The sequence below is a fragment of the Bacillus rossius genome (genome assembly GCF_032445375.1).
Source record: "Bacillus rossius redtenbacheri isolate Brsri chromosome 9 unlocalized genomic scaffold, Brsri_v3 Brsri_v3_scf9_2, whole genome shotgun sequence".
Classification (NCBI taxonomy): Eukaryota; Metazoa; Arthropoda; class Insecta; order Phasmatodea; family Bacillidae; genus Bacillus; species Bacillus rossius.
Window position 1 is genome coordinate 19525376 of NW_026962013.1, and position 288358 is coordinate 19813733.

General features: G+C 38.9%; 7 protein-coding genes and 1 long non-coding RNA gene across 13 annotated transcripts in view; 1 reads left to right on the forward strand and 7 right to left on the reverse strand.

Annotated features, from left to right (window-relative positions):
• Positions 1-211: 211 nt before the first annotated feature.
• LOC134543157 (RUN and FYVE domain-containing protein 2) lies at positions 212-57143 on the reverse strand. 4 transcript variants are annotated; one of them, XM_063388023.1, is made up of 11 exons: positions 50600-51388; positions 49427-49605; positions 48561-48670; positions 45385-45592; positions 44746-44909; positions 42489-42780; positions 25362-25502; positions 20581-20678; positions 16568-16784; positions 12915-13142; positions 212-10650 (listed from the first exon to the last, which is right to left on the reverse strand). In XM_063388023.1, the coding sequence occupies exons 1-11, from the start codon at positions 50769-50771 to the stop codon at positions 10513-10515; spliced, it is 1947 nt and encodes a 648-aa protein (XP_063244093.1). In that variant the 5' UTR covers positions 50772-51388; the 3' UTR covers positions 212-10512. The 4 variants fall into 4 exon arrangements, with proteins under 4 accessions (XP_063244093.1, XP_063244092.1, XP_063244091.1 ...); XM_063388022.1 differs by lacking the exon at positions 50600-51388 and adding an exon at positions 56929-57132 and having other exon boundaries at positions 214-10650; positions 12915-13139; XM_063388021.1 differs by lacking the exon at positions 50600-51388 and adding an exon at positions 56929-57132 and having other exon boundaries at positions 215-10650.
• A 12966-nt stretch (positions 57144-70109) lies between these two features.
• Positions 70110-76061, reverse strand: LOC134542866 (uncharacterized). The gene is made up of 2 exons (XM_063387440.1): positions 75884-76061; positions 70110-71965 (listed from the first exon to the last, which is right to left on the reverse strand). Exon 2 carries the CDS (start codon positions 71927-71929, stop codon positions 70238-70240), a length of 1692 nt encoding a protein of 563 aa, XP_063243510.1. The 5' UTR covers positions 71930-71965; positions 75884-76061; the 3' UTR covers positions 70110-70237.
• A 6822-nt stretch (positions 76062-82883) lies between these two features.
• On the reverse strand, positions 82884-94426 carry LOC134542766 (trypsin-1-like). The gene is made up of 7 exons (XM_063387274.1): positions 94340-94426; positions 92712-92769; positions 91620-91788; positions 87736-87944; positions 84698-84894; positions 83883-83940; positions 82884-83177 (listed from the first exon to the last, which is right to left on the reverse strand). Exons 1-7 carry the CDS (start codon positions 94406-94408, stop codon positions 83047-83049), a joined length of 891 nt encoding a protein of 296 aa, XP_063243344.1. The 5' UTR covers positions 94409-94426; the 3' UTR covers positions 82884-83046.
• LOC134542765 (acyl-CoA Delta12-desaturase-like) lies at positions 92816-108070 on the reverse strand. Of its 2 annotated transcripts, none has more exons than XM_063387272.1 (6): positions 107922-108070; positions 105634-105829; positions 103639-103769; positions 101908-102113; positions 99517-99702; positions 92816-97561 (listed from the first exon to the last, which is right to left on the reverse strand). In XM_063387272.1, exons 2-6 carry the CDS (start codon positions 105821-105823, stop codon positions 97306-97308), a joined length of 969 nt encoding a protein of 322 aa, XP_063243342.1. In that variant the 5' UTR covers positions 105824-105829; positions 107922-108070; the 3' UTR covers positions 92816-97305. The 2 variants fall into 2 exon arrangements, with proteins under 2 accessions (XP_063243342.1, XP_063243343.1); XM_063387273.1 differs by having other exon boundaries at positions 107764-108043.
• A 5252-nt stretch (positions 108071-113322) lies between these two features.
• Positions 113323-157095, reverse strand: LOC134543274 (transmembrane protease serine 9-like). Its single transcript, XM_063388185.1, has 14 exons — positions 156817-157095; positions 149326-149443; positions 147243-147408; positions 146129-146334; positions 140988-141187; positions 139115-139172; positions 134875-134994; positions 125586-125758; positions 123376-123469; positions 121203-121365; positions 118952-119157; positions 116645-116850; positions 115326-115383; positions 113323-113929 (listed from the first exon to the last, which is right to left on the reverse strand). The coding sequence occupies exons 1-14, from the start codon at positions 156892-156894 to the stop codon at positions 113805-113807; spliced, it is 1971 nt and encodes a 656-aa protein (XP_063244255.1). The 5' UTR covers positions 156895-157095; the 3' UTR covers positions 113323-113804.
• Positions 157096-168480: 11385 nt separating this feature from the next.
• LOC134542755 (uncharacterized) lies at positions 168481-176504 on the forward strand. Its single transcript, XR_010076849.1, has 2 exons — positions 168481-169096; positions 174549-176504. It is a non-coding gene; the product is annotated as an uncharacterized LOC134542755 (long non-coding RNA).
• Positions 176505-177092: 588 nt separating this feature from the next.
• Positions 177093-265387, reverse strand: LOC134543278 (uncharacterized). The gene is made up of 25 exons (XM_063388188.1): positions 265269-265387; positions 252331-252533; positions 249508-249701; positions 246588-246868; positions 245436-245528; positions 243589-243803; positions 240844-240951; positions 239993-240161; positions 238163-238306; positions 237285-237438; positions 235449-235558; positions 233560-233649; positions 231556-231742; positions 229332-229441; positions 221847-221965; positions 219601-219789; positions 217780-217891; positions 214673-214879; positions 186398-186730; positions 184685-184817; positions 183211-183373; positions 180894-181102; positions 179320-179525; positions 178735-178792; positions 177093-178290 (listed from the first exon to the last, which is right to left on the reverse strand). The coding sequence occupies exons 1-25, from the start codon at positions 265308-265310 to the stop codon at positions 178163-178165; spliced, it is 3957 nt and encodes a 1318-aa protein (XP_063244258.1). The 5' UTR covers positions 265311-265387; the 3' UTR covers positions 177093-178162.
• Positions 265388-269218: 3831 nt separating this feature from the next.
• The window catches only part of LOC134543320 (trans-Golgi network integral membrane protein 1-like), a 21080-nt gene continuing 1940 nt past the window's right edge, over positions 269219-288358 (reverse strand). The window contains exons 2-15 of one of the 2 annotated variants that reach the window (XM_063388263.1): positions 285667-285873; positions 284496-284561; positions 283485-283544; positions 283195-283392; positions 283041-283103; positions 282849-282911; positions 282690-282752; positions 282249-282299; positions 279361-279411; positions 278756-278824; positions 276981-277025; positions 274245-274358; positions 273025-273146; positions 269219-270367 (exon numbers count right to left, since the gene is read on the reverse strand). In XM_063388263.1, coding sequence (XP_063244333.1) covers positions 270221-270367; positions 273025-273146; positions 274245-274358; positions 276981-277025; positions 278756-278824; positions 279361-279411; positions 282249-282299; positions 282690-282752; positions 282849-282911; positions 283041-283103; positions 283195-283392; positions 283485-283544; positions 284496-284561; positions 285667-285873 — 1319 coding nt within the window. In that variant the 3' untranslated portion in view covers positions 269219-270220. The remainder of the gene's footprint in view (positions 270368-273024; positions 273147-274244; positions 274359-276980; positions 277026-278755; positions 278825-279360; positions 279412-282248; positions 282300-282689; positions 282753-282848; positions 282912-283040; positions 283104-283194; positions 283393-283484; positions 283545-284495; positions 284562-285666; positions 285874-288358) is intronic. The other variant, XM_063388264.1, reaches the window with a different exon arrangement.

Consider the following 288358-nt stretch of genomic DNA (forward strand, 5'->3'; position numbering starts at 1 on the left):
GAAGTAGACTCTTAGTTTGGATACTAAAATAATATAAAAACTATATTATACATATTTAAAGGAAAAAGTAATTAAATTTAAAAATCATATTTTTGATAACCATTTATAATCATAGAAGTTGGGAAACATTTTACTCAAATGTATGGAAGTAATCATAAATAATACACAGACATTAAGAGCACAACGCAAAAAAAAATTTTAGTAAACGTTTTTGCATGTTTCTTAAGCTTTAAATTGGCATATTTGTGAAAAATCTGGTACTATTGGTGTTAACTCTGAAACATTTCAAGCTGCGTAGTGTGGTACCATACTGTGAGGTTGCTGAAGTCGCTTGAGCTGGAACGATTTTTGTTACCAGGTAACAAAGGTTTTTAATTTATAGATAATTTGTCAAAACGGAATTTTACTGCTACGGTAGAAGGCAATTTTACTAGCAACATCACAAGTTTATTACATAAATGTAAATAAAAAATGTAGAAAATATATAAAAGCGTTCTTAAAAGAATTTTTTTTAAGAATTATGTCTCGATAGATGTATTTAAATATATTATATAGGTATATATTATTGGTAATCCCTAATTAAGACCGAGTGTCATGAGTGTGGCACCTCGCAGAGTGTAGCGTGTTGCGCCGGCCGTGAGAGCTTAGAACTGTCGCAGTACGACCCACTACGACGCTCGGGTACTCTAGTGAGCCAAATTATTATGCAATACTTTTAATATTTATACTGTTTTAAAGCTAAAATATTACGCAAAAGCATTTCTGAAAACATTTTTTGCATTCGGCTCTTCAGTTTTGTGTAAATCATATTTTCATTATGACGGGAGGGATAGAAAAACGTAGTTTAAAGATTAATTGATTAATATATTATCTTTTTAATAACATTCCAAATATTTTTTCAACATCAATGTTCCTAGATTGTTTTAAAGTTTTATGGAGAGTCTACGTTAAAAACAGTATAAATGGGAAGTATTTTAATGGACTGTTGTTAAGTCGCTGTCATTTAGGAATTAACTGCAATTTTTCGGTGATACGCACAAGGTTTACAGCGGTAAAATTTTGGCATGTTGTTAAGCATAGTCGACTGTACCACTGTGCAAAAATTAAGTTTTGGACAAATTTTTCACAGGTCTGTGCCTTTTTAAGTCTTGGTTTCCTGTGTTATTAGAGCAGCAGTGGTGGGAAGTTTAGGAACACCCTATTACGGGACTTCTTTGAAGGGGGAAAGTGGCTGGGACCCCCGCGGTGCGAACACAGCTGCAGCCTCGGCCACTGCCCGCCAGAACAACCCTGGTTAGGGGGGCGCTTTAACTACCTTTCTGTGACTTCTGGTCCCCTGATACTTTCTCACATGGAACTACTCGAAAATACGTTTATTATTATAACTTTTGTTGATATTTTATTTTTATTTTTTTCTTTAACTTTTTCTTATTGGCTTGAGCATTTCACTGCGCGCCATTTTGTTTTAACTTCCCCTCACAGCCCCCACAGCCCACTACCAGAGTGGGGAGAGAGAAAAAAACGGTTGTGAGCTGCCTAGGTCGTAGAAATGAAATAGCACCGTCCAAACCATATACAAATAACTCTCTTGTTTTGTTTTCATTCCGCCTTCCGTCGGTGCGTCGGTAACATGGCTGGTACAGTAAAATTTGGCAGGTATACATGGCCCGTACAGTGAACGGTAATAAACCACCACGCAAAAATAAATCCGTAAGATATTTAAGACGTCCGTAAAACCGTAAAATAGTATTAAAATCCGTAAAACTTACGGACAATCCGTAAAAGTTGGCAGGTATGAGTATTGAAGCTAAGAAATTGGTTAACTGTAAAAAATAGCCGAAAGAACTCCACGGGAATGCGATAATGACCCGACACCCCCGACCAGCTGTTGCTCTAGGAACGATAATTCCGCTTGCATGGCCAGAAGTGACGTCACAAACGACTGAAATTAAATAATTTCACCAGTCTGTATTGGTGAAACCTGAAAATGAAGCACATTACAATTTGCACATTCTATGCCACCTTTTAATTTACTTTTTAAAAACATGTACGAGTACATCACACAAGGTTATTAACAAATTTATTTTGATAAATTTTGATATTCTTTCCTGACAAATTATACTCGAGATAGTTTTTAAAAATGTGATAAAATTCTGATGAAATTGCATCATTATATAAAGCAATAAAATCTTTGACATTTTAGAAGTACCTAAATATAATGTATTTTACATATGCTAACTGCATTTTACGTCTTATGTATTTGTGAAAAACGTGATAAAATTGTAATCCGAAAGCATTGGTGATTGCCCACATAAGATATATTTGAGTGACAGTTTAACAAAAGCAGTTCTTGACGACAGTGGCCTATGTCAGTAATAGCTGCAGCTGAAACATACAATGTTCCTAAAAGTACTCTGTGTGACAAGTTGAAGTGCACTAGTGACAGTGTTCGAACACCAAGTGGTCAGCCGGTGCTCTCGAAAGAAGAGAAATCCATATTATGCCAGGAGCTTCTTAAATGTACAAAATGGGGATTCCCATTGAGGGTGATAGATATAACACCATTCAATACAAATTATAAACTACCCATGCATAACAATACTGAGCATTCATAAAAACAAACCAGAGTGACACATTTGATTTTTTTAAGTACTTTATTCCTGCAAAACATAAATACAAAAGATTTTTTTCGCGAGTGAATCTTAGGCTACCACATTTTGAAGCTTCGCAACACATGCCTAGCTTCACATCAGATGTGAAGCTTTGCAACACTACCGAAGCTTCAAATAAAATGAACAGCAAATTTCCTGGTGAAGTCAAATCAAATATTAAAAAATGTTAAGATTGATTTGCTTAGTTGAACTATGCACAGGTCTAACAGTCACCATCCCAAAATACGCCCGGCTCAGTGCTGTTGCATTTCAACTGCAGAGACTCCCCTGGGAAGGGAGGCAGTGCCTTTTCCCCTCCCTTCACCACCTACTCAACATGTGCCGCCAATCAGTACTGCTCTCGCTTCCCATTGGCTACCCTCCTCCCAGCCAGATAGGCGATAAAAGAGGGCGTTGAAGCTGTGATTACCAGTTAACGGCTGACTCGCCTTATTGCCTTGATACTCGACGCCTCGGCTAGTTTATTCTCTACACTTCGGATCTGACTGCACTAATACCTTCCAGATGCGGAACGAAAAAACAAACAAAAATTTTAAAAATTAATTGAGTTTAAAAATAATATAAATAACCATTTGCTATAGTTTTTTTTATCTCCATAAAGTTAAGGAATGTGTAGACTCTTTTGTTACCTAATAATTTTTCGTACAAAAATAAATTTAAAAAATATTTACACAGACACAAGCAAGAATTATAACATCATTTATGCAAAAAAATCTTTATTAAAACAATTTGTGTAACAATCTTTTTTTATGTAATTTGTAATATATTTAGAAAAAACAAATTCTACTAACATAAATAAAAAACACAACTCATTCAGATCATCAATTTCAATACTATGCCAAAAAATTTGTAGTAAAATAACATACTGTATTTATACACATTTGAAACAGCATTACCTAATATACATGAGCACTGCACTGCATTAGCAATGCCTACTATTAGGCCTTGCAAAGACATAGATGAGCACACATGAGTTTCAGGGAAACCAGGACATTAAGAAGTTGACTTAGCTTTCCAACAATATATAGCACCTAAATAATTAGTTGATATTCTTTCCTAAAGCAACCACCTATTACAGTGGAACCTCGTAATTACGAGTACGAGATTTACGAGACCTTCGAAGTTATGACAGTTTTGTAATGCACCGTTAGTATGACTACGTAAATCATACTAAATTTAACTGTTTATTAAGAGTGCTTCCTTGTTAGCCCTTTCGTACGAGTAATAATGTCATTTTCAAATGAGTAAAAACACAGTCTGTTGAGGAGGGGGTGGGGGCTGTTATCTTTGCTCCATTTCAGAGTGCAGTCATAAGTCAGACCATTTAATTTGCGATTAAAACAAAAAATGTTGCAGATACAAAAAAATTCATAGAGACCTTTTCTATTCAAAATTTAATTTGCTACAACTTTTATTCTATGAGTTTGTTCACTACAGTGCACAGTATTTGAGCTATAGTTTGAAATTAAGACATTTTAGGAAGGTTCAGGATTTTAACTTAGACTCAAATCTTCTATATTCTTTTATTATGAGTACTCGTAGTTACGAGGATTTCTCTCGCCATAGGCAGCTTTCGTAGTAGCCAGGTTCCACTGTACTTAATGTTATTAAAAGTATTTTTGTTGTGTTTGCAAGCTCCTCATTAAGCAGACAAAACCCTACATTGAGTTTTTCACAACACCTGCAAATGTTGCTTGGAGAAAAAAAAAGGGAAAATAAAAGATGGGTGGTCATTTGACTAATACAAAACAGTTAAAAAATAAAGTTTAAAAAAAATTACTGTTGAATTCGACCAATTAAAGGCAGTCTAACTTAGGAATGGTAAATTGATTAATATTTGTATGTAGAATAAAATGTAGCACTATTGTACTATATAGAAAAATAACTGCAATGTATCAAAGAAATTTTTGCAATGAATTTAAATGAATAACATAAATATATTATCATCATAACTTTAGCTACTTATGTAGTGTTTTTTTTATTAAGAAATCAAATAAATTATTTGAAAACAAAATCTTTTTCATACAAGAGTCTTCCAAAATATTTCAGTTTGCACAAGCAAGGTTCATGAAAGATTTTTGTAATACCTCAAACTCAGGAACAAACTTTCATGCCAGAAACACGGTCAAGGCAGCAAAGCAAAAATTTTAATGAACATTTATCTATAATCATTCCTATTTGATTACTCCATTATGCCAGCTGGTGAGGTTGCACATATAAAATACCACCATCTTCAAACAAGTATAGTTGTTCACACTCACTAAAATAATTTAAACTGACATAAAAATTAAAAACCAATCAATTCAAAACAGAAGTTTTGTTACTGTTAATATGACAAATACAAACCCCAGGCACATATAATTACCAAGGTATTTTAAGGTTTATTATTGAGGTCACACTGAATTTGCACTTCTAGGATGAAAAATAAAACATGTGATATTTCAATGCCATAACTTGCAGAGTCAAAGAAACAACTCACACTCTCAACCAGGCAACACCTACTACTATGTTATTAATATTACTCACAAACTGAGTTCAGCACGTATGAGTGTCTCAGGGCATCAACATTTTTCTTGAAAAATTTTTAATCTGTACAGCACAACATACATTTACAACATTACACACCATAATAATTTTTTTTTTCAATTGTGCAATCAGGTTTGATTAAGTTGTATCACAAGGCCAACTGCATACTTGATGATACCATTTTTTTTAGTATGAGTTTGGTCAAATTTTTCTTGCTAAAAATAACCAAAACAAATTTTGTTTTCTCTAAGAAAAAGAAGATTCAATAATTACTAAGTTTAAAGGTACACAAAAAAAACCTTTTTTTAAATAATAAAAAAAGCAAAATAAAATTTTATGCAAATGATTAAACAATTTTTGAATATTTTTATTTACATTATAAGAACCACATATTTTTTTTGGCAGTGGAAATATTTATGAAACTTATATACACGCGAAACAGCCACTTCTTTTGCTTCATATAGCCATGATTACAATAACCTATAAATCAGAAAACTTAAAAACATTTAACTTTATTAAAATTGATGTATCTAACTTGGTGTGAGACAAGATATTACGCAGAGCATATGCTTAACAATAAAGACAGTAATGTTACTTTCGTTGTCCTTAACACATTTCATTGATACAATAGTAACCATTGTAACCATTCTATTTAAATGCTGATACGTATCAGTACTCAAAATAGATTTTGTAGAGTAACATTTAAGAGCACTTACAACAATATTTTATAGCCAGTAATTCCTTAATTAAAACCACTGTTTCAAGTTAAGTTTTTTTCCCCTTAACTTAATTTACTACTATTTCACTTTCTTATTTTGGCTAGTTGATGTTATGTAATAGCAATTGGCATTATTAGGGACAAAATTATATGGTTTTATTTTTACGCTAATTTCATTTTTTAAAATAGGAGGTTTCTGTGTTATTGTTTTTATTTTTTTATGAATTCTGTTTATTCACAACAATAGCATATTATTAAACAAATATGGCATTTTAATGATTTTAAGTAATATATAATGCACATTTATAACATATTTTTTTAAAAAAGCATGATTGTTTCACTATTGGGAACAATAAAAGTATACCCGTATTTGTGTGTTTGGAAAATGTAACATTATATTTAGGGATGGGACGAATCCACATTTTGGTCGAATCCGAATCCTTGTTCGAATCCTCAGTGTTTGTCATCGAATCTCGAATCCCAGTCCCACACTAAATTTCACATGTTATTAAAAAAAAATCACATGTGTATTTATAAAATTATAAAATAAGTGCATAGTGTATGTACACCTGATATAAAATAGACAAATAACCTCAAAAACCACACACGTAAGTTTTCATCCGTCTAATTCTCTGTTACATTTATCCTTCCTATGTTTTCAATAAAATACGTTTGTATAACAGACACCATTTAAAAAAAATTAAGTTTTTTTCTGCAATGTTATATTATTGAAGGTTGGAAATGATCGAGTAGTTATGCTAATTGACAAAATGCAGCGTAGTTTATCTTATGTTTGTGCTATTTCCGTTACCTTTATAATATTATTTAGGTATACAATTTTCTAGAGCTGGATGAACCTCAGTTCTCTAGTTTCGAACTGAATCGAACCATAGCAAAAAAATTTCGAACCGGATAACCAAACCTCATACAGAAATAATTGTTTGGAATTAAAATGAACCGACCACCAGCATTTTGGTCTTTAACTGAATGGTGAGAAAGAAAAGTTCTCCAGCCATATGTAAAATTAAAACATATGGCTTAGCTTTATTAAATTGCAAAACATTTTATAAGTTAAGTTTATGCAATAAATAATGAAGGAAAGAAAACAGTTTAGAGAAAATCATTTTGCATTTAATTTCTTTATATATACTTTTAATTCATGAAGAAGTTCCATCTAAATTTCAAAAAGACTAGGTATCTTCCTTTTTCAGTGTACACTAACCTTCATTAAAAAAATATATTATTATAAAGATGACGAACATTCAGCATAAGGCCACATAACATTTTTAATAAGTAACACTTTTTAATAGGACATTAAAAAAAAGTCGAATGTGAATTAAGTTACCTATCTACATTACAAAACCCGCTGACTGCAGTTGCTGTTTTCTTGGAAGAATGCTGCTCGTCAGAAGAAACTTTAGACATTTTTTGGGGTGGTTCTGGGTCATCTGGGTCATTATCTTTTCTCCATTTAGAAAACATCAACGACGTAAGCCTGCTCATCGCAAATCACCTCAAGAACAATAATTTTGTTAACGTAACGTAAGAAGTGTGGTTATAGAAATTTGCGTCGGAAAAAACAAAACACGAGAAATAATGATGGCTGCCGCAACTACGCTAGTCAACTTAGTACCGTACTGTAAAATTTACTGGACCAGTACTTTTAATACACAAGATTAAATTAATATTTTCAGTACCTGACTGTTATAACCAAAAAGGCCAAAGAAAATAAATACATCCCAGTAATTTAAAATAGGTACGTAATTTACGTAATCATTTCCTACCGCATTTGTCTTGTGTTAACTTGATCACGTTAGTTTTGCCGAAATACGAGAGTTCTCGTACATGCGCTTTAGTTTAACGTATGGGTTACGCAATCTTTGGTGATTTTACAACACTTCTCGTACACGCACTATAGTTAAAGGTATAATATACAATACCTTTGGCATTTGTACGATAGTTTATATTACGTAGTACGAGAAATGCATACAAAAATCTCTAAAGTAAATAAAAAACAAAGCGCGCCTATATGAAAAAAATTCTATGCGAGTTATGCGACAATTAATAATTTTTTTTGTCTGCACTTGAAACTGTTGAGGCGACGATTATGCGATAAAAGTAGGATTATTACATGTAATGGAATTTTGTTGTGCTGTTTTGTGAATGGTCTCAAATGGGGGTTAGAAAATTAGAAAAACGTAATTTTTTTTAAACGAACGTTCGGTTTTTCGAATATATTTTATGAGGTTTCGAACCGAACCGAACGTAAGGGTTCGGTTCGGTTCTAAATTTTCGAACTTCGCCCAGCACTACAATTTTCAATTACTACCTAAAACTCTTAAAAACCCACCTCGAATCCTACCTCGAATCCCACCTCGGATCCTACGAATCCTCGAATCCATAGGATTCGGTATATTCGACGAATCCAAGATTCGAAAATCCCATCCCTAATTATATTGTAAAACTGAGTTACTAATTACAGTTGCAAGATAAAAAAAATCCAATTTTTTCAATCCATACATTTTGGTAAAGTTTTCTGGTAAATAAATTACATTTATTGTATTTACTATGTTAAAAGGTTAGGTTTTTTCATCTTAGTTTATTTTGGTTATAAAAGCTAATTAATTTAATAATTTTAGTTGCATTTCCATGCTTTTATTAACTTGCATTTCAGTGTTATATGGTGTATGACACACTTTTTGGTGTTAATTTTGGTTTTATCGCAATTTACCATATATCTTATCCCTAGGCATTATACACCAATAAAACTGCCATTTTCATTTCTCCAGCCACAAAAAGACTGCTTGAAAAATGAACTACTGCCAAATACAAAATAAATTTTGAACTTTCTATAATCATTTATTAACTCCCTCAAATTTTTTTAATTGTTAATGGTACAGAAAACTAACTTGATATGGTTTGAAATCCAATTTACTAAAATAAACTTTTTGCTATACTTATGAAATTTCTCAGTAATATCTAAGTACATTATTAGCTAAAAATGAGGAACATCTCTCATTTTTGAAAAAAGTATTTTGGGATTTTATTATTACCTCACAGAAAAGCTGTGCTGTACAAATATTACTTTTTTTACTATCAATATTTAACCATGACTTTTTGCTTAGGATATTTTCCTCTGCATTCCAACTCAAAGATAATATCTGTTGATATCACTACAATATCAAATTTTACACTGCAAAAACTTCTACAACATCTCAAGTTTCCGGCATGCTTGAAAACAAAATAAAAGTGGTGACAAACAAACAGATAGGTACATCAGTCCTAACCAGTCTGGCTATACTTCATTCAACCCAGACAAACATTATGATGTGCTTTCATAGTTTTTCATGACTATGACGTGAATAACATGTGCAATACAATGAGTACAATTTCCCAAAATTAAATATTACAGTGTTTTAACACATAATCATCACACCGTTATTTTAGGGTGTCAAAATATGGAGAAAAAAAGTCTAGCATAAACGTCGCATGATGCTTTTGGTCTTGCTGAGATTCTGAGCACTTTGTGTATGTAGTTTTTCCGTATAAAACAATGTATTTTAAGTGTGAAATCTAATATTCATTGGGTATTACCGCTTGATTATTGAATTAACAGAAATACAAAGTTGTCTGACGTGTGAATTTTCTTTCAAAGACATTTTCAAATGTTATAACATTTATCAGTTCATCTTCATCATCGCTAAGTTACTTAAACAAGTAAATTAGTAGCCAGCGGTAGTTAGGATCATTCATGTTTGGTTATGTTGATTGCAGTATAGAGTGCGCATGCATGCATTCGAATATAAATATCGATAGCTTGCCGATTGCATGCAGCTCACGTGCTCTGACTAGTGCCAAGTTAACTACATTTGATAGCCCGCACTCTTTTGTGGTAAGAGTTTACTACGACGATAGTTATACGTTAGTTCTGGCTCATCTTTAGTCACGGTTTTTGTTTTTCTATTTTAAGCTGAAAAAAATTTTTCTGTTGCATGACATTAATTTAAATTGCTTAGGGTGCTTTTATATACTCTCATTTTTTAAATAAACATTTTTTCCATGAATAAGTTTTTTTATGAATAACTTCATCTAACAAAAATGCTTTTTTTTTTGCATAAAAATTGCACCCCCTACTCTTCAAACTTGATTTTAGTATAAAATATAGGATAATTATGCGATAAGACACGGCATGAAAGCTTTAAATTACATTTTATTTGCAACAATCAATAAAAATAATTATTTTTGTAATATTGCTTTAAATAAACATGATAATATTTCAACAAAACTGTACATAGTACATATGTATAACTTTTCTTACAATAAGCATTATATAGACAACATGCCTTTATACTGCTACAATTTTCTGCCATGCACTGAAAATACAATATGTTACTCAAGGCGGAAGTGTTATAAATAAACAAATTGAAACTTTGCCTTTAACTCCACTATGTTTCCATGGGAGATGAGGATGGTGGTGAGAGAGTATGCTTGAAAAAGACACGCCAGTTACAAGGCCTGTTTGCCGGGTCGTCAACGTCCACTGAGAAACACACACGCAGTGGCTGGAAGGAAGGTCGAGCGGGGACGCTCCGCTCGCTACAGGACAGAGTACCTGGCCACCAGCTGCACATGGCACTCGTCGCAGACTCTGACGGGCTTGGCAGAGGACGGCAGCGACATGGTGTTGTCCGAGCAGGCGTTGCAGAAGATCTCCCCGCAGTTGCGGCAATGGTGCTGCAGAGCACAACAGAGATGGCCACAGTGTTGAGTGTGCCAACACACGGAGACACCGTGTCTTCATACCTGTAGTGACCTGACGCTAAGGTACCCAAGTGAGTCTGTTCATTTACAGTGTACCAAAAACCAGAGAGACCCAAGTGCATCTGTTCACTTCTAGAAACCGACACAATAGGTACCCAAGTAAGTCTGTTCACCTCTAGTGTACCAACACACTGAGGTACCCAAATGCACCTGTACACTAATACTAATTACTGAAAATTACAGAAGTTAAGTTTCACAGCCGAGTACATATGAACGCGACGCCAGCCCCAAGTGACAGCCTTCGTGTCAAACGACCGAAAGACTGCGGCAAATAGCTTGGGTGCCGAGGTTATATAGACCGGGAACAATACACGTCAAAGTGCGCTGGTGGCGCGGCGGAGAAGGGAGGAAGAGGGGGGGTAGGAAGGGGAGGTTGGAGAGGAAGGGGACAGGTGGAGAGGGGAGGGAAAAGGAGGGGAGGGAAAAGGAGGGGAAGGAACGCTCAGCAGTGCCCGCACTGCTTCAAAATAGTGTACCAAACACACTGAGGTACCCAAGTAAGTATGTTCACCTCTAGTGTACCAACACACTAAGGTGCCCACGTGCATCTGTTCACTTCTAGTGTACAGACCCACGGAGATACTGTGTCTTTACACTTCCAGTGTACTGCGTCATGAGTCACGACGAACCGGAGTGTGCATGGTGTAATGCAACCTTGGCATAAGGCTTGCGTGTCTAATAGCACACGGCCTGTAGTCTCAACCTCTCAGCATTCACTTTATCATGTACCAGTAGTGATAATAGGTATCTGGAAGAGCATTTTTGGGATACTTTCCCATAGTTAGTTAACTGTAAAATTTTCTGCTAACCAGAAAATTCTTAAATGAGAAGCACACAATAAATTTATCAACTTTTTATACAAACATAACCAAGTAAAACACATATAGTATTTTTACCACCTAATGGCTTGCTACATTGAGAGTTCGGCAGACTACATGCTATCCTCAACCAACTGATAGGGAAAAAAAACTGTAGTTTAAATAACTGATAATCTCGCATAAAAAAATTATATTAACACATTTGTCAACCTATCTTAAGTTATGTAAATCTATGTTGGCAATTGAAAAAAATGAAAATATTTGGGAAAAATATGTGGTTACAATATTCAAACTAAATATTTTCCCCACCATATCTCTATGTATCAGCATGCTAAAAATATTACTCATCCTACTAACTCTTAGTTGTGTAATCACTCTCTAGTTGTTGTATTGCACACCGTACATCAATTTGACAAATGAAAGTCTTTTTGAGATTTCCACGCAAGAGAATTATAAGAATGTTATACACCCATCATAGCTTTACAATAGTACAATGTAGAATATTCCACTGAACTACTTTCGCCCATGTAAGAATTGCTTGAAGAGTACTAAATTTATTTGTTTTTAAAATTCACCTTCATTGTGCTTTTTGTGCTCAAAAAATGAGGTACACCAAACACTCAATGACATCTTGCATATACACGCAATCTCTTCAACATCGCTGAGCAAAGTATAAATAAGGCAGGCTATTTAGTGAGGCAGTATTTCAGAATGTTGCACAAAAATAATGTTGGCATAAACTGAAGTGCATCTAAAACTCGTTGATAAAAGATGGTTATGTCATAGAATCTAGTACATATAAGAATATATTGCGGCTTAGAACCTAATGTGTAATAGATTTGAGTGTAACTTCGAACTGAGTGCATCTGAGAATCTAGTATGCATTAGAAACAAGTTTATCTTAGTATTGTGTTTTTGAAATGAGCGTACCTTAGAATCGAGTGTACATTAGAATCGAGTGCATCTGAGAATCTAGTATTTATCATAATCAAGTGTACTTTAGAATAAAGCAAATTTTACAATCGAGCGTCTCTTAGAACAAAAGTGTACCTCAAGATCAAGTTCATCATAGAATCAAGTTCATCTAAGAATCAAGTGCATCTGAGTATCCAGTCTTATTAGAATCAAGTGCATCTTATAACTGAGTGTTTTAGAACAAAATGTACCTTCGAATTGAGTGCATCTTAGAATGAAGTTCATCACAGAATCGAGTGCATCTGAGAATCTAGTATTAATAGAATCAAGTGTATCTTAGAATAAAGTGCATCTTATAATTGAGTGTCTCATAGAACAAAGTTTATCTTAGAACTGAATGCAGTCTAGAATTGATGGTGTTCAGTAAGGTAATAGTGACGATACCCTGCGCCGGGTGATGCTGAACTCCTTGCCGCAGCCTTTGCAGTGGGACACCTCCTTGTCGGGCGCCCACTGGCCCTCGCCGACGCCGCCCCGCGTCGCCTCCTCCTCCAGGTCTGCCACCTGCAGCTTCGAGATCCTCAGCTGGTTGCCGAGTTCCTCCAGAGTCTGCTCCTGCTCCCCGCACCGCTCCTTCAGCTGGTAGTGCTCCTCCTGGAGCGCCAGGAACTTCTGGAGCACAACACACGCAGCCCTGATCAGCATCCTTCCACCGCCATGATCCCCCCGCGGGATGTCCACAAAAAAAATCTGTAATGAATTTTTTTCCTGAAATTTCCCTGACCAAAAAACTCCACATTTTCTTTTCCTTCAAACAAATTACCTATGTTACAAATCCAGCCTCCATTATCACATCTCGATCTGGCCTAGTTCTCCCTCCCCTTTCTTTATTCCAAATAGAACCTTGCATATGCCATTTTGTCTGAATAACTATGCACTTAAAACACCATCTGAAAAAAAATAATAATAATTTCATGGTCTGGGTGATGGCAGATTGAAGCATGACATTTTATACCCTAAAAAATTACTATCACTGGAGATTTTCCGTGACATCCCCAGAGAACTTAGATTGCATTCCCCGAACCAATTTCAGCTTCCCCTGACCAAATTCGACTTTCCTGACTACTCCCTGATTTCCCCCCCACTTTACAGCAGAAGGTGGACACCCTGCCTGAACTGATTCGTCACATGCCTTGTGACCTGAAGACTGCGTTTAGCAGGGCAGGACAGTAAGTGCGTGGCCAACGCGCCTGTTAAGTGAAACTTCACAATTCAATAATCTACTTTAACAATAAAACAAAATTTTAAATGGTAAATGTTCCTTATTGCATATCCCGTTATGTTTTAAAATAAAATTTTAAAATAAGAAAGCAATCAGATGTGTTATATAATAAAAACTGTATAATTACCAAAATATTTTAGATTTTTAAAATATGAATAAACCTTTCCAGGAGAAATTTTTCTGTGTAACATATCCAATTGTATTTTAACGAAATAAAGTACGCATTTGAATGTAGTTGTGATTTGAAACTGTACTTTTTACCAAAATATTTCTGCTTTTTATAAATGCACACTCTAGCAGAATGACTTTCTCGAATGCCTTCTACATAATAAAGGAGTGTGTACGTCTGTCTGACTTCCGCATAGCGGAAAGATGGAGAGGCCTAAAAGCAGTGAAATTTGGTACATAGATTATTTAGAAGTCCATATACACCTTGAAGCAATTTTTTCAAAATTTGTTTTGGATAAATTTAATATAATTTTTAGAAATTTTTTTCAAATTAATTACGATTTTCCCTGCATAATATTCCGTACGAGTCTTTAAGTAGAGAAACAACTGTCAGACTCTTTCCCAAATTATCATCGCCATGTTTGTTCCAATAGTAAAATTTTACATGCAGCATATTTCATACCAATTTTAATACTTTCTCTGTGGTATTTTTGTGTAAATTATTAATGCATTCTTCCTGCTTTAACAAAGGCAAATTTGTAATAAAAGTACCTAAATATTCTTAAAAATGTATGTTGCTGAACACAAGATATGCATATTTTAATTCATAATGATTCCCATTATTCTTAATATAAATATGTATTTTTTTTTTTGTTTTATGAGATAGTTTTTAAAACTTCAATAATTTTTTTTCCCCCTCAGGATGTGGAAGGGGCAGATTCATAAAGCATGACAGTGGCGAACTCACAAGGAGAGGTAGTGGTGGACCTGCAAGAAAAGGCAGAGACGGACTAAAGTAGCGCAGCAGTGGCATACTGAGGATGGATAGTGGTGGAGACCCAGGTGGAAGTGCACTGGTGTACAAACAAGGATGAACTGTGACGTACTAATGATGAGGAGTAGGAGTGAACTTAGGTAGTGTAGCAGTGGTGTACCCATGAGGAGGGACAGAGGTGGACTAATGTGACGTGGCAGTGGCGGACTTACAAGGATAGGCAGTGACATACCCACAAGGAGGAACAGAGGTTTACTTAAGTAGCATGGCAGTCACTCACTGACTGATCTCAGTATATCTAAATAAAAAAGTTTTTATAGCTAACATAGATAAATGAACTGCTAACCGCAAAAAGGGAACAAACACATTGCTAAAGTTAAATTTTTCAGGAGATAAAAACAACTGACAAAAATATCATGATAACAATGGGATGCCTAACCACTTTTTTCTTGTTTTAAGAGGTATCACTCAATATGTCTTATAAGAAAAAGTTGTTTACTTTTACCTCAGGCCTAATTAGAGATAAATTTAAGTTGTGAATATGTTTTCTTTTTGCAGTAAATGGGTTTACCAAAATTAAACAAAATGTACTGAAAATGGATTTTTATTTAAGGTATGACAATGTAATACCAATCCGAGTCTAAAAGCCTAATAATGATAATATTTACAAATTTTAGACATGTCTGTCAGAGTCTCATTCGTGCGTTGTAGGCCATGTGATGATTTGGTTCCAAAAATCCATCTAAAAAAAAGTTATCTAATAACATTAAAAAGTCATGAAAGTGTTCGTAACTATGATTACTTGTGTAACACACTTTATTATTCACAAATGGAGTTTGATTAATACTTGTGATAAAATTTCTGATCAAACCAAAAATTCAAAAGAGCTATCATTATAAATAACCTAAAGGGATAAGCCATGAATAATAATAATAATAATAATAATAATAATAATAATAATAACCAAATGGAATAAACAACATAGTGGTCTTACACGCCATGTTGATTGAATAAAAATGTCATTTATATTAAAGGGCTATTTATAAAATTTTAATTCGATACCTCCCTTGCAACAGTTGTTCTGCCCCACATATTTTCAACAGTAAGCAGGGGCAGCTCCAGGATTAATTTTGGGTGAGCTCAGACTATACTGCAGAGGCGTATGCACAGTTTTGGGAGTCCGGACTGTACCTAGGGGGAGGGGAGACTGACCCCATATCAAAATGGTAAGTTTTGTGGCTTTCTGAGGGTAATTTATTTCTCTCTTAAATCCGATATGTATAATATATTAATCATAAGAATTATTATAAACAAATGAGTGTATGTCAACAAAATAAACTTTAATACCTATAAAGGTCACAAAATTAATTGTTTGGATTAAACTTGTGTGAATATTGTAACACAAAACAAAACATACGATAATGTAAAACGTTACAAATCTGCAGGCGAATGTATGGTTTCATTTTAATTGACAACTGCACTTTTTTCCAAAATAAACCTCATGTTTAATATGAATTTTGTATTTTTATAAAAAAGTCTTATTACCAATTTTCAAATTTGAAAAGGTTGGCAGGCCCGGGCCTACCGGGGCCTATCCGCTGGAGCCGCCGCTTACAGCAAGTGAATACTTCTTGTTGACAATGTTGGCGGCAGAACAAACGCAAGGGAGACATCGAGTTCAAATTTTAGAAATAGGCCTTTTAACTAAAAGTTATGACGAAAGAACGACGAAAAATCGTCGAAATGGCGTGTGTGTGAGACCAAACATGTAAAAAAAAAAAATGCTTCACCGACTACAAAAAAAAAAAGAAGGAAGAAAAGCTAGCGGGCACAACGAAGTGAAGTGAAGTGAAGTGAAGTGCTGTCACTCACCGAGGCAACGCTCCTGAGCTGCGTCAGCTCCTGGTTCAGCTGGGAAATCCTGTCCCTGTCCTTCACCATGGTCTCCTGCAGGGACGCCCGCCACTCGCGCTCTATCCTCAGGTCCCCCTCCACGCCGGCCGCCTTGCTCTCCCTCTCCGCCACTTGCTGCCCCAGCTTCCGGGCAGACTCCTCCGCGGCCAGCCGCTCGCTCTCACACTGCCTGTGTCTGTCGTCGACGGGCCGGGTGGGAGAGGGGAAGGTACAAAAAAACCAAAAAATATCAAACAGAACTAAAAAAAAAAAATTGTTGCTTGCGCTTTACGTAAGACATCACAAGTTATACTTATTCGGAATGATTTAAATAACAAGTGGTAAATATTTTACACCACATTTGCCCTAACAAAATTTTTTTATCGACTAATTAAATTGCCAGCCGACCTAAAGAACGTCAAATCGCAGGAAACCGTGTCCGCTGGTTTCAGCTGTCAGTTCAATGCTAGAACTGTATACGAGCATGTTATTTTCGATTTGTTTTGCTACAGGAACTATCATTCATTCAATTGAAAATGAACCACATGCATGTCTTGCATTCGAACCCAATTGACTAAACGCAGATACCCGTTGGACTTTATCCTGTTGCTTGGTGCGTTTCACTGCATACTAAAATTTAACCCTCAACACAGCTAAATAAGTATAACTTCAAAAAAAATAAACGAACAGGGAAACCCACTGTTAAAAGGAGCAATTTATGTACTTAAGTCCAGTCAGCAAACTGCTTCATTACCAATTTACAATGTAACCAGCTCTGAAAACGGCTGTATGCAACACATCTGTTCAACTTATACACTGCAAAATTGCTCTTTTTAAGTGTGGTAAAAATCATAATTTAATGTAATGAAAATAATGGCAAACCAGCAAAACAGATGTACCGCAGGAAATAAAATAACAGAAAAAAATAGTTATATAAAATTAAGAGGACAGGAATGACATCATGCAAATAATTTACACAACTCATTTATTTTACAATAAATATTTATTAACTGAAGTGTACAAGCAACAAGCCCAAGTCTTTTTTCCCCCTCTTTTCAATGATATACCAGTGCAAAGTACAATAACTGCAATCAATAGAACGTCACAAAATAGTATTATTTTGAGCCCAGCATTGGAAGTAGCAATAGTGTGTAAACATGACGTCTGTGTGAAGGTTTGCCACTATCTCCATCCATTTTCTCTGCCAAGGTCAAGCTTATGGTAGTTACTTATCCAATAGACAAAGTCACAATTTGCTACAGGAACATTCAATAAATTGGCTGCATCACAGCGGAAATAAAGCAACTGTGTTAACACAAAAAAATATTTCACACTGAATACTACAATTGTTTGCATGACTGCAGTACTATGGATCAAAACCTAAAGCTAGAAGCAATTATAGGAAACATCATTAGTGCATAGTTTAAAATCAACTTCAATTCCTTTGCCTGAATTAAGTATTGAAATAGAAATCAACATACATCAATCTATCTCCAGTTTACTAGTTGTGTCACAACTAAGAAAAATAAAATCAAGACCTGAATATTCATCAAAAATGTTACTTTGTTTCAACACGTTTCCATCAGTACGGTGAGAATTTCCTTCCACGGCAACAACCGAAATGAGCATATAGTACAGCATTAACAGTGCTGCAGACATGAAAAAAATGCAGTTATTTTAAAATGCCTTGCTGACAGATATTTATAAAAACTTCATACATTTTTACATTATTTTGGAGTCAGAGATAAAAAAAAAAAAAAAAACCTATTTTCACAGCAACATTATTTTGTGAACACATTCAGAAAGGAAAAAATCATAAAAATTTACTAGTGGTACAAAAGTTCAAATTTAATTGTTTGTAACTGCGTTATCATGCCCCTTTAGTGATATTTTAGTGGTAGATTAACTTGATAATTTAAATCAATGAATTCACAATGGTTCACCATTTTCATGAATACCAACTTTTTTTCTTTAATTTCACCTAAACAATGTGGTGTTACCATCACCTAAACAATGTGGTGTTACCAGCAATTGGAGTACCTATTGTTTTAAGCTTCACTATGTACAGAGATGCAACAAAAGGTTAGCCACTCAATACCCAAAAACTCTGTGCGGCAAAAATATTAAACATTTATTTTTAATGCATGAATGTTACAATTTGAAATCTTCACATATTCTGTCTGTATCCTAGTAAGTCCATAATATGACACATCATTCAGGATATTTAAAGGACATGAGCAAAATAAATAAAAAATCTTCAAGCCCAAATTAAAGAAATATTGTTAGTAGTTTCTTTTAAATATTTAATTTACTACCAATACTAGAACTTTTTTTTTTTTTTTAACTACAAAAACCAACTATGATATTTCCAATGCCTTATAAATTAACCATTAAGTACAGATTTGAAATATTTAAGTTTTAACATCAATACTTTGGTTTCCTGTTTTAAATATTAGAAAGGGAGTTTACACTCTTAATAAAAAATAGTTATTTGCAGCAAAATCTGCAGCAAGGCATTTCACACTAATAATTTCTTTTTTTACAGACAAAGTAACACAAAAAAAATTGATGAATAACCCTTAAACTGACTGATAAAAGCTATCATGGAAAATAAACTGTAGAAAAAGACAGAACATTACTTTATGTTCACTACTATCAAGTAATGCATCACTATGTTAACACCAAGTCATTTATATCATTTGTATTAAGACATTACAAATGGGCCACTAACATTATGATCCAAAAATAATTTGACATCATAAATAATTGGTCTAATGACTACATTAGGTAGGTTGGAGACTGCATTGATTATATTACATAGCTGAGCATCACAACTGTATTATACAACTGACTTGTCACTTTTAGAGACTAGACCATTTTGGATGAAAATTACTTTCTGCCTGCCAGATAAACAATGGCCAAACGTGTGCTGTTCATTCTACGATACCGTAAGTCAATACACATTACTTACACTAATAAACCAACTAAGCCAACAGTTTGTGAGCACAAAAATATTTTGAAAAGTTGAGAATGGATATAAATCAGAAATGCTACAGGCACTGTCACAGCTACTAGTTATTTATCGCAATATTTTTTATTTTACCTTGGTAGCCAGTTTAGAATTGTATTAATATGTACATATTCATTTTACATGCCAAATATTTTGGCTACATGTCACAACTCATAAAAAAAATTAAGTTTTTTAATTCTGTATATATGCTACTTAGATCCATAATCAACATGGAAAAAATTTAATGCATTATAATGATTTTCCTGTAATCTATTTACAATATTAAACTTTACAATTACGTAACAATTACTTTCAACTAAATATAAGTCAATCTTTATTTTAAATCTTCAGAAATTGATAAAGTCACAACATGATGTTGACACCAATTTAAAAAAGGGGGGGGAACCAAAATTTTTAAATGCCACCGAGTTGATTACATCTTACCGAAAAAATGAGTACCAAAATCATTGATTATTATGTAAGCCCTAGGCACTATCTCAAATAAGTATGTTGCACAAATACATATTACGACACGCAATAACATACACCAATGTTTACAGCCAACAAACTGATAACTGTTTTAACTTATACATAACCTGAGTGTTTGCACCTCGTTTGTCACTCTGACAGTGAACAATAGCTGTGAACTTATTCCCTAGCAACAAACGGTGCTAGATTTCAACAAGTTGTAAGAAAGCACTGCATTTAATGTAGTAAAGAGATTGTTTTGTTAATTATTCATTGTAAAGAATGAATTGCAATTAGAACAGAATGCACGAAGGAGCAATAACTAACTTTGTATTAAAATCTAATCTAGCTGCTATGACAATTGTACCCTGTTCTTTTTCTGAACCATATCCACACAAAACCTTTCACAATACAGTCACATTCTTGAAATCAATTTGTCACTCACACAACAAAATTTTATCAATTTAAAGTTACAACTATGAGATGTAAAAAAAACCTACTTTCTGGTACCTACTTTTCATCCATTTTCTGAATTGTGTCTGTCATTGCAACTGTTTTAGCTTCCAGCTTGGTGATCAGCTCTGTTTTGTGTTTCAGAGAGCTCTCACACTCCTGCAACGTTCGCCACTCATGAGTACAACGCCAACCCGCCAGACACAAATACACCTTTGTTCACTAGTGTTACTCGTGGGTTTCCACAGTAAATTGTTCACCATCAATAAAATATGTATTTCAAAACATAATCTGAAAACATTTCAGTAATTTTACTGCATAATAAACTTTTTTTGACAAACTGGTTGTCCAAATTATAACAATAAATCTTTGAAATTATATTTATGCAAAAAATTAAAAAAAAAATACAATATAATTAATGGACAAGATTGTTTGGTTACTGAATTTAAAAATAAAATAAAAATGCAATAAATATTTAGACAAGAAAACATCTACTAGTTTATTAATGTTACAGAAGACCCAATCTGAAATTTTAAAACAGTACAAGATAAAAGAAAAATGCAATAAATATTTTGCACATCATATGGTTACAAAAATAAAAACCTGGGCTTTAAGGATTAAATAATGATAAAACCTGAACAACTGAATCTGTGTCAAGGACTTTTACAAATTTGACACAAAAACTAACTTAATATAAACAAGTTAACTTTTACAATTTACAGGAGACACCCAGAAGTAAAAACACAAGATCGAAAGTATTTTATTTTAACACGTGCACACGTTTCTTACAACATTGAAGCCGACAAATCCTCTTGAATAATTCCTACCAATCACTCAAAAAACAAAACAAAATAATTTTTATAAATGCAATCACAAAACTTTACAACTTATTTCATTATTTCAGGATGTTTAAGCTAACAGCAACTGTGTTCATATGAAGATTCATGTTAAAAAAAAAGTAAACAAAATTGTTAATAGGTATATCTAGGAACAACTACTACCATCACATGCCATTAGAAATTTTGTTATCAATTACATACCATTTCACATTTCAAAGCAGCCTTTGGATATTTTTTTTTCCCTTTGGAAAAAAATTATAAACTAAAAAACTAAACATACAAAACTTTAATTATTACATTAAAAGTGAAAACCCTTCTTCACACTAATTATTTTAAGGTGAAATATATGTTCTGATATGCTGGAAAGTGAAGAAAAAAAAAGATTTTTTTTTTTACTGTAATGAGAATTACATAGGAACATATAATTTAAAGCAGGAGAATGTAAAATTAAATAAACAGTTCATAACTACACAGGGATCTACCTTACAAGAGTATTAAGCAACACAGTCATAACACAAACAGTGTACACCATTAATGCTGCTCCTGTTGCTCAATAGCCGAAACATCAGAACTTTTCGGTTGATGCTCAGATATGCAATTATCACTGCATTCCTGTTGCTGTTGTTTAGGTAAAACAGCACACTCTGAATCATTTTGCTGCTGTTGACCTGTATCACAATTATCTTTTTCAAGCTCTTCAGATTTCTCGGATGTTTCAGAAACATATGGTTTCAACTGCTCATGTTCCTTGGCTGTTACTGTATCAATTTTTTGTAGCTGTCCAGGTTGGTTGGACAATCTCAGGCTGTTTGAGTGTAGCTGTTCATGTAGCTTTGACATTTCCTGACCATTTGACTGAAGCTGTTCAAGTAGCTTGGACATTTCCTGACCATTTGATTTTGGCTGATGCTTGGACATTTCCTGACTACTTGATTGTAGCTGTTCAAGTAGCTTGGACATTTCCTGACCACTTGATTTTGGCTGATGTTGCTTGGACATTTCCTGACTGCTTGATTGAAGCTGTCCATGTTGCTTGGACATTTCCTGACCACTTGATTGAAGCTGTCCATGCTGCTTGGACATTTCCTGACTACTTGAGTGTAGCTGTCCATGTTGCTTGGATATTTCCTGACCACTTGATTGAAGCTGTTCATGTTGCATGGATAGTTTTGGGCTATTTTGCTGCTCATTTTGCTTGGAACCATTTTGAGCCTTCTCAAACAGTTTAGAGGTGTTTTGCTGTAGGCCTCGTTTGGAAACCCCAGTCTCATTTTGATGCTGTTCTTTCAGAAAAGCATAATTCTTCTGTAGTTGGCTGGATTCAGCAGAACCACTATGTTGAAGTTTCTTACATGATGCAGACGTGTTCTGCTGTTTTAATGATGCAAGACCGTTCTGCGGTTGCTTAAATGAAGCAAGTCCTTTCTGCTGCTGTTGCTTCGGAATGACAACGCCGTTAGTTCCCTTATCTGCATCTTTCAGCAGGTGGTTGTATTTCTCCAGATTATTAAGGATCTGACCAATTTGGCTGGTTTTCGCTTGCAGCCGGCTCACCATCATACCCTTTTCTGTCAGTTCTTCTTCACATTCCTGTGCACAAATAACCTTGTTTGAATGATTTAGCAAAAAAAAAAAAAAAATTGTATAAATAAAAATAAACTTAAAATTTTTCTGCCAAGATAGTCATTTCTGGAGCACCAATACAGCCACATAAATCACTATTAAGCATCTACCAAGAAAGTAAATTCACACAAACAATTATATGCTATGAATGAATGAACAGAAAAACACAAAAAAAGATCATGCCTGAACATATAATGAAAACAGAACCTAAAATTAACATAAATTACAGTAACTAGCATACAATTCCCAGATGGAATGTTGAATGATGTAATAAAAAATGCAGCTCAGAGTCACTGTGAGTGTTAAACAAAGGACTCAGCTCAAAGTTTTATGCTTAGTTAAATGAACATCAGCAGCCAACTGATAATCATATACGTAAAAAAATTAGTTCATATGATGAAACATGTTCATTTTATTTGCATTTTTTTTCTTCTGATTTCAAGGGCTAACACTGTACTTGTCAAAGAACGAAATACAACTACACTTTGCTCAGGATAAGGCGGGACTTATGACAGATGCTTCAGGGAACATGCAGATTTAAAAAGCTGAATTTTGTGAAGTAATAAACAAAACAAGCACTGATTTGCAGCACCAGACTTGTAAATTATGTATCAAAAATTAGTTTGTTAATATTATACAAATATTCTGCTGTCAGTTATGAATGTTCACTGCTGCACCTGGAAAAAATTGTCTTCACCCTATCTTGGACAGTGTGTACTAACACAAATTAAAATGGAACACTTACTAAAAATCTTGATTGCAGGTAATCAAATTAGGTTTTACATTATATTAGAAATTTTCTGTGAACATTCTGCTTAACTTGAGGGGGAAAAAAAAGCATAAATTCAATAACTGCCTGAATATTAAACTGTACGATTTTCCTCTCACGCCAAAAATAAATTTTTTACACAAATATATATTTTTTCAGGTTTCTGGGTAAAAACATCATGAGGTAACATTAAGACTTACAAGTGAGCTAAAATTAAAAACATAAGTTTTCATCCACTAGCCTCAAATTATCAGAATCAAGGATGGCCTTGTGTTCTTTGTCAATCAAAAGACTTTTACCCTAGTTGGTCTTCCCATTCCTCCTCTTATTTTGGAGTTAACATGAGAGAAAAAATATCAATATCTACTGCTTTTATTCTTGCTCCTTTCAGTTCCAGTGAATCACCTTTTTCAGCAGAGTGCATTGATCATAAAGTGACTGGAATTCTTATTCACATACACAAAATCTTTTCAATGCCAGAGGTCTGAAAGGCAATAGTCATTGAGGGGTATTCCTAGCCAAGAAAGTATTTGTGTTAGTGAGGAGGAATGATAAGTGCGACGCTCGCTGGTGATTCTAGCGGGGTATTGTCTCGAAGCACAAGGCTCTGAACTGACGGGCAGTCTTTTTGTCCTCCTTAGGGAAACTATGAGATGTTAGTGGTGCCTTAACATTTTAATGTGTATATACATGAAGATAAGGGTCTAATGCAAATACCGATGGTACTTTAATAAGAATATGCACAGAGAATTTCATACCTAAAATTTATTCTGCGGAAAAAATCACTTTCATCCTGTAAAAAAAAATTATGTCCTACTTCTCGTGAATGAGGTTCTCCAGCAATTTCACGGCCACCTCCAATGATGCTTCCAACCTCAAAATATTCTTCAATGCTTTTTGAAAACAGACAGTACTGGGTCATCTTTAGCAGTTTTCAAATTGTACTGGTTCTTCGTAGCTCTACACACTGTATGTGTGCCCAGGTATGTGGGACCCCTCAAGTATCAACATACTTATTTTTACTTTAAATATGGCTGACCCAGTTTCAGATTTTTCTATCAATAATCCCAGTTCATCCTTTTAGAAAGATTCCCAGTAATTAGCTGAATTAATTTTTGGTTTTAGTGGTTTTAAAAAATTCTTGAATACGTTTTAACTGTATCATCAAAATTTCATGTACGTGGACTGAACAATGTGTTTAAGGCACGTACAATGCTTGTTTTGAGGCAACAAACTAACAAATATGCCATTTTTTTAATCAGTATGGCAAAGGTGCGCTCTACTTTGGCAGGAAAACGAACCAAAGCAAATTTATAGAAATAGACCTTAAATGAAAGTAATGACAAAAACTAAAAAAAATCAACATGAGTTGTGAGACCAAACTTGAAGTGTCATATCTGTTGAATAATACACTATCTTTGTGAGTTAATAGAATTTACAAAAATAAAAACAGTAACACCCAAAATCTCTTGTATTAAAAAACAAAATTGGCCTTAAAAAACCCTTAAAATCTTGTGTTTAACTTCAGGTTTTTAAAGAACACTCACCAGATGGAGGCCGCACACCACGACTGGAGGAAGCAGTTATAAACAGCACCGCACCAAAACTCACCTGCAGCTTCCTGTACATCTCGAGATTGATAAGCTTTATGTCGTCAAGCTGCCTGCGTAACGACACGATGGTGTCCTGCTTCTCGTGAATGTCTTTCTCCAGCAGTTTCATGGCCACCTCCATTTCCGCTTTCAGACTTATCTGTTGCATCAGGTCAGCCACACCGCAAAATTCATGTAACAAAACGAAATCATTTTTTTTTTAAATTTTACATTATGTCAGTAACTGTATATTAATATGTTATTTTAAAACTTAAATAAAGTGACCCAATAACAAAAAAAAATAAACTGACCCCCCCCCCCTAACCCAAAAACCCTAAAATCATTCCCACCAACAAAAGAAAGAATTTGAAAGCAATACGGGCAAAGAGCTTTTAACTAGGGATGGGCCAATCAAATTCTAAAATACTCGAATACCCCAAATCCTTAGCTTTCGAAGGATTCAATACTCGAGGAAAAATATAGAAGAAAAGTATTAAAGGAAATACGGTAAATAAAAAAAATAAACAATGATAACCTCTGAAGTTAACTAGGTAAATTTTCTTCTTATCTATCCTGTTACTATTCCCCAAGATATTGTACTTTTGACATGTGTGGGGGAACTTTTGAAGCTAAGTTTTGTAATACCGTATTGGTCCGAATATAAGGCGACCATTTTTACATAAACGAGAGATGCAAAAATTGGAAGTCGCCTTATTTTCGCACCCAAGACGTCAGAACCGCAAACATTAGTTCCAAGCTGAAAGCTACAGTAGAAACATTGTTTAACAAAACGTTCACGATTTTTTATATTAACTAAAACTTTGTTACCTCACACGGTAAAAACAATAAATCCACCTAATATTGCAGTAATTTACAATTGTTTGAAGTTGAAAATTAAAATATTTGTTCTTGAGTAAAAACGTGAATGTTGAAGCATCTCAAAATGGCAACCTTTTATTTCACAATTCATATTTGTACTTTGTGTACAATCGCGTGTTAACATTTACGGTAATTTATCTTCAGATTTTTAACTGAAATATTTGTACTAAAATATCACAGTTATTTTCAGAACGATTGTTTACGTTTACAAACATTTCGGATGTAATGTATGGAAATTCACGGCTGCCAACTGTCTTTCCACAATATTTCTTTGTTGTAAAACGAACATTGCCGAACACGCTCGAAGACGCCATATTAACAGGAATTTGGTACGTTGCTTCAAAAGCTATTTTAATAATCCACTCTTTATTTATGTAAAAACCTTTCATAATTATAATAGATTATTCTTTCAAATTCATAGAACAGACTCTCTCTGTCAGAGAGTAATATGGACAAATATACGCGGTCACGTAACCGAAGTTATTCATGGCCGTATGCTTCATCATGTCAGCTAGCCACTTGTTTTGTTCCGGCAAGATGCATTATTTGTTTGCTGTTTTTACGTTAAACACACTACTAAGGGCCGGTTTTATGACCTCCGGCTAAAGTTCCGGCTAAAATGTAACCGCAGGCTAGCTCTTATTTCGGTTTTATGACTTCCTGTTAACGTCTACCTTCCAGTTAAAGTTCCGGCTAACCTAGCGGGTGGATGAACCGGCCGCTAGCTGCCTAACCGGAGGCTAAGCAACAGAAAATAAAATGGCGTTGTATCAGGCGAGGTTAGTTGTTAGTGATGATGACTATTTGAGGAATTCTATTGAATATTTGCAGGATACGATGGAATAATTTATTACTAAATGTAAAATGCTTCGCATTCGTCAAAGTTTTATTAAAAATTACATGGCATGAAAGTGTAGTCACGCTTTTCTATTCTCGTCGAGTCGTGTATTATTATTTGACTTTAATTGATCACGAAGTACATAAACGTATGCTATGTATATAAACTTAAGAATATGTGTAAATAAGTGAATTTTAAAATTGCAAAACGAGGGTTATTATTACCGGTAGGTACCTATAAAATGCGTGTTTTCGTGGAAGTTGTATCTGTGAATTTTTATTCGTAATACAGTGGACATATGCCGGGAATGAAATGCACTTCATACGACTTCAGACGTGGTTATAATTCAATGAATACAATTGAATGTGAAAATAAATGTTACCCAATTATCCCTTCCCTATCTTACAAACCATTAGGTACTTATTATCTACCTGCCACGCAAGTGCAAAACGAAAACAGCACTGGAATTATTCTGTTTACCGTATCCAAGTTTATCCCTTGATCCTATCGGCATGACCCTTTATATGTTGGTCTTGTTTTACATTATACTTGCTGTTTTAATTTAGAATGTTGAAAAATTCTGTACACAACACAAAATACCTAACATATCACGATGCAAACAAATTATGTCGGGTCTTGTAAAAATATATTTCTTTCGTATACATTTTACAATCATAATTATTTCCCCAGTGAATATATCTAGGATCTCTCGACCTACTAAATTAAAACAGCAAGCATCCTATACCACAAACTAATTCCATCAGGATCGGATTAATTTGGATACGTGATACGAAACTATTAGTACAAAAATGAAACCTACACCAGTGAAATGAAAATCGACAAGTATTTTCCCGAAACGGGGTCTATATTATTTGATTATGAAATAAATTTATGAAAGAAATAAGTGTTCTGTAGCAAAAATGTCATCCCCTATTTATTTGTTGGTATAGAATTACTTCGTTAGTTTTGGCTTAATATATAACCTAACAAAATCATGAGTTTCAATACAAGAGTAAAGTTGAAAACACACGGTTTTGAATCGTAAATTGTAATTTTATGGTTTAATACAAAGCAGGTTTGACGTCAAAGTAGTTTTTGGTTAATTTAATTATATCTGTTGCCAGATAAAGTTCGCGGCATATTTCTTTACTGCAGCTGTAAACATTCCGAATCACAATACAAACAAACAGCTGACTAACATTCTACCAGAAAAAATAACTGTCTTGCAACAAAAGTTACCAAATTCTGTTTTATTTCATTACCAACACACCCATTATTACACCACACGCTTCGTCAGGTTCCGGTTAGCCAACCGCAGGCTAAGTTTGGGTCATAATACACCCCTCGTTCGTTAACCGGAGGCTAGCCTTACCTGGAGGCTAGCTAACCTGAGGATTTAGCCGGAGGTCATAATATCGGCCCTAAATAGTAATACACCTTGTTCTGTGGTAATACGTAGCTTAAGTCAAACGGAAAGTTAAATGCTGTATTTTAAGAGTGATTAATAGCCATTGTAAAAATTTTAAATTCGTAGATACAGTAAACTGTGAAAAATCAACAATCACACATCGGTGGAACGGCGGGGAACGAGCTCTAGACAAATAAACAGCTCTGAAGATGACAATTATGCAGCTTCATTAGAGTAAACACGAAAAAATTTCTAGTGTAATATTTAAAAGTGTAAATATTTTCTAATTGTTTTCTTTTGACTTTTAGGGTAGGCCATTCAAACTTATTTTAAATAAGTAAAGTGATAAATATAAATTAATTGTTATACATAAATGCAAAAACGATTTATCAACACAAAATGTATGTCTAATGAATTTTCACATTAATTTCTACCAAAAATTATTTTTACATTTGTTTGGCCTCCTGAAACTGCAGGTCGCCTTATATTCGGGGTCGCCTTATATTCGGGCCAATACGGTAAATAGGCCCCACTTGGAGTGCCAAATAAATATGTGCGGGAACCTTCTTAGTTGTTTAGGCCCCGCTAGGGTAGCCAATTAAATATGTAGAGCTACTTTCGTGCTGCTTAGTAGGCTCCACACACACACTTAAACGTTGGGCTGAATAAAACTGTGTAATAAATTAGATTTCTTAAATTGTGTGACTCTTCACTGGTAATGTTGACATAAGGTAAGTCACAGTTAGGTGTTATTTGATTGATATGGAACATACATAAATACACACTGGAGTAGGTGGAATTACAAATAACACAACACAACACTGTGAATATTAAATATAGAATTATTTTATTTCCAATGTAAAAACGATTTAAAAGATTTCAATCTTATTAATATATTTAATTATTATTCATATCCAAAACAACAACCTAACTTAACGGTGACATCATAGTAATTCAATAAAAGTTCAATTACCAGGAGTTATGTTGCGCACATTTAAATATTTTCAAAAGTCTTAATTCGGGTTCGTTGACACTACACAGTTTTTAATTAATGTTTTTTTTTTTTAGGGAACTTAAATCAATTTACCTCGGCTAGATAGGTTCAAAATCATCGGCAGAGCTCAGAGCCTCTCATCTATAGGACCACTGAGTCTGTTAATTAATGTGTAAATTCGTAAAATTTATGTCCAAGTATTATTTAAATCCTCTATAAAGTCAATTTAATTCATGAAATCAATGTTTATAATAAGTTTCGGCGACGATGTGACGTAAAAACGGGAGTTTCGTGATTCGTGCATAAGATTAGGGCACAAAAAATCTGGGCACTTTTATTACTCACGTTAATCACTCCTATGATATTTATCTTTTTAGATAAATCCTATTTAAATGTTCTGAACTCCCTAATGGTTCATAATTATCATCCACTATCCGGGATGCCTGATGCTAGATAGCTAATTTTCAGGATTTAAATTCGCCGACGTCACGAAGTTGCCGCTCATTCAGCTGGCCATTGTAGAACTCTCTTTCTTACTAGTTTCCTCAAAATAACCAGTAAGACTCACTTTTAAATGGTGGCCCGTGATTGGCCAAAAGGACCGTTTCAGTTACCTAATTTCTTACCGAAAACGTAAACTCCGAACGCAACAATTGCGCGGATAACAAAATTTCACTTAAAATTCAAATACATAAATATTAAAATTAATAATTTACATAATAAAATTACGGCGTTAATTTTACCGTTTACAGTTTTCAAGTCCATTAGTCCTTAGAGGGGTATCAACAATACCTCGTTCAAATAGTCCGGTAAAAATCCAAAGAATCACTTTTCCATAGACATACATAACCAAATATTGCCGTTTCTGAAAATAAATGATATTATACATAGAGCAAACAAAAATAAAATAAATCGTAAATAATAATAAATAATTAAACTGTCAAAACAAACATGTTGCAGTACAGATTTTGCCGCCCTTGTCAATTACATTGAACAGTGCTCTTTGACCTGTTCAAAACGGTGCAATGTGATTGGCACTTCTCTTTCTCCGTCGCACAATACACAACACTCTTCGTTGCCTAGCAACGCGCGCACCAAACGACAAACAAAAAAAACAACTTGAGAGAGACTACCTCTCCTCGATTCGTTTTTTACCGTTGCGCGCCTGAAAATCGCGCCTTTTTAAACACCTTTTATCGGGTCGTCGCTGCTAACAGACCTGCGCGAAGAAGTTCACGGATTTTGCAGTGCAAAATCTTCGAAGGCTGGAACTGCTGCTGCTCTCCGACTGCTTCTTCCTTGAGCCGCTCCTGTTGAGGAGGACTCGGGAGGACTTACTTACTGTGAGTATGATTCACTAAAGGGATTCGAAGGGGTGCAATGTACACGTGAGTCAACAATAGGACGTTCTCCAGGTCACGTCACGGCAATGGGTCAACGTCCATCTGCGGTGATGACTGCATCCTTGCTGCGACTCCTCCTTCCTGCAGCGGACAGCGGCGTCGAGACGGCGCCTGTCCTCAAAACGACCAACAAACCTGGCCTGGTTCACCACGCGTCGACGGGGTCTGGCGTGGGGCGATGATGCTGTACCAGACAGCACGGCATCTGGCACTGCAGCTGACGTCATCAACTGCTGATGTGGCGGCGTCCAGCCGCCCTGCCTCACGACTACGCGCGAGACGGCGTCGTGGCGTCTGCGGTGCTGATTGCGTGGGGCGAGGTCACCACTTCCCACAAGGAAGCACTCGTCTATTCCCATCACTGTTAGGTACACAATCGTTGCGAACCGCACTACGTCTAGCTCACTCTGGTGTAACCTTCGCACCTGACTTAAGTATAGGTGTCCGGGTCTTAATCGATACCTTAATCACTATGTGCGTACTTGTACTCTTGCAAATACAAGTGTCTGCAGGCAATACAACTTGTGTACTTGCCGCGGAACACTATGACGTCACCGTTAAAACAAAAATATCTTAAATTAACCTTAAAATTCCTAGCTTAACATATAACATTCTCATTATTAACATCATTGTTAGAAAAAAAAATAAATAAATACTATTAATTATTAAATCTCAATTCTTGCATAACAATGCCTGGTTATCAATATCCATTAAATTCAATATTAGTACTTTGCTTGCTACTAACATATCACATTGTTAGTTCGTACTTGATTAGTATGCATCACAGTGCATTTGCTTGTTTGTGTTCTCATTTCATGAGATTTCATACATTTCACCACAACATTTCATTATAGCGTATCATTATTGAATATCAAACATCACATGTTTTGCTTTTCATTATAACATATTGATAGCTAACATAATTTATATTCATTACTCAATGTTTGTAACTTACATGTTTACATTTCATTATTAAAAATATTTGCATTTAACTATAGCATATTTAGCTTGCAATTTACATTTGCATTTCATCACATTTGTTAACATTTCATCCAAGAATATATATCATATCATGTACATACTGACAATTAATAGTTCATTGTTATGTTTACATAGTACATACTAGCAATTGATCATATAATATAACATTTATATATAACTATATATATATAATAACATTTACATAACATACCATTAACCTTTCATTATGTTTACAAGTTATACAATCAAAATTTCATAGCGTTTTTACACATTGTTTACATTATCTTCTCCTATACAGAGAAGTCGTTGGTTTACACAATTACCAACTTAGTAACTTTTTCAATTTCAGTCTGCTGTGCTCAGCTCAACAGCTGTAGAGGCTTTATCTTCCTCCTCTCATCTTCCATTACTGTGTTTTCATCCCGTAGCGGTCTCGCTGGGTTGAATAATGTTCACATTTCATCTCATCTTGGTTACTATCAGTAACACATGAGTCTTGTAATCTACTGAGGCTCCTGGCTTCAGTGTAGCTAAGGTTCCTTTTACAAATCAGCTGTTTCACAAACATGCTGTATCAGGATAGCTTTCAACATAGGGTATCACATGTTCAATATCTTTTTCATTTCTTTTTAAGAAAATTTTCTTGCTTCTTCAATTTTATAACTTCTGTTAGGCGAAGTTGCTTGTGGACACTTGTTTGCCGGAGTATCTTCACTTCTCGTGACAAAGGGCTTAGATCCTGAGTTTTTCAGATCCACATTCTTCGCTATTCTTCACATCATTCGAAGAATACTATTCAAGCAACTATGACAGTGATGCGAGTGAATAGTGTTGAGACGACGTAATTTTCTCGTATAGGGGCTTCTCCCAATAAATTCTTAAAAATCATCGATTTCAAATTTCAGTGTTTTCATTTCATAAAATATCAATGCCTTGACATCCAAAGTTTAATAAACTAAATATTTCAGCTAAATCTGATTGGATTTGTATGCGAAATGAGTGCATACTTTTCTAACCTGCATTCTGGGTAGAATGCAATCCTAAAGATCATTCTTTTCCCTAAATTCATCCCAGAAATGGTAATAAAATAGTGAAGTTTTAAAATCTTAGTGAGTTCTTCTATAAATATTAGAAAATTTAGTGATTTTCTATTTTTCATCATCAACATAACGACGCCTATTGGATTACTCAGCATCATCATTAAATCAAGGTAACCTGCATAATATTACTCTGCTTGTAGTTGCAAAGGGTTATGTGCTTTTAGAGATGCTTTGCATGCCAGTGTTTATATATGTCTACACAGCAGGATGGGGTATCATACCACCTAGTTACATCGACACTAAATAAGCTTAATTTCTTCTCGTTTGTTAGTACACAGTACATACAGCTTCACATAGGTATAGGCTAGTCTAATGTTGTATATATATGTCTTAGTGACATTTGAGTTCATACTCATACGAGGAATTGTGCAAGCCAACTGATACATAAATACAATACACATTGTACACAGGTAGCTTCACAGGCTACAATAACATCTGTATGGGTGGCATTTCACTTCACCTCAAATACAGCAATATAGCGGGAATTACACTTCCGTATAACCACAGGGTAAATATCTGCATAGGTGGCATTTTACTTCACCTTTACACAGAAACAAGCGGGAATTACACCTCCGCTTAACATTACAAATTACAGTGGCTGCACTACGCCTCACATGGCGTACTAGATCACATAATCACAGTGACATACACTTACTCCTCTGTACAGTTCAGATCCTTGGTCTGAAACTTACACTTAGACTGCTCTCAGCTGTTTATGGTACTACACCTTGTACCATCACGAGGCATTCGCAGCTTAGGTCGGTACTGCTTACATAGTAGTAGGGCTCTTGTATTCCCTTAACTGCGTTATATTATAACGGCCTACTGGTCGGCCTGTTGCTGGCTCTGCTAGTGCATAGCAATTCTCTTGTACTATGTCTGTGATGACATAAGGACCTTCAAATAACAAAAACAATTTCTTGGTTACATGTTCCCAGGCCTTGCTTACCGGAGTTGTTTTCTTCAGTACCTGGTCTCCAATTTTAAATTTTGCTAATTTTGATGCTGGTTTCCTCTTGCGTCTGATGTCAGCTTCTGCTGTCAACTTCCTCTTCACTAGAGCTTCTACCTCTTCTCCTGTAGGTAGTTTTTCCTCTTCATTAGGGGTGTGTTCACATCGGGGTAAATATTTCGGGTTGATCGCCACCGATCTATTCAGGCTCATGGCTTCTCCAGGGGTAACTCCAATAGAACCATGTACAGTATGGTTAATAACGCACTCTACATATGGCAACTTATCTCGCCATGATTGCTGCGAGTTATGGCATAGCGTACGTAAAAGACTCCCTATTGACTTCATGAGTCTTTCCACAGGGTTACTTTGTGGATGCCGTACACTGATGGTTGTAGGTATTGCACCTAATTTCCTGACTCCTGTTTGCCACAAATCACTGGTAAACTGGGTACCTCTGTCTGACAATACCACTTTAGGTAAACCAATTTCTTCAACGAAAGTTTTTAATTTTTGCATAACTGCTTTTGCAGTTGGGTTCACAATTGCATATAATTTGGTGAATTTTGTGAAAACATCTTGCATCACAAAAACATACTTAACACCTCCCTTTGACTGTGGTAGGGGGCCAAATAAATCAACTGATAATAATTCCAATGGTGCTGTTGGAATGATGGGCTGCAACTCTCCATGCAGGTGTTGTCCAGGTGGTTTCACCTTCTGACATAGGTCACAGGCACTTGTGACCTTACTTACATAGCGTGACATGTTAGGCCAATACACTTGCCTCTTTAATGCTTCAATGAGCTTCTTGCTCCCTACATGTCCCAAGGCTACATGTAGTTCCCAGGTGATTGGTTGCCTCAAATCAGCTGGTATCACTGGTTTCCAGTGATCTTCGAAAATGCCTCTCTTCCTTGACTGGGCAAACAAAACATTTTCTGCTGATAAACAGAAATGTTGGTGAATTTTATTATCAGCTGACTGCTTCTGCAGCTGGTCGATAGTGTTTTTGCAGTACTCATCTGCTTGTTGTTTACATTTTATATCCTTCAGGATATCTCGGAGTTTAGGATTGATTTTAAATATTTCTGTGGATGCTGGTGCCACTAGAAATTCCTTCTGTCGTTTTGATGTAGATGGTGAACTTTCTTGTAGTTCATGCAGGCGACTTAGGTAATCTGCAGTGGTGTTGGCAGATCCCTTGATATGATGTATATGAATATCATATTCCTGCAGTAGCAAAAACCATCTCGGAAGGCGGCTACCAAATAACTTGCCTGCCTTAAGGCATGTTAACGCCTGGTGATCTGTTAACAATTTCACTGTTTCTCCAAGTAGCAGATCCCTGTACTTCTGGAGTGCCCATATGATGGCCAGAGCCTCTCGCTCTGTAACAGTGTAATTTCTCTCCGCTTTGTTGAGAGTACGACTAGCCATTGCTACAGTCTTTTCAACTCCATTTTCCTCCTGTGCAAGCTTACATCCTAGGGCTGTGTCAGAGGCATCTGTGTATAACAGAAATTCCTTCCCTTGGGTTGGATGGTAGATGACGTGTTCAGTCAGGAACAAGTTTTTCAGGCTGAGGAAGGCTTGCTCGTGCTCTTCACTCCACATCCATGCCTGACCCTTCTTCAATAGGCTGAACAGCGGAACTGCACACTGTGCAACTTGGTTGGAGTATATCCTGTAAAAACCAATTACTCCAAGAAACGCTCTCAGCTGTTTCACGTTCCTCGGTGTAGGAAACTCCTGAATGTTCTGCAGCTTGTCTGGGGCTGTCTTAATGCCTTCAGGTGTGAGGATGTGTCCTAGAAAGGGTAATTCCTCCCTGCAGAATACAGATTTTCTAATTTTCACAGTCATGCCTGCCTCTTGCAGTTTGTGCAATACAGTGGCAACATGCTGCATGTGCTCTTCAAAATTTGATGATGTTATTAATATGTCATCGACATACGCTCTTGCAAATCCCTGACACTCGGGTCCTAAGGTTGCGTCTAGACATCTCGTAAAGTCAGCCACTGCGTTACACAGTCCAAATGGCATAACTGTAAATACATACTGTTGATTCCTGAACAGAAATGATGTATATTGGCAGGAATTAGGCTCTAATGGTATCTGCCAATAGCCTGACGACAGATCCATGGTTGTGAGATACTTCACACCTTGATACAATCTTAAAATTTCTGCCGTTTGTATAGGACTTTCCCTGTCCTTGACTGTAATTTTGTTGAGCTCCCTAGCATCGAGACACAGTCTTACTGTCCCGTCTCGTTTACTCACACAAACTATGGGGTTAGCATAGGGGCTTGCTTCTCTCCTGATTACATTCCAATCAATCATAAGTTGTAGGTAGGCTGTGGCTTCCTGAACGTACTTCACCGGAATGGGATAGCATTTGCGGTGGTACGGTGCCTCCTAATTTATTTTAATTTTCGCTTGGTAGAATCTGTTTCTGCCTGGCTTGTCAGAAAATACTGACTGAAAATTGGCCAGTACACCAAACAGTTGTTGCAGCTGACTGGGTGATACACTCTTCACCTCCTGTAGTGACTGTCTTATGTCTTCAAGTGATGCCTGAAGTTGCTCACTTGCTTGTGCATTGTATATGTGCCTGTGCATAGGTTCACTGTACAATATTCCCACAAAACTTTCCCTCACATGCCACTTGCCTGTGAGTGTGACTGGAGTTTCACAGTCATTTGAATGAATTTTACATAGTTTAAAATCTATCACTACACCAAATTGTGATAGAAAGTCGGTGCCTATTATTAGCGGTTTTGCTAGGCCTTTCACAACTAGTGCAGTCATGTCTTTCGGTCTGCCTAGGCCGTGTACTGTTATCAGTACCTGTCTGTTTACAATAGGGCTTGCCCTTGATGTCACTCCAATTATCTTGAGTGCTGGTGCTGGTATCTTGGGTAGTATGATGCCCTGATGCTCGAGGTAGTTCACCAACTCCTCACTGATACACGTGACTTCAGCGCCACTGTCAATTAATGCATCCACGTTGCATTCTTCAATTTTTAATGTCACATGTGGACAAACTGTACAAACTTGATGAACCCTATTTTCATCATTTTCATTATAGAGAAAGTCCCTTTCACTTTCTCTTAGCATAACAGTGCATATAAATTTATCGTAGCTGATGCAGCTGTAAATTGGAGTTTTGTCGTTATGTACCCCTGAGCCTGAATAGTGGGTTTCTGTTCGGGGCGATCCAACTGAAACCCGTTCTAGTTTAACGTGCCCTGGTTGGCACGTCCACCTGGAACACGTTGTTGTTGTTCGTTGTGGTTCCAATTACTTGGTCCTGCGACGCTGGACACTGCAGCCTTGAACTCGGCTGCTACCGGGTTCACTTCCCCTCTCTGGTAGTATGCAGCTTGATGTCCTGGATGCTGCGCCTGGAATGGTGGTGGAAATGTCGCGTTCTGGTAGCGTTGCTTGTTTCCAGAGAACTGGCTATTATGGGCTTGGCCGCCATGATTCTCTGTCGTCTGGGGGGAATAATGGTGGGGTGGCATTCGGGTTTCTTCGTGCCGGCCCTGGTATCGAGGTTCCTCCGTCTTGCGGTACTTCCTCGCGTACTCTCTCTCGTCTTCAGACGAGGATCTTGGGCGTCGGTCACGGGACTCCCTGGGAGGCCGTACTTCAGGCGAGTAGGAGCGGCGGCGGTTGTCGTTGCGGTCGTCCTTCCTCTTGCGCTGGTACATCTCTTCGTCGCTATGATAGTTCCTCGTATTTGACCACCAGGTCTTCCTCTTGTTGTAGGGGCCTTTGCGTTGGCTCATAGCGTACCGGCCATATGAGCTTTGCTCTCTGCCCTTGGGTTGCCACGTCATAGTGTGGACAGCTGCCTGACGGTTGTCCCTTGGCTTGTTGTCCCTGTTTTGCCAATAGTTATTCAGGGGTGGCTGGCGGTTCTGCTGGGGTACCCTCTCGTGGTCCTCCTTGGGTGCTGGCGTCCTGTCCATTTTCTCCAGCTTGTCGTAGTTCAGGAGCCTCTCTCTGAACTCTGTGACGTCTCGGTACGTCAGGCCGGACAACTGCTTTTGGTAGCGCAGCGGCAACTGAGTGAGTATTGCCGCTACGAACTCCTCGTCCGTCATGGGCAAGTCGAGGTATCTAGTTTTCTCAAACATTGTTGAGAGGTGGGCTTCCAGCGTTGTGCCCTTCCTGGGGTCATACCTCTCAGTATGGAGCTGGGCACGCAGATTGCTCTGAATGCGCAGACTCCAATACTGCTGGCGGAACATGGCCTGGAAGTGATTGTAGCTACTGGTGGTTGCACTCAGCATTTCCCACCAGTAGAAAGCCTGCCCTTTCAACGCACTGTTGAGGCATTTTAGTACCTCAGCCTCGCTGAGATTGAACGTGGCCGCATATTCCTCAAAGCGCTTCAAGAACCGTATAGGGTTCTCGGTAACCCTTCCTGAAAACGTGGGCATGGCCTCTGCCCAATGCTTGGCCGGGTGGTGGATCAGAGTAGCAGGGTCCATACTCGACGTGTTTACAAACGTCCTGCTACTTGGCCGATGAGTGATGGGGGTGACACGTGACGGTTCCTGGGGCAGGTGCTCAGTGTAGCACTCGGTGCCGCCCTGTTGCTTGCTTGTGGTGGGCAGTGTTGGAACAGTAGGTCCATGGCACTCGCTTGCCTGGGCCTGGCCTATACTACCAGCTGATGCAGCTGTAGGGCTCGGTTGGACAGATAGATTTTCAAACCTGTCCCTCAGCGTAGCTGTGGCCACCTCGATGTCACCAAGCCTACTCTCCAGGTGCTGGATGTGCTCACGCACCTCTTCCCTGGCGTTGGCCTGTCCTCGATGCTCGTTGGCCATCATGTTCCTCAGGGACGTGACGTGGGATTCCAACCCATCTACCCTGCTGTTGTATTGGGAGACCTGTTCGGCTATCTGCTGAATCTCCTCATGTTGTTGCAAGAGTCTAACCTCGATGCTGTGCTCGAGATTCCTTAGGCTGGCATTGTTCTGTTCCATGGCAGCATTGGTCTGTTCCAATCCAGCCCTCAACTCAGCCGTGAGATTGATGTTATTTTGCTCTAGTTTTTCAGTGAGAGCAGTGTTGTTTTGCTCTAGTTTTTCAGTGAGAACGGTGTTGTTTTTTTCCAATTTAGAGTCGTTCTGCTTCATCTGAGCATTTGTCTGCAGCAAGATCTGCATCAGTGACTCTAGTGTCACTGGTGGTGGAGTAGGAGTGCTATCCTGGGGTGCAATTGTGTGTAGGACAGTGTCATTTATGTTTTCCTGCTCCATGATTAGGGGAGATGTGAGCCGCCCTAACCTTTCCTCACAGGTGACTACAGGCGAATTCCCTGCAGATGATGAAGGATTCGACTCACTGCTTGAGGTTTGTGCAGTAGCATACTCCTCCCCTACACTTCGTGATCTTTCTCTAAGAAAGTATTTGTTTTGTTCGTCGGCCATAGTGGTGTGCAAGGAAGTAATTGAAAAAAATAATGCGTTACACAAATAGTGCACTTGCACACAGTACTCGGATGGTACAGAATTTACACAAAAAAATTGTTGAGGTGTCCCTTAACCTCAAAATCGGCCCCACCGTATGGGCTCCAAATAAATATGTGGGGGAACTTTTGAAGCTAAGTTTTGTAATAAATAGGCCCCACTTGGAGTGCCAAATAAATATGTGCGGGAACCTTCTTAGTTGTTTAGGCCCCGCTAGGGTAGCCAATTAAATATGTAGAGCTACTTTCGTGCTGCTTAGTAGGCTCCACACACACACTTAAACGTTGGGCTGAATAAAACTGTGTAATAAATTAGATTTCTTAAATTGTGTGACTCTTCACTGGTAATGTTGACATAAGGTAAGTCACAGTTAGGTGTTATTTGATTGATATGGAACATACATAAATACACACTGGAGTAGGTGGAATTACAAATAACACAACACAACACTGTGAATATTAAATATAGAATTATTTTATTTCCAATGTAAAAACGATTTAAAAGATTTCAATCTTATTAATATATTTAATTATTATTCATATCCAAAACAACAACCTAACTTAACGGTGACATCATAGTAATTCAATAAAAGTTCAATTACCAGGAGTTATGTTGCGCACATTTAAATATTTTCAAAAGTCTTAATTCGGGTTCGTTGACACTACACAGTTTTTAATTAATGTTTTTTTTTTTAGGGAACTTAAATCAATTTACCTCGGCTAGATAGGTTCAAAATCATCGGCAGAGCTCAGAGCCTCTCATCTATAGGACCACTGAGTCTGTTAATTAATGTGTAAATTCGTAAAATTTATGTCCAAGTATTATTTAAATCCTCTATAAAGTCAATTTAATTCATGAAATCAATGTTTATAATAAGTTTCGGCGACGATGTGACGTAAAAACGGGAGTTTCGTGATTCGTGCATAAGATTAGGGCACAAAAAATCTGGGCACTTTTATTACTCACGTTAATCACTCCTATGATATTTATCTTTTTAGATAAATCCTATTTAAATGTTCTGAACTCCCTAATGGTTCATAATTATCATCCACTATCCGGGATGCCTGATGCTAGATAGCTAATTTTCAGGATTTAAATTCGCCGACGTCACGAAGTTGCCGCTCATTCAGCTGGCCATTGTAGAACTCTCTTTCTTACTAGTTTCCTCAAAATAACCAGTAAGACTCACTTTTAAATGGTGGCCCGTGATTGGCCAAAAGGACCGTTTCAGTTACCTAATTTCTTACCGAAAACGTAAACTCCGAACGCAACAATTGCGCGGATAACAAAATTTCACTTAAAATTCAAATACATAAATATTAAAATTAATAATTTACATAATAAAATTACGGCGTTAATTTTACCGTTTACAGTTTTCAAGTCCATTAGTCCTTAGAGGGGTATCAACAATACCTCGTTCAAATAGTCCGGTAAAAATCCAAAGAATCACTTTTCCATAGACATACATAACCAAATATTGCCGTTTCTGAAAATAAATGATATTATACATAGAGCAAACAAAAATAAAATAAATCGTAAATAATAATAAATAATTAAACTGTCAAAACAAACATGTTGCAGTACACATGTAATTACTGTATTTACTCGCATATAGGTCGCTGCAATTTTAGCAGATTTGATGGGCATAAAATGAAGTGCAACCTATATGTGAAGAAAATTTTTTAAAAATTTTAGAGGAATTTTTTTTTTGCAGTATTTTGCTTTAAAATGCGAAAAAGAAGTTTATATAGGTATAGGCAAATTTATTTACAATGTACACATACAGCGAAACCCCTTAATTAAGTTACCATTATTTACGTTTTCCCGTTATTTGCACTATATTCTTCAGGTCCCATTTAGTTCCCATTTAGTTCAATACAATACTTTCACGCGAATTACGTCTCAAAAATCGAATCCATCCTGCTATTTACGTCACATAACAACCATAAACAACCAGAAAATACCGTGGGTACTTTAAGAGTAGATAAGATTAGCTAGTAGGCCTAAAAACATCGTGAAAAATGTAACGTTTATAGTCGGCAATGAACATTTTAAATCGCAAAATATACATATTTTATAACATGAAAAGTTGCTTTTATTTCTAAACATGTAAAAATTTAAGCCAAAGCATGTAAAAGTCCGAGTAATTATAGCAGGAGACAATCTAAAATACACGAGGGAAAAACGTAAACTCACGAATGTATAAACGTGGCTGATTGTTAAGTTCTGATACTGTATTTATGTCACAACTTAGCCGAAATACTGGTACGAGATAAACTTCACAAGATAAAATGAGCGGAGTCTTGGTAACTGTTTTATACGTATTTTATAATTTCGGAAGTATTGTACAGTTGACACATTTTTTTAAACTAACAATTTATTTCTGGGGATCGTAATTAATTAATTATTGGTATCAAGACATCAAGATGAACGTAAACTTGAACATGTCACGGCAGCGAGAAAACTGGTGCGTATACCAATAAACTGGTATTATAACTGGACAAAACTGGTACACGGGAGGTGGAGCTTATATTTTTTTCCGCTAAGCTCGCATCTATTGGAAGGACACGAGTCTGAGCGGAGCGTTGAGTGAGTTATACTGCGCATGCGCAACTCAGAGAACAGAGAGAGCCAGCCGGCGGCTACGCCGCGCCGTAACAACAGCTGATCGAGTACAATGACCTTTCTCCGCGCACGGTGCGCCATTGACGGTAAATTTCCAACAATTTGCAGCCCTTTTTTTAAAGATATTTTACTGTGGTGCAATGCGTATGTGTAATGAATTACCGGTGCGACCTATATAGGGGGAATCTGAAATACCAAATTCAAGACCTCAAATTATGGGCGCGACCTATATGCGATGGCGACCTATGTGCGAGTAAATACGGTATATAAATAAAATTACAATATGTATTTGTACTGGAAACTTTAGTTTGTAAAACAACTATTTCAAGAGTAGAATTTTTAAACACAACAATTAATATTTTTTCATATTTTGCACATTATTTTATTTTTGACCCTCGAAACCTTGATTCACATTCGAGGTGTTCATCGCGACGTACTCCCTGGGATTTGACCCCACCGCTGCTTCCGAGTACGCACCTGCAGGTCCAGCTCTTTCTCGGTCTCCTGCCGCTGCCGCTTCTCGTCCTCCAGCTGGCGCCTCAGCTCCTCCGCCCCGGAGGGGGCCCTCGGCTCCCCTCTCCCGTCGGCATGCCCCCCGCCCTCGTCCGCCCGCTCCGCGTCGGCGTCCGGGCCCCGCCCCGTCTTGAGGGCAGCGTTCTCCTGGCCCAGCGCCAGGATGCTGTTCTTGGCGATGGCCAGGTCCTCCTTCATCAGGGCGTTGGTCGTCGTCAGAGCCTCCACCCTCGACTGCAGGTTGGTCACTGTGGCACTACCGAGTTCAAATGTTCCCGCGCTGCAATACTCTTACACAGCAAAAACCACCAAAATATCACACAATTAATAAACAGGGTAATTTCATAGTACAGAGCAAGTGCGGGTCCAGAGGAGAAGTAGGGGTTACAGCTAGGGACAAGATTATATGGTGAATTGCAATAAAACCAAAATAACACTGAAAAGCGTGTCAATACACTGCGTAACATTAAATGCAAGTTAATACACCATAATAGCCAGGGGCGCAACAACAGGGGGGGCGGGGCAAGGGTATTTTGCCCCCCCCCCCTCCCCCTATGAAACCTTGAAGTGGGGGCAAACGGGGACAAAGAAAGTGCTGTGTAATCAATTTTTAGATAATAAAACTGCTTAAATAGCACAATTTACCACCTTGAAATACAAATTTTCCCGGGGGAGGACCCCCGGACCCCCCACTTGAATAGGAGGGATCGATGATTCTTTATAAATAGGTATATTGCTCCCCCCCCCCCCCTTTGGAAATTTAGTTGTTGCGCACCTGATAATAGCACTAAAATGAAAGTTCTATCATGAAATTAAGCAGTATTTAACAAAAAATTAACTTAAATCACAAAAAAAGAAAAAGAAGTAATATTTCAATGTTTTAAATCCAAGTAATGTCATTATTTCAGGTCAAAAGTTGTACCGAAGAGCAAATATCAGAAGAAATAATTTAATTTTGTTTTATTGTGCACCTCTTATTGAATAACTTTTAAACCACACATGCTCACTACTTTATTTTTATTGTTCTGAATGTATCTGTTTCAGACCTATTTATTACAATTCGTTTATCGTAAAAATGCAGCTAACAAATATACTATTTTGGTGGAGTAAGTATTACAAAAACAGTATTTATAAAAATAAAAACATTAACACCAGGATCTCCTGTTTTAAAAACGAAATTGAACTAACAATAAAACCATAAAATCTTGTCTCTGGAGATAATCCCTCCCAAGCTCGAATAATGTTTGGAGGGTATATATAGCTTTGCTTAAATACTTAAATTCATGTGTTAATCTTTCATTTCGTCAATCATAATAATGAAACATTCAAGTTTCAGTATCTGAGACCAAAATTTGTAAATATTCCAAGACCAATTTCACTTATTTAATGTCATGTTTTGCAACTGCCCTTTCTTTGTTCGATAGCCCGTCTTGAAAAGGCTTCCTGGAGCTGACCTTGGTACAGAGTATTCACAAATACTTTATGAACCAATTTCAGGACTTTCTTCATACCGTTTTAGTACAAGTTTTTTGTATTTACAAATTAGAAAAAATATTATATATTATTTATATTTATATTTACGTATTAGCCAAAATTAAACATGATATGAAATAGACATCGAATTTACAGGAACGTGCCAATTTTACATTAAAAAACTAAAAACGTTTCCTAGATAACTTCCACATATAATTTACATGGACAGTATCATAATATTTATATATAACCTGCAGCTATAAACTTAAGTGAGACAGTTGGATAAAGGCTGGTGGAAATTAAAAGTTTAGTGATTTCCAGAGTCATTACTGTTTATTTTAGAATACTTTCCTGACTCAGGACTGGAAATAAAAAAAAAAGTTTTTTTTTGTTTAAACCAAATTTTTTTTATTACATTAGTTATTTACTTCTTGGCATGTTCACATGAAAGTCATACAACATCCCGTTTTCTGCCAATCATGTTGAACCAAAAAAGTTATAACATCAAAGAACTGAATCCCAGAAAATCTGCACATCTGACTGAGACTTGACCACATAAAGGATATTTCCCCACTCAACTAGAAAAATTTTCGTACATACTCAAATTTTATTTTATTTCAGTAGCTGAGAACTAACTGGTAAAATGTTCACTACATTAGTAGCCGAAATAACTAGAGTGTATGTGATAATAAACAGCACTCTAACACAATACTTTTATTACTAGTAAATAAGCACACAAGATACATACTTAAGGTGCCTGTTAAGCTCCTCAATATAATTCTTCTGATCCAGGACTGTTGTCATGTGCTCTTGATCAAGGTCTTCTTCAGAGGAATTCTCACTGCAATAATTGCTTGATCTCAAGTACAATGAAAAGTCTATTACTCCCTGCTGACAATCCAAGTCCTCTTCCTGCAAAAAAAAAAAGGCAAGGTCTCTCAATGTATTCAACGAGAATCTTCATTAAAATACCATAAACCACCAAAAGAATCATTCATTCAGCAGTAATAATTAGAGCTTAAACATTGGTATTTATTTGAAAAACTAGTACCGACATTAAAAACAATTTAATTTGCTCTAATACAAAACTTGGCATCCATACCATAATTTCATTCACGTGCTTATTTTAGACATACAGTAGAGCCCTGATTTCACATTACTGCTTTTCATGTTTTCCCTTATTTGCACAACTTCATTTTGGTCCCTTTGATCATAACACACCTACAACCTGCCAGCAATTTACGCGATTTGTTTTACGCTGTACCTACATAAATTTGTTATTCCTGTGCTCCCACTGCCCCCTGGAGAGATTACCGTGAACACCAACCTTCACTCCACATCAAACAGCCCCCCGCTGCCCCCTGGAGAGATTACCGCGAACACCAACCTTCACACAGAGATTGCAGTCGATGACGTTCAGCCCGACGAGAAGGCCCACTATGACGATGGCCTCCTCGCTCATCATGAGGGCGTCGGGCTCGAAATACTCGCTCAGCAGGTCGTCTCGGTGGTCGATGAGGATCTTGAGGTAGTCCCCGAGCCTCTTCTGCATGAGGGCCAGCCTCAGCCAGGCCCGAGCACGGCCCATGTGGGTGCTGGAAGGGCGTTACCAAACCTCACCACTGACGCTGAGTTGGCTACAGCCACTTGAGACCAAGATCAGGACTATGGCCATGCCCGATAGTCACATATCAATAGAGTTTTAACAGTTATAAAAAAAATTAATTTAGTATACATAGAAATGATATTTAAAACATTTTGTGTTAAGCTGAACTATTTATTCATATCTGTTAAATACCCACCAATAGTCAGGGATTTTTAGAGGGCAAAATACATACAACAAAGTCAAATAAGGACTAACGAGGTCACTGAAGGTATGTCGACACATAAACAGCAAAGTAGTGATGCGTGTCTATTCGTGCTGTAAGAAATGCCCGAACACACACGCTTGCACATAGCAACCAACAGATAAAGAACATTGAAAACCAATATTGTTTCCAGTTATCTGTGTGCTCCTGGTAACCAATATATCTGCTGTGGAGCAAAGTGTCGGAGATGGTTCGTCATCTTCTTCGAAAACGGGATCTGCTACGCATGGTTTATTGGTGTTCCTTGGATCGCAACATTCACCAGAGCCGTATTTATGGCAAAACCACGAAGACAGTGTTTATCACCAATGCTTCCTTCTAGTCACCTGATTTACATGACTGTCAGCAGTTTTATAATCTAGAAATATTGATGGATTTTAGCCAAACTGAAAATAACATGTAAATTTGGTACCTACCTAAAAAACCAGTCTTGAAAAACAAAAAGTTGTAATTTGAAGCATCCATATAAACAAAATACATAAATTTTTATAAATATTTATCAACAACAAAGTAAAAAACACTATGCTGTGACATAGTTTAAGGCTTACTCAGATTTTTAGGTAGTTTTCTATTTAAAAAAAAAAAAAAAGCACCAAAAGTTTTCTCAGTGAAATTTTCTCGAAAATATGCAAAATAAATACAATTTAAACAAAAAAAGGGTGATATGTTATTTAAATTTTTTTTAGCATTTTTTTGTACGTATCTTATGACATCTTCAACAAAATTTTAATAGAAATCAGCAGAAATAAAACTTTCATACCCATCTCTTCCTTAAAGTTACCCCATGATTTTAAGGTTGGCTTAAAGGTTTTCATTTCACCAGATATTTCTTGTATTCCACTAATCTTGTGTAGTTACACATTGCTTAACTTTGTTGATGTTCATTTGAAACACAATTACAAGACAATAGTAATTTTTTTTTTTAATTTTTAATTTTATTTTGGGGTTATACCAAGTTATGTTTGTAAACAAATATAATTCAATAACCTTCCACTAGTGTATTTATTAATTTTCCAAAATAATAAAATGTTCTAACAATAATTGGAATTAGCTTTATTTTACTTCTTTCATAAATATTTAATTTTACAAATAACTTTTTTTAATTCCCATGTTAATTTTAGGCTAGATTATTTGTATTAGACGAAATCATGGACCTAGCTTTTTAAGAAAATTATTAAAATGTCTTAACTATGTGTTTAAATGTGCTTGTAAAATTTTTATATAATTGATACAGTAATATTGAACTATAATTCTATCATTGCCTTCAAATTTCTTGCTTAAGTTTATTTGTAAAATCACGTTATTAATTAAACATGTAACTCTTTACTCAAATTAAAAAACTTTTCTATGTATGAAATGCATCACTCATGAAAATGTCCAAGTAGTCTCTTAATCTTTGTGGTATATTTAAAAAGGAAAATTGATAAATTATCAGCAAATTAGTCAAATATCAAATATATTATCATGTAGCGAGGGTTAAGTGAAAAGTCAAATATCAAATATATTATGATGTAGCGAGGGTTAAGTGAAAAATTTAAAGTGATAGCAAGAAGTAAAACAAAAGTTTGTCTATAAGGGTTCTGATTTGTTTTCAAATAAAAGAAAAGGAATAAGGATAGCCACATCAAAAAATGTGAATGGTTAAATATATATAACTTTATCAAAACAGAAAATTTATTTAAATATGAATGAACTTAATTCATAACAACTGCATAAACATATATGTGAAAATATTTAATGATAAAAAATATGTATGCAACATTTGTTTGATTGAAACACAAGCTGATTTTTACTTTCCTTTAGTACAATCTTTATTCAGTTCAAAATACGCTTTAAAATTTTTATCATTTCAGTTATATTTATTTAATTTTTTCTTGCTTTAAGTTTGATGATTATGTGTAGCCTATTGTTTATGTTGTCAAATATCATGTGACAAGACTGTGTGGCCATTTTGCTGTCTGATAAACTTAGGGTAAGAAGATAAATGTCTGAAATTACAAATTAGGGCATTTAAAGTTACGCTCTGCTTACCAATCTTAACTTCAGGTTAAATAGCTGGTGAAATGCTATTCATTATTAAAGCATGCCTAAGTGTTCTTAAGTTTAGCTTCAAATCTTATACGTTCGTGGTGAAACTGCTTTAACGAAGATGGGACACAGGGGTGACGGAATGACCGGGGTGGCTGATGGTGGTTGGGGTTACTCAGAAAGGATGCCAGCTAACGTATTGAAAGGTAGCCAGCGGCAAACACAAGATTGTAATGGTCCTCAGGGTCATGTCCCCAGCGCAGTGGCGGAGGCAGCTAGGTCGTTGCCAGGCAAGGGTATCCAGGGTGTAGGCCCCCTTCCCTCCCCAGGATCCTGTCAACTGCACAATACACAATTGAGCCTCGCAGACTGCTGCACGCACTCATTCTGGTTGAAAGCCACGAACACACTGTCCCTTCGGCTGAGGTAGCCGCTAGGGCAGGGAGTTAACGAGGGGGACCGATCAGTGACCTCACAGCCCTTTGACCCATTGTCACAGCGGTACGCCGTAACTGCCTTAGTAAACCCAAGGATACTACGAGTGTTGGTGTCAGGTGCACACGACAAACAAATGTAAAAAAAGAAAAAATATTCAACAATTTTGGAGATACTGAATCAATATTTCTTTACTGCGACGAACACTAAGCTGTGAAAGTTCTCTACACACCTGACAGTTGGAAGATCTCGCACACTAGAGGTGATATCCTGAGCGTCCATGGTATATTTTTCAACCACCTGCAGGATGTCCCACAGTTCTTTCTTTGGTCCAAGTAAACCCTGAATTGTAACATAGAAAAACATATACATACAATATAGAAATTTCCAAGAAAATATGACAGCGAAGCCCTTTTAAGACATTTACTTTTTATTGCAAATCATACCCTTAAACAGGGGGTATTACTTAAAGTAACAGGTTTACTGTGCTTACAAGTCAGTGCAAATATAGTTTTATGATACGAAACAAATATCAAATTGAATTTTTAAAATATTTGCAAAGTCAAATTGAACTGCGAATATTTTTCTCAGTAATGCTAAATTATATTTATTTAAAAAAATACTGGAATGAAGTAAATTTTTTTTTTAACATTTGTGGAGTAAATACCTCTAGCTAGTGTAGAAATACTTAGTGTTGTTCCCCCAAGAAAAAACTTAAAGCTACTCACTAAAACTGACAAATTTTATTCATTTAAATTTATAGTTTGATTTATTTTATTTACCCACCCTGCGATATTTGGTGTCGTCGTCAGGTACTAATCATTATTTTACTCCAACAACCGACATTCCTCGTTATAATTTACTGCTACTGGTAATGAGAACAATTCAGCAATGGATTGAATATCATCTAAAGTAGACTTAAATTTGAGCGTATGATTCAGAGCCTTAAGAGATTCAGTGCCACTATTTCATCCGAATGTCCGTAGCATTTCTGAGAAAAACTATGAATACAAAATACTTTTTTTTTAGTGATATCACAGAACGGAAACTAAAGAGCTAAAAAAAAATTTGTCCCGCTAATTTACAACATAATAATACCTTCTTTGGTTTGAGCCCATGTCTTAGTACATGTTCCAGTACAATGAAGAAATGCTGCAAGGGCATGTGATCTGTATCGAGCATTCGACCGTACTTGAGCGAGGTCTCTATCAGTTCCTTCACGATCAGCTTCGATATGTTGACTAGATTGCTTCTCTCTATCATCATTGGGTCACGAGCTGAAAAAAAAAGACAGGATGAAATAACAGAATACTGTTACCTGTTATTATAAAGCTAAGTGATATACTTAAAAATAAAAAAAATAAAAATTTAAATCACTCTCATTCAAACATTTCCATTTCCCAGTAAATGCAAGAGAAATTGTTAGAAATTTCCAAGTTCATATTTTTTAATGCTAATATTCAAAAATATTTTTCAAAACTAAAAATAACCAGTTAATGAAAAAAAAAATTAAAATGTAAGACTGTGTGAAAAGTTAGTGTGGAAGACAGAGGGTACGTATGGCTAAGTAATACTGGGCTATAAGTACATATAATGCAGTATTGAGAAACATTCTAAACCAACTACATTTGAATGGATAAGCAAACTAAATAAATCCAATACATTAACAGTATCACCAGAAAATACATTGAATCAAAAAGTATTGTTTATTGATTACAGTGATTGTAACCAAATATTTACATTATTTTTAGGTAGAAGTTATATTTTTATGTAATTTTTCGCTTTGTTTGCATTCTGAACCAAAATCTGCACCTCAAAAAACTACATTTAAAGATTAAAAAAACAAACCTAACATTAAAATTTGTGTTCACCAGTGATATGGAAAAATAGAATCAAAACTATAATTATAATGAAACAACATGTCTTTTGAAAGTCTTGCAAAGGGGATAATTGATTTGAAGCATTATGTTGGACATATATGCCACTGCTACTTTACACTGTGTCAAAGAAAAACCTGAAGAACGGACAAACAGAAGATGAATACACAAACACAAACAGAAAACTAAGCCAAAATCAGCCAATGTTCATCTTTTGTTTGACCATTTTTCAGGTTTTCTTTGACACATAGTGTAGCAATGGCATCATGTCCAGAATAAGTTTTAAATCATGAAACAATATGCTTTCAAGTTTATAATGAATGCCAACATCGCGATTGTTACAACAAAGTAAACATAATTCCCCACAAACTTAACACCACCGAGGCAGCCATACCGATGAGCGGTATCGGATCATCAGGAGAAGGCGTCGATGGCTGCGACGTATCGGGCATGCTGAACTCGACATCTTGAAGCTCTTTCAGGCAGAGCCACTCCCCGTCGACGGAAACGCGGAAGTTACACAAGTAGATGGTGTCTTGTGCACCCGCCATGTCTTGGTCGATCATTATCCCCGTGGCAAAACACGCACTCAACTGTCTACGCACAGGCAACAGCCAGATGAAGGAAAAATTCAACCCATTTCGCAAATTATATCTTGCCCGACACAGCCGAAACTGCACTTAAGCCACTTCATCGGGAAAAAAAAACTTTTAATAAAAAAAAAATATATTTTTACATTTATGAAGAATGATGATGAAACAGTTTGAAATTGAGCATAAAATCAGCTAGCTCTCAACACAAAGCGTAGTGAAATGTGTTTATGCACTAAAAAAACACTGTCAAAGATCAAGCTAATCCTTGAAAAGAGAATGTAGGGAACAAACTCTCATTCCACACTTTCACGGCTGCAATGGAGTAGTGGAGCAGGGTGAGGCGGTTTATTGATTTCCTTCAGCGCCTCCCCACCAGGAGGCTCCACTGTGTCGGCCGCGGCCTGGTAATCAATACAACCACGCGGGGGAGGGGAAGGGCAAGGGAGGGGGAGGAAGGAGGGGGGCAGAGGGGAGAAGGCAGGGAAGTGGAATGTTGGGGAAGGATGGTTACGCAGCATTTCCCATAACATCAAGACAAACAAGGTTACTACACACTGTCACCCGCCCGCATGAATACAAACACAAAAATGTTGTTTTCCTCACATTCAAATATGCTCCCTTTAAAGGAATCAAACAGTATTGTTAGGATATATGTAATCAAAACATAATGAAAAACTTTTCCTCCTACTGAATATATAAAACAGAATATTTTTTTATCATGAAATTGAATGTATTTTCAAAAATATATTCAACCACAGTTGATTGGATTAACACAATTACACGCTTATTAACTCTTAACAAAAATTAAAAATTAAGACTCATAATATACTTACAAAGCTGAACTAACTTAACAAACACTTTTGAAAGGCATACATGAAATTGGGGGGAAAAAATAAAAAAATAAAATTTTTTTTTACAAAATTTGTAGCATGGTATAATGCAGTGTGGGATGTGCTCTTAAATAAATTTGGCATTCTTTGGTTCTACACATTTTATACTCCGGTGCAGATTGTACAGCTTTATTTGATTTTTCTGGATGGATTCAGACATTTGATGATTTTTGATTGCCAAATTTTTTCAAACAGTAACTCTTATCTGTTTCTTGACGTTGAGTAGTTCATTTTAAATTTGTATTATATATAATTTTAGAAGAAATACTAATTTTACTTCGGTATTCCCGTTAAAATGACGTAACTAAAAGGCTTGCTTAACAATATTTCATAAGAACCGTGTAAAATATATGGATGGTACAGATGGTACAGTTTACATGCATGTGTGCTTTTCAATATTTTAGAGCACTCTTTCGCTGGCCAGTTTCAATGGAATAACTCACTGGTTGTTATTATTAGTACACAAAACTTTTAATCACAACCACGTGCTTTTAAGTCATTGAGAACACCTAGCCAAAACCGTACTCCTAGAGTTTAAAATTTATCTGAGTGGTCTGACAAATTCTGATCTCTTGAGTGAATAATATGAAAGTTATAGAGATAAATATGGAATCAAGGATATGATTCAAGGCCCTTCTGCGGAAGTTATGGTGTTATTTGGAAATGAGCCATTTTTATATAAAATTATATAGGAGCAAATATCATTTCATTTTTAAATGATAAAAATAAATTCACTGTAGGCTATATAGTGTAAAAGTTCAAAATTATACAGATGTAACATTTGCTCCATACATGAACGTTTTGATTTTTCTTTTAAAACTTGGTACCAAAGAGAAAGTGTGCCATCATGGATGAATCTAATTAGTATTGTAACATATATTAGGCACTTTCCTCTGCATGCCCCAAAAAACACACTGCTAACTACAGAGAAATATAAAATCAAGGCTGTATTAAACTAGTTAGCTACCTTTGAATAGCTATCCGAATTCTTTCTACAGCAACACTACTTAAGTGTGCCTTATAAGAAAATAACTTTTTAAGAGTCATTTGTTGGTGTTTTAAAAGCTTTTCACAATACACTTATAAGCAATTTACAATGTATATACCTACATGTCTTCAGAAAAACATTAAAACAACTTTAAAATTATAACGAGTCATTAAAAACTATTATTTTCACATTTGAACCTATAAAGTGCAGCACCTAATCTTGAAAGGGCACAAGGACCCACGTAAGAATAAGAGTGACTCGTCCTTTAAAGAAATGTTGGCATCAACATTTCTGATTCTTGTAAAATACCGAAGGTCAACAAATAATGGCAGACAGCCTTAAAGAGATTGTCTCACACCCCATGATGGATATTTAAATTTCTTGTCAATAATATTATTTGAAGACTTTTTTCCTGTAATTTTACCATGAGAGTGCTATTGTATACTGTACATTTTCTCAACAGATAATTACTAAATATTACGTAAGAGTGGTAAAATGTCACACAAATTTTCACCATTACAATCACATGCATGACCGTTTACAGCTTGAAAATAAGGGATAGTAAATGTCTGGTGAGAAAATGTGTTCTCCCAAGAACAAATTCAAGGGATAGATAAGATAGACTATCAAAACAAATTTACAGGAAAAATCCCAGAGTTAATAGAAATGAAATAAACTAGTAGCGTTTGAGACCAAGCCGTAAGTCTGCGTCCAAATTCAAGATGGTGCTCACTTTCACTCTCCCTCTGGCACACTTGGATTCATTTTCAAACAAGCAGAGACATTCATCCTTGGTTGTGGCATCTGCAAGCTACATGTGTAAAAAAAACCATCAGGGTCCCATACTCTTACTCTAAAGTATTTCCCTGAGTGTTCCCTGTTTCCCCTGGCCAAGTAAACATTTTTTTCCCCCCAGTCTCATTAATTGATTTTTACAGATAGCATTTTAATATATTACACTGTAATACTTACCAAAACACGTTTCAACCACATGTAACATGTAAAATTGAGCATGAAATCTGCTCCCCACACACAGTTTGCACTGTTAACATTCCCATCATTTATATACAACAAACACCACTAGTCTGTGATATAAAACTACTACCTATATTTGATCAAACTTTGAATCAACATACTACTGGTTGTGACCAGGCGAATGACTATCGACATTTGATTGTGCTTCACATCAGGATGATAAGAAATGGGTTTATAACTTCACATAACTTGTGATTTAAGTACAGGCTGGTTTTAAGACATTAGACAAACCAGTATTAGAATATTACTAATCCAGTTTGGTAATTAACATTTTGCAAATTTCCCAGTGTCTTCCAGGTTTTGAAGACACCTACTCAAATCCCTGAGTTTTCCCTGTTTACCAGATTTTCCATGTCAGAGAAAACCCTGAACAATATTGCTATATTACAATACTGGCTGGCTAGTGTTGAAACGTATTCCTTGTTTATAACTTTATTTATACACTACCTTGCTAAGTCATTCCTATAAATTTAAATGCAGAGAACTAAAAATTTATATTTTCAGGTCACTGGAATGACAAAATCATATTAAAATAACTATCTCAATAATATATTATTTTTATTGTCAATATGGACAACATAAATTTGTTCACGCTTAAAAAACCCAAATGGCTGCCAAAATGTAGGTGAGTGGGTAATTTTCTAGATAATTTTCCATAAATGGTTGTGTCAGTGGTTAATCTTAATTCATTCACTATAAACTATTTAGAAATAATAGTTACAAAATAATTATCAAATATTTATAACATAACTATTGTAACAGAAAAAATATTCTACAGAATTGAGTTACTTACAGGTATGTGTACAAAAATAGCAAATCAAACAAAATTTGTTCAACACTCTTATTTATTGCAGATTACCACATTCAGGAAAATTTATAAATAGTATTTCCAAGATAAAATGAGAGCACCAGGAATATGTCATATAATTAAGTTTCAAATTAAATAAAAATATTATTTTAAAATTTTTTAACTTTTTGCTGTAGATTAACTTACACCTTTTGCATGATATAACCTTATTTTAAATGCTGCTGACAAGCCTAAAAACTACTTTATAATGTATGTATATATGTGTGTATACGAGCTGCTTATTCTAAGATTACCATTTTTATAAAATTTGTCATTGCCTATAGAGAGATTTTAAAGCTTGATTTTTCTAGAATCCACATACGTTCGAATTACCAAGTATTTCAGAAGCTATATGAATTTCAAAAAACACTTCTTAGGAAAAATTAAGGAACATATGTACTGCTCAAAAACACTATTTTAAGGGTGATAATCATATGTCGCAGGTTTTCCGGAAATTAAAAATAAAATTCTAAAAATACTTTTTAAAAAAAAACTAGCAACGTTCCTGTATTTACACTGAAAACAGCATCTTTATATTCCTACCGGTTTCTGTGAAATCACAGTTTATACATTATACATTACGATACCTGTGCACCGATGCAGCCATTACCATCTTTTTTTAAACGTTGACATATGCAGAAACACAGGATCGGCGAACCTAACATTCACAACATTCCATTCCAAAGCTGCACTTGTGCATGTTCACTATCAATTATACAAATTTGTTACATCATGAGAATTGTTGGTTAGGTTGCTTAAAATACTGTAAAATATTTTTAATTGTTGTTTAGAAATTGCAACAAAGGGTAGCATCCAGTTCACACAAATCCATTCTGAGGCCCAAACAGCTTCGAGGTTCACCAAAGGTTACCAAAGTTCCCAGCTTGCACGAGCAACTTTGACGTGGATTAAAAGTGCATAAAAGATGTCCATAATGTCTTTCATAGACTTAAATAATTGAGAAATTAGAGAGAAGTCAAGCTACATTAAAAATCCTGGGAAATTGTGTGAATGGTTTGTAATTCCTAAGCAACCATTACAAATATTTTTAATGTAGCTATAATAACCTAACAAAACGCCCACAATATTTTAAAGTATTTTAAATGTGGCTAACCTAATCTAATCGACCACTCACAATTTGACTAAAGTTTTCAAAAAGCACAAAGACCCACACGGGAAAGCAGAAAATGGTGGCTGCGTCAATGCACAGGATTTGTAATGTACGCTATAAACAGCAATTTCTGGAAAACCAGTAGGAATTTATCAACACTGTTTTCCAGGTACAGTAAGTCCTTGGTTTACGTCGGGGTTACGTTCCTGAAAACCGCGACATAAATAGAAACGACGCAAAATGAGCCATGTTTCATGCCACCGGCCGGCCACGGCCCAAGGTCGGCCGGAAGGGGTAGGAGAAAATTCTGTGTCGTTGCGGGAAGTAGATAACACTTCTACATGCGAGATACGTGGGTGGCAGAGCGGGCGGGCTGGTAGTATTGCATCACCGCGCGGAGAGCAGCGGAGAGCAGGAAGCGTCCCTCATGATGTATGATAAGATAAGGCAGTGAACGTGTAGCTTACGCTACATAGCATAAATTAACTACTGAAGGAAACAAAGAATTATAAACGAATTATATACGGTGTTTTGGTTAAAATAAAGATTTACGGTCATTGTAAACGACGTTATTGTGAATCGGCGACAACTTAAATTGAAACATGAGTACTCAAACATTAGCGACGTTAATCCGAAACGACGTAAATCGGTACGACGTAAATCGGTACGACGTAAATAGAGGACTTACTGTATATACAGAAGAGTAACCAGTGCTTTAAAAAAATATTTTCGGAATTTTATTATCAATTACCGAAAAAGCCGCGACGTCAGTATTTTACAGAGTTCTTTAACATCTTGCAGTGTAAATTATTACTGACCTATTATTGATTCTTGTAATGTCTGTTGAGTTTTTATCTATGGAAACGGGGTTTTAATAAAGCGCCAAGCCACTAAACTAGAAATCTACAAGAGCCGAAACCGTTTATTCTATTTGTCGCCAACAAATCTCAGGAATGAACGCAGAATTTAAATTCAGAGGAGAGGAGTTAAAACCACCTTGACAGCAGTTTTGCTGTCAATTTATTTCCTTTTACTGGTGTAAATGATTGATTTTTCACAATTTTCGTGTACACCCGACATAAATTTACTGTAACTTTAGCACTAAGTGTCATAACCTATAAACACAGAATGCTCAAAACAAAAGGGAAGAATTTGTAATTAAAATGTCACAATTTTAGTAAGTTAGTTTTCATTGGTTGGCTGTGATAAATTTATGAATACACACATTAAAAAACGTAAATACGCGACAAATTACTTACTTTTTACAACCTGTCTAGTAATAACTGCTCTTCGAGGTTCTCTGGAAACAAAATAAGTGGGCCAACTGACATCTCTACTAACTGAAGTAGTTGATGGTGATCTGGAAACACTTTTATTGTCCGAAGAATTTAAGGATTCGGTAACAGATTTTATATCTGATGGAGATATTGTAAAATCTTCACTGCTGACAGACGCCATGTTTACACACTACACTACACCAAAGATTATCCACGCTACAGTAAAGACCATGGTCATATAACGTTTGTTTTACTCGCGGTCACTCGTGCTCCTTTGGTTGAAAGAGGAGCAAGTTGACCTGGGGTCATAAAGAGTTGATTTTTTTTTTTTTTTTATAGTTTGAATGGTTAACGGCTTTCGCCCACAACCAGAACTAAATCATTCCAATCTTTATCATTTCGTAGCAATCATATCTCTTACTGTAAATAAACATCCATGCCTTACCCGGGACTCGAACCCAGAACCCCTCGCACCGTAAGCCGGTGTGCATCCGACTACGCTACGGAGGTCGGCCATAAAGAGTTGATAATTCTTAAAAAGCGAAGAAAACGCTGCAGAAGGGTGAGAGCGTGTGACGCATAGGCCATCAGTGATGATAGAAGAGCTGGGGTGGGACACACTACACAGAAAGAGGAAAGTAGTGAGATTGGTGAAGTTTTTTTTATGTGACAATGCCGAGGGGGCTGCGGGACGTTGGGAGACAGGTTAAACAAAGGGGTGTAAAATTGAGAGAGAGTGGAAAAGAATGGAACGAGGAAGGCAAGTATTTCTGGTGAGAACGGGGAGGGAGTGGAATGGGATTGAGGGAAAGATGCTAGGTGTGAGAATAGGAAAGGACTTAAGAAAGATTGTATTAATCAATCAATCAAAGACATAGTGAGAAATTTGAATTGAAACGAAGATTAATCTGAAGATGAAGCTGCTATTGAAATACCTGATATTGTACTATAAATGATGAGAGAGCTTAATAGAGGTAAGTTATATAATAATAAATGATGTCGTCCGGGTTCTCATGTTCGAGGTCCGGCGTGGTTCCTAGCAGGAAGGCTGGTTTTTTAATGAAAGTGTATCCGGGAGGACGCCAGGCTAGCTCTGTGTCTAACCAAGAGTTGGGTCGTTGGGTGCGAATGCCCCTGCGTGGCCCGCTAGGACTGCTGGTGGTGGTAGTGGTTGGAGGGATCCCTGGCTATTGACACTTTACGGGCCCTGCACAGCATAACACGCTGATTCCTGACTGGGTTAGGGAATTTCACACAATTACATACACGGATTCGGTTTTACACTGTCGTATACATGTCGCGCACGGAGTGTGCGGAGTGGACATTTAATTTGATCGAACAGAAACACTTGCAGTTTACAGTTACACTGACGTCGCCGTCGGTGCTCCCTCTGAAAGCACAGGCCGCTAGGTGTCCTCAACACCTGAGCCAGTGCTAGTGCGACGAACAAGCCCGCGCGTGTGTCTTAGTGCAGCGCCCCGAACGGCGTGACGTTAGTCACGGCCATCTAAATGCTCGAAGCGCCCGGCCGGGTGTGGCGATGCGCAACAGGTATTCAGTGCACATGCAAATTATTTAACAAACAGAAACTAACAATTCTAATAAGCATAAAAATTGTCTTTAATCAATTAATGATACTGTAAATTATTTCCGTCACAAAACTGGCCGGCATCGCCTTCCCGCGCTCTGTCGTTTTTCCCGCGCGTTTCCTCCCCTCCCTGGCCCGGTTGCCAGGGAGAGGCGTCAGTCGCCATCCAGCACTCACCAGGGCCGGCAGCCCCGCGCACGGGGAGCATCCAGTTTTCGCGCCAGTTTCCACGTTTAGCATCAATAGGTAATTATCTCCGAAACCACTTTCTACAGCTCCCCGGTTGGCCCTAACCGGCCGTACGACATGTCGTGTGGTCCTTAGATAAAGTGTGCAACCCAACCACGGGTTTTTCAGCGCAATACGTAATTCTGTGTTTTTAGGCGGCCCGCCGAGGCGCCTGCGCCTCACGCTATAAAACCTCCCCACTGGGAATTAGAACTTTGCCCACGCAGGGCGGCATTGCGCCAAATGCATAACTGAACTTACGAACGCTTCAATCCCTGGGACGTGCCACGGACGTGAACGAGAGACCACGTCGGGTCCCGTCGCGCCCGTTCCCAGTTTAAACGTGGCCCACGCCACTACGAGAACCAGTCTCGCATCACGTGATCATTAGAAGTCTGGAGACCGTCCCCACTTCGAGTCTGGGACGTACTAATAACTGTTCAGTGTTAATTACCGTGTTTCAGATTAGTGTATGTCGTCATCATGTCCATGTATAAGTTAGTATTAATTGTTAATTCGCCTAGACAGTAACAGTTCCAGGTAGTAAATGCATTACGAACTACCACGTGTTATGCACCAGACTTGCCGCGCCACGAACCGTTATCACCGTAGCTCAGGATAGCCTGCACCCCTCGGTGGAGTAGTCCTCGGAACGCCGTAAGACGTAATCAGTGCCGCCATTCGAGGGCCGTGTAGGCGGAGTGAAGGTTGACGACGATACGGCCAGTCACGTGCCAGTGCCTCGTGTAACGTTCTGTAACGTGTGCTACCGGAATAAAACACTTAAATTTACGTGTGTATTTCACTAATACGGCGTCCTGGGAGGCCATAACAGCCCGGGGGCCCTTTGTCGACGCGTCCCTGCCTGCAGCCACGAGGCCAGGAACCCCGCCCTTGAGATTAAATTCACTTTATATAAATTTAATTAACCAAATTTCAGGACAGGCAGCGGGGACGGCGTCAACACGATGCACATTGGATTACCCTACGAATATTACACTAAATTGACACTGGGCGCTCTGACGCGCCGTCACTAAACTTAAATCCTCATGCCAGTCCAGTTTGAGGGGGAGGTCGATTGGAGGCGGCCAATCCCGAAAATTGCAAAACGACGATACCCGGGTCCACCTGTGTGGACCGCAGTTCGCTATTAAATTAATTACAAGTCTTTACGTCGTTGTTGCTGGTGCCTATGCACTCGGCGATTATCCAAAAGTCCTTGGTGGCAGGAGTCGGTCCGTGCCGTATGCTGAACTGCCCCGCGTAATGCTTTTTGCGGGGAGTTTATATTTAAGCGGCTGGGTTAGGCCCTACTCCGTAAAAAGGACCGGGTACATGTGTCGTAGCCCCGGATATCACCCCCGTGATGCGGGTTGCGTAGTATTCTCAGGGAGGGTTCAGGCCTCGTGGCGGGGGAAATTAACACTATCCCAGCTACAATTAAGTTTTGACAGTTTGACCACAAGTATTTATTGAGTCCTTCGCGTAATCTAGGTACATGGGAAATCCGCCGCACAACACCCGTCCCTCCGCGGAGTGAGGCTCGGCTGCATGTGTTTGGGGTTGGGCAGGCGCCAAGTGCGGACTGCACCCCCTGGTCCCGTACACGATTGATGAACTGTCTCTGCCCCTTCCCTATGATAGCGAGAAGCCAATTAAGTTGGAACGCCGTCGCCAGCGACGTTAAGTTCGTCCCGTTGCGGCACGCACGTGTCTGCCGATGCGCGTAATGTTCCGTCTCAGAAAGAACCAAAAAAAAATACCTATTTACAATTAAATTAATTACAATGGCGACCGATAGCGTAACGCCCATGAACGTGAAAGTCCCGACCATCCGGATCCGATCTCACCAGTCGTGGCTCACATCTCACTGCCGCACACGTCTCGCCGTGCGACCGCCTTGCTCGGCCGCCAGATGACTACTGCTCTCGTTGCCCGGCGACTCCCGTCCCAAGACACATCTGTCCTCTCCGGCCGCCAGACTCCGACTGCCCCTCTCCTGCCGCGTGTCTGCCTCTCCGCCCGACCACCCCCCACCTCCGCAACACGTGCAGCGCTTGGAGAGATTCCGGGTGTTGGCCTCGGCTTCATTGCCCGGTGACAGCAATTAAAATAATACTTAAGAAATACATATAACAATAATAAAATTACAAAAATTACTGAAAAATAATACATGACACCTTATTACATAAAAAGTACGTTTTTAATATATACAAATTAAAATGTCACACTGCACGGGCAGAGGTGGTTCAGGAGTTGGCGCAGCATAACGGACTTTATGAGCAGGGGAGACACTTGGGTCGACGTCACACGTTTATGCAACGAAATGGATTTGCCGTCCGCTGTGGTCTCGTGTTCGAGATCGGGCGCAGGTCCTAGCGGGGTGGCTGGCTTTCTTAGAGATTTCTGTTCCGGGAGGGCGCCAGGCTAGCTCGGTGTCTAACCGTGTGATGGTCGTGGGTTCGTTGCCCCAGCGTAGTCCGCTAGAACCGTCGGCGGTGATGGAATTTGTTTCCTGATTAGGTTGGGTTGTTTAGGTTAGTTTACATACACTGTTCTGGTTGTTCTACGGGTCGCACGTTACGCACGGGGGTGCGGGGTGGACTTTTTATTGTTCACGATTGACACTGGTTCATTACATTGGGCGCGAGGTTTACTCGGCGGTACATGACTGCCAATGAGGCGTCAGAACACGTAGAAGTTTTGATTACACTATTATTATAATTACACTTGATAAAACGGCACTCTGTGGTGCTTTTACGTACACGATTACACTGCACACGTTATCTCAGAGGGACACCTGCGTGCCTCTACGTGCGTTTACTTAAGTCCTCACGCCAGTTGCAGTCGAGGGAGAGCGTTCGATTAGCATCGGCTAATCTCGTAATCTGTAACTTGCGACGCACGGGCCCACCTGTGCGGACCGCGGCTCGCTATTAAATTAAAAACACGTTTGAGCTTGAATGTAGCCTGTGCCTGTGCACTGGGCGATTAAATAAAGTTCTGGGGTGGCGGGAGACGGCCCGTACCGTATACTGCACGGCCCCACGTAATGCTTTGTGTGGGGCGTATTAAATTGACGTGGCTGGGTTAGGCCCTACACCGGAAAAGGACCAGGCGCACACGGGGAGTATTTAAAAAAAAAAGGTTTTGGTGGTGACTATAATTACCAGATGGACGTTCGGTGAAACAGAGATGCTGGCTCCCCGTGGGATGTGCGTCCGTCCCGGTCCGCGAGTCGCGCTGTACTGGCGTGCAGCCCTGGTGCGAGGGGAGGGGTAAGCTCCCTGTCGTGCCAGAGTTTCTAAAGTTCTGTTATTCGTAAAAATCTAGATAATTAACTAATTTTAAGTGTCTCTAAATTTACATAATAAAACTTAATGATTAACTTAATATCTATATGTTTTAGAATTGACATTTAATAAGTTTGTCTAAAATAAGTTTGAATATTAGAGTCAAGCTGGAGACTGTCTGTTTCTTGATAACTACTCCAGTGGCGAATGATAATGCTAATTTGGGGTGGTTTGCGTTACGTCACACGTTTCACTACTGAATTTAGGCTGAAGGCCGCAAGGTTTGCACTCACAGCTGTTTTAGTAGAAAACTACACGTGAGTGACCCGGGCACTCCTACGTCGCACTTTATTAATTAGGGGCTTTTGTTTGTTTTTGATTACTTTATTATTGTGTGGGGAATTTTGTTGGCACGGGGAGTGCGTTGCATGCGTAATTAAAATGGTTCGCTATTCTCTACCTTGGGCTGCGGTCCGCTCACTTGACTCAGGTGGGCAATGGCTAGGGGTGCTTTCCGTTAGCGGAGCCGAGTACTGGCGGTTGCAGGTCGGGCTTTGGGGTGGCCTTCGGCCGTACGATGTCAGATTTAAAGTATGACTATAGTTACCAGTACCTAGTGAATTTCAGTGGAGACAAAGGATGAAGACTCCCCGTGGGACGAATGTGAAACAATTACAAATCTAGACATTTGTTTATATGGGATGCCAAGCAATTTATATTGAAATGTTTTTGCGATCATTTTATATTTGATGTTTAGATTTATATTTACAACTGCGACTGGAATTCCGCCTAATGGCAAGATGTTGTTTTGTGAAGTTTGCCATTAGGCAATGGAAAGAACAGAAGAAAAAAATTCAATGCTGTGTAACATTATGATTTACAATTTACTCTAGCTTTATTAATTATTCCACTATCCTTAATTTTTAATTATAAATATACTATTATGCATATTGAATAGTATATCACCAGCTCTCTTACATCAGTCACTACGTAGGGGTCCAAGATCACAGCCATTTACTCCCATTAATGTCCTGACCAATGGGAGTATGTCCTCTCCCTGCCCCCAGGGTCTACAACAACGAAAGAAATCACTTGGTCCTGCCAAAAAGCCCCAGCACCCTCCTACCCATACTCATCCACTGAACCTGTTTTGCACATCCCAGGTTATTTTTTAAGGATCACCCCCAGGTACTTATACTCTTCAACCTCCTTTATCGCCTACCTCTACAACATATACACTTCCCTTGATACCTTTTTATTCCTCGTGAACGTAACCACCTTTGTCTTTTCAACATTCAGCGACATCCCAATATGCTCCATCCATCGTTCCAGTCTGTTCAAGTCACCTTGTAGATGAATCCCTTCCCCCACCATCTCATACACTACACAATCATACACAAATACTCTCATCCAGGCCTTCATCTATTTTCCAATATCATTCGTCATTTACGTGAACAATAGGGGCCCCAATACACTCCCTTACAGAACTCCTGATGTTATTTCCCCACTTCAAAACTTTCTTCATCCACCCTCACCCTCTGCTACCTATAACTCAGGAAGTTTCTTACTCAAATAACCACCCTCTGATCCTCCACCAATATCTCTACCTTCTCCATTAGCCTCTTTTGAGGTACTCTATTGAATGCCTTTTCAAAGTCTGTGAAAATTGAATTCATTTGCTTTCCCCATCTACCACTTCCACCAGATCCTCCAGAAACCCCACCATCTTTGTTTCACATGAGAACTCTCTCCGGAATCCATGCTGTCTATCGTCCACCCAATCTAGGTCATTCATTACTCCCACCATATTACTGTACACCAGCATCTCATCCATTCTTTTCCCTACACAGTACGTCAGTCTGACTGGTCTGTAGTTCGCCAGGTTAGTCTTATCCCTTCCTTCTTTGTAAATTGGTACCTTTACTGCTTCTTTCCATTGATTTGGCGACTTCCCTTCCTCAAGGGATTGTTTGAACTTCATCTTTAAGTATCTACATACCTACTCACCTCCAACTTAAGGCAACTGTTCCCTATTCAATCCAGCCTGGGTGCCTTCCTCCCCTTCAAACACCTGACCCCATTTCACACCTCTTCCATCCTTATCTCTGAACCTCTCTGTTCTACATGTTTGCTACTTTCCAATACTCCCATAACTCTCCCCTTACAAACACAGTTATATACTGCTCTTGCAGCAATTTTCTTTACTCCCTGTTCTCTGTACATTCTTGCCCCTCTCTTATCTTGAGCTACACTTTTCCTTCCTCTCCCTTCACCGTTTGCACTTAGCTGAAAAGGTCCGCCCCCCTTCCTTTCACCCTTTCTCCCATTAACCTTTCCATGAACGCATCACATGCCTCCCGAGTTCCTTACCAAACTACTTTATCTCTGCCTTTATTTCTTCTCCTCCTATCCCCCGGCCCTTGCATGTAGCCTCCTATACTTTCTCTTTAAGGCCCTTATCTACCTCCTATAGTATGTAGGATCAACCCCTTTCCCTACTCTCTTCCATGCACAAAATGCTCCATCTGCTCTAGTAAGTCTCTCAAGGTGGCCCATTTTTCGTCATCTATCTTTACCCATATACAGTACTCCCTCTTCAGATGGCTTCTGCCCCACTTTATCCATCCTACCCCATATTTTACACACTTTCTCCCTATTTTCCTTATTTACTCACCACCCCATTTCAACCTCCACCACCGGGACTGTGGTCACTGATACCCTCCATCCATACTGCTTACAACCACCTCCACTGGTCTTACCAGCACCACATCTAGCAGAGTTCCATTTTCCTCCTCTCCTCTACAATTACTCATTCTGGTGTTCTCCCCCACCACCTGCTCCAGTCTTCTATTTCAGTTGAGCTCCTCATCTCTGATCGCTTGCTCATCTCCTCTGGTCCCTGCCCTCACACTACCCCATGACAAGTTAAGGTCTCCACTTACCATCACCCAACTCTCCTCTTCTAGCCTGCCCAGTCTATTCCTTAGTTCTAGAATGGTTTCTTCCCGTTTCCCTGGTGGCCTATACACTGCCAGTAGCCATATCTGCACTCCCAATACTCTCTTATCTCTAATACTTCTGTCTTATCTCTCACCCATTCAACCCTACCTATAAGTCCCTCTTGCAAGCACACCATCACCCCCTCCCTTTTCTATTCCTGCCCCTTCTAATTACCTCATAGTTAGCCTTCCTCAGTTCTTCATATCCAATTTCCTCATCCAACCAAGTCTCTACCACTACAATATCCTCTTCAAGGCCTATCACCCCTCCCCACCAACTCTGTCCAAAAATCACCCCTCACCCATTTGTCTCCACCCCCCTCCTGGTTACACCTTCCCAATAAATTTAGATCCACCCCTACTCTTCTCTACTCCTGCCCTGTCTCTCTCCCACCTCCCCTTTTCTACCCCCATGAGCCCTACCCCTTATTTCTGACTCTATATCCTTCTCCCTTCTCCATCTCTGGTCCCCCACTCTCCTTCCAACAATGCTCACCCTGTGTTTACCAGGTTCTATACAACTTGCAATACAACCCAGCTCTAGTTTGCCCCCTTTCCTCCAACAATCTCAATTTTTCCTCAAGTTCCAAATGTTTCTGTCTTTCTATAACTGTCTCTTTCAGTCTGCAATCTCTTTATCTTTCCTCCTGTACCTTCTCCTGCAGCTCATCTAATACTGCGTTTAATAATCGACTTCCATCATCCCCCACTTTTTATTTTTTTATTTTCTCTGTTTTTATCCTGAACTTGTTTCTGCATGTCAGCGAAGTTACCCTCCAGCAATTTCACCATTTGCCTTAGCTTTCTCACGTCCTCCCCATTTTTTTCTTCCCACTGTTCTCTTTCCCCTTTCAACAAGTCCACTTCCTTTCTATTGCAATTTATCGGCCCCTAAAGGTTTCTCTCCCTTCCAGATAGCTCCTCTTCCGCTTTCCACTTGTCCCTCCCAAGACATTTTCCTGGAGTCGCCCCTGACTGATGGCATTTTGATTTTTCTGCGAGTTTATCGTTACTGTCAGTTCTCACTTCAGTACAGTGTTTTATGTTTTCTAGTAGGTTAAATCTGTGGAACTGCTTTTAAAAATTCCATTAATTTGTACTATACAGACATCAATGTTTTCAAAAGTGCTGACTTTTAAAAGTGTTATACAACAGAACCTCTGTAAGTCGAACTCGAAGGGAGACTCCAAAAAATTTGAGTTATAGAGTTTTTGACTTATGGAGGATTTCGACTTAAGCGGATTTTGATTTGACATAAAGAGGTCGAGATTCATTCTTATACATTTTGAGTTAGAGAGGTAAAATAAATAAAAATTCAAGTTGCAGAGGTGACAAAACATATTTTTATTTATTATAAATGTTTCAGCGAGACTCAAAGTTTTCAGTTTACATTTTACAGCACTAATGTTTTAACATTTTTATTTGTAAACTGTCGTACAAATTTGTGTGTAGCAGTCGTAACAGTCGACAACAAATGACTTGCTTCGCTAAGTTCAAATGAAATCAAAAATAATAAAATTAAACACCTGACACCCAGCAAGCAAACACATGAGTCATAAATTCGTGGTAATCCTATTTATTGTACACTCCTAAATTGATTTCTAAGAAACAATGGTGTAGAGGGAATAAGTTTCAAATAATTGAGTTGTAAAGGTCATAAATACGTAAAACATTGCTATGTTCGAGATACAGAGGTCCAATTTAATTTTTCCAGTTATGGAGGGAAAATCTGTACCAAAATGGCTTGGAGGGACTCAGATTATTTCGACTAATAGAGGGTTGAGATTTCGAGGAACGGAGGTTTTGGGGCTTGAATGGAAGGGAACACAACATTTTTTCGAGTTTGGGAGGTTTTCGACTTATCGAGGTTCGACTTAAAAAGGTTCAACTGTATTAGCACGCATGTGTGCAGTCCCCTCACCCCCCCCCCCACACACACATACACAACACAGCAAAAGTTTAGCAACAGCAATTCCTGGGTGAGGTAAGTAGGATGACACTGTGTCTGAACATACATCCAACCTCCTCTAAAGAAAACCCAATTGCCTTAAAACAATGTCTGCAGTGATTCAGAAACACAAAGAACTCAAGACCAGGTGATACTTCAAGAACAAAACCTACATTGCCATGATCAAACACAACATTTGCAATAGGGATTATTTCTGTAAAGTTTCCTTTATACCTATCGACAAGATTTTATGGTTTTATTTTTGTCTTTTCTTTTTTTTTAAACAGGAGTTTTCGGGGTTATTTTATTTATTCATAAAAATGGTGTATTATTTAACAAATATGTAACTAAATTTTTTCTTAATTTTTCACCAAAGTAGTATCATCATGCCTGACACACGACGCACTTAAAAATCTACAAATAATTTGTAATAAGCATGTCTAGAACAGAACCACTCAGAAAAATAAGAACATATATGCAAATTTGTATATGTTTAAAATATGTGCCAACACTAAAAAATGTAAAAATTTTAACTAATAGGAGAAGCAAGATCAAATAACATAATATTAGTTTTTTTTTCCTAATCAATTCAGTTCTTACATTTTGGTTCAAAATTAATGCAAAATAAATTAAAATCAATGAATTTACCATAGTAAATGATAGCATATTTGTGGTTTAAGTTTTGCCTAAATGCTGATTGATTGAATGTTTTTAGTTATATTTCGGTGCTAAATGGTGTATTAACTTAAATTTCAGTGTTATATGTTGTCACAGAGGAGATAAGAACCAGAGGCGAAATCAGCTGTGCACACCCGAACTCGCGTGTTGACACATCGTAGGCTAGCCGCCATTTTTGTGGCAAGTATAATTCTGGCGTTGGTATAGCGTTTTAAACTTTGGGATGCTGCAGAGATCAGTTTTATGAAAATGAATGAGTTTCGTAAACGTTTTGGAGCCACTTGGTACTCGGCACCAAAATGTTCAAACAACAGTGGTCAACCTGAAAAAAGAAGCTTCTTCAGATTTCCTATAGATGAAATACTGTAAGTAAAAATAACGTGTCAACCTAGTACCTGTAAGTTCTGCAATGTTGATTCCACAACTTGCAAAATGTGGCTGTTACTTTCCTTCTTCTATTTGTTATCTTAATTATCAGTAATATTTTAGAGTGTAATGTGGGTTTTTTTAACTTATGCAGTAAACAAATATAGGAATTATCGCGATTAAAATTGGCCTAGCGTGTTAAAATAAAATAGCTGCTTATAGACCTATAAGTGTTCGAGTAAAACCATCAGAGTGCTTTAAAACATAAGTGATGGGCTAAAATTTTCATTTATATGTACTTTTTTCATGTGGGTACATATAGTCTTGAGTAATGATTTCATAACATTGAAACATAATCAGTTGTTACCTAACCTAAGGCAAACCTAACCAAACATAATTGTAACCTAATAAACCTTATCCCAATATAATCTAACCTTATCATACTTAACAAATGAGGGTAAATGTTCCGTATTGCGTATCCAGGTGTATCCAGATATACCTTTGATCCTGATGGCATGATCCTGTACAACTGAACCTGTGGTACATGATGCTTTTTTTTTTTTTTTAGCAGTTGGGATGAGCGTAGCGCCGACGCATTTTACAGCGCGAAAGCTGATATAAAAAATAAATTATTTGTAAGATAAATTACATCAGGTTTTGCGCTACGCCTCAGCGCTACTCTCCCACTGCTAAAAAAAAAAAAAAAGCATCATGTACCACAGGGTCAGCTTTACAAGACCGTGCCATCAGAATCGTACCATCAGGACCACAGGGTTAACTTGGATACGCAATACGGAACTTTCACCCAAATGAGATTAAGTTAGTTCTTTAGTAAAAACAGGGATTTTTTTTTCAAGACTTTTGCACGAGAAGCTATTCCTGATATTTAGGCCTACTATATAATTTGAATTTATTGCAACAGGTTGACTACCTACTGTTCTAGAACTAGGCCTAATACTTTCCATGCTTTACTCACTTAGGTACGTACCAAAAGAAAGGAATGATTAGTGTGCACGTCATTTGTGTATTTTTTTTTAAAATATTTCTGGAGGATCAAATGCAACAATTTGATATAGGTCTTCCCACTATTTTTTCTTGTATGCAGATATGGTCATGGATTGTGTGCTGTATAACCTCTGATTTCACGCAAATAAAATATTTCGTAAGTTGCCTATGCAAACACGCCGTCACACACGGACAAATAGGCTCATCACTTAATTAAACACGCACTAAAAAATCACCGTCTCATAATACTTCACCACTAGCCAATCTACGCATGAATCGTAACTGAATGCATTCGTTACGTATGGTCCACGCATTAAACCTTAATGGCAAATTGAATATAATTAAGTGTCGAGAAGAAATTTTACGTAATAATGAGCCATACTTCAGGAAAACGTAGCATTCAACATGTGTTTATTAGCAGCGCACACGCCACAAACATGGCGGCCAACTTTTCGACTGTCTGCTGTCGAGTTCACCAAGATCAAAGAGACTGCGCCTCTATTTCGTCTCTGGTTCACTTATATACTCTGTGATGTTGTTTTGACACGCTTTACGATGTAATTTTGGTTTTATCGCAATTCACCACCAAATCTTGTTCATATTTATACCATTATAATCATTGATAATTTGTAAGAATCTGGAACCAATCTTTTGCTTTTGGATGCAAACAGAACCTGAGAAAAAAAAAATGCTTCTAAACTGAGACTAAAGTTTTGTTCTAGAAAAATGGGCTCCCACTTGATTTGTGATTATGAAACCAAGACATGTATCCATTTAGGTCAAACCTGAGTGGCTAGTGTTAATCCAAATACTTGCGTTATAACATGTGTTTCAAAATGTTCCAGGTTAAAATTTTAGTAATGCCATAGAAGTATAACTTTTGTGTACCTAGGGACACACTCCCCCCCCCCCCCCCCCTGAACTAATTAGTTAAACAGAATTATAGTTAGGTTTCAAAAGGAGAAATGTTTTTTACAGTTTTTCCCTAAACTGCCTACTTTTAGTATATTTATCACACTCACCATAATGTCAAAGAATTCTATGTTAAATTGCGTGTATGAGTTTCGTATTATAAGTTTATTTGCAACATGAGAACATACGAATAAGATCTTTACACATCACTGGTGAGTACTGACACTCATTCACTTTTTTATTTCGCTTGAAAATACTTAGCAATGATGCTATTTTAAACAAACTTTATATGTTTTACTTTTTTAACTTGAACACTTTTGGCAGGTTGAGCCGTAGCTTCGCTATCGAGTGATTCCAATGCGACACCATTTAGAGTGCCAACAGTGAAAGTCTGTGATTCTTGCTGTTGTTGGAGTCTGGGGCAGTCCTTTTTCAAATGGGTGACCTCTCCACAAACATGGCAACCTCCACCTTTCGGGTAGAGTCCCCTGGAGTTCCTTGGACACTGCGAGGAAATGTGGCCTTGCTCCGAGCAGACGAAGCACGTGGCGAATCGGAACGCGTCAGTTTTGCCCGCCCGGCACTCGAACGCCTTGTGCTCGGTGGAGCCGCACTTGTAGCAAATGCCGGCGGCCTCTCCGCTCGCCAGGTCCGGGCACTCCGACAACACGTGGCCCGAGCCACGGCAGTGGAAACACACCTTCTTCCGTTCCCTGGCGAGGGCCTTCTCCGCCCTGCGACGCTCCAACTTCATCGCGGCACTGATCTCCGCCTCCGGGATACCTTTTGCTCTCAACTTCTTCTTCAACTCATTCAATCTTTCAGCATCCTCTGTCTTCACACTGAAACCATTAAACTTTGATACATATATTTCCTTCCCATTCAAGATCATAACCATTTTGTCATCAAATGGCTTCCTGCGCTTGTATGGTTTACCACTTTCTATTTTTTCAGCCCTGGTCGGCTTCTTTTTTTTCTGCAGCTTTTTACCAGCACCACTTCCACCATCCCGACCTGTCTTATTACTTTTGAAACTGTTTCTGTTTTCACTGGGTGAAGAAAACTGAGCGTTTTTCACATCCTCTCCTTTTTTCAAATTCTTTCTTTTTCTATTGTTTTGCTTCTTGTTCACATTTTGCATCTCTGAGTCAGTCACTTCAAGATTTGTTTTTTGGCCAGTACCACTTCTGTTTTCACCATCATTTAGAGTTTTCAAGATGCCATTCTTTTTTGCTTTCAATTTTGTAGAATTCTTCACATTTTGTATCTTTGAATCAGTCACTTCATGAATTGTTTTTTGGCCAGTACCACTTCTGTCTTCACCATCATTTATAGTTTCCAAGATGCCATTCTTTTTTGCTTTCAATTTTTTAGAATTCTTCACATTTTGCATCTTTGAGTCTGTCACTTCATGTCTCTCCATGAAGTTGCAGTCACCATCATTTATAGTTTCCAAGATGCCATTCTTTTTTGCTTTCAATTTTTTAGAATTCTTCACATTTTGCATCTTTGAGTAAGTCACTTCATGATTGGTTTTTTGGCCAGCACCACTTATTTTTTCACCATTATTTAGAGTTTCCAAGATGCCATTCTTTTTCACTTTCAATTTTTTAGATTTCTTAACTTTCCCATCAACTGTTTTAGAAAGAACATCTTTTTTCTGAAATGCACTTTTACTAGCATCCAACAAAGATGATGATGCTGCACCTTTATTTTTCTTCTTCTCTGAATTGGGAAGGTTTGCTGATCCATTAGTATTATCCTCAAATGTGGCCCACTGTGATCCACGGTTAACGGTGTCATCACGCAAAAGTTGTCGCCAGGTGGGTCTGACAGGGGTTTCTGGGGTTTCTCGCCTTGTCTGGGACTCCAGGAGCTGTCTCCTCATGTCTCTCCATGAAGTAGCCTCTTCCGGAACTTTCTCGTTGCTTGCCTTCGATCCACGAGCCCGGGCAAAACGTGTCATTATGGACGTTCATCAACTCTTACTTCACAGCAGCTCCTACAACAGAATTACCACTGTTGATAAAAAAATTTAAACATTATCAAAATATATTATTTCTTCATTCAGATGTGACCATAAAATTAAAATTACTGCAAAAACTGAAAACTTATCAAGTTTAAACACTGATTAAACAAAAAGAAACAAACTGGTTAAACTGTCAGCAATATATTGTTATGGCCATTCTGGCAGTGAAGATAGACAAACAAAATGGAATGAAATGTAATATTTATGACAGGACATATATTTGACAAACTCTTATGCAGTTGCAGTCAGTTATGAATTGGGTAAAAATTATTAATCAACCTGAATTACGATATATTTAGTTTTAATGTGATAATAACCAAATTAACTAATATAATAAAAAACCTGGTTTAAACCTAAAAAAACATGTTTTTTTTCCCTTCCAACTTTTAAAAGGTAAAAAATAACCAAATAGGCAATAGTCTGTACCTTGTATTACATTAATAGAATACCAAAATAAAATGATATCAACGTGTCATGCTTCTTCAGTTGGAAAGAAAAGGTTTCAAGTGTTTCAAACTTACAAGGAAATAAATAACAGGACTTTAAATTTTAAGAAAAAACTTAATTTATTTAAAAGTTGTAATAAGTTATACAATATTTGTTATGAAACCAAAATTTTTTGTTGTAATAAAAATATGTTGATGTAATATTACATTATAATCAATAAAGGCTATACTTATTTTGAAACAATTAAATATATTCTATACTAACTTCATAAAACATAATTAATTTCCTTTTTTCCACTTTCCTATAGTATGCTTTACTCATGAGTTGAATTTTGAATAAGCTTGTAACATAGCATGTTTTCAGAATTTCTCATCACTAAGTCAAATGGATTTTGTCATGTTTATCATTGTTGCACAGGAGAAAAGCCTTTCTACCAGATCACTTGATGGTAGTAGTGTGTTGAACCTCCTGAATATATATTTTTTTTAGATTGTTTTGAGAAAAAGTACCAACGTGACTTTCAGTGTCCTCTACAAAGTCGAAAAATTCATATTCGGAAGTTTCTGTCACCATCGGAATGCTGTCACTATCTTAGATTGGTACATCCACTAGAGTTTCATAAATAAGGTTGACGTTTCAGTTTCAGTTCACGAGTCATTCGGCAGTCAAGCTGCCTCCGCGAGTCATTCGCCGCGTTACTGAGTTTACGAGTCTCCGAGAGACGTTGCTCGCAGAGTATTCCGGACCATACGATACGTAACAGGGCGCACGCGCACAGCGCCTCTTCGTGGTGTAACTTAACGGGACTAGTATTACGTGTAAGCAGCCTCAATCTGTGCCGGGACGTCATAGCGGACCTTACGGTGTTACGTGAGTCTGGGTCGCCGTGGGAAGGGAGTTGGTTCCGCGGTGGTTTCGCCAGGCTGCGGCAGGGTCATAAATCGTTAATAAAAGGGGCTCGTGAAAACCGTCAACACCGAATCGTTATTGGAACAATTTACCAATATTCCTCTCCACCTAACTCCTCCCTCCAGGTCCCGCAGTTCCCGGTCCCGGCCACGTTGGCCTGGACCCACTCTTCGCAGAGCAGTACGGGCATAACTGGACATTCACGCAAGCAGGGAACCGGGGGCCTCAAGCCGAGGGACGTCAAGGTCCTTAAAGTGAAGTATTCATTTCTCTTACGCCAAAACTTTAACACGTGGGAACCAATCTTTCTTAAAAGGAGGAAATCAAAAGGGCGTTTTCCCTTTGAGAAACGGCATGGCACTGAGACCTCAAGTGTTGGTGTCTGCACACGCACGCATGATGATGAACAGGTAGCAGAAGTTCAGGACCTGCGTGGCCATCAAACGGGGGTTGGAGCAGCTCTCATCCAGCAGGAGATTCTCACAGCGTGTCACCACCCTGGCAGCCGTTCACAGGCTTCTTTGTGGTTGCAGTCACACCCATATTTATACATGAATTTGCTTCCTGAATGTTTTATTATCGCGCTGAACAGAATATCTAGGTAACAAGCATGCTCATAATTAACACATTTTAAACACCAAGTGAAAGCGCCCCCCCCCCCCCCCTACTTTTTACGTTATTTCTAAGAAATCATCAATAATAGTTTTCATTAAAATTTATTATAATAAGTACCTGTGTATTGAAGCAGCCACCACAATTTTTTGCTTTCCAATGTGGGTTAGTGTGTGTATATGATTAGGATAAATTGAGTTAATTTGTGAAAACTACATTAGGTTAGCTACATAAAAAAAAAAAAAAAATTCAAAATGATGTGGATGGTTGGCTGGGTTATTATAGCTACATTAAAAATACTTTCCTTTCAGGTAGACTGTGGTTTGTGTCAGCATAGCAGAATCTTATATTGGTAATACTTTAGCAACCATTAAAAATATTTTACAGTATTTTTTAAAGTAGCTATACCAAACCAACCAACCATCCACAATGTTTTAAAGAATTTTTAATGTCGCTAACCTAGAGTAATTGACCATTCTCATGATTTAAATTTTTTACTCCCAATCAAATTTTTTGTTACTACGTGACTCAAAATACTACATTAAATCTAAATGTCGGAGAACAATGATTCCGTAATGCAATTAGTTGTTACCAAAAACCACAGACATAAAATAGAAACATAAAAAATTCCCTTATAATTTCAATAGTCATCACATTATCTCCCTTGATTATCAAAACTATACCCTCTCCGATTATTAAATTTTTACAAAACAAACAAACAGACCCACACGGAAAAGAAAATGAATCGCGGCGGCCACATTAATGCACACACACTGTAATGTATGCTATAAACTGTGATTTCTCAGAAACCAGTAGGAATTCAGAAACACTGTTTTTAGGGTAAAAAGAGGTACATCTCTAATTATTGATTAAAGTATATTTGTATTTTTTTTTAATTTGCATAAAAGCCCCTCTGTAAGAATATTACTTTTATTTCTCGATTTCAGTAGGATTTATAAACGCTAATAAATGAACGTCTGTAGTGTTCAAAAACACATTTAATTTCATTTTATTTTGTCCAGCAAATACAGTATGTATGTTTTGCACATCACCGTTTCGGTCATCATTTGGAATGTTATTTTCACGGTTGGAGAGGGTGCAGCGCAAGGCAGCGAGATGGGTGATGAATATGTGGAGGAGAAGGGAAGGCGAAGGCAGGACGGGGGAAACGCACAGACCATCGGTGATGATGAAGGAGATGGGGTGGGACACGCTGCAAGAAAGGAGGAAGGTGGAAAGGCTGGTGAGAATGAATAAGGTAATTCGTGGGGGGGGGGGGGGGGGAGGGGGGGCTGGGGAAAGCTGGGAGCTAGGTGGAACAGAGGGCTGTATCGAGGAAGAAGGGATCATGAGTGGAAGATTCAGAGGGAATGGAGACGGACAGAGAGAGGAAGACAGGTGTTCCTTGTGAGGACGGGGCGAGAGTGGAACGAGCTTGAGGGCAGGACACTGGATCTGGGAGGAGGGAAGGACTTACGAAGGAGGCTCCAGAGGGGGGAGGAGTGAGGGTAGTTGGGGGGTGGGAACTCCTTGCCACCGGGCGGATGCCCAATTGCAGGTGTATAAATTATTATTATTATTATTATTATTATTAGTCCACCACCCTTATACAATCTATCCCGGATTTACCAAATTACAATGACCACCATCAACCATATATGATTCAATACATCTTCAAACCCTGCTTCCGCAGATATGTACCCGATATTTTATGAAACTGGAACTCCAGAATTCAGTGGGATACAAACCGATTCAATGAACGCCTCAACGGCCACAATGATTAACGTTAAATTGCAATTAAACCAAACCTACCGTGGCGATGTTAAATGACTGTCATGTAATACTTAAGAATAAACAAAAATAATACACGCTAATAAGTACTATTTCGACAATCTATGAGAACGTTAAAACACTGATACGCACCGTAGAAGTTTTTATGTAACAGCTTTTACAATATATTTCAAATTATATACAGCTTAACCTTTTCCTTTTCCATGCCGTTTGTTGTTCTACATCAGAACTAGAGATAAAAGTAATATTTTTATTTATGTGACCAACGTTAGAAACTATCAAAGTAATGACACCAAAGATATGGAAAACCTAAGACTCATCCAAGCTTGTACAATATTCGGGTTTTTTTCTTTCGGATTTTTTTTCTTTCCTTTTAACTAAAATCAACACCTATATTTCAATTTTAAATATCAATTTATAGCATATTTGAAGTTTTTGGTTAGAAGTTTTATGACGAGTGTTTAAATCTTTGGTAATTCTGAACGGAATCCACTTTTATTAAGAAAAGAAATTCTAACTTCGAGTTCTTAGGTTAGATACAAACCTCAACAATACGTAATATTGTGAAAATAGTTGGTTAGGTTATTTTAGCTACATATAAAATAATTTGAAGAGTGGATTGTCTATGATGTTAAGTGAGCTAAATTATATTTTGTATTTGCCTTGTTAGTTATGTGTAGTGTCAAGGAGACACACCATGTGCGTGAACATGTTCGGTTCCAGCCAATGCAGGATGCCGAGCATGTGTCTGTACTATCTATTTGTAAGAAAAAGCTAGAGAGCCTGTAAGTAAACATTCACAGATTAACACGTAACTAAGTTTAGTCATGTTAACGTTGCCGTCGTCCGGGTTCTCGTGTTCGAGGTCCGGTGTGGTTCCTAGCGGGAAGGCTGGTTTTTTTACTGAAAATGTGCCCGGGAGGGCGCCAGGCTATCTCTGTGGCTAACCACGAGTTGGGTCGTTGGGTGCGAATGCTCGTGCGTGGCCCGCTAGGAACGGCGGTGGTGGTCATGGTGGGAGGGATCCCTGGCTATTGATACGCTACTGGCCCTACACAGCATAGCATGCTGATCCCTGACTGGAATAGGGAAAATTCATGAAATAACATACACAAGATTTTTTTGCACTGTCGTATACACGTCGCGCACGGAGTGTGCGGAGTGGTTGTTTAATTGAAATAGGCAGTTACACTTGCAGTTACAGATATACTATGCACACTAATTTTCCCTACAAAAATTACACTAGGTTGACACTGGGTGCTCTGACGCGCCGTCACTAATATTAAGTCCTCACACCAGTCGAGGTTGAGGGGGAGTTCGATTGGAGTCGGCCAATCCCGACAATTGCGAATGGCGACGCCCGGGCCCACCTGTGTGGACCGCAGCTCGCTATGAAATTCGTTAAAAGTCTTTAAGTCGTTGTTGTCGGTGCCTGTGCACTCGGCAATTACCCAAAAGTCTGTAGTTGCGGGAGTCAGCCCGCGCCGTATGCTGCACTGCCCCACATAATGCTTGGTGCGGGGAGTTTACATTTAAGCGGCTGGGATAGGCCCTACACCGTAAAAGGACCGGTCGCACACGGGGAGTTAATGACGAAAAGGTTTTGTAGAGTGACTATAATTACCAGGAGTGAATGCAGTGAAGACAAAGGTTGAAGACTCCCCGTGCCGTGGGACGCACGTCCGTCCCGGTCCGCGAATCGCTCGGTACTGGTGTCTGGCCCTGGCGCGAGGGGAGAGCTCAGCGTCCTCTCGCGCCAAAGTTTCTATAGTTCCGTTACTCAGAAATTATTAAATAAATAAGAGATTGAAAGTGGCTCTAAATTCACACATTAAATAATAAAAATTAACCTAATACACAGATATGTTTTAGGAATTGGATTCAACAAGTTTACATTAATTAAGTTTGAATAATGTGAGTCACACTGGAGACTGTTCGTCACTTGTTGACTGCTCCAGTGGCGAATGATACACAAAAATTGGGGAGGTTATAATTATGTCACACACTACTTTATTTAATTTAGGCTGAAGGCCGCAAGGGGAGCACTCACAAATGTATTAATAAAAATTCACACGTGAGTGACCCGGGCACTCCTATGTCGCACTTCCCTTGCACGGGTTTTTTAATTAAAAGTGATGTTACCATTAAATTATGTTTAATTTATAATGCACAGGGATCGCGGTGGCTGGTTCATTAGGGCATGGTCTTTACTTCTACCTTTTGTTCCGGTGCTCGCCTGACTCGGGTGGGCCATGGCTAGGGGTGTGTTCCGTTAGCGGGGTCGGATACTGGCGGTTGCAGGTCGGGCTTTTGGGTGGCCTTCGGTCGGACGACGTCAACGTGACCATAACAAATGAGCTGCATCGCGCTCCGTCTCTCGAAGTGATCAGACCATGTACTGAGCAGCGCAGAGAAGAGTGCCTCTGTTCAATAAAGACAATCTTACCAGTGTGCCGAGGGTCTCATTTCGTAACGGCTTAGACCACGATTAGAATAGCTACAATAGCCGAGGGTATCTCAGTCAAGCCAACGCCTGCGTTCGGCCGGCCACGTAGCGACGTCACGCCTTGAAAAAATTGTCTCAAACACTCTGTGAACTAGCACATAGGGATAACTGTTAAGTTGGCACCTACGGCAACCAATGTCATCTCGAACATCATTTCAGCAGCAGAATATGGCAGGACGAAAACATTTATGCCAGCACTCTTTTCTTTAAAAACAAAGCCACATTTTTACTTTAGCTCAATGATCAGCAATTTCCACAATTATTTTTAGAACTTATAAAAATAAAATTGGTTCTGTAAATAAGGCTACTAAATTAATAATATTTTTTAGGCAATATAACCCATTAAAATACTACTCATGTAAAAAAGAAATTCCTGTATAAAATATACAGATGTCTCAATAGCGTAGTTGTTGCAAGTTTATTGTTTAAAACTAAAATGCCACCATTTTAACTCGGCATTAATTAGGTTGACATGGTGTGGCCTGTATACTTCAGAGAATTTATTTGCATATTATGTACTAAAGTGTACAACACATCTAATGTTGCCATAAAAAAATAATGTATATAATGCTATCCCCTATAGCAAATAGCTATTCGCAGTTAGTTAACATATTAAATAATATTATTATTTTAGAATAGGTTGACATCGACCCAAGTGTCTCCTCGGCTCCTTCAGGCCTTTATGCCTTGTCAACGTCCTTTCTTGCAATACTAGTGCACCAACGGTGAAGTGCGACAGTCAGGGACGCCAGTGGGCTTCTTTTTGTGTAAATAATTATGCTTTTTATGGAGTTTTAAGTGGTCACGAGCCTCAACAATTGTGTATATTATGTAATCGCTACTAATTAATTATTGTGTAAATTTGCTTTTTAATTAATTACTCGCTAAAGTTGTGTTAATAATTCTATGATTTTCTCAAGTGCTTATGCCGTGCTAGTAATGTAAATGCAGCCTGGCGTGTCGTGGGGCGGTCCTCTTCCACGCCGGTCGATTTCTCCCCTCCCCTCCTCCGCGGTCCACTGGCGGGCGGGAGAGCGCAGTGGTGTTCTGGGCGCGCTAGAGAGCAGACGAGCACGCCGCTCCGTGCTGCTCGTGAGGCGCATTTTGTCATCTCGCAGTCCGCCGACAGTGAAACGTCACGGGTCGTCTCTGCAGCTGAGCTGCATTCGTTGTATCGCTGGCCGTATTGAGTTTTACGAGTTTTCCAAGACGTCACCAGCCGAACGTCATAGACCGTGTACGCGCATCTACGGACCGCCGAACCTCTCAGTCAGTACGAATCTCTTACGTGATGGACCGCGCACGCGCTGTGCATCATTACAGGACAATCGTAACCGGGACGATAGTTACAGGATTACCTTCCCAGTTTGTGTCGAGATGTATTAAAAAGACGAGACTTTCATCCGGGAGTCCGGGTCGTAGCAGGGAGGGCGCTCATTCCGCGACGTGTCCGCCAAACTGCGGCGGGCTCTCTATGCGACAGTAAAAGGGGCTCGTGGAACGGACAACACCGAGTTATCCTTGGAGCTGCCTACCATTCTTCCTTCTCACCTAAAATTCCCTCCAGGTCCCGTATTTCCCGGTCCCGGCCACGTTGGCCTGGACCCACACCTCACCGATGAGAGCTGCACGGGCAAGTCAGGGCAATTACGCAAACGGGGAATCAGGGACCTAAAGCAGAGGGACGTCAAGGTATTAAGTTAAAGATTCTTTGTAATTGGTTTTGTTTCCAATACCTTTAATAGCTTTCATACATAAATTATTAATACTGTATTTCCTTTAGACGAATGCATTGCCTAAAAATTGATGATGAATGTTGAGCTGTGATTAATTACTTGGCCCATGTTGATTACACATATTAGGTTTTATTTTGGATGTATATGCACACATATTATAATTGCATTAATTTTTGTGCATTGCCTAATGTCAACATATCACATAATCTTATATTTGACATGGCAGCAAGAATTTAACTAGTTAAAACTAGTTAAAATTAGATTTTGTATAACTAATGCAACTTAACATGTAATTCAGTGGTAACATTGGCGATTATGATAACAAACAAGTCCAAATAGACTGAAAAATGCTACGTGTATATATGGTTATGGGAGGGAAAACAGGTTGACGCCGTCCCCGTTGCCTGATCCGAATTTACGTGAATTTAAACGGTTTGATTAATTTTGGATCTCAAGGGTGGGGTTCCTGGCCTCGTGGCTGCAGGCAGGGACGCGGCGACAAAGGGCCCCCCGGGCTGTTATGGCCTCCCAGGACGCCTTATTAATGAAACACACACGTACTTGTAGCTGTTTTATTGCGTAGCACAGTCTACACGTCACACGTTCATGTAACTGGCCGCTTCATCGTCGACCTAAGCTCCGCGCACGATGAACCTGTTCTGGCTTATGCGAGAGTACTCGGACGCAACGTGAAGTGTGTGGGCGATCGGTCCCGCAAATTACTTATGAAAGCACATTACACTATAAGGACGGCAGGTCCCGCGAATTTACTTATGAAAACACATTACACTAAATCACTGTGATAAGTCCCGCACAGGAGGATATGCACAGGCGGCTAGTCCGCGGGGTGGCGAGGGCCACGTTAAGCTGGGTACGGACACGGTGGAATCTGGTATGATATCACACACGTGGCCGTGGCACGTCCCAGTTGATGACTCGTCCGAATGTTTGTGGTCGCGTTTGGCGCAGTGCCGCCCTGCGTGGGCAAAGAACTATGTCCCGAGGTGGGGCGTTATAGCGTGAGGCGCAGGTGCCACGAAGGACCACCTAATTGATTACGTAAGATATAAAAATCCCTGGATGGGATACACATTTTATTAATAGACCGCGCGAGGTCGCTAACGGCCGATTTGGGCCGGCCGGGGAGCTGATATAAAAACGATTTGGCTATAATTACCTATTGCAGTTACAGGATGTCGGCGCGAAAGTTGAAGGATCCCCGTGCATGGGCTGCCGGCCCGGGCGAGTGCTGGATGGCGACTGACTAACCCCCCTGGCCGCCGGGGCCAGGGAGGGGGGAAATTCCGCGGGAAAACTGCGGAGCGCGGGAAGATGACTTCGGCCAGTTTTGTGAATGATAACCCTTTATAACATGATCATTAAATTAACATTAATTATTACTGAAGTTAAACTTGTTAGTTTTTGTTTGTCTTATTAAATGCATGAATAAATACTACCCTTGCGCAGTGCCACACCCGGCCGGGCGCTTTGCACACGTAGGAGGCCGTGACTGACGTCACGCCGTTCGGGGCACTGCACTACGTTGCGCGCACGGGCGCGTTCGGGGCGCGGCACTGATCAGGTGTTGAGGACACATAACGGCCTGTGCACTCAGAGGGAGCACCGACGACGGCGTCAAGGTTATAAAATGATGACCCAATTAATAAACTAGAGTTTTATTTACTAGCTAATATTTATTTAATTAAATTATAAAAATCTAAATGTTTATCCAAGGATTGATCACATACGTACGTAAGTCCATTTTTTTTTTACTCTTCTCACTAGAGCTCGGCTCAAAAGTGACTCTCCCTACTGCTCGTCTCCTATGATAAGAAACGAACAGTAGAGAGAGACACTGTCGAGCTGAGCTCGAAGAGGGAGAGTAAACTGTGGACGTAATGAAAGAGTGATTTATTTGTGGACATACATTTTTTAGTTCTGAAATTTAATTAATAGTGTAAATAGTAAGAAATAAACCCTAGTTAATTTATTGGGGTATCCTTGTCGAACATGTGTGTCGCCCCATGCTCAACAGTATGTTAACGATATATACCAAACACAAATTTTACATACTTGTAAATTATTTTTAAAGTTTTAAAAATTCTCAACAATATATGGTTTTATGTTATGTCTGAGAATATTTTCACCCAAAAATCGCATTTATCACTCCAACTATCTCTGTCGCATTTAGTTATTTCAATACTGGAAATAGCATGCATTAAAACTTCACTGTTCACTTCATCGTTAACAACTTAGAACGTGGCACCTTCGGAGTTTTCTGAACAATCTCATAAAAGTCTATTTCAGAATCTTAAGCAGTATATATCTCCTATATGTTAAATTGTATTAATTTTTTTTCAAGCCGACTCTGGCTTTGTGCTCCTTCACTATGTCATGATGAAATCTTACTTCTTCCCCCTCAAAAATCAAAACAAGCCTTATCATCATAAAACTTTGGCAGAGAGCAATTCCCTTATTCAATAAATGGTCACCAGAGCTGCAAAAAACCGCCTCCTTTCCCACCCAAGCCGCGACCGATCCCAGAGCATTTCAAGTACACGGTTGGTGAGTCAATCTAGGGTTTGAAAATACGCTGCTGGGTCACAACTTTGCTGTTGCCCAAGCCACGTGGCAACGTCACGACTCTGAGAGGAGTCTCGTGTGAACTAGCGCACACTCACACTCACACACACCTCGATTTTTGGTGTCCAGCATAATATCTACACAACAGTTCGAACACCAGGGCAGGCAGTAGGATGACAAGGTAAAGGTATACTTTCAATAGTAACATTTTATTTAGCTTTAGAAACAGATGTACAGAAACTAAAAAAAAAAAAAAAAAAAAAAACAAAAAGGTTCCCTGCATCGTGTGTTTCATGAAATATTTCCATTAATTTGTTAAAATGAGTTTATTGAGTCTAAGTTTTTACATGAATGCAATAAATCATGGCGATATTTAAGTCTATCTACTATAAACATTGTTCAAAGATTGCAGTAAAGTGAAAATTTAATAAAACTAAACTAAAACATGTTAGAGTGATGTTAGTTTTAGATCACAAAAAACGTTTTTCGCAGTATATGGCGTCTGCCGTGTTTATCTTGATCCAGTTGAGGTACGCGGATACTTTCGTGTACACGCCAGGTACTCCCTGCTCTGCGCAACCGATACCCCAGGACACAATTCCTGTAACAAATTCATACGATAAAAATGTTGCCAAAAACAAGAATCATCTTCAATTTAATTTTGAGTCACGAAATAATACTAATTATTAATTAGTTACGCATAAAATTAACAGTATAAAATTATGCTCTTGAAACATATGGCATAGGGTGTGTGAAATCCGGGAGTAGGTACCTATATATTCATAATTGACGGATCTATCAAATAAATAATTAACATATTATATGAAATACAATCAAAATTATCGTAGCATGTATGGCATGAATTGTGTGACTTTTAATCTCAAAAATACTTTTATGTCTGTCTAGCAGACAGCCCGAATTCCAAACGCACATCAGAAGACTTTCCAGAGCTTGAAATACATTATATCAGCATTGAAGAATTAATTTGGAGACTGTTATAAGTACTATGGACATTCAGGGTTGGCACTTGGCCACGAAATGTTTTTTTAAGCAATAAATAATATCTGTTTTACAAGCCAGAACTTATATTTTTAAACTGTAGTTACTTAAAACATTTACAAATAGTGCCAAAAAAAATGAATTATCATTACGAGATATCATATGCGCATTTTTGAGTAATATATTTCCAGTACATTCATATTATCCTTTACGAATAAATTAGATTCAATTAAAAAAATGAAGGAATCGCTAAATTTACACTAGACAGTGTAAACTCCTTTTAATGCAGCATGCGATCACTACATACCTATTTGTTCGACTTTTCCTGGTCGAGCTTCATACAAAAGTGGTCCCCCACTGTCTCCCTGAAAAAAAAAAAAAACAACATAACATGTACATTTACTATACAGAAAATTAATTTAAATTCACTGTAAAATAAGGGTTTGATGGGCTGACAGTGAAGTGTTTGATGTTTCATTACTTATATGTTTAAAAATCTTCTGCATATAATTATAACTTTGCATTTAATACTTTGAATAAAAATGTGCATCTGCGTAGGAGCAACATCTGTAAACAAACTCACATGGATTAGTTTACGTCATAATAATTTGACACTAGTTGTAACAGCCGGAAGGGGTGATGGTAGGGGACTCCTCGTAATGCTGCTTGTGTTTGTCTACTCCTCAGTTTTCATATCGGCTAACAATTGACACCATTTTATATATATATATATATATTTTTTAAAGTATCTACAATTTATTTATTCACGTGTTAATGAGTTATTGATCTGTGAAATTAACTTTATAAGTATCGTTTATTTTTATGTGAATAATTTGATTGAAAATGTAAAAAAAAATATATCTCTTTCTATACCCAAAAAAGATGAAGTTTCACTTCTGTCATGTGTGGACTCCAAGCACATATTTTTAGCTTTTGCGTTTATTATTATTATTTTATTATTTCCCCTCACCCCCCCCCCCCAATTTAATGTTTGAATTCCACCTCAAAATTGTTCTGAGTTGTGCAGTTTTGCACCTGTGGGCAGCCCTGAACTGTGCACGTAGCCCGGGCTCGGCTCGAGGCGGAGCTGAGAGTTGACTTCCCCCCCCTCCCCGCGGGTACCTGGCAGGCGTCAGCGCCGGGCGTGTAGGCGCACATGACGGTGTCGCGCAGGTGGCCGCCGACGGCGTCGTTGTCCCTGCAGAGCCCTTGGTCCAGCACCGTGACGGCGGCGCGGCGCAGGTGGGGCGAGGTCTCGCCGTCGTGGGCCGTGAGGCCCCAGCCCACCACCTCGCACGTCCTGCCGGTGTAGTCCTTGTCTGCGCAGTGCGGTGGGCAGCCACACACAGTGGCGTAGCCAGTATTTGTGTATGGGGGGTGTTAAGAAGCATGCCCCCCCCCCCCCGTATTAGAGCGGGGGGTCCGGAGGTCCTCCCCCGGGAAAATGTAGATTTTTAGGTGTAAAATAGTGCTATTTTAGCAGTTTTCGGTACTTAAATTTAAATATTGTAATGGTAAAATTTTTATTAATTTTAATATGAAATTTGTTTGAGTGACGAATAAGAAATTAATTAAAGATTTGGTGCTAAGGGGGGGGGGGTTGAACCCCTAACCCCCCCCCCCCTCTGGCTACGCCCCTGGCCACACATAACTCAGAACTGTCGTAACTCAGAACTGTCATCACTTAGAAACATGTAACGTAGACATTCATAATTCCGAAACTCACAACTTAGAATCGTCATAAATTAGAAACACAAATCCTAAAGCTGTCATAACTAAGAAACACGTAACTTAAAAACACACAACGCCTTACCAATTAACTTAGAAACATCACAGCATAGAAACACACAACTTAGAATGGTCATAACTTAGATACACACAATGCCATACCACACAACTATGAAACATCGTAGTTTACAAAAAAACAACTTAGAACTATCATAGTTTAAAACACACAACTTAGAAAGGCATAAATTAGAAAATTTTAACTTGTGTGTTTCTAAGTTATATGTTTCTAAGTTGTGTGTTTCTAAGTTATGACAGCAACCCAGCGTGGGGCACATCCAGGAAAACACTTCCAGCCTTCAGTGTTCGGGACCCATTCCAGAATGGCACGCACGGGGCACACAGACCCGCGCGGATCAGCTCGGCAATGCTCTCTTCCATTCACATTGCTCCGTGCGACCAATAGAAGCCGAGTATTTGACTGCGGTGGTAGCCATGTTTGTTTATGTTCTAAATACGTTAAAAAAGGTTTGAAGTACAAGAATAACTAGAGTTCTATTATTACTTTGTCTTTTATCTTTATTATTTACATAAATTCTGCATATGTTATGATCCCGAAGCATAACATATATTTTTTATTTAATTAATATTTCATAACCTTGAAATACTAGCTCATTGGTTGCCATTTGTTATGGTTCCAGGCATTGTGGAAGCAGATTGTGAAATGTTCCGGGAGATTCATGTCCATTTTTCGTGATCCGTCTCCGTTTCCGCGCCATTGTTGAACGGGCAATGGACTCATAGTACACGCAGTAGCGGATCCAGAGGGGGGGCTAAGGGGCTCAAGCCCCCTCCAAAAGCATCTGGGTCCACTATTGTTTTAGTGTTTGCCATGATAAAGCGTAGCCTCTGCTGGGTCAAGCCCCTCCCAAACCAAAATCCTGGATCCGCCACTGAGTACACACACTCTGGATATGCAATTGACACGCATACACAAACACATGACACACAATGAACATGCAATTTACACACAGGACACACAATGAACATGCAGTACACACACAGGACACGCATTTGACAAAAGGAAGCACATTTGGACGAAAATTCGATGGGGTGTGATACGGTCTCGCCACAGAAATAAGATCTCGTCACAGGAATACGATCTCGCCAATATTTACGCTAGGCTCCAACATCTCCAGCTGTCTTTGGCTCCAACAGATTCAGCGAATCTTGACTACGAGGCTACGAGGCTACGAGGCTACGAGACTACATGGCTCTAACTGTCTGATTTCACTCAGCTGCGAGAGTTAATTTATCTCATACAAGAAACTTGTTGCAAGTAGTTTATATTACTGCTAAATGATAGCACCACATGTTATATTGAGGTAAATATTATTTTAAATTCTTTTTTATTTGGGATGCGGGATGCTTTCTCACAGTCTAAAGAGAAGGAGGGCTTCGCTAGACATCAAGGAGAAGGAATTTCGTCTTGCATGATAGTTTCTCAGCTTTTTAAAGACATAGTATTCGCCTGAGTAATTAGTATTTTTTGTTTGATTTCCACTTGATTAAAATTTTGTCAGTGCTGTTTTAGTTACAGGAATTCAACAATGTATACGAAACTCTGAATAAAATTGTATGCCTCATTATGTAAACTATTTTTTTCATGGAGAGATTGAGTTCTCAGAAATAACCAGAAGCTCTCGGAGAACATCAGGAGAATTCTCGCCAGGAATAACCAAGAGCTCACAGAGAAAACCAACAGGCTACTCTATAATTGTGCATATTCTTGGCCGAACAATGAGCCATATTATATAAGTTATTTGAAGTTTTTTGTTGAGTCGCTTTAGAGGGGATACATGGCCCTTCCTTGACAACGCCCTTGGGCCTAGGGATGACAACGATATATCGAAAATATCAATATTTCAGGTTCAAAATATCGATAATTTGGTGCGGATATCATTTGATAGATTTTGTTCCGGTAATATAGAATTTGAATAAAATAATATTTGTCAAGTAAAAAAAAAATATTACAATTACCTGTATATAAATTTGGCAGAATAAATAATAAATGGTTGTTTGCAAAGAACAAATCGTTATTTAAAATGAGGGAAAAAAGGGAAATATTGGAGTTCACAGTAGTTCACTATCGAAACATATAGAGAATGTTTATTGTATATAAAAAAATAGTTGTATTCACTTTTGCTAGAAAGAGCTAAACTTATATTAGATATATCAAGAACACCAAAAAAAATTTACTTAAATAATAATTTTATAATATTATATTTTACCGATGTAACGATCATATCGATATTTTCATGCCAATATTTTTATAGGCATCGATATAATTCAGGCGATATTTCAAAAGATCGACACATCGATTCGTTGAAAAGTCTTGCCAACTGCTCGCGAAACGCACTCGGCGCAACACCGACCTGGCCTGGACAGGCAGACGGGCGCGACGGCCGCGTCGAAGCCCAGCCGCTCCTTGAGTCTGATGAGGCCGATGTCGTCGGAGTCGTGGGCGTAGTCGCTCGCGTACGACTCGTGCAAGATGAGGCGGTCGACGGCGACGATCCTCTCTGCCGGCGCCTCGCGCAGGTCGTGCGCGCCCAGAAACACAGCCACGTCGTCCTCCGTGGCCCTGCGCCGGAGGAGGGCGGGGCGAAACATCGCGTGAGGCTCCTTCTTGGGCCCGTTCTACAGTGACACACAAACTGACACGGATCCCGCGGAACAACGGCACGCAGACAGAGACGGACCCGCATGGACTAGCTCGGCAACACTGAGCTCCTCCGTTTACGTTGCTCCGAGTACTTGGCTGCGATGGTAGCCACGTTTGTTTATTTTCTAAATATGTTACGTAAATATTGTTTTACGTCCAAAAATATCTATTGTTCCATTACTATTTGTATTATTTAGGTAATTTCTGCCTGTTCTATGAATTCGAAGCATAATATATTATTTTTAAATGAAATTAATATTCGGAACCATGAAATGCATTCTTATTGGTTGCCGTTTTTTTTTTTTACGTTTCTGTGCATCATGGAAGCAGCAGACGCGAAAGTGAAATGGCCTGAAAGATCCTTCTCCGTCTCTGAACCATTGTAGAACGGGCCCTACAAGAAACGTCGAACTACTTTAGGTGGACTTATAAAGCAAACATGTCTACAAACACAAAAGTTTACAGTTACATAATGGCAGTTGGTACAAGCTTTGAATATATATATAAATATATATATATATATATATATATATACACTGTATAGAAGTCGCGAGTGGATAGGATCTACTCTACGTTTTTCAGAAGCGTATGATGAGCAGCTTGGGAACTTCACCGCTGCAGTGCGCTGCCGTAACGCCCTGTATTGTCTTAGTTGTTATTTACACGTTAGAGCGCAGCACTGTCACCCGCTGTCATTCCCCGCACCCGCCCACCAATCATTCACTGCAGCTCAAGGTCGTTCAACAGGATGGGGAAGGGGTGTTTGAAGAGTTCGACACTTGTTCGCTAGGGACCACCACAAGTCGATGCCCTAGCGATGGTGGCGATTGCGGCGGTGAATTAACCAACTACCTCAAACCGTATTAGAAATTTTAACCTGGGCTGGCGACTTCTATACAGTATATATATTCGAAGGCAACACTGAGCTCCTCCGTTTACGTTGCTCCGAGTACTTGGCTGCGATGGTAGCCACATTTGTTTATCTTCTAAATACGTTAAATATTGTTTTACGTCTAAGAATATCTAGTGTTCTATTACTATCTGTATGTTTATTTGTATCATTTAAGTAATTTCTGCCTGTTCTATGAATTCAAAGCATAATATATTATTTTTAAATGAAATTAATATTCGGAACCATGAAATGCATTCTTATTGGTTGCCATTTATTTTTTTACGTTTCCGTGCATCATGGAAGCAGCAGACGCAAAAGTGAAATGGCCTGAAAGATCCTTCTCCGTCTCTGCACCATTGTAGAACGGGCCCTACAAGAAACGTCGAACTACTTTAGGTGGACTTATAAAGCAAACATGTCTACAAACACAAAAGTTTACGGTTACATGGCAGTTGGTATAAGTGTGTTTAAATCCAAAATCGATTGTCTATTGTCATCGAATGAATGTGTTGTGGGTCTTATTTATTTGAGCAAGTGTACTTATGTTAAGGAATTGCCGTCACCATCAATTTTAAAACAATAACCTGTCGATCTTTTTTGTTGTGCGAACTTGTGTCAGAAACATATCCATCTTGCATTTTTTTTGTAAACGACTGTTTATACTCTTTAACACTCAACAGCCAATCAGGGGCTTATGTAGAAGAGATCGTTCTGAACAATTTTGCCAATTTTTTTAAGTTGAGTGATAAATGGCCCCGAACGAAACATTTTTAGACCATTTGTAACCGCACCCTTAAGTTGAACATGTTTACCTTAAGTAGTTCAGAGTCCCATGTAACCGTGCCCTTACTCACAATGTATTGCATAAAATTATGTGCTGTGCTTGAAATAGCAAACATATTAAATATTAGATGTTTTAAAAAATATTGTCGACAAAACCAATTAAAACCAAGATGGCGTCTCATAATATACTCGTATTTTCAAAATGTTTGTACTAAATTTTACTTTACAATATAATGTTTCAGTTACATTTTAATATTTTTTTTATTACATTACAACGTTGCTCTCTGGTGTATATATGGCAACATAGCACAAAGAAATTAGGGTAGCGCTAATGGCAAAAATCGTTCATAGGAAAGAGAGAGTAAATGCCCATGTAAATGCAAACTGCAATCTAAGAATGAGACGCGATACAGGTTCTCTGGGAAGCATACAGTTCACAGGGATGAGAGTCACACCCAAGCAGTTCTGAAGTTTCCCGAAGTTTGCCAATCGTTCGGGAAAAAACACCCCTAACCTAACTTACCCTCTCGGAATAAAGTTAATAACTATTGATTTTTACACTGACCGAATTTACCTAATGCAACCTAACCTTTTACTTCGGTAAACTTCAGAACTGTTCGGGTTTTGATTGTGGCTCTCATCCCTGTGAACTGTAGGCTATCCCTATATCACTTGGGTTCTCTTGTTAGGGCTGCCTCCCTAAATCCGATGGGCACAGCCCACCTGTCAGGCCTCACTTCCAGTGCTGGTTGTGTTTCAAAAAGGCATGGAATTTTTAAATACACATTAAAATTTTTTAGAGTAAATATGATTGCTTGTTTCTCCATTCCCCTGTGACTTCTATATGCCGACAGTTCCTCTATAACTATTATCATTATAGTCTTAACTAGAGTGGTGTATATTAGTATTTATGCCCTAGTTACTAATTAATAACCTCAAGGAAAAATTTTATGAAATTATTAAAAACCAAACAAAAAATATACATACCATACTAAAATAATAAATTTAGTTTTAGGATATTATATTACACCTATTTTCAAGCAATATGCGCCCGAGCTTCGGCTGTGAGCTGTGCATATCATATAATCTAATTAATCAAGTGTCTAGTAGGTAAGAATGTCTCTTTTTCTTTCTTCTCTAGTTCTAGGTGCTGACTGGCAGCGGAGGGAGTGGCCAGTGTAGCCACTCACCACCAGAGTGCGAGCTCCCATGTCATAACTCCAGCGATGGATACACAATATGAAAGCGGACTACGCGTTCAAGTTAGCAGTTACTCTGTCCAACTCTTCAACCATTCCATCCTCGGTATCCTGTATGCGCAATTAATGCATGTAGTGCCCAGGGTTTTCCTTGTGTCTATGCAGATTTTACCTGGGTCCAACACGGCATAGCTTTAAGCTAGTTTTAATATAGGATAATAACTCATGGCGCCGATCGCTGCCATGGCTGGCCAATTCCCACACAAAGCACACAATGCATGCTACTCTTACTGCATGGCTAATCCCCAGCATGACTAGGCGTATATGCTTCGGCCTGAGACGCACCTGAGTCCCTCCTACAAATACACCTGGTTTTTAATTAGGTTAAGAAAACAAATTGTGGCTTTCATCCCTGTGAACTGTAGGCTATCACTGAGACCAATAAGGTGTGGAAAGTCTACAGTTCACAGTGCCCGAACAGTTCCGAATTCTCCGACGTTAGCTGTACGCTCGTTAAAAAACACCATATTGGAAGAATTTATATATTTGTTTATACTCATAGAGTATTTTAAATAACGCTAACCTAACCTACGAACCCCTCATTTCAGTCACGATAACCTAATAGAGAACTGTTATTTATTACACTGACCGAACATAACCTAACATTTTACTTCGGTAAAGTTCGGAACTGTCCGGGTTTGTAGCTACAGGTCCGCTTGCCCGCTGATGCAGTGGCCGGCCGTGAGGACGTAGCGGTCGTTGATGACTGAGCCGCCGCAGTGCAGCCTGCCGAGGCTGAGGATGGCCGCCATCCACGGGTAGAGGTGGGGCGAGGTCTCGGTGCCGCCGACGATCCTCGAGGACACGTCGTCCGCCAGCTCGCCGCACTCTGCGCCCGCCCGGGGAGACACACGCAGGGCGCTATGCTCACTACGTTCTAGAAGTTCGCTACGCGAGCGAAACATAGCCAGCTGCCTCTCTCTGAGGAAATTTGGCCCCTCTCGATTTTTGAGAAAAAAATGGGATAATTTCCCTAAAAACTTGAATTTTTCCCTCGTAATAAGGATTTTTTTTTAATTTAGGAATTTTAAGAATGTCTGAGTCATTTTTGAATATTTTTTTTGTGAATTGGACTCCAAGTTGGCCACCGTGACGTAATGGTGGTCGGTCATTGACCCCATTCTCATTACTCTACCTGGAACCTGCGTCAGTATGCCCATTTTTTATGCTACTGTTTCCGTTGGCTACAGGCTGGAAACCGACAGTAAATAACGGACTATAAAAGGATATAAGAAATCGGGGGTTGTGTACTATACGTCTTGCCATGCCCAAAAATTAAAAAAAATTAAATTTCAAAAAGAATTAAATCACAGTAACGGGATTAATTAATCCTACTGCCTGGCTGGGCAATTTTGAAAGGCATGGTAGAATTAAATATATTTTTCTGATATAACTCTAAAAGTTTTCTATTATCTACTTAATTTAACTTTAATAACATTGGCCACACAATAATGTTAAGCAAACTTTGGCAGCTAATTACGCAATAAGTATGCAATGATTATATTGTGTATTTTCATTTTGCGAATGTTAGGCCATTCATAAAAGTCCACAAGTTTAACAGTGTTTAACGTTAAACTAAAATAATGACCCGTAATGGATCGGTAATTTTAGATAAGAACAAAAATTTTTGGATTTCTACGTCCCCGTTTATCAAACCACGCGATTCTCTTTTGACATTAAAGTGCAGGAGGAATGTTTTAATAACTGCAATAAATAAAAAATATTAAAACATTAAAACAAATTAATACATACCACAGCTGGTGTTAACCTTGACATTTATTAATGGAGTGTCGAGGATCGCACATAGTGCCTGAAAAGAGTTATATGTTTGTTACAATGATGAACGAAAATATTAAAAAATCTTTATTTTTAACACTCTCGTAATTTACTTGCACCTAATATTTCTATAAGAAAGATTTCCATTGACTAGCAAGAGTAAATAATAATGAATTATGTAACTAAAACACCACACAAGCTTTTAAACCCACAGAACGAAACAAAATGAATAAGACATATGTAGGTATCAACATAGACCACAACAGTTTAATAGTCATTACAAATATGGCAGAAACAAACTAAAAATATATATATATAGTCATAGTAAAAATATATTGTAAAATTCTTATCAGCAAAATAGTAAATAAGGTCAAAAAATGATCCAACAAATGATCACGGTCAAAACATGAATGCAAAACTAGCAAAATCGAATGGAGGAAAACGCAGAAGTAAGGCAAGTAACACATAGTTAGTACAAACATAGAGAACAACGAATATACTTAAAGTCGTTTGACGACAGAAAAAACATCACGGGAATTCACTGAAGGAGATAAACAAAAGCGACAGAGAAGACAAGACGGCACCAAGTTTTGAAATATACCAAAATATGAGGATAAAAAGGGTTTCTAGGAGAAAACGTATAATTTGATCAAACAAAATAGTTAGAAGGTTGAAAATAAAACATGCCGAATTAGTGGCTAGTATGTAAATTATCATAAGTTATTATATAGGGAATATATATATTTTTAATTAAGTGGTGCTATCTGCTACAATAATTGTACTAACTGTACGTGACTGGCAACATGCAGATAACTTTTTCAGCTGTATTCAAAACGTTGAGTTGTGTATAAAACAGCATAATATGCCTCGCCTAAATAGGTGTTTCTATGCCAAGTCTACACTAGCTTGGCTAGACTTACAAAATTTCTGCCACATCAGTAGGAGTAGTAGCCTAACCGTACGTGTTTAATTATTTTGTTGTTCATCAACTTAACAAATAACGTTTTTGTTGTTTGTTTTCTGTCTCTGGGGTGGTCCCCCACCACTACTCAACCAATTTCCGGAAAACCACGTTAAGCGGAAATCAGAATGACCACACAGGTATTTGCAATGGAGTCCTTGAGATGGTGAGTCGAGTGTCTTCACACTTTGCTACATCACTCAATTCATGTCATGTGTATGAGGAGATAAACTGAAAAAGTTCCATTATCTCCAGTAAATTCGTCATAACTTTAGACGTGCTAGTACTTTTTTCTTTGTATCATTATTGCAGATTCTATAAAGTCCATACAAATAAAAATTACAAATAAGAACCATTTCGAACGACCAAGCAGAGATGAACTAACTTTAACAATTTTATCAATACTAAACATGTCTATTCTACTGTATGTAACTTATTATACCATTGACAGACAGACTTAAAGGAAAAATTAAATGTTTAATTTTAAGAATATAGATGAAGATCTGAAAGCTGTCGCATTCTGCCTACTGAAACACCCGGTTCGTTACTGTTTGAACATTTTCCACTGAGACGAAAAATGAAACTACCGTGTAGCTGGCGCAATTTTATACTGCTACAAACAGATTAGATTACCTGGTCTTACCTGATTTGCTAAAACAAGCATAAATCCAGTTTGAAAATTCAGCATTCTGCACCCGTCTGCGGTCTTCATGCAGCGAAAAACTAGCAGCAAGTGCTTCTTGAACATAAATCGTCAAGTTACCATTGTGGAAGTTTAATTACCCGGTTAACTTCTGTTTCAAGCACTCTTCCCGACAAAAAAGCAATAATATACTTAAGCATGTAGATAACAAATGAGATGGATTGGTCGAACGTTGCTTCTTGACATTTGTTTTGCAATGCTCTAAGGCCGGTATTGACACAAAAGTAAGGTTTTAAGTGTTGAATATGCTACACCTGTGCCCTAACCCTATTCCTAGAGCACGATAAGACATAGCCAGTCCTTTATTTTTAGGGAACAGATTTCGGTTGCCCAAATTCCGCTCATGCTCAGAGCTCACTTTTCCCTTGATTTCGCCCAGATGGCGTACCGGGGTCTGGCGCCATTAACTCGTATATGAAACCTTCACTTTTTGATCATCGGGGGACGTACCAAGCGTGTTGATGTGCCAAACTGAACTTTATGATAGCGAAACTATTCTGGAATACATTTTGTATTCTTTGATGGCCATAACAAGAAATAATTGCAACTTAAAAAATACTTGAGAAAATTATAAAGGCGATTATATTTTTGTGCGATGGTGTTGCTATCTTTAGTATTTTTGCCGTAAAAATTGTACCGATGATTACGAAACGTCCGCTAGAATACGTTGAAACCAGTTTCTAGCCTCACGTAGGGCACCGTTTATTAAAACTGTTGCCGATTGGTTTGATTACTGGGATTTGATTTTGACACGTTCTGGAATACGGCTCGCGAGTTAGGTCACGGTTGCATTCCAACAAGGCAGCGTTTATTCTCTACCTTACCCGAAAGTCTTGAAATACTGCCCTAAGAGGGGCTTGAATTAGTTACCGCAATTTGCTGATAAATTGTCAGTTGGTAGGGGTTTACCGTTCACAATTTCTTCATTGAGTTTTAATATTTAATGTTTATGTAAACAGCATTTAATATTTCCGAAAAACAAAACAGTAATTGTAAATGCTTATAGTGTCTCTTAAAGACATATTATAAAAATCAGTCTTTTTTTTAATCAAAACCGCCTTACACGTTAACGTAAAAGTGAGTAATGATATCTCGTTGAAAAAAGCACCAAAAGAAAATGACTATACTTTTTCCGACACTTCACTGAAATGCTACAGCGTATTAAAGAGTCTGCAAGCATTGTAAGAAAATACGCATTTGGAGGTTGAATCTAATTTTTTTCCTCTCGTACATTTTAAAACTTTATTAGGGAAGACACCTCAACGTGGTTTAAAAAACTAGATATTTGTAACTGAGTGAATTCCCCAGATGGTAGATAAAAAATTCCTCAGTTTATTGATGATTCTTACAATGAGGGATATTGGTTTAAATTAGCTGTACGCAATTGCTGGTTGAGAATAAAGGATCATTATCTTTTACAGCTTCCGAATTTAATGATGAATACAGAATCGATACAGGGCAACGCCTGATACTTAGTTCATCAAGTTATATAATACGAAGTTTAAATATTTCGAGTTTAAATATTTTGGTCGTATCCACTATTAATTATAAATACATTTTAATCTTCTTTCATTCTAGTTTGTAAACATATTAAAAAAAAAAAAAGTGTTTATTCCGAAGCACGAAGACGAGTTTCCTGAAATCTTGTCTCAGCCCCGAAACTGAAATTAAAGTAATCTACTTGTATTCATTGACCAGATAATAAAAAAAAAACACAAAACATAAATATTTATTGTATAAACATAATGAATATAACATCATATTTTAATAATGAGCATATAGGTGACATACAAACAGTGAAAAGATGTACCAAAGTGTAATATATATATCTGGTTAAAAGAGATGAAGTATATAATACATATTTCCTTTTTGGTTTCGTGAACGTTGGTTGACGCCATCCGCCACAGATGGCAGCACCGCGGCTTCACATTTCCGTTCCACGCGACTTCCTTTCCATGCGACGTCCGTTCCATTCACGAGAGGTTAGAGTTCAAACGTCAGAAAACCTTTATTCCATATGTAGCCGAAGGGATTTTGGTTGAATTATGACTCGTTTATAGATACATGATTGTTTATATTTTTGTGTCGAGGAGTATGCAAAAATATGTTGTTTGAAACTTGTAGGCACGGGAGCTGCAGAAGGAGCGGGCAGCTGCGCCGCTGTCAGGGCCGCAACTAGGAGGGGGGTGGGGGTGGGGGGTGGGGGGGCAAGCGGGGCATACGCCCCGGGCGCAAACCTGTGGGGGCCCCGAAATCGCTCTTGCATTGTAATTCTCCTACTACAACTGGTAACTGGTAAAAAAGTTTTTTTTTTTTAACTTGCATGCCAGGAAATGTCTAATCTGATTTACAATATAACTTCTCAACATATTTATTTTAAAATACTCTGAGAAAAATGTTAAATTCATCATTAACATGAAAAATTGTAAAGGGAGAAGTTAGAAAGTTTTAATTAATGCGTCCTCTATACGAATACAGTCCAATGTTGTCAGAGAGGGTGGTACCACTGTCTGTGAGTAAGAGCATCCTCTATTTGTTATGATGATATCATCAAAATCTTTGCTGCAAAAAAGGGTCACGCAAGTTGAATTTGAATCTTTAAAAAAACATTAATGACGACAATTTAATTATTTAAGTCTAGTGATTATACGGACTACTTTATGGACATAGTGGGTTCATGCATGGAAGTTACAGTAGCACTGAAACTGTTACGTGTAGGTATGGGGGAAAATGCTTAAATAGCACCAATTTTTTTTTCCGTGGGAGGGTTCCCCGGGACCCCCCCGGCTTTATTGGTGTGGTATGTGCAAAAAAAAAGAGGCGGTGGCGGGGGGAGGGGGGGGGGGGCGCATGAATCCATTCATGCCCCGGGTGGCAGAGACTCTAGTCGCGGGCTTGGCCGCTGTCTACGGGGTCGGCGCCGCGGGGTGGCTGCCGTCGCCGCAAATGACGGCGCGCCGGAGCACCGCGGCGGGGGACGCGGTCCTGAGGTCGCTGGCCAGCCCCCAGCGCTCCAGCAGCTCGACGAGCCGGCCGCTCACGTCCAGCACCCAGCCCAGCTCGCCGGGCCGGTAGTCGTACGGGAAGCAGTGGTGGAAGTTGTGCCAGCCCTCGCCCCAGGTGAGGCAGGCGACCAGAGGGTGGTCCCGCGCCATCATGCCCCTGAGGGAGGAGTTCCCCTGCTAGTTAGTTCTCCTGACCTAACTATCAGGGGCGCAACAACAAGGGTATTTTCCCCCCCTCTGAAACCTTGAAGTGGGGGCAAATGGGGGCAAAGAAAGTGCCGTGTAATCAATTTTTAGATAATGAAACTGCTTAAATAGCACCATTTTCCACCTTGAAATACCAATTTTCCCGGGGGAAATAAGGGGGGGGGGATCGATGATTCTTTATAAAAAAAAAGTATATTGCCCCCCCCCCTTCCTTTGGAAATTTAGTTGTTGCGCCCCTGCTAACTATAGATAACTAAGTATATATTTTTTTGGGATGGGGCCTGGCTTAGGTTAGACTCTAGGTGCGTCCCAGGCCTTATCGTATTTTCGCCTCATCAAGCCTTGCAGATATGGTAGCATTCATCGTGTTCTTTGTTCGGGAATTAGCCAGCCATGGCGACAATTGATGCCATGACTATCCACCCTATATTAAACTCTAGGCTATAGCTATAGTTAGGTTGGGCCCAGGTAGAACCTGCATGGACACGGGGAAAATCATGTTCTCATTCACGCGGCGTTAAATGTCGCAAGCATTAAGCAGCCAGGCTCGATGCAGGTCAATAAGGTTGGTCCTGAAGAAAAGTTGGTCAGGGGCAGGAAGTTTCAACCGTGCTTGGGCCTAGCGGCCCACCTTGTTGTTGTGCGCTTCTGGGTTGGTACCAGTGACGCATGGATGGTATCCGTCGCCCTCCAGGTTGCCAGTCAGCAAGTGTGCTTAAAACTATGGAATGAAGATGGCGTTGAATGCATATAAGAAATCAGTTGTATTAATTTAATAAAGTTAATTAATCGCGAGCTGGCGCGTCGCCTCTGCCCTGCCCTTTTGGTGTTTGTCGAGCGGTCCCAGAGGTGGGATGAGAGTCAAGTATGTTCCAGCTAGGGACTTAGGGTCGGAAACAATGCCTGGGTTTGCAAAACTATCCACCTTAACTACCTATGGTAACTCGAGCTAGGACATTGCACGCCCCGGAAAGTTTTGTGGCTAAGAGGGGCCAAACAGTTATCTACCCTGGTACCACGCATTGGATTCAACTCTAAAGGGTTTCGTGCCGCGCAAGGGAACGCCTCCGAGTATTCCGGAAACCACCCGAAGACGTCTGTGGACGCCCGACGGCAGTGCCGCGAGGCTTGCGAATCGCTGGCGAGGTGCGCTGCGAGACTCCAAGCAGGCGCTCCTCGATTAGACTGACCGTGTTCTCAGACCGAGTGCTTCCCTCTCCCCGCGTCTGATCTGCGAGATCAGACATCGCGCGTCGACGCGAGAACATTACAGTTGTGCACGAACCAGGAAACGACAGCAAGAACAGGCGAAAAAAAACAAACAAAAAAAACTGCGTTGATCAAAACTTGTTAAAAACTTTTGCGCTACACCCCGATCTCGCTAGTGATCTAGACTTGGACTAATAGTAATTTAAAGCATGATTTAGACATACTTTCGAAAATACTGAGTAGTTTAGGTTTTTATAGGTTTACACTTGATGTGTCATAATTAGTTCTAAGGGGCCACTCATTTATTAATTTTATCATAAGTCTTATGACAGTTTGCATTTTAAATCTCAGTATGCTAAAAATATATATAAATGAATGACTGAAGCTACGTACACTGTGAGTTCTTACATTACACACCCGCTTCTGTGTAGGATGAATACTACTCAGCTGCGTTTCATAATTAAAGTTAATATCAAATGTCTTCAGTATGCATTTTAACATCTAGAAAATTATGTGCAGTAAACATTTCCTCATAAAATTTGGGCCAACTATATAAATCGGAACAAGGATTATGTGAGACCATGGTGCATAAAACAGCCAGTCTGTCACAAATGGACATTCTCTAATAATTCATAGCCCTTCCATTTCACGAAAAAGAAGTCATTAGAAGTGCCAAAGGAAGCATGCCACACTCACTTGTGGTAGGGCCTGCAGCCGTAGATGTGGGCCAGACTGTTGACGGACCACGTGATGTTCAGCAGCGCTACGTAGCGCGCAAAGAAGCACACCCATATCGACGTGAAGATGTTCTCTCCGAACAGGACTACAGGAACTCCCACAGGGACGAGGAAAGCACATATTACGTAGAGAAATTTATAATACCTGTGGACATTAACACCCACGAAACATTCCATTAGAGGGAGAGTCAAGAACACAACATATAAATCAAGCTTCTCTCTTAAATTTTAACTAATCACAATTAACTTCATATATATGAGTGTTAATTATATATATATATATATATATATATATATATATATATATATATATGAGTGTTAATTCAAATTCATCAAACAAACAAAAAATAATGCACAGGTATGGGGTATATTGCATAAGATAGGACAAACACAGCTGCAGCCCAAATAATGAACGCTAGTGCTTCTGTGAGCATTGAGAAGAAGATTTCAGTGAGTGGGTTCAGTAGTGAAGCCACCTCATACGTACGTCCCTTCATTTCTCACGTAAACCAAGATAACGGTTTAGGGCTACACTTACTAAAATGTCTAAACTAAACATGTTTTGTTGTAAGACAATGTGTGTGTTTCCAAAAATTCTTAGTCAGTAGTTTTGTTGCTAGCCACTGCTTCGCTTTGTAATTTGCTTTTTTTTTTTTTTTTTTAACTTCCTTCATCATACCTGCGGTTGTCAATATTTACAGCTATTTTAATACTTTATTCAGTATTTTCAATGGCAGTGAACACATTTTTTTCAGTAATGTTTGGCCTCAAACTTAGAAATATTTCTTGTTCCGAAACTGCATCTTAGTATGTTAGAAAGCAACCCATGTTTTAACCAAAAGTCGGCAGCTCTGTGATGAGACCCACGTGACAAAGAAACAAGTAGAAAACCACATTTTTAAATTAAATTCAAAAGTTAAAAAAAAGAGTCTCATAGTGCCAAAGTAGCGCAAGTAGCTCTTTTGATTTGATTTCGTCTCTAATTAAAACCCCCATATTTAGGAGTGAAGAATGGTGACTCCATACACTTCCAAAAAACACATTCAATAAATAAAGACAATTCATGCAATTGTTTTTAGTTCATACGTAAATAAAATATTGACTGTAATTCCCAATTGAAACAGTTCATTTTCGCCATTTTAGTGGTTTAAGGGCAACTTAAGAATTAAGTAAAAATATTACTGTAAATTACTGCTTGGCTTTGTTTAATTCCATGACTGTAAAAAAAAAAGTTGTGGTGCCCGATATTTTGGCATTCCCTGTTGCAGTTATATGCAAGGTTGATTAACATCTACACTAAAAAGTTAGACGCAAAGAACTCTAAGATAAATATGGTTTTGAAAGACTCTTCCAGACTGCAAGCATACTGGCAATTATAATCTGTGCAGGAACAACCATGTAAAGTTAATTCTGTTGCTAGTACTGAAGTATAGTCGAGGGTGAGCAAAAGGAACCGAAATATACCATCTTGGTTTCAAAATTTTTTGTCCCAAAGAAATTTTTTAATTTTTAATATTGAAAATTTTCCTCCTTTAAGGGGGAGATCAACCATTAAAGTAATTTTTAAGACCATAACGTAGTGAAAATTGATAGTTGATTAAATTTACTGAAATTAATTCAATACTCAATGCCAGTGACTTCTCAGGTAAAACGATTTGAAGTCAGAATTAATTTCAGGCATTCCACTAAATTATATACTATCAAAGGCAATTTTAGAAAATTATGTGATAGAAAATTAATTTAAAAGTTTGGAACCAAATAACTGTGCCATTCAGTTCCTGAATCTCCCCGTTGAATCCCGGCAAGTAAGTTTCCTGAATCTCCCCGTTGAATCCCGGCAAGTAAGTTTCCTGAATCTCCCCGTTGAATCCCGGCAAGCAAGTTTCCTGAATCTCCCCGTTGAATCATGGCAAGTAAGTGTCCTGAATCTCCCCGTTGAATTCCGGCAAGTAAGTTTCCTGAATCTCCCCGTTGAATCCCGGCAAGTAAGTTTCCTGAATCTCCCCGTTGAATCCCGGCAAGTAAGTTTCCTGAATCTCCCCGTTGAATCCCGGCAAGCAAGTTTCCTGAATCTCCCCGTTGAATCCTGGCAAGTAAGTGTCCTGAATCTTCCCGTTGAATTCCGGCAAGTAAGTTTCCTGAATCTCCCCGTTGAATTCCGGCAAGTAAGTTTCCTGAATCTCCCCGTTGAATCCCGGCAAGTAAGTTTCCTGAATCTCCCCGTTGAATTCCGGCAAGTAAGTTTCCTGAATCTCCCCGTTGAATTCCCGGCAAGTAAGTTTCCTGAATCTCCCCGTTGAATCCCGGCAAGTAAATTTCCTGAATCTCCCCGTTGAATCCCGGCAAGTACTTCTTCTGGAGCATGACGAGCAGGTCCTCCTCGATGTCGGACATGTCGATGGCGCGGCCCTTCTCGACGACGAGCGGGTGCTTTCTCATCATGAGCCAGCCGACGTGCGAGAAGAAGAACCCTCTGTGGATGTTGTGCGGGTCGGCGTGCGTGTCGCTGTAGCGATGGTGCTGCCTGTGGTCGCGCACCCACTCGTACAGGCTGTTCTGCAAACACAACAATAAAAAATATTGTTTTGTCTGTAAAGTCGGTTTACGGACGATAGTTCAACGTGACAACGTAATAACAAAACATCGATAAAATGATTGCATACTTTTATGAATAAAATTGAATCTTTTTTTTATTGAATTATCACTATTTTGTACGGATACAAAGGAGTGAAATGAAATCTACAATTTAATTGATAAATTTACTTTTATTTGCACTCATTAATTCAAATATGTCTATTACTTTAACTAACAGATTATTCTAATTATAACTTTTATACATGTTTGCTATTTAACTACTTCCAATGTGTGTTATTCTGTTAGGTATAGGACGATGATAGGAAAAGTAGGAAACGAATGGGAGTGTTTCAAGTTTAATGTGCCTCGATAAAGTCAAATCGATGGTTGTTCCAATCGAGTGGAAGAGAGATAGATGCGGCGCAAGCGTACAATGAGCGTAACGGGACACAGCGTAACGGGACAATGAGTCATTCTTTTTCGTGCGTGCAGCCGGCGTTCTTAGATTTATTAGACATTGTCACGTAAAAAAATCCCTTGGACCACACAACGACGGCAGCACTGTATAACACACATTTTTTTTTGTGAATGGAACAGAAATATTCCTATAAAATTACAGATATTTTTAAATCTGTACATTTATATGAAAACAACCGTATCTCTACAAAATAGTGTTCGTTGTGCTATTGGGTTCGGATTATTACCGGTGCATTTACGCTTTGTGTTTCGCAGTACCTCCAGTAGTTAAAGTTATTTAGAAACTGTTTCTTGGATAGTTTTCCAGTATTAACTGCACACATAATAAGAATGATGCAACAAAATAAAGTAAAATAGTTGAATATTCGATTATATTTTCCATTGGTTGAATAAATTTTTATTTAATGAAACATCAATAAAAAAATTGCACTAATTTTTGTAAGAAATACTTATAATTTATATTTATGCAAGTTAACCATAGATGTGTTGGACAAAGTTACAATATCTTTCTTGTAGTATTACAAACTATTTCTTGGGAACTGGTTTATAGAGGAATATATATTTTTTTAAAAGTACAGAACTTATTTTCTTCTGTGCAGTAGATTTTCTATGACAAAGCAGCAACGACGTTTTGAGAATTGACATCTGCTCCCGTCATCGTAGCCGAGAAATCATTTCAAATGAATGTTCCTCGTTGTAATAATCATTAAAGGAACGTATATTTCGAAATGAAACTTCTTTACAACTACAATTTTCGAGCGTTACGAAAATTCCGATCGTGTGAGGCGAACAGTTAGGTACGTGGTGGGGAAACCGGGAGAGGAGGATATGGCAGGGTAGAGGTAAAAATGATGCATACTTGCATACTTTACACTTGCGGAGTAGCATTATTTGGCGCTCGCATATTTTCATATACTATATATATTTATTTCATCTGAGACGTCAGCCAAAGATAATTTATGTTTCCTATAGCTAATAATATAATAAGCAGGAAGTTTCAGTTCGGTCGCGCGTGGACTCCGCGCATTACCTGGCCCGCCATCGTGTGAAGAAGCACAATCGCCAGACGCAGGACCCACGCGGCCTTGAAGGCGCGGTGGGCGTACAGGCGATGAGCGCCGATCACCACCGCCTGTCCCGTGAGGAACAGGAGAAGAAACGCTACGGGAACAGAGCGAACAAACCACCAGCACAGTTCAACCCACGTCAGAACAGATCGCAAGGTTTGTTGGTTTGTTTGACGCAATACTTCGGCTGTCTAGGTTGCAGGGGCGTTCCGCTCTGCATTGCAGCGGGCATCTTCAGGGTTAATGATCAACTTATTCAGTGGTATTTTAAAGTACAATATTAAAATAAAGAATGGAATTGGTTGTGTTTGTGATACATACGCAGCAGAATAACAAAACAAAAAAGAATTGATTTAGAAAACATGTATAAAACTTTGAGGAAATTTGTTCCCGGAAGTAATTGTTTTTTTTTTTTAACATATTAAATTTATATTTTAATGTAAAAAATAAGTAAGCAGTTGAATGTGTGTGGGAATTGAAACTGTACAGTTAAAATAAATATATTTTTTGATTTTGAGGATATGCACTATAAAGTTTTGATATAAACTGGTTATATGATAAGGAACATTGTCCTTTTTTTTAAGCATACCATCCGTCCCCGTTGTGGTTGTAGGAACTGTAAATGATCCAAATAGAATTAAGTTAAGAAGGAACTTTACATGCCAGAGCACGGCCCATATGCTTTTTGTTAATATAGGATTCTGTATAATAGCCAACTACATATCATTATGAAATTCCATCCCTAAGGGAGTGAAAAAAGGGGTGAATTTCAGTTTTAGAATAGAAAATCATAGGAGTTAGGTCATAGACACACAAACAAATGGAAAGAATTTGAAAGCAAAACGAAAAATAAATGTTTCTCTCTCTCTCTCTCTCTCTCTCTCTCTCTCTCTCTCTCTCCGCCCCCTCTCCCTCAACCAAACCTTGGCCGTCACGGCCAAAATGAAATTCTGCGTACGTTTATGGCCCCCGGATCAGTTAAAAAAATTACATCTGTCGTTCAGACAGAGTGAAGTAGGGCATCTCAAACCTAGGATACGGAGCAGTGATTCCTCCAGATAAACGACGTTAGTGCTCTACAGTCGTATATCGTCATACGACGATATGGCAATTTCTGGCCAGTTGGAATTGGCCAACGACCTAGAGATATATAGACTGCTTAGCACCCTGCTTTCAGCGCCAATTGCTGCTGTCGACGGCATACTGGGGAACTACAATCCGAGCGAGAGAGACAGAGAGCTGATTGGACAGAATGGTGTGCAAAACATAGCTGTAAAAGCATTGGTTCTTATGGGAGAAAGATGCAAGTTGCTAGTAAATTCCCTAAAAATGTAGGTTTTTCGCAATTTTACAGTTTTTGCGGGTAATACTTAAAGATGGAACGAGTGAAATATAATTTTAAATACAGTTTCATCGTTATGCGATGTGTAGGTACGACATTAAATGCGCTAGAAAATAGCTAACCCTTCTTCGACCCAACGTTTGTGACCAATATGTAGATCAGTTATTGAACATATTATGTATGTATTTTGTGTAGGTAATGTGATACAGTACATGGAATTTATCTCATCACTAAGTACTATTAATTTAAAATAATCGACTGCAGTGGAATATTGACCACTTTTAAATGATTTGTGTGGGTTTGTTATTATTGTAGTCGTATTCGTTCATCACGAGTTTTAGTTGTGTCTTTACTGTTAATATTTCAGATTCAATGCAATTGCATAATTAACATAGTACACTGCCACTTTTCTGCTGTCAACGTACGTCGTCTGCTAAAAAAGCACTGTTTGCCCACCATTCTGTCAAATTCAATTGGAATCAAAGATGGCCTCCCACTAGCAGTCTATATATCTCTAGGTCGTTGGAATTGGCGAAGCGGGAGACAATTTCTTTTGTTTCCGCCCCACGCCGCCAGATGCCACTGCTGTGAACTCGGGTCCGCTGCAGCGCCGTACCCCAGAGGTCGGTGAGAAGCTTGGCCCAGAGCAGGCCGGCGACCACGCCGATCAGCCCCGCGGCGTGCAGCGCGAGGAAGCCGGCGGCGTTGAACCACACGATGTCGGTGAGGAAGTGGCGGCTGACGGGCCCGGCGCCCCTCCGGGGCAGGCGCACCTCCTCCTCCCCCTCCCCGCGGAGTCGCGCCATCCACGCCTCGACACACACCGCCCACACGACTCGGAGACACCCGCGACAGTGTCCCCTTTCCTCCACCCGTATAGGCGCGTCACGAAACAATCATGAGAGCGAATGTTTACAGCAACAGAAAAATGTCAGCATGAACAAAACACAAATCAAAATTATATTTAAATCAGGGGCGCAACAACAAGGGGAGGGGGGCAAGGGTATTTTCCCCCCCCCCTCTGAAAACATGAAGGGGGGGGGGCAAACGGGGGCAAATAAAGTGCTGTGTGATCAATTTAAAGATAATAAAACTGCTCAAATAGCACCCTTTTCCATCTTGAAATACTAATTTTCCCGGGGGAGGACACCCGGACCACACACTTCAATAAGGGGTGATCGATAATTCTTTATAAAAAGGTATATTGCCCCCCCCCCCCCCCCCGCCTTTGGAAATTTAGTTGTTGCGCCCCTGATTTAAATCATATACTTTAGTGATTGATATTTAAATACTGCTCCATATAATTAAAAAAAACATCTTATAAATTAGTGATATAAACTGTGTTTATAAAATATTTCAAGTGTAATTATAATTATGTTCCCGCATGTATCTATATACTAGATATTTTTATTTACCATCTAAGTTCAATGAAAGATATTTGAAAAAGTGAAATTGATATGCGGTGGCGATGTGAGGAGTTGTCGGTAAAGGTTTTTGGGTTTTTGGTTTTTGAAAAATAAAAAAGGGGGCACCAAGATGAATTGTTGCCCCTGGCTGGAAACTAGACTATAGTTACGTCCCTGTTCAACGTGTGGCTAATACTGGGATCCCACGCGTGATGCGAAGCATTGCGTTATCGTTAACTTACAATAATTTTAAACCGCGCGCAAAGAGAAACAGCAAACTAGATGTAAAATTGTTTCTTGCCATTAAATTCGCATTGCATATTTACGGCAGCCATAAATGTTTACAAGTTTTTTTTAAGACATGACAACGTCTAATATATCGAATAAATATATTTGAATTAATGAATGCAAATAAAAGTAAATTTATTAATTAAATTGTACATTTCATTTCACTCCTTTGTATCCATAAAAATAGTGACAATTCAATAAAATTCATTCAATTTTATTCATAAAAGTATGCAGAGGTAGATTTTATCATACAAAAGATAGAAAAATTAAAAAAAAATTCTTCCTCAAAGAATATCATATTTTTAATGCCTAAATGGTTTGGTTGCAAAAACCTATTACAGCTCAATCTCAGGCCGAATATTATATTTCATTTTCTTCTGGATCAATCATTTCATCAATGTTTCGTTATGACGTCACGTTAAACTATCGTCCGTAAACCGACTTTACAGACAACTATTTTTTTTTGTTTTAATGTAACTGCTTGGGAAAAACTAGTTTCAACCGAATTTATTATTTATCCGTAAAAAAATTAAACTAATGCACAGACGAGTTTAGTAAAAATAACGTCGAGTCCGTGACGTGTTGGAAACAGAAAGTATTTCTGATCGGAAAGTCTGCCGCTTCCGCGAAATTCGTTGCGTTGACGTCACAAGAGTGTTAAACGTGATTGGCTAAAGAATTAATTAATTCACTTCGCGTCGGTCGCTGATTCCATAATGAGAAACCTTTTACAAATTATCTTTCAAATTAAAAAAAAAACACAGTACGTTGCAAAGAGGAAAATATTGCTACAAAGGGGAAAAACGTACTCCGGGATGATTCTGCAATGATTCACCGTCTTCTTTCGCAATATGTAGTTGAAGGGACATCACAACACACATTGTCTTGGGACCCGCGAAGGAGCAAGGTCCACAAGTGAAAAAAAAAAAAACGACCAAGTGGGGAATCGAACCCGATAACCTTGGTTATCCCACCCAGAAAATCTAAGTTGAAGCATACAAAAAATATATATATAAAAAAATAAAACATTTGTAGTTGCATAGTACGCCTACCTTTTAAAAGCGTTGAGTAGCTACAGGTCACTTTGATCTCTTCTGCGCATAACAATGCGACACAGAATTTGCACATTTCATTATCAGAACGATTTTCGACTCGTCCAGGTGGGACAAAGTGGCCAGTTTACCAAAGCCTATTTCAAGTCGTGAGTTACCTTGCAAACTCTCCAATTGTGGTTCCTATTAAACACGTGAGCTGAACGCTGCTTCACACAAGACCATGTTTTACTGCTGAATGCTTTTCGACCAATAATTCCTTTTACAGCAGGCGAGTTCTCGAAGCAACAATAACACTCACGAATGAAGTTATGTTACAAAGACCGAAGTTCTGCAGCTTAACTGCTAGCCGATAATGACGTGGCGATTCTGCATTGTTAAGTTCACAATAGATGCCGGAACAAACCCCGCTGTATACCAAATATTTCTACCTAAAAAAAAAAGAAATGCTAACAAAGTTTCCACACAGTGTGTATTTACCGTGAAACGATAAGATTAGTTTTAACACGCGCTGTGGTGAATAGGTTTTTTTGGTGAATTGAGGAGGGGGCAAGATTCTATAGCATTACGTATAAAAGAGAACAAAGCTTTTTTCTTCTTCTTACATTTGGAAAGTTCTCGGGTAGAGCGACCATAAAATTCCACGTGAAAATAACTTGTCCATTTTAGTTTTTGTGAGGATGATTATGATGATGATGGCTTGTCGGACTGGAAGATGTATTGAGTACTAACCTTCGCAATGGGGAGATGGTAGTGACGTGGCTGTCGCGTACTAGGGCGAGATGATGATGCAATGGTTAAGCGTTGTCTTCCGCAGCACGGAGTTGCAGGGAGAACATACAACACCCGGTTCTGAACCGGGGAAAAAAATGTTTTCCCCGTTAGTGGGAATCGAACCCATAACCCTTGGCTCAGTTCGCAGAAGCTCTAATCACTAAACCAACAGGTAGGACGTAACCCAGTCATAATAATAACTCGAAATAAGTAGGTAATCTATACGGAATGCAGTTTGTATTGTGTGTATTAAGAGTAAATTAATACATATATGCCTTTTGAATGAATGAATTTATGAATTTATGAATGTATGTGTATACGAATGTATGAATGAGTGCATATAGGAAAGTATGAGTGATTCATATATGAATGAAGAGAGCTTTACATCTCGTCAAAATCAAATATTCCTGAGATGCTGATGGAGCATAAACTGAATTAATGGTGGTGGGAAAACGGGAGCATCTCGAGATAACCCCCCCCCCCCCCCCGACGCACGGCAACGTCCGCTACGTTTCTCCAATGTGAAAAATCCGGGTTCGAACCTAGCCAGGAATCGAACACGGATCGCTTTGATGAAACGTGAGTGAAGTGACTCACTCTAACAGCGAGGTCCTCAGTTTGAATAGTCCATTCAGGGTTATCTAAATACTTGTAAGCACAGCTGTAAAAATTATCATTGCACGTAAACTGGGAGCGAAGGAGCTCTAACTACAAAATCTGCAAAATATTGATCAAAATAAAGGTTTCATGAAAAAAAATTTCTCCTTTTAGTTATAATTTTTTATTTTATTGCAATATGGATCCCCCTCACTACGACATATGAGGCGTGTTTTATAATAGTACTGTTCTGAAATTAAAAAAGAAATAAGTAGTAGACTTTTCTTAACAATTATATTTTTACATGAAAGCCCGTACCTTAATCTATTTTTCTACACAATTTACACCAATATTAAGGTTCTTATCGTATCGTACAACCAGCTTTTAAAACCCACCCTCATAGATGTCTGCCGCCTGATTTAAACTCGTCAAATAATGGAGAAATCGTAAAACGTCTGGTCTCTTTCACTTTTTTTGTCAACTTACTGCACCATATCTTCAGAAATGACAGAAGTTCGCCCACTTCGTTCCTCATCAACATCATGCACATTCATGTGCCAGTAGTAAACATTGGTAGGTCCGGCGACTGGGTTCTGGGTGAGGAGCGCAAGGAGACAATCGCCATCTTGGATTGTCACGTCACGGCGAATATTTTTGGTGTAAATTTCCTCAAAAGTTTCAAAAACTTACTCAAAATGCTTTAATTTCTAGACATTGTCCTATTTTGAGGGGAAAATTTCCCGTTTTAATCCCAAAAAATGTCAGAGGCTTTATATTTACCCAAAGCGGTTGAAATCCCCCATGGGCAAGCCGCCCTAAGTAGCTGAGGCCATGACCTTGACCTCAACCGCCATTTTTTCAATTTTCGTTACGGCAACCATTTTAAAAATCCGTAAACATTAAGCTAAAATTTCGGGAAAAAATCTTAACATTTAAAAAATAAGTTAAAAGGAAACTTGTTAATGGGCATGTCAACAGTGTTGTCCTTCGTATAACTGAGTTTCTGAGACCCGAGTACTTAAAATAACTACCAGAAAGTCTATTTAATGCTTAGAAAGCAGACCAGGATCAGGCCTATATTACGTAACCTGTCCTTTCAGAGATGTAAAAAAAAAAGTGTACCACCGTAAAATCGAATTCTCACTGCACTAATTATGATCAGGTGCTTCAAAACTATAGGACCATTAATTGTTAGTAAAACTAAAATTAAAAATAGTATAAGTCATCCGTGACAAGGAACGTACATTGTTATGTACAGTATGTCCATAAAAATGTCCCTGTTATACAATTTAATAGTATCAACTGCAAGCGTTGTAGTGTGTGTATTCAAGGTCACAATTAAAGTAGGCCTACTCAAACAGTTTTAGATAAGTACATGAGCGAATACTGTTTTGTTATTTACTAGCTTGCAGTGCGAAAGAATGGCTCTGTAAACTTTATTTGACAACAGGATGGAGCCCCTCCCCATTGGAATCTCTTTGTACGAGAGTGGTTGAACTTCGAAGTCTCTGACCGTTAGATTGGTCGTAATGGCCGAGACAACATTGATATTTTTCGTTCACCTCCACGTATACCTGACATAACACCATGCGATTTTTTTCCTTTAAGGTTTTATAGAAGGTCGTGCCTACGTTCCGTCGTTGCCTAATGATTTGCCACTGTTTGGACACAGAATTGAAGAGACTAATGCTTCCATTACTCCGGACGTGTTAATCAAAGTGTAGGAAGAATTAGACTTTAGGTTGGATGTATGCCGTATAGCTAAAGGTGCACACATTGTAAAAAAAACCCGTAGGTTTTTTATCTTCAGTTTGATGTATGATTTGTTGTAATAATCTAAATTAAACTATTATAATGTACCATTGAAACTGGGACATTGTTTTATGGACATACTGTACTTCAAAGATACGTTTAAAGGTACGAATAAAAAGTTCTGTTTTATTTTATTACGGTGGAATGAACCGAAAGAACGACTTGGGAACTGAAGTAAAACGAGATATATGTTTGTTTTTTCTTAACCACTAGTTTTCGTTTTCAGATAAGGGCGACGGTCTACGCAGGTCGCTGACCGACTTCGGACCGACCGCGATCACTGATCAAGGTCAAGAAAGTCCGTTACTGCCGTGGCTTCGGTCGACCACGACCAGTGAACAGTTAGCTTTGGTTGGATTGGTCGTCGTCAACAGTTCACTGCCAGCCGGACCCCCTGCTGCTATCGTCGTACACCTCCAAGTACCGACCTGCAGCAATTTAACTGCCAGGCGTGTCTGATTTCAGGGTAGGGGCAGAGATGGTCCCTCCGTCCTTTCCCAACAGGATCTTGGAGGAGAGATACACCGTTTTTTTGTAAATGGAATAGAAATATTCATGTAAAATCAAAGATATTTTTACACTTGTACATTTACGCGAAAACAACCGTATCACTACGAAAAAAGTGTTCGCAGTTAATACTGGGTTCAGATTCTTACCCGGGAATGTATTGTTAAAGTTATTGAAAACTGTTCCCTGAATAACTTTCCAGTATTAACAGCACATATTATTAAGCCTATTAAAATATAGTCCAGTTATTGAATCTTCTATTGTCTTTTCCATGGTTTAAAAAAGATTATGCTTGATTGAAACATCAATTCAAATATAAAATTATGCACCAATTTTCGTAAGAAATTCTCAGTATTATCTCAAAAAACGTATTCCATAGCCATGTGTTGTAGCCTACAAAGTTACAATATCTTTCTTGTAGTATTACAAAATATTTCTTGGCAACTGGTTTCCAAGGGAATCTTTTGTAAAAGTACAGATTTTTTTTTGTGTAGGAATAGAAAGACACAGTTTTAGTTTGAACAGTTGTTACACCAACAGTTTTGAAAATTTTACCTATTTAAGGCAGAGATAACACACTAAGAGATTTTCAAAGACCTTAACATAATGCCCATTCTTTTTGTAAGTACGAAAGGTGTCATGACAAGAATATGCAGTATTTGCTCGAATATAAGTAACTCCGTTTATATTTACGAATACGCACGTATGTTGGAGACACATTTGTGAACAAACGTTTCATTGTTTGCATCAGCTGATTTGGTCAGATATACTGGCAGTTCGCAAGAAAGTTTCGGCCCCCAGAGTTATGACAGGTCCCCTCATATCAGAACACACGCCTTCTGACTAGCTTCATTGTACATGGCAATAAGCACTATCGGCAGGATACTGACGTATCACTCACTTAATAAGAGGTTATAAATGGGTCTCACTAGATCTGATGGCATACGCAGAAGACATAGATAGGTGTTTATGATCATTAATTACTCTTTGGTGTGCCAGCACAGGAATGCTGGTAACGGCTGCTGTTAACACTAGACAAAACACTCGGACTCAAATTGAGATTAGATTATTTGAAAACTAAGAAACACATCAAAAAATTCCACACGTTGGCTCATAAGCGTATGTATTTTTCGTGAAAATATTTTGAGACTACCTGTGTGTTAAAACACCGCAGAATCGTCCGTGTTTCGTAATTAATTGAATTTGTTTCAGACACGTGTTTTCTGTCGGCACACCAATCACAGCAATTCTGTGCGGAAGCAAATGCGTTCTGAGTGGCTCGGCCGGATAAGGAAATGGCTTCTCTCGCATACAACCACCAATTACAAGGAAGAAATCGCTGGCGCAGGCATACATTATTGCAGTCTAATGTGCGTTCAGATTTTTTTTTGCAAAAAATTCATGCATGCATTTTTTGTGAAAAAATCTGAACGGGTATTAGACTGCAACACGGTATACCCACACCGTCTGCAAGAGAGGTCGTTGGACGCGCACTGAAGTACTGTGATTGGTGTTGTAACAATCATGTACCTGAAATAAACTCACCAAATCATGAAACACGGACGATGCTACAATGTTTTAACTTTCATATAGTCTCGGAATATTTCACGAAATAAGTAATTTCCGGTGATGATCGATACGTACTTGATCGACAAATCCTGCCAGAATACACTGTTAGGGTTTGTGATAAGCTTGCGAACTATATATTTTTTGCCTTGGTTTGTTTGTGGTCAAAATAATATTTAATTTTTCCACTTCAAATCAAATATTTAGTTTTATAGCAAAATGCTTCAAAAATTAACAAAACAATATGTTTCGGAAATTATTTTTTTCCATTACACAAATACAATTTTCATTATTTATCTCTCTTATTCCTTGCAAAACACATATTATCATCAGCTGCGGATCATAGGCCCTATTCAAATCAGAGGCAGAACTAAAACACTTCAGTCAAATTTTACGTAAATGTGCAAAAGAGAATGATGGAAGAAAAAAAAACTTTAGTAAAACATTTTGTAATAAAAAAGTAAAAATAAAAACATAGATGTTTACATAGGTTGTGCATCTGTTACAATAAATATATGGTATAAAGAAAAAACGTTTATAGCTGAAACTTTCATGAAGTAATTGTTCAAACACGGCATTAGGCTCTGAATAACGCCAAAACCAATCGTCAGAACTTCGATGAGAGAAATTTAACAACTTCACTGACGAACGTTGTGTACCGATCAAAGTTTTTAAAGAAATAATAAATAAGTCACGCAGCCTAGACACTAGGATCTCGTGGGCATGAAGTACTGTCATGTTGTAGTGAAAATGGCGGTGTCCTTGATGCAGGACTGATGCAGACTTCAGTCGTCGTCACAGAAGCAGCCGTCCCTGGAATGTTCCAGGATCCAGTCCAGATACTTGTTCACGCGAGTGTATATTCCAGGATATCCTTTCCGAGCGCAGCCGTTCCCCCAAGACACGATACCTGCAATTAAAAAAAACCGGGGCCTAATAAAAAAACCGAAGCTTGTTATTTGATCAACATTGACTTTTATATACAAACAGCATTTAAGGTTGCAAGCTTAAATAAACTAAAATTTCTACACATAAATACGTTTTACTATTTTGTTTTCATTTATCAAACAGTTTACACTGCTAAAACTCTTATAGAATAGTACTAATTTCACTGTAACCTCTCGAAAACTAAAATAATAGTAATAGTTATATAAACGAATAAAATATTCTAAAAATGAGGTAGGTATTTCATGTAGCGCCGTTTTGTGACGTACATTATACTGTTGGACTTTCATTGGACGTACATGATGTCTAACATTTTCTATGTAAGTAGCCTGGCAGTACATATTTATAGTTGGATAGTTTCCATTACTGACATTTAAGGCGAAGGGTTATGGTTAAAGGTATGCTGCTAGCCTATGAGAATAATAAGCATACGTTCACCTTGGACACACTTCCTTAACAATAGAGATCGGCAAACTTCTCGTTAATTATCGGCGGCAGTCAAACAATTTTAAAACAGTTATTGCAAACAATTATTCACTTGGCTGATCTTTTAAATTAGAGCACAAGTGATTTGTAATATCCTTGAGGATTACACTGTATTTTTTTAATGGAACTGAAATACTTATGTAAAATTACATATATTTATAAATTTGTACATTTACATGAAAATAACTGAATCACTACAAAATAGCGTTTGCAGTAATACTGGTTTTGGATTCTTATCCGAGAATTTATGCTTTGTGTTGTCCCAGTACCTCCAATAGTTAAAGTTATTTGTAAAAAGTTCCCTGAATAGCTATCCAGTATTAACTGCGCACATAATAAGCATGTAGGAACAAAATAAAGTCAAATTATTGAACATTATATTATTTTTTGTATGTTTTGAAAAAAAATTAAAATATACAATTATGCGCCAATTTTGGTAAGAAATATTCAGAAATATCTCGAAAAACTTATTTAACATTTACAAAAATAACCATATTAATGTTTTGTACACAGTTACAATAACTTTCCTGCAGAATTACAATATAATTTTCGGTTTCCAAATGAATCTTTTGTAAAAGTACAGAAAATTCTTTTCGTTGTAAGACATATTTACTTAGACTTCTTTCAATAATTCTTAGAATGGGGAAGGTTTATCTGAAACAATTTTATGGACGTACGCATGAGGTTGTTCTATGGTAACTAGTGTACAACAAAAATTGTAAGTCCATTAAATTGTTTTAAATATACTTCACCTGCTCCAGCAATAAACATTACCTCAACAATTTCATAACAAGTCACATATAAATAATTACATTAAAATTATATATTATTATAAATAAGAAACGTGTGTAATAGTATCTTTTTTTTTTACTTACCAATAACTTCGTATTTTTTGTCTTCCCTTAAAGTTACCAGAGGTCCCCCACTGTCACCCTGAAACCAGAAGAAACGAAATATAGTATGTGATAGTTCAAACGACGATACAATTGAGCATAGAATAATTATCTTCTTCATTGGAATGATTTAGCGATAAATTAAAATTAAGAACACAGCATGTAAACCAATGACGCGATGACGCAACGTGTCGTGTCATTGAGGTATCCTGTGCCTTCCTGTGTTATTTGTCTGCAAATTAATATTATATGCAAATTTAATTGACGTATCCTCGAAATTCCATTAATGTCACAAGTGTTCATTAATTTATTTACAAATGATAGATTCAAAAATCAAGATACGTTATAAACAGCGTGGTATAGAGTATACTCAAACTACGCCGAATTAACTCGAACTAAATAGTGAATCCCAAGACAAACTGGGTCAGATGTGGTCGATGGCTGGTTTGTTTCCTCGAAAGGGTGTTGTGTTCTTGTCGGACGTCACGTTTATGGTGTACGTACACATAAAAGGTTCCCATTTCAAAGGTCTGTCCCTTAAGATACGTTGGTTGGACTGCCGTAGGAAAGGAACTGGCAACTTTAAACGTTGGCATCACCTATCATTAATCACATATATCATCAATAATCATTCTGCCGCAATCATTACGGATCCAGATTTTTCTTTATTCCTGTTAAGATGTACTAGCCAAAAGATCACGGATCAAAACCTTGTGTGGCAGACAGTGTGGTATATCGCATATAAAATAAACTGCACTTGCATTAGTGCGGATTCCACAGGGTCTCACTTCGCACGGTTACTACGCACGGGGGCTTCAGAGGACGAGGAAGCTGCAGGATTACAGCGGCCTCTGAACCACTTGTCGCCGACCCACCGCTCAAGGACGTGAGTCATGTCATGCCGCCAAGCAGGGGCTGGGACCCGCGACCCTCGCCATTCGAGCGCGACGCGAAGGAAGGAACGAAGGAAATGAGAAAGGACGTAAGAAAACAGTGAAATAATAAAAGGAAAGATGAAAGGAAGGCACGAAAGAAGGAAGTAGAGAATGAAAGAAGGTAGTAAAGAAGAAAAGAAGTAAGTAAGGAAAGAAGTAAAGAAGGACGACTAGGAAATAAAAAAGAAAGAAAGGAACGAAAAATAGAAGGAAGGAAGTGAGGAACGAAGGAAGGAAGTGAGGAACGAAGAAAGGAAAGGAAAGAAGTAAGAATCGAAGGAAGAAAGGAAAGAAAAGAAGGAAGGAAGGGTGAAGGGAGGGAGGGAGGGAGGAAGGAAGGGAGGAGGGAGGAAAGGCACGAGGCACCTGGCACGAGTCCTTGCCGCCGACCAGGTGGCCGGCGCACAGCATCTTGTCCGTGATCATCCTCTGGTTGTAGGCGGACTCGAGGCGGCACTGCTGGTTGCCCATGACGGGCAGGTCCACCTTCTGCAAGCTGCAGGCCACCTTGCCGCCCTCTCCCAGCGTGCCCCAGCCCGCCGCCAGCGCCGAGGCGCCCTCGTACGACGGCTCTGCACGGAGGGAGTTACCCCGAGTCAGACAAAGGAAAAAGAGTGCAATCTTTGCATCGTTAAAGATTGCAGTCGAAATGAGAACAACCAATGCAGTCCACTCATCCTTCTGAGATAGGGGGAAAAAAAAAATTGGGGTTGCAATCGAGTTTAAAGTTAATTCAACGCCGAGTGTTTGAATTAATCTTTCTTAAAAAATACTCACTACCAGGGGCGCAACAACTAAATTTCCCAAGGGGGGGCAATATACTTTTTTTTTTTATAAAGAATCATCGATCCCCCCTATTGAAGCGGGGGGTCCGGGGGTCCTCCCCCGGGAAATTTGTATTTCAAGGTGGAAAATGGTGCTATTTAAGCAGTTTTATTATCTAAAAATTGATTACACAGCACTTTCTTTGCCCCCGTTTGCCCCCACTTCAAGGTTTCAGAAGGGGGGGGGGCAAAATACCCTTCCCCCCCCCCCCTGTTGTTGCGCCTCTGCTCACTACCTAATGGTAATTTTTACGAGTTCTCCTAACTAGTTCGTTTTAATTCAAAACATTATTTTAGACGTGCATAGTTGCTATTTTCCACTGTATGTCACAGAAAAAAACCTGAAGGACGGACAAAGAAAGATGCATATCCAAACAGATAGAAAACAAACCGAAATCAGCCAATGTTAAATGTAAAGACAGCGTGGAGAATCCGTGAAAAGAATTACTAATTATGATTTTTTACCTTGTTTTCTGTACGCATTATCTTCCTTTTGCCGTTCTGGTTTTCTCTATGACGTACAGTGCAAAATAGCAATTTTTAAATCTGTTTTCCCCCACAGCAAGAATATTTCAAAGAAAGTAGTTCGTTTAAATATATTTAACATTGTTCTAGAATGAGTCACTGCGCAGCTGCGGCTTGTTTTGAAAACCGGTGGTGGCCTTGCCATCTGCAGCACACCCCACCTTAAGGTTAATTCTACTTTCTCTACCTGGTTAAGCGGCCTGCTGTAGAAATGCTGTTCTCAATAGTCTGGCACTGTACAAAAATAAAGAAACACGCCGAAATACACATGTACAGCATAACAATTTATACTTACTTGGCGTAGTAAAAACTAACTTCAATTTTTCATGAAAATAATACTTAAATATAAATAAAATAATAAAAGTACTGTAGTGATATTATAAATACTACGGTTGCTTAAGTATAAATTAAAACAAATTAATTCTTTTTAATAAAAACTCAGTATTCAAAAATTAATTTAAGTGTGTTTATAAAATAAATTATTTCATTTAGTTAAATAATCTAGATATTTTTTTAAATTAGTAATGAAACTCTATAAATGTGATGAATGTTAATTCTAATTTATTAATTTTATTTATTTATTAAATAATAATTTAATAATTTATAATGCAAATAAATTAAACATACGGCAACATAACCTCACTTATAAAAATGCACTTGAAAAATTTTATAAACACAATTTCTATCACTAATATTCAGAATAAATGAATGTTTTTTCTTTAATGATATGGACCTGTATTCAATATATATATATATATATATATATATATATATATATATATATATATATATACTAGATGCCTGACCCGGCTTCGCACGGTTGTATTAATTGGGGTGGGGGAGGGGGGGAAATGAGACCAAATCTCTTATTTACAGTTATAATAAATGAAATGAAATTAAAATTAATTAATTTTGACAAAAACCTAATACATCAATACACGCAACGTTGTCATGGAGACGAAGTACCCACTTTTTCCCGAGCTTAAACACCAATCAACATTGATGATCAGTTTACTATTAATTATAAATTATTAAGACCATTAATCGAAATAAAAAAAACTATCCTATCTCTCAAGTTGGAAAACAAATTACACCTAAATGCCAATTTTCGTCGAAATCGGTTGACTTGGTGAAGAGTTCTCTGGAAACAAACATGAGGACACTGGATTTATATATAGGTATATTAAGATATTTAATTTTTATTTGTATGTATAATTATTTTATGTGTGTAATCTTTTTTTTTAATCCTGTGGAATATTTGGTTACACGATGCACGCGCACTAAGAATCAGGCAAGGCGCCTGAAGGAGTATAACGGCACGCACCGGCGCTCCTGGGCAGGCACACGGGCCGGATGTGCGCGGAGACGGGCACGCGCGCGCTCAGCCGCAGCACGGCGATGTCGTTGCTGAACAGGCTGAAGCTGAAGTCGCCGGTGAAGGCGCGGATCACGAAGCGCGACTCGGGCTTGGCGGCGGCGTCGCAGCGGTCGTGCTCGCCGAACGTCGCCTTGATCATGAACCAGATGAACCTGCAAACAACCTCGGCCTTGCTGACACCTTTGAATATATATACTGTATAGAAGTCGCCAGCCCAGGTTAAAATTTCTAATACGGTTTTGAGGTAGTTGGTTAATTCACCGCCGCAATCGCCACCATCTCTAGGGCATTGACTTGTGGTGGTCCCTAGCGGACAAGTGCCGAACTCTTAAAACACCCCTTCCCCCTCCCGTTGAACGACGTTGAGCTGCAGTGAATGATGGATGAGGGGTGCGGGGAATGACAGCGGGCGACAGCGCTGCGCTCTAACGTGTAAATAACAACTAAGACGATACAGGGCGTTACGGCAGCGCACTGCAGCGGTGAAGTTCCCAAGCTGCTCATCATACGCTTCTGAAAAACGTAGAGTAAATCCTATCCACTCGCGACTTCTATACAGTATATATATTCAAAGCTGACACTCTCCTTGTCAATCAGCATAGCGAAACCATTTTTATTGTTTGTTTTTTGGTTATAATTATGTGTTGTTTCATCATAAAATTGGCATAGTTTCAGTAATAAGTAGTTTTTGAAGTTATAACTTGAAGCATGATTTTGAGAACCTTGTCTGTTATAATGTGTTGTAAATGACAACTGGAACCCTGAAATTAAAGACTGTGGTAGAATGTTTTTGTTTCGACTTTACCTAGTGTATTTTTGTTACAGTTTTCAAATTGATGTTTACAAGTTATATTTACTACATTATGGCAACTTTACGATTCTTCCTATACCTATAGTTATTTTCAAGCTATTAAACTGATTTATAGCATATTAGCCTTCATACAGCTACGATCTGTTTCGCTATCCAATCGCTAGCCAGTTGACTTCATCTTCAGAACAGACAACTCACTTCATAGACTAATACTTTTCCATGCCTGCAACAGCAGACAAAAAATAAAAAAATAAAAAATAAAACGATACTTAGTAATGACTGGCTTAATGCTGGGTCCCCCGTTTCACAAAAGTACAGATTTCTAAATAATAAGTTAAATTTTTACAATTTTGTGAAATAAAATGTTACAAGCAGGAGTGACCTACTATCTTTTTTTTTTGGTGTAGGGGCGGGAGGGGTGGAGATAATTTTTGATATCTTTGAAGGACGCTTGTAGCAGAGAGAGATCTTTAAATAACATGTTATGACTACTGCTATAGAAATATTTGCAATGATGTAGAAAATAACCAAACATTTATGATCAAAATAAAATAGTCTCAGGTAATGCATTTTAATGGAAAGGGTTATTTTATGTCCGGGGTGGTGTTATAAATATTACAATTATCTTTTTGTAAATGAAACATAAATATTCATGAAAAATTACAGATAATTGTAAATTTATACATTTACATGAAAACAACTGTATCACTACAAAATAGTGTTTGCAGTAATACTGGGTTCGGAGATTTACCCGAGCATTTATGCTTTGAGCTGTTCCAGTTCCGTCAACAGTAAAAGTTATTCGCAAGCCGTTCCCTGGATAGCTTTCCGGTATAAACTGCGCAGATGAATAAAGCACGGCAAACAAAATAAAATAAATCTGTTGAATATTTGATTATATTATCCCTTGTTGACAAAATTGTTCTCGAATGACATATCCATTGTTACAAAGTAATATTTTGTGAAAGTACAGAATTTTTTTTTCTTTGAAGGGGTTGTGTAGGTGGGGCGAAGTGATGGTGGTCAGGGGCGCAACAACAGGGGGGGGGGCAAGGGTATATTGCCCCCCCCCCCTCTGAAACCTTGAAGTGGGGGCAAACGGGGGCAAAGAAAATGCTGTGTAATCAATTTTTATATAATAAAACTGCTTAAATAGCACCATTTTGCACCTTCAAATACAAATTTTCCCGGGTGAGGACCCCCGGACCCCCCGCTTCAATAGGGGGGATCGATGATTATTTATAAAAAGGTAGCCTATATTGCCCCCCCCCCCCCCTTTTGGAAATTTAGTTGTTGCGCCCCTGATGGTGGTGGTTGCTGTTGTTGTAGGGAGAGCTCGATGCACGAAAACGAGAGGAGACTTGGATTTACGATAAGAACACTAACCCCCGGACGCAGTGCGCCGCCGTCATGATGTAGCGGTCGTTGATGAGCATGGCGCCGCAGTAGAAGCGGTTGAAGTACGTGAGCCGCACCATCCAGGGGTACTCGTGCTGCCGCGTCGTCACGCCGCCCACGATGCGCGTCTCCTCGTTGGGCAGCCCGCAGCCTGCGGGGCGAGGACACGGCGCTTCAACCCACCAAGACTCCGGGCTCACACGCCAGGCTGATTTATCATGCGTAACATCTCACCTCTCGGTATACGGCGTTTGGTAGGAGTAATGTCGTGAATGGAACGGAAATGCGTAACCACGCTGATGTCATCTGTGGCGGACGGCGGGAACCAAAGTTCACAAAGTCAAGGGGAAACTTCATAGTATTAACAAATTTTTACAAGATGGACAGTTTTTTTTAGTAAAATTCCTTGTCGAAAAACAGGTCCCAAGCCGGGGTAAGTATTTCTTCAAGCTTTTTTTAAAATCTTTTATCTGAGCCGTTACATTATAATATGTAGTTTAACCTTTCGCTTTGCAAATTGAATGAGTCGATAGTCAACGTAGCTGTTTCGGCGAGTGCGGAAACTACGCGAGATTCGCGTTCACAAATTTAGTTGAAAACACGCGCTAGACATTATTTTAAAGAATTTTAAGTTAATTTCCGAGTCCAAGTTTCGTATAAGTGTATCTGCAACATGAAAAAAAAAAAAAAAAACGTGAATTTGCTCGTTACCGAGGTCGAGTGTTACACATCTGTGGCGAGTACTGAAATACTCAATTTTTCTTCTCGTCATTACTATTAATTGAAATATCTTTATGTAAATTTCACATTCCCTACGCAATTGTTTGTCTGTCACAAATATCAACATGAAAAGTCGCACAATTGTTAAAAATTATCATCACTTGTGTGATTTTTATCTTAGTGAATATCTGTTGGATATATTTGTGACAGAACAACAAATGCATTGGAGGTCTCGTGTTAAAAATGTTTTATAAATAGGTCGTAAATAATAATAATTATGACGAGAAAATTAAAAAAAAAATACGTTTCAGAAAGAGCCTTAATTGAAAGCAATAGAGACCTAAATACGCCATATTAGGTTAAACATTTTTATGAACATATATATATATATATTTTATTTCAAGCATTTCGAAAAATATCTTGGTCAGCGACTGTACTGCACGAGAATTCGAACTGGCCGCAAGAACTTGCACGCACGTGCATGTTCCCGGAAGTGACGTCACTGGTGCTGTTCAAATATCTTAATATGAGAAGGAACAGTTTTCTTTACCTCTTTCGGATAGCAAACGTGGCCATTTTGAAAACCGGTGTTTTGGGTGATATTCTACGAAGAATACTTTTATGATCCTTAAAGCTCGAAAAATCGCCACTGATTGTTTATATTGTTGAATATTGGGCATCTCTTTGGCGTGACAGAGTCAGAGAGTGAGTGATGGGCGTGACTATATATAAGATAATTATTGGCCTTCGTTTAAGCAGAGAACACAAATAAAAAATTTCAAAGACATATCATAGTGTATATTTACAGTTGTAGTAACTCCCAGAAATTACACGGTACTCTGAACTACTTCAGGTAAAAATGTTTAACTTTTGCGAGCGGTTACACACAGTCTGAACATGTTTCGTTCGAGGCCATTTCTCATTCAACCCAAACAGTTTGGCAAAGTAGTTCAAAGTACTTCAACATAAGCCTCTGTTTGGTTGTTGAGTGTTCATAGTATAAACAGTCCTTTGCAAAAAATGCAAGACGATATTTCATTCTTTTGAAATTGATGCTGACGGTAATTCTCTAACAGAGGTAGATTTGCTCAAATAAATAGGATACACAACACATCCATTCGATAACATTAGACAATCGGTCTTGAAGTTGGAGATACTTTATACCAACTGCAGTGTAACCACACTTTCGCTTTTGTAAACATTTTTACCCAAATTTGCCAGTGACATCACAGGGTAAACTATTTGCAGGAGCTAGTCTGTATTAACTTTAGACATTCCTTAAATTGTATATTATTCTTTAAATAAAGCTAAATTTTGTTATGGCCAAGAATATTTATTATGAAACCAATATGGCGTCTTTGGTGGTCTTTCAGGTTGTATATCTCCCATATGAGAAGACGAATATCAATGAATCCTCATGAATTCATTGACCTCTACTTACTGCAAGTGCAACGATTCAGCGGAGGAGCCGGTGAGGTGGTTTTCACGAAGAAGTTACCGAATATCCCCTTCGACGCGCCGTTTTCGCTTGCATTCTAGAAATTAACACAGAAAATAAAATTGCATTGGTTTAGTGCGAAAAACAAGAGGTTTTTTTTTCCATAATGCTAGTCATATTTGACATTAAAATTCGTGTGGCCCATGTCACGGAACATGCGTGTTATATAAGGTGAGGGACTCGTTTGGTGATTTAGACTTCCTGGAAAGCTACTTGCTATTTTTGTTTTTAAGGTTTTTTTTATTGTTTCTCTGTTAAATCTGTTTAGGTGATAGATACACGGTATTCTGAAAAATTTGGCTCGTATAATTTAATTGATTAAATACTTAATTTATAAAACAGTAGAAGCGATAGTGAAATGTTTGCGTGATTCGTCTCCGTTCCCCTTTCCATTGTAGAAACGAGCCTTGAGCACAATCAAGAGGTTGGGAAGCCAGTACAGTAATGCAGCGCGGACGTTTCAAAACCTCTGACGAGGGACGCACCGACCCCCCGCCATGGGCGTCGCAAGGATATATTTTTGGGGGGGACTTCAATTGATTTAGTTGTTGAGGAATATCCATCCCCTGGGAAAAAAAAGCGGGAGATCCGGGGGTCCTCCCCCGGGAAAATTTGGGGTTTGAAGGTGCAAAAAGGTGGTTTTTAGGCATTTTTCTTTCCTGAATATTCTAATTATAGTTGGTTGCAATATATAATAATTTTTTATAAAATATATTTTTAGAGAACAAATTTGTAAAAACACAGTGCTCACATTACCAAATTCGACTAAATGCACCATGCGCAACATATGGGTTGTATCACAGAAATCATATTTTTAATATAACTACGAAACTAAATATTTTATTGGAGGGGACGAAATTTAAGACTTTTATTATTGGGGGGGACGTGTCCCCTCCGTCCCCCCCCCCGGTTGCGACGCCCATGCCCCCGCCACATCAGCACCGGGACCGCGACGTCGTAACGACATTCTTAAGGCAGACGCGAAGAGCGTGTGCGCGCAGTTCGAAAGAGCACGCTCGGGTGCGGGATGAAGCGGTAAATGAAGACCCGCCGCGCATGCGCAAGTAGCTGGACGCCGGGGCTACGTGCGGGCAGGGGTTCCGTGTTCCGTTCCCCCATTTGTAAAGACATCGACGGGCAAAAAAAAAATATCCGTTTCGTATCTCTACCCACGAACGACTGCAAGATGGTAACGGAAGAGCTCTCTCTCTCTCTCTCTCTCTCTCTCTCTCTCTCTCTCCCTCTCTCTCTATACATACATATATATGTATATGTGTGTGTGTATGTGTGTGTGGTGTGTAAATGAAATTGAACTGAAATAATTATGCATAGTTACAGGTAATTATAAATATATACATTTTTTTACATGAAAGCAAGTGTATTGTAAACCTTTTCCTGACTAGCTTTCCAGTATTGTCTTCGCTCATAAATTATCATTATAAAACAAAATAAAGGAAAATTATACGATATTCGAACATGGTTTTCATGTATAAAGCACAGATCAAATTTTAAAATTTTCATAAGCGCAACAAGAAATATTCAGAATTTTTTTTTCCGAAAACATATTTCATTACCTATTTCATATATAATGCAAAAATTACCATAGCAATCATTTGTAAAAAATTAGAATATTTTTTTCTGGTAGTATTACAAACTATTTCTTGGCAAGAGGTTTCCAAAGGAAGCCACGTAAAAGTTCAACAAATACTTTATTTTCTTCCGGCGAGCAGCCTTTTTGAGTGCTCTAAAAATGTGACAGGCTCCTTCCTAGCTACCTCCGAAACACTGCACTTCATATTCTATAAGAAATATTTTCTCCGTCATTGGAGTCTTCTGGTGCGGTTGAACCAAGGCGTGGTTCTAATCACACTGACGGGCAACAGTTTACCACTCCTTGTGCAGGTACACAGAGGCAACAATCTGGAAATTAAATATACTTCGAAATGTAGGCCTCGGGCGTCGTCGGAAAGTATTCTTACAGATAATCGCTCGCAACACTAACGTTCGACCTAAAGGACTAGCAAGAAGAACAACAGTTATCCTCCACTTCACAGTTGATGCACGAGAGGGATGTGCACCGGTGCCCTTAACCCAGGTTTAGGAACGACTGCCTCGCCGCACGATGCGTACCGGGGGAGCAGCAGTGAACTGACCTGAGACCCGGTGGCGGCCGCCCAGCTCAGCAGCGCGGCGGCGGCTAGGACGCAGGGACCACGCCGGCTCGCCCTCATCGCCGGCACTGAGGTGTTGCCTCGGGGCGCCGCCTCGCTCTTCCCTGCCCGCCGCGCCTCATTGGTCCGCCGGCCGCGGCGCGCCCTACTCCCGGCTGCAGCCCGGGACGGCGCACACTACTGCCCGTTGCAGTCTAGGGAGACTGATGGAAGCACGGATGGCCAACGCGCCATATTGTCCGATAGCAGACGACCTCCGTGTATTCACACGAAACCGGCGCACACAAGAATCAGACGCGGCACGACGTCACAAAGCACCAGGTCTACAAACATCGAACGACTGCTCCAACTTGACTCTCTGACGGATGCAGTGTTCTGCGCATGCGCGAGTTTAACATACAAGTAGTCAACAAAGGCATCCCGTAGCGTGTTTATAGCTTGAATAGTTAACGACTGTTTTTTTTTTCATTGTTTATTTAATTTGAGCGAATATCAACTTTAAAAATATTTAATTTAATTTTTTTTTTAATGTTTAGCTGGAAGCACATCGATTAGTGTGTTTAGTAGAGGAAAGACCTATTTTATATATAGTCTATCTCGGAAGGACCATCACATCAGGAGTGTGGGAAGAAACAACGTGACGAAAACCCGATGTTAAGCTGTCGCGCAAGTATCATGTGGTGCGTCTTGGTGTGGGTCCAGCCTGTGGAGACTGTTGCTGCGCGAGGCATTGTGTGCAGATCGCCGAGGCACGACGCACCCAGCGCTGGCGCACGGAAAGCCTTCAAGAGCACAGGGGAAGGAGTCGCACGGCCCGGATGATACGCGTTCGTGCGTCTTCGGACAAGAGCGCAGTCAAGGAAGGGCCCACAGCTCCCCTAAACGCTTTAGTTTTTTTTTTTTTCAAAAATAATAAAAAACCAGATTAAAACGACTGAGGTATGGTTCAGTTTGTGGCCAATAAATATGTAAAATTGGAGAGTGGCCTTTTATTCAAAAATTCCATGACACATTATATTAATAATTTTAAGGTTACGAAAAAAAACACTTAAGGATAGCTTTAAAATGTGTTTTAAAGCATCATATTTTAAATATATATATATATATATATATATATATATATATTCCCGGAGGAGGACCTTCTGCTTATCTGGTAAGATATTCCATACAAAATCGAAAACAGGGGTATCGAAAAGATATTCTTGTAACTTCCATCGGCCAAACACTTCCACAAATCCTGGCTACGCCCATGTTTTCGGATATGTTTATTTCTATTACCGTTGTTGCTAAATCAACATGGTCTATTGGTAAAAAAAGAAAAACTGACGATACAGTGTTATTAAACTCTCAGTGGTACTTTAAGAAAGGGGGTTTTGGAGGAAAATACGCAATATTATAAACATGTGCAGTAACGCGGGCGCTGTCATGCGTGAGTCCCTACTGTGCTTGTCTCAGTAACGACATGGACCTTAAGGGTGCTGATTGGACGTTGGAAGAAAGACTTTTACCTCTACAACTCTAATTTAAAAAGTTTTGTTTGCGCAGGAAAGACATTAAAAGTACATTCGACCTCAGTCTGGTGGATTAAGTTTTCCCAGTTCCCGTGTTTACTCTTTTCTGACCCCACCAATATCACGAAAAATTGCCTTTTTCAACCTACTTTTTTTTGGAGTAAAAATTGTCAGAATTTAAGGAAATTACCAGTTGGACATGCCCTGGACCTTCTTGCATTAATTCCTGCATTTCAACAGGCAAATCACCGTAGAAAATTGGGGCGACGGAAGTCTGCCATATTGTAAGACTACCATAATGACAGTATTTCGCCTGGCCTCTTCGAAAAAGGCGATAAACTACCATTCTGCCATATTTTCTTACACCCTCCATGGAATGAGTAGGCCTACAGCAGCATTGCCCTCGAAGTAGTGTATAGAATACTCGGTAGGTAGAGCTGTCAAATCCCTAGCGGTTTTTCAGGTTAACTTTAAATATTACAGATAGCGCTTCTGACGGTGATAGTTGCAATCACAAATCACTTCCAGATCGTGGACGAGAAGAAAGAAATGTTTCCATAAATGTGGTACCTAGTATTCCATTCTGCCAAAATTTCTTATACATTCTACGGAATGAGGAAAACGGCCTTACTCGTAAAATTGTAATATAACTAGCAATAAAATTTACATTTTTGCACACTGGAATAATTGAAGTAATTGGTAGATCATTATTTAATGCGTGCAAATCCAACGAAAATATTCAAGGATTTTCTAATATAATGTTTTTATTATTAGGGTGACTGAACACAGAAAAATCAGATAATAATGTTATTAATTTCTATAGTAAATTATTTAAAGTCTACAAAATGTGTTTTTAAGATGCTGAAATGTGAGGGAAATATTTTTGTGTAGTGTAGTTTGTTGGCACAGGGCAAGCAGCACAGTCGCTCTAAGGGAGATATAGGCTCGTACAAATAATGTTGATGGGGTTTGCACAGACTTGCAGTCTTTCAAAAACAAACTCTGTTGAAATTTAAGTATTTTTATATTAAAAAATAAAAAATATATATTACTGTGCGTACAATATTATCCTGCTTCATTAAAACTGTCAGATCAAATTAAAATTCAGTTTTTGTGCCTTATAGCACCTATAAACGAATTATGACATAAAATAACAACAAAAACACATTTACACAAGACATACATCAACGCGAAAAAACACGAAACAACACAACACACAGATTGATAAAGTTCATGTTAACCAATTGGTTACTTTGGTTTTCACAAAAATCTTAAACCGAAACTAAAATGGTGTATACAAAATAAATCTTTAGATTACCTACAAAAAATTTACCATTGAATATTTGTAGATTATTCAAAAGAAGTTATAATTTTTTACACATTTTATAGTTACTAATAGTTTTAAAAGTGTCACTAATTTTGTAATTACAAGTTGGAATTCTTAATCTAAACCGAGACATTATGTCTGAACCAACAAAAATGGTAATAAAATGTTTATAATAAAAAGTGCATCACTGATCGAACGTCTAATAAATAGAAAATGCAAATAGGTTAGATAGGCATATTCAAAATAATTTAAATTCCTGAAATTGTTAAATATTAATTTAAGAAATTTTTCTGCATACTTTCAATTCTTTTCTAATTAAAATCTTTTGATGCAGAGCAAGTTTTAATTTTAATAAGACCTAAAGATCTTCATGTGTTGCTAATAGTACTATCTACATGTTGGTGAAAAAAAGCTTGGCATCTAATATAACTCGAAGGTCTTAAAAGAGGACACCACGTTTAATGTCTTTACTTACTATGTAATAATTCTGATTAATTAAATTAGGTTTTTTGACTACAGTTTATACAATAAATGTTATCGTAATTCAGAGACGTTTGTTAACTCGAAAATCAGATCCGAACAGCTGACATATCTTGCTGAATAGTTTCACAAACATATTTCCCAATTATATTTTTTTTTTCATCAGCATTTTTCTTGATCAATTCTGATTACAGTTGGAATATCATTTATTAAATATTAAAGAGTAGTTGAGATAACCTACTACTTTCGAGAAACACCTAATACCATCAAATTACATTTGCATATTTGACTGCAAAGCGTCTATTTGTAAGATAATTAAAACATATATACCACGCATTGCTTGACGAGGCCTAAAATTGACAATTTTTTAATCATAAGATTATGTTGGAAAGTATCAAAGGCTTTGCAAATGTTGAAATATATTAGAATATTTTATTTGCATCTGGATTTATACTGATACACACACACACACCTACACACACACACACACACACACACACACACACACATATATATATATATATATATATATATATATATATAAAGCGTTTGTTTAAGACGAAATTCTTGATTGAAAACTATGTGATTTTACAGAAATAATAGTTTTAGGGAATACAAATCAGTTGCCTATAAATATTTTTTCTTCAAAAACTGCTAAAATACCACAAAACAAAGGTTTAAAACTAGAATTTAACCGTCAATAATACTTCAAGAAAATATATATCTTTAAATGGTTGAACACACAACCACTCACTGACTGATGCACACTTAATTAAAATATTTGTGTACAAAAGCAAATTTTTTTTAATGTTTGAGCTTTATTAATAACATGTTGGAATGATAATGCTACAGTTACTAAAAACCAAAACGCTACAAAACTAGAAAAAATATTTTTGCAAAACTCCGTTCCCCCGGAGAAACCCCCGGAATGGCCACCGCATGGGGAGCCCAAGAAAAGAAACGGGCTCCCCATTTGGAAGCCACCTGGAAGGTTTTTTTCTGTTCCACCCACCGTTTCTTTGGTAGCCTGACTTGTTGCAAGGGATTGTATTCATACGAGAGAAAATGCCACCATTTAGTCTGGGCAATCCGCCATGGAGGAGCCGGGGCGCGAACCCGGGTCCTACAAGTCACAAGACAGGCGCTCTACCCCAGAACCAGAGTGGTAGAGCGGTTACTTGCAGTCTTCTTAACACTGACATGATTTTATTCCACGAGTTTACTGTAGTTTCGTGTGTCAATAACACGTGCAGTACGTGTAGTAACATATAACCTCGGTAACGAACAATTTTATTTATTCTTATGTTCTTCGTTCAGCATAAATAAGAAGAAAAATAATTATTTCAAGGCTTTCATAAATAAATATTCGGAAATGTTTTCACTTTACCAGCTCATTACAGTATTTCTAAACTATTTCTTAGTCATTGAGGCAGTTAAAATATAGGTCTAATATTACAACTATTTAATCAGTAAAACTTAAATAACAAACGTAAATCGTTCTCAAGTAACCTATAACAAATATTCCGTATTCACAGTTCACAGGTTGGAAATGCTGTGATTGTTTTTATATATTCTTAATGGTAATTGTTTTTTTTCTGTACATCTATATGTTAAAATACTCATCTAATTGTTTTCACAGCACATTCTAAAAACATAATGCTGGAATCACAATACCCTGTAACATACGCAACATTACAAAAACACCACAACCATTAAGAAGAAAGGTAGTAGTGAAGTCATCGAGCGAAAAGTGAACCCCAATAGCCCATCAGAAACATAATGTGGGTTTTATTAATGATGTAGTAACGTCAAAATATATTATTTTGTGAAATCATTAATGCTTAAGATTTTTGATTGTTCTTTTGATAGACATTGCATAAAATAAACTCATTAGAATTGCCACCTCAGTAGTATAGATGACTATACACCTGATGGTGATAATCTTTCGTGGCATTTTAAACAGATGATATGAATAATGAAATATTTTACTTACTTAACCGTCGGTTGTCAGGTAATTGTGATTGTCGGTAACTAGATTGCATTTCATTTCTACTAGTGGCCTGGAGTTAAAAATTAATTAGAATCACAATAATTTGTATGCTGCTTATTTATACTAATTCTTTCTAAGATAATAGACATAATTTACTCATGCCGTTCGAGTATTAGGACTATATGGTCGCGTTTTAACTTATGGTAGTTTTCCGTCGCCCCCAGGCGGAAATAGTTCATTATGGTAGTCTTCTAGTTTGGCAGTGTTCCGTCGCCCCCCGTCAAAACAGGAGGATAAGTGCTATAATTGAAAACTATTATATTTTTATTTTTACAGATGGCAGTTATAAGTATACAGTGCTGCTTCCTATAACCCATTTTTGGAAACACTTCTTTTTATTAGTGCGCGATCTGTTGAGTTGATTTATGACTGGAACTACAGAAAGTAACCGTCAGAAGCGCTATCTGTAGCCTTTTAAGTTAACCTAAGAAATAGCTAGGGGGTTAACAGTGCTACCTAGCGACGTATTCTATACACTACTTCGAGAGCAAAGCAGCTGTACTCATTCCATGGAGTGTATAAGGAAAAATGGTAGTATTCCGCCTCGTCCTTTGAACTTATGGCAGATTTCCGTTATGGTACTTTTCCGCGTTTTTCGAAGAGGCCAGGCGGAATACTACAATCATGGTAGTCTTCCGATATGGTAGTCTTCCGCGCCCCCGGAAAATTCTTAATGGCAATACTAGAGGTATACGTCTGCATCGGCGAAACTGCTCGCTGTCTTGTGGCGCCCTCTGTAACGGCCTGCCGGATGCTTCCCCTCCCGCCGCGCTGAAAGAGTGGGGGAGAGGTGGGATGTGGGGCCGAGGCCTTGCCAGCATACTGGCACATAAATGCTCGCTTGAAGCTCACTGCTCGATCAACATTGGTCATTTGTCAGAACCAGACTAACGGGTCGTGATGTATACGAATTGAAAATTGCAGCAAGTAGGCTAATTTTAATTAGCGTGTTTCACACCAATATGTGCATCCCAAAATTTCAAGAGCAAGCGGAGAACTTCGCAACTATTGGAGCGTGGCTCAGTTCCCTCGTGAAGTGAAGGCATCCCCTCCACTGCCGCGAGTCGAGAAGCGTTGCCAGATCACCGCCCCTGATTCCCTGCCCCCTCCCCCCTTATTTATGGGGCGGATCCCACCCGCTAACGTGGTATTCGGGAAGAGATCGGGTGCGATAATATCTGTAATTTCCTCTGTCTCTCTGCGCGCCGTGGTTCTGTCAAACATGACCACGACTTCGGGTCCGTTGTTACGATACAGCCCCAACCACCTTGTTGTTGCAATTTCACGTCTTAAGTTTTTGTTTTGTAGCTGTTCTAACGGAGGATGCTCTGTCCTAAATTATTTTTTATATAGTGTTCAGCGCGTGATTTTAAATGATTTCATAATACAACCACACTTTCTTCTACTTTACAAGTTTTTATTTAATGTTTTCTTATGAACTTAATGGTAAATTTTTTGTCATTGCTTTCTAGTTTCAGGTTTTACCATAACCTTAGAAACCTGAGTTTTTCAGAGTTTAGAGAAAACGAATTTTTAAAGATATATTAATGACTAGACGGCTTCGCTCCAGGTAAGTTCAGGATATTTGTCTGGTAGGAATACAATCCCTCACAGGGCGCTGCATTTCCCACTTGCAAATCGGAAAGGGGAAAATGGTTTGTTTTGTGGAAAGGTCGAGGATTTTTCGAAGTGAATTTATGAAGTGAATCTTCTTTGGGTGCCATGAAAGTAATATTTCAAGGCCGAATTTTAATGCAACATTGTTGTGAAACTTTTCTGACGCGAAAAGTACAGATAATAGGCTCTTGGCCAAAGAGCTATAAAGAGAAATATACAATGCTGGACTCGTTTTCGTTCTCCTCTTTATGCTATGATTCGTTCCCCGCCCCTCCTCTGAAAAAAAAAAAAGAACTGAGAGATATAGATGAACGAAATAATAAGACAGAGAGTGTGCGCATGCGCTTGTTTCAGAAAATATATATAAGTATCCTATAGAGTCAATTGTGATTGCCTTTGAATTATATATTTGCTACCAGAGCGCTAGCGTTCCTCCTTGTTCAACCGGAAACGCAGAGAGCGCTGTAGAGACAGTTCCTGCATTTTCCGCATAGATTGCGTTACGTGTTATATTTTGTTCAGAGATTTGGAGTGCTCCGAATTGCAGAATTGTTTGAAGAAACAGTAACACGCATAGTTTTTATTTATGGTCTATTTAAACAGTGAGTAATATTTGTTTTTAATTAATCATTATTCATTGATCAACAATTATTGATATCCTGAGCAGCTATTTTGAAGAGAGTAATAATTTTGTTAATTCATGTTTATTTAGACAATTGTCTTCTTCCTGTCTCTGTCGTTTTATCCCTTACGATACACTTACGAGTCGAGGTTTTAATTGCCAAAGAAGTTTCACTTCTATCACATGTACTGAGTTACATGCACTCTTTTTTTTCCCCAGAGTACAGCAGGAGCGTACAAGCAACGCCACAAAAGGCAATGGTAAAACGTCGTGTCATCATTTTAGCATAATAAAACCACATGCGTTTTCAGACCATTGCGTACCATCATTGCTTAACTTAATCCAGCATGGCAGCCAGGCAATGAACACCTGAGAAAATAGTTTGCTGGTTCATTAAATATATATAAAAAACTTTTCCTCAAAATATCATTGTTTAAGTTTTTCCAAGGCTTCACAAAATATGATTTAACGTGATGCCAAAAACGACTGAATTTTACACTACATTTAATGTGAATGGATCATAAATTAATTTAAAATTTTGTATTTATTATTACATTTAGCAAACACAATCAAGCCTGTAAATAAACAAAACATAATAAAATTAGTCATAAATAATAAGAATAATATGTTTTTCATATGCAGTTTACTTTTTTTCATTACTTACATGAACCTTTTTATGTAGAAAATGAAATAAAAAATAAAAATTAATGAATGACTTAAAATTAATAGGCATAAGTAGAACAATGCTGTATTTGAGGACACTTAAATGTCACATCTCGCTTTGAAATCCATGTCACAATTAGTATTTCCTCTTTAATAACACAGATTGATTTTTCATTTGCAGTATATTAGAGATTAAGTGCTTATGAAAAGTTAGTGCAAAATGAAATACCCGTGAGAAATTATTTACTAATAAAGCGATACCTTTTCAGTTGCCAAAAAAAAAAAAGCATATGAAAACTAAAAAAATTATCCAGTAGTTGGTTTTTCACGCAACATGTTCATAAAAGTAACACATAAAAAAATAGTTTCACATACATCTCACTATCTTCTAGCGTTTGAAGCTCAAATCGATGCACCGAAATTTCTGTAAAATGAAGTTCATTCGCACTACAGTAGCGATTTTTATCGTCTTGCGGTCAACAACTTCCATTCGCCACTGCAAGCAACTACGTCAGTACTCCGAAAAGTTCGGAGAACTTTGGTACTGTTCGGGAGTGGCTCTCATCCCTGAGAACTGTACCGCATAGTACACTCTTCTACTATGTCCAACTCTTCGTCCGTACCATTTGTATCCTGTACACCCCTACGCCATTAATGCTTCCTCTTGCATCCCAGCATGACTAGGCGCATGTGCTTCGACCCGAGACGCACCTAGGTCCCTCCCTGACCCGGACTTCTCCTACATATACACACTTAGTTTTTAGTTCTTACTTCCTTGTTTACAACGGAACATACAGCTTGGAAGTTTCAACGGAGACGCGGTTATCTGGAGCTCCAGAAGAACGCTTCTTTTATCAAAAGGTGAATTCATTGTTGGTTGGAGAAGGTCCGTGGACTGACTGTGATCCTCTCAGCAATGTAGTCCGGGACGACAATGCCGGGCAGACGCACGTCTCGCCGAGGGTGAGGAGGGGGTGGGGGGGGGGGGGGGAATGTCCATCACTTGGAGCACTGGCAGGAGTCCCTCATGTTCCTCCTGATCCAGTCGCGGTAGCGGGTCACCCTGGTGTACACCCCTGGGTAGCCGGGCCGCCCGCAGCCCACTCCCCACGACACGATACCTGCAATCACACCATTCCATGACCATCGATAAGGAGGGGGAAAAAAAACACGAGTGAACACTGAACAGATTCATCTATCGTGCACCGCGTCCACGGTCAAAATTAGGGCTTTCCTGGAAGCTCATTGCTTCTCTCAAAGCATTTATCATCCAATGTGTAGGCCTATTGTATTTTCACGATGATGTTTATCACTATGACACACACAAAATTGAATCCATTCTTTACGTATATGTTAATGTTTTAACGTGAATTATTGAATGAAACTAATTTTAAACTTAATTATTTAAAGACGAGGTGGAGTTTCGTTTAGAAAGTGTCTGGAAAATATAAGGATTCCAAGAAAACATATTTTTTTCTGAATATAATATATATCTTCCCAGTATTTTTTTTAAATTTAGTTTAATTTTATTTGATCTTCTAAAAATGTGTTCATGTTTTTTATTAAGTTTATTAATTCCGGGAAATACAATAAATTTTCAAATTAAAGGCGCACATACGATGCGCGTCAGGAAAATCAACGCGATTTCAAAACTACTCAAGATATCCGAGTGTGGTCTTTTTATTAAAAACATTTAAGAATTCGCTGAGTGCTGAAAATGACTGTATTTTTAGAAGAGTTAAAATGGCTTAAAGGCTTGTTTTCCGAGCAATTTGTAGGCGTAAAACAACCGGTACAGAGTCTTGAAAGCACTTAAGGGACATGCATTACACATTTACCTTCATTTCTATGCCATATAATGTTACGGTCACCCCTCGAATTTCACATTTGCCCTATTCACGACGAGACGACTGCGTGCCAGTTCACAGCCTTGCGCTTAGAGGCGATAACGCGCTAGAAATACCAGCGAGCATCGCGCTTATCATTCCGCTTCACTAACACATTAGGCTACATCCCAACTAGAGGGCCCCTTTAAAGGAGAACTTAGTAACTATAATGTTTTGCATCAGTGTACAAAGCTATAATTATTTTAACTCAATTATAAGTACAAAGTAAATTATGTATTTCATCTCCGGCGACTTTTAATATCACATTTTTACCGAATGATAACATAGAATAGTAAAAATTTACGCTCGTATTTGAAACTTCAGAATCCCCGTCAGTCCATACTAATTTAGGATTTTTTTACTGTTTACAAACATCACTAAAGACAAATACTGTTATTTTTCGTTAGAATAGATATTGTCGGATTATTTCCGCAATTATTTCGCGTATCTGTCTTAAACTACTTTGTTGTAACGTCTCGCTATAAGTAGTAAGCTCCACAAAAAATATTTGTTAAATAAGTATAGTCTAATGCAAGGACATAAAAATCAGTGTACTTAGTATTTGCACTACTTATGTTTCAATTACACGTGCTGCTGTTTCTGTGTATTTGACAATTCATATTACAGGTTTACTGTTCTTGTGAGTACACATCTTTTTAGTTAGATTCAAAGTAATACTACCTATTGTAACCATGTTGCGACTTTTAGAAAAAAAATTATATAGTTTTTTCTTACACAAACTGATTAAATAAAAATTTTAGTTGCAAATCAAACTCAGATGTTCTGAATGATAAGAACAGAGCTTTTTGTTAAATGCAATTAACAAAATGGATTTCTCACTCAGAAAGCACAAGAGAGAAGTGTTAGCGAGAGTGAAAGCCACAACAACCTATTACTTTGCGTGACGTAACTCGCTCTTGTCTCTTTCTTAAACTCAAACGGATAGTAATTATTTTGTACGCATTGCACTGCAAAAGTTTATTCTTCCACTTTTCACACAAATAAAAGAATAATTACACCTACTTGTAATTGTTGATTTTTATTATTACTAAAGAAACATTTACGCCAGAAAAATCGTTATTCAGATACCCTGGAGCAACACATTCCAATTTTTTCGTTTGATTGTGTATTTGTCTGTTTTTTATGTTGTTTTTTTCCAAAATCACTAGAAAACTACTAAACGAATTTTGATGAAACATTTTTTTATTAATGAGGTTTTGGCTAACTTAAACACTAGGCTATATGTAATTAATAATTCTGCCCCTAAGGGGATGATAAAGGGGTACCTAAATATGTTTTTAAGATAGTTAATTATATCTCCAAATCTAGTCAAGAATAAGAATACGAAAGCTACTAACCAGAATTTTACCAATTTGCAAAATTCAACCTCTTCAAGAGGTGGAGAAGGTGTAGTTATGGTATAAATTCGTAGGCAGCGCTCACGCTTGCAATTAGTACGTTATACATTTTCCATTCCAACTTAACGTTAAGTACCAATAATAAATATGCAAAAACTATTGAAATCTATTTAATTATTTTGTGAAAATCAATCCTTAAGAGTTGAAAAAAGGGTAAATATAATAAATATTTAGTAAATTTCCCGGGAGCTACACAAGCTTTAGAAAAGAAAACAGAAAAAAAAAATATTTCTTTTGTCACTGAAGAAATTTAATTTAAAGGAGACGATTATTCAAATTAGTTTTCCAGTTTGCAAATGAGTAGGCGCTGTGTAAACTTATTTATGGATATCGCCGCTCCTCTCTTGTCTTTCATACCGGAACCTCCTGAACACCCACTCCATGCTTCATTAACATTGTACCCATTGTCTTCCGTCACTGCTGCTGCCTACGGCGACACTCGCACGGATTGGTAGTAGGGAGAACAAACTGGTTCTGGACTTGAAATCCGACGTGGACGTGCTCTTTCACCGTTGCAGCCATTTACCAGAGTATCCTTACTTCAAGGTTGCATTCAGTGAGGAAATCTTTCAACGCTAACGCAACCTTTCCGCGGTCCATTCTTTTCCGTTTACAAAATTTTCACACTATTTTCAGGAGCGTTGGCTGCACTGTATTTTTTTTTAAACAGAAATACTCAAGCAAAATTACCGATATATCTAAATCAGTACATTTGCATTAAAACAACGGTATCACTACAAAATAGTTTTTGCAGTAATACTGTGTTCGGATTCTTACCCGGGAATTTATGTTTTGTGTTGTCTCAGTACCTTCAACAGTTAAAGTTATATGTAAACCGTTCCCTGATTAGCTTTCCAGTATTAACTGCGCACATTAATATGCATGATACAACAATATAAAGTATAATAGTTTAATTTCGATTAACTTTTCCGTGGTTTAAAAAATATTATGCTTGAATGAAACATCAATTAAAATATAAAATTTGGCGAAAATGTTTGTAAGAAATACTCAGTATTATCGCGAAAAACGTATTTCGTATTTGCAGAACTAACCACAGCCATGTGTTGTAAAACATTACAATATCTTTCTTGTAGTATTACAAACTATTTCTTGGCAACTGGTTTTCAAAGGAATGTTTGATAAAAGTACAGAAATTTTTTTCCTGTGTGGCTCAGCAAATGACTAGGGCATCGTTACATTTTTGCAATAAGATAGTGCAACAAACCTGTAAAAGGTCATAAGGATGCAAGGTTTCCTAGACTTTCCTTCGTCAAGAGGAGAAATTGTGATTAGTGCCTAACCCCTTCCCCCTTTCAAAAATTAATAAGCCTACCAGACATAATTGTTTTTGCACACGTGATATTTAATTGAAATGTTTAAATGACATTTTGTTGTAACCCGTGAAGTTTCCAGTGTTTAAGTGTATGTTTTTTTTTTTTTCACTTCCGTGAATTTAACGTTATAATGTGTTATTCAAGGTTCAATTGCCACAAAATATTATAAAAAACATAGTTTTTATTGCGTTACATTTTAAAACAAAACATTGAAAAATAATTTGACAAAGTACTGAAAATAAACTTAATTTTACTGTCGTATTACCTAAATACTATACTTACATGTTCGAGATCCAATAAAAAAAATTATGTTCAGTATTTATAAGTACATATAAAATTAGATAATTAGGACATACAGTTATGCCGTACCGTTTTCGTCCACGGCCCCTCCCCCCTGCCCCCCTCCGATATATACGTCTCTGCAAGGATGCATGAAAGAACGCGAGCGGCTCATCCTTTCACGAAAAGTTGCATCGGCGATTCTGCGAGGATCCTTGCAACTATTCGGAAGTTCCACAAAAATGTGAGGATCTCCTTTAAGATGCGCTGTACGATGTTACTGAGCTTTGATTCGACGTGTTTAATGTTTTAAACTAAACTTACCAACTATCTCGAGCCGATCAGGGGCGCTCTGTATGACCAAGGGCCCTCCGCTGTCACCCTAGAAAAAATAAAGCGCGTGGTTAAGGAGGATTAGGTTCCGCCATCTTGAATTGTTTCCATCTTTTTGCTGTAATTCTAACTTTGAACTATCCATCCCCAATTTCTGACACGTCAAGGCGTAAATCATACCTCCCAGACCTTCTATTCCTTTCTGCAACCTCATATTTACTAACAGGCTCTAGTATTGTAAGCGCCGTCAGGAAATATATTGTTACTTCACACAGGCGATATCACACCAGTCCACAGCTGTTAACTTAAACAAGTAGCCGAAGCAAAGTCCTATGCCAAATGAAACCAAAAGATTTAGCACGGTAACTTTATTGGAAACGGTATCAAAATATCTGAAACTGCAAGATGGCGAGGCTTAATTCCCCTTAAAGCCACATTACTTACAAAGGCCGTTGACAAGTATAAAATATTTACTTCATCCCCAAAAGAACAAAGTCCAAACAAAATTTCGTTTTAAATTCACACGACTCAACACTGTTTAGAAATCTTTCTTGTATTAAAAGCCCTTGCTTGATTATGACGCGAACACAAAAAAAAAGCATATATCCATGTATTAATAAATTGTGATTTAGACCAAATGTGATTGAAACCATAGGATAAAATATGAGCCAATATGCCATGAATGACTGTCCATGTACACTAACTCTCTTATATAACTATAAAAAAAGTCCGATCTCGGGTGAAAAAAGGTAGTCGTTTTCATACAACCACTTGATTATATTGCATATAAGATGACGAAGTATATTTTTTACATTTAAAAAGTATATTTTGAAACATTAATTTTATTACAGTGATGGGCGAGTTTTTGACGTGGTTTAAACCTCGTCACTGGGAGAAAAATAAAACTGTTTTTAATAACACAATAATAATAAGATATTATGTAATAATAATGTTGAATCAGCTCGATAACGACAGAATTGTTTGTAGGAAATATTTAGAAACTGATTTTAGTCGTCTAAGAAAAACTTGTATTACAATCACATACTTAGTGTTATAATAAAAATGTTTCAGGTTAATATTTTAGTAATGCAATAGAAGCATAACTTCTTACATGTGCGGAAACTTTAAAGTATGAACTATTTAGCGAATTTAACAAGACAGACAGTATCTTAATAAAATTCTTTTGTCGAAAATCAGGTCCAAAGCAGGGGGTCAGAATTTTTCAAGCCTTTTTTGCTTCTACCGGAGCCCTTTATAATAGTTTAAAAATTTCATTTTTTTTTTCCTTGATAGCTGCGCGTGATGGTGGCAAGCAACGTTTACGATTCAGGCAGCTAATTGTAAACGGGCGCAGAAAGTATGTGTGTGATTCGTTTCCAGAAACTTTGTTACTTGAAAAAACGATTTTTTTTTATTTATCAGCATACTTATCAAGCTCGGTATTATTTTTAATAATTCTACGTTAAAATGTTGGTGTCCTGGTTTTGTATTATACGTTTGTTTGCAACATAGCACGGTGCAGGACAGGGGCACAACAACTAAATTTCCAAAGGGGGGGCAATATACCTTTTTATAAAGAATCATCGATCCCCCCTATTGAAGCGGGGGGTCCGGGGGTCCTCCCCCGGGAAATTTGTATTTTAAGGTGGAAAATGGTGCTATTTAAGCAGTTTTATTATCTAAAAATTGATTACACAGCACTTTCTTTGCCCCCGTTTGCCCCCACTTCAAGGTTTCAGAGGGGGGGGGGGGCAAAATACCCTTGCCTCCCCCTCCCCTGTTGTTGCGCCCCTTGTGCTGGGTACCGGAGGACTCGCGAGAGGGCGTGTCGGGGGGTGACCCGGGGGCAGAGGCGGGGCAGCACCTGGCAGGAGTCGTGGTCGCCGCGGCCCGCGCACAGCATGTTGGGCGTGATGCGGCTCGGCTTGTACTTGCTCTGGCGGCACTGCTGCAGCGTGAGGATGGGCACCTGCACCTCCTGCACGATGGACGGCAGGGCGCCGCCCTCCGTGGTGCGGCCCCAGCCCACCACGATGCCGCTGCGCCCCGCCGGGTCCGCGTCGTCTGCAAGTCGCGACGCGCCCGCGCGCTTCAGACAAGTGTGCTGGCTTCAGTAGAGCTTCGTTGAAGCCAACTTGTTCACACACGACTAGCTTGCAGCAGGCCTGACACGACCAGCTTGAACAAAGCTTGCCATTTGATTACACATGACTAGCTTGCAGCAAGCAGGCCAAGACAAGCTTGAACCAAGCTTGCCGTGACAAGTGTGTTGGCTTCAGTCGAGTTTCATTCAAGCCAACTTGTTCACACACGACTAGCTTGCAGCAAGCCTGACACGACCAGCTTGAACCAAGCTTGCCATTTGATTACACATGACTAGCTTGCAGCAAGCCTGCCAAGACCAGCTTGAACCAAGCTTGCCACGACCAATTTGTTTACACACGACGAGCTTGCTTTACACACGACGAGCTTGCAGCAAGCAGGCCACGACCAGCTTTAACCGAGCTTGCCATGACAAGTGTGTTAGCTTCAATCAACCTTTATTCAACCTAACCCACTTGACAAGTGTGTTAGCTTGCAACTTTCGGCAATAGTTCATTGTTAAAATAAGGCTTGGATCAAGTTTTTACGTATTAAGCATGAGTGGCAAGTCATACGACAAGCTTGCCACAAGCTTAGGTTTTATGTGGGACGCTCTCTATTGCCATAGATAGCAGCACCGTGGTTTCACATTTCCGTTCCTTTACTTCCTCCGCATTCACGAAATTACTCCTAAAAATATGCCGTACCCCGAACTTAGATGTTACATATAAAAATATATTTTTTATTCAAAATTGTACAAATAATTTCAAATTGCGTGTTTCACACCAATATGTGCATCCCAAAATTACAAGAGCAAGCGGAGAACTTCGCAACTATTGGAGCGTGGCTCAGTTCCCTCGTGAAGTGAAGGCATCCCCTCCACTGCCGCGAGTCGAGAAGGTTTGCCGAGATCACCGCCCCTGATTCCCTGCCCCCTCCCCCCTTATTTATGGGGCGGATCCCACCCGCTAACGTGGTATTCGGGAAGAGATCGGACGCGATAACTTCTGTAATTTCCTCTCTCTCTCTCTCTCTCTCTCTCTTTCTCTCTGCGTCCCGTGATTGTCAAACATGACCACGACTTCGGGTCCGTTGTTAAGACACAGCTCCAACCCATGGTATTAGGAAATAGGCTCCAACCGCCTTGTTGGGAGATTGGAATTTCACGTCTTTAGTTTTTTGTAGCTGTTATAACGGATGGCGTTGTGTCCTAATTTATTTTTATTCTTTCGTATTCTGCGCGTGATTTCAAATGATTTCACAATATAACCACACTTAATTGTTTGTAAAATACTTTGTTTTCTACCAAACAAGTCTTTAGTTAATGTTTTTTATGAACTTACATAATTGTAAACTCTTTGTTATAGAATATCTTTTTCATTAAATAAATTAACACCAGGTTTTTCCATAACCTTATAAACCTGAGTTTTTCAGGGCTGTGGGAAAACCTAATTTTTATAGCTATAGTAATGACTAGCATATAACGCACGGCTTCGCTCGAGGTAAGTTCAGGATATTGTTGATATTGCATCGCTCTACCCTCTGGCTCTGGGGTAGGGCGCCTGCCTTGTGACTTTGTAGGCAGTGGCGTAGCCAGGATTTGTGTATGGGGGGTGTTAAGAAGCATGCGCGGCCCCCCCCCCCCGTATTAAAGCGGGGGGTCCGGGGGTCCTCCCCCGGGAAAATTTGGATTTTTAAGGTGTAAAATAGTGCTGTTTTAGCAGTTTTCGGTACTTAAATTTAAATTTTGTAATGGTAAAAATTTTATTAATTTTAATATGAAATTTGTTTGAGTGATGAATAAGAAATTAATTAAAGATTTGGTGCTAAGGGAGGGGGGGGGGGTTACGGGTTCAAACCCCCCCCCTCCCTTAGCACGCTACGCCCCGGCTACTCCAAGGCGGATTGCCCAGACAGATGGGGACATTTTTCTAGTAGGAATACAATCCCTCGCAACAAGTCAGGCTACCAAAGAGACGGTGGGTGGAAACAAAAAAAAAAACCTTCTAGGATGGCTTCCAAATGGGGAGCTCGTTTCTTTTCTAGGGCTCCCCATTCGGAAGCCATCCGGGGGTTTCTCCGGTGTCGCGGAGTTTTGCAAAAATATGTTTTACATTAAAAATGTGTTTTTGCACATAAATAATAAAAAAAATAGGGTTATAAATTACGTTATTCTCAACATTGAGGTATAATTTTTTTTGTTTTTGTTTTTTAATGTGTAACATCTTAGCTCTCGGTGTACGGCATTTGGTAAGAGTAATTCCGTAAATGGAAGCAAGTCGATTGGAACGTAAATGTGTAAACACGGTGCTGCCATCTGCGGTAGTCTCAGAAATCTCGAAAAGATGGTGGACCCACATGATTCATTCATATACATATTTTTTTTTCGTGAAGTTCACAGAATGTACACAGCACACATGTATTAAAAATAAAACTTTATAACAATACTATTCTTAATACTTTATGTTATAATTTATAGAAAAAAATAATAACAATTAAAAAAAACATATAAGATTCCTGGTATTAACATTTTGACCGCCCTTAGTTAACACTGAAATGCAGAGATAGCGCTGCTTTCGTGTTTTTATATGAATGAGAGCACTTAAACCCCCGTTGTCTCATATCAAGTTTAAGAAAGAGAAGTTATGTAAGAGTGAAAGTCCTGTTTGCTCCAATGGCAAATATGTAGGTGCACATAGAGTACTCGTGTAGTTCGGTTTTTTAGTCAACCGACCCCGTACAAGGAAACGATGGACTTTCACTAACTGTTAAGGTATAATTGCTGCCGCCAGTATAGGGTGACACAAGAAAAACGGCTTTCCCAACCTGTTCAGTCACTAACGAAATGGCTTCTACACTTATCCGGTTAGAGATTAGCAAAATGGCTGCTCTCACCCGGTATGTCAATATCGAAACTGATCTCTTTTCGGGGAATCATAAGTGATATGGCTGCTACTATGGCATTAAGTCAATAGCAAATCGGCAGCTCTGTTCCATGGAAATGATCAGAAAAATGGCTGCTCCCAACAAGGTGCGTAAAGGGCAACATGTCTGGTCCTATCCCGGTAAGTCAATAGTAAAATGGATGCTACATTTCTAATTGCTGGCTTGCTTCTCTCAACCCAGTAAGTCAACAGAAAAGTAGCTGCTTCTCTCCTCATGAAATCTTGACCAAAATGTTTTTTTTACAGCCTTGGGTGTCGCTAGCAATGAGAGCCATCACTAACTCCCCATATATTTTTAACTGTTTGATCATACGTGCTCTCGCTGGTGCTTCTAACGCGGTACCGCATCTAAGCGCAAGACTGTGGACTGGCCCCAAGTCTTCTCGTCGTGCACAGGGCAACTGTTAAACTCTATTGATTTTTTTTTTAGTTGTGTAACTAAATATTTTTGAAGTGAAACTTCTTTGGTACGATGAGAATAAAATTCCAATTACCAATTTGAAGGGCTGAATTTTAATGGAAAGTTTTCGTGAAACATTGTTCTGCTGCCAAAGAGATACAAAGAGATCACCTACGAGTCGAGATTTGAATTGCCAAAGAAGAATGACTTCTATCACGTGTACTGAGCTACACGCGGTCCCTCTGCCTCCTCTCGCCAAGATCATCCCGTCGTTGCTCCAACGATCGCGAGCTCGAGCTCGAAGACAGAACAAGAGTCTAGCGGCAGCACCGCTACTTCCTGCAACTGGCTGCAAATGCCGAGCCTTTCCGAAAGTGGCCGATCGGGAGCGCCTACCCCCTGGATGTTTTTTATTTTATTTTTACGCGGGCGTTTTTATTCTCTTCAGTATAATAAAGCCACACAGACTGTTTAGTGTGCGTGCTTTTTACTAAATGGTTCATCATGTAACTATGTTTATTTTCAGTTGTTACAGTGAGTGTTAAGCTATGGAAAGCCTTCATTTCACAGACGAGAGAGCCACAACCGAAGTTCATGCTCGCTTTTTTTTTTGTTGTATCTCATTGTATAAACCGGCGTGGCCTTAAATTTTGCGGTCGATTAGGATAGGTTAGCTACATTATAAATACTTTAAAACATTGTGGATGGTTGGTTATATCAGGTATGTATAGCTACATTAAAAATACTGTAAAATCATTTTATGGTTTCTTATCAAATAACTTTTTTAATATGTAGCTATCCAGGGCTAGGAAACCGTTTACATGGTTTCAGAGTATCTTTAATGTAGCTATCCTAACCAAATCAACCGTCCACAATGTTTTAAAGTATTCATAAAATATTATTCAATTTATTAAAATAAAACTTTAGAAAACAATATGCTTTATAACGTTTTTTTCACCACACTGGTCGGTGTTTGGCGAAGCTTAGTAAACTAAATTGAAAATACTTCAGTATAGCGTCAGATCCTGCATTAACATCATTGCGCTCGCTGAACGTCCGAGCACGCCGCCGGCCCCGGAACGAGCGTGAGCGGTGCGGCATTTTACAGCCATTTTCAGGAAGTAGCGGTGCTGCCGCTAGACTCTTGTCGTCGCAGGGCCTTTGAATTTATATATATACTGTATAGAAGTCACGAGTGGAATGATTTACTCTACGTTTTTTCAGAAGCGTATGATGAGCAGCTTGGGAACTTCACCGCTGCAGGGCGCTGCCGTAACGCCCTGTATCGTCTTAGTTGTTATTTACACGTTAGAGCGCAGCACTGTCGCCCGCTGTCATTCCCCGCACCCCTCATCCATCATTCACTGCAGCTCAACGTCGTTCAACAGGAGGGGGAAGGGGTGTTTGAAGAGTTTGAGACTTGTCCGCTAGGGACCACCACAAGTCGATGCCCTAGAGATAGTGGCGATTGCGGCGGTGAATTAACCAACTATCTCAAAACCGTATTAGAAATGTTAACCTGGGCTGGCGACTTCTATACAGTATATATATTCAAAGGCAGGGCGGACCGACACTCACCCTGCGGCAGGCAGACGGGCCGCACCCTCTTGGTGTAGGTGATGGGCTTGCGCAGCCTCAGCAGCGCGATGTCGTGGTTGTACGAGTTCACGTCGAAGTTGCGGTGCCGGATGACGGCGGACACCATGCGCAGGATCACCGGCGTCTCGGTGGCGTTGAACTGGTCGTGATCGCCCAGGTACACCCGGATCTTGGACTTCTTCAGCCTGCGTGGGTGCACGCGTTCCGGACATTACGATTACACGCTAATGTAGCTTTGTGCCCTCCTACGATAACGTGTGTATACAAACACCAAATAGCAAATCACTGACCGGTCACGAAATCTCCAGATTCAAAACACATATAGAGCTGAAATTTGGCTCAAAGGTTCACCTTCTATACATTAGAGATTCACTAAGAAAGGTTTTTTTAAATATTTTATTTTTATATTAAGATTCTATGTTGTTTTACTTGAACTAAAGAAAAAAAAGCAAATTGGGTTTTCAACTACATTTTTGGACGCGAATCACTTCGCTGCCGGAGCAGCTGCGTCGACTATCGAATCTTTCCATTTGCAGACAGAATTTTCAAACTATGTAATGGAACGATTCCGATAAGAGCTTAAAAAAAATATAAAAATTTAACCCCGGCTCTGGACCTGATTTTCGGCAAGTAATTTTATTAAAATACTGTCAATCTTTTTGAAGTTCACTAAACAGTCAATACTATAAGGTTTCCCTTCGTGAACTTTGCAGACGTCACAGACGGCAGCGCCGTGGTTACACGAAGTGACTCCCAAAGAGCTAACATGTTGCACATGCATGCATGCATGGCCCCCCACATTCGATTACGGGCTCTGGACCCAAGATCGGAGACTGCTCCCCCACCCCTCCTCAATTTTAAAGTCATGTGCTACATTATAGTTGCATGGTTATTTCTTACGTACACTCTTTCTAGAACGTTATTTAACCTGGAATTATGATTACTATTTTATAAGTCCAAACTAAGCTTTATTCATAAAATATTCATTATGTTTATAATAGGTAAACATTTAAAAATAATCATGGCCGGGTCCTGGACCCAGGGGTCCGCCCAGCCCCACACTTGTGGGAGCCATGTGTGCATGTGGACTCACCTCCTGACGCAGTGCGCCGCGGTGAGCACGTAGCGGCTGTCCAGCAGCGAGCCGCCGCAGTGGAACTGGCCGTCGTACACGAGGCGCGCCACCCACGGGTAGCGGTTCACGCCCGTCGGCCGCCCGCCCACGATGCGGATCTCCTGGTTCACGACGCCGCACTGCGCTGTGGGCACACGCCGGCAACGCCGCGTATCTGTCCCGCCCGCACTACACTCCACTCTGCACCTCACATCGCCGAACACTCGGCAACACCGCGTCTCTGTCCCGCCCGCACTACACTCCGCTCTGCACCATGACCTCGCATCGCCGAACACTCGGCAACACCGCGTCTCTGTCCCGCCCTAACTTCACTCCACTCTGTACCCTAACCTCACATCGCCGAACACTCGGCAACACCGCGTCTCCAGATACGCTACAGACGAATACCGGCAACACAGGCAAGATGTGTGGGAAATAACCTGGAACCAACAAGTGCGAGTAGTCCCTAAGGGACCTCAGTGGACGCGGCCATCTTTGCTTTGCTTCCGGAACCCCACAAGGGATGCCGATGCATTCTTATACGCTCCCGCTAAATTCGAGGTTTCTAGGGATGCGACACACGCATCCACTGATACGTTCCTACGTCCATTAGCTTAGGAATAGTGTTTCATTTTATTTGTACGTAATATTACGTCAAGGTTTTGGCATAACATTGGTTGCAAACATAAAGAGTTTAATTTATGACTCAAATAGAGAAAAATAAATTAGTAATTATAGTTTTAAAATAATTATATATTGGTTACCTAAAAATTAATAGGTTATTTAATTATTGTATATTTACTTGTGTTTTGATAATGTGGAATTCATGAACAAATTTTTTATTTTGATCGTTAACCATTGATAATATCAACGTTACATTAAAATGTTGGATTTTGATTTTACCAGTGGTAATAAAATTGTTATTTACGTTTTTAGTAATATTCATTGATATTAACGACTCAAAATGGCTGCATGCGCATTAGTACGACCAAAGATAAACAGGCGATCGTGTCACATTAACAAAAGTGTTCATTAGAGCAGTTCAAATAATTTTAAATAATACCTCACTTATTTGCTCTAAAATATTTACTACTGAAAAAAAGTTAATTTGTTGACATATACTAGATTTTAGTATTGTAAAGGCCTCCACACATGATCAGTCCAGCTCTCAGTTCGGAATTCTCAGCCCGAAATGACAGTTTGGATTGAATTGTGGCCTTCTACACACACGATAAGTCCAGGTGCTCAATTCATACCGAACAGTACGAACTGACAGTTTTGACTTTACTAAACCCTTCACAAAACACGATCAGTCTTGTGGTTTATGTCGCGTTTGGATGTGTTGTTTCGTAGTAGAGTATGCAAAGAAACTTTGGATGTTACAATTGCAGTTTCACTTTCAGTTACAAAAAGGAAACAAATTAGCAAAGCAACCAAAGAGTGTAAACAAAGCTGATGGACTGGTTGTTTGGGCTGACAGATTGGACCAGCGAGACGCCGTTCCCACACACAGCAGTTCGGAGCTCACGGTCCGATTTGATGGGAAGCCACCAGTTCTTCAGTTCCAAACTGATCAGTCCACCGTCCTTGCTCACCCATGATAGTTCCGACTGATAAGTCTGAACTGACAGTCTGGACTGATACGTGTGTGGGCGTTATGCCGCTAGAAAGAACGTCAAACGGTGGTCAAGATGGTGGTTAAAAATTCATTTTTTTTCCTCCCGAAAGTGGACATAGTGTTAATAACGTTCGCATGCTTTCACGGCCATTGTCCGAAGTAGCTTGGCTTCTGGGTTGTAGCCGTGTCCATGGCAAATAATTCACCGATGTTTCGGTCGACATTGCAGTCGCCATAGTCAGTAGGTAACTGCTCCCTGGTGATGGCGACTGCAATGTCGACCGAAACATCGGTGAATTATTTGCCAAGGACACGGCTACAACCCAGAAGCCAAGCTACTTCGGACATAGTGTTGTTCTGCCTCCGAGGTACGGAACAAATGTGCTATCCTCCAGGCAGGTCGCGACTTGCTCGCGGCGGGCGCGGCGGTCCGCTTCAACTTACGACAGGTGCAGTTCCTACGAGTCTCGTCCTTCTCGTCGTCGTCGGATGTCTCCACGAGGCCGAAAAACTCGTCGAAGAAGACCCTGGGGTGGCCGCTGGTCCCCGCGCGGTCGCCTTCCTGCAAACAACAGACGATCGTCGTCGTGGCTGCCCTCTTTGAAATTTTCTTTCACCATATATTCGGAATTAGGTCCCGCCATCTTTTTTCTTTCTTTTTTATTTTGCTTTATTTATAATTTGGAACTATTCATCCCAATTTTTGGAATGTCAATGCGTATATAATTCCTCCCAGACCTTCTATAATTTGTTGCAACCACAAATTTAATAACGGGCTCTAGTCTGTAAGCGTCGCGAGGAAATAACTTATTATTTCACGTGGGCGACCAAAACTATCATTAGAAGCAGTTCACAAGTGTTGACTTCAACTAGTCAAACTTGTCAAAAATTTTTGTTCGGAAGCATTATTGAAAGCGGTATCAAAATATTTTTAAATGCAAGATGGCGAAAAACGTTACGAATAACACAGAAATAATAATAAGAAAATGTTATGAAGAACAAAAAAATTAAGTCTCGATGGATTTACGTGAATTTACGTGTACTTTCTCTTCGAACACGAATCCACAACGATGCGATGTAACAAAGTACAAGCACTCATCAAAACACAAGGACGACCCAAAATAATCGGAGAGTGTTTTCTTAGCTTCGAGTCAACAAAGAAGTCCACGTGAACTTCGAAACGTGCTGATTACATTTGCTTTGTTGTACTACGTTCATATAGTACTGGGCCAGAAAAAAATTATAATTTTATGAGGCATTGAGCTTCATGACGTCACACCCTCGTGGGTCGGGCCAAATATCACACATAACCTCCAGCATGTCTCATAACTGAGGAGTAGGTACTGGTGAAAACGCGACCATATTGCTATGGACCCTTCCTCCCAAGACAATTTTTAATGTTCTAATTGTGTAAATTAAAAAAAAAAAACGTATTTCAAAATTTCAGCACCATACAGAAGACCTTAAATTTTTCTAGCACGATGTGAATTCATATATCTTTATGACTAAAAATTTAGAAAATAATAAAATTCGGGAAAAATAACCGACGGGACTCCTCAGTTGTGAGTACTGGGAGGAAACCCAAGTGGCAGATAGTCCAGTAATATTTTAAGGCTATCTGCACGGTACAAAACCTCAGTTTAACTAACAAAAAAAGGCCTTATCCAGAAACATTGTTGATCCTGAGGTGAAACAACTAGTATTATTATGAAATACCGTTGAGGAATCATGCACAGAGACGTATGATTACAGATCACCCGAGGTCAAGAAGAGATTGCCTTTGTCCGAGGTCCGTGAGAGCAATTCGAGCTCAGATGAGGCGTGGAGATAACCCCTCGTGGAAAAAAGAAAAAGAAAAAAGAAGGCAGGCTACGTGTTTCCCGTTTCGCACCGCGAGATGTCGCGAGAAAAAAAAAATGTAATGAAGGCTTTCAAAGCTGCGGTCTCGGAGGGAAGGCGGATAACCGCGAGCGACCGCAGCGCACCGCCGCGATGTCTGAACGATTGGTAAGCAAACGGCGGTGGTTTTCCTGGAAGTGGACAGTCCGCCATTTTCTTTAAACAGTCGTCTGCGGTTGAGGTTCGACTGGCCTGCGTTCCTTCAACGCTGACCCGACTGCAACGACAGGAAGGAAGGAAGGACACAGGTCACAAATAACACACCGAATTCCTCAGAAAATAAGCGTAAGGAAATCTCTACGCCACCTTACAATGACACAAGTGCCAAATTCTTCAACAATATTAGAAAGTTTATTTAAAAAAAAAAGGGGGGGGGGGTTTCACTGCTTCCCGCAACCTCCTTCCTTTCCAAAAACCAGACATATGCTTGGCTTCAAAAATTTTACGACCCCTCCCTTTTCCACCCAGTCTCTCAATGTTTGTCGTATTATAGGATTTATTTTCCATCAATAAACACTGCCAAAATCTCTTAAAGACATCAGTTAGTTTTTGTTATGCCGTATATTTTTCTACGCTACCTCTGATGTCTACGAAAAAAAATTAATAATTTATATATATTTTACCCCATTATCCTCTAATAGAAGATTAGGAACCGCATTGTAACGTGTCGTATACTTTACCGAAGTTCTAAGTTGAAACAATAAACTGTAATAGAAAAATTAACTCTTGTATGATCTGCGGATTTATAATGAAGTTTCTGCTTGCAAATATAAAGATTATAAACAAATACAAAAACATATATGCATGGGCTCCGAATCTCTGAAATTGTATAATACAAATTGTTTTCTCGGAAATTTTTTTTAATTACTTTTTATTTTACTTAAAGGTGTGCGTGGTTTAATAAGTGGCTCATTCTTCAAAGATAATTTTTTCAACGCATTTTGTTATACACTTAAAAATTAATTATACTATTTAAAATTTCAGCCCTTTTACAAAAAAAATTACTTTTTCCTATAAATAGATGTTATACGACCATTTTGAATCGACAAGTTGAGAGAAGCAAGATACGGTTTGTAATAAAAGCTGAAAACAGATGATTTTGTTCTTTGCGAACTATTGCTCATGGATTAGCCACTTATGCATGACGCCTTATAAATTACGGCCACAGATTACCCAAATGACCACAAAAGGACCTGCCAAGTTTTGACTTGTAAGCTAATAGTTTGCTTGCTAATTATGTAGTTTTCTATAATTAATAACAGAATAAATGAACGATAATGGTAATATAGGATAAAATAAAATAAAGGGAATGAAAAATGTGACACGTCAATGTATAAAGGAAAACCAAGGTCTAAAATACAAGTAGACATTGAGGAAACCAAAAAATTGAAATGAAGGTTAGGGGTCGTTTACATGTTGACTTCAATTATTAGCATTTCTAAGTAGCACACATTCGCTGCATTATTTCTTACCTCCATGAGAAAAACACATCAGGATATTTATTTTGTTACAACTTTCATTTGAGTTAAATTTATCGTGATTTTTTAATATCAGAAATGTTTAAGAATACGTGACCTACCACTTCCAATCAATTGCCTCCCGGTTGAGTAGTTTACTTTATACAACAACAGATAGAGTCATTCTGTTTGAGAGAAAAAAAGAATGGGCAGCCAGAACCTGTTAAAAAATAATGTGTTTGAAAATTATATTTCAGTAACGATAACCATAACGCAAGCATAATATATACATTATTTATTTCAACCGTAAGATACTACGGCTTTAACTTCTATGGATTAACTGGCTAATTTTATAGTATAGAACTCTCATTATCTTTGGCATATTTTTCCCAGAAGGAAAAAAAAAATTAAAGAAATTTCCGTAACGATGTGGAACATGGAATATCATCTGCTGGTAAAAGCTTCTTCTTTATAAACTTAATCAAAACTGCATTTTCCAGTGCACTTTCTATACGAATATTCACTCGCTGGCTTAATACAGAATATCTTGGTAAAAGTAATTATCCTACTTTCTCCTGTATTAAATTCACTTCATTTTCACTAAAATTCTCGTAGCCGAAACAGCAGGGCATTAATGTTTATTTAACTGCAGTAAAGAAATTCACAGGGGGAAAAAATGCATGTCTTCGAACAGTGAAGTTTCAGAACTGGTTTGACAGTAAAAAAATATTCTTTCCGTGACCTACCTTAGACCTTGAAGTGAAAGTACTACATCCGTGCCAAGGTTGGCTTTTCGAGAGGACGAACGACAGCATGACCGAGCTCACTTCTGAGTATTAATTTCACATACACGTGGAAAGAAAACAGTTCCTTTTTTTGAAATTCACGATCACACTTAAGTCACAATATTGTAAAACAATTTAGTTGCCCATTTCACTTCAAAGAAACACAAGTGTGCATTCGGCACATCTTTTAATTCAAATATAATTCTGGCATTTTGGAATTAATTTAATTTGGAATTAATGGAATTAATTTAAATTATATACACTTGTATTAAGTCTGGTAATTTCGTTTTAGGTATCTACGGTATCACATATAACATCCAATTAACATTTCCTCAACAAACTGTCATAGGTATATATATTTTTTTCTATTCGCAACTAAAAGTAAAGTAGTGAACATAAACATGTTCATTATATCATCACACAATCATATCAAAGAAAATATTATTTAAAAAATGGGTTAAATTTTGTTGTATAGCTGTTTTGTTAAAAATTTGTTGTTTTTTTAGTGGGAAAAAACATTTTGCAAGTTTCAGAGTTGCAGGGATGGGTACGCCATTTCTACCAATAAAACACATCTTAATGATTTGACGATTGTTGGGAGAGGCGAGATGGAATAGTTAGTCACAAGTGTATTAGTTTGTGTTTTTAATACTTATAGCTTGTAAAGTCTTTCCTGAAAATAATAATATTTCAAAAATAATTGCATTCGATTGTCAATTTAAAACTCATACAAACTACTTACATATGTCCATTTAAAAGGCCATATTTAAATTCTCGGGATGCTGACTGCTCGTCAGTAGATTGAGAAAAGTGCTCATAATAAATAATTTTAATAACTTACATTTTAGCATTGGATCATATTTTTTTTGAACTCTTTAAAGTGTTAAAAATATTCAAATCTAAAATTAAAAGTTGATTAAGGTTTTTTTTATTTAGTAGATCACGTTCCTACTCTGGTATCGCCGAGGTTTTGATATCTGTCCAGCTTTAAATATTTTTTAAATAATGTTTAGTTATGGAAATTTTCAGAAGAAAAACACTGTGAGTATATAAGAAATATATTTTAATATAAATGGAGGCGGTTGTGATGATTACGTCCTAAACACCGATGAAAGTGATGACTGCAGTCTGTGTGTAAGCAAGGTGCGAGAGAAATCAAATCCTCGCGATTTAAAAAAAAAAAAAAAAAAAAAAAGCAGGACGATGGTGGACGAAGATCTGTATTCGGTTGCAACGACAGTCCGAGCCACTTTCTAGTAACATTTCTGTGCACAGCCACTGTTGACCCGCATCGCCACACGCGCGCACTCTCTGATGCTGTCTGCTTTGCATGTCGCTGGTGGCCCATCACTTACCCACGTCGCGTGCCCCGAAGACAGCAATGGTTCTGGACAACAAATACTACTTTATTGGCTCGGCTCAGAATCACGTTTTCCTCTGGACTCGGAACTATCGTTATTTTTCAAGAAAACAATTCCTTGGTCCATTCTTAATTTGCAGCTTTAGTTATCAATTTCATTTTCAGTTCATCAATTTATAATTAAATAATTGTTATAACCTCAAATCACTTATTTTATATTAATACAAATCTTCCAAAAACAAAACCCTAACGTTACATTGGGTTTTTAAGATATATAATTAAAATTATGATTAATGAAAACAAATTCATGGATAGTAAAAATGGCATTTATGCACTCGTATTAATGTTAATTTAATAATCTTAATACTAAACGAATAAAAATAATAAATATGGTGGGGATAAAATATAAAGATTGTAACAGTATACTAAAACAGACGCAGAAAGAAACGTATGGATTAAAACAGTATTTACACATAAATTATACAGTTAAATAGTTTAATTTCTGACGAAATTGTTCACAGAAGCTGTCAGGTCACTAAGCCGTTTCCGTTTTAGGCAATTTTGCAGTGGGTATTAAAACGAATATGAGTAAATAAAAATACTATAAACGCTTATTTATAAAGCCAAGATTTTTTTTCTTCGCGGTTTCATTGAATAGAAAAGTAGAGTTAAAGCACATCCTGCATATGCTTCACGTTGCTGATTGGGGCCACATTACTCTTGACACGCACTTTACGACCTTGAGCCAGTTGTAAACAAGGGGGAGAAGTGGTTACCCAATGACGTGTAACCCACCATAGGTTGTGACCTTGTTATTGACCAATGAGCATTCTAAAATGCTTGATTATGTCTAGACGAGTTGAGTTTAGCCTGGAGTGCACTGAACCCGCGAAATAATCTTAGTTTTACTCATGTCACAATCAAATAATATTTATTTTGCTGTCCCGTTAAATATTGACGTTACCTCTGTTATGTTATACGCGATGTGTATTGCCTACCTGTCAGGCGATGTCATAATTTTTTTTCTAAACCTTTTAACTAAAAATATTGGAAGCGATTAGGCTGAAACGACATTAAAAGTTGTGTTTGGCCTGATGAATATAGATCTGACTGTGGCAAATAAAGTTCAACATCTTAACAATTAGTTTTGTGTAACTAAACGTTAGCCAGATTCTTACCATTCCATATTTACAGTTACAGAATGCTATATTTCTTTTTTGCTCACCATTACTAGCGGTGTAAGTTACCAAGGAAAGAATTATAGTCTCGATTTAAATATTTTCGCAACGATTAAGGATCTGAAGTATTGACATTCATAATTGACCCATAGTCTATTTAAAGAATGCCGATAAAGAGTTTTTATTCCCGCTGAATAGCTGGCGTGTCCATTCGGTACGACGTAGTTCTGCTCGCTGTGGCTTGAATCTCGTGTGGCGAGGGTGGTGGGCTCAGTTCCAACACCTTGGAGTTTCTCAAGTTTGCGAGCACAAGGTCGGACTCCAGGTGGTTCGGGGTCCACGTCGGGCGTCTATGCTCCGACCGTGCGACGTGAAACCCTGTCAGTCTGACGAGCTAATTCTGCCTTCAACGACGGTGGCCTATAGGCCTCGCCGTCTTGCGATTTCCCAATGTTTTTTTTTTTTAACTGCTTGCGATAAAGTTTCCGCGCTTCGGTCTTACACGGCACGGGACTCAAGCTTTGGTTTACTTCTTGAAGTCAACACTCGTGAACTGGTGTGAGTATCATGATAGTTGCAGGCGCCCGCGTGAAACAATAAGTTGTTTTCCCGCGGCGATTACAGATGTGTTTGCAACAAGGTATGGAAGGTCTGGGAGACATGATTTTCGTCTTGGTAAGCCAGAACTTGGGATAAGAAGTTCAAAGTTACAAGTTAAATAAAAACAAAAATGGAAAACATCAAATATGGCGGGGTAGCCTGGCTGGGTCTACAAATGGGTTCCTAACTTCGGGATTTAACGCCCCATTTACAAACCTCTCAAGATTGATTGAAATAATCTAATTACGAATTCCATTTAAGAGCCATAGCACTTGTCTATACAAGTTTCGTTTTTAACATGTACTTCTTGAACACCGAAAAAAAGCTAAAATGAGTGTTGAACGTTTTTAAGGTTATAAAAGTTTTAAACCTAGTATTGCAAGTAGTATAGTGAAGCGAAAAGAACCTTTAATTATTAATATAACAGCATAAAATAATAGGGTCGTCATAGACTCATGGAGGGGTGTAACCGACGCAGGGCCTGCATGCCTGTTCGGTGCCTGGCGCATAGAGGCGAAGAGGCGTGTGCTGCGCCAGCCAGAGTCGCCTTTAGCAACCCCACGCGTCCATGTCACGCGGCCCCCTTGAGCACGAATTCAAAATCGGTTCATTTTTAGTAGAACACTTAACGAAATTACCGAAGAACCACGTCTTACCTTCACCTGGAGCTGAGCCTCTTCTCCTGGAACTGCCGCCAACACGCAAGCACTGAAGGTCAGCCATCTTGTGAGCATGTCGCACCGACGCCGACGAGACGGACGAAGCCACGCTCACGTGACCGGCAGCCCTTCTCATGGGGGGGAAGTAGTCTCGGGTCCGCCTCGCTCTTGTTCTCCTGCGAGTGACGACGAGTCTGGAGGCTGATGCCCTGCGAGTAGCAGGAGGCTCAGAGTCGCGTGGCGTCGCGGGCGGGCGGCGGGGCGCTCATCCCTGGAGGCGGGCGGCGGCGGCTGGCGGCGGCGGCGTGAGGCTCGCGACTGGTCGCTTTCACCCCGACGCGCGGGGGACCTCCCGGCGGAAAGAAAGCACTTTCTCCCGGGCTCCCGTGGCGCGACGAGGCGCCTCGGGGAGAAAGAGAGAGAGATAAAGAGCCAGTGGGGTAAAGAGATAGATAGAGAGAGAGAGAGGGAGAGAAGATAGAAGGAGCTACAGCGTGAGAAGTGGTTCGACCTTGCTCTGACCAAGTAGCGGGAAAAGTCTTTTTCGGGGTCAGTAACTAAGCTCCGGAAAATATATAAAAAAGAGAGAGAAAAAAAATCAGCAGAAAATAAAAATCATCTTGTGAAAAAGAGCGCTCACGATTATAAATGTGATGCTCAAAAATTTACAAGTAACCGTAAATGAAGAATAAGAAGCAGTTAGGGAGGAGGGTAAATTTAAAGGGATTCAGACTCCTTTCTGAGGCAAGTATTGTGGTCCATTTTTTTTAAATTTTAAGCTCTCTATAAAATGTAAATTTAAATATATGTTTATGTAAAAAAATTATAATAGTCCTATTTTGATATTACTATTTAATTCTCAAACAATAGTTCAACTTCAACACTTAAACATATTAATATATGTTGTATTGTTTATATGAATATATATTTATCGTTATAAATAATGAATAAATTAGATTACTGTATGTTTTTAAGACATTATACTTCCTAATTATGAAGAAAAACAATCTTGGTTGCGTTCCTTGGTGAAATATAATTTGAATGGAAAGATGCATTCGTTGATATATTGGGGCGTTATTTATTATTGTGTAGTGTTTGTAAAAGGTAAAAAAGTTAAATGTACACCGCTATATTTTCATGTAAGCATGTATAATGCACAGCTTTGTGAAGAACAATTAAAATTGTAAGATTATAAAAAAAAGCTTTGGCTAAGTATTATTTATTGATTGGGAAATTTTTGCAAGACTATGAGCTAACGAGAAAAAAAAATTCAAAGGAAGAACATTTAAAGGAAGTGATAGGTCTTAGTAAATATTTCACAGTTATCTGATCATTTTTAGTTCCACGACAAAAGAAACAGTAAAATCACATGTAGAAAGCTGCATACATATGTGAAACACAGATTTTCGCCCCTCCTGTTATATCCTAATCCGTAATTGGAATATATGAAATTTTTTTCGGTCTGGGGAGGATGGATTTAAAAAAAATAGAAAAATAATTAATTTTAACACGTGCGTGTATATAAAAAACTACCTTACTATCGTCACTAACACAATGACATACGGGCCTACAGAAGTAGCCGTCAGTTACGTAGCTTGTCACACACTAACATACCGTCTTCACTGATATTTGGCAAACTTTTTTCATGCCTTCTATCCCCCCCCCCCCCTTGTGAGCAGCCAGCGCGAAACTGCGCGTGCGGCCTGCTTTTTGCATTCGCGGGAGAGCACGCCGAATAACGACGGCACACCCGGTGGGTTTTGAAGAGAGAGGGGGGAATGAAACAAACTAAATTTTCACTCATCCCGAGTCAGGCGCGATAATAAATCCACGTTCCTGCATCTTCCGATTCTGACGTGAAAGTAAAATTTAGGTTAGGTTACGTGTGTTACATAAATAAAATACCCGGAAAATGTTCGTTTGTTTTACAAGATAGTTTGGGTGATGGGCAACTAAAATGAGACGTTAATCAGATCAATAAAGAGTCTTTAAAAGAATCATGCAAAAAAAGGTATGAAAATGTATTAGATCTCGCAAAATTGGGGTTATTTTTTTTTAATTCCGTTCCCAGGAGTTGCGCGAGCGATAGGGCAGATACAGGATTGTGTTCGCGGACTGATCGGAGGTCTATGGAAAAGGAGGCCTACAGCGCGAAAACCGTTCTTTGCCCGAACATCCCTGACGGCGAGAGAGCTTTTCGCGGCCCGCGGGAGGGGAATGGGACGTAGCTCATGTTCTCAATTTCCCCTCCCCCTCCCTCCCCGACCCAAGGACGGCTATCGCGCTTGCGAAAGTACTTTTTTTTTCTACTACTAACTACAAAGGAAAAAAAAGATCCATTTGCAAAACCAGTTGCCAAGAAATAGTTTCTAATACTACAAGAAAGATATTGCAACTTTGTATAACACATGACTATGGTTATTTGAGCATAGGCCTAATTGAAATCCGTTTTCCGAGCTAATAAAAAGCATTTCTTATGAAAATGTTCACACAATTTTATATTTCAATTGATTTTTTATCCAAGCATACGTTATTTAATTCATGGGAAAAATGATCGAATATTTAATAATTTGACTTAATTTTGTTTCATTATGCTTGTTAATGTGCGCAGTTAATTTACTGTGAAGCTATTCAGGGAACGGTTTACAAATAACTTTGACTATTGGAGGTGCTGGGACAACAGAAAAGCATAATAAATCCGGGTAAGAACCCGAACCCAGTATTACTGAGAATACTGTTTTGTGGTGATACAGTTGTTTTCATGCAAATGTACGAATTTACAAATATCTGTTATTTTACGTGAATATTTCTGTTCCATTTACAAACAAATAGTGCAGTTTACCTGTTTATGCGGACGTGATTCGTTGATTTATATTTTTTTTTAATTTCAATTTGTAATGTGTGTGTGTGTGTATGGCGTAGCCGGGGGGGGGGGGGGTTAGGTGTTCAACTCCCCCCCCCCCCCCTAGCACCAAATCTTTAATTAATTTCTTATTCATCACTCAAACAAATTTCATATTAAAATTAATAACATTTTTACCATTACAATATTTAAATTTAAGCACCGAAAACTGCTAAAATAGCACTATTTTACACCTTAAAATCCAAATTTTCCCGGGGGAGGACCACCGGACCACCCGCTTTAATACGGGGGGCCATGCTTCTTAACACTCTTAACACCCCCCATACACAAATTCTGGCTACGCCACTGTATGTATATATATATACACACACACACCTACACACACACACACACACGTGAAAACTGTTGAAACCAGCATGGCGTCCATTGGTTCCTATCTCTCCCCCCTCGACACCAGCGACTCTGGTGGACGCTGGTCTCAGCTGGAGCGCGTTTTCACTAACCCACATGTTCCCCCCTTCCTTCCGGCTGCGATACCGCGACACCGACAGCTTCAGCTTCGAGAGAGTCTGGGAGAGGGGGGGCGCTGACACACATCGCTCCGTGACGTCATCGACACGCGACTATCCGCGTTACACAACAGTGGAGACGTGCTCCTCGAAATGCACTCAAACTTTCGGTGGGTAAATGGTTGTTAACAAAAAAGGAGGGACGTTTATTTCGGACAACCCACGCCCATGTCAAACTTCCATTTCAGCCCCTTGTGACACCTGAAAGAAAGGTTCTTAAATCTTGGAAACTGCAGCAGGCCAACAGCTTCCCTCCCCTTCCTTCAGTTACATTTGGAAAGATCCCAGACCTTTTTTCATCCCTCTTTTCACCTGAAGTCAGGGACGATCAATTTAACTAAAAGCCGCCGAATTTGCGCCTAAGGGGACGAGATGGGTTGAATTCGGTTCCTGGTCAGATTGGAGACACTATTTACAATTTTGTATTCTATAACCACTGTTGCTAACGAAATAAAAGTAAAGGTTGAAGGGCATTGCAGCAGATCATTATGGCCTCCTTTATACTTAACTTTTGTAATAACACAGCCATAGATTTTCCAACATTTAAAATAAGTAATATTGGGAACATTTCGTTTTCGGCGTTTATACTGTTTTCATTTTTGAAGTGAAACTTTTTTGCTGACGGGGTGACAATTTTCGAGCGTTACGAAACTTCCGATCGCACGAGGGGAAATATCTAGGTATGTGGGGGGAGGGAATCGGGAGAGGAGGGGAACAGTTAGATACGTGGTGGGGGAACCGATAGAGGAGACGGCAGGGAAAATGTAGAAATGACGCAGCATACTTCTTGTGCTCTTTGCGTTCTTGTGCACTTTCGCACTTTCATGTGCGCGGTTTGTTTCTTGGAGGTGGACATCGCGCTATCCTCACTCCGGGGCCGTTGGCGCGGTCGGTTATCGCTGGAGCAGCCTTTAGCAGGCTTCACGTGGCGGCGTGCGGCTCAGGTTGAACCCCGCCATGCTGCAGGGATAGGAGGGTCGCGTCTGACGTCACCCCGGCTTGGGCAGAGGGCAACACAACGGGGTTTGAGCTTATCATTGTGCACCGTGCCACGGGCCATATTCAAAAGCGGTGGAGGGGGGTGAGGAAGAAGTGGTTTTTGAGAAAATTCTAATAATGGGGGGCTCGTCGATAATACTTTAGCGCAAGGGCGTCGCCAACCGATGGCCTAGGGGGGGGGGAAGGGCAAGTTATGGGAAAAGTATGTATTTTTTTGCATTCGGCTACACTTTTTTGAATCTCTAGGGCTCTAGGGGGGGAGGGGGCAAATGCCCCCCTACCCCCCCCCCCCCTGGCGACGCCCTTGCTTCAGCGCGTAGTTTGCGCGCGCTGTCTACCGCATCATCAGTCCATGGTCGTCATGGATGCTGGTCTTAGAAAGTCCGTGGGAAGTGGGCGAACACGAGCCAAGACCTCGCCTCGCGCTCTGATAAACTCTCGCGAGCCCCCGAACCCGCGACCAAAAGGGGGGGGGGGGGGGAAACCAAGATCCATTCAATAATACACTTTCGCGCATCGTCACAATTTTTTTCTTTCTGTTTTAAAACTTAAAATGTAGTTGTGTCTAGGTGTGTTTCATAAAAATAATCTCGCAAAAATTAATTATACCTTTTTACTTTTTTTTTCCTCACACATTTAGGTGAACGAATCTTAAATGAAAGGTTGGTTATGTTCGGCCAATGGCATTTAAAATACTCTAAAATCGAAAACTGAATTACTTTTGCTAAAGTCTAAAAGTAAGCAATGATCTTTTAAAAAAAGTATAGTAATTAACTGTTACTTTTGATGAGAATATTAGTTAATAAATACCATTAGCATGTCATGATAAAATATACACAATATTTTTTATACTATATCCAGTTTATCTTAACAATATGTTTCAAATCTAAATTAATAATTTAAAAAATAATTGACAAAAAAACTAAAATAAAAATGATGACAAATTTACAATCAATTTTTGACCCACCAGATGGCGAACTTCGGATGTGTTTGGAACAGTTGGGGGCGTCTGACTCCGTTTCAATGAATCTTGGGCTCCCCTCGAGGTAAGGTCTGCCAGTGTGGGTTCCCGCCGGTAGGGGGGGAGGGGGGTTAACGAAAGTGCGGTCACTCCTCGAGTGACCGGCGAGTGAAAGTCCCGAGTCACGCACATGAGCCGAGTGCTGCGTGACGCGCGCGGTGGGCCTTGCAAGAGGGGGAATAAGCGGCGACGGAATGCGTTGGAGGGGATAAACAAGAGACTCCCGGGATGATGACTTCGAACACGCCAGAGATTAATACCGAACACTTACATATATATAAATATAAATAGTTTATACTATATGTATAAATATATATAGTGTAAACTCTTTATAATATCACTCGATCTAACGACAAACTCCTAAAACGTCGAAATTTATTGACTTTGGTTGGTTTACCTTGTTTTCTATACAATAATACACTCTATATAGCGTCACGCTCACTCTATTTAACGACAACAATACGGCATTATAAATCATTAAGCAGTACTTTCTAAGTTGCTGAAGTTGATAAGAACTGCGGCTGTGTACGTTCTTTTGTTTGCTGTTTTTTTTTTTATGTTGTATTATCTAGCACGTGTTTACTTCGACTGACGTACCGGAGTTTCTAAGAAATTTTGTCTTTTGTTTTTATATGATGAACTTGCACATGTTTACCTCGGTCAACTAGACTTTTGTCAAGTTGTTACACGTTATCATTATCGCAGTTGCTCACAGGCTTTCGAACTGTAAACATGGCGAGTAAACGAAAATCTTTGTGTATTGACGAAAAACGTTTTATTAATACGCTCAATAGAGGCGGGAGAAAAGATCAGTGATGTTGGAAGACGCTTTGGATTTAGCATCTCTACCGTGTCTACAATATGGAAAAACAAAGAAAATACAATTATTAAAAACAGCAAAAAACATCAGTCGAAGTTAACAAACTATAAGCAAAAGTGTTTTTATTTGTATGAATAGGCTATTAATTTTCGTGTGTAAAATGTGTACTATATTAGTAAACACATATTATTATAGAATAGTAAAATGATGTCTTTTATTTCTCTCCATTTAACGACCACTCTCTATAACGCCAAAAAATGCTCAGTCCGTTAAGTGTCGTTATATAGAGTTTACACTGTGTGTGTATATATATATATATATATATATATATATATATATATATATGTGTGTGTGTGTGTGTGTGTGTGTGTTAAAATGGCGTTGGGGCGTTACGTCTGTACAGTAAAGGTAATTATTTTCTCCCCTCCATAAATGAGTCGCAAGTAACCAACCCCTAGACAGCATGTTCGTGACGCCCAGTTTTCGGCGGTGACCTCATCGCCAGCGCGCATTGGTTCGTGAATCCTCCTCTTCGTGACCGGCTACGAAACCGCTCTTCCGCCGGGGAAAACTCCCGTGCCCACGACGGGACTCCGTTTTGTCCGTGTCCGCCCATGCTTCGTGACCTGGATTTAGTCTTCAGCCAATCTGGAATATTTTGCTCAAAAAGAAGAAAATTACCTTCCAAACGCTAGTTGTGAAATATGCGCAGGAGTGGATTTTAATTAAAAACAACAATTATGACAACCGTGATCTGCCGATTATAACTCACGATAAGTTGTGAAACTGTTAAAAATTATCACCCACATAATTTTATTCAGATAACATCCCTACAGTACACTGTAAAACAAGAACTTTTTTTTTCAATACTAACCATAATATAAACCATATATTATATTTTATTTCTTTTAATTTGTTATTTAAAACAAACTTAGGTTTTATGTAGTTACGTTAAGACAATCGACATTCAAGAAACATGTTCCCGGAGATGCAACGTTTTTTAAATCATCACACACCTGGTCATAAGGCAGACCGCATAGCGGGAGAGAGCTGCAGGCCACCTATCTCTCAGGCGAGCCAACTTGTAAATCACTTGATTTTACGCCTCGTGTGGTCAAGTAGGGCGTTAATGTAGCAGCAAGCTTGGGACGAACCATCCTGACAGAACATAGGTGTGTGTCCACACTGAAAACACTCTTTGGTGTTTATTTCTTAATAGTCTGCTCCACAATGCACCGTCACTGAAGTTTTACAAACCAGGCTTGAAAACTTCTAATTTTTTTTTTTACTTTTGATGCGATATGCGTTAAGTGTATTTGATAAATAAACAAACAAAATGCATCAAAACATTTTTTCCTTTATATTTTACCTTATAAGAAGACACTAGGTAAATAATGCGTGAATAACGAAATGCCTACCTGTCAGACGTGATGCCTTAGTTATCATACTGATGATCTGTGTTGTAATTAGACTATTCCAGAAATATGTTCCCAGTGGTTGGCTTAAGGAGGAATAGACTATAATGGGGGGCTATATCTCCTCCAAAGTTGGGAAAAACGTTTTGAAAAGAATTAGTGAAGTCAGTGTGTTATTTTGGGCGATGTTGCAACACCTTCAATTTCAACTGTGTGAGAAGCCACGTCCCCTACGGCTACTTGTACAGGCAAAAGCCAGTGCGTTAATGTCAATAGTGAAGTAAGTGTTGTTGAATACACGTTTTAAATTTTTTTTCAAATACTCCTCATCAAAAAAAATTGTGTATAGACCACTGTAACGATAACAAATATCCAGCGGTTTGTGATTCGCGTAAACAAATGTACGTAGTTGAAAACACAATTTGCTTATATATTTATCACACTTGGCATAATTTTAAAGAATTCTACCTTAAATTTTGTGTCAAAGTTTTGCTATCGAATTTGCTTTTTACCTAGGTTAGATGTCACACATCTCTAGCGAATACTGAAGGACTCGCTCACTTATATTTTTTTTTTTTTATAAATGTGAGACGCGGATGACGTCGCCAATTAGATTCCTCGCCGTTCTACCATTTTTCCCGATCTACGAGTTTCGTTGCTGTGTTTCATTGTTAGAGCCTTGTCCCTATGTCGTCCTTCGAGATAGCTGACGCTTGGGGGCACGGTGGTAGACCGAAAATCGTTTGATTGACCGGCAGTAGAATGACAGTCATTTCGCTGGCAGTCATTTAAGAAAAAATAATTTTACTGACATTCATTTGAACTATAGTCATATGACTGACATTCATTTGAACGATAGTCATTTCACCAACATTCATTTGAAAGACATTCATTTCACCAACATTCATTTGAACGATAGTCGTTTGACCGACATTCATTTGAGCAATAGTCGTTTCACCGACAGTCATTTGAAAGACATTCATTTCACCAACATTCATTTGAACGGTAGTCTTTTGATCGACATTCATTTGAACGATAGTCGTTTGACCGACATTCATTTGAGCGATAGTCGTTTCACCGACAGTCATTTGGTCAGAAAAAAAACTATTATTTATCACGCTGGGAAAATGTCTCAACTCTAGCAACAGGCAGTTGGACGACAGGTCTAGCCTGACTAACTTTTAGCAGACAGTCGCTTAACCGAAAAACCGAAATCCGAAATCCCTCCGGACAACAGGCCGTGGGTCGAGTCATCACTTTAGGATTTCTGTTCTACACTGGACGATAAAACATAAGACTCGTCCATGTACACAATATTACGATTATCGTTTTTTTTAAACTTCGTATATTTCTCAAATACTCGATTCGCTTCTGTCGTATATCAGACTTTTCAATCAAAATGAGACATTGCGGATTAGTTTTTCGCCACAGAAAACCAAACTTTTTAAAAAAAATTCTGTAAAGTTGCTTTGCTACCTTGGAAATTAATGCCCTGTTGCGCAGTTTTATTCGTATTTTTTCCACTGTGGGGACACATCTTTCTGTTACATAAAAATTGTGTACAGTTCTGCGAAGTACTGCTGGGTCAACATTATCTAGGTCGTATTTACATGTCTTCTGTCTCTTTTTATCAGGTGTAACGAACATCCTTCTTCGATGCTCAGCCTTTTTGCTTCCACTTTTATTCTCTGCACTGCGCTACGAGACACGCCAGTAACTGCAGCTGTCCCCAACTTTGCCTTTTCTTTTGGAATCGATGGTTCCATAGTGTTAGATTCATTCTACATAAGTGACAATACATTATAAATTATGTCACAGGCTTGCAAAAGCAGTTTCTTCCCCTTCACCGTCGATAATATCGGCGGCACCGTGATAACAAAACCCACAACTAATTAATTAATTTAGCCACGCACTCGAAAGTGTTTCATAACACACGTATTCACAAGAAATTAGCACCAGTAACAAGAATAATAAGACAACGTGTTTTCAAGTCTGGACCGATTACAGTAAAACTATGTTTAATATAAATTAATAACAACACAAAAAACACATGATGTAGCGAATTCAGATGACTTTAAGCCCAAACAAGATGGGACAGTCCAAACTGGCTGAATCCTGCACAGAAACTACAGAAAAAGTATTATATTTTCTGGTCCGATAATATGAGTTTAAAACAAGTGCTCTGCGCATGCGCAGTCGCAGTCACAAGGTTAAACCCCTCCAAGCGCCTCTTGCTCTGACCGTAACGATCTCTCAGGTTTCTAGATATAATGCGCCTACTGTAATAAGTACTAAAATACAATATCTTTTTAATTATCAATTTACCTAACTACAACGTGATTTTGATCCCTCAAAGTAACTTTCAAATATATATTGTTAAAAGCTAACAGACAACCCATCAGATACCTGGGTTGTTATTTAATATTAATTCTTTTCTCCTCCTAGTTTTTCGATTCACAAGTTGCTGACCTGATTATCGGTCTGTAGCTGTAAATTTTACTTTATTTCATTACTTCCATCTCTGAGGTGTTCTGCATAATTTATAGTTTTATTTGTGAATTATAACCAGCACGCATTTCCTGCAATTTTATAAAAATTATAAATATATATTGTTACCACCAATGTGGGGAGAACTGGGTTCGTAAGGGATAGCCCAATTAATACAGTTTTATTAATTACTATTATTTACATTAATAATGAATAATTTTACTTAAAAATATTTGAACACAAATCACTGGCATTTAAAAATGTTTATTCTCAAGTAAATCAATGTCTTTCAAGTTGCGCAGCTCACACTCCTCACTGGAGCTAGGCTCAACAGTGGTTCGCCCCTTACCTCGCGCCTGTCCACACACACAGTCTCGCGCCACTCAGTCGCACTCTCTCGATCCCGTCGCTCTGCGTCGCGCCACTCTCGGGGGGCGGGGAAAGGTCTTTCACCCTCTTAGCCGATGTCGCACCTTCGCTCTCGGAACTCCGGAACTGTCGTGGGACTCGCTCGGAACTCGCTCTGTACTCAGGCGGCACACCCGTGGAGTTTTGGCGTCGCTGCTCAAGAACCTGGGACGCCCTTCTCGAACAGACGAGAGAGGATGTGACGAGTCGCGTCATTCCGAGCCGAACCGACGCCCGAAAAGTCCAGAAAGGCGGCGTTCGTTCACGTCACTCCGCGCGGCGGCCCGCGTAATTCCCAAGGCCACTCAGTGATAGATAACGGCGCCGAGGAAGAACGATGGGGTGAGGGGGACGCCCCGTGTAATTTGGCGTGGAGCGTGGCATGTCTTACGTCAGTGGATGGCGCGTGATCCGGCGCGTGACGCCAGTGGCTGTGCAGAGTGCCAGCTAACTCCTAATCTGGTATCGTAGTCTGGTCTTTCGCGTTCGAATCAATATGTGTGTATATGTATGTATATGTATAAGTGTGTAGCTATATATAGTGTGTGATCTTATGCAGTTAAGTGGCTATAATTCCGTTATTCTCTCAGCCTTTCTTTACTTTATTTAAATCCTGGAAGGGAGGAGTCCAGTTCCTACTGACCTTCCCTCTGGCTATGTCCCTGCTTGGCTCCCAGTAAATTTTAATCACTAACAAGCCAATAATCTCCCCTTAATTAAATGGTTTTTGACGGATTGATAAGTTTGTTTTGACAGTTTCACTGAATTTCAACAGATTATTGCGACGAATCTAGACCCTTACCTGTGACTCTAAACCAGGACCCTTCATGGAGAAAGCCGGCTTGCATTGAAATACGCCAAGGATTTTGGCCCATTGTCCAACCTTGCTCCATGCTCGTGCCGTCTTTTGTCCTATGCAAGAGATTATAACGTTATTTTATGTGTGTTCCCTACTACAAACGACCAGCTGAATTTATTGCTTTTCTTATCCCTCTGCGCGCAGCTATATAGCAGGCCGTGCGAGGAAAAGTATTTGCGCATAAAAAAATAGAATGTTTTGAAAACAAGCTCCGTGCGTCACTCGTCACGCGAGCTCGCCGTTTGAAACCCAACGCCAGTCGCCTATCGCGTATTCTCTTCCGCTGAGGTGTATCGGTGTTGCGAAAAACTGAATACACACCTCGGCCGCGCTTCCACACAAAGACTCATTGGTTCGTTCCCCTACGGCGATAAAAAAAAAAAGAGAACAGCGTGTTGAGTCTACGCAGCGACGAACTCGCCTTCAGTTGACTCTGCGAACTCGTCCGAGGAGACATGAGTGTGTTCTACCGGCTATTCGCTCGATCGTTCGCGACGTCCAGTGTCCGAATTGCGAGTACGTGACGAAAACCGGGTTTGTGAACACGCAAACGCCACGTTATGGTCGCGGAAGAGAATTTATTGACTGAAATAAAAACTCGTATTGTGTGCTAAGCCTAACATGTGATTAATTTTTTTTTCTACTTTCGCCTACTGGTCGTTAGTTTTGAAGTAAGAATGAATATCGAGACCCGTGTATTCGGTTCTCGCCCTCCGTTGATTCAGACTTTTTAATCAGACTTTGTTTTGGCAGTGTTTCGAATATTTTTTTTCTAATAGAAGGAGGCAGGTCATTTGAAGTAAGAAGAACCTGCAAAGAAGCCAAGAACAAATCGGGTAAGTCCTCAGTGACTAAAATAATAAGATATGTATTAATGAGATCACAGAAGTAAATTGATTTCGATGTTGATTTTTTGAAAAACCCTAGTAGTCTACATTGTTTTATCTTGCACAATTTGTAATACGCAGCCGAAAAGAAAACAATTCTTTAGCATTTTTTTTAAGTTTTACTTCTTTAAGCACGTTATAGAAAATTATGGGAGTGAAATTTTACGATGCGCGCGCAACATACAAATAAATTTTCACAGGAAGATGGCGGACCTACATGTATGAACACACACACACCTATATGTATATACAAACCCACACACATACACACACTTTAATAAAAATTAGGGTACATACCAAATGTATTTATGTGCCAAATGAAACTTTATGATAGTCATAGTTAAAAGTAAGTAGTGTAGAAAAGTATGTCCGGGGACAGGCGTCAGGCACTGGTGTATGGTGGCGGCTTCTGCCTTGGAATCTACATCTCCGATGACGTCACAGCGGCCATCTTGGATTACCATGACCTTGACATTGACCCCGTCAGCCATATTAGATCCGCCATATTGGATCCGCCATCTTTAAATAGAGCGCCCCACTCACTCATGATGAAATTTTCGTCACAACCGACATATTGATTTTTTTCTGTTCTGCTGGAGGTCGTCATCTTAGATACCGTCGACTTTGTTTTTGCTGTTTGTTCCTAGAGAGCGCCAAAGTCGCTCTGTCTCATCACATAAGGTTGATGTTCCATTACTTACCAGAGCTATTATGGTTCTTATCGACATATTAAATTTAATATTTATATGCAAAATACATTGGAAGTGCTGTGATTCGAACCTTTATCCGCACGGCCATCGATACAGTTACCAGACTGAGAATTAAATAAGGTATATATAAAAATAACATGCATATTCGGAATTGTAATTTTTTTTAAATTTGAAGTAATAATAGCATCACCTGTTCGAGACAGAACCACCATTTAGTATTAAGACATAACTGTTTCAATTATTGTTATGGGCACCATCTTGAAAATCTTTATTTAATTTCCAGTTTTAATGATAAAAATTCTATAATTAAAAAATAATTAATGAAGTTTAATAAAATATTACTTAATATTACTTAAAAGCCATCGTTGCACATATCGTTACGGTCGCCATCTTGGATTGTATAAATGTTCATGTTTCATAACGCCCGCCATCTTGGTTGATTATTTTGTCTTTGTTACACTTTTCGTTACGCCCGCCATATTTGATTCTATAAATGTTTCACTTTTCGTTACGGCCGCCATCTTGGAAAACCGTAATCTTTGAGCTAGAAATTTGGAAAAAATTTCAAAAATTATATAAAAATGTAATTAAAATATAATAAAATACTATTTAAAAATGCACTAAGGTCTTGATGTCCTCGGTTTGAACCCGGTAAGAGCAAAACTAATAAAAATTGTCGATAGATCCATTTTCCACAGAAGCCGCTCTAAGACTGACCTCCCACCACCAAAACCAAGGCATATATCAGCTGGTGTGATGTCATGACGCCATCTTGTTTACATCTGCTGGAGACCACCATCTTGTTTTTGGCTTCTAGAGTGCACTACCTTCATATTAGTTAAAATTTAACCTGCTAGAGTGCAGCAATCATTTATTATTACTGTGGCACCCGCCATCTTGACATTTCGGTGCCATCTTGGAAATTCGTAATTATTTAGCTATAAATTCGGGAAAAATTCCAAAATTCATTAAATAAATTTGCAAATATTATACTTATTGATTTGATCCTGTTCTTGGTTCGATCCCTGGTCGATACAAAAAAAAATAATTTAATATAAAAATAATAACTTCAATATATCATTACCAAAGTCCTAAAATAGGCTTATAATCCTCTACTACCAGCCTTCAGTAAGTTGTTATGACTGCCATCTTGAAAATTTGTATTTATTGACCTAGAAATATGTTTATTTAATCAGAGTTTTACTTTGAACAGCGTTTAGGAACGAGCGTTGAATTTCCGTTTCACAAATAAGTGCTTTGTCTGTCCAATACATGTTAAAAGTTGCGATTTGTTATGTGACATAAACGGTGATGACATACAATGTTTTTATAATATCAAAATTAGTTTGCCAGAGGTTTTTACTATTAAATTTTTTTTATCCAGAGTTACTAATCCGAGGAGTAAAATAATTTTCCCGAAGTTCGGGGATGGTCTCTATCCCGACTCTTATCCCGAGTTTCGGTAATCCCGTCCACCTCTCTCTCTCCCTCTCTCTCTCTACTATATATATAGGTAGTATGTGTGTATAAATATATATATAAATTACGTGAGTTCGCCATCTTTTCGAGGTTTCTGAGACTTCTGCGCAGGTGCATCGTTACGCATTTCCGTTCCATTCACGAAATTACTTCAACCAGATGCTATATACCGAAAACTAAGATGTTTTGCACATCAGATTTACTCCTACCAAATGCCGTATACCGAGAGCTTAGATTTTTACACATAAAAAATAGACCTACGAATGACCAATTTCAAAAATATCTTTAAACGGTATTGTTATGAATTAAATTATGCACTTGACAATTTAGTGTGTCTCTTGTTCAGTAAAAAAATGTTTGGAATTTATCACACACCCTACATTCCTTTCAATGGTATGATATCAGCAATACATTGAAATTGCGCGAACGAAGCCGCGGGTTATTGGCTAGTTGAAAATATTTCTAAATGTAATGTCTGTCGCGTCCGCCAATCATGTCGCGCTGACGTCACTAATGAGTGACCGTTGTTGGTTAGAAAAATATTCGTGTCCTTTGCATTGCGCTCTTCGCTCAATTGTGATACCAGCAACAACCATCCCGTACGAAAGCTGTTAAAGATTCATTTTTTTTTAATTTTTCTAAAAAGAATATGTGTCTCGCCATGCTTATGTCGTAATTTTTTTTTTTGTAAAGTCTGTGAGAACGCTCACTGGATGAGTTAGGTCAGCGCTACATTGAATTGTTGTACTCCTTCGTAGGCAATGCCTGCAATCGATACCGTTATCAGTGTAGCCTCAAGTCTAGAGTTACTCACTTCCGCTGAAGGAAAATGCGATTCCCCTTTATCTTGATTACTCTAGTATCCTTTCGTTAATTACATTACAGGAGAAAAAAATATTTACATACACATACACGATCATAGTAGTTATTCGTGGCATACAGACAACCAAAATCTTGATTTAATACACTTTTTTGGGCATAGTGTAGTTCCGGGATGCGTATTTCCAAACCCTAGATTGACTCGCGTGCTGGCTCTTGAAGCATGCTGGGATTGGTCGCGGCACTAACGGGAGAGGAGGAAGCTATGACGGACTAACGGTTGTTTTGTTATTGGAGGGGGAAGGAGAAAAAGATATCATTATGACGTGACTAAGGAAGACAAAGCTGAAGTTATCATGGAAAGAAAAAATCAAGTTAACATATAGGCGAGGGCAAGCATGTGTAGTGCTGCAGATTCTGAAATAGACATAGAAAAAAATATTTCAGAAGACTGAAGGTAAAATTCTGATTGATAACAATGGAATTAACAGTGACGGTTTTAGTGCTATTTACAAGACTGAGGTAACTAAATACAACTGAGAGTTGGAGTGAGAAAAGCGATTATTGGGTGAAGAGTTTCTCAGACGTTAATAAAACAGATTGTACTTAAAACAAATTAAAAAATTATTAATTATATTATGCGACATTTTAAAATTTTTGGAACGATGTTTTGAAACTGTAAGATTATTTTAATGTATTTTTTATGCTGATATCAAATATGATTTTACTTTTCCTGTACAACGTAAGGTTTTTATACAATTCAATTTTGAGTTTTTTAAGGGGCAGTAAGATACCCCTGGCCTGAACAAGTGTTTTCGTATGCTAAATTGCGCATAAATTCTTTAGTACTTTGTTTATAATGACGATTGTGGCACATAATTTAGATAATAATGTAAATGAATTATTAAAACTGAAACCACGAAAAAATATTACGTTGCAAGAAATAAAATTGCCGAAAGTTAAAATTAAGTTGGTTTTCACCAATTTTCTCTCTTGTAACGTAATATTTTGATTGGTTTCACTTATAATAATTCATTTACATTACGTATAGTTTAAATTATTTGATACAATCTTAATTATAAACGAAGTATTAAATAAGTTATACGCTATTTAGCCTCCCAAAACGCTTGTTCAGGCCAGGGGTAGATAAATCCCCTTAAGTAAATGAAAATTTGGGAGAGTGAATAATTTATTTGAGTTTCATTTTAAAATCGTGGATTTTATAACCCAGTATGAAATTGCAATGCACTTGCATTACAGTGGACAATGGTATAAATATTATACTCACTTAAAAATTCTATGACTGTTACGAAAACACAACGGTATCTGACAATTAAATTCATTGTCTTCGCTGATTTCACTTCAAGGTCTGTCTGACGTGGATTGAAACTTCTCCGCCTTGATTGTCTTCCTTCAGCAGTGCCATCTCTTTTAAGAATGAAGCAGTAGTCCGCTATCATCTTTTGCACTGTGTTTGTGGTGTGACATGCATGTATAAACACATAATTATTGTCTTTAAATGATATCAATGTGAATAATTTCATGTGGAAATGTTGAATCATTCTCAAAAAGAAAATATTTACATAAGTGTCTCTACAAGCGCATTTACGCTTCATTAGACGTCAGCAGTAAATCTCACGATAAACTGCATGTAGACAGACACAAACTTACAGCTTCTTTCGGCAATTGCGCAGATTCAGTGGTTTATAAGAGATGGTTTATTAGAAAAAATGATAAATCATAGTATTTTTTTATTTTGATGTTTAACATTTTAGCTTTCGGTATACAGCATTTGGTAGGAGTAATTTCGTGAATGGAACGGAAGTTGCATAGAACGGAAATGTATAACCATGACGGTGCTATCTCTAGCGAATGGCGCTTACTAAAGTTCACAAAGTCAAAGGTAAACTTTATAGTATTAAATGTTTAATAAATTTTAACAAATGAGCAGGATTTTAATAAAATTCCGTGTCAAAAATCTGGTCCAGAGCCTTGGGTTTAGTATTTTAAGTCTTTTTGTTTTTTATCGGAGCCGTTTCATTATATAGTTTAAAATTTCGGTCTGCAAATTGAATGATTCGATAGTCAATTTAGCTGCTCCGGCAGCGAATTCCAGCAACGGGTATTGAAACTACGTGCGATTCGCGTCCAGAAATGTAGTTGAAAACTTAATTTGCGTATATTTATCACACTCGGCATTATTTTAAAGAATTATAAATTAAATTTCGTGTCCAATGTCATAGTTTCGTATGTACTGAAATGCTCGCTCACAATTTTTTTTTTATTTCGTTCAAAACAACAATGTAAACCAAAACCTGACTTAAAAGTATCTGAAGCAGCTATTTGTAGCCTTAAATATTTTTGGTGTACTTTTTTTCTTGTACATGTTCCAGAGAACAGAGGATGGAAAACAATCCAGTTTGGCGCATGCTGCCGAAGGCGTGCATTGCCAGCGGGAAGAGCTCTCCCATCTGCAGTTTGGCCACAGCGTCGAGCGAGCCGAAAACAACTCTACGGACATTCCTCGCCCCCTTGGGAAAGCCTCCGGTTGCCGCCAAACAACGCGGAGATGTCGTTCGCTGCAGCGTCGAGGATCAAACTCTCCCGATCATCCGCGAGGCTGAGGAACCCAACAAAGGAAGACTGGAAGAGTTCTTGCTCACGGATTTGCGAGCGTTTAAAGCCAAGGACTGGAAGGATTTCGCCTGGTTACTGGACGTGCAAGAAGAATCTCGTGCGGTGCTACCGCTGGCCTCGACTCGGCCCCCGTCGATGGATAGACGAAGAGAGCCTTTCCCTTCGTCGGTAACGCCATTCCCGAAGACGCCGCTACAACCGCCAACCAACACATCGTCACCTCCGCGAAGAACAACTCCCCCGCCCTCGTCTACATCACCTGCAACGCTCTTATCAACGCCGACTCCAATACCTTCACCACCACCACCCCCAATACTCTCGCCACTATCTCCATCACCATCGTCTCCGCATTCACCACAACTAACACAGTCACTTGCACCAGGATTTGTCCAACCCCTTCCAGAATTGTCGTCACCATGGCCTTCACTCCTCCAGTCACCACCACCACCTCCACTGTCCCCATTACCATCGTCTTCGTCACCCCTACCTACCCTTCCTTCACCTTCGCTGGCAACCTCATCCCCACCACCCTCACCACTGCCAGTGCACATAAATCTTCTGTACACAGACTTCTTTAACATTCTGTCTACCATCTCGGAGTACAGGAATCCGCAGTTGGAGGAAGAACTCAGGGTCCTCGGCTCGTTCAAGCATGTTGACTGGTAAACCTTTCAGTAGGGTTAGAGTAAACTAGTAGTGAAATGCTTTCCACGATGACTACTTTTATGTCAGTATGCTTGTGTAACATTGTTTTCTGAGTTACAGTTTTCATTATAATTAATAAATATTTTGTTTACAGTATACCAGTAATTGAAAACATGGTTTAAGTGTGTTAGTTTTGTAAAGCGTACTTTAGTATTCATACTGTAGATCAATTGTGCCAAACAAAATAATAGATTGAGTGTGAACTTTATATCTGTACGATTATTTTTCTAAACACAAGTTTTGTAAATACTCTTCACGTAATATTTTATTCTGAATGTTCAGGTTAGAGTATTGAGTATTTTAATGTAAGTTGACTTCAGACTTTCAATATATCCTAAAAGTTCGAGTAAGTTATTTAGTAGCAAACCATCCAATTTTAATCAAAACGAATGGGTTGGAATCTAAACATAACTGTATATTATGATTAGAATAATTCAGTGATATTTCCCTTCAGGTAGTTGATTTCTTCAGTTAAATGTATTGTGAATTTGAACAATTATGTTTTTTGAGAACTTTGATTACTGATGTTGTTACAAGCGCATAATGAAATTTACTACAATTTTTATGTAAGATAGTTAACAGTGACGAAATAACTCTGGTAGTTGTATTACGTTCAAGTGATTTAATACATGGCATTGTGTACAAGAAACATACCGTGAGCAACTGATCATACGTGTAATAGTTTCGTCAGTTTGTATTAAACTAGTTGAGCTCAGGAAAACCTCAAAACAATTTGAGTCAAGAAACCTGCTTGTTGTACTGAACTGACAGATGTCATACACATAAATTTAGATAATGGAAAAAAAAATCCCAGAAAAATAAGCAGGAATATGCCTTTAATATACGTACTATACTGTACAGTGTTTAAATAAACTTTTCTTTCAGTAGGGTTAGGGTAAACTAGTAGTGAATTGGTTTCTACAATGACTACTTTTATGTCAGTAGGTTTGAATGATATTGTTTTCTGTAACACTTTTCTTAATAATTAATAAAAAAATTGTACAGTATATCAGTATTTAAAACATTTTTAATTATGTTAGTTTTGTAAAGCGTACATTAGTAGTTATACTGTAGTTAGATGATGCCAAACAAAATAATAGATTATTGAGTGTTCACTTTATATCTTCACGATTATTTTTCTAAGCACATTTTTTTTTGTGGGAGGAGAGGGGTTGGCTTGCTACCTCGTAAACAGACAGATTATTAGAGAAGGACAAATCTAACACAATATAAGAAAACTGTGGCAGGACTAAACCATTCCCTATAGTAAGGAACCAACCCAGTATTTGCCTGTATTAATTTCAGGTAAACCATTAAAAACTTAAATCAGGATTGCCGGACCGTTATTCGAACCTGAGGATAGGAGTTCAGTACCTTGCCTTCTGCCCCACCTCATTCCATTATGTGAGGGGTATTTCACCCACAGCTACTTATAAGACCAGCGTGAGTTATCGCTGTAGCCAAAATAAATCATCAGCATTTAATTTCTTTCCTTTAATTTTAGTGCCCTTACTCTTAGGTAGAGGAGAAGTGTTTGTTATGATTTGGAACTTTTTGTACTGTATAAATATGATATGAATGAGAAGACAGTGCAATATTTTTAAAACTATTATTTATTTTACATCATTTACACATTTTAAATACGCTTACAACAATGCCACAGACAATTCTGACTAGCTATGATTCTACAATTATTTATGTAAATAATTTATAATGAAATACATAACAGATTGCACTTAAGTATGACAGCCCTGTTATTATGAAATATTTTAGATTCAAAATGATCGACCAGCTGTTAAATGCATTATATTCAAAAATTTTATTCTTACAGATACCTCTAATTATTGATTTGTAACTCCAAAATTCTAAATTTAATAACTACAAAGATTACACAACTACTTCACTCTTGGTAAGTAACGACACTTACCATAATTTTCGAACACAATTTTGGATTACTAATTAAACCAAATTAGAGTTTTTTTAAATTATGTAACGAAACGCGTGTGAAGAATACAGACACGAATGTAGTTTTGGAGTGGATTAACAGTCATAAGAATCATAAAAATAACTTTTTTTTCATACATTATGATTAGTCATGCTTGAACATATTTTAAGATAATGTTGGTTCCAGGAACTTGTTTTGCTGAAACTTATGCGTGTTAAAAGTTGAAAAAAAATTGTGGTTGCAAATAGGCTGTCAGTGAAATAATCTATGAAATGTATTCTAGCGCGCTGTTGAGAAATTCAGCTTCTTCTGTGTTTTCTTAGCTCGAATTTAATAACAGTGCATTTAACCTGTTCAGCTATGAGGCATACGCTGCATTTGTATACAAAATTTGAGTTACGATTCCAGGCACCCCCCCATCCCTCCCTCAGCCCGATAAACGTTAAGTACATCTACGTTAGAATGAAATTTATAGACAACGCAATTTCTAGCCACAACTTCAAGGCGAATGTTTGTATAAGCTTTGGTCGTTGTTTGTAGGTTCGAGCATTTTTGGTAACTCTAAATGTTATGAGACCCTCAGATATGGTTTCACGGTTGATTCGTCAGGCAGGGGCACGGTGAACATTTTCAACAGCGCGCTTCAGGTACACGAGTGACTGCGAAGTTGGCCCCTGATGGGTGGGGAGTGTGTGGGGGTGTGGAAGGACCCGCCAGCTACTATTGCGGGGGCGGGCACATGCACTCGCCGTCCAGCTTGTCGTCGATCCAGTCCAGGTAGTTGGCGACGCGGGTGTAGATGCCCGGGTAGTTGGGTCGCGCGCAGCCGCGGCCCCACGACACGATACCTGCCACGCAAAAAAATAAAAATAAAACGCTCGCATGTACACACCTGCACACAGATCACGAGCAAGGTGTTGCGGCTCAAATTCTTGCTACACTGTTGTACTATTATTTGGGCAGCTTTCGACCATTTGTCATAAGGGCATTATTAGCGGTCAAGCTTAATAGATATAAGTCCATAGTATATTCTAGCTAATCTGAATGCTTTAAATTGATTTTAGAAAAAAATAATAATTTCCCATTGTCTCGAAAAATTTGTTGTAAATGAGCACTCATTCCACTTGAAAACATAATATGACAAAACAACGCATTCAATATGAGAATTAACATGTGCTTGCAATTACCTTTAAATTAATTACTTTTAAAATAATCTATCAGTATATTAACAGGAGAAATTATAAATAATTAAACACATCTGGAGAGTGCAAACAAAAACAAATGACATTTACCAACAACTTCCAAGCTCCCTTTCTCGCCATCGATGTGAAGAGGACCACCACTGTCACCCTGGAACATAACATTAGGCATTCAGCATTTAATTCCTCGATGGAGTGCATACACATGCTATCAAAATTATTCACATGAAGGTAAAAGAAAATATTCGTGTTAGGGTGTTTCAGACCGGATACTAGATGGGATCCCCAGCAATGGCCGCGGAGACTTGGCTACAGCCTGTCTAGGGAAGACTAGCGGGGGTTGGGTCGAAGCCCGAGGGCTACATAAAGTTGGAGATGATTTATAGATGAGGGGTGGTGAGGAGGGATACAGCTGTAGCACCATATAAAAAGTTAAATGGTAATGACTAGTATGGACATGGATTTAACTTGGAAAGGGCCGTGACCGGACAGAAAAAGCTGTAAACTCTGGAGCACCAGAGCTGGTGGGCTATCCAAGGGCCTGGCTTCTTCGGGTCTACTGTGGCCTGGACTGGGGTGATGTGGTAATGCAACACGGTGATGTGGTACTGCAACACGGTGATGTCACACCGTCCCCAGACGGATCGCACAACTCCAGCGCGGGGTCGAGGCGCTAACCTGGCAGGCGTCCTTCTTGCCCTCGGAGTAGCCGGCGCAGATCATGTTCTGGGTGATGCGGGTCTCGTTGTAGCCGGCCGCCTTGCACTCCTCCTCCGTCATGATGGGCACGGCGACCTTCCGCAGCATACCCGACGTCGGCTTCTTCTCCTCGACGCGGCCCCAGCCCGCCACCACGGCCACGCGCCCCGAGTAGTCCTCCTCGGCTGCGGGTGGCACACGACGACCATGGTGATAATCATGACGATGACGAGCTATTGCAACTGACAACTCATCACGATTATATCTCCAGTACGACGACAACAACTTGAGAGTTCCAGTGATGATGATGAGCTATTGCAACTGACAACTCATCACGGCTATCTCGCCAGGCATGGCAACAACAACTTGAGAGTTCCAGTGATGATGACGAGCTATTGCAACTGACAACTCATCACGATTATATCTCCAGTACGACGACAACAACTTGAGAGTTCCAGTGATGATGATGAGCTATTGCAACTGACAACTCATCACGGCTATCTCGCCAGGCACGGCAACAACAACTTGAGAGTTCCAGTGATGATGACGAGCTATTGCAACTGAAAACTCATCACGGTTATCTCACCAGGCACGGCAACAACAACTTGAGAGTTCCAGTGATGATGACGAGCTATTGCAACTGACAACTCATCACGGTTATCTCACCAGGCACGACGACAACAACTTGAGAGTTACAGCGCAGAGAAAATCCTTAACGAGCAGCCCGCAAACTGTTTGTGGAATGAATAACCAATAATTAGGTCCAAACAAAAATTATAATAAGATTCTTGTTACAGAAGTATAACGTTTTTAATTTTTCTACAATATTACTAATAAAAATAAATTAGAATAATATAAAATGTAAATGTATGTAAATTATATGTATATATGTTGAACATCGGTCTTTGGCCGAGCTGTACGTGGGCAAATAAATAAACAAAATTATTATGATGGTGGTAGTGGTGGTAATGATGGTGATTATGATGATAATGATGAAAATGGTGGTGATGGAGGTGGTAATGTTGGTGGATGTGATGATGACGGTGGTGTTAATGGTCGTTATTATAATGATAATGGTGATGATGAATAGAGACCCGGAAATATATATATATATATATTCTTAGGTGTACAGGTATGGCCAATGAAATTTTTAAGTTCGTGTATTATCAAACATGGTCGAGGTTTTTTTTTAAATATATATATTTTAGAAATGCACATTCAGTTTTCAAAATCAAAGTGTATTACTTTAATCTCTGGCTTGAAACCCAAAGATGATAGTTTCCATAGAGATCATGATAAGCACAGACAGAAAATGGAGCTGTGATGATAAGTAAGTAGGCAGTACTAACTTTGGTCACACGTGGCGAGGTCACAGTTCGGGGCGAGCTACTACAGGATGGGCCAAAATTTTTATTTGTCATTAGTTTCCATTGGTTTTTCACAGACTTAAAGACCGAGGGTGGAAGATTGTTTACGTTCATTTATGATGAATGAAAAGGTCAATCCCTTCGTGACTTGTGGCCCACACAGGATGCGCGGGGGCGGGCACTGACCGTGGTCGGGGATGCAGGCGGTGCGAATGGTGGCGCCCAGCTTCACCGGCGAGTCCAGCTCCAAGACGGCCACGTCGTGGTTGAAGGTGAGCAGCGTGAAGTCCGCGTGCTTGGCGGCGGCGCGCACCTTGCGCTCCACCGTCACCGCCTCCGCCTTGCTGACGCGGTCGTGCTCGCCCAGCGACACCCGCACGTCCTTCATGTTGATGCTGCGGGCAGCAACAAGCTCGTCAGCCCACGTGACCTCTCTCCCTCGGGGTCTCCCGGACCGGTAACACTCGTGGCTTCACCCACATCCGAGGTGCTCCGAGGTCTCATTCGAGCGTTATTTGTAAACCACGGATAAGATAATCGCATATTCAACAACTGGATCTTATTTGGTTTTATTATGCTTATTAATGTGGGCAGTTAATACTGAAAAAGCTGTTCAGTGAACGTTTTACAAATAACTTTTGGAGGAACTGAGGCAACACAAAGAATTAATTCCCGGGTAAGAATCCGAACCCACTGACTTGATGTAGGCTTTTGGACCCTCAGGGAAATATGCATACCGGGTCCATACCGGGTATTTAAATTGTCTTTGAAAGATTTGTGCAATGGGAGTGCATGACTTGATGTAGGATGGTCCAAAAGCCTACATCAAGTCATGCACTCCCATTGAACAAATCTTTCAAAGATAATCCGAACCCAGTACTACTGCAAACACTATTTTGTAGTGAACAGTTGTTTTCATGTCAGTAGACACAAATGTACAAATATCTGTAATTGTACATGAATATTTTTTTTTTCCATTTACGAAGAATATCAACAGTGTACTTGGGCAAACTTCAGGTTGTTCATTGGCTGCTGACTTTGTGAGGCGTAATGAACTGGGTATCTTGTGACTCGATACTTCTCTGATCGAGGGTCTCTAATAGGCCCCATAGTCCTCCAGATTAAAGGTGAACCAGTATCAGAAGCAGCACAAAGGTATGTTTAATCGAATTTTATCACATCACGAAGTGAATCCGTGAGATTTTCCAGTCTCAACTGATCGCCCGGGTTCGAATCCAGACTCTCGTCCACAGTGGCAGCATTACGGTATTCTGGATCCTTTTGTTTTATTTATTTCATTATCTCTACATGAACAAAATTCAGCACTAATGAAGGTTTAAAATTGTGTTATTACACATTATAAAAATAATTTGTTTATTTAACATTGGATATTTTAAACCATTCTAAAATTAAAAACAGTTTAATATATAAAATCAGCTAGTTAAAATAATTTAAAAAAATTACAATCATGCCTACATGATACCGCATATTATGAATTAACTTTAGATATATTGACTGGGTAGGGTGACACCCAATGAGATACCTTTGTTAATGTGGCAGGGTTCCAGCTAACTGTTTAGTATTTTGGAGTAAGGCCTTACCGTGGGACCTTGACACGTTTAATAACCCCTTGAATGTAAGGGGGAACAGAGAGTTCGAAGAGCCTTTGCCAAAAAAACTGACAAGAAAATTAAAAAATGTATTTTTTTTTTAAATTTGTGGTGGAACTTAGATTTCGAATATGGTTTTGCTTATTTTTCATAAGTAAATTTTGATATTCTTAATATTCGAGTCAAGTGTGAGAAACTTTTACATGGCAGGTGCGAATTGAATTGAACTGGTTATTGGGTTACAATTTTTCTCACCAGATATATACTAAACATAACTTTCGAGCTCTAAATGTTCCGCAAGTGATCATAATATTAGTCTATAAACACATACGTGATGTTTTACTTCTATCAAATGACATTAAGTATATATTCGGACAAGAAAACTTGAAACGAAACACAAAATGAAACAGAGCTGTCATGAAATATTTTTCCAGGAACAGCCTTTGACTGTTATTAATGGCCAGAAAATTAAAGAAAAACCATGGCATCTGAGACCAAACCTTAACTCGGCCCCACTGGTACCAGCAAATAGACGAGGAGTTCTATACCAGTTTTGTCGAAGCAGCTATTGGGTGGAGTAGCGTGATGCTTGGTGACGGGAAGCCTACAACTCACGTAGTTTCGGTTCCCTACCATGTTCGTGCAACTTCGGATTTCTCTCAAAAATTGAAATTAAAAAAATCTAAGGGTTAGGTTAGGTTAGGTCAGTCACAACATGCTTGTTTTCATTGGAAACTTCTTATTTAGCAGCTGAAGTGGCGTTAATACCAAAACGCAAAACTTCGGAAATCTTCGGGAATTCTTGCAGGGAACCGAAACTACGTGAGTTGTAGGCTTCCCCTTGGTGGCCGAGGTGCGCGCGGAGGTGGCCGACACGGCGCTCCGGTACTCACTTCTCGACGCAGTGCGCCGCGGTGAGCACGTGCCTCCTGGTGATGAGGCTGCCGGCGCAGTAGAACCTGCCCCGGCGGTACATGGCGACCACCCACGGGAACTCGTTCACCTTCGTCACGTACCCGCCCACGATCCTCTGCTTGCGGTTGGGCACGCCGCACACTGCAACACGGCAGGTCCTCCCTCCTGGTGACGTCCGCCTCGCCAGCCGGGCCGGGAGCAACACGGTCACGTCTTCGGTCATCTCGACCTTTGGGTGCGCAAATGGATCCAGATCTCGGTTCCCGAACTGGTCAACCTAGAGGTACGCCTGGGAAGTTGGAATTAAAGTCACGAGAGATGATGCTCATGTCTGGGAGAGTAGCCGGATCTTGGATTCCAGCAGTACCTGATCTCCTGAGGTAACGCCTGGGAGTTTGGCGGCAAAGACACAAACGACGACTCTCGTGTCTGGAGAGAATTAAGATCTCGGATCCCGATACCTGGTCCTCGAATGCGTACCGGGAATTTGGAGGTGAAGTCACGAGAGATGAATCTAACGTCTGGAGAGGAAATGAGCATTACTTCCAACAACAGCATCGGGTGTAGAACCAGCTCATCTTCCCTCCCACAGAGAGTTGAATCTGCAGGTACTGTCCGAGTGGGGGTGAGATCTATCTACACAGGCAGACTAAGCTGTTTCGGTGATTGGTTGAACGATTTTGGGCATGCGCCTAGAGGCCAGGAGGATATCGGGGTCAACACTTCTCCCTTCCGAAATTCTATAGAAGTACTTTTCGCTTTTTGTTTAGATCGTATGCTTTCGGGGCCAGAGTCGAAACCACTTCTTGGCTTGTGGATCAGAGGCTATGTTCCTGGAAATGATGGTGTGGATGACGTCTCGGCGTGCCATGTTTCAGCCGTCTTCAAGGGCGATCGACGATGGCCCAAGTGTTGGGCACGCCTTCAACTATTCAGACGTGGCCACAACTTAGAAGCCAAGAAGTATTTTGCGACTCTGGCCCCTGAAAGCTTACGGATGTAAATGTGTACTTGGTTCAGCAGTGTATTGTGAGTTCAGTTTGACTGATCGGCAGGGCCGGCGCGTCCATATAGGCGAACTAGGCAACCGCCTAGGGCGCCAAGTAGCGGCGCAGCACGACACATAACAGCTGATATAATCTGTTTTAACGATTATTGAAACTAGATAAAAATTGATTTTTTTGTAACAGTTTGGAATGTTTATATTGAAATAAGTAATTATTTAAAGTCCACGGTGACCTGTTTATGATTTGTAATAAGAAAAAAAGTAAAAAAAAAGCCTACTTACATTTGATTGTTGACAGAAATCTTAGGCTTACGTGATGTATTTTGGGGTTGTCCGGCCGGGGGGGGGGGGAGGAGGGCATTAGGGTTTTTTCGCCTAGGGTGCCAATTTACCTTGCACCGGCCCTGCTGATCGGGCAAGATTAAACGCAAAGCAGCGAGACATACCGCAGTCGCAGGTGTTGTTGGCGGCCGGCAGGGTCGTGGCGGACGCAGCGGTCGTCGGCGGGGCCTGACCTCCGGTGGAGTTGTGGTGGACCTGGACCAGGTTCATCATCGCCCTGCCGTCGCAGCGTCTCGTCTGCGAGATAGAAACACACGCGTCGTTCACTCCGCTGTGTTTAATGTGAAATACGTTTTTTCGAGATAATACTGGGCATTTCTTTTTTTTACGAAAACTGGCGCATATATATATATATATATTTGATGATTCAATCAGGCATAATAATTTTTTTAAACCATGGTAGGCCTATAGTTATCGAATATTCCATAACTTGACTTTAATTTGTTGTATCATGCTTAGTAATGTGCGCGGTTAATACTGGAAAGCTATTCATGGAACGGTTTACAAATAACTTTTATCTATTTGAGGTACTGGGACAACACAAAGCATAAATACCCGGATAAGAATCCGCACCCAGTATTTCTGCGAACACTATTTTGTAGTGATATAGTTGTTTTCATATAATTTAAATTTACAAATATATTTAATTTAAATTTACACGAATATTTATGTTCTATTAAAAATGTATAGTGTATTGGCAATTATAGTGCATGAGTGTGTATGTATCTATATATAATTACACACACACGGACATTTCAACGAATGTTGGCTCTTGAAATAAATTAAGCGCCGTAATATTGTCCCGGAATATTAGATCTTCGTCAAAACTACACGCGTAATTCCGACTTCGAGTTGTGTGTCCCGTGAAAAAGGCACGTATAAGGAATAAGAATGAGTTTACTTTGTAATTAACAAGGTTTTGAAAGTATCTCACTGCTCCACGATACTTCATGTTAAAAGAAAGTAAACTCGGATAAACTCGGATCCTGTATTTTAACGGATGATATCCTTAAAATACCCCAGATCCCTGGATAATCTGAAATCAGTGTTCCCTCGTGATAGTGAGGTGAAACATTTTAAGTCTCCCGCCTACCCAGGCGCACATACGGTGTGCAGAGCTCCGAGAAGAAACATGTGATTTAAAACTTGTTTAAGATGTCAGAGTGGTGTCTGTTTACGAAAAAAGCCTTTAAGGATACATTGGTGGCGGACGAGTACTCAAGTTTTGGAAATTGTTTTTAAACAGTAGTTTGAGAAGAGTGAAAAATGACTAAAACATGACACATCCAGTACAGTTTCTTGAAAGCACTCGTGAACTTGCATTACAAATTTTATCTTCATTTATCCGCCACATAATGCTATGTTCACAGCTCAAATTTCACAGTTGTCCTATGTGCACGACGAGAAGACTGCGCGCCAGGTTCAGATCCTTGTTCTTAGAGGCGATACCGCACTATAAATCACCAGCGAGCGTCACTTTTTAAACGATATTACAGAAAATATACGGATTCATCAACGAAGAATTAACATCAAATAAACGAAGAGTTCTCCGTGATTTAGAATAACAGAATATTCTTAGACTACGCAGAATCTTGATTTCCGAGTTGTATGTTTCGTTCTAAACAAAGATAAAACTATCACGTGAACAAAAAAAAAAAGACCGTTGTTAACAAGGTTTTGGAAATTATGTTAACATACCAAGAATATTCTTTTTGGATTGATGTTCAAAGGAAGTGATCTCAGTGTCCGTAAATTGACCAACTTCCCTGTGTCTGGGTAATTTGTAACCAGTGGTGTTGGTAAAGTGAAGGTGTTACCCGCTCGGGAGCCGCGCAGACAGCGGCGACCAGCCAGAAGACGACCAGCCAAGCGGCGCTCCTCCCTTGAAGGCCCGAACAGGCTCGCAGACACACCATGACGCTTGTTGTTGCTTCCCTTTGGGCGCGCTCCGCTGTACGCAGCACACACGCTCTCTGGACGAGGCTGGAGTGATGATGATCCCTCGAGTCGCGGGGGCCGACGTTATATACGCGGCCGTCGCCGCAGGGAACGGGCATCCCATTGAGCGACGGGACGGCGGGGGAGGGAGGGAGGGAGACGCCAGATAATGGAAGCGTCGCGGATTTGTTCGACAGGTGCCGAGGCGTCACCTTGGGGATATTCAGAACCCGCCCACACACAACCGCACGTTGTCTAGTTCGTCCGTGGGATCCACCACTCCCCCCACCCCTTCGTCACACCACGTCCCTGCATCGTTGCGAGCGAGCGAGACAACGGGAGCGTTCCCGTGTCGAAGGGGAACAGCGCGGGCGCGCTGCTGGTTCGAGTCCCCGGTCGGCGGCTCGCAACTGGGTCAAGAGCGGGTCACTGCCAGAGCGCCCAGGTGCCGCGGCGCTGCTGCGTCGGTGCATCGCGGGTTGGGGAGGGGGGAGGGGGGCGGGCTGGGATGATGCAAGCCGCTGCAGGTTGCGTTAGCGAGGAGAGAGAGGGGAAAAAAAACCGGAACACGTTTCGGTGTTAGTTGTGGGGAGTTTCCGACGGCGCCTGGAACACCCACTTTTGTTTGTAGAGGGGATGTAGTACTTAACGATACAGACAACTGATATGGAAATTGCATCCATCACAACCTTTCTTGTTACTAAAATGCGATAGTATATAAAATATATATTTTAATAGGTTTTATATTTCGCTTTTTTTTTTTTACAAATAAACGTTATACATAAATTTTGAAGAATTTCCACGCTTTTTTTTTTACGTAGGTTTGGGAGTTATACTTTTTGAAATCCATTTCGTTTACTTTACTGACCTGTTTGCAAATTTAGTTTTAGACTCTAGAAATAAATAATTTTTATTTAATCTTGTTTAGGGTTACGCTTGATTTTTATTTTTGGTTTCTATACTGTTGAATAAAACCTTGGGAATTCTTTTATTTTGTTTTGCTTAATGCTTGTAGATTTAGCTTTTACCATTTTGAAGCTATATTTCTTTAGGAGCTTCATGGAAAAAAAAAATTAAAGTGGATTTTTTACGATGCGCGCGCAGCATGCAACGATATTTTCACAGAATGTAAAAGCTACGTACAAAAAAAATGCCTACATACAAATAAAAAAATATATGTGCTTTGAAATCTTATACTTCAGTGATTGATATTGAATACTGATCCACATCTTTAAAATATTTATTTAATATATAGTGATAGAAATGTTGTTTGTAATATTTTTAAGTGTATTTATATAAGTGAGGTTATGTTTCCGTATGTGCAATAATTTTCATTATAAATTTAAAATTTCTAAATTATTATTTAATAAATAATAGCTATTAATAAATGAGGAAATAATGAAGCATATTTATTGATTTTCATTATTAATGTTATTTATATGGATTTATTTTACGAAATTAATAAAATAATAATTTTTTACACGAGAATTTAAAATTTATTCAACTTTTTAAATTTGACTTAATTTATACTTTACCAGCTATATTTATAATATTACTCCAGTCCATTTATTATTTTACTTATATTTTTCATTTACATGCAAAATAAAAATAAGTTTTTTTATTAGGTACTACAATTAACAATAACTTCTAACGCTTGTATAACTCATTTTTTCCACCTTATGGTGTTTTTTTTATGGAAGTCTATTTGCAACCCTTGGGTGGATGTAGTAATAATTACTTTCTATCGCCCATTTCGTATCACAGTTAAGAGTGTTACTAAGATTTTAATTTGGTAATGATCTTAAAATTTTACTGTGAAGATGTTTGTTATTTTCATTTTTATGTTATTTTCATTTAATAATGTTTTGCAAATTTATATATATTTTAGACTTTTGTGATTAAATGCATTTAAAACAACTATCTATAAAATGCAATAGTATTAAGTAGCTAAAATTTAAATATAATATTAATACCACCCCTTTTTATGGGAAAGGCAACACTGAGTGATAAAATTATAGGTATCCCACGATTGCATGTAAATACTTTTAAGTACATTAACCAAATTCACTCAATGAATTTGAAGAAATACATCTTCCCACGCGATAAAAAAATGGATTAAAAAAGTGATATGATATAATTGATTTCTATATGAAAATAATAGACTAGTATAACTCAGTTTCTCTGACTTATTCATTAAAATGTGAGATCTATAAATGAAATATTTTTTTATGTTTGGTGCATCCGTGAAAGTCTAAGTATATTCAGTCATGAGAGTTTACGTTTAATGTCATCTAGAGTTAAAATATTTTTGGGTTTAAATGGGCCGGAAAGACACACAGTCAACCAAAACATTAAACTGACACGTAATTACGTGACATCTTGGGTGTGAGTATGTGAATATTACCCGTATAAAGGCTAATAAAATTGAATAATTGATATTTCGTGAATAAATCTTTCAATTTTTTTTAAATTTTTTTTTAACTTATGTGGAAAATTATTATGCAGTTTTTAATAAATGTTAATATTTTTTAGACGGTAAGAACCAAGTTGCTTATGCTACTCGTTGTAGAACTTACTTCGTTTAAAACTAAATACATATATTTCATTGAAACAGCTCCTTACACATATTCTAATGCCTTAAATTTGTTTAATTCAAGTTTCAAGAAATTGTGTTATCCATGTTTCAAAAGATCGAATTACTATCATACTCAAAAAGGAAATTATAATATTCAATGAGCCTGGGTGCCATAGAAAATTTGATAAACAAACACTAAGCCCAAAGCAAACTATTATTATTAGAATTCAACTGAAATATAAGATTAAAAAGTAACAGAAAAGCGTAGTTTGATCTATATATTATCCTAGAAACAATGACAACACGATATCAGCATCGAAGAATTCACAGTTCATAAAAAAAGTAGTTACGAAAAACTAACAGACAAATTAAACAATTTAGCTTAACACCAGTATCACGGACAAAACTAGTATTCGATTTCGTATTAAATAATTAACTTAGTAGGATTCATGTTTACAAATTAACTAACTAATATATATATATATATAACTTTAACCAGTTAAATGTGATAGTGTTCAAATATTACAAGATATCTTTGCACAACTAGTCTGTACAACAAGTGAAAAAAAAAAAACAGTTAATGTTTCAGGGATCACCTCTAGGATAAAAAAAGGAACAGTAAAGGAGTTAACTTAAAATAAGGTTTCAGATACCTATAAACAATTTACGTAAAGAGTTAAATCAAAGCAACAGTCATCAAAGTTAAACTGACAAGTATTCGAAAGAGAATTCTAATTACATAATATCATCTAACGGAAGTCGGACGGACTAACGGAAGTCGGAGTGCGACGGAAATCAAGGAACGAAAATGTGTAACAACCAAGGTGCTACCATCTGTGGCGGATGGCGCGAACCAAAGTTCACAAAGACAAAGGGAAACTTTAACGTATTACTGAAGATTGGCAGTATTTAAACAAATTACCTGTCGAAAATTAGGTCTAAACCAAGGGTTTAGTTGTTTTTTGTTGCTTTTATTGAAGCCGTTTCATAATATAGTTTAAAATTTATTTCTGCAAATGGAATAATTCAATGGTCGATGTATACTGTGCTCCGGCAGCGAATTCTAGCGGCCATAAATTTAGCTTAAAACACTATTTCACTCACTCAATTATTTTAAAGGATTCTGCTTTAAATTTAGTGTTCGAGTTTCGTATTATAAGTGTGTTTGCAACATGAGAACTCGTTAATTTGCTCGTTATAAAGGTTACTTGTTACACATCTGTGAAGAGTACTAGGAGACTCGCTCACGTTATTATTATTATTTTTTTGGAGACGCTCTTGACCCAAAAAAAAATAAAAGTCACGATAAATCATATCTAAATACTTGAGAGCATGCTCGTTGTTATAATTTGAGCTGACGGCAACCGAGCTGCTCTATATTTTCCCGCCGCGGACGGCTGCGTTGGCAGGCCTTGCGGGCGAGGTCTCGCTGGCCTGACCTTTGTTGTCATCGTGACAAACAATCCCGGCCGACCCGCGACCTGCGCCCACATGCGGCTCTCACCGCCGCGCCGTCACGTTCGGCGACGTCACATAATTCACCAGGTCTGCCTTAACCGCGAGCGTTTTGCTTCGTGGGTCGTCCCAGAGCGACCGCAGGCAGGGGACGCACCACAACGCCGAAATGCCGAATTGACCACAAACGCCGGCAGCTAGAAAACTGCTATGTACCACAACGCCGAAATACACTAACGCCGATAAATGTCATTGCAAGACTGCCACGTTTAGGTTAGACTAGGTTAGGTTAGACTAGGTTTTGTTAGACTAGGTTAGGTTAGACTAGGTTAGGTTGGACTAGGTTAAGTTAGACTAGGTTAGGTTAGGCTAGGTTAGGATAGGCTAGGTTAGGTTAGGTTAGGTAAGGTTAGTTTGATTGTGGTATTTCGGCGTTAAGGTACATTTAAGAAACACACACAAATTCATTCAGTTGTTATTTCGGCGTTGTGGTACACAGCAGTTTTCTAGCTGTCGGTGTTGTGGTCAATTTTGACATTCGGCGTTATGGTATTTCGGCGTTATGGCGTTATGGTATTTCGGCGTTGTGGTAACGACCCCCGCAGGCGCCGTCGCCCGTCCGGTGCGAAGCCTCGCCGGAACGTTTCTCTGGTGCCTCGAGAGCGCCGAACACACTCTCAGTCCTCACAGTTAAACTTGCGTTCATTTCGACCAAGAACACAATGGAAATAAACCCAGAATTCTTCGTAATTTAAAACAACTGAATCTTCGCGGAAATAACGCCGTATTTCGCCTTCTAAATTGAATGCCTCGTTTCCTAACACAGGTGAACCCACGTGTGGATAAAATAAGTGTTCTTACTGCGGACTCAACCAGTTTTTGAATGTTTTGCTAATATACAAAAAAAAATTATTTTGGATTCATGTTCAAAGTAAGTGAACTCTCAACTTACGAAGATCATTGGCTAATTATTTGTATCCAGCGTTCTTTGTAAATTTAAGGTGAAAATTTATAACGGTGTAGTTCCAAACTTCTACGTATTCTTCTGAAACTGTTCTTCTGTCAGAAAAAGAAAAGTTTGTAAAAGCTTCGTGTGATTTTGTATTGTTCGCAGACTAACATCATGTGTAGCTTTGCAAGTGACTTCTGTTGAGAACTGTCAACTTTAAGACAAGTTACAATACACAGACTAAATTGGAGTCACACTCCAATCATCCTGATTTCTGTTTTCCATGTTTATTTATTTTTTATTATTCCTTAATCACTCCAGGCAAATGCTTCGATGCATGGTTCCCAACTGTAGACTATGGTCCATGGGCGTAAATCCTGGTTAAGGTGGTGTGGAAGGGGGATGGATGGGGAATTTAAAAGCCCTTTTTTTTATGGGGGACCACTTGAGATTGTGAAATCGTTATTGTTAAACGGCAATGATAAACGTGATGTAGAGCCCCCCCCCCCCCATTCTAAATCACCTTCTTGTAATTCTATAGACTTTCGCCCCTACCATACCGGATTATTCCCCTAATATATCTGGTTCGTGAGGGTGTGTGATATATTCTCGTTGTCTACTAGACGTCAAGAACTTATAAAATAAAATTTTAAAAAATAATAATAATTTGAGGTTATGTAAGCTCTTAGATGTGGTAAATTTTTTACATGACAACGTCTAATAAATCGATGAACGCCGGCTGCACGCACGAAAAAGTGTCCCGTAACGCAAATAGTTCCGTTACGCTCATTGTTCGCTTGCGCCGCATCTATCTCTCTTCCACTCGATTGGAACAACCATTGATTTGACTTTCTCGGGGCACATTTAACTTGAAACACTCACAGAATAACACAGATTGGAAGAAGTTAAATAGCAAACATGTATACAAGTTATAGTTGAAATAATCTCTTTGTCAAAGTAATAAACATATTTGAATTAATGAGTGCAAATAAAAGTAAATTTATCAATTAAACTGTAGATTTCATTTCACTCCTTCTTTGTATCCATACAAAATACTGATAATTCAATAAAAATGATTCAATTTTATTCATAAAAGTATGCAATCATTTCATCAATGTTTTGATATGACGACACGTTAAACTATCGTCCGTAAACCGACTTTACAAACAACCAATTTTTTTTTTTTTTTTTTTCAAACGTATGCATTTTGCACTGACGGTCCCAGCCGGGCAGCAAACAGCGCGCCGTACCGTACCGAACGTCTGCAAGTTGAACTCGCGTCGCGAACCCGCGACGGGACCGGGACGTGTATAATGCGGTCGACACCCGCATAAACACGTCAGGGAGCACCGGCTATCAGGCGCTACGTGAGTTCTGGCGGGACCTGCTGATGTGTCGCGCTGCGGCGCGCCTAGCCTCGGCGACACGCGACGTCACAATGGAGCGTGTGTGTGTGTGTGTGTGTGAATTGTCTCTCGAGACTCGTAACACTTGTAAGAGGTTTGCTCGCGAACAGGAGCGTAGCCAGGGAGGGGGGAGGAGTTTAGGGGTTAACCCCCCCCCCCCCCTTAGCATCAAACCTTTAATTAATTTCCTATTCATCACTCAAACAAATTTCATATTAAAATTAATGAAATTTTTACCATTAAAATATTTAAATTTTAGTACCGAAAACTGCTGAAATAGCACTATTTTACACCTCAAAATCCAATTTTCCCGGGGGAGGACCCCCGGACCCACCGCTTTAATACGGGGGGGGGGGGGGGGGGCATGCTTCTTAACACCCCCCATACACAAATCCTGGCTACGCCACTGCTCGCGAACACTGACAAAAAAGATACCTGTGCCATTGCCACTACTTGTGAGGACTGTCAAATTTAAGACAAGTTACACAAACCTTCTGAAAATCAGATTATATTTACAGTTTCATACTTTTGACATGAATTTCCAACTGGAATGTGTCTGTCTTTAATCTCGGGTTGGGTTTCAACTTCGGCTGAGGATTCGGCACCGCTTAAAAAACTCGTAAACTATGAAAAGCTACAGAGTTGAAGTAAACATATCTTAGTAGAGCAGACTTTGCTCGTGGTCGTTAAGTATGACTCACCCGGATGAAATTTTGCCGTGATGACGTAATGAGTGATGGTTGGGAGCATCGAAGACGTGTGTGAGAGAGCTGTAACTCCGAAAGTAATAGACCGACTTGCGTGATTTAAACTTTTAAGTTGCTCGTGAGTGAGCACTGAGCGGTGCCAGTTGGGTGGAATAACTATGTAGTCACCATCTTTGGTTTTGTAGCCATTAATCGCAATATGCCTAAACTAAAACGGGCTATGTTCGAGAAAAGAAAGAAAACAAGTGAAACAGCCAGAGCAGAAGCAATTAAAAATGCATAGAAGTGTAGTAGGAATGAGGCAAAAAGTAGCCGAGAGAAATGAGCCAGCGGGGCAAAGCGAGCCCCCGAACGAGGCGCGAAATTTGCTCTCGAGCGAGCCTAAGCCGTCCGCCTCGCGAGAAGCGACGGGGAATGCAGACAATTGTTTGGTAATGGACGTGAATATGCTCTCTAATGGTTCTGATGTGGATATGGAGACAGTTGAGCCAGTGGTTGTGAACGATGGGCCAAGTATATCGTGGTTTGGTGTCGCAATTTTTTTTTTTTTTTCAGTCGCCAACTCTCAAGAAAGAGACTTGTGAGGCAATGGAAGAAAATCTGATAGATTTAGTCCGCAACAAATAATTAACAAATAATTCGTAAAGCCTTAAAAGCCACTCAGAAATTCATGAAACAAATCCCTGGCGGCTGTAGCCCAAAATACAGCCTACCCAGAATTTTTTTTTTACACGATGAATATCAATCATCAAAAGAATCCCAAGTTGTAGGTTTGGTGATGTCTTGCGATTTCATGCTTTATAAACCACCGTGATTTTTTTTTGCGTCGGTTGCGGTTTTGCGAAGTTGCGTCCCTTGCGTAGCTCGTAAACTTGGCGTAAGGTTCCATCATCTACATCATCAACACAAAAGCAAATTTACGAACTTCTCAATGAAAAAATGGACTGCAAACAAACGAAGGGTTGTTCGTAGTTCGTAATTCGTAGTTTGTAGAAACTGTTTTCCAACTTGCGAGTTATGTGCTCCGTTGAGAACAGTGTAAACACGCACTTGTAAAGAAGATGAGGGTTTTCCTGTAGATGAAGATGTTTCTTAGGGCCGGTATCTCAAGACACAAAAATAAGGGTTCAGGGGTTCAAAATGCTAAACCTGTGCCCTAGCCATATCAATAGTGCACGATAGGTCACGGCCAGTCCCTTAATTTTAATGAACGGATTTCGGTGTCCTAGTTGTTTCCTATCTGTTGCCCAGACTTCTGCGCACGAGCATAACACACTTTTTTGTTGATTTCTTCCAGATGGCAGACCCGCGTCTGGGGCCATTAACTCGTTTATAGTAATTTTTGTGATCGTAGGGAGGCGTACCATGCGTATTGGTGTGCCATATTAAACTTTATGGTAGCGAAACTATCCTGGAATACATAATGCATATTGCAATGGTCATAAATAAGAAATTATCGCAACTTTAAAAGTACTTAAGAAAAATTATTATTATTAAACCTTTTAATTCGTGCAATGGTGCTGCTATCTCTAGTATTCTTGCCGTAAAAACTGTATCAACGGTTGCTAAACGTCCGCTAGAATGCGTTGAAACCAGTTTCTAGCCGGGCGAAGGGCACCTTTTATTAAAACGGTGGCAGATTTGTTTCCTTACCGGGATTCAGGTTGGACACATTCTGGACTAGTAGTGCCCGCGAGTTAGGCTACTGTTGTATCCCAACAAGGCAGTGTTTATTTGCTAGCTTACCCGAACGTCTTTGAACACCGTCCCTGAGTTAAAGCTAAAATAAGTTTTAACTTATATGAAGAAATCCGTAAACTAACTAAATGCTTTGACAATTTTTTTCCCAGTGTTCTTCGTGAATGTAGGGTGCATCAACTACAACTACAGCTTCATGCAAATTTTCTCCAGCATTCTGATGCCCTTGTTCGCTATTAATTAATAATGAAAGAAACATATATTAATGGAATACTGTAACCTTCAGATATGAAACGGGTTTCAGTGCTTAATGAAAGTCAATTTTTAGCCCTTTATTAAAATCATATCTTCTAAACGTTTTAATCCTGGGGATTCTATCTAAATCTAAATCTCAATTTAATTTCAAGTCTAAAGCATCACCAATATTTCGAACCATATCATTTCATACATACAGACAAACAGTTTTGTAAATATTAGTTTATTTCGTGTAAATATTTGTTCTTGGCTAGTTAAACAATAAGTGATAATCCGAAAAAACACATACGAACACTTCCATCTTAATTTATTTTTCTTTATGTCGTGATAGATAATTATATAAACTGCATTTAATAAAATTTCTTGGACATACGCCATTGCAGTTATGCACTGTTTATAATATAAAAATTTCAAGGAATCAATTTAAGAATTAAAAATAAAAATAAAAAAACCCACAAAGAACAAGCCTAAGTCAGCCGAAGTCAAACAGATAAACCCAACTGTGAACTTAAGAAGGCATTATGGACAACACACAACGATGACAGCACGGACGAGCACATACAAACTTAAATATCAGACAAGCACAAAAATACCGTGGAAAGGAATTCAGTCACGAAAAAAATATATAAATAACAACAGCACAGACGAACCCCCGGTGGGCTAACAAAACGACGAGACAAGTTTCGACAACAACAGTGCATGCAGGTAGTCTACAGAATCTGGAAAAACGCGGCAAATACGCGAACACGTGACGATGTTGAAGTGTTTTCAGAATTACTCTATAGAGTATATTTCCTAAAATGCCAATATCTATAATGTAAAATGTGGTCTAGTTGGGCGCCGTGAAAACTCTATAAAGTACTAGTGCTGTGATTGTGTATGTAGCACAACTACTAACCTCTACAGAATATTAACTAAAATATGTCTTGTTATGTTGATAGTGAAAATAAATTATTCTCAAGTTGTATGTACTGGTGTAGTTTGACTCAGTGTGAATACCAAACAATAAAATGTCGTATAATTCCTTAGCAGTATGTCTCCTTCTCTTTGGTGTAAGTATTCTGACCTTAAAATCAACAAATATAAGTAGTGTGTTTAAAAGCATTAACTTCTCTATGACTGCTGATCTCAGTGTAATAAAAACTAATTATTCTTTCAAGACAATCCAAGCTAAATATTTCTGTCTATCTGGTTTAACATACACATGATATGTAAGTATGGTTATCAATCGGAAAAATAAAATATAATGAAAATTTAACTTTTTACTAGGGTCAAAATCATGGTTGTATGGGTGACAATACTCTTTTGCAACATATCCAACTGTAACATGAAAAGTGACAGAGTCAATGATTAGCAAGCAACATACAAATACCTTTGAGACAATTATTCATGTTTAAATAGGTTTTTCATTAAACAAAATTTCAATATCCGTTATACTTAAATGTCTTTCAGAACTAATTACGTTTTACGTAATTGTATCACTGAATAATAGTTTGGTTATCAGTCAATATTTTAAATATTATTGAAACACATTTTAACTGGCAAATTAGTCTTTTTTGTTACTACTAGCTCAGTCTCTTTCGGTAGATCAATCTATCTCAAGACTTCTGGACCTGGGGCTATTCTTTAAACATTCAAGACAATTAATGACTTTAACAGACTTTAACTTCGATCTAGTACATATTACTGCTCAATGTAAATTAACCAGGTCCAGTATGTACAAGCTACAAGTCTTTAAGTAGTTAAGTCATATTAAGTTGGTTTTGCAAGTTTCAAATTAGGTCTTGATCGTAAACGTCATGGTTTAAGATATCTTGCCTTTAGAATAGGACAGGTAACTTCTCGCTGTTCTTGTTAGTTCGGGGATGGGGCAAACAAACCTCGTCGCGTCGTTACAATACCAAGAGGCTGTGGAAAACCTCTCCGAACCCCTGTCTCTCCTCCGATGTTGCTGGTTAGATCTCACTCTCCTCCGATGTCGCTGGTTGGGTCTCCGTCTCGATGCACCTCCTCTCTTGCTACTGGTACTCCAGCAGGACTGGCGTAGGTCACCTGGAGTCGTCTAGAAGGATGATGTCCTCCGGTACACCGTCTACGATGCCGTCTACCGCTGTCGAACTACTTCCATCTCGAAGATTGATAGTCCTTTTCTTCTTTTCTTCTTAATTCGTCGTTGATCCAGTTATATTTATGCTGTTAGTCAAAACTTATCGTCGTCGTAGATTCTTTAGTAGAGCTTCGAACATCGGTAACTACCTCTTCTTCATTGTGTAGTTCCGGTATTTATTATAAAATCATCAATTTCACGTAGATTCTAGCTATTCAGTCGTCGTACCAATGTTTTACGTGATATTCTTACATTCATTTATGACTAAATCACGGAGCTCTTTCTCTCTAATCCTTCTCCCATGATAGTAGAACAGAAACTCCAGTTCCAATTTGTTTCAAACAGTCAAAGCTTTCTCTATTGAACACTCTCCGAAATCACACTGGAAATACTAAATTCTTTAAATAAAATATATGCGCAGTCGAGCGTCCAATCACATATACTCTTTCCTCAGTAATGACCCAAAAACAATATTAAAAGGTGTAAGCTCATTTCCTATTCGTCGCCGTTTAACAAATGTTTGCAAAGACATTTCATAAAATTATTACTTAGATAAAACATGAAAATACTTAAAGAGTAAAACCAAATTGACCTGACCATAGAGATACAATACTGGTAAATATAATTCATAACAGGACTAAGACAAAGTCATAGAGGTAAGAAGTAAAATAATAAACATAAAATTCATTTCTATTGAGGGCTTCTCAAATACCTCTATAATGTGAAGATGAAAAAAAAAGGTATCATGGGACAACACAACACGACGACAACACTAATGAACACAGTATAGATTTCCCGTGACGAAACATTCGCGACATTTCGTGAACTGGCATATATGTTTAACTTATGGTAGTTTTCCAATATGGTACTTGGGGAAAACTTCCATTATGGTAGTTTTCCATTATGGTATTTATCCGCGCCTCCCGACTCTAGCTTTGACAGCGACGAGTTAACAAGGGGAGACTGGACGGTGGTGCCAGTCACCAAACAGGACGTATAGAAATTACAGCTCGTGTTTTTTTTGGGCGGGGAGGGGGAGGGGGGAGACAGATCTCGTCGACTATCCCAAGCGCAACACCAGTTGGCTCGTCGGCCGTCAGCGGGCTTCCGATCGGACGAATCCTCGGCCCGCTGACCTGGATATTCCCGAGGTTCCCTTCCGGGAGAGCCACCGTGTGATTACCGAGAGCCCCCCCCCCTGCCCCCCCCCCCGCCCTTCTGACGGGCCCGACCTTCCCTCGGGGTCAGTGTCGAGTTCGGGGAAGCCGAGCGCTGTCCGCCCCCGCAGTAGCAGGGTCGCGTTATCTGTCTCATTGTGCCGGCGCGCGCGCGCGCGCGGCCTCGCAATCAGGCGTGCGCCGCAACTATTTCAAAACACCCGCCGCCGCGCGCGTCGATGTATAGTTGTAAATTATCCCTCCCCTCCCCCCCCCCTTCACGCACCGACTCCTTCTAACAAAACCCTTTTCTCTACACTCTGCTTCTGCGAAGTGTGTCACGGGCACCTATTGCGTAATTACTAGTGCGCAAGATTATACGGTTTCATTTTAATGCTAGTTTAGTTTTTAATAATTTAAAAAATGCGGGTATTTTTTTTTTAAATTCTTTTTAAAGCATATTATTAAACAAATATGACCCGTAAATTGTATATGTGTATATACTGCTCCGAATGTTGGACATTCTGATTGGCGTATATATTGCTATTTGGAAAATTTACCAACGTCATAATGTAAAAACCCAGTGGTGTAATAAAAAATTAACTTTAATTTTGTGTGAAAATAATTAACGGAAATAAAATAATAAAGGACTAGAGTGTGATTTTAAATTCAATTTATAAAGTATAATTTTAAAAAAAAATTACAAATAAATAAATACAAATTTATTTTTCAATATTAATATAAACACGTGTATACAATTAATTATTTAATTTAGTAAAATAATCGACATAAAATTTAATTTATAACGGAAATAAATAAAAATGCTTAATGTAGATTCTAATATATGAATTTTTATTATTTATTAGATAATAATACAATCATTTAAAATTAATAAGACAAAAAAATTATACATACTGTAACATAACTCCACAAACACTCTCATAAAAACGTCCAGGAGACTAATAAACATTCCACTGACATTTCCTTCCAGCGAAAATGAAAACTTTCAAGCAACGTTACACATGACCTCATATAAATACACTGGAAAAAAGTTTATAAACACCATTTATATCACTAATATTCACAATAAATGAATGTTTGTAATTTATTATATGGACCAGTATTCAAGATCTATCACTAAAGTACACGATTTAAAAAAACGTATATTATTTTTATTTGTATGTAGCCTTTTTTTTTTTTTTCATTCTGTGAAAATTTCGTTTTACGGTGCGTGCGCATCGTAAAAATTCAATTTCATCATTATTTTTCATAACGCGCCTAAATAAGTGTAACTTCAAAAGTATTTTTTTTTTTCAATAATTTTATGTACTACATTACATTTTGGTACAGACTTCCTGCTAAATAGCATTTATTGAATTTACCGCCTATTTTAAAAGTTTAGGTGTTTGTGATTTGAGTTAATTTTTGGTTATAAATGCTGATTAATTACTTGCTTTTATTTGTATTTCAGTGATTTGTAGTGTATTAACTTGCATTTCGCTATTATATGATATATTATCACGCTTTTCGGTGTTATTATCGCAATTCTCCATATAATAAAGTACCTAAAAAAACAACGTATAAAACATAGCTAGCGCCACGATAACTTTACGGATTCCTAGAGACCTGCAAAATCGCGGTTTCGATGGCCTTCAGGATAGACTGCACATACCCCTGTACACTCGGGCAAATAACGCAAGTTCATTGGCTGCCGAGTTGTAAGTCGTCTCAGCTGGTTTGTCTGTGATTCGATCCTTCTTTGGTTGAGGGTTTATAACTGGGTGAGATTCGTCCAGATGAACAGTAAGCAAATAGCAAAATTATCTAAGAGGTATATGTGTTTGAATTCTAGCGTATCACCGAATGAATTCGGGAATTTTGCAGGTCTCTACGGGATTCCTTCAAATATAGGATGGATTCCACTGTTCTATACGCATTGATGCCACTCTCGCTGGCTTGTCATCACCGGCTCACCGTCGTCCAGGGCGTATCAGGAGAGCTGTGAGCCGATTATTGAAGAAAAATAAGACGTGTTTGTGCTGTAAGTATACTTTTCTGCCGAAACAATCCATGCAATCCTCGTGACTTTACGCATAAGGACCTGAGAATTTCGCGTTATTATTTGTAGCTACTGGAAGCATTCGCGTGTTCGTTGACTTCCAGGCCCGGACTCAAAGTTATCCACATGCTGGGCAAAAACTTCCAAATGTCACTTGCGAGACTTCTCAGCTCTGTTGCCTGTGATTCAACACTTCCTTGGTTGAGCGTTTCTCGTTGGCCTACGGGCCTACCTATAAGTTTCTAGCCAATAGCAGATGCAGAAAAATGTGTAAATATTTGAATGTCAACCTATTACGTAACGAATCCACGAAATTTCTAGTCTCCATTTAATTGGAAACATACTAATCTGCTAACTTCCAAACGTTTTAAAGTGCTTTGCCATTGAATCACAACTTATGCCTAATTGTAAAGCCAAGCATTTTTCTGTAAAAAAATTTGAAAGCTCATTAGACTTCAATATGGTATGCCTGCGTCAGCGGTTTCTTCCCTGTAATCGGCGGCCGTTTGCAAGAGAATACATTGCCTTATTCGACCGAGCCATTCAATACGTGCACTGAATTAATGTGATTAGTGTTCTAACAGTAATAGACACGTACCTAAAAGAAACTCGCCCAGTTACGAAACATAGACTATGTTAACAGTGTTTTAAATCTCAGCTAGTCTCTAAATATTTTCGCGAAAAATACACTCCCCTGCTTGTTCGACACTATCTGAAAGATTAGAAGCAAAACAAAGAAAAATGGAAAGAAAAAAAACACGTGACCTGGTCGCGTGCAGCAGCCAACAGCGAAATTCGCCGCCATCATTCTGTACTTTTTCAATAAATTTCATTTGGAAATCATTGGCCAAGAAATAGTTTGTAATACTAAAGAAAGATATTGCAACTTTGTACCACACATGGCTGTAGTTACTATTTTTAACATATATGAAATACTTTTTTTTCTCGAGATAATACTCAGCATTATTTACGAAAATTTACGCATAATTTTATATTTTAAGCATTAAGCATAATTTTTCAAACCATGGGAAAGATAATAGAATATTCAATAATTGGACTTTATCTTGTCTTATTATGCTTATTAATGTGCGGGAAAGCTATTCAGGGAACGGTTTACACTCGACCTTAAGGGTGTATGTCCCGTTCCAGGGTCATTACATTACCTTCCACGCGGTTAAACTTGCCGACTGTTTGAATGGCTGAACTTTCACAAAATTATGAAAAAAATTATTATATCTCATAATTTTTAGCATATTAGCTGGCAAAGTTGCATTTTTTTAACGTATTCGTGCAATATGGATAAGGATAATGAAATGAAATTTAAAATTGGAAATTTTTTAGGTTTAAAGTCTATTTTACTGGTTACAGTGCAATATGGTTTAATTTATTTCTGAAGAAAAAAAATTCATCTATACCTGTCCTTTTAAAATTATCAGAAATTTTATGATATTCAAAGCCTAAATTAAAATTATTATTTATTTCTGAAAGAATTAAAACCATATCACGCAGTAACCACCAGCATTGTCTTTAAACCTAACAGTTTTCAGTTATTTATTCTATTTGGTCCTTCTTACCCATACATTTTAAAAAAATAACTTAGCCAGCTAATTATGCAAAAATATAAACTATGTAAATATATATACACACATTTTGTTGAAGTTTGGCCACTAAAAAAGTCTACAAGTTTAACCATTTTCACTTGAATATAAAATAATTACCTGGAACCTGACATACCCCCTTATAACTTAGTGACGTAGACTTTCAGAATACGTACATTATTTTCTGTTGAAATTAAAGCAGTAGTCGTATCATTATTAATTTTATCTACATAATTAACGAACATGATTATTAATGATATAATGTTCATCAGAGCTAGGTTTTTATACTAAACTTACTTTCCTGAAACTAATATTTAAGTATAGTGTTAAGATTACGTTTTACGCTCTCTTCAGACATTGTCTATTTAATACGTGTATTTAGGATGTGGCATGGAGGTACTAGCAAATACTATACAAATCAATACCAAACACTCGGCCTGTTTAGCATGGAGAAAATTGGAAACCATGTCACTAGCGCTGCCTTGCGAGAGTTGTTACGAAAAAAAAAGCGGGAAATTCAAATTTAAGGGTGTATGTCCCGTTCCAGGTAATTATTTTATATTTGCGTTACACGCGGTTAAACTTGCTATGTTTCCAGTGGGTGAACTTTCACAAGATGAGCTAGTCTTTTAGTATTCGCCAGTGATATGTAAACATCTAACTTCGGTAACGAGCGAATTCATGTGGTCTCATGTTGCAAATAAAGTTATACTACGAAACTCAGAAACCGAATTTAACTTATAATTCTTGAAAATAACGCCGACCGTGATAAATATATGAAAATTGTTCATATCAGGGAAAAAAACGGTAAGATATTTTTTCTCATTTTTAAAACCCCATCCATCATAATTCTGTTTAACAAGATGGTACTGTTGATTTCTCGCGGCTAGCCGAACAACAGGAGTACCAAAGGCGTCGCATGTAAATTCCTGACACTGAATGTATGAAATTTCCCCCTAGACATTAATTATCATTTCCCGCGTTTTTTTAAGGTTATACCTCTAAAGGCGCGTTGAGGATGAAATTTTAGTATGAACCAAAAACGCAGTGAAATAAGTGCGCATTACACAACTGAAATTTGACAGGTTGAAATTCTTATATATATTCATTTTGTTGAAGTTAAACCAATTAAAATGTCTTCATGTTTAACCATGTTAAACGTGAATATAAAATAATGACCTGGGACAGGAGATACACTCCTGACCTTGCATAATCGGGCACGTTGTATAATGTAAAGTATATTGTAATTTTTCTTACCCATTTTGTAAATAATTTATTGCTTCTAGCAAAGTTATTACATTTATTACACCAATACATTTCTTGCGCTGTGTTAATTAAATGGGAAAATTTTGCTCTCAAAGCTAAAAATGTTTGAAACTTGTAGAAATTAATACCAGTTCGCCGCCTGGGAATATAACGGACGCCTTGACCATAGGCATTATGAACTTCGAATACGCAATGCGTCTAGCCTAAGTACAGGCGCGTAGACAACATCTCCGGAAATTGTTAACGCAATCTCCATACTCGAGTCGAAAAATGATGGCTAGTGCTTTTTGTTTAAGACGAAAAGGGTATAATTTTGGTTGATTTAATAAAACGTGGGTCAATAATCACAACATAAATGGCAAATGTTACGATTGTCAACTGGTTTAATTTCCAGGCGACGAACTTCAATGCAGAAGAAACAGATGCAGCACTGTGAAAAGTGCTTGGAACTGAATGGCATGTGAAAATGTAAAGTATGTCTGTAGTAAACTAAAACTATTAATAAAAACTTTTTCTCAGTAGTGAATTTTTTTAAATTACCAAACGGAGCTTTCTTTTAAATGTCCCTCGTAGTATATTTGTTGCATGAAAAGAGGTATAATCAAGCCAATAGAGAAGTTTAGCTTCAAAGCCCACATCTCGGTGTTGGGTAAACTATTTTCCTGCAGATAATTGGTGAGTTAAGTATTTTAAATATAAATGACTGAATCAGTTTTTTTTTTACTTTTACAGGGTAAACATTACAAAATGAAAAATAGGATTCAATCACATACTTAAGTCTGCTTTCAGGGTACAATTTGACGACTCTACAATATTTATAACAGCCGTACATTTCTAGTATTTTGTCGGTTTTTACCATGCATATGGTTGATTTTAAGAGTTCCCAACTTATTTTAGATTTCTTTTGTATCATTATGACATACATACACTTCAAAAGAGGCCAAAAAACAACACTTTCTTCTTTACAATGCACATTGACTCGCGAAAACAGTTAAATACAAAATAATTTAAACGAATATACAATTTTTTTAAATCAATAAATTTTATTACTGTTACAAATCATCTTCAAATTTAGTTACTAAACAACTATCGCTGGGATCGCTGAGTGATTTCGTATTGAGTTCGATAGGTATTGGTATTAATCTATGGCGTGGTTGTCTAGTCCAAAGTTAAAATCACTATTTTTAGCAATTTTTTAGCAAAAAAAGGACAAGGAATAATGCTAGAAGTTTGTTTAATAGTTTGTAAGTAACCCTCTAGGAAAAATGTCATCTTGATGTGAATACTGCCAAACAAAGATATTAACGCATCAGCAATGAATAGGCGTTAAACTTAACTATAACAAAAAATGTTTCGCTATCGAGACATAAAAATTTCAATCAGAGTGTTCTTGGTTAACGCACTTCATTCGACATTGTGCGCCAGGCTTGCTGCCACCCACTCAGCTGCACAGTTCAAGCAGTGGCCTACCTTCCAGGCGTTCGTGGTACACTTTCAAATGGCTTGTTTTCTGGCTTCAGTAACATTTAGCGTTAAAGATGCAAGCAGCGCCCTGTAAATATTCACCGAGGTGATCATGAGTTCCAGTCTCCCTTCGGACATAGGTGTATTTCGAATTATTTTGCAGCAAATGGCTCACTAAGCCATCCAAATAAAAATGTGTATACGAATGCGCCCTTAAGTAAGTCAATCAACTGATTGCAAAAACTAATTCTTAGTCTCCATCTAGCTTAGCCGCAGTAAAACTGTATATACTGTTTTCAAACGTTATATATTACCTATGTATACTAAGTTTTCTCAGTCTTACGCCGAGTTGGTTATTTCATTTTCTCGTCATTACTTTTAATTAATGGATCTTAGTGTGAATTAATTCTGATACCTCTCTTGAATTTTTTGTTGGGTCACCAATTATCTCAGCAGAAATTTACTTAAAATTTATTTTCTATTTGTAAAGTTTAAAGCTAATGATCACAATAGCGAACTTTTCTACGACTTTCTACCGCTATTAAATAATAATTAGTAATTATATGTTGAGATAATTTGAGACGATATCGTGATAAATCCACGGGATAAACAAACATGGCGTGTGAGACCGTAATTTTAGTGATTTATACATGTATATATAAATAACTAAATAAATTTAACTCTTATTATTGTAGAAATAAAAGAACGTATCCAAAAACCAATCGCAAATATGTAATATGCACAGTGGCATGAACAAAATTTCTCGCAAACAAGTAGCCAGTATTTTTACTCACTCATGTTTAACACACCTCTTTTAACTTGTGCAAGTTTGGTACCGCGGGTACTAAGAGCATTAGCGAGTTAACTAGATCCAGCAGGCGAGTAAGTCGTACGTGAGTGAACGAGTGGCTAGTTGAGCGCCACGGAGCTAGTTTAGTACTCATGTATTGCTCAGACCAGTCAATGGCTTGTCTAGACGGCACACTGATAACGAGCCTCGGGTCCGACTATCAAGGCCGGGCATTGAAACGTCCCAGGAGTCCCAGGAGACCCAGGAGTTCCAGGAGTCCCAGGAGTACCACGAGTTCCAGGAGTCCCAGGAGTTCCAGGAGTCCCAGGAGTCCCACGAGTTTCAGGAGTACCATTAGTCCCAGGAGTCCCTGATTCCCAGGAGTCCCATGAGTCCTAGGAATTCCAGGAGTTCCAGGAGTCACAGGAGTCCACGAGTTCTAGGAGTCACAGGAGTCCCAGGAGTCCCTGATTCCCAGGAGTCTCATGAGTCCTAGGAATTCCAGGAGTTCCAGGAGTCACAGGAGTCCACGAGTTCTAGGAGTCACAGGAGTTCCAGGAGTCCCTGAGTCCCAGGAGGTTAAGGAGTCTCATTAGTCTCAGGAACCCCAGGAGTCCCAGGAGACGGAATGGCATTGTTTATGAGGCGATATTACTGGGTTGATTTTAATTTGAATTTAATTTAATAATGCCGATTTGGTACTATAATTGGTGGTGAAGAACTCAGCTATAGGTACTCGTACCCACATGTACAAGTTTTTTGAAGGTGTATACATTTTTTATCTCTCTGTTTTCCAACAGTCAAATAAAGTTTTCATTATTTTTTATTTAAAATTAATTGGAACACTGATAATACTGTGTTTTTTCATATTATCATTCATATCGTTTTAGAGGTTTTGACTTATAAACCCGCGATATTACTAGTCAGAGGAAAAATATTGTAATGTGAGTAGCAAGAAAAAATAGAAAGTAAAAATTGCGCGCAATTAAAAAAAAAAGGCTTATAAAAATTTAAAACTTAAAAAAATTATGATTGCATACAATATAACAATTTTAACGTAAATAAGCCTTATTTATGCATCAAAAATCTAGCGGAGCGCAGCTACTCTATGCCACCTTGCAGCATCAACGTAGCAACCCTGTCTAGCAAAGGTATTGGAAGAGTCCAGGTGGAGCATCTGCTAGTAAAAGTGAAGTCAGACATTCCGCTCCGTTACCAGCAACGACAGGAAAATTGCTCTTTCTAATATGGCGGTCATACAATAAACTCACTGCTTTCTGATGGTTGACGGACCAAACAAAAAAAGTGCATATAGACTTCTTATGTATGCGCGTTTAAAGTTATACTGAGAGTTAACACGCATGCTATAGGTTTATCTATGTAAAACGATAAAAGGGGTGAAGTTAGATTTTAAATACAATTAATAGAGTTCTAATAAAATAGTTGCATTCTTGCCGCTATAAATTTGTGTCTTTGGGGATCTTAGATGATGAAAATCGAGAAATCCGTGATGTATGTATTAACCCCGAGTCAATCCAGGTTTGTGCATACTTTTTTTTTCTGTTTTAAAAGATAGGTTATGCTAATCATGTTACGTACTACTAGGCAGGTAGGCAGGCAATCGTAAATAAAATGAAAGGTAGCTTATGCTAGGTCCCTTACATAAATTATACGTAATATCTTTTTTTCTCGCGAAAATTAGTTGTTTTTTTTCTGGGTATTGAATGTATTCTCCCGTCTATATGATCATAATTTTAATTTATGGTTGACTGAGTTAGGTCAGCCATGTATTAAATACTCTAAAATAGTTCAAAAGTATGAAATCTTGAAATATTGTATTTTTTTTTTATCTTATGCAGTGTCCAAGTGCGCAGTTGTGTACTTGCGTCGTTGCGTCCTCGTGCACTTCACTCACCCTTGTGGCGTACTTGACGAATCCTGACGGGTTCAGTGTTTGGCATCTTGAAGACGGCAATAGCCAGGCGAACAGGTAGTTTGCAATATATAAATAGTATTGTTAAAACAACGTTTAGCTGAAATTAGTAATCTTTTAAAACTTCATCAGTGCCACACGAATATACCCCAATTTACTTTCTGGCTCTACATTTGTTTCTTAGTTACGATCGGCATGTATGTGCCTGTATTTGTTGGTACTGGTACTACCTTATAAAAACATTGAAATATATTTTTTTATTAAAATTATCCATGCTGGTCAAATATAAAGTGAAAATGATTTTAAAATGTCTTCAAATAACTTATTTTTTTAAAATCACATGTAACCTACAAAAGTTTCTTATATTCGAATACGCATGTAGAACATATGCTCGCATACTTGCATACTTGCACTTCCAGTTCGGACAGTCCTCGTGACGTCACTTCCGGGAACAAGTGCGTGTAAAAACATACTTGAGGCGGATTCTGAGGGGGAGCTGAATTGTTGCCCCTTGGAAGGGCAGCCCTTCGGGATATCTTTAACAGTGGTGTTTTTGAAAGGTTGTCTGAATTGTTGCCCCTTGGAAGGGCAGCCCGTCGGGATATCTTTAACAGTGGTGTTTTTGAAAGGTTGTCTGAATTGTTGTCCCTTGGAAGGGCAGCCCTTCGGGATATCTTTAACAGTGGTGTTTTTGAAAGGTTGTCTGAATTGTTGTCCCTTAGAAGGGCAGCCCTTCGGGATATCTTTAACAGTGGTGTTTTTGAAAGGTTGTCTGAATTGTTGTCCCTTTGAAGGGCAGCCCTTCGGGATATCTTTAACAGTGGTGTTTTTGAAAGGTTGTCTGAATTGTTGTCCCTTGGAAGGGCAGCCCTTCGGGATATCTTTAACAGTGGTGTTTTTGAAAGGTTGTCTGAATTGTTGTCCCTTGGAAGGGCAGCCCTTCGGGATATCTTTAACAGTGGTGTTTTTGAAAGGTTGTCTGCATTGTTGTCCCTTGGAAGGAAAGCCCATCAGGATTTTTCTGACAGTGGTGTTTTTGAAAGGTTGTCTGAATTGTTGCCCCTTGGAAGGGCAGCCAATCAGGATTTTTCTAACAGTAGTGTTTTTGAAAGATTGTCTGAATTGTTGCCCCTTGGATGGGCAGCCCTTCAGGATTTTTCTGACAGTGGTTAGGTTAGGTTAGGTTAAGTTAGGTTAGGTTAGGTCACTTTACAAACTAACCACCGCCAGAAAAATCCTGAAGGGCTGCCCATCCAAGGGGCAACAATTCAGACAACCTTTCAAAAACACTACTGTCAGAAAAATCCTGATGGGCTGCCCTTCCAAGGGGCAAGTTTTCAGGATTATTTAAACACTTAAAGAAACATGTTTTCAGAAATTGGATGGGCTGCCCTTTCAGTCGCTGTACAAACAAACCATTGCCAGAAAAATCCTGAAGGGCTGCCCATCCAAGGGGCAACATTTCAGTCGCCCCGATCCGGATACGGCCTTGGGCCTCGCTCGAGAACTGATCCACGGCCGTCATTACTCCGTGGTTCGAATCTCTCTGCGTCGCTGGCGGGGTGGGAGAGGAGCTGGCAACGCTGCAGTCACGTGACGGGAGGTCGCCCTGGTTATCGGAGCACGTGCCGGCGCTAATCAGGTTACGCGGCGCGGCGGACTTGTGATCACAAGGCTGGGCACGTGCTGTTTCGTGGAAAAAATACACGGCAATGCTGCGCGTCCTAACCCCCCTCACCCCGGGCATTTCCCACGTTTCCAGCAACCAGCAACACGGCGCCGATAACCACACTCCCCCTCCCCCTTTATTACCATTGTTGGTTGTCACTCTTTCTACCTACACTGATGATAAAACTGTTGGTGTTTAAAAGTATATGTACATTGGATACAATTATGAAAACTAAATATTATGAATGCCTATTTAAATTATTTTAAGAAATCATAGAATTTTTTTTATGTCTCTTTGTTTATCTACTTGTTCCAGAATCAAACTAAATCAACTTGGCTATATATAATTACAGAATTCTACTGCTAAGGAAATGAAAACGGTGGTTAATATGATTTTAAAATAATTAATTACATCTACCATTTTGATAAAGCATAAAAAATTCCTGGCCATCAATATTAAACATATCGAAGCTACTAACTCTCTTTTTACCATTTTATGAAGTTATAAGTGGTGTAAAAGGGGGTAAGGATGATTTTAAGAAGAAAAAAAAACATAGGTCTACTTCTGAATATACTAGAACGATGGAGACGAGAAATGTAGAGTTACGTAAAGTATTTCATCTTAATTCGTCCGTTAAGGCTGTTAAAATTGGGTAAGTTTTGTTGTACTTTATAAAAACATACCTCCGAAAGTTATGAAACAGAACGTAAAATATTCGATAAAAATGTTAACCATAATACAACTAAACATTCTTTCTTGCCATTTTGTGAGATCCCACCCCTAATGTGAGTAAAAGGGGTATAATAATACATACTTACAAATCTATAAGAAGTAGAGGTAAGAAATTAAGAATGAAAACATGCATATAGAGTTACACGTTGTATTTTTTCCCCCATTTTTAAAAATTCGTTCGTTAAAGAGGTTAGGTTTGATTTTATTTAAAAAATCATATATTTGAAGTAAATCAAGTGGAGGATAAGAAGCTGGGCACTAATAAAGTAATAAGTGCGTTAACTCGCATTTTTTTCCCGAAATTCGATTGCAAAGAGAGTGAAAAGAGGGTATTTTTTATTTTATAGAATATTTAACGATGGGTAGAAACTGAACATGAATAACTTACACAATGAGTAACTTCGTGTGTTTTTACTTTTTTTTATATCCTATCGCATGGAGGGCAAAAGGGGGTTAGTTAAGTTTTACAATTTAAAAAAATACATTTGAAAAAAATTAAGAAGGAGGTAAAAAAAGGGGGACGAATGTTCATATTTAAAAACGTCGTTTTTTTAACATTTTTTTTAGAGGTCCAACCCTAAAGATAGTAAAAATGGGATATGTAAATTGTCATAGTAATAAATCAATTCACCAAGCAAATCTTCACTCAGCTCGCGCAGCAGGTGTTTATCAGTTTTCACAATACATTTGCAAAACTATTGGATTGTACACCTGCATAAGTAAAAACAAGACGAGTTTAGTTTTATTAAGTTAATAAACTTCTCTTTGTTTATAGTTCTGAATTTTCATATAGGCATCCCTGTGGGAAAACTGGTGAACATATGTGTGTGTGTGTTTCAATAATACTAAGAATAACTACTAATCTACTAATATGTAAGATAATAAATTGTATACCTGTATTCTACTTTCCAAAAATTTATCCAAATATCTTAAAACATTATAGGTATCTCTAATGAAATTAAACAGGGGAAATTTGGTTTTAATTATTCTATGCATGCAACCAAATTAAATGAAAGATGTGAAGAAAAAATCGCCAAAACTAAATTAAAAAGTAAAAATGTTTTGTATTAATAACATAAATTCCTTACAATAATCAAATATCAGCGGTATCCTGAAATTTTTGCTTGCGAAGCCACGGAATATTAGCTAATCTGCTACATTATTCCAGATTGACTTGGGCTGAGTTTGTTTTGATTTTTAAAAAAAATATATATAATTACATTAAATTAAGCAATATTTGTAACGAAAACCGTAGAAAAATGACCACTGACTGTTGTTTTGCAAGCCTACTCTGAGTAAAACATTACGGATATAACGTGGTTACAAAATTTAAACTATGCAACTTAGCATGCAAAATGAGTATTGAAACTTCAAACATGGACAGTAGGTTACTCCCTTTCCTAAAGCTATTGTGACTCGTTGTCACAGTGAGTATTATTTAATTAACTGGATTTTAATAACGTATGGCAGTATCCTATGCGCGCGCGTGTGTATATATCAACACGTCCGAAGCCGATTTCTGGTTCTAGCTCTATATAAAGGTATAACATGCAGATGTTCAGGATTTCCATGTAAAAATAAATTTAAACTTTGCAATTAAGTAAACTGTATGTTCTAATTAACCCTCTACCCCAAACCTACCACATCTCACAAAAAAAAAAATATTTAAAGCAGTTTCTAGGGCTGTGTTTGTAATCGTTAAAGTGAATATTTTTAACCAAGAGGGTGGCGAGCTCTTTATTTGGGGTAAGGGAGGAAGTATATATTATTTAAGAATTTCTTTTAAAAAAAGTGACGGCTACACTAATCTAATTTTTATTTTTATTTTTTTTTCAGCTGGACCATTAACGAGTGTCTGAATAGTTGAAGTATTTTTTTTAGAGTTTACTTCTTAAAAAACACACACACACTCTCTTTATAATATCAGTAGCCTATAGATGAGAAGTGAACTTCTGAAATCGAAATGTTTGCTAGACTGTATCAGGGGGAAGGGGGGTGGGGCGAAGTCCTGCTGGTGTGGCGCCACCGCGCCGGTAGCCGCCAGCGACGGACGATCATCGCGCACCCTCCCGGTACGCGAGGGGGCGGAGGGGGGTAGGCCAGATCCATCCAGGAGCCCCCATGGCGGCTCCCGTAACCTTGGCCGGGATGTGATAAGACGATTGGAAGGGGGGAGGGAGGCAACGGGGGTAGTGGATCGCCAGGCCCGAAGGTCAGCCCCGGCTGCCAGGCGAGCGAGAAGGCGTGCGTATAAAAACTGCCCGTCCTCCCACGCAACAGTAGCAGGCGTGTCTTCCGGGGGGATCGAGCTTCACACAGACACCGACGGCAAGCATGTGGAAGTTGGCAGCAGTGGTGCTGCTGTGCCTGGTGGCCGCGACCCTCCAGCAGGTGGGTGCCAACTCCGGAGGACTCGGGAGGGCTGGCAGCACTGCAAGTGCGCCGCAGAACGTCCCGAAGGCAGTTTTTTTTTTAAATATATATAACCTTAAACTGGACTCAACCGTCCGTTCGTAAATCTCGTGACATTCAGCCAATCAGATGGCCCGTAAACTTCCACCCGTCCGTCCGTCAAAACGGACGGACGGACGGAAGAAATTATAACCTCAAAAATGTCTGAAAGGCGTTATGTTTATTTCAAAAAGTTTTTTTTATTTATTTTTATTTGCTAAGCTGCTTTCTTATTATGTTCTTAACTTGCCTATGAACCCATTTTGAGTTCAGGGTAGGTATATTAAAGTCTGAAGTTTTGAAAATTTATATTTTTATAAAAAAGGTTTTGCGGTAAAGCCGTGGCCTTTACAATTCACTCAATTTTCAAATATTGTTCTCGTTTTTAATGGTTGAAGTATCTTTGTTATTATCTTTGTTAAGTACATTGATAAATTTATGTCACGCTTTCAATCTACATTCACAAAAAAAAAACCTAATTTTAGACGAAAGCAAGTATTCAGTTGGGCGTGTTGAAAAGTTTACTAAAGTTTAAGCTTACCGATATTTAAATTCGGTCTCACATACCATAATTATTTTTTTCGTTTTATGTTTTTATTTATGGTATTTTTTTTATAAAATTTTAACTCAGTATGTTTTTTAGGTAGCCTACTAGTGATTGTAGCTATAAGTTTGTAATAAAAATGTGTATAAGTTTAAATTTTTTATTTGCTTTGCTGCGTTGTATCAAACAAGTACTGTAGTATAACAATATAGGAAAGTCATATATAAACGGGAGACTCGTTATGAAGTGCATTCTAGAGGCAGCGCCTGATTCTACTGCGTTAGCGCATTTTTGATAATGGTAGGTATATCGGCCATTTAGAATGTAGGTGTTTTTTTTTTTTTAATTTTCTGCAGTTGTAGTTATTTATTAAGGCTGGAAAAGTCCATGCAATTTTTGGTTGCAACAATTACGATGTTGGACACTGCTCGAAGTCGTTTTTGAAGTTCGGCTTCGGCGTCGAAGTCGTCTGTTTGTGGTTGGCTTTAGCTACATATATATTGGCTAACACGAACATCGGCGGACATATCAAACCTATCCGTGTGTCAAATAAGTTTTTGTGACAGCACATCCATCCAGTCTTCTCATCGTGAACAGGGCAACTATGATGTAATGGGTGTAACGGCAAGATTATATGACGGAGAAATTTAAGATCAAGGCGTAATGCAAGTCTCTCGAGTGCTTTCAAGAATCCGTACCGCGGGAGTTTAAATGCCTAAAAACTATTATGAAAACACAAATTTTATCCATTCTTTCGTATAAAAATAAAGTTACAAACTAAATCTGGAATCAGAACAGAACGCTTTTCGTTTACTGACCCCCACTCGGATACGTTGAGAGGTTCATATTTTCCGAAGCTCTTCACGCCGTATTTGTGGCGGGGACGCACCACAACGCCGAAATACCACAACGCCGAACGTACAATAACGCCGAATACCATAACGCTGAATGTCAAAATTGACCACAACGCCGACAGCTAGAAAACTGCTGTGTACCACAACGCCGAATTACCACAACGCCGAAATACATTAACGCCGAAAAATGTCATTGCAGGACTGCCACAAAGATTACGTTAAGTAAGGTTAGCACACAAATTCATTCAGTTGTTTTTCATTTTGCTCCTGTGGCCCCCCATTCCCTGCAAAATCATTTTTTCGGCGTTGTGGTAATTCGGCGTTGTGGTACACAGCAGTTTTCTAGCTGTCGGCGTTGTGGTCAATTTTGACATTCGGCGTTATGGTATTCGGCGTTATTGTACGTTCAGCGTTGCGGTAACGACCCATTTGTGGCCGGGTCAACAGGACGCGGAAAGAACACGCGCGGAGTTGCTGAGACGGACGTGTGTGTGTGCCCCGCAGCCCGCCGGCGGGAACGGCTCGTGGTCGGCGGACGACGACGGTGCGGGAGAGATGGCGCCCCAGGCCCACCAGGGGCTGGGACTGACCTTCCTGTGGTGGCTGCTCAGCCTGTTCGGCTTCGCGCCGCCCCACCACCAGCACCCGCAGGTGCCCGTGCCGGAGCCCGTGGACCCCGCCTCCTGCGCGCCCTGCAGTAAGCCCCGACCCTCCCGCCGTGGTGGTCGTCGCGGTGATGAGGACGACGACATTGAAGACGGAGACAATGATGATGATGATGATGACTACGATCTAGATAATGATGACGATGACGATGACGACGACGACGACGATGAAGATAATGATGATAATACCAATGACGATGACAATGATGATGTTAGGTACGATGATGGAAACGTCGATGAGAATAATGATGGTGATACGACGACTTCGACGGCGACGATGACGATAATGATGATAATACCAATGACGATGACAATGATGATGTTAGGTACGATGATGGAAACGTCGATGAGAATAATGATGGTGATACGACGACTACGACGGCGACGATGACGATAATGAAGATAGTGATTATAATACCGACGACGTAGACAATGATGACGACATTGAAGACGGAGACAATGATGATGATGATGATGACTACGATCTAGATAATGATGACGATGACGATGACGACGACGACGATGAAGATAATGATGATAATACCAATGACGATGACAATGATGATGTTAGGTACGATGATGGAAACGTCGATGAGAATAATGATGGTGATACGACGACTACGACGGCGACGATGACGATAATGAAGATAGTGATTATAATACCGACGACGTAGACAATGATGACTACGATGTAGAAAATGATGACGATGACGACGACGACGATTATGAAGATAATGATGATAATACCAATGACGATGACAATGATGACGTTAGGTACGACGATGGAAACGTCGATGAGATTGATGATGGTGATACGACGACTACGACGGCGACGATGACGACTTGCCTGGAGGGTTACCGACCATGTTCAAGGGGGAAGATGACCATGACTCCGCCAAGACGCACATTGGGGACCACACTGAGCAGATTTGTTGCGCAGTCTATACCTACCGGTGTTCGCAAATTGCGGGTCATTAAAATTTTATGATGGTTTGCAGGAAATGCCGAAACAAAAGCAAATTTTTTTGTTAGGGAACGTTATGTCCTGGAAAAGACATGCGCAATAGTTGGTAGCGCGCAGATTTTGAATTTCGCGCGCATCGGGACGGTTCTCCACTGGCTGAGAGGACGTGCAGACAGCTGGCGACGAGCAGGGCGCAGACTTCTAGAGTCAGCTGCTAGAAGTAGCGACCAGCTGTCTAGCGAGGTGTGAAACTCCCAGTTCCAGGCAGTTGCTGGTTGATCCTTGTGAAGTGATCCATACTCGGTACACGTGTGTTGTGAAATCATCCTTCGTAAATGCGCACGGTTCTTGCTGCTTTTTATTTTTTTTTTTTTGCCTGGCCGTACACCATTAATATATCCGCCATATCTGTGAATCATAAGTTAGTCCCTCTCTTGTTTTTTGCTCAGAGGAGGAGTCCCTTGAAGCGCGCCAAATTCAAATTTATGTAATACTGTTCACGCCTGTAACTTTGAAGGTTTTCGTTTCCGGACATATGTTCCTTAACATAAGTTGCTTGTTTTGGCATTTCAAAAGCAACTTATAAAATTTATTCCTCGTAATTTGCGAACATCTTGTATATCCCTATATAATAATCTATGGTTCTATATATGTCGGACAACACGGACGTTTCAGATGCATTATTTTAATGTTGAAAGAAAGTAACAATGTTCCATTTAGGTTGATTATCGTTTCTGGAATGTATCTTAAACATAGTGCGTTGTATGGAACCCGCGCAAGGGGATAGTCTGTGTCATTCAACTTGTCTCAAATTCGACAGTTCTCAAAAATATCACCAGTGATACCCATTTTTATCTGTGACTTGCGAAGCATCACTTGAGGTTGTGTACAAACACTGACAAACACACGAAGATGTTAACAACCACTGTTGACAGAACTACTGTTGCAGAAGAATAAGTAGACCATTTGCACTACTTTTTGAGAACTGTCACATTGATACAAGTTTCATGGCACATACAATGTTCACTTACAGTGACATCTTAGCTCGCGGTATACGGCATATTGTGGGAGTAATTTTATGAATGCGACGGGAATCAAGGAATAGAAATGTGTAACCACGGTGCTGGCATCTTTTGGCGGATGGCGTGAATCAAGGTTCACAAATACAAAGAGAAAATTTATAGTATTAACTGGTGGATGAATTTTAACAAGAAAGACAATATTTCAATAAAATTCATTGTTATAAATCAGGTCCAAAAGCCGGGATAAAGTATTTCTACAAGTCTTTTTTTCGCTTTTATCGGAGCTGTTTTCATTAACGAATGACTCGATAGTCGACGTAACTGCCCCGGCAGCGAATTCTAGCGGCGGGTATTGAAACAACGTGTGATTCGCGTCCACAAAATGTAACTGAAAACACCAATTTGCGCGCATTTATCACGCTCGGTATAATTTTAAAGGATTGTGCGTTACATTTCGTGTCCGAGTTTCGTGTTTCGTATTTGCAACATGAGAACACGTGAATTTGCTCGTGGCCGAGGTCAGATGTCACCCATAGGAAGCCTACAACTCACGTAGTTTCGGTTCCCTACCACGTTCGTGCAACTTCGGATTTCTCTCAAATATTGATATTAAAAAAATCGAAGGGTTAGGTTAGGTTAGGTCAGTCACAACATGCTTGTTTTCATTGGAAACTTCTGATTTAAGCGGCTGAAGTGGCGTTAGTACCAAAACGCATAAACTTCGGAAATCTCCGGAAATTCTTGCAGGGAACCGAAACTGCGTGAGTTGTAGGCTTCCCGGCGCCCATCGTTGCTTGTTTGTTGACGCGCGGTGTTCCTCCGGCAGCGTGCGGCGTGGCGAACAAGGAGACCCGCATCGTGGGCGGCAAGCCGACCTACGTGAACCGCTACGGCTGGATGGCCTACATGCTGTACAGCGGCACCTTCTACTGCGGCGCCACTCTCATCAGCAGCCGGCACCTCATCACGGCCTCGCACTGCGTCGACGGGTGAGTGCGGTCAGGTGCAGCTATGCCGCGTGAGAGCACGCCAATCCCCTGTTTGGCCAGAGATCTCCGGCGCGTTTGCATGTCTGCAGTTCACCCGAAGTTCCTCGATCGCTCGTTGAAAAATCACCATATTGCAAGGATTAAGGTATTTTGCGGTCATAAAGAAATTTAAAAAACACTAACCTAACCAATCTTTCAGTTTAGTTATGATAATATAAACTAACCTACCCTCCCGGGAGGAAAAAAAACAAAAAATAACGTGAGGGAACGGTTTACAAATAACTTTAACTATTGGTGGTACTGGGATTAATTGTTTTTGTGATCTAAGAAGGGCATCTAAAAAGTGGGAGGAGGGGATACATGAATAATAATAAAATATAAAGTCTGTAGCTAATTTACTACAACCACAAAAAAAAATTAAATTACTTTTTCACGGAATTTTATGCTTAGTAAGCCGATTTTATTAAAAAATACTATTTACTGACAAAAAATATTCCTCATGACTGATATTCGTCTACACAGCTTTCTTTAAAAATTGCGACGTTGAAAAATAAACAGCATTTTTTTAAAAGATAATTTTTACTGCTAGGTTTGTCGAAATATAAAAATTTTATGCTCTCAAGTGTTACAAAAACAAAAACAAAAAAACCATAATTTTGACTGTAGTAACATTATCAAAAAACTTTTACCGTGGAGAATATTGATAAGCGAATACAACCGCAAATTTAGAAGCAAAAAATGTAGTACAGTACACTCCCGATTATCCGCGAAATTAAGTGGCAGGGCCACCGCGGATAGTGAAAATCGCGGATAGTCCGCAAAAGAGCCGAAAATGGGAAACAAAAAAGGAAACATTAATTTCAACTTAAAAATCTAAAACTTTATGTACAGTAAAAGTTACAATCAACAGTAAAAAAAATTTTTAATGATGCTAAAATTTTAGTATTTTACTGAATTATTAACATACAATACATTTCAGTAATGTAAACATAAAAGTGCTCAACCATACGACTAGAAACAAAGCGCGACAGAGACTAAAATATCAACGCATGCCAGCCTACTGCGTGAGTTCCGAGAAGGCCTGTGGCGTTTTACTGTATGTATACTGCATACAATACACTCGTCAGTAGAGTTTAAAATTTGCTCACTTGTAATAAAATACAGGTTTACATTTTATGTGCTGTACATATTTTTTCGTAGCATGCGCGGATAATCCGCACCGCGGATCATCCGCCCACAGATAATAGGGAGTTTACTGTATCTGAAATGTACTAGTGGTTATGAAAACTGTTGGCCGGGCCCAGGGGCGCAACAACTAAATATCCAAAGGGGGGGGGGGGGCAATATACCTTTTTATTAAGAATCGTCGATCCCCCCTATTGAAGCGGGGGGATCCGGGGGTTTCCCCCCCGGGAAAATTTTTATTTCAAGGTGGAAATGGGTGCTATTTAAGCAGTTTTATTATCTAAAAATTTATTACACAGCACTTTCTTTGCCCCCGTTTGCAGTAGCGGATCCAGAGGGGGGGCTAAAGGGCTCAAGCCCCCTCCAAAAGCATCTGGGTCCACTATTGTTTTAGTGTTTGCCTTGATAAAGCCTAGCCTCAGCTGGGTCAAGCCTCTGCCAAACCAAAATCCTGGATCCGCCACTGCCCTTTTGCCCCCACTTCAAGGTTTGAGAGGGGGGTAAAATACCCTTGCCCCCCTCCCCCTTGTTGTTGCGCCCCGACTCGGGCATGTCCGTGCACGCTGCCGCCGTGTGCGCAGCTTCTACCGGGAGAAGATCTCCGTGCGGCTGCTGGACCACCGGCGCGACGTGGCGACCGAGGCGGAGCACGTGGACCGCAAGGTGGAGGCCGTCGTCATGCACAAGGAGTACAGCGACGACTCCTTCGACAACGACATCGCCATCCTGCGGCTGGACGAGCCGGTGGAGTTCGGCGACAAGCTCAGGCCCGTCTGCCTGCCGGCCAAAGGTGGGTCTCGCGCGGACCGCCGGCAGGGCCGGATCTAGAGGTCTGGAGGCCTCGGGGCAACAGAGGAGCGGAGTCCCTCAGGCTCCAACTGGCCGGACCACGCGAGCCTAACTGTTCCGCCTTCAGGGCTCCGCCGAGTTGAGAGTTGTTTCATCAAGAACATTTTTTTTTTTTTTTTAATTTTTGTAATGTCATGATAAACTGGACGGTGTTATGTAAAAATGATTCAACCCACAAACATTTTCAACTGAGTAAATTGAGCTCAATAACCGGTATTGTGGCAGTGCGTTGAATGTTTGGTCCCAATATGGCATAGTAGCAAGGAATGTCGGTTTGAAAAAATTTAGCTCAATAATTAAAAATTGTCATTTTACCTACACAATTATTTCAATAACTTTTTTTTTTCCTTTTGTTGGTTATAACTCATTTGTGCATAACACCATCCAACTGTAAACTACATACCTACAGGAATGTCCTCCATGCCGCAGAATAATAACTGATCACTTCACTTTCATGTGATTGGATTTCGGAGGAAACGTAAATTTTTTTGCTGTAATGCCCACTCGATTCAATTTTCCACGAAGGGTAACTTTGAATTGAAAAATAAAAAGCAGATGCGAGGCCAAGATTTTCCACTTTCGCAGATAAATAGATTCACAATATTAAACCCATCAGTCTCAATTCATCTTGTGCAGTTTTCCAATTTTGAGGTTTTGGTCACTTTTTCAGGGTTGGGCCCCACTGTATGACGGGCCGAACCGAGGCAGTCCCACATTTCGTAGCTTCTCCTAGTACACCTACAGTTCTGACTGACAGTTCGCGATATTCAGTCTCCTTTACTTTTTGGCCAATATGTATTCAGGGAGGGGCAGGGTTCCTCTAGAACCACAATTTTGCCCAATGATAATGCAACTCATTGACCAGCTTTAATTGAGTCAATTTTGGTTCAATTTTCGGTAACTGAATATGCAAAATGAGATAGAGCCATGTCGTTCACCACGTATTGGGACTTAAAACCATAAGCAGTGGGACATAGTGTAAAGAACCATCTTTCCTTAATGAAAATTATCATCTAAGAATTGCTTTCGAAAAAAGCACTGAAGTTTAACCAGGTATCCAAAAAAAAAAAGTTTCCAAGCATCATCATCTTCTTAAAGTATTTGCTGGGAATAACCCCCGGTCTGTCCGCTGCAGTTCCCGGAAACAGTTTTTAGCCCAAACATATTCCCACAACTAACTTCGGCCCCCATCTTCAACAAAGCCCGCGGATCTGGTTGAGTGTACGCGCGTGGAAAGATTTGGTAGGTAAAAAAATAATAATGCATTATTAGACGAACCGTAAGTGTTTATAAAAGACTGGCTTAATTGGGTGCTTCGCTTCAACGAATAAACTCGCCTGCAATTAATTTTTTTTAAATATGGTCCCTCCTTAAAATTGCGAGAGAAGCAATCAAGCCCGATAGAATGAAAAACCAACGCCGCACACTGGTCCCAAATCCCAAAAAGCTGGCCAAAAGTCGAAAAAAAAAAATTTTTTTTGTAGGAACATCTGACTGTTGGAATAGTAGTAGTGGTACCTCTAGCACGTATTAACACCGTTAGGGATGGGTAAGGGTCCCTACCTGGCTCAGGAATTCAGTTTGTTTCGAAGCGTCGAGCGTGTCGCTTTGTTAGCGTGTGACGCACCCATATTAAGTTTGCTTTTTTTTTTAATTTATGATTCGTATCAGCGACTTTTGACAATATATATATTTGTATGTATAATATTCATATGAGAAACAATTTCTGAGCTATGATATAGTCGCCATTTTGATTTTTTTTCTTAATTCTACTTTGGATTTATAATCAGTGACCTTTAAAAAACCCCAGATACGAATTTTCATCGAAATTGATAAAGGCATTGACTTTTGGCCAGCTTTTTAGGATTTGGGACCAGTGTGTGCCGCTATGAAAATGGTTTGTCTCGTGAGAGCGCGGAGTGTGTGTCGCAGGCAAGAGCTACTCGGGCAGCGAGGGCCTGGTGACCGGCTGGGGGGTCACCTACCAGGGGGGCGCGCCCTCGCAGGAGCTGAACGAGGTCACGGTGCCCATCATGTCCCTGGAGGAGTGCCGCAAGACGGCGTACGGCCCGAGGAGGATCACCGAGAACATGCTGTGCGCCGGCTACCCGGAGGGCGGCAAGGACTCCTGCCAGGTGCGAGCGTCCCTGGTCCCTTCTTCCCCCGTGTGAAGAAACTCATTGACCAAGCGCTTCAAATAATGTCTGTGCTGAATTTTTTTTGGGTTCGGTATTTTTGTGCTGTCATCATTTGTGGTTTTTTTTTTCCCGTTCTGTTAGTCCATTTTTCTTTGTTTGTTGACCATATTCCTGTTGTGGAGTATCGTGTGGCGTTAAATCCTGACAACAGCAATTTTTTTTTCCGCTTATTTTGTGTTTTTTTGTCATTTGTGTTTTGTTTTTTTTTTGTAGTTTTCTTCTACAGACATACATGTGCTAAGCAATGGCGTATGTCCAAAAAACTTACATCAAGGCTTCAAATAACGCGTATTACGACACTATGATTAAGCTTCAGTACATGGTGTTAAGGCTCCGCCGTTCATAAGCGTCACGTTTTATTTACAAATTTTTATTGTTTTAAAAAAAAAAAAAACATTATTGCGTACTGAAGCATCATGTTTTGACAACTTTTTCTGGGGGAGGAACATTGTACAAGTCGCTTTTTTTTCCCGCGGGCATGAAGGAGGGGTTAGGGGGAGGTGAGCATTCAATACAACTCTCTTCAGATCTGAAAAAAAGGCCTATCAAAGATTTATTTTTGTTATGGCCTCATTTTGCCCCCCCCCCCCCCCCCAACCCTTTTCCCACAAATCATGTCTACGCACGTGCACAGGACCCTGGGTTCGAATACCATTGCTTCCTATCCAATCAAAGGTCCCAATATACCTGATCTGTCTACAATCGTCAATGTTGCCCGATAAAAAAAAATTATCAGTACTAAATTTGTTTTCCTTTTGAAGCCAAAATTTCTTAAGGCTCGGTCCAACACACCATGTTGGTTTCCTTTCGTTTTTACATCATTTTAATTCTGTTTAACGGCTTTTATAAAATTTCAACGTGATACATATTTTCAACTGATACTACATTAAGTAAATAACTTTTGAAAATATTTGTGGCATAAAAAAAAAGATTGCAAATGAGGTTTCGAATTAAAATTATAGAAATAGCCAAATATGCCCTTAAAAAATACGCAATGACAAAAAACAGTGCGTGAGACAGGGCATAATGGAATCACTAGCTAGAAGGGCACCCGAGACCTGCAGTGGTTACTGGATCATTTTGCTGTGAAACCGAAGACGTCTATTAGCAAAGGCGTCGTTTTCTGACAGTCTCGCGCCTTGGAGGTAGACATTCTACGATACACGGAACACCTTACAGTTGTTGCACATCCCCAAAGGCATGGTAAAGAGAAGTTGCATTTTTTAATGGCAATTTTTTTTTAATTACGTTAACTATTCCAGTGTTTGGTGGTATTTAGATTGATTTATTTCAGATCAGAATTTAAAAAATTAAATATTTAACCAGTCTAAATACACAACCTAAATCAGTAAGCTGCTGTCAAATGGATAATAAACAGGATACGCTATGAATTGAAAAAAACTTATGCAAGATAATCAACTGTGAAACAGTACGACTTGAAGCGAAATGTGATGAAATAATTCGCTGAAATAATTGCCAGTGTATTTCAGTGATTCGATTATTTATTTGTACCCAATCTTTGGGAGTGATAGTAGGTTTTCAGCTGTGGGAGTGTGTTTGATTTATTGGTTGGTTTGTTCTGCAGGGAGACAGCGGCGGTCCCTTGCACGTACTCAACGGCACGTACCACCATCTTGTGGGTAAGTGCTGACGTGGGACGGTCACGAAGGAGAGATAAGAACCCGAAATACGCCATATTGATTTCAAACGTTTTTTATGCCGTAACAATTTTTTATCATTTAGTGTTGAAAATTGGCCTTCGTTAAGACAGATATCACACGTCAAGAGATTTTAAGATACCACAAGACTTTGTCTATTGAGAGTACTATTTCAGATGTAGTCATTTCCAAAAAAAATTCAATTCTTAACTCTAAATAGTTCACAGGGGAAAATCACTGTTAACTTCAGTGAATCCATTGAATTATAGAATGTGCTTTAAAGAAGACAAATACGTAAAATTACACAACAAAATATTTTAATGGCCTAATTGAAACCAAGATGGCGTATTTAGGTCGCTATCCGTATGTTCATTAAATTTTTATATCACTTAATTTGCAGCAGCTCATATAACCTGCGATTCACTATCCTTCTAGGAAAATATATTCGACTAGTAAGTAGGATTCCAGCATCAATATATTATAATTTCTGTTTGGTAATTAAATGTTATCTGTTATGAGGCGCAGCAGTAATTTTACAGTAACTTCAATATAGAATTTTCATTTATTTGCAAAAAAAATATCTTCCTTGTTTGAATAATTTTACTTCGAAGTGACTTTATAATGTCGCTTTCATTTATAAAATCATCATGCCTCCAATTTTTTAAATATTTTTCCCCCTTAGGATACTACACCCCACTACTGCAATATTAAAAACAATCAATTATTCAATTTATTCAGGGGAAAATCTGTGGTGACGATGTCTTGATTCCCAGAACATTGAAACGCCTCAAAATATAGAGTAGAAAAAGTGGAAGTTGCTGTGAGCTAGAAAGATGCAATTTAAAATTAATGAACTTTATCAAACCAAAGTACTCATAATGATTCAAGTGTTTTCGTTTAAGCCTTTTGAAAACATTTCAGTCAAATTTCACTTATTTTGTACGATCCTCATAGGTTTCGACTCAAGCGTGAACTAGATAAGAGTTCTAAATATTCTTTGAATTTCAATCTTACTGACGTATTTTAACTGCGAACCTTGAACATGGTTGGTTACCCTATAAGCAAGTCGTCATTGTCGTCACCAACGCCGTCGTAGTGTGATTCGCGTCATGTATTGTAGTTGAAAACGCAATTAGCGTGTATAATTTACTACGCTCGGCATTATTTATATATATATATATATATATATATATATATATATATAATTCTACGTTGAATATCGTGTCCTAGTTTCCGTGTTTGTAAGTGTGTTTGCAACGAGAGAACACACGGGCGAGCCGCAGTGGCGTAGCAAGCTGGTGGCAGGGATGGCCCCCGTCAGGGGCGCCGGAGCATTGAAGGGGGGGGGGGGGGCGCCGCGACGGTTCACGCGTTACCTTTGAATATATATACTGTATAGAAGTCGCGAGTGGATAGGATGTACTCTACGTTTTTCAGGAGTGTATGATGAGCAGCTTGGGAACTTCACCGCTGCAGTGCGCTGCCGTAACGCCCTGTATCGTCTTAGTTGTTATTTACACGTTAGAGCGCAGCACTGTCGCCCGCTGTCATTCCCCGCACCCCCCACCCATCATTCACTGCAGCTCAACGTCGTTCAACAGGAGGGGAAAGGGGTGTTTGAAGAGTTCTACACTTGTCCGCTAGGGACCACCACAAGTCGATGCCCTAGAGATGGTGGCGATTGCGGCGGTGAACTAACCAACTACCTCAAAACCGTATTAGAAATTTTAACCTGGGCTGGCGACTTCTATACAGTATATATATTCAAAGCGCGTTACTGAACCCTCCCCCCACTCTCTTTTAATCCAAGAGGGGGCGCCAGTCACCTTAGCTACGCCACTGGGGCGAGGCTAGATGTCGCGCATCTCTGGCGAGTACTGGAGAAACACACGCGTTGTTCCATGTGCAGGGGTGGTGTCGTGGGGAGAAGGCTGCGCGCGGCCCAACCACCCAGGGGTGTACACCCGCGTGAACCGCTACCTGCAGTGGATCCACCGCTACACCCAGGACACCTGCTTCTGCTCGCCGGCCTAGTCCCGCCCCGGGGGGGCACGAATAATCACACCACGACTGTCCTCACAAACAAATACTTGTTATTTATTCTCGCATCATCGATCACGTGAAATAAATTATATATACATGTTTTCCTTTTACATATGCAAATCTCGAGATATTTTCTGCCTCGACATGAGGCATGTATCAGGGGCATGTTAATTTCGCAAACAAAAAAAAAACTAAAAATTCATGACCAGTTGTGTGTTAAAATCACCATATAATTGTCTTATTGGTTGAGTTTTCCTTTAGGTGCAGTCGGCTCACCATTCAAAACCATTATGTGCGGTAATAAAACTCATCCTGAACAGCCCTATACCAAATAAGGCAATGGATTATCTTGCAGGTGGCCGCCAATCCTAGCGAATAATAGCAAATTGCCGTCTAATGAGTGTTTACGTGTATTTTTTGCGGAAATTGCATGCCCCTGATGATTACAAAAAAAAACCTTACCTACAATATATTAAAAAAAGAAATGGAATGATAAAATACACATCCAACGTGAAGCTACGCAAGTAGTGTCAAGCACATATGTAGACTAATCTTAGGAAGAAATCCATCAGGGTGTACAGAAAAAAAATTCAAACTGAAATTCCTGACTATTACCTGACTTCTAGAGTATCATGAAACAAAACATTAAATGGTTACCTTGAAAGAAACTAATATAATTATTTTACGACGACTGCAAACACTGCCAAGGACACAACAATCATACAACAATGTGACAAAAATGTGACAAACCTGTTCACACAATATCCTAAATTCTTGAAAACTGTGTACAGTGATTTTCTAACATAGTAAACTGAGACACCATAACAAATGTAATTAATTCAGTCTCAAGTGCCAAAAAAATACATATCTGTCCTAAAAAAAACTTGGCACCATGACTTGCAACAAAGCAAGACTGAACCCAAATATAATAACACATGGTTAATTGATTAGCGATGCAAGATGTATTGTCTCAGATACCATTTCATTTAATTTCTCTGGACCTTCATATATTTCCCTGACTATTCCCTTATTTTCCTATAAATTATAATTTCCTTCTTGACAGTTCCATACTCCCACTGTTTTCTCTGTACACACATCAATCAACTTCAAATGAAGTTAGTTATTGCAAGTTCAATTTGTTGGAAAAATATGCCCACAGCAATTATTATTCCAGCACACTGTTCAACACACATTTTTCAAACAAATTTGTTAAAGAAAAATACCTCTTTTACAATTTTTACTATTATAAAAATAATATTCCACAAGATCATATTATAATAACGAGACATATATGCTAGTCGCACTTTGCTGGAATGTAAACACACTGAACGACTGAAATTACCCCAGCCCTTTTTTTCATTAGTTACTCATTTTATCTCTAAATCAGTTATAAAAAGATAATTTTGAGTATATACGCCTACACTAGTGACCGCCAGCAGTCACTATGTTCAAAAGCTCATATTGAATGTGAACGAGACGGACGAATTATTCGTGACGTAGGATTTTTGTTTGCACCGTTACGTTTACCAATCTAAAATAATTTATAGAGCTGTAGCAACCCGTATGTATTCGTTACTGAGTAACGGGTGCGGCATCTAGTAACGAGTAACGAAACGTTACACACGAATGCATTTCGTTACTCGCATTTTTCGTATGTTTTACGCATGCGCGCGCTTATTCGTTACAAAGAACGATGTTTGTTTATTAAGAAAAGTATAATTTGGAAATTCGTCGTCCAAGTTTTTTACTGTTTATTAAAGGTAGTGTGTGTGTAGACAAAGTTTGAGATTGTAACAGAAACAACGTAAGAAAGTATTTTTTACAAATTATAAATATGTATGTTTTTGTTTTTTATTATCGCGTATTTTCACATTTTTTGTTCTTATCTTTAAAGAGATATTATAATAAAGCCGCTCTAATTAGATTTAATTGTTTCTTGGTTAACAAAAGCTGTTAATTATCAATTATTTTTAATTGTTTATATTCGATTTATTATTATTTACGCGACGTAATACTGTACGCGTACGAAATACGACTCGATTCGTTGCTGTTACATAACATAGCATGTTATGCGGTATCAGAAGTAACGAGTAACGATACGAAAGTAACGAGTACTAATTGTTATAGTAACGAATACATACGGGTACACTTTTTTTCGTTACTTTTACACCTCTAATAATTTAGAAAGGTTGGTTGATAAGTTACTTCAAGCTAAATTCACTGCCAAATACCAAAAACAAAATTTTGGTGAACAAAACTCTCAGCCTAGTGGAATCATTTACGAAATTTTAGACATACAGTTGGAAAAATGGTTTACATACATATCAATGCACGTCCGGTCTCAAAAACAAGTTTCACCGATATTAGTGCTAAGTCCTAGGTAGAAAGTAAACTTTCATTTCTTTCGTTTAATACACATATGCATAGGGGACAATTATACAGTAGATAAATTGACGGACTCCACAATGAAGAATTAAACTGAAGAGCTCGTCATAATCTCAGATAAATAAGTCTTCGTAAACTTTACGCCAGATTCCAACTACTGGGTTCTGTGTTTCTTTGTAAACAAGGCAAGCACACATATGTGCAAAAAATAAAAGAAGGTTTCTCGCTGTAGACTCAACGTGATTTTTCATTGTTTTGTTCATATACTATGTTTATTATTGTTGATTCATGTTCAAATTAAGTGAACTCAGCACCCGTAGGGTTACAAACATGAACGTTAATTTGCGAAGATTCCTGGATAATTTATAACCAGCTTTCTCAGCAAATTATTGGTGGAAATTTTTAACAGTGAAGTGGCCGCCTTAACAATGTACTGAGTAACGACGCTTTTTCGTGTGTAGGGTAGGGGAAGGGGAAAGAAAGGCCGCACTGTTAAAAAATTATCCAGGAATCTTTATAAATGTATCGTTATTTCCGAAAATTGACGGGTACTGAGTTGACTTACTTCGAACATGAATCCACAAGAATAACATTAGTGTTATATTTTTTAAACATAAAAAAAATTGGTTTAGACGAAAGCAGAAACGCATTTTTTTTTTTTTTTTTTCGTGTTTGTTTACCGTACTGTTAAGGCCCGTTCTACAATGGCACGGAAACGGAGACACGGATCACGTGAACGGAGAACGGATCACCCGGAACATTTCGCTATCGCGTCTCTGCTGCTTCTGCAATGCACGGAAACGTAACAAATTGCAACCAATGATGTTTCGTTTCAAGGTTACGAAAAATTTATTTAATTAAAGAAGAATATTTTGCTTAGAGGTCATAGAACAGGTAGAATTTAAGTATGTAATAAAAAATAAACGACAAAGCAATAATAGAACACTAGATATTCTTGTGCTTGAAACAATTTTTAACGTATTTAGAACATAAACAAAGATGGCTACCACCGCGGCCAAGCACTCGGCCGCTCGGAGCAACGTAAACGGAGGAGCTCAGCACTGCCGAGCTGACCCGTGCGTCTCCGTCTAAGGCCCGGTCCACACGAACGGGCAGTGTGCGGGACGGGAGCCACGCGGCGCCCGCACGGTTTGTTACGGACAGTAGGATAGGTAGAGCAGCCCACACAGGGCGGGCACTGCGCGGCAGCGGCGCGGCAGCCGTGCGGCTGTAGCTGCCACCCGCACTGCCCATAGCGCGACGGGCACCGCGCGGCAGCCGCAACTTTGTTACGGGCTGTTGTGAGATATAGAGTCGTCCACACGAGCGGTCGCGCCAGTCTTGCGGGGGAACCGTCTTGTGTGTGCTGTCAAGTTAGTAAGAATTGGTTTCCACCATGAATGATACTGACGTAGAAAAAGTTTATGTTGAAGTGTATACAGACCAGAAACTGGAATTCCGATTGAAGGTGTTGCGTTAAACCAAAAAATTAGACGGGCAACATTGCAACCAGGTCAAATAATTGATTCCCTAAATACAGCTCCTATGTAGCCACTGCAAAGTACTTCCGCACACCCAAACCACATTTCTGCTTTCCAGACACCACTTACAAGAGTGTACCACCTAACTCAAACACCTATGTATGGACAGCTCCAGGTTCAAAGTGCAAAACCTATGTATACCCAGCATCTTTCACAAATACAAGGAAGCCAAAACAGCGAGCTTACAGAAAATCGGCTTTTCACTTCATGTCGTTCCATCGTGTCACCATCTGACACCGAACTGTCTGCATTCTCGGATGACTCCTAATGTGCATACCATAAATAAACACTTTGAATATCAAGTTTCATATTTATTATTTTAAATTTTTTATTGTACGTGAAGAGCTGTGCGAAATAATTTTTTCAGACTTAAGGGCATATTTGTTTTCCAGTACGTACTGTACATAACAATGTTAATAGAATTGTATGAATACACCTACAATATAAATATATTTTGTTATCTTTCTCATATTTAAAACAAACCTGTATTGTCTAAGAAAGTTATTGCGATATGTAAATGGCCTTGTCAACTTATTTAGTACAAGTTAGTACAAGAAAAAGGAAACACACTTACCTAAGCGTTAAAGCCATCATTTCCATTGTAGGTATAGCCAGCCTCATGTTTGTATATTGCTTTTGCAAGGAATACTTCACAGTCTCATGCAGTTCGTGAAAGCTTGCAGACAGAATTCTGAAGTAATTAAAAAATTTAATTTCGTCTTCTTGCAATAAAAAGTTCCTTGTAACAAACGACTGCTCACTATGGGATGTACCCAATACTTAAGATTCGACTTTCTTCTTTTTAACACCTGAATACCTACGTACACAAGTACGGCACTATGGCGTGCATCCATTGCATCTAATGACTGAACTCCAAAATGGTAATGCCCGCAGACATCAGCCGCACAATGACCGCTCGTGTGGACTGCACCACGCACCTGCTATGCGGGCGCTATGCGGCTCCCGTCCCACACACTGCCCGTTCGTGTGGACCGGGCCTAAGTGCCATTGTTGAACGGGGCTCGTACCGAAAAACCGACCAGGGAAGTTTAAATACGGAGTTTTCTTTTAAAGGGGGTGCCTCTCATTTCAGGTCAAGATTTTATATTTACAGTAATTACAGATAAAAATGTATACTTTTCCAATTGTTTAAATTTCACGAAATGAAAAATATATACAGCGCATACGTTTTGCATAATTTGTTGCCAGAGTTACATTTTTAACGTTTTTGGGTTGTACAAATAAGAAGAATTTAATTTAATGCAGAACTGATACTTTTTAGGTTTAACTGCAATGCCACTGGCTACTTCAAGAAATGGTTTGAATTTCTTTCAGAAAATATTAATTAATTTTACCTGGCATTACAAAATTCACAAATTTGTTACGAGTTTGACAGCCGAGAAACAAGAAATGTGTTTTTGTGATACAAATGCAAACCATATCATGAAGTAGCCAGTGGCATTGCAGTTAAACCTAAAAAGTTTCAGTTCTGCAATAAATTAAGTTCTCCTTATTTGTACAACCCAAAAACGTTAAAAATGTAACTTTGGCAGCTAATTATGCAAAAAGTATGCGCTGTATATATTTTTAATTTCGTGAAAGTTAAACAATTGAAAAAAACCTTAAGGTTGATCAGTGATTAATATGAATATAAAATCATGACCTGAAATGGGATGCACCCCCTTAAGAAGACGCGATTGTCTGAAATTTCGAAGAACTCTTGGTTTGTTTGAGGTGGATGTTATCCGTGGACTGGCTGCAGTTCCCGAGTGCGCGCTCAGGCGGCGCGGCCGAAGAAGGGCTGCAGCGCCGCCCGCAGCCAGACGAGCGCGCGACTCGCCCGCCGCCGTCAGTCCGTGTCGTCCTCGCTGGAGCTGGGCGGCGGCTCCAGCAGCGGCGCGCGGCGCGGTCTGGCCGGCGGGGGCGGCGGGGGCGGCGGGGGCGGCGCGCGAGGCAGCGGCTCCGCTCCCCCCACCGCAACCTCCTCCTCCTCTCCCGCCGTCAACCCCGCACCCGGCTTCTCCGTCATCCAGAACGTCTTCATCTCTCCTTTGCCCTGGCCACAGAGAAACCAACTATTTTTTGAAGTGAAACTTCTTTGGACGCGATAAGACCGAATTGTAATGCAATGTTATCGTGAAACATTGTTGTGAAAAGTTTTTTTTTCCTAACCTAACTTAAAGCTATGAGCGTGCGGGCGAGGTCTGGGTAGGGAAGACTCTATACGCTCTAATCATGCAGGTTTTAAGCCATGCAGGAGAGGAAGCATGCATCATGTGCTAGAAGGGGATTGGCCAGCCATGGCAACGTTTTAGCTATTACTAACTCCCCTCACTGACTATCCTAGACTGAAACTAGATAATTTGGACCCAGGTAAAACCTGCATAGACACAAGGAAAACCCTGGGCTCATTCTTTTTTTTTTTCCTGGCCTAACTTTAAGCTATGAGTGTTCGGGAGACAGCGGGCTCCACGTGGTGGGGTGCGGCTCAGGTTGAACCCCGCCATGCTGCAGGGATAGCCGGGTTGCGCCTGACGCCACCCCGGCTTGGGCAGAGGGCAACACAACGGAGTTTGAGCTTATTTTGAAGAGAGTATTAATTTTGTTAATTCATGTTTATTTATATATTTGTCTTCTCTCTCTCTCTCTCTCTCTCTCTCTCTCGGCCGTGTTGCCCCTTACGTTATAAGTACTTAAGAGTCGAGGTTTAAATTTCCAAAGAAGTTTCACTTCTATCGCGTGTACTGAGTTACACGCGCACTTCCCCGCCCCCTCCTTTTCAATCCCTAAAGACGCGTGCATACTAGCGCGCAGGTATCCTGTTGATTCACGATAATGCTCGACCGCACAGCGCTAGACGCTCTCAAAAACTTTTGCAGCGGTTCCATTGGGAGGTTTTTAATCATTTCTCCCCCCACCCCTCATTTTCTCTTCATTACAGACGAGGATTGGCACCGAGTGATCAACGCCTCTTCTTCAGGAACATGAAACAGTGGCTTGCATCGCACCTTTTCGACGATGACAATGCAATTCACGATGCTGTAACAGGATGACTTCATTATTGAGGAAGGTACTTAAGTAAAGTACAGTTGTAGTTTCCAGTTATATATAATGAATTTTCTGTTACTAAGAGTGTCTTTAATTAAAAACCAAAAATTTATTTCGGATTACCCTCGTAACTATTTTCTCACGCCTAGTTATTAAAAAAAACACTTCAAGTCTCTCAGTACTCCTTAAAACCCAATACACGTTTGTTGTCTGGATATGAAGTTAATTAATTTAGTACGATGCATTTACGCTGATTTTAACACTTTTAATAACGCCCTGTAAAAACGAAGTTCCTGCTAAAAAAAAAATTAACATGTAAGTAGAATGTTTTCTAAATATCATATTTTGGCAGAATTTAAATATTATAATTTTTCCTCCCGAGTGTAGTTATTTTTAGTCTTTATAAACACTAATTTTTTTCTCAAAGCAAAAAATAGTGTGGTCAATGACCATGTTAATATTAATGTGTGTTGGAAAATACGTAACAGACTAGAAGAAGAAACAGCAGACAATCGAAAAAGGCTTAATTACTTGACATACAACTTGCTTAAACATAGTCCGAAGATCTTTTTACTACCAATGAGCCGAGTTAACAAGTTTATTGTGAACTATTAAGTTAGAAATTTCTTACATACGTTTCTAATCATGTTTCAAGGGAAAAAAACTTTAATGTAAAAACACATAATGATATACATGGAGTATTTTGGGACTACGAAAGCTTAATCAGAATATTTAGTTTTTTTTTTAGAGTAAGCCTAAAAAGTGTTGCAAACTTTACCTCAAAATATTAAACAATATGCCTAATGATCAGAAACGCCTACTTACCTTTACTTTGACGAGTCCTCTGCATTCGAATATGTAGCGATCATCTGGTAAAAGCTGCCGAGTTGCATTCGATATCTGGACTCTCCCCGGCTGTCACAAAAATAGTATATATAATATACTAGAATTTAACAAATAAATTCGTTATATATATGTTTAAATAAACAACATTATACTTTATGTAAAACCAATACTCCTTTATTATCAAGATTTTAAATCACATGATACATTAACACATTCAAAATAAAAACTAAACCTTTAGAGCGTTATTACTTGCAAAAAATAAAATATACAAATTAAACTGTAATATTAGCATTAATCACTAAGGATTAAGAAATGCTAACTGCAGAAAAATAAAGGGGAAAAAAACAAGCAGTTTCGAAATTAATGGAAAGCAAGCCAGTTATCGAAACATGACTGTAAATATACATGCATACTTAAATTCCATAAACAACTTTCACCACTTGGTGAAATTCAATCTTGCCTCCTTCTCTTACACTTAGTCTCAACATATAGGCATGTAAATTTTACAAGAATACACAGTTTGATATCAAGCAGTAAATTTAAGATTAATGACAAGCTTTGGACATTTTATTTGTTTCGCTAATATTTTTAATAAAGTAAGTCATAAACCACGAGCCCGTAGCGGCCACGCTGGTGATCTCTCTCCAAGATGTACTGGGTTCGATTTACAGCGGGGAAAAACTGGATAGTTTCACAAGTGGGAAACGTGGCGGACGTTCCTTTGAGCCAGTGAGTTTCCTCGGGGTACTCCCATTTCCTCGCCTCCCCCACACACTGTGTCCAGACAAACGAAGATCGCAATATCGCCTCGCCGTCCTTCTTGTGTTTCCCCTCTTTACCATCGATACTTTCTTCCAGCTCTTCCTCTCCTCCTACCAACCCCTCCTCTGGTCTCTTCAGGGCTTCACTAAGCTTGTTTCCCTCGGCCTGCTTCTTGTAATCGTCACAGCCTTACAAGCGTGTTTGTGGCTGCGAACATCGCTACGTGTTGACTGCTTACTCGTTTTCTTTTGCCATGACCAACCTGCTTAGCTATCAAATGTCATGAAAAGCCAATCAACGGTTCGAAAGTTATCTTTGGACAGTGCGCGTACAAACATACAAACATATACACCACATAAACCGATCGCTTTGGTTGTTGCGGAGACCCTTCGCTTTGCTCGTTCGATTATTCTGAAAGTATGCATGTTCACTGAAACCCCTGTCAAAAAAGGGACACTTTATGTTTCCCCAGAGTGTGGCTAAGCTAGCACGTGTGGATCCCATGAAAGGAGGACGACAAAAACACGATGTGAAGCAGCGCAAAGAGCTCCTGAATAAGAGTTCAAGGAAATAAAATACCTCCGAAATGAGACAGCGAGGAAAAAATAGAGTTTCGGAATAAGACAGCGAAAAAAAAAAGCTTCGGAATAAGAGAGCGTGAAAGGAAAAAAAGCTCCGAACTAAAAAAGCGAGGAAGAAAAGAGTTTCGGAATAAGACAGCAAGTAAGAAAACTTTTTTGGAAAAAGACAGCGAGTAAGGAAAAAAAAGTCTCGGAATTAGAGAGCGAGGTAGGAAACAATAGCTCCGGAATAAAAGAGTCTCGAAATATAACAGTGAGTAAGAAAAAAAAGTTTAGGAGTAAGAGAGCGAGGAAAAAAAAAGTTTCTGAAAAAGACAGCGAGGAATAAAACAGCTAGGAATAAAACAGCGAGGGATATAACAGCGAGTAAGAAAAAAAGTTTAGGAGTAAGAAAGCGAGGAAGAAAAAATCTCTTGAAAAAGACAGCGAGGAATAAAACAGGAAGGGATATAACAGCGAGTAAGAAAAAAAGGTTGAGGAGTAAGAGAGCGAGGAATAAACAAGCTCCGCGATGAGACAGCTCACCTGGCTGGTGGTCTGCATCCTCGCCGCGGTGTTGACGGTGTCGCCGAACAAGCAGTAGCGAGGCACCTTCATCCCCACCACTCCCGCCACCACGGGCCCCGAGTGGATGCCTGCGGCAATGTAACACTACTCTTCCACCCGCCAGTCCACAGAGTCACGTCAGCACAGTCGGCGGTGGGTCCGATGGCTGACTGTAGTGCTGGGCGAAGTAAGTCTGCGTTCTGAAAAACCCCTTCCCACCCGCCCGGGAATCGAAACAGGGACATATGGCGCACCAGTTGAGTTTTTGATGTTCGGCAAGTGTGTTGGTTTTCATCACCACCGAGTCGACCATCCTCCCTTTACTGACTTTTTATTATTGGGCTAGTCATCTGACATACTGACATATTCTCTGACTTGTAACACGAAATCTATACATTACAAATTTATCACCCATGCACCTGAAAGCTGGCTTCGGGGGATCGGCTCTGAGTCACCAGGACGTACACTGAGGAAGGTAATTATCATTTATCACTTCCGATACGTGGTTGACCATCCAAAGGTGATTACAGTTCGTTCGCCTCTAATTGAACATGCTTGGGGGCCCTGTTTAAAATCTATTTTAGTATCCCTCGACCAGAAGGCAGGTTCAGCATTTCCATGGGCTAAGTAACTGGTATTGCGATTGAGTCAATCACTTGAATCTTTTCATATTATCATAAACATCCTCTGTACGTATTACACCCAAAAAATCTCTATGTTTACATATTTGAGAAATGCTCGTAAACGAAAAGAAATACATTGACACAGCTCTTCCAATAATATTTTAAAAGTCCAAAAAAATATATACTTTTCTTGATTCGTTGCAGGCTTAACAGAGTGTATACCTGGTTATTTTTGGGTTGAACTATATGCATGCACATGCAGGGAAGGTTTTTTAAGGGTTTATTTCAAACCCTAGATTATTTTCATGGAGAAGCAACGAGACATTTTCAGGACATCCGAGTATGAAAAAAAAATTATGGTTCCGCCACCTTTCCTAAAAAAATTAATATATTCAGACGATGGTATGATTATATATGGAATTAGAAACTCAAGTATATTTACTGTAGTAAAATGACAATGTGTTTCACTACCTTACCAAATTTAATAACATACGTGACCTAACATTTTACACAATTGGATACAGATATCATAGACAAATGAATAGGGACCGGAAAAATTCGCGGGTTCAATGACCTCCAGGATGAACTCCACAGTTCTACGTACACTCGGGTCAAATGCCATCCACTCATTGGCTGCTGTCTTGTGAGACGTTCCAGAATAGCGGCCTGTGATTCGATAAAGCTTTGGTCGGGTGTTTCTCATTGGCCCAGAGTCATCCAGGTGAGTTGTGAGCCAATAGCAGAGGCAGCACTGAGGTATAACTATTTGTATTTTAGCCTATCGCGAAATGAATTCGCGAATTTTTCCGGTCTCTAACAATGAATGACATGGGATAATGTTGTATAATGATGACTGTGACTTTATCGATGACGATTACAATGATAATATGATGTGGTGATAATGTGATGACAATGAGATGATCATGTGATGATGAAGTGATGATAGAGTAATCATCTTGGAGGCTGGCCGGTGACCCACTATCAAGGCAGCGGGACAAAGATTACAAGAGACCGGACACACTAGAATAAGAGATTCTGCAACAGCTTGCCGCTGCCACTTAACAGCATGTGGATGTTTGAAACACAGATATGTCTCCAGCCCTGGAACCAGGAAGTCAAATGCTTTCACACAAGTGTGTGAAGCCAGGCTTCGCGCTGACGCCGACGCGCGAACTTAACGTCTGAGCAGTACCGATTCGAATCTGTATCTTGATCTCCGACGGCAGCTGAAGTCTCCCCACGTGCTTGACCAGGCACAGAGTGACGTCGGCGACGTTTCGCGCGTGGTCGGGGGTGAAGTCCGGCGCCCCGCTGACGGCCATGTACACTTGCCCCACCGTCTCCACCTGAACACGTGACCCGGCTCTTTAGGCTCGCTCTCACACGCACATGCTGGTCACCTCGTTTCCCTGCGACTGCCGTCGTCTGAGGGCTATTCCTGCAAATGCATCGCTATATCTCACATATATTTCACATCAAATTTTGTAGCCATATAATTACAACTCGCAAAAAGCATTTAAGTGAATGCCTAGTGAAAAAAAATTGTAAAAAACAACAATAATTTCAAAGCGTTGTGGTTACAAATCCACAGGAATAGCCCTTGACAAGAGTTAAAAAAAAATGGCAAATGAGACCAAGCCTAAATACTAATGAAACAAAAACATAGACGATCACATGAATGTGTCTACAAACACTGTTGATAGAAAAACAGTGGTTTAAGGATACGTAGACCATTGGAACTATTTTTGAAAACTGTCGAATTTAAGAAGAGTCATACAATAAGCACTACATAAAAATTAATAATTTATATGTGCCTAATATGACCAGGCCATGAACATAGCAAACTAGCCAAAATTTTGTTAAAAAAAACTTACAGCCACATGGGAGCTCTACGAACTAGTTATCAGTATTTGTTTTGTCGCCTGAGTAAAATAAATTTATAAAAGTCAGGCGAGAAATATTAGGCTCAGGTACAATATGTGCATGATTTCGTTTTTGGAGAAAGATTGTAATAGTTTTCTCTGCAGCGCGCTGCGTGGTGCAGAGAGAGCTACGTGACTTCGCGCGCACCTTGTACACGCTGTGGCGGTCCATGAGGGCGTCGAAGCAGGTGAAGACCGCGTTCATGCCAGCCACCACGTCCATCACGTCCTGCACGGTGGTCGAGTTGAAGTCCACCAGCTCGCAGAACAACACCGACACGGCGTCGAACGACTGCAACCCACCGTGGACCCGATGCGTTGGTTGGAACACACACACACACACACTGGTGCACGCACTGTGAGGAGCAAACAGATATCCTTTTATCCTTTCCGGGATGTGGATGATGGATTGTGTGTGGGTTTGTCATCGCAGCGTTAATGTCAGCCACATTTCCCAATTGCGATAAATTTGGGGGTTCTAACTCGGGTTTCCTTGGTAGGAGGCGAGTGATCTCACTTCTCGACCATCGTGACCCCTGGGGTGATTAAAGACGTAAGCATTCAACACTCACCTCGGTTCAATGAAACTGGGTAAGGAATCTTCCATGACCTATCCATCCCAGCGTTTAGCTGGGATCATTTCGGGAAACCACTGAAAAACCGTAATCCGGGTGCCATGACCGGGAATTTAATCCGGGTCATCTGGAATTCAAGTACAGTGTCACTGCTACACTTCGTTCCATACGATCTCTAAAAATTAGATAAGTTATGTTTGGTTTTGTGGATGTTTGTCGTTGTCTTCCGGAGGGTCGTAAAGGAAGAAAGTCTTGTCCCGCTGCACCATCCACATGTGTCCTCTCGCGCGCCCTCTGCAGACATGCTAACTGCACAGTTGCAAAGATATGGTCGCTAGTCCACACGCCCACCTGGCACTAGGACTGAGGGCAGCCACTACTTGATTTCTACAGTCGACGTCTTTTGTATGTCTATGGATGCACTTAGTGTCGGTCTCAACTATATCAGTGATGTTGTCTTCGATATCATATAACTGCCTAGAATGTCGCCCACTAGATGTCGTCCTCCAGGTATCCTTTGATGTGACCCTATTGAGCTTTGATTTATAATTTTACTTTTAAGTCATGTTATATTTAATCGACTTCTAAAGGAAATATACATAGGCTACGTGTGTGTACTCGTATAAATATTTTTAAGGCCAACATATATTTGATAATTTTCATGAGGTACGTAAAACATTCTTAAATATAAAATCCCATGGAATCCGCTAAGTAATCTTGACTATAGTGGTAGCCTATTAAGACGTCTGCATGTGACAGAGATATTGTCTTCAAGAATTCGCGTCGAGGTATCGACCCATCGATGTACCTAACATGTCTCACAGTAGACATCTGCGTGTCACTGAGCTATCGTCTTCGAGTTGTCGAGATGTCAAAGTATCATAAGTCACATAGTCCCATCGATATGTCTAACATGTCTCACAGTAGACTTCTGTGTGCCACTGAGATTCAGTCTTCTTAATGTCGCTCTTGAGATACAGAAGATAACATTGTCCCATCGATTTACCTAGCATGCATCACATCAGAAGTTTGCGTGTGACTTGAGATGTCGTCTTCGTGCGGTCGTCCTCGAGGTATCGAAGATGACGTCGACCCATCGATGTGCCCAACATGCCCCACTGCAGACGTCTGTTTGTTGTTGAGATGTCTTTGGGATGTGATATCGAAGATGACATCAACCCATCGATGTGCCTTACATGTCTCACAGTAGACATCTGCGTGTGACTGAGATGTCGTCTTCGTGTGGTCGCCCTCGAGGTATCGAAGATGATGTCAACCCATCGATGTGTGCCCAACATGCCTCACTGTAGACGTCTGCTTGTTGTTGAGATGTCTTTGGGACGTGGTATCGAAGATGACATTGACCCATCGATGGTCACGGTAGAGGTCTGCTGGCCGCTCACCTGGCAGGTGCTCATGGGGGTCTGGCCGGAGCGCAGGCGGTCCGCCACGGGCTTGGGGATCATGGAGTAGAGCAGCTCGTCGCCCCGTCGCTTCCAGCAGTCCAGCAGCGCGTGGCTCTCCTCCAGGTCCATGGACCGCTGCTCGGCGCGCTCGAACATCATCTCCAGCCTGTGACAATAGGCACATTAGGTCATCCTGCACCGCTCAGTTTTTTCTTAAGTTATACTTCTTTAGGCACGTTATGAAAAAAAATCATGAAAGCGAATTTTTACGATGCGCGCGCAGCGCGCAACAATAATTGACATGTTGAAAAAAACTACATAAATATAAATATTATATATGTGCTTTTCAAGTGTTTTTATATAAGTCAGTTAATGCTGGGAAAGTATTCAGTATAGCATAGATACTGGCACAACACAAATCATATATATGCCCGGGTAAGAATCCCTACCCATTATTACTACAAACACTATTTTGTAGTGATACAGTTGTTTTCATTCAATGTACGAATTTACTAATATCTTTAATTTTGCACGAATATTTCTGTTCCATTTACAACAAAAAAATATATTTACAGTATGAGACTTACTATTCCTTAAATTTTAACTTGATACTTCCCTTGCATTAGTTGAACTGCCACAAATGCAAAAGAGATATCTAGTTAAAGTTTTATAAATGGTATTTAAATAAAGTTAATAAAGAAAAAAAATATCAACAAGGCGTGTGAAATCGAGTATTAAACAACGTCATTGAATACGGGTTTCTTATGGAAAAATGTTTCCCTAGGGAGGGGAAAAGAGAGATCTCGTTGGAAAAATTTCATGGGGAACTGAATGACGAATTGACTGACCTGGAACAGTGTTGCCAACCAGCTAGAACCATTTCTCTGCTCAGTCCGTGCAAGTTCAGGTCGTTCAGGTAGAGGCCCATGTTGGAGAGCTCGTCCAAGTTGTTTATCCTGGGGGCGGGAAAAATAAGCAAACGGTCCAATTAATGAAAAATTCAGTGAAGTAAAACCTATTATATATAGAATTTATTAAAAATATGGGAAGATAATAAAATAAAATTGAAAGACTCGAAAGGCAAACATGTACTAATTAGTACAGAAATTTTAAGTTATTGGTAAACGTTAGTTTGAGGGGAGAGAGAGTTATATGGTGGAGGTTTATTCAACGGAAGCTATATGCTTACTAACTATGATTTGTAGGTGTGTTTAATTCGTGAACAATCGTGATAAGAAATGAATCCAAAATACTGAACGGTTATAGTAATGTAACTAGACTAGTTTCCACCCGGGGCAAGAACTTGTCTTAGTGCTCTCTCTCTCTCTCCCTCTCTCTCTTTTTTTTTTTTTTTTTTTTTTGCTAACCAACCAAACCAAAACCTTACCCGACAACACCTCATATCATCACCACTACAATTATTTCCACTATTCCAATATGTTTATTCAACTTAGATGGTAAACAAATATATTTATTTAAAGTCATTTCATTAGGTCAATGAGCCGTTTGTGCCAATGATATTGGCCCTGATTGGTTTTTAAGTAACCGTAGCATAGTTATAGCAAGAAAAATAAATAACGATTCCGCAGTTTCACAAGTTCAGCGTATGGACTAAAGTGGTTAAGCCCGAATAAATGTTGATTCTAATATTTTGTGGATGGATACTCGGTGCACTGAAAATTGATTTTGAGAAGCGTTCATAAAATGTTACGTTAATCTTTGAAAAAAACTATATTTTGGAGAATCTGATTGATGTTCGCATGGTATGTCCCGTTGATATCCTTTAGAATTCAATATATGCTATACTTCTAGGTTATTTTATAGTAAACATAAAGATATACTCAAACTGTACACACAGTGAAGAATCCTTAGGATATTTTCCAAGACAACCAAAATACATTTGAAATATATTCGTAGTATCAAAAAAAATATAATCTTCCTAGCACACCCCATAAATAATAAACACACAAAAATACATAGTAGGGATATTCTGTTAATATGTAGTTGGGGGAAGGAGAAGTGAGAAAAATTTAACTTAATATCATACGTTAGAAACACATAGCTTTGGACTAACATAACTTGGAAGAATTTAGGTTGTGTGTTTCTAAGTTACGAGTTGTGTGATTATAATCTGAATGCTTTCTAAGTTGTTTGTTTCTAAGCTGTGTGATTCCAAGCTGTGTGTGTCCAAGCAGTGTGTTTCTAGGTAACGACAGCAGAGGGAGAGTGAGGGAGGGGAGAGAAGGCGGGAAGATCGAGCATGGGGGGACAAAACTCTAATTGCCGAGACTGAGCCCTAGTTTTTTTTAAGTAGTTTTGGGCCCACCCGCTAGAAAGCATACCAACATAGCTACACTGATTGTGAGAAGTAATGCCTCAGCAAATTATCAGGCAAAACAGAGCAAGTGAAAATGAAATTGCTTTATTCTGGTAGCCACATATTTCGTAGTAAGGCATAAGCAGGGGCGTAACAACTAAATTTCCAAAGGGGGGGGGGGGCAATATACCTTTTTATAAAGAATCATCGATCCCCCCTATTGAAGCGGGGGGTCCGGGGGTCCTCCCCCGGGAAAATTTGTATTTCAAGGTGGAAAATGGTGCTATTTAAGCAGTTTTATTACCTTAAAATTGATTACACAGCACTTTCTTTGCCCCCGTTTGCCACCACTTCAAAATTTCAGAGGGGGGGCAAAATACCCCTTGCCCCCCCCCCTTGTTGACGCGCCCCAGGGCATAAGTACCATAAATACTGCACATTCCTGCTCATTTATATAGAATATGAATTGTTATTATTACAAAATAGTATTAAGTGTTCTCGCGGAGAGCAATTGGTCGTCAAGGAGTGCTAGCAGTGACGCAGGAGCAATTGGTCGTCAAGGAGTGCTAGCAGTGGCGCAGGAGCAATTGGTCGTCAAGGAGTGCTAGCAGTGACGCAGGAGCAATTGGTCGTCAAGGAGTGCTAGCAGTGACGCAGGAGCAATTGGTCGTCAAGGAGTGCTAGCAGTGGCGCAGGAGCAATTGGTCGTCAAGGAGTGCTAGCAGTGACGCAGGAGCAATTGGTCGTCAAGGAGTGCTAGCAGTGACGCAGGAGCAATTGGTCGTCAAGGAGTGCTAGCAGTGACGCAGGAGCAATTGGTCGTCAAGGAGTGCTAGCAGTGACGCAGGAGCAATTGGTCGTCAAGGAGTGCTAGCAGTGACGCAGGAGCAATTGGTCGTCAAGGAGTGCTAGCAGTGACGCAGGAGCAATTGGTCGTCAAGGAGTGCTAGCAGTGACGCAGGAGCAATTGGTCGTCAAGGAGTGCTAGCAGTGACGCAGGAGCAATTAGTCGTCAAGGAGTGCTAGCAGTGACGCAGGAGCAATTGGTCGTCAAGGAGTGCTAGCAGTGACGCAGGAGCAATTGGTCGTCAAGGAGTGCTAGCAGTGACGCAGGAGCAATTGGTCGTCAAGGAGTGCTAGCAGTGACGCAGGAGCAATTAGTCGTCAAGGAGTGCTAGCAGTGACGCAGGAGCAATTGGTCGTCAAGGAGTGCTAGCAGTGACGCAGGAGCAATTGGTCGTCAAGGAGTGCTAGCAGTGACGCAAGAGGGGCTCACAGCGGGCTGCACAGGAACACGATGGCCTTCATGTCGTCCACGTAGGTCATCTGGCCCTTGAGCAGGATGCTGCGGGCGCCCTGGCTGCCGCGGCGGTCCACCACGGACATGCCGAGCCCCGAGGACTCCTGGCGGGCCGGGGGCGGGGCCTGCTCCTCGTCGGGCCGCGCGCGCAGCACCTCCAGCTCGAACAGCACCGCCTGCAGGTACATGGTCTGCGGGGCGGGCCCGCGCCCTCACTGCCTGGCCCGGTTTACAGTTGTTAGTAGTGGCGGCGAGGAGACTGATAGCTGGGGTGGGGAAATGTATTGGTAGGCGAGGAAATATTGTTAGTTGGGGCAGGGAAATTAATAGTGGCGGCGAGGAGATCGATAGGTTGAGCGGGGAAAGTTATTGGTAGGCGAGGAAATATTGTTAGTTGGGTCAGGGAAATTGTCAGCTTGGACGGGAAAATGTGTAGTTAGGGTGAGGAGATCGATAGGTGGAACGGGGAAATGTATGTGTAGACAAGGAAAAATTGTTAGTTGGAGCAGGGGAATTAATAGTGACAGCGAGGAGATCGATAGGTTCAGTGGGGAAATTTATTGGTAGGCGAGGAAATTGTTACTTGGGGCTGGGAAATTGTTAGCTTGGACGGGAAATTTTATAGTTTGGGTGAGGAGATTGATAGGTGGAACGGGTAAATTTATGTGTAGACATGGAAAAAATGGTTAGTTAGGGCGAGGAATTTGGAGATTGGGGCAGAGAAATTAATATTTGAAGCGAGGAGATTGATAGTTGGGGTGGGGAAATTTATTGGTAGGCGAGGAAATTGTCAGTTGGGGGCCGGGAAATTGTTAAGATTGGACGGGTGAATTTATAGTTTGGGGTGAGGAGATTGATAGGTCTAATGGGGAACTTGATAAATGTGGCGAGGAAATCGGCATGTGGTGTGGGGAAGTTATTAAACGGGGTGAGGAGATTGACAAGTGGGACGTATAAATTGATAGGTTGAGCGTAAAATTGTTCAATATGTGGAGAAATCGATAGTTGGGTAAGGGAAATTGGAATTGGCAGCAAGGATATTGATATGTGGGGTGAGGAAAATAATAGTTCGGCGGGTAAATTGATGGACGTGGAGAATTTTATAGGTGGGATGTGCTCCTTGATTGGACACTTGTTATATGGTAGTTAGATACTTGGTGTTTTATGAGAAGTGAGGAGACCAGTGGCGTAGCCAGGATTTGTATATGGGGGGTGTTAAGAAGCATGGCACCCCTCCCCCGTATTAAAGCGGGGGGTCCGGGGGTCCTCCCCCGGGAAAATTTGGATTTTAAGGTGTAAAATAGTGCTATTTTAGCCGTTTTCGGTACTTAAATTTAAATATTGTAATGGTAAAAATTGTATTAATTTTAATATGAAATTTGTTTGAGTGATGAATAAGAAATTAATTAAAGATTTGGGGCTAAGGGGGGGGTTTGAACCCCTAAACCCCTCCCCTGGCTACGCCCCTGGAGGAGACCAGTGTGTTAATTTTCTCGATAAATAAGATGTTATTTCATTTTAATTGATTAATTTTTGATTTACCGAATGTTTTTGGTCAGAAGGCTCAATATTGTTACATAATTTAGTCCACTAGGTGCTCACAAATGCATACAGTTAAGTTAGTATATATTTTAACCGTATGCTTCAAGGTATTTGATCTCATCGTATTTAAGATTGATAATCGGTTTGAGATATTATGAACTTGGATAAAATATTAATAAAGCATTTTATTAGAAAAGTATTTACTATTGTATTTTTTTTTTAACTCGTATAGATGAATACAAATAAATATGCAGCTGGCTACACTTGCTGTATGTACGTACATTCTTCCAATTGAACGGCACGCCTCTAGGTCGCCGGAGCTTGAAGTTGTCCGTCACGGGCTTCCCAAGTATGGCGTCTGCGTCACCGAACACCTAGAACAGTAGCACATTGGCGGATTAGCTGCCTGGTCTTCCCCCGCTACCTCCTTACGTGGCGCCTTGTTCGACCCCGAGCCGTCCATCTGGAAGGTTCTGCGGGCGCCGCGTGGAGTGGCGTAAATAGACCGCCACTGTTCTGGGAACTTCGGGCGTCGGGTCGACCCCCCAGTTGACGCGACACGTCAAAGGGTTGAGAGACCATACCAGAATGAGAGGGGAGGCAAGAGGTGTGTGAAAGCGGCGACGCCAGCCTTCGAGCCAGTGAAGTGAGACTGAAGTGAAGAGGGCGAGTGATCCCTTTGCGAGCGATACGTGACGGGCTTCGCGTGCGGCGAGCGGTTGTTTCGCGGGACTGCGTCGTGGCGCGGACCGTGGTGCGCGGTAAGAGACGAGCGGTGGGGAGAGATAAACCAAAACCCAACTCACATTTTCAACCCTTAAAGGAGTATAGTTTTAAATGTTTAGTTACTTAACCGATTTCGGTCCTTTGTTCGATTCCCGGCGAGAGTAAACATGTAATTTATTAATAATATATTTTTTTTAAAAATTCATTAAAAAAAATAAAAAAATTAAAAACTTCTTACGTCACAGACGCCATAATAAGTAAGTAAAAACAAGTATCAAGTTCTAAGAGTCCCGTGTTTTTTTTTTAATTATGTTCATTCCAACACGTTCTACCCATACCTGAAGAATTAATTTGTAAACAATTTTGAGACAGCACTACATGTACTCAACTCTAAATGCCCGTTGTTCGTAATATTTAATATATTCGGATGCGTGAACTCATCCTTCATGCGCGAGTGTATAGTACGCTTAATTTAGGTTCGCACCTCATGAATACACCAATACCTACTCCCCCCCCCCCCCAGGCAGTTAGCTGATCCCGTTAGGGTGTAGTCCTGGGTTAGGAGAAAGATGGATCTTTTACGTGCCTGACACTTGTTGCCAGTGTCCAACGTGGGTTCCGAGAACCGGGAAACGGATTCGCGGCGTGTGACCGGCGAGCGCGCGGCCGGGTCGACAGGTTGAGGAGAGTGTGTGTACGGCGCGCACCTGGAGCAGCTTCTCGCCGACGGCCAGCACGCGCATGTGCTCGCCGAACACCAGGCCGAAGGGGAACAGCCTCATGAGCAGCGCGCACGGCACGGCGGGCAGGTCCAGCCCCGCCAGGCGGCGGCTCTTGGCGGCGCGCGACCCCACGAAGGCGCGGTTGTCGAAGTCCAGCCGCAGCCGCACCAGCACCTTGCGCGCGCCGCCCGCCGCCGAGCTCTCCTCCAGCACGCGGATGGCCAGCCGCGTCGCGTACAGCTCCTCGGCGATCTGGTACAGCTGGCCTGCGCCCACCGCCCGCAACAACGATCCGTGAAGCATGGGCGTCGCAACCGGGGGGGACACGTCCCCCCCCCCCCCAATAATAAAAGTCTTCAATTTCGTCCCCTCCAATAATATATTTAGTTTCGTAGTTATATTAAAAAATATAATTTCTGTGATAGGCCTATAACCCATATGTTGCGCATGGTGCATTTAGTCCAATCGTGGTAATGTGAGCACTGTGTTCTTACAAATTTGTTCTTTGAAAATAATTTTTTTATAAAAAATAAATTATATATTGCAACCAACTATAATTAGAATATTTAGGAAAGAAAAATGCCTAAAAACCACCTTTTTGCACCTTCAAACCCCAAATTTTCCCGGGGAAGGACCCCCGGACCCCCCGCTTTTTTTTTTTCCCCCAAGGGGATGGATATTCCTCAACAACTAAATCAATTGCAGTCCCCCCCCAAAAAATATATCCTTGCGACGCCCATGCGTGAATCTCCTTGCTTGTCAGTAACACTCTTCATCAATAGGGCCATGCATATTTCGCGAAAAGATTCCGAGACTAGTTATAAGTTGAAAAACTGTAGCATCGTCTTGTGTTTCGTGATTGGGTGAGGTTTCTCTCATCAGGTACATGTCGATTGTAACAACACCACCAGTCACAGTAATTCAGTGCGGAAGCAAACGCGTCCTGAGTGGCCCGGTCAAAAAAAAAAAGTCAACGACTCCTCTCGCAGACGGCCGCCAATCACAAGAAAGAAACCTCTGGTGCGGGTATACCTTGTTGCAGTCTAATAGGCGTTCAGATTTATTCGCGAGAAAAATGCCTGCCCCTAATCATCAACAAACATTCTTAACTGGAAAAGTTCATCCACCGCGAGGAAAAAGGTCAAAAATTTCCGCGGGCTTGGTAGTCCCTAAAAGTTGATTGGACAGAGCAACAACTCTTTTTCCCACACGAATAAATAAAACTGTACATACATTAAATTAAAAAAAAGGAAAATTGGCACCAACAATCGTTAGCCGTTACGAAAAAAAACTGGGTAACAGACAAACGCAAGCAGCTATACGATACGTACTTCCGAGAATTCATTTTTACCTCTCCCCTTGCCGTCTTTCCAGTCGACCGCTAGTGCGTGCGTACCGTTTCCCCTCCCCCCTCCCTCTCAACCCCGTACCTAGCTATTCCCCTCGTGTGGTTGGAATTTTCGTAACGCTCGAAAAATTTTAGCCCCCCCTCAGCAGAACGAAATTTTCACAACGATACATTTAGTGGGGGCAAAAGAGTTGTTAACGAGGAGTTACTGGCGCTCACGAGGCTTGTAAACGTGTTTCCTACTCCCCCCCTATATATGCAGATTTATTCGGAACGTTAGATAAAGAAAATGAAGAAAGTTACATTACTAACCAAATCAGAAATTTATGAAGACATATATAGGGCCGTGTTTTACGTAGAGATTTCTATACTAGCTAAGAGTTAAAACACTGTAGCGTTGTCTGTGTTTTGTGATTGGGTGAGTTTCTTTCAGGTACATGTCCACTGATAGAACACCAATCACAGTACTTCAGTGCGCATCCTGAGTGGCTCGGTCAAATAAGGCAATGGATTCTCTTGATGACGGCCGCCAATTACAAGAAAGAAACCGCTGACGCAGGCGAACGATATTGCAGTCTCATTGGCGTTCATTTTTTCCCACCGTGATAAATGCCAGCGATAAATTCCAGCCCCCAATGATATATATATAATTTTTTTTTCGTAGATGGAGTGTTCGTCACGTACATTGCGTGTTTTACGAGCCCGGCGGATTCAAAGACCTTCGGGATAGACACCACAGTCTTAACCACACACACACACTTTCAAATGCCACACACTTGTTGCTCACATGTGAGAACGTATCAACATGAGTAGCTTGTGTTTTCGTCAATCTTTTGATTGTGGGTTTCTGATTGGCCCAAATAACTCTAGAAAAACTGTGAGCCCATTGCATAAGCAGCACAAAGTTACAAGTGTTTAAATTATAGCTTACTAGCTGAAGTACCCGGCGTTTTCCGGGTGAAACACATATAAGGAACATCACTACCAAGTTTCCAGTCTGTAAGACATATACTTGAAAAACGGGAAATTTTGATTTTAAAGTCCCATTGACTGCAAAATCTCGGTGCAACAAGGCTACGCATCAGCAAAACCGGGACGCCAATCTTCAGCTCCATTTTTTTTGAGAAGGTATGTAACCTCTACGCAAGACCAAACGATAGCACGTAAACAAATTCAAGGCAACGCCATCTTTTGGAGAAGTTCTAAACGAAACTGTCATTAGCGCCTTCATTTCGCCAGCAGCCGCGAACTTCACTAAGCGGACGGGTTTCGCCAAGGAGAAGTCGCCAGAACTTACCATATGACCGTGTGGCGGCCCTAGAGAATTGATAATAAATTCACTGTTAGTGTGTATATGACTAATCTGCTGCAATTTTCTATTATGAAACATAATTTACCACTCTTTAACTCCCTTGGGGATGGAATTTCGTAATCATATGTGGCCTATGTTACTCTCTGGTCCATAAACTATATCATGTCGCTCCGTTGCTGTGTGGAATAAGGACAAACAGACGAACACACTCTAGCAGGGATTGCGCTAAGATCCGCGGCCCTCACCCATGAAGTAGTGTATGAAGCCCTGGCGCGTGCTGCGGTACACCAGCTCCACGCCCTCGGTGTCCACGTGCGTGATGTACATGGACGGCGACTTCATCTTGGGGTAGGTGAAGCGCATCTGCAGGTGGATGTTGTCCACGTTCTGCAGGAAGTCGCAGAAGTAGCGGCCCGTCGCCTTGATGGTCTGGTCGTACCTGCGGGCCCGGAGGGTCGAGCACGCAGTTCAGAGGATTATACTCTATACATATTTAAAAAAATATTGGTTGTCTGTAAAGTCGGTTTACGGACGATATTTCAACGTGACAACGTCATAACAAAACATTGATGAAATGATTGCATGCTTTCATGAATAAAATTGAATCATTTTTTATTGGATTATCACTATTTTGTATGGATACAAAGAAGGAGTGAAATGAAATCTACAATTTAATTGATAAATTTACTTTTATTTGCACTCATTAATTCAAATATGTTTATTACTTTAACGAACAGATTATTTTAACTATAACTTTTATCAGGGGCGCAACAACAGGGGGGGGCAAGGGTATTTTGCCCCCCCCCCCTTCTGAAACCTTGAAGTGGGGGCAAACGGGGGTAATGAAAGTGCTGTGTAATCAATTTTTAGATAATAAAACTGCTTAAATAGCACCATTTTCCACCTTGAAATACAAATTTCCCGGGGGAGGACCCCCGGACCCCCCGCTTCAATAGGGGGGATCAATGATTCTTTATAAAAAGGTATATTGCCCCCCCCCCCCTTTGGAAATTTAGTTGTTGCGCCCCTGACTTTTATACATGTTTGCTATTTAACTTCTTCCAATCTCTGTTACTCTGTTAAGAATAGGACGATGATAGGAAAAGTAGGAAACCAATGGGAGTGTTTCAAGTTTAATGTGCCTCGAAAAGTCAAATCTATGGTTGTTCCAATTGAGTGGAAGAGAGATAGATGCGGCGCAAGCGTACAATGAGCGTAACGGGACACAGCGTAACGGGACAATGTGCGTAACGGGACACTTTTTCGTGCGTGCAGCCGGCGTTAATCGATTTATTAGACGTTGTCACGTCAAAAAAAAATACTGGTTAAACATGGTTAAACGTATCCTCCCTGAAAAAAAGAATAAAGTTTTGAGAGATTTCCAATGTTTTAAGGGTGTGTGACCCGTTCCAGGTTATTATTCTATATAACATTTTACACGGTTCAACTTGCTGACTTTTTTGAGTGGCCGAAATTCAATAAAATGAAAAAATAATAATAATTTACAGTGCATGACAAAGTTGGATTTTCAACATATTTGTGCAGCATAGATAAGGAAAACCAAATAAATTTTAAAAACTGATAATCTTTGGGTTTACAGACAATGCTGGTGGCTGCTGTGTGATATGGTTTAGTTATTTCAGGAAATTAATTTTCACTGTAAGAAGCCTTTTAAAATCATACCAATTTTGAGGATTTTAAAATTTGAACCGATTCGTCGCCAAAGGTCAACAATAAATGTTGATCAACTTTTATTGCAAGCAAACATGTTATCGTGTTGAATTTTTTTTTTTTGTAAATGGAACAGAAATATTCATGTAAAATACATATGTAAATTTGTACATGTGCACATTTAAATGAAAAAAAAAACATTTTTATCACTACAAAATAGTGTTTGCAGTAGTATTGGTTTCGGATTCATACCCGGGCATTTATGCTTTGTGTCGCCCAAAACCTCCAATAGCTATTTGTAAACCGTTCCCCGAACAGCTCCCCAGTTAACTGCGCACATTAAATGTCATAATGAAACAAAATAAAGTACAATTATTGAATATTAGATTATCCTTTCCGTGGTAAAAAAAAAAAACATTATGCTTGAATGAAACAACTTAGTATTATCCCGAAAAACGTTATTTGATATATCCAAAAATAAACATCGATATGTGTTGTACAAAGGTACAATATATGTCTTGTAGTATTGAAAATTATTTGTCGGCAACTGGTTTCCAAATAAATATTTTTAAAAAAATTGGTTTTCTGTAAAGTCGGTTTACGGACGATAGTTTAACGTGACAACGTCATAACAAAACATTGATGAAATGATTGCATACTTTTATGAATAAAATTGAATCATTTTTATTTTAATAATAAAAGAATAAATACTTGAAATTATACTAGTAATCAGATGTTTAAAATGCAAGAATAATTAACATTTATTGCCGAAATTATTGTTGTTGTAATAAGCAATGAAAACCACATTAACTTTTCACTTCACTTTATAAACAGTCGACGAAACAGTTCACGTCTAGATGACTTGTAATTAATTTTAAAAACTGGCGTTTAGCTATAAAGTTTAAATATAGAAATTATGAACAAGTTTTCATATAAATAAATTATAATCAAATATCTAACATAACCTATTATTATTGCACTCACCAACAGATGCTACTTTTTTTTAATAATAAAAGAATAAATACTTGAAATTATACTAGTAATCAGATTCATTTTCTTACGTACATTTTACGTAGAAATTATTTCATATTACACATTTTTATAAACAAAGTTTTAAGTTTTCACTTCTGTCGGTGCGGCGCAAGCGTAAAATGAGCGTAACGGGACACGGCGTAACGGGACAATGAGCGTAACGGGACACAACGTAACGGGACCATGGGCGTAACGGGACATAGCGTAACGGAACAATGTGCGTAACGGGACACTTTTTCGTGGGTGCAGCCGGCATTCGTCGATTCATCAGACGTTGTCACGTCAAAAAAAATTCCAGATCGCGATTGCCTACCGGGAGGAGGTGAAGTCGGTGCACGACGGAGGACGGAGGGCGGGCGGCTCACCCGAAGTTGCTGAAGAAGCGCACGAAGCAGCGGCCGAAGAACTGCATGAACTCGTCCTCGGAGGCCTGGCCGGTGACGCGGGCGCACGCCACCGCCAGGTTGGGGATCAGGCTGTCCGGGTAGATCTGGTGCGTGTTGAACACGGTGAACTTGCAGCCCGCCGCCTCCAGGATCCCGAGCCACGCCTCCTCGCCGTACTCCAGCTGCGGGGCATAGGTAGTCCCAGTGGCGGATCCAGGATTTGTGTATGGGGGGTGTTAAGAAGCATGCCGCCCCCCTCCCTACGTATTAAAGCGGGGGGTCCGGGGGTCCTCCCCCGGGAAAATTTGGATTTTAAGGTGTAAAATAGTGCTATTTTAGCAGTTTTCGGTATACTTAAATTTAAATATTGTAATGGTAAAATTTTTTTATTAATTTTAATATGAAATTTGTTTGAGTGATGAATAAGAAATTAATTAAAGATTTTATGCTAAAGGGAAGGGGGGTGGTTTGAACCCCTAAAACCCCCTTCCCCCCCCTCCCCTGGCTTCGCCCCTGGCTGCGAGGCATAGGTAGTCCCGGGCGTTCTTTCATTTTGGTTTCGGACATACACGTCATCGCTGGTTTGCACTGCGTGTCACAATAGGGAAAACCCGAACACTGGACAAATATAAATATTAATACAAAAGGAGAGGTGTTAAACCCCCGGATTTCCAGTGACAACTACTAAGCTAAAAAAAAAATATTTCATTAACGACAAATGCTGGTTACAAATCATCCAAAAATCTTCGTGAATTTTCTTATAGTTTCCTTAATTGGCGAGTTCTTAGTTTACTTACTTTGAATATGAATTTGGTAAATTAACCAATCATTCAATAACTTGATAAATCTACAACAAAGAATACTCTTCCTTTTCCCACGTGCCTACTTACACTGAATACAATTGAACGCGAAACTCTGAAGTCTGAATCCAGCCTAGTTTCTGCGAAGAATCAGCTAACTGAAATTGCGAAGTATTCTTTGTTTGTTTAAGGTGCATTCATCGACAGGGAAAGTTCATAAATGTACTGTTATTTCTAACATTGTATCAGTAGGTATGTTTGTGATCAATGACGGTAGTCAGAGCTATTTTCCCGAAAAGTCGCAACTTTTTTACCTTGGGAAGCCTATTGAGTTTAGCTATTACTGTCATCCTTGAGTCGTTTAAGGGGCCCACCTCGTCAGGGGTGTATGTGTGTTAGTGAGGCGGGATGATAAGCGCGACGCTCGCTGGTGCTTCCAGCGCGGTATAGCCTCTAAGCTCAAGTCTCTGAACTGGCGCGCATTCGTCTCGTCGTCATAGGATAACAGTGAAATTTGAGCGGTGACCGTAACATTATATGGCGGAGAAATGAAGATAAAGGTGTTATGCAAGCCCCTTAGTGCTTTCAAGAATCTGTACTGATTGTTTTATGCCTAAAAATTACATTGAAAACACGCGTTTTAGGCATTTTAACGCTTCTAAAAATACAGTTTAAAAAATTAATCCGAAATTAAAAGTACTTTTCGGGTCTCAGCGAACTCTTAAATGCTATTCGTAAGTAGGCCCCACTCGGAAATCTTGAGTAGTTTTGAAATCGCGTTGTTTTTCCTTAAGCTCTGCACACCGTATGTGTGCCCAGGTAGGCGGGCCCCTTAACTTCATCGCTGAGTACGCATGTGTGACAGTTTATTGTCGGTGTGTTGTCCAGATTATCTGTTGTTTTTTTTTGTTTCCTCCTGTATGTCGCTGGTTTTTCCAAGCTTGTTGTTTGGCTGTGTTGAAACTGTCTCGTTGTAAGCCCGCTGTGTTCGTCTGTGTTGTGGTATTGTTCTGACTAATACCTTCCTCGGTATTCTCTATCTATACATTTAACATTTGGAGTCAGCTGATTTTGGCTTGTTTTCTGTGTGTTTGTGTATTCATCTTTCTCCTGGCACCTCAACAGTCTTTTAAAAATAAAATATCAATGATACTTTCATGTGAAGACTATCCCACTGAGACGACTTGAACGAAAAAAAAAAAAAAAAAAAAAAAAACAACTATATTGATTTTGTAAACCAATTTTTGGAAAAAAATATATAACTAAGATAACCGTTAGAAATGTAAACCAAAGACACCATCTTGCAGTCAAACATTCTTAAGGGCCTTCAGTTTCAAATTAATATGTCATATAAGTTAATATTATGGCAAAGATTAAAAAATATATATTCTGGATTATGCTCCGAAAGTTATCAAAGCATCAAAAAAAATGCAACAGTCGTTGCCAGGAGACGAAGGAAGCATCATCAACCATTCAATAAATAGCCACTGCCATATAGTGATATCGGTAAAAACGTGGTGTAACATAACGATGATGGTAAAATACTTTAACTGTATCTAATTTGAAACGGATCTCTTCGATCTGGAGGATCCATGTCAAAATTTCATAAGGTCCAAGCTTCGTCGTCTACAGACAAACAAACCCTTTCTTTCACGAATATAGATTGTCTTTAAGATTGATAATCGGTTTGAAATATTATGAACTTGGATAAAATATTAATAAAGCATTTTTATTATAAAAGTATTTACTATAGTATTTTTTTTTTAACTCGCATAGATGAATACAAATAAATATGCAGCTGGCTGCACTTGCTGTATACGTACGTACATTCTCCCAATTGAACGGCACGCCTCTAGGTCGCCGTAGCTTGAAGTTAGTATAGTTAGTTGATAGTAAATATTGCAGACGAGAGGTGTCGTGATGAACTGGGCAAGGAGGAGGGGAGAGCAGCGGCGGAGGTCGGCGTGCGAGCCCCTAGAGGCGAGCCCCCAAGGACGGGCGCCCGGCACGCAAACCCGCGGCCTTGGCCGTGACCAATCAGGCGGAGTGGAACAATGGGAGAGTCCCTCCTCCCCCCCCCAAATGTGCCCCTGGGGGGCTCTCTCGCCGGAAGCTATCAGGCGGGATGGTGTTCGATCCGCGACCCGCCGCGCTGAATGCCAAGTTGGCCGAGGTCCTGGGACTGCCGGAAGCGCTCCTCGACGCTCCGAGAGCGGGCCGCTCTACGTGCGGATCGCCGACCCTGGACGTGCCGACTGTTCTTTCGGGGGGGGGGGGGGGTGAGAAGGAGGAGGAGAATTAATTTCGATACCTTCCAACTCCGTATAACGGGGTGAATGGTAATCAGCCAGGGCCGCAGCCAGGATTTTCTGAAGGCGTGGGTCCGGTATAACAATGATATAACTTTTATGAATACCTAAGTGTTCTTAATAGTTGAAAATTTCTCGTTACACTAAAATCTCAGGGAATAGTTAGTATACTTTTAGTACTCCAACGTTTACGCTTAGAAATTTAAGTAATGGGTTTTCTTGATAAATGAAAACTGAACATTTTTATTTAATTGCCTTTCATGCTTTTTTCCTTGAGTCCATTTTTTTATTTTATGATTTCGCTAAAAAAAAGTCTAAAGTATATACGCAAAGCAGTGTTAGATGTAGACTAATATTGAAAACACGATTCCTTCCTTTTCTGTGTGCGAGGCATATCGGGCTGTAATGTGGAGGCATTATTACATTATTGTAGCCCACTAAGGAGATTACATAATTCCTTCCAAAATAAATTTCTCTGTAACGTTATGTGTCCAGGTTTTTGTAATTTTCTTACTCTGTCTTGGTATGTTTGTTTTTAAAACCTGGAAAGGGAAGGGTTCGATCCCCATGGACCTACCCCCTGGCTAAGTCCCTGCACCAGCTACGTGAATAGAAACAGTCCGCTCAAAGGATCGTTACGTATGATATCTAGAGACCCGTGAATTTCGCGGATTAATTTCGTGTTATGCTAAAATTCAAATAATTATACCTTAGTGCTGCTTCGGTCATTGGTTCTCTGTTAATCTGGAGGACTGAGGGCCAATTAGAGACCCTCACTCATAGAAGTGTCGAATCACAGGCCACCCAGTCGAGACGACTCACAAGTCAGCAGCCGATGAACAGTTGGCATTTGCCCTAATGTGTGTAGAGGATATTGGAGTCTATCCTGGAGGTCATTGAATCCGCGTAATTCACGGGTCTCTAATGATATCTTATGTGTGATAGCGTTCAATGTGGCACCTCTCAGAGATGTCTCGCCGCATCTTGAACAGCGTGTAAGTGCTTGGCAGACGCGTCGGCGAGATATTAACCCCTTTCTTTCTATTTTTTATAAAATTAAGGAAATTATTATTTTTATTCATGAGCTAGTTTCTGGGTATGTGAATATAGTAGAGCCTCGATTAACCGAATTATGTGAACCGCGGCAACCTCGGATAAGCCAAATTTCGGATAAGCAAAAACTCGGATAACTCGGATGTAATAAATAAAAACGTATTGGTTTTCAATTTTCCCAGTGGTAGCCTACGTATCATTTTCAAGGGTTAATGATTTTTTTTCCCCCTTCAGCTTTTCTTGTGGATAGATTCTTTCAAGTCACTCCATGATTTGTGGTTAATGTTCCTTAGGATTCGCACAGCAGTTGGATCGTTTTATAGATCCTCAAGAAAATGTTTCAATTATTCTGAGCCAGTCTCTGCTGGTAATGTAATCTTTAAGTCGGCTCGGATAATACGTTATAATAAGCTCCGTTAATCGAGACTTATACTGTATTTTTTTGACTTATTTCGTCAAATTATTCAACAGCTTAAGCCTGAACGTTAAATGGATACAGGGACATTCACCATCTTCGATGTAAATGATGGTAGGGTGTTCGATTCACTTTATCATGCTATTGTACATGGCATTTTTCTTTTGTTGCATCCTCTGATAGAAGTAGTCGAATGCTTCTCAGCTTGCCTGAACCCTACAGAACAGACTATACTCAAGCTGTATTGCAAACGCTCGCTTCAGTCCCGCTAAAGCACAGCCACACTAAGCACAGCCAAAGAGCAATTAACGAGCTAGAACAAGCGAATGATTTCCGCAATATGAGTGGGTACCTAGATGTTCCTTCTGGTCCGTGGTGGTTGGTGGGAACAGGAGTAGTTCAATGACCGGCCACCATCTTAGATTTAAGAGTCAAAATTTCTATTTTTTTTAAGTGAAACTTCTTTGCTGAGGTGGCCTACAATTTTCGAGCGTTACGAAAGTTCCGATCGCACGAGGGGAACAGTTTAGGTACGTGGTGGGGGAACCGGTAGAGGGGGAGACGGCAGGGGAGAAGTAAATATGACGCAGCATACTTGCACACTTGCATACTTGCATATATATATTTTTTATCTGCGATTTTAGCTGAAGATAATTATGTTTCCTATACCTAATAATATAATAAGCAAGAAGTTTCAATTCTGTCGCGCGTGGACTCCATTCACACTTTTGTTTTATTAAAAATTATTTAAAATTTACTCAAAATGACACAAAATATCCAAAATCATAATTATTATTTTCACTTCTGAAAGAGGAGAATATAATTTTTTTACTTAAACAAGTTGTGGCTCGATGTCAACTCCCCCCCCCCCCTTCCCGGAAAGTCAGTCCCGGAGCCGCTGCTGAATGGAGCACCGGTCGTAAAAGTCTCGCCGCATCTCGTCGAACAGACTGTGTAGTCACCTGGCGGGCGCAGAACAATGGGGCCGAGCCGAAACAGAGCCGCGCGCGGAGTGCTTATTGACGAAGCAGCCGCTCGCCGAATGCTGGCGAACGCGGCTGGTGTTCGCAAACTTGCTGCCCTTTGCGCGACGAGGCGTCGGCGTCCGCCGAGGCACCAAGTTCGGCGTCGCGACGATTGCACGACGATTGGTCAGGCGGACGCCTGCGAGCATCCGCGTTGTCTGCTGTGGCACCGACCCCTGTCCGCGCGTTATCGTTAGTGCCGTGCACTTTCCGCCAATGGTAGCTGGTGAAATTATATACCGAGTCCTACTTGGAGAATCGTGAAGACATGTCATTGGTAGAGACCTGAAAAATTCGCGGGTTCACTTCGTGTTTTGCTAAAATACAAATAATTATATCTTAGTGCTGCTTCTGCAATTGGTTTACTGTTAATCTGGAGGACTGAGGGCCAATTAGAGACCCTCACTCATAGAAGTGTCGACCACAGACCACCCAGTCGAGACGTCTCACAAGTCAGCAACCAATGAACAGTTGGCATTGGGCCGAGTGTGTAGAGGATATTGGAGTATATCCTGAAGGTCATTGAACCCACGAATTTTTCCGGTCTCTAGTCATAGGTGTTATTGAAGCCCCGAGAATTTTTTTCTTTTTCCAGTTCCTTTCAATCATTAAAGTTTTGCTTCAGAATTTACTTTGCTGTATACAAAGAGTTTGCAAAACCACTCGTGCCTCATGCGGCGAGGAAATGCCACTGTTTGTTAGGGCTTCAGCACGCTTTGTTTACGTGTGTCTGCAAAATAGACAAGCCTTCTCAAGAGAGTCCGATTCAAGAAGCTTGTGCGCGGCTCTCGTATTATGGATGGCGTTGAATCTGCACTTCATCTCTTCGCTGTTGTGATTTTCAGAATCAGGCACAAAAGAGTCGAAAAAGTGGAGGGAGGAGAGTTCGTGGTGCCATACCATTATAAAAAAAAGAAAAAACAATAAATATATGTTTAATGTAATCGCCAATGACAGTTAATACTGTGAAGATTCCCTTTGGCTTTCTGAACTTTGGTTCGCGCCATCCACCATAGAAAGCAGAACTATCTGTTACGAACTTCTGTTCCTCTACTTCTGTCGCAGTCACGGAAAATACTCCAAAACCAAATGCCGTCTACCGAGAGCTAAGATGTTACACATAAGCATATATATACATATATATATAGTGAGAATTAGTTAAGAATTTTCTTATTACAGCTCATTGTTCCTTGTTATATTTTATGCCCCCCCCCCCCTTTTTTTTTCAAATCAGGATACGCCCTTGGTCCGTTGTACATCAATCCGTGGCCAGGGCATCGACTCGGCTCATGAAGAACTACGGGAGTGGGAGAAGTGACTACGTGTTTATTTCAGGACAGGAGTGGAAGAGCTATTCTTGGTAACAATCAGCAGTTAGGGCGCTAAATTTATCGCGCTTTTTTTTTTTTTGCTCCGACCGTAGATATGGGTTTCCTGTTCAGCTCGTTACAGGCGTGAGGAAAGCTCTTCGCTTAAAGCGACGCAACCGGATAAAATGAAACATCAGCCGTGACTTTTATGCGCATTCTTATTCGTTCTTAACACTAAACTGAATATGTCATTGTGTCGTATCTGCATGCAGCCAAGAGGGAATCACACATTCTTCACTATAATTTACAATTGGGTATCTTACCACCCATTCGTTATATCTAAGGTAATTTTTTTCGATCTTTCTTAATATTTATGTTTATTTCTCTCTTTTCCATCCGTCTCTCTAGCTGTACAACTTTATTTGACGGAGAATATTGAAAGCCATATGTCGTCTAATATTAAGTACCCCTCTGAATTAGTTGTCAAATAATGTCAGAGACGAAAATATAACGTGTGGCAGAGACTTTAGGTTGAGCTTATAAACTACGAAAGGGACGCAACCAACGAAAGAAAATCAAGGTCGTTTATAAAACGCTAAAGTACCATAACATCACCAAACGTACAACATAGAATTGTAAACCATTCTAAAACAATTTATTTCCTTGGCGTCTATTCGATAGTTCGTGTTTATCAGGAAAGAAATATGAAATTTTAAATAATTTGTTTAAATGTGTTATTTTCTTTCACTGTGTTAAAATGTGTTGTATTTAATATTTTAAAAAAATAAACATCTTCGCTTTCTGTGCACATAAACTCTCACATTTCAAAGTTTTCGAAACAATTCACTTCAAATATGGCGGGCGGAAATGCAAGCAAAAAACGCAAAAAAGTTGAAAGTTGGCCGATGCCTGCGTAGCTATTTTGTAACTTGCGTAGTTTATAAACGGGTATTTGAAAACTTCAATGTTGAACTTTTCTACGTCTTGAGTTTCTTACGTAGTTTTTGAACCCGGCTACCCTGCGCTCGTCGATGTCCACGACTAGAAAAAAAATGGGGGGAGTACTGTTGTCGGGCCTCCTGCTTTACAAAACTAACAATTTAAAAAATAAATACATACAGTTAATGTTACCATGTCCAAACCAAACCCGTGATCCACGCGTATCGCACAACTCTTTAGGTTTTCAATGAATTTATTAGCAAAAGTAGTGTAATTTTAGTTCTACCATCAGGGTAAGCTCACGCGTGGGGAAAAAAAATTCAAAATCGTACGCATAGTTTCATTTTTTGGGGGGGGGGGAGGAGGGGGATGTAGAAACTCTTTTATTGATGGGAAATAAATAATATTAATAATAAAACCAAAGTCTCATTTTCTTTTAAGTGACATCGCATCCGCGACACGATGGTCATAGAAAAAAAAAAACATTTCATCGATCGGGAAAATTTTTTTTTGTCGCGCTGACGTCACAGATGTGTCTAACGTGACTGGCCGGAAGAAATATACGAAATGTCTCGTATTTCATTCGCGCCGCATCCGCCGCGCTATAGTGGTGTCCCAGCCTGACATGGCACGTCCCTGCCCCCTCTCCCCAGCCCTTTCCCCCACCCCCAACCCTCGCGCCCTTCTCAGCGGGGCGACTGAAATGCTGCCCCTTGGAAGAGCGGCCCTTCAGGATTTTTCTGGCAATGGTTTGTTTGTACAGCGACTGGAAGGGCAGCCCATCCAATTTCTGAAAACATATTTCTTTTAGTGTTTAAATAATCCTGAAAAATTGCCCCTTGGAAGGGCAGCCCATCAGGATTTTTCTGACAGTAGTGTTTTTGAAAGGTTGTCTGAATTGTTGCCCCTTGGATGGGCAGCCCTTCAGGATTTTTCTGACGGTGGTTAGTTTGTAAAGTGATCTAACCTAACGAATAAGGCCAATGGGACAAACTGTGCGGTTAAGAAATGCCAACATAAAAAATTGAAGTTTTGAATGTGAAGAAAACATATAAACATTTCTCAAACATGATGACTTAAATAAATAAATAAATAAATAAACAGCGATTTTTACATAAATTACTTATTAGTTCTGAATTTATGGAATGGTGTATCAGCGGAGTGCTGTATTGAGCATAATTGAAAACTAATATACGTTGGAAATTTTTGAAGTGAAAACTTCTTTAGCCGCGTTGAGCGATTTTTTGTAGGGTTGGGTTTTGGTTTGCGTCACCGACATGCTAGTGACGTGTTGCGCCAGACTGGCGAATCGCAGCGGCCTGTGTACATGTATACGCATATATACTCGAATACATTGTATATACTCGACTGCATCATGTGCGTGCTGGACTCTTTTTTCGGATGGGTAAAATCTTGTGAGTTTGCATCACCGACATGCTGAAGTAGCAGTTAGTGAAGTTAATTTAGCACGTGAATACATGACCTAGGTCTGACATCACTGGTAAATCACAGCTAGGTAATGAATTTTTACGTAATTTTTACATACCACTGACATCTGCTGTGACTAAAAAATGATGTAAGGATAAATGATATGCTGACATCGTACTGATATAATACCAAAATCATTTACTTACGTACATTTGACATAGAAATAATGTCATATTACACATTTAAAAACATAGTTTTAAGTTTTCACTTCTGTTGACAGTCCCCATGATTAGCTATTTTTTTTTAAGATGTTGAACTATCTTGGTAGCAATGAAATAAGCATGGTTGCCATGTGCACATGTGCAGGCGTGTGCTCGTTGTGTGTGTGTTTTTTTTCTTACAAATTGAAACTAAAGTTATGAATGTCAACACTCGTGCTTTGCGGCTATGTAGATTATTGGAAAATAGATGATCCGAAGCATTTATGGTGAATATTCTCCATAAACGAACGACCCAAATTAAAAAAAAATCATGGTAGCCAACTTTTTTTTTTCGAAAGTAAATAACTTTAACTTGTAAGATTGAGAATAAATACAGCACAGTTCGCTGATTTCCAAATAATAAAAAAATTGGCGTGTGTACTTATTTACGCACGTTAAAATTTATACTTACTTGGCGTAATAAAAAACTAACTTTAATTTTGCACGCAAATAATCAACAGAACTAAAATCACAAAAGGACTGGAGTGATATTATAAATAGGTACGGTTGGTAAAGAATAAATATAAATTCTATCATTTAAAAAAAATGTTAATAAATACTTAGTATTGAATATTAATATAAACAGGTGCATAAAATTAATAAATTATTATTGAATTTAGTAAAATAATCGAGATAAATTTTAATTAATAATGAAAATCAGTAAATATACTGAATGTATATCCTAATTTATTAATTAGGTATAATTATTATTAAGTAATACCTCATTTATATAAATACAATTGAAAAAGATTAGTAACACATTTTATATCACTAATATTCGCAATAAATATATAATATTGTTATTATTTATGGACCACTCACTAAATCAATCACTAAAGTATACGATTTAAAATCACGTATATAATTTTTAATTGTTTGTGGCCTTTTTTTTCTTCCTCGTATCAATTTTCATTGCCATGGTGCGCGCGCATCGCAAAAATTCAATCTCATCTCATCTCTCTTTTTTTTTTTTTTTTTCATAGCGCTTCTAAAGAAGTATAACTTCAATAAGAGCGTTAGTTCTGGCATTGAGTTGCGACTGTCTCGAGCCGGGGGCGGCACCTGCCCCCGGGGTCAGCCTCGGGCCGCCGCGTGGTCGCCGGGCGCAGACAGGGAACAGGCAAGAACCCCCCCCCCCCAAACCCTTCTGTCCAAGCCTGTGGGCGCGGGAACAGCCACGATCCTCCCCCCCCCCCTGGCCATGCCTATGGGCGCGCAGCGGCCAAGTACAGGCGCCGTCGATCCCGCGGTGGTCCCCCACCTGCCTGAGCACACAGGGCCGCAACTAGGTGGTGGGGGGGGGGAGGGGAGGGAATGGGGCATACGCCCCGGACGCAAAGCTGTGGGGGCGCCGAAATCGCTTGCATTGTAATTCCTACTACAACTGGTAACTGGAAAAAAGTTTTTGCATGGAAGTTACAGTAGCACAGAAACTGTTACATGTAGGTATGGAAAATGCTTAAATAGCACCATTTTTTCCGTGGGAGGGCCCCCAGACCCCCCGCTTTATTGGTGTGGTATGTGCAAAAAAAAAGGGAGGGCGCATGAATCCTTTCATGCCTCGGGTGCCAGAGACTCTAGTTGCGGCCCTGTGGGCACACATACGGTGTGCATAACCTGAAGAAACAGCGCGATTTAACAACTGCTCCAGATCAGTGTGAAGTCTCTTTACGAAAAGCATTTAAGAATGCACTGGCGACAGATGCGTGGTTCTGTTTCCGTACTTATTCGTTTATTAGACTGAAAAATTTTTAACAGAGTTAAAAAAAAAAATGGCTTGGACACGTTTTCAGAATACATTTTAGGCATGAAACACTTTGGTACAGATTTTTGAAAGTTCCCGAGGGACTTGCATTTACACCTATGTCTTTTATTTCCCCGCCATGCGACGTTACGATTACCGCTCATATATTACGGTTGCCCTGTGCACGACGAGAAGACTGCGCGCCAGTCCCCCAGCCTTGCACTAAGAGGCGATACGGCGCTAGAAACACAAACGAGTGGCCACCCGAAAAAAACAATTCTGAGCCCGAGTGGTGCCGCATCAGAGAATATGCCGAACCACAGATTTCCCTACGAAAGACTTTTCGCCTCACTGCATCTAGTGTTCATTTTTAGCCAGGGGTGCCCACAAGGGGGGGTAACGACGCAGACTGCGTCATTAAAATTTCAGGGGGGGGGGGGAGGGTTGTTAAAAGACGAGAAAAATTTATATATTATGTACATAAATATAGCTTCTAATGTGAAAATACGTTTCTGGTGCTTTGATAATTGAAAGGGATCTTGTAAATCAAATTGGCAACCCCGCACTTTCCTCAACAAAAGCAGTTTGACATCTGTCGGTTCAGGATGGAAATATTACCTGATATGACCAAAATTATTATTAGAAAATCAGTTTTAATTAATGCAAAATGTGATAAAATATAATACTAAAAAAGTATAATATTATAAAATAATTGAGTAAATCATTGAGAAAATGGAATAAAAAATTTCGGGGGGGGGGGGGGGGCGCATCATTATGTTAGGGGGGGGTGAGTCATAGTGTTTAGGGGGGGTGGGCACCTCTGTTTTAGCAGTGGATTATCTTGCTGTTGCAAGACATTTATTCAGTTGAGGAGATTGGCGAGAGTAACATCAAGTGTTCGTTTATCTGAGGTTGCGAAGGCATCTTCAGGAGACCCATGAGGCTTGCTAACGGGTAGGGACACCTGTATTTCGCGAATACATTTCGTGTAAAGGTGCTTCACAAAATACTGTAGCTTTTCTCCAGTGGTTATTGGCTGGAGGTCGGTGAGAGGTGTCGTCCCGCTCTTGACGGGGGCCGATGAGAATGTGGTCACCGTACTGCTGCGCCCTCACAATTCGCCACGACTCTTAGAAAAAAGCTTCAGTGTTTTATGAAATACCTTGACATGAAATAAAAATCGCGAAATACAGGTGTCCCTACTAATGGGTCGTGGTTGCTCCCGGCGGTCAGGACGGCTCACCTGCAGGGTCGGTGCAAGGTCAATTGGCGCCCTAGGCGAAAAACCTTAATTCCCCCCCCCCCCCGGGCAGCCTAAAAAAAAATTCCCTTGCCTCAAAATACATCACGTACGCCTAAGATTTTGTCAACAATCAAATGTAAGCAGGCTTGTTTTTTTTTTTTTTTACTTTTTTTACTTATTACAAATCATAAACAGGTCACCGTGGACTTTAAATAATTACTTATATCAATATAAACATTCCAAACTGTTACAAAAATCCATTTTCATCCAGTTTCAATAATCGTTAAACATATTATATCAGCTGTTATGTGTCGTGCTGCGCCGCCCCCAGCTACTTGGCGCCCTAGGCGGTTGCCTGGTTTGCCTGTGTGGACGCGCCGGCCCTGCTCACCTGCAAGAAGTGCTGCACGCTCTCCAGCAGCATGCCGTACATGGCGGAGCGCAGTCGGCCACCCTCGGCGGGCGGGGTATGCCTCCTGCTGTGCGCGCGACGGCCTCCCGGTCTCTCCCTCGCCGCGGACTGCGCAGGGGGATCGCCGCCGCCGCCGCCGCCGCCGCGAGATCACAGGGGGCGCCTCTTCCTGCTCCTTACCTTCCTCCCCTCCCCCGCCGCCCTACCGACGCCCGACGCCAACCGCGCCTTGGCCTCCCCCTCTTTTGGCGGCGCCAACGACGAATTCGCGCGCCGCGTCCGGGTTCCCCTCCCCCAACACCCGACACATCAGTCGTTTGTTTGCGTCAGTGCACCACAATGTACCAACACAACTTCCAAACCAGGTGTGTAAAGTTTTCCTTAATATACGTAAACATTAATGGAAAGATGGAAAGAGTAAGACTTTTTTTTTTTGTTGGCACGTGATTTAACGTGCTGATCAATACCTACCTTACGATTTCAGTTCAGTGTTCAGTACAATGGCAATGACACTGGAATTTTATTGTTAGGATTTATACAACTAACCCGAGTACAATCAACCACAAAAGAATATCAAGATTTCTAAAGATAAATTAGTAACAGCATGGTCAAAATTTAAGTTACAGGCTGGCTTTAAAAAGTTTGTTTTAAAGGGTTTATTTTTCAAAGTCCCGGGGCAGACATTTTCTCTGGGGGGGGGGGGGGGGGGGTCTCCCATACCTTCCAGCCCTACCACTAAGATTCCTCTCCGAAATATTTGTATCCTGCATAAGTGGCCCAGGGCAGCCACTGTACCAAACAGATTCGTATGTACAATAATACAACCTAAGATTTTCAGGTTCAATATCTCTCGCAAACATCCCAGTAGGCAAACACTGGTTAAGTGTGAATAACATGTTTCAATTATACAGGTAACAATAAATCATTACAACTTTGATGGGAAATTAAAACACAACCAAAAGCAATGGAGATTCACAGTTTTTCTGCACTTGAAAACACATCTGAAAAATGTTTTTGAATTTGTGCGGCTACCGTAAGGACTAGAAGCAGAAAATAAAAATTTAACAAATCATAATCATCCAGGATGTAAATTAAAAAGGTACGACAGGCATGATGTTAGAATTTAGGGGTTGGTAAAATCCTCATGAATAACACAAAATTTCTCTCATAGAATTATCATTTCAAAGGATTATTTTTTTCAAGAGCAGAAAACACACACCTTCATGGCAGTTCACTTTTTTTTTCAATAACCGTCAAATTTGCAGCGGCACTTGATGGACAACCTGTATATTACCTTCACGTGAACTCCAGTCCAACAGTATTCGCGGCAAACCTCTGAATCTACCTCTGGCCTCCCCAGAACCCCTTCCACTAGCTGTGGCAAACCCAACCTTATATTTTGGGAAGGAGGGGGAGAGGAGGAGAACAGATGACAAGAGTGTTGCTTCAGGTGTTATAGAATACTTTAAAGTTAAATGTGCACGCTGAAAATTTTGAAACTTAATAACATCTTAAAAGGTTATTTTAAAACATTTATGGCATCTCAAAAAATCATTATCAAAAATTTAGTTTTGTTTGATTTTTTTTTAGAAAACTTGAGTTTTATAAAATTATACTGTATACAGTAATTCCAAAAATGTAAAATAATGATTTATGGGGGGAAAAAAAGGACAACTTCAAAGGTTAGATGGGCCTGAAGTAGATTATTTTTACGTGGTAGCCACTTATCCAAGTCATGTAACCTTGTAAAAGGAAGGAAAAAATATATTTCTTTATTGAGCTGGTTAATGCACACACTTTCAAGCCAGAACCCCTCGCAGCGAACACGGTACTTCAACCAGCAGCTATACACACATGCTGTAGTTAAAAAAATTTTATTCTTATAACTTGTAAGAAAATAATGCGTAGTAAGAAGCACTGTTGCTCTGCACTGGTTTCTTAATGCGACATCATCCCCGCTATTGTTTATTGGGGAGGATCTCGGGGGAGGAACCGGTGCCCTTCAGCTAATAACAATAAAACATTACAAGATATGGAAGTCAGGGACTTATTTCCTAAAACATAGAACAATATGATGAAACCCTGCTCAGGAAAACCCAGGCATAGTGTATCCAATTTAGAATATATATTGATGATACCAAACTGATAAAAAATAATTCAAAATTATTAACCTAAAAATAAAATGTTATTAGAAAGGTAAATTCATTATTTTTAAAACAATTCAAATCAAGTAGAATGCAATACTTTGGATATGAAAAGATCTTGGGCAAATAAACTGAGAGTCAACTTAATATTGCCAAAAAAAAAAAAATTATTTACTTAAGATTGCTTCAAAACCGGATAATTACAAAATCTAAGTAATAATCTAGAAATACAATACTGAAAGAATGTCTTAAATGCTTGGATACATTCCTCCTTCCCAATAAAATTTAATTAAAAATCTAAACCTTGATAATTGGCTGTAAAACATTTTTCGTGACTCCTGTAAAATGTATGAAACTGGAATAATTAAATAATCCAGCCAATGGACTGAGCTATGTATTTAATAATATTATAGCAATTAGATAGGCCTACACAAAGAAAATGTATTAATTTATGTTTGCTGAGCCAAATTTGTATAATCCAGTAAAAAGGTGAAAATTTTCCAGTGACGAGGTTTGAACCACGTCAAAAACTACTCCTTAAATTTCACAACCGCATGCTCTGCCGCAGTGCTACCAAGAATATTGGAACTTAAGAAGGAGACTATGTATTATCAATAGTGTAATATCAGGTTTCTTTCATATTTAAAACCAAGCTGCAGTAATCCTTGCATCAAACAACTCACAAAAAACATGGTTTACCGAAACACCACTTACTACCACAAATCTGCTGCTTGTTTAATTTACAGTGCGCAAAACTATTTCTGACACTAGTTACCAAGCAGTGTTGTGAACTTCATACTGAGAAATTTCTTGTTAAAAGGCAGAGGTAAATATCTAATTAATGATATGAAAATGTTTAAAATATATCCTTTGATAAATGTATTAGTGTTGGTATTAATAAACAGCATTCCATTTTTTATTTGCAAGGTTCGGGTCTTAGGGGGGAACTTTTCCCCCCTTTCCCACCCCCTTGAATCAGTCAGTTTGCTTAATGGATGACAGACCTATTGCACGTGGTTTGCATGTTTCTGTGAGAAATACGTTGCAATACTTAGGTACTGATTGATTGCAGTTGCAATCATCTACAGTTGCTGAAAAATCCAAAAAATTATTAAAAATGCTAAGGAAATTGGAAATTGTGCTGATGGAAGGCAGTGGAAAGTCATATACATGACTGGAGAAAAAAATTTTTTTTTAGTGATGGTGTATTTCCATATATTTATTCAAAATATGAGAATTTGTGTGTACTTCTTAATTTCCCAATTTATTACATTCTTTATAACATAGCATTGATTTTGGTCATTCGTAGCCAGGATGTTGATAGCGCAGAAAACAAAATTACCGTGGTTGGTAGCTGTTTTACGTTCATGACGATTGTTACTCACATCACAGTAAACATGTTATAATTACATATTGATCTATATTTAATAGTACTCTTGTAGTAAGAATAACAAGAGCTTATGGCAATAATTAGCAAACGTCAACCACGGTACCGAGAATGCAATTAGGTTTACAGAAAACTTTAAAGGCAATTACGGTATAATATAACTTTGAATGAATAATTACCAAAGACCTGAATAGACATTTAATAAAACTTGAATAATGGTCACAAGTTCTGTTTTAAAAGTTTGGTATGAGGCTTATTCTAAACAACAAATATTTTTGGTTACTGTCAAAATATTAGGGGTATAAGACTTATTTGAGGGCACAACTTATTCGGGTAAATATGATATACATGTAATAAAATTATAACTACAAGTTCAGAACTCAATAAAATAAAACAGAAACAATTAAACAAACTGCTTTTATTATAGAAAACACATAAACAACATTTGAGGAAATAATTTTCTATATTTTTCCATAAAATCACATTTTATACTAAAAACATAACTAAAAATAAACAATTTTCTTAGTTGCAACTCTGGTTACTAGCAAAAAGATTAATTGTAAATTGAGAAATTTTTTTCCATTTCAAAACTATTTTTGCTAATAAAATAATAATAATAATGAAGTACTTAACACTGTGGAAAACTAAATAAGATTAAACAAATCACTCCTTTCATACATTTGCACAAAGAAAAAAAAATGCAAAACACCATAATAAATATTAAATATGCCACAACAACCACGACCATCAAAATACTGAAAAATGTCAATCCCAAAAACTTAAGATCAGAAATGTTCATGTTCATTCAGCAAAGTTATTATAATTAATAGTACTTGCATGCTTAATTTTTATATTGTAGCTATAAGATTACTGGAAAAAAATTAAATTAGAAAAATTACAAACATCAAAAAGATATTCAGAAATGAACAATTTATTTCTCCAATAAATTAATAACTGAGCTGAAAAAATTCACACAATTTATAAAACTAAACAGCAAAAAAGTAATCCCAAAAAATTTAGATAACTATTTTAATTTGAAATGTGGGGGAGTGTTGATGAAGGGAAAGGAAGTGATGAAATAACATATTTCTTACAAACCACATTTCATATCTTGCACTAATCATCATATTTCTTCAGCAATAAAGTAAATACAAGTTTTGTATAGTTGCATTAAGCAAACACACCGTATCACAAAGAAAAATACACTGAAAAAGGTCACTGGAACTGTATAAAAATTGTGCAAAAAAAATTAAGTTCAGATTGCTCAAACAGGCACGGAAATTTGTCCCCCTTTGAAAACATTATTTACAGTTGGTATCCATATCTGACGGAATGCAGCCGGCTGGCCACGGGAGTCCAAGCCGAGTGGCTGCGCGACTCTCTCCCGCGTGGCGCGGGGCTCAGTAGATGACACTCGTCACCGACTGCTTGCAGGAGGACGTCACCGCCTCCTCCAGGTTGCTGTCCAGCTTGCGGTACTTGGTGGAGCTCTGGTGCCGCCGCCGGGAGTTCCTCTTCGAGTGGCCTTCCAGCGTGAGGGCCAGGATCTGGAACATGTTCCAGGCACACTTTCAACTACTCTCTGCTGCTCGTAACGGTCCCTCTATCGATCCCCTGGTAACAGCCGGAGAAACAGTCGACACTAAACCAGTCTCACATTATTTATTCTAGTTCAAACCCACCCATCCACCAAGATTTTTCTTTTTTGTCGTTTCAAACGTCCCATTAAGGAGCCCGCCTGATCAGAGCTGGATTCAGTGAAGCAAATAGATAATGCAGACACTGCTACTGCATCTAGCGTGGTGTCGCCTCTAAGCACAAGGCTCTGAACTGGCACACAGTCTTTTCTCTTCGTGGACAGGGCAACTATGACATTTGAGCCGTGACCATAACATTAGATGGTGAAAAAGCAAATTATAGCCATTTTCATTAATTTACACAAGGAATACAGAAACAAAACTACTCATCCGCTGTTAGCATAGTCTTAAATGCTTTTTGTAAACAGACTCCACTTGGATATCTTGAATAGTTTTCATATCGTACTTTTTTATTCTGAAGCTCTGCACACCGTGTGCACGCCCCGGTAGGCAGAGCCCTTAACTGCAAGGTCATTGCAAACTACAACACACAGCTACACAGGACAGGAAATCTTTTCCAAATGGCAAGAAACCAGCCCAGCATTTTGGAAAACCATGGAGAACCAAGAGGGAGACTGCCAAGCTGGGATTCCAACTCGGATCCTATATGGTATGTGAGTCCAGTTTGCTAACTGCTTACACCCCGTTTCTCCACATTTGGCGAGGAGTTCACTCTTCCACTTGCCGGTGCAAAGAAGCTGCTCCAAGATGCAGCAACCCAAGCTACTGCCTTCCCCACCATCTAAATGAGTTTATTAAAGATCTATTATGTTTTCTGATCATATTTAGTACTTGATGAGGATTCTCAAGGTCATGTCGATAACAGCTACTTATTCCTTTTGAGATGTATTATGTGATAGCTGAGTGTGTCACAATAATAGCTTACATTATTTCATGCTTTTAAGTATGTTTTATGATTTGGCTACTCTATGGTGTATAATCCTAATTTTTTTTTTCTGTTTGTTTGCTTGCTTATTTATGTTTTTATGTGCTTTCACGTTTTTTTTTTGTTTTGTTTGTTTTATGTCTTAAGTTAATTAATGTGGGGAGACACAGATTGCTCTAGAAGGTTCGAGAACAATCGGGCTGATGCAATGGTTTTATCAGTAATATAAGTGTGAGAGACAGACAGTGCCTGAGTGTAGGGAAGACTAGAAGTGATTTCAGTTGTGCCCGTGATTGGCTGGTTTTTTCTGTGCATTTATGTGATTGTTCAGAAATTACATCACAAGAGCACGCTTGTTCCTCAGAAAGAACAAAGTCAGCATCTGTACGAGGTAACGAATTTGCGTGTCGGGCAAGGGCTCAAACTTAACAAAAGAACGTAGAGGTGGCGCAGAATTTTGTGGCTGTGGTCGGGGCTACACCATCTATATTTAACCTTTTTTTTGTCATTCGGAACTTTATTTAGAGATTTTGGCCACAGTCATTGGTAACAGCCCACAGTGATGATAGATATGTTCCAAGGACAGTGACATTCGGCTTGTACCGGGAGCTGCAAGCAAGTATGGGACTTACAAACGAACACTACGTATTTTTAACTTTTGGCACCAACGAACAGTAAATATGTGGTTTGGAATCAGTGAAGATGTTTTGTTCGACCTGTCTGTATTTTTGTCATGCACTTGTTTGTGAATATTTGCTAAAGTATATAAAAACAGTAAAAATCCGAGTGACGTTATTTTAGTAATCAATAATCGTCAAACATTTTTCTCCCTGGAACTTAAATAATATTTCAACAGTCAATCAAATTTTCTTGAAGTGTTCATGTATGTGTAAACCACCAATTTTGAGCTTGCCGGAGCCTGGATTATTACAATATGCAAAATCAACACAAATCCACTTCTAATTACACTGTCATTGAGTTAGATAATACAGAGATGGCAGAGAAACTAAACTCTCACTACTGTTTCTTAGTACCCAGACAGATTGCATGACCAAAAACCTTTTTTTACGAAAGTTATACAACACCCTCCACAGCACACACAGTACACATACTATCTAAAAGTTAACTCTGGAAAAAAAACACAGTGGTCTGCTATATTATAGGTGTACTAACTTATTAATAAACCTTATTTTTTGACAGTGAATTACATATAAATAAGTAACTAGCTTAATAGGAAACACAATTGTAAACCTGTACCATTAAAAATTGAAACAGTTTTAAATAAAGTTTCTAAAACATCTACTACGTAATTCAAGAGAACAAATACGTGAAAAAATTTCTTTACTTGTTAATTTACATGCATAAACACCAGAATTTTCAGTACATACAAAAACTACCTAGAGGCTAAAATATAAATTATAGCAGCCAGAATAAGTGAAAAAGTTTTAAAATACACACTTAACTGAAAAGCATAAAAAAACACACACACACAAATTCCCACAAACAAGTAAAACTTAAAAATCAGAGTGAAAGATAAACCAATACTAAGCATAACTATAAATTGGTGTTGCATTTTATTCTACATGTCGAATGAACATAACATCACTTTGCTGCACTCAGATTTATTGCCACTTGTGTACCATTCATTAAAAAAGTAATAAAGGAAAACCAATTTCATTACCTTCTGCTTGTTGTGGAATGCCAAGTACCCTATGATGCATAGTACCACCATTGTCACAAAGTACACAAAGAAATGTGAATCTTCAGCATCAACATAGTCAGAAGGCAACTGGCCAGTCTTCACTGCAACACAATAATAAATAATAACATAAAAATGTGTTGGAATTTATGTTCATTAATTTTATTTACTGCTCAGTAGAGCCATATTACGAATAATTCACTAGCTAAACAGACACACCTACTCTGCTAAAAATAATAAGTCATTATAAAAAAAAATTTAAGCTATGCATTATTTTTGATAATTTCTGATATTTAAACAATAAAAGGATAAAGAAAAAGTATGCTTTTGTTTGTTTACTAAATACATCATACAATTTTAACTTTATTACCATAAATTACAATAAATATTAGGCAACAACAGTTAACAATTTTATTTTGGCCATTTAAATTATATGTTGTTAGTTGATGGATTTTTCCTAATTGTATACGAATGTCAGGAATCGGTATGTCCGTGTGTGTGGTTGAGTGAGGGGTTCAAAATCAGTAGTTCAAAATTAAGTCTTCGATTCTGATTGTTAAAGGAATTAAAAACACCATCAAAAAATAACTCAACGCTCACAAGTTATAATGCAGTTATATGAGACTAGGTTACTTGGGATTGAGCAGAAGTCATAAGAAAAATTTAAGACATAAAAGTTAATTGCTCTACTACAAACAAGTCATAACAAACTTAATTATTTTATATCTTGATGAAAAAAAATTTGGTTAAGGTATTATTCACCCTAAAGAGTAACTTATACACTGCCATATTTTCAACAAAAACTAAAATAAAAATGCTCCACAGGAATAAAATGACACATCAACCAAGTCTGTTTCACTTACAGAAAACTACTTAGTAAAGCTCTTTATAGAAACTTCTAAACATGCAAAACCTTACGAATTTCTTTAGCTCTCATAAAATATTATTGTAATCTATTTTAGACAAGCTTTGGCCTTCCATGAATTTCCATATATGTGAACATCAAACTTATTGTAATGAAAATTTAGTAAGGTAAAAAAAAACAGTACGTGAAGGTACAAAGCAAACAGTTGTATCTTATTATTACCAATAGCTTTAAACATAACCTAATATGTGAATAAAATTGTGACATGACAATACTATTTTCAAAGAAAAATAAGTTGTTTAAATTAATTAAAAGTACAATATAAAGGAGTTATTACCTTCTCTACTTGGGTCAATAGCAGACACTCCTTTATCTGAGTCATCACCAGGAACTTCTTTAACTGGATCAACACCAGGAGGAGGAGGAGGCATTTCACTATCCCCAACTGTATCTGAAAATAATTACGTATTTAAGCTGACATCATGTTGCTGCACTAGAAGAAACACCAATAAGTACTCAAATTATGTATGATGATAATAGAATATACTTTAAAAAGATAAGATAATTTTAAAGGTGACCTCATCTCAAAGTTAAGGTTAGTAGCCATGCTATTATAATATTTATATGTATAATATAAATATTTTCAGAGTGATTTTGTAAGCTTTATGGTCAACTTTTTGTCGTGGGGAATTCACTGACATGAAAGCAAGCGTGTTAATCGTAACCAAGGGTGCCACTACATGACACAAGGACCCGGCTATCAACTCCCTCTCGGGGTCGTTACATGACCCATGTGGGAGCTAGGCTCGAATTCCCCTGTAGTCGGTTGCAGTCTACCCTGTCCGCCCGCTCTCAGTGGCGGGCACGCTATCCTTACCACTGGACGATCGTCGGTGGGCTCGTAAGGTGACCCAAACACGCTTCAAGACTCGGTACAACGTGAACACTTGGTCACATAACCTAAGTACTAAAGGCTGCAGTCAAGATGATGTTTTATTTGCACAAAACCGCTACGCGTAGTTCTCTCCCTCTTGAAATACTGAATACAAATGCCAATGGCAATCGAATCGGCTTACGGCAGCAGCACACCACGTGAACTGGTCTAGAAGTTAATGTCGTCATGAAATACGATACGTCAGGTTGCAAATTAAATATTTAATTGAAACAGTCAGCCGCCTGGAGCAGGCCTCAAGAACAAAATAAAAAGGTTTAAATAATAACTACAACGACGGATGTTAGCTAATCAAATATTGCATAAAAGTGAAGTCCTCGGGGTGCAGCGACGCATCCAGCTCCAAGCGACGAACGAAAGCGACTGGGCTGCGGTCCGGGTGTCATGGCGACCGGAAGCCTCGGCATTACCTTTATGTGACAGTTACTTCATTAGCGACAGAACAAAAAAAAAACCCAAGCTCTTAATAAAGGATTACAACTAATTATTAAGCATTACGAACATTCACATGTATTAATAATAATCATCACTGAAATTCAAAAACAAACCGCCCGCGTTAACGGTGCGTTCAGAAGTTGGCGCATAGAGCTGCTCCGTCCTTACCTCCTGCCTGCAAACACAGTTACGCTTAAGGGGCTGAAATAAAGATATAAAGTAAAAATGACAATTAATGAAATTAGGCAATTGGGGTGGGTGGCAATGGCTCTAAGGGTGCCTCTTGCAGGGCGAACTACAACGCACGCACGCACGCACGCACGCACTACACACTCACTGGCGGGAGGTTCGAAACAGAGGGTGCGGGTGGGAAGAGAGGGGCCTGAGGTGGAGCGAGGCACATCGGGCTTAGGGAGGGCGTAGCCCTGGTCTACGTCAACCTTATCGTGCTTAATTCAATGGCAGGATCAAAGACGTTGTTAACTTGCTACTGACCTCACCTTTCGAGATAAAATTGCGGACTGATGAAATAAAATGTACGAAAGGTTAAATAAGATGTGAAATACAAAAGATACACAAATATTACTACAGCATAATTCAGGAGTTATTTACTTTGTTCACAGATGCTGAATTTTTTTAAAAATAGAGCATTAAATGGATTGACTCATGAAACTTATTATTGTAATTAAATTCTATCAAATAATTTTTTTTACACATTTATGTTATACAGTATTTTATTACATGAGATGTGTCACTAATATATTTAATAATTTAATGTATTAAGTTCTAATGACTATGTAAGTGTAAACAAAATATTTTAATCACTATTTCCTGTATATTACTTTGTATAAAAGTAGCTCATATTTATCTCTATATAATAAACAATTAATAGCAAATTAACTGTAAATGATAGCTTGTGTACAAGAAATCTTTGAAATTTTTTCAACATAGTATCTTTTATTGAGCTAAGGAAAAAAAAAGTCTCCAAAACTAAGAAAATGATGTGTTATTTCTTTGACGACCAGAGGTTCGAGAATACCAAGATATAGATAGTGTTGTTAAGAGAAAATGAAAGTTATGGCTAATGTTAACTGGCGAAATTTAGTGCTAGCACCCCCAGACAAAAAAAATCATTTGTATTTTGGACCAATATTTCATCAATTTAAAGTCTAAATTGTTAGGAAAAAATTTTAAAGTAAAGATTTATATATTATGGTTTTTATGATTCTAGAGTTGAGGTTAGGGCAGTCCAAAGACTACCTAATATGGGCATAATTAGTTTGAACAACCTCTATTTGTGTTTTGACATTTACATGTTTTATGTTATATTTTATCTTTATCTTACTGACTCTTGAAATAATATGTTAATTTATAAAATTATTTGGCATATCTAGAAGTTTGTTTATTTAATTTCTAATGCAATCTAGGTGTACATATCAAACCATGTTAACCCTATGTAAGTAACGTAACACACACACAGTATCATATACTATGTATGCACGAAAAATAGATTCTCAGATTAATGATCTGATTTATTCCTGTAGTATTTTAGTAGTGTCACCTGAGCATTTTATACATAAAACAGTTTTAATCTGCAAGTATAGTAGTAACCACTACTTCACACTATGCATACTATTTTCCAAGAACTAAATTTATAGCATTTTTTCTCTTATTTATATTTTTTACCTGGGTACTGCTGTATATCAGAACCATCAACAGCAGGAGATTCACCTGAAAAAAGTATTTTCACTGAAATTATTTCAATTGGATGGAGCAATTAATTGTAATTTTGGCACATAAAATGTAGAACTTGTGAAAAAGTTCGAAAAATCACAAACTTTTGCAGGACTAATCTAGCCTACCGTATTTATACAGTGTTATCGGAAATTCCCCCCTTTTCTTGTTCATTAAGCTCATTCTAACTGTTGGAAAACATTGGGTTTAAAAATGTTTTAAAAAAACATGAATTTTGAACGAGGACTTGAAATCAGGTAGTTAAAGGAAGAATGAAAGACAACTACGAGACAATGTGCACTGTCGACATTGACGAGCTGCTCCCCTCTCATCTTCACCCTCGCCGGCAGTCCCTTCCTCATTACCAGAGACACCCACAAGGGGAGGCCAGCTACTCGTCATCAGCAATTTTGTCCGGATTCACAGTGTATGCAGGGCTCGACTAGAAATGAAAGTGACACCTAGTGGGAGCTCCATATGGTCAAGCGTATAGGAAATAACATTTCTGTACATTAACACTTTTATGGTAGCATGATTTCCAAGTAGTGGTTGGCGCAGTTGCAAGAATTTGGATTCATAATTAGAGGGTCGCTGGTTGGAGTCCTCGTGCAGAAACATTTTTCTTCTTTGGCTTCTTTTCAATTTTTATTATACTTATGCCACAAATGAACCAAAATAAAGTGTAACGTATTGTATTTATTTATATTTATAAAATTTTGACCCTAGCCATAGCCTATATACAATACGGACCAATCCCAGCATTTGCCTGAGGACACTTCAGGGAACCAGAGAAAACAGAAATCAGGATGGTTGGTACGAGATTCAAACTCGCATCCTCTAGAAATACTTTCAAAACACTGAAAATGAAAAGAAATCAAATAAGTAATTCTAATATTGTAATAACACCTGTGTTTTTTTACAAAACACAATTGAGAAATGTTCATTTAATTTCTTTTGTCATTTAAACCCCAAAGTAAAATTTATTTAATAAACTACAACATAAACAAAGAAGAATGACACATGATAAATGATAAATGTACAAACAACCATTATTCAGATTGAGCAGTTGGCTGCAATAATCGCTGGAGAATTCACTTCTTGCAACTGTGAGAGACTATGGTATCGAACATAACCAAAGTTGCCAACTTTAGTGGTATTCCAAATGTATTGTTTTTTTAAAATACTTAAGTTATGAAAACAACCATTTCATTTCTTGTAAAGAATAAACCTTTTTTAATTTTTTTATATGAGATAGTACTTTTAGTCATTAAATAAATCATAACTCTTGCCCATATAAATCTCCCTTAGAGTGCATTGGAGAAGCAGTTAAGAGAAAGCGAGGGAAAGAGATACATATCTGCTTACTTCTGTGTTTATAAGGAAACGATCCCCTTTTCATGAAATTTACATTTTGATAAAAACTTCATGCTAACAAATTTTGTGCTAAATAAATTATGTTCATTGCATGAAATATGTTAAAACATTAAAATTATGTGATTTAAGACAAGATATTGTTAAATTGCTGATTAATTTTTTTTTTATTGTAGTTTGTATTTCAATATAACAGCATGTGCCGACTTGCTATTCAGTATATTTAATGTTTATCATAATTCATCATAAGATCTTTTCCCCATAAAGCAAAAAAGAAAATGTCAAAAGCAGGATAAAATAATAAAAGGTCCCACAATGACAATTACAGTCTACACAGACTTGTTCAATTAAGTTACCTCCATCAAGCTCAATTTGTGGGTTGGCAGATTCATCGAAGCCAGGTGCTTCAACGGAAGACTGAATACCTGTCAAGTGAACCACACTGATGTTACAACTTGAAATTAAGTAAAAACATTGCTAACATGTACTTCCTGGAAATTTGAAATTTATATGTATTATGTACAAATAAAATTAAGATATATGGAAAAATTTCAATGGGGAAAAAAATAGTGTCTTAAATACTCCAGTGATCTTCTAGTAGCCATGGATGTAGTTCCATATAAAATAAAATTTTATAATTGGTATTATTAAATTATAGAAACATGCTATAAATGTAGAAAGTTCAATTTTACTTTAATTTTATCAAAATATTATTTATTTTTAATAATTGTGACATATTAGTCCTTACAAATTTTTTCCTAGGGATATGAGAATGATTCTATAAGTGAAAAATTTAGTGGCAGGTAACTTACATGAAATTGTTTGAAAAGTTTATTTAGAAATGATTTAGTTTGGAAAGATTTTTGCAATATTGTATTGCAAAAGCAATGATTGTAAGAAATTATTTAAAGATAAGTAATCTAATTAAAAAGCAATTCAATTTTTCAGAGTAAATTCTCACCTGGACTGTTTGCAGCACTGGTTCCTTTTGAGTTTGGAGGTTGTTGATTACCTATAAAGTAGAAACAAAATACAATAACTCTCCACAGACTACAGGCGGATTATCAACGGCACCTTCACAGCTTATTTAGTTCCCTACAAATGCACAGCAAAAATGAAAGAAAAGGCAATGGAAGTTGATCCAAAATATTTTCACTCACCAACAGCGGTTAAGTTAATGTATTGTAGTGTTACTACCAGTGATTTGTATGTCACGAAAAAACAAAACAATTTTTAAAAAAAAATTGAGAACCACATTAGTGGCAGCTTAGTGAGTCAAGTCTGCACCACATACTTCATATTGGATAGATAGGGTAGGCAAACAGCACCACAGAAAAATTGTGTCCATCGTTTATGATGCCAAACCTAAGTGTCCCTTGGTTTACCAAGGCAGTTAAGATACACCACCGTAACAACGGGTAGACAAACAGCTAAGGCACTGCAAGGTCGATGGTAGATCCTGCCGTTAACCCCCCTCCCCTAGCGGCCACCTCGACCAAAGAGACAGTGAGTGCGCGACGTTTGCCAGGACGGCTGCGTGTAGCGTTGTGCAAGGTTTGTGCTGTGGCATCCCGCGAGCCTACGCCCAGCAATATTCTCGCCGGGCAACGGCCTTTCTACCTCCCCCACCGCCACTGGTGACATCACGACCCTGAGAGCCAATCCCATATCGTGTTTGCCGCGGTGCGCAGCTCCCAACTCCATCCTCCTAGCTGGTGCCCTTTTTCAAACAACCCCCACCACCTCAGCCATCCTCACACACCATCAGCAAACTCCAGTCATTCCATCACCATTGCATCCCATCCCCACCAAGGTAGTATGCACACACTGAACTAAATATTTTGGCAAAAGAACAGTCAAACTTGCATGTGATGATAACCAAATGCAGCTGATATGTCATCAAGGTTATGAAATGTAATTGTAAATTTTTCTGCGTTCAAATCTCTACAATACTTTAAATAGTTCTAAAAAAAATTGTTGTATCATTTAAAGACAAACACGCATGTCAATGTGTGCAGTATATTATTTTGACAGTTTTGATGGCAAGTCATAAGCCAACGATGCTCTGAAGTGCAGAAGACAAGAATACATCTAAATCATGTTCAAAATCTATGGTCTACCCCAGATGTTCAGCACACGGTACGATGCACTTTTCTGTCCAACACTCAACCTTCTCCTCACCCTTCTACTAGTGATGACCTGGCAGTCAGCACAATTTACGTATATTTATCATGCTCCGCATTATTTTAAATAATTCTACACATTAAATTTTGTGTCAAAGTTTTGTACCATAAGTGTACTTGCATTTGCAAGTGAGAACAGATGAATTTCCTCGTTACCACGGTTAGATGTTACAATCACTGGCTAGTACTGAAAAACTTGCTCATATTTATTGCAGTTGTTTTGATTTTGTATGAGGATGGGCTGATGTAATAATATTGCCAGTCACATAAGAATGAGAAAGAGAGAAAAAGAAAGGGAAAGAGGAAGATAAAAAAAAAGGGGGAGAGAAAGGAGAGGGATGGAGAGGAGAGAGTAAAGAGAGAGAAAGAAAGAGGAGCGTGAGACATGTTTCCCTGCACCAGTATTGGCTGATATTTTTTTTTTTCCTGTTTATTTTGTGATTGGTCAAAAATTATATCACATGACCATCCTTACTCCGTCTTCAGGAAAAAGGGCAGATGTGTTTTCGTGGTACCGAAAGGTCACAGTTGGGCGATGGCTCAATTAAATAACAATGTAGTGAGTTAAAGTAAATTTCATGGCTGTGGTCCAGGCACCGCCAATTTATAAAAACTATGGATTTCTTATTTAAAATTCGTTGACTATGGTCGGTGTTAAGCCTTCAACAAAACTTTAAAATTTGTTTTTCGTCATTGCTCCAAAGACAGGGTCCTTGGCTTGTACAGTGAGTTTGTGTGTAATCACAGGATATTAACATGGGACTAAATCTTTGTTTTGTCAGACATTTTGGAACCATTTTAAAGTACAAAACTGTTTTCTTGAAGCAACGAACCCTTTTTTGTAATGTGTTGTGGATAATCCAGAACAGTGCTGTAATCTTTAAATGGCAGTCATTGTGAGTTGTGGATTTTAGTGACGGAATAATAAAGCAGTGTAAAAATCAGTAATTGTTCTCAAGTAATTTTATTTTCAACATGAATCATTCATAGCAATATTTTTATGAAATTTCAACAGTATTTTCCAACTCAACTAATTCTCCAAGTACCGTTATTATGCAATGTGCAATCTACGCCAGTGTTGCACTAGTCTGATGTCTGGAATGTACAAACTACATACTATAGATATAAACTCAACAGAAATTATCTACTTAAAACAACTGGCATTTAACTGTCACCCTTTAACAGTCAACAACAACCATTACTATGTATTTTTTAAAAATAGTGACAACTTATATTGGTGCATCACACATTTTCATAATTTTTACAGTTATGTAAAAAAAACTTGACTATCACTTATTTCATTTAAATGCAACCACAATGTATTATTAACAAGTCATGTATGGATAGTCCAGTGTTGTCTATTTCTGCCTAATAGTCATGTCCTTGTTTCTATAATTATTGTTATTTTTTATGTTTTTGTATTATTTTACCATTTTAAGCTTCCCAGCTATCTATTGGCACGTTACAAATTCGGTAAATGAATTAAATAATAAAAGTTGACAACCGTGAGAGTTTTAATGTTTTATTAGGCCTAAGAAAATATTGCATGTAAGCTACCAAATTGTTCACGGTTTTGAATTATACATAGTATTGCTCCCTGTGATTAGCATAAATAAGGATTGACATCTAATTAAATAAATCCCAATTTTATAAAATAACCACTCACCTACACTGTTTGCATCACCATTTCCTAATGGCTTTGTAGGTTGTGGATTATCTGGAAGAAAAAAATGTAAAACAAATATTATCAAATGACATGACATTTGGTTAAAGAAAATATCCACTTAATCTTAACTTTATACTCATCTGAACCAGTTTTACTTTTTATTTTATTTTTACTATACATACCATAGAAAAATATGAACCCATTCAATGGTGACAGAAACATTAATATATTAGATTATTTAAAAAGTAAACATTTATGTCACTAATGTAATTTATCACTGCACACTGAAATATACAATACTGATGTTCATATACGTTCGGATACATTGTCTAATCTGACTTGAATAAACATGATACCATTTAGACAGTTATTCTAACATAAAAAATAATAAAAAGAAACTACAAAAAATTTAACCAACAAAATTAAAGTCATATAACTTACCTGACATAGATTGGATTTTAGCTTCTGCTTCAGTTTTTTTAATTTCTGAAGCATTAGGTTTTCCTAAAAACATAACACAGAAATATCCATTACTTTAAATCAAAGCTAGGTATACCAAATATTGAGTATGACCAACCAAATTAAGGTCATGTAACTCACCTGGCATAGGTTGAGTTTTTGTGTCTGCTTCTGTATCTTTCTGTTCTGAAGCCTTAGCATTTCCTAAAAACATAACAGAAGAATAATCTTTAGTTTAAATCCAAGCTATACCAAAAGAAATAGTCTTTAGTTTTAATCCAAGCTATACCAAATGTTGAGTATGACCAACCAAATTAAGGTCATGTAACTCACCTGGCATGGATTGCGTTTTAGTGTCTTCTTCTGTTTCTTTCTGTTCTGAAGCCTTAGTATTTCCTAAAATATAACAGAGAAATAGTCTTTAATTTAAATCCAAACTATACCAATTATTAAGTACGACCAACTAAGTTAAAGTCAAGTAACTCACCTGACATAGATTGGGTTTTAATATCCACTTCTGGTTCTTTAAGTTCTGGTTCTTTAATTTCTGGTTCTTTAATTTCTGGTTCTTTAATTTCTGGTTCTTTAATTTCTGGTTCTTTAATTTCTGGTTCTTTAAGTTCTAGTTCTTTAAGTTCTGGTTCTTTAAGTTCTGGTTCTGTATGTTCTGAAGTCTTAGTGTTTCCTAAAAACATAACAGAGAAATAGTCTTTAGTTTAAATCTAAGCTATACCAAATATTAAGTATGACCAACTAAATTAAGGTCATGAAACTCACCTGGCATAGATTGTTTAGTGTCTGCTTCTGTTCTTTTAAGTTCTGAAGTCTTAGTATTGTCTAAAAACATAACAAAAAAATACTATTTAGTTTTAATCCAAACTAAATGAAATATTGAGTATGATAAGTTACAAATTAAAAAAAAATAATATGATTTTAAACCCCAGAAATTGATATGAACAAATTTAAATATGAAATGCATCAAGGCTATCTGTATATGTTGAAATGATTATTTTCAGAGTAGTTCACTGTTTTTACCCTATCCATGGTAAGAAATACCACTACACAGTCTTGTGATCATAGCCAACCACATCTTCTCCAACCAAAAAGACTGGAACAGTCAGTCACCAAAGGTTTCATCAACTGAGATTGGCCATGAGATCTTTTCCACCAATAAACCAACCATGCCATACACCAACACCAAAACCACAGTAGAAACTCACAGGTTCCACTAGTAGTTCAAAATCGTGAAGGTCACAATCCAATTAATAACATGCTGTCGTTTATCAACAATTAACTTCACTGACAATGAATGAGTGAAAAATAATGGCTTAGCCGCTAATACACCTTGGGGTCGTTACAAACGATGAGGAGTCAAGAGGCCAGGTTGGATTGTTGGTGAAACGCATTCGTGGAATGAAAAGGAAGTGTATTGAGAAAACCCACCAGTTCACTGCAAAGTCCAGCACATTTCCCGCTTGTGAATAATCCAGGTGCAGCTCTGGCAGGGATCAAACCTGATTGGCGGTAAGAGATCTCAATACACAACCACAATGGCCTCCCACTTCACAGAATGGTAGAATGACCAAGAATCAGAGCAGCTACAACTATGTCGCAACAAAACTGAAAACACCAACCCCAGTGCAATTATGCGGGCTGATATAAATATCAGTTTAAATAGAAATGTCACTGCTGTTCAGTACGTAAGTATTTACGTAATGTCTACTTTCTTTGTACGTCAATCAAAGATACGTGCAATTTGCATGAGTTTATTTCTCTAAGGATATTTACCTAAAGTTATTGTTTCTTTATCAGTAGTTTTTCTTTCATTATCTATAGTGACACTTTGAACACTCTCTGAAAAAAAAAAAATCAGATCTTTAAATCAACACACATGCACAGTTGTATCACATATATGAGATATGTTCAAAAGAACAGGAATTTTGACATTTTGCGGGTTGTATTAGTAGTCCAATTCTCGCAATTATTTCACTGTTGCGTTGGTAAACATGTCTCAAAACTAATTGTACACTGTGCCATATTGCACGTTTAGTTTGTTGTAAGCTGTCAAAAAGGTTAAATGTGTTTTGGTACCATCTGTGATTTGTTATTTTATTTATTTGTTTAAGAAAATGGATCAGAGTATTTGAATTAAATGTTGTAATAAGAATGGAATACAGTGTAGCAAAGTTTTAGAAATGTTAAATATTGTTTTTGCGACAGGAACATTCAGCTTCAGACGAGGGCTCAGCAAATTCAAGAAACAAATGCAGATCTCGCACCAGCAAGTGCAGCTACCTGCAGAATGCCGCAGAGGTTGGCATGATAAAAATAATCACTTTCATAGTATTAGGTGAGTATTATACAACTGAAGCAGAATACTGACCCCATTACCCTATGTATTAAGTTGGGTTTATAAACGTCACAAAAACGTCACAAAAATGCCAGAGTGCAAGGATGCATTAATAAAAAACAGAGGTTCATCAAACACGCCAAGTTGCAAGACATCACCAAGCCTACAACTTAAAACTGTAAAACTGTAGGGATAAAAAATCATCTTGCTTCTTTCATAATGCTGTTCACGAAAATGTGTGAAATTCCTAATAGTTTGATTTAAAAATGCCCTTTGCTTTTGCTGTGCGACAATTTAATTAGTAGAAATGTTAAACATGTGATAAAAATAAAATTGTAGGCTTCTATACACCACATCTGCATTTTCAAAAGTTTCCAGAACATTTTCACTTCAAATATCGAAGGCAAAAACGCAACCTAAAATGCAAGAAGTTTAAAGTTGGCCAATACTTGCATTCCATTTTTTTTTTGCATCTTGCCTAGTTTACTAACAGGTATTTGAAAATGCAGATATTTAACTTTTAGCATTTTGTGTTTCTTGCAAACTTTATAAACTCAGTCTTACAAATGTAGATGGTCAGGACAAACAAAAAAAATTGACAGAACTTGCCTCCATTAGCTGCATCTTCATGCCCATTCAAGTCTTGTTTACCAGTGCCTTGGATTAGACCACCAGTTGCGTCATTGGGGACTTTCTTGTGGTCATTATCATTAGTTTTCTTTGACTCTTCTGGAACCTTTGCAGAGTGCTGCTGATTATTCTCAGCAGTAGCAGCACTACTTCCTGAACTGGAGCTTCCCGCTATGGTGGGAGGACCTACGGCAGACCAGGACCAACTATCACAACAAACTGCTACATCAGGAATACCTACGTACATGGTTCGTACCCTCTTGAGAAATCAAAAATTAAGGAGATTTTAAGGACCCCTTTACAACTATCAACTATCTGCTGCAATTTTCGAGGTCTGAGATATTCAGTGTCTTGCTTGATTGTATCAACGATAATAGCGCCCTGATGGATTTTCCTGGGTTGGTCATTATATTAATACATAGATGAATATGTGCAGTACCTATATTTGATATTATTGCTGTGTCTATCTCTATGAAAAACAAATAGGTACATAAAGGGAGGAAGCACTAAGAAAAGTCCTAATTAGTTGTTTTTATGACAGTTGCAACAAATAAACCAGTTATAAAAAGCTTTTTTTTTCTTTCTTTCTTATTTTCTGTTACTTACTTCCTTTCATTTGTGAGTTTTTCAAAAACCTTATTTCATTCTTTTCCCATTACAATCTTTACATTTGTTAAGAGTTTTTTTCAAAAATTTAATTTTTTTTTTAAGATATTTCTTAAGTAACTGTCTAAATATCTCTATATTTTATTTGTCTGTCATTCTGTATGTCTGGTTTATTACAAAATATTATACCTCTACATTTTACCACAGTACTACTCCATTTTATGTTTTTTTTTATTAAACCTCCGTGAGGCTGACTCCGTTTTGTTGAGAGTGATGTTTTGAACTGTGATATTACAGATATCACAAACTTCAACTGTTTTATATTTTTGTGGAAGAATAAATAATTGTAGGAACTACATAATAACAATTAATAATACAGATTTACCGATTCACAAAATTTTACAGATATGCCGATACACCAATAAAACCAATACAGGAGAAAACACATTTTGTTAAAAAAATTTCATCATATTTCTACATTACCAAACATAACTCATTCTAAAAAACAATACAAATCGAAAGAGAATCGATTTTAGAAATTTTCAAAATTTATTTGCTTTGCCCCCCTCTCTCACCCTTCTCATTCATTCTGTCAAATTTCCCACCATGTCCCTGACTCACGGATATACAAAAAGCAAAGTTATTGTCCATAGGACAAAGGTAATGATTTTTTGCCACTATGCGCCCCCCCCCCCCCCCCCCCTTTTTCACGCTAAGGGTCATAGTAATGAAATTGTTGTATTGTCTTCCGGATTACACATACTTGCAAAGTTTCAAATATATACGACAATTAGAATCAAAATAAACATAATTCAATTATCCTGATTTTTAAACATTCGTGAGCCAATGACCTCTCCCCTGAGGGGAGGGTGAGGGAGTCTGAGGACCACGAACAGCTTGAAAACACTCCAAATCAAAAGAAAATCTTTTTTTTTTAATTTTAATTTTTTTGGCTTTTATCTCCTCTCCCCAACTGATTGTTACATTGCATTTAAAGTGTGTTCTATTTTGAGTGAAGTTGTAATGAACGAGTCTAATGGAGGTCAAAAATTTGAATTCATTTGTTAACTTTGTTCATTTTCTGTGAGGAATAAGTGCTGTAAACTGAAGTAGCCGACACATTGAATTTGAGTCTTTCCAGGGAATTCTTTGATTACAGCCGTCGTATATTCTGTGTTCATTATGGCTGGTGTTTCATGTGTCCAAGTTTATCCCTGGATCCTGAAGGCTTGATCCTGATGTCATGATCAAGTGGTACATGATGCTTGCTGCTTTAGTTCAGTACATTGGAACATCCTGATGGCATAATTATGTTGGCTTGATCCTGTGGTACATGATGCTTGCTGTTTTAGTTCAATTAATCGGACGATCCTGCACATAAAAGAAATTGTGAAATAACAAAGAATTATGATTGTAGGTTGAAAAAAAAAACTTTCTTTTTGACTTACGATTATATTAGAATCAAATGCATTGGAGGGGGTTAGATACAACATGCAGTGCATGTACGAAGTGAGTGTTGACAATGCCACAGGCGCTAGAAGTTTATTTCCTATTGCCTATCAACATTGTTGCCATGCACTAGATGCCTTATCATTCTTAATTTTCCCATACAAGTAAAAATCACCCGTGTGATATTAATAACGAAGCAATCAGTACCCTCATAAGAGTTCAATTAGTATTTAAATCCTTTTTATCACTTTAAATCGCAAACCTAAACTATTGTTTTTTTTCCACTCTCTGTGTTTAATTTGTTTTTTTATTGCCCTTTTTTTCAAATATATATATTTTACAGACTTGAAACTTCACAGTAATGTTCCTTATGTTATGCAGGATGACATTTTCCGAAAATTAGATCCCATGGGTGGTTAAAACCAGGCAACAGTGGGTACTTTGTCTGCATGAGAACAGGATTTTTCATTGTTCATGCCTTCTGCGTCTCCATGGCAACCGGCATCGCGCGGCAGTGGCGTACCCACAAGGAGGGGCATGTATAATGAGCGGCGCAAGAGTGATCTGCCTGTAGACTGCCGTAGCGAAGTACGGGTACATCAGTTATACGTTGCGT

Coding starts and splice junctions, on each gene's coding strand:
- LOC134543157 (XM_063388020.1), bottom strand. CDS start 57,127: ATGGCGTCTGTCAGCAGTGAAGATTTTACAATATCTCCATCAGATATA. Junction 44,910..45,384: donor ACTGCAATCTCTGTGTGAAG/GTTGGTGTTCGC, acceptor TTTTTTTTGCAG/GAAGAGGACTTGGATTGTCA. Junction 22,949..25,361: donor AGATGTACAGGAAGCTGCAG/GTGAGTTTTGGT, acceptor ATTTGTGCACAG/GAATGTGAAGAAGAACTGAC.
- LOC134542866 (XM_063387440.1), bottom strand. CDS start 71,929: ATGACACGTTTTGCCCGGGCTCGTGGATCGAAGGCAAGCAACGAGAAA.
- LOC134542766 (XM_063387274.1), bottom strand. CDS start 94,408: ATGAAGACCGCAGACGGGTGCAGAATGCTGAATTTTCAAACTGGATTT. Junction 84,895..87,735: donor CGTCTGCCTGTCCAGGCCAG/GTCGGTGTTGCG, acceptor CGCACTGCGCAG/ACAAGGACTACACCGGCAGG. Junction 83,178..83,882: donor AGGAAAAGTCGAACAAATAG/GTATGTAGTGAT, acceptor AATTTGTTACAG/GAATTGTGTCCTGGGGTATC.
- LOC134542765 (XM_063387272.1), bottom strand. CDS start 105,823: ATGGCGCGACTCCGCGGGGAGGGGGAGGAGGAGGTGCGCCTGCCCCGG. Junction 102,114..103,638: donor TTCACACGATGGCGGGCCAG/GTAATGCGCGGA, acceptor TTGTGTTTGCAG/AACAGCCTGTACGAGTGGGT. Junction 97,562..99,516: donor GGCTGCAGGCCCTACCACAA/GTGAGTGTGGCA, acceptor CTCCTCCCTCAG/GGGCATGATGGCGCGGGACC.
- LOC134543274 (XM_063388185.1), bottom strand. CDS start 156,894: ATGCTCACAAGATGGCTGACCTTCAGTGCTTGCGTGTTGGCGGCAGTT. Junction 139,173..140,987: donor GCGACCACGACTCCTGCCAG/GTGCTGCCCCGC, acceptor TATTTTTTCTAG/GGTGACAGCGGAGGGCCCTT. Junction 123,470..125,585: donor CGGCCGCCACCGGGTCTCAG/GTCAGTTCACTG, acceptor GTTAATTTCTAG/AATGCAAGCGAAAACGGCGC.
- LOC134543278 (XM_063388188.1), bottom strand. CDS start 265,310: ATGTACGGCATGCTGCTGGAGAGCGTGCAGCACTTCTTGCAG. Junction 214,880..217,779: donor GGTGCCGGCTGCTGATGAGA/GTGGCGCCGCAG, acceptor GGCTTACTGCAG/GGCGCGCAGGAGGCGGGGTC. Junction 178,793..179,319: donor GCAAGAAGGACGCCTGCCAG/GTTAGCGCCTCG, acceptor GTTATGTTCCAG/GGTGACAGTGGTGGTCCTCT.